This window comes from Salmo trutta, chromosome 14 (genome assembly GCF_901001165.1).
Source record: "Salmo trutta chromosome 14, fSalTru1.1, whole genome shotgun sequence".
In the NCBI taxonomy this organism is placed as follows: Eukaryota; Metazoa; Chordata; class Actinopteri; order Salmoniformes; family Salmonidae; genus Salmo; species Salmo trutta.
In genome coordinates, this window is record NC_042970.1 from 35057441 (window position 1) to 35345798 (window position 288358).

General features: G+C 42.7%; 4 protein-coding genes across 12 annotated transcripts; 2 read left to right on the top strand and 2 right to left on the bottom strand.

Moving 5' to 3' along the window:
- Positions 1–1168: 1168 nt before the first annotated feature.
- On the bottom strand, positions 1169–168460 carry LOC115207911 (inositol 1,4,5-trisphosphate receptor type 1). 4 transcript variants are annotated; one of them, XM_029775475.1, is made up of 60 exons: positions 168209–168460; positions 158522–158638; positions 139772–139842; positions 109180–109295; positions 108250–108336; positions 107497–107655; positions 101643–101741; positions 101234–101317; positions 100847–100993; positions 100537–100632; positions 100350–100394; positions 96346–96500; positions 93793–93892; positions 93342–93502; positions 92824–92965; positions 92413–92571; positions 86485–86657; positions 85148–85267; positions 83905–84099; positions 83346–83597; positions 82923–83064; positions 82549–82702; positions 82135–82325; positions 81791–81923; positions 81648–81702; positions 81317–81482; positions 80273–80443; positions 79612–79692; positions 79158–79295; positions 78935–79060; positions 78497–78697; positions 78030–78281; positions 77476–77601; positions 74929–75057; positions 72145–72265; positions 69699–69883; positions 68735–68883; positions 61478–61589; positions 60269–60304; positions 56205–56249; positions 54638–54770; positions 52283–52470; positions 42087–42270; positions 41643–41896; positions 40851–41051; positions 40413–40523; positions 39728–39823; positions 39451–39594; positions 39060–39167; positions 38503–38695; positions 34446–34568; positions 25049–25224; positions 24029–24193; positions 22886–23075; positions 22365–22460; positions 22011–22144; positions 15538–15703; positions 7103–7263; positions 2243–2404; positions 1169–1930 (listed from the first exon to the last, which is right to left on the bottom strand). In XM_029775475.1, the coding sequence occupies exons 2-60, from the start codon at positions 158611–158613 to the stop codon at positions 1844–1846; spliced, it is 8238 nt and encodes a 2745-aa protein (XP_029631335.1). In that variant the 5' UTR covers positions 158614–158638; positions 168209–168460; the 3' UTR covers positions 1169–1843. The 4 variants fall into 4 exon arrangements, with proteins under 4 accessions (XP_029631335.1, XP_029631334.1, XP_029631336.1 ...); XM_029775474.1 differs by having other exon boundaries at positions 56205–56252; XM_029775476.1 differs by lacking the exon at positions 60269–60304 and having other exon boundaries at positions 168209–168459.
- Positions 168461–168716: 256 nt separating this feature from the next.
- Positions 168717–180258, top strand: LOC115207912 (formylglycine-generating enzyme). Of its 2 annotated transcripts, none has more exons than XM_029775478.1 (9): positions 168717–169079; positions 172402–172575; positions 172862–172936; positions 175039–175121; positions 175437–175562; positions 176067–176181; positions 177414–177527; positions 177613–177672; positions 179766–180258. In XM_029775478.1, the coding sequence occupies exons 1-9, from the start codon at positions 168789–168791 to the stop codon at positions 179865–179867; spliced, it is 1140 nt and encodes a 379-aa protein (XP_029631338.1). In that variant the 5' UTR covers positions 168717–168788; the 3' UTR covers positions 179868–180258. The 2 variants fall into 2 exon arrangements, with proteins under 2 accessions (XP_029631338.1, XP_029631339.1); XM_029775479.1 differs by having other exon boundaries at positions 175440–175562.
- Positions 180259–184247: 3989 nt separating this feature from the next.
- LOC115207913 (uncharacterized) lies at positions 184248–197062 on the top strand. Its single transcript, XM_029775480.1, has 3 exons — positions 184248–184411; positions 195085–195186; positions 195342–197062. Exon 3 carries the CDS (start codon positions 195346–195348, stop codon positions 196282–196284), a length of 939 nt encoding a protein of 312 aa, XP_029631340.1. The 5' UTR covers positions 184248–184411; positions 195085–195186; positions 195342–195345; the 3' UTR covers positions 196285–197062.
- A 1334-nt stretch (positions 197063–198396) lies between these two features.
- Positions 198397–242029, bottom strand: LOC115207914 (leucine-rich repeat neuronal protein 1-like). 5 transcript variants are annotated; one of them, XM_029775481.1, is made up of 4 exons: positions 241515–242029; positions 233955–234090; positions 221479–221586; positions 198397–201604 (listed from the first exon to the last, which is right to left on the bottom strand). In XM_029775481.1, the coding sequence occupies exon 4, from the start codon at positions 201313–201315 to the stop codon at positions 199177–199179; it is 2139 nt and encodes a 712-aa protein (XP_029631341.1). In that variant the 5' UTR covers positions 201316–201604; positions 221479–221586; positions 233955–234090; positions 241515–242029; the 3' UTR covers positions 198397–199176. The 5 variants fall into 5 exon arrangements, with proteins under 5 accessions (XP_029631341.1, XP_029631344.1, XP_029631345.1 ...); XM_029775484.1 differs by lacking the exon at positions 233955–234090; XM_029775485.1 differs by lacking the exon at positions 221479–221586.
- Positions 242030–288358: the final 46329 nt, after the last annotated feature.

Consider the following 288358-nt stretch of genomic DNA (forward strand, 5'->3'; position numbering starts at 1 on the left):
CTGGCTTTAGCAAAATACCCATGCTGTGCAAATGGATTTTGGGTTGAGTTGTCTTTTGACAAACATATATAATTGTCTCATTTATGGGACAACATTGGTCTAAATATATTGAAAAGAAAAATCGTAAAGGTGATCACAACTCTATTCCGCCATTATTATATATAAAAAATAATAATAATTCCATCTCCCTCAGACATTATGTACAAATAAAACAAATTTGTGGTTGCATATTGTAAAGTATTCATATTGCACCTCGTACAAAAATAAGATATTAATTATTGTTTGCCCACCAGGTTTCAAATACAAAACAAGAGGAAAGCATCCTTCAACACGGGTGTCCCAGTGCTCTCATGAGCCCTATTGTGTAATTGTCTGAGACTTCAAGTTCACCAAATACATCAAGGCCATGGGAGAGGAGAACCGTTGTCACCCATTCCAAGTGGTGAGGAAGATGGACAAGGCATTAAGGGTAGTATGACAACCTAAGGCATATTCACTTTAGTACGTTTTACGACCTAAACTTACATAACTGGTTCCTTCTTCTTAAGTTCAAGGGCACTCTGGCACACTCCATATATTCCCCATCCACCCACTCAAACTCATGTGCACTATGCACAGTACATACTGAGTACACGACATGCATACACCCCATCTCCTAATGTGTACTAACTTCATAACTTAGTGTTGATTAAAGGGGAAATCTGCAGTTGCTACATCCATTTTTGGACTCCTATATTAACGATATAAACCCATTGATTTTTGAAGAATATGACTTATAAATACCTCATGAGCTTAGTTCAACTGTCGTACCCCATCAGAACCCAAAATATCAGCTTGTTTTACTCCAATGTTTGTAAACAATGTAAATGTAAACAAACACTGTATAGGCTCAAAACATGGTTAAAACTATACATTTGATGGATGGATGGTCAGTCCTTGAAACCATAGCTCTGTCTATGAATTTAAGAGAGGTTACATTTCTCCAGGCCCATAGATGCAGTAAAGAGGTCAATGGAATGCAGATGGTGGGGGATAGAAGAAGGATGCTGGATTGGCGCAAATCCAACAAATCTGATCTAGCAAAGTGGATATTCGTCAAATCCGTCATGATTTATGTATTGTAACAGGCCCACAATGTGCTTACTAAAGTGCCATTTGGATATATTTGGCTGTTTTCGCCTCATAACATTTAGAAATTGTCCCTTTCCAGGTTTAGAAGAAGCTACTGCTAAATGCTAACTCCCATTAGTATAAGCTGGTAGCATAGCTAGCATACATAAATCAGTGGTGGTAGTCAAAGTCCTTTTTAACTGTAATGCAGTTGATTCGAGACAATGACATAAACAAGTATTGGGGTTGACAGCCATACAAGCATTATACTCAGATTTTTACCTAAACATAGGTGTGAAATACACATATAAACGATAGCTTAAATGTAGGCTAATTTTGATTGAGGCAATGAGGGGATTTGGGATCTTTTCCCCACGCGTTTCAGTGGCATTTCTATTGTTTTGGTCAAGCTTGATTGACCTATTTACCGCATGTATCCCTCAGCTTTTTACCAAAACAGAGTTGGGGTGGCAGCTTTGATATTGTTTCAACTGCAGATTGGCCCTTTAAGGCCTTCTGCACACAGTCACACATAAATCCCTTCACACACATAAAGCCCATAGTAGTGTCAGGGACACTACTACTGTACATATAAACTTTGGCATACTCCTGTACCCTTCTTAGATTGTCAGAAAAATAAGTTCTTAGACACTGTAAGGTCGGTCTCTCCTTTGTGTGAGTGGTCCTGGGTTAGGGTCCTGGGAGGTGGTGGTTGTTTCCACAACGGTCCTCCTCAGGCTGGCTGTTGGGGGTTGACGTTCATGTGAGGGGGGTGACCCAGGAGCCCAATCCTCTGCTTCTGTTTCCTCTGCTCCGTCATCTGCCAAGGGGGTTGGGGGTAGGAGGTGGGACAAGGGTTATGAACTTTGGGAACCCACCCCACCCATCACAGCCAACCCCAACTCCACAAACCTTTCTCCACAACCACTCAAAAGCCTGGAGCAGTGAGATTCGAACATGCCTTCTAGTCAATTCAAAATGGCCCCTATCCAGAGGCACTTGTAAATATAGAAGGATTGGATCAGTTTAATAAGCAATAGTAACCTATCCAGTCATCTCAGATCTACATGAATGCCAAGCCAATTAGCTGTTGGGAGACAGATCTGTGTGTCTCTGTGCAGATGAGACTCACCTGCTCCTTGAGTTCCGTGAGCTGTCCAGACAGGTTACACACCAGCCTCATGGCCGATTCCAGCTTCTCCTGCAGGTTCCTGATCTCGTTCTGCTCGCCCTCCGCATCACTGCTCACCAGCGACATTGCACGCATCCGCGGGAACCAGTCCAGGTTGTGCTCCTGTAAATAAGAAGTTGCTCTTAGTTTCACAACTGAATGCATTCAAATGACATGGGTCTTCCATGTTTAACCCAACGTCTCTGAATCATAGAAATGCGTTGAAGGCATTGAAACATAAGAGAAAGGCTGAGGGTTAGCAACAGAATCCTCCATGGAACTGTATTTGTGTTCTACACTTTGATTTGAATAGGACACCAAACTGAACCGTACGGTATGACGACCAAAAATAACAATGTACACCGAACAGTAAAACCTATGACTCTCTAAGAGCGGACTACTGGCATCTCAGGTCTATCATAAAGGAATACAATAATTAACCCCATTCCCTTTCAAGTGTTTTCATTGTCACAGCTTAATCTGTTTTGGGGTTTGACAACAGTTCATGTTAAGTCTTGTCCCTCTGCATTTCTGTTTGTCTCATCCTGTGAGATCAATGTGTGTGAGATGGTGGCAGGTAGCCTAGCGGTTAACAGTGTTAGGCTAGTAACCGAAAGGTTGCTGGTTTGAATCCCTGAGCCGACTAGGTGAAACATCTGCCAATGTGCCCGTGAGCAAGGCACTTAACCCTAAATAGCTCCTGTAAGTCGCTCTGGATAAGAGCGTCTGCTAAGTGACTAAAATGTAAACGTGTGTCTGTCATCCAGTGTGTTTGTGTCATTCAGTCACTCAGTGTCATTCAGTGTGTACGTGCCATCTCTGTCAGCTGAGGGCAGAAGGGCAAATAGCTACGTTGAGGCGTGTGTGTATGTGTGACGTTCTTTTCTCTGACTCAGTACACACTATATACACACACAACTACGTACACACAAGGTCAGCAGAGGAGGCATTTAGGTGCTGAAAGGAGAATCAGGAGGATAAATATACAGGTGGCCAAGGTCAGCAGCTAGTCAAGGGATTTACCTGAACAAACAACTCTATATATCACAACTTTAATACAGTATACCCTAACCATGCAAACTTCAGTCTACCCCCAGAACAGGATGCATGTTGTAGTGTACCCTATGCACTCATGTCAAATCAAATCAAATTTATGTCACATACACATGGTTAGCAGGTGTTAATGCAAATGTAGCGAAATGCTTGTGCTTCTAGTTCCGACCATGCAGTAATCTCTAACAAGTAATATAACCTAACAATTTCACAACAACTACCTTATACACACAAGTGTAAAGGAATGAATACGAATATGTACATAAAAATATATAAATGAGTGATGGTCGAACGGCATAGGCAAGATGCAGTAGAGGGTACAGTGTATATACATATGAGATGAGTAATGTAGGGTATGAAAACATAAAGCGGCATTGTTTAAAGTGGCTAGTGATACATTACATCAAGATGGCAAGATGCAGTAGATGGTATAGAGTACAGTATATACATATGAGATGAGTAATGTAGGGTATGAAAACATTATATAAAGTGGCATTGTTTAAAGTGGCTAGTGATACATTTAATTACATCAAGATGGCAAGATGCAGTAGATGGTATAGCATACAGTATATACATATGAGATGAGTATATATATATATATATATATATATATAAGTGGCTAGTGATAAATTGATTACATAAATTTTTCCATTATTAAAGTGGCTGTTGTTGAGTCAGTATGTTGGCAGCAGCCACTCAATGTTAGTGATGGCTGTTTAACAGTCTGATGGCCTTGAGATAGAAGCTGTTTTTCAGTCTCTCGGTCCCTGCTTTGATGCACCTGTACTGACCTCGCCTTCTGGATGATAGCGGGGTGAACAGGCAGTGGCTCGGGTGGTTGTTGTCCTTGATGATCTTTTTGGCCTTCCTGTGACATCGGGTGGTGTAGGTGTCCTGGAGGGCAGGTAGTTTGCACCCGGTGATGCGTTGTGCAGACCTCACTACCCTCTGGAGAGCCTTCGGGTTATGGGCGAAGCAGCTGCCGTACCAGGCGGTGATACAGCCCGACAGGATGCTCTCGATTGTGCATCTGTAAAAGTTTGTGAGTGTTTTTGGTGACAAGCCAAATTTCTTCAGCCTCCTGAGGTTGAAGAGGCGCTGCTGCGCCTTCTTCACCACGCTGTCTGTGTGGGTGGACGATTTCAGTTTGTCTGAGATGTGTACGCCGAGGAACTTAAAACTCTCCACCCTCTCCACCACTGTCCCGTCAATGTAGATAGGGGGCTGCTCCCTCTGCTGTTTCCTGAAGTCCAAGATTATCTCCTTTGTTTCGTTGACATTGAGTGTGAGGTTATTTTCCTGACACCACACTCCGAGGGCCCTCACCTCCTCCCTGTAGGCCGTCTCGTCGTTGTTGGTAATTAAGCCTACCACTGTAGTGTCGTCTGCAGACTTGATGATTGAGTTGGAGGCGTGCATGGCCACGCAGTCGTGGGTGAGCAGGGAGTACAGGAGAGGGCTGAGAACGCACCCTTGTGGGGACCCAGTGTTGAGGATCAGCAGGGTGGAGATGTTGTTACCTACCCTCACCACCTGGGGGCTGCCCGTCAGGAAGTCCAAGGCCCAGTTGCACAGGGCAGGGTTGAGACCCAGGGTCACGAGTTTAATGACGAGTTTGGAGGGTACTATGGTGTTAAATGCTGAGCTGTAATCGATAAACAGCATTCTTACATAGGTATTCCTCTTGTCCAGATGGGTTAGGGCAGAGTGCAGTGTGATGGCGATTGCGTCGTCTGTGGACCTATTGGGTCGGTAAGCAAATTGGAGTGGGTCTAGGGTGACAGGTAGGGTGGAGATGATTATGGTCCTTGACTAGTCTCTCAAAGCACTTCATGATGACGGAAGTGAGTGCTACAGGGCGGTAGTCATTTAGCTCAGTTACCTTAGCTTTCTTGGGAACAGGAACAATGGGGGCCCTCTTGAAGCATGTGGGGACAGCAGACTGGGATAAGGATTGATTGAATATGTCTGTAAACACACCAGCCAGCTGGTCTGCGCATGCTCTGAGGACGGGAATGCCGTCTGGGCCTGCAGCCTTGCGAGGGTTAACACGTTTAAATGTTTTACTCACGTTGGCTACAGTGAAGGAGAGCCCGCAGGTTTTGGTAGCGGGCCGTGTCAGTGGCACTGTATTGTCCTCAAAGCGAGCAAAAAAGTTGTTTAGTCTGTCTGGGAGCAAGGCATCGTGATCTGCGACGGGGCTGGTTTTTCTTTTGTAGTCAGTGATTGACTGTAGACCCTGCCTCATACCTCTCGTGTCTGAGCCGTTGAAATGCGACTCCACTTTGTCTCTGTACTGACGCTTAGCTTGCTTGATTGCCTTGCGGAGGGAATAGCTACACTGTTTGTATTCGGTCATGTGTCCGGTCACCTTGCCCTGATTAAAAACAGTGGTTCGCGCGTTCAGTTTTGAGCGAATGCTGCCATCAATCCACGGTTTCTGGTTTGGGAATGGTTTAATAGACGCTGTGGGTACGACATCGCCGATGCACTTGTTAATAAACTCGCACACCGAATCAGCGTATTCGTTAATGTTGTTGTTCGCCGCAATGCGGAACATATCCCAGTCCACGTGATCGAAGCAATCTTGAAGCGTGGAATCCGATTGGTCGGACCAGCGTTGAACAGACCTGAGGGCGGGAGCTTCCTGGTTTAGTTTCTGTCTATAGGCTGGGAGCAAGAAACTGGAGTCGTGGTCAGCTTTTCCGAAGGGAGGGCGGGGGAGGGCCTTATATGCGTCGCGGAAGTTAGAATAACAGTGGTCTAGGGTTTGCCAGCCCTGGTAGCACAATCGATATGCTGATAGAATTTGGGGAGCTTTGTTTTCAGATTAGCCTTGTTAAAATCCCCGGCTACAATAAATACAGGATATGTGGTTTCCAGTTTACATAGAGTCCAATGAAGTTCTTTTAGGGCCGTCGATGTGTCTGCTTGGGGGGGAATTTACACGACTGTGATTATGATCGAAGAGAATTCTCTTGGTAGATAACGCGGTCGGCATTTGATTGTGAGTCAGGTGAACAAAAGGACTTGAGTTCCTGTATGTTGTTATGATCACACCACGTCTCGTTAATCATAAGGCATACACCCCCACCCTCCTCCTTACCAGAGAGATGCTTGTTTCTGTCGGCCGATGCGTGAAGAAACCAGGTGGCTGTACCGACTCAGATATCGTGTCTCGAGTGAGCCATGTTTCCGTGAAACAAAGAACGTTACAGTCTCGGATGTCTCTCTGGAATGCTACCCTTGCTCGGATTTCATCTACCTTGTTGTCAAGAGACTGGACATTGGCGAGTAGTATGCTCGGGAGCGGTGCGCGATGTGCCCGTCTACGGAGCCTGACCAGAAGACCGCTCCGTCTGCCTCTTCTTCTACGTCGTCGTTGTTTTGGGTCGCCGGCTGGGATCCGATCTATTGTCCTGGGTGGTTGGCCAAACAGAGGATCCGCTTCGCGAAAGCCGTATTCCTGGTCGTAATGTTGGTGAGTTGACGTTGCTCTTATATCCAATAGTTCCTCCCGACTGTATGTAATAAAACCTAAGATTACCTGGGGTAACAATGTAAGAAATAACACACAAAAAAAACAAAAATACTGCATAGTTTCCTAGGAACGCGAAGCGAGGCGGCCATCTCTGTCGGCGCCAGAAGTTTAAGTGGGGCTGCCTGGTTATATGCTGTATCAAATGACCTGTTAGACATTGTGGTTTGAGTCCAGAGCCAGCAATGGCCTGGTGTGTGTTTGTTTATGAGTGCGTGCATGTCTGTCACCTTGATCATCTCTGCGACGTAGCTCTCGGGGCCAGTGTACTCTGTGGAGTCCTTCACCTTGACCAGCACTATGAAGAACAGGTAGTGCCACATGTTGTGTTCCTCCTTGATGTGCTCCTCAAATGTCACCGTCTTGTTGTCAAACTTGTCTCTCTCCAGACCTGTGAGGAAACAAAACATGCGCACACACACAAACACACTTAGGAATGCTGTCAATTAGGTCAATATGACAGAGGACCTGGTGAATATTAGGAGTGAATACTAGGATAAACTAGGGGTTTGTTGTAACTTTAATGGGTTACAGAGTTAATGTTTACAGTTAATTCATTGAGCTGTATCTACAGATATTTTCTTTAGTTATTTACATATGTAATTGTATTAGAATTTGTGTGTTGGAGATTGAGAGAACTACATACATATTTTGTTGTATTGGTTAGTATTGGATTACGCTTTTGACTGCAAGTTCCAGAATTCCTTGCGACGGGAAGTAGAAATAGAACGCGCCAGTTACGTACAATTGACAAGTGATTATCCTGACTTTCGCTAGCAACTTTCTTTTATTGTTTTGTAGAAAGATGTTAAATGTAACGTGAACAAGTAGTATTACTAAAATAAGTTTTCATTTCAAACCCGACATCAAGTTATTACTTTGAAGATAGTTATTCTATATTTTGGTGCCGAAACCCGGGAAAAGTATGAGCTGCGACGAAGATTGTAGGGATGAAGCAGTTGAAATGGCTGAGGAGGAACGTCGGCATGAAGCAGAAAGAATGAGACGAAAGCGGGGTACCATTCGAGGTGCCACAACACGGATTTTTGAATCAGATTGACGTGGAAATAACCCAGTCAAATTCAGATACCAATCACTTGAGTACGTTGTTGGAATTGCTGTCAGCTAAGGAGGACAGCTTGTTTGAACTTGATCATGGAATTGAACAGTTAATGCCATTGGATGGATTGGAGGCAGAGATTGCATGCACAGAGGATTACAAAGAGCGCGTTATCATGCTCAAGAGCCGTGCACAATGAGTGATAAAGAAAAAACAGGACCTCAATCCACTACCAGCACGGGCGAGTGACGCTAACTCAAACAGATCATAGACATGACAATCAGTAAGGCTACCAAAGTTGATTATTGAGAAATTCTATGTCAGTATGTGGCAGCAGTTTTGGAGCCAGTATGAGACCGCGATTTACAACAATGATTCACTGTGTAATAGAGAGAAGTTTAACTATCTGAAAACATATCTCACTGGACCAGCTGCAAAGGCAGTAGCAGGACTGATGTTAACAGACAGTAACTATGATGATGCAATCACTCTGCTCAAGAGCAGATTTGGAAGGAAAGATCTTGTGATTAGTACTCACATGTCAAAGCTGCTGAATCTCACTCGTGTGAAGAAATCCCCTTGACCTAAATGCATTGAGGCAGCTATATGATGAATGTGAAATTCAGATTAGGAGCTTGGAATCACTGGGTGTAGTGTCAGAAACCTATGGAAGCCTACTATGCCCAATCTTACTGCAGATGATTCCAGAGTACATAGCTCTTGACTATAGTCGTCAGAGGGGAGCAGATGATGATTGGAAAGTGTTCGAGATCGTCAGTTTCCTACAGAAGGAGGTTCAGAGCAGGGAGAGAGCACTACAAATGACAAGATCATGCAACCAACAGAAAGAGAGCAAACCATGGAACAAGTCATGCTCCTCCAATGAAATTAAAACAAAAAGACCCAACATGCCATCTGTTGCGGCACTGCACACAGCCAGACAGAAGGAACAAAAACGGTCTATTCTGTGACAGTGCAGACCACAAATCAGAAAACTGCCCTGACCACAATATTGCTACACGCAAAGAGAAACTGAAGAAAATGGGAAGATGCTTTGTATGTTTAGGACAGAAACGCATAGCAAAATTCTGTAAAGTCAAAGATGTGGAAGCAGACATCACATTGCTGTGTGTACCGGTAAGAGGAGTGAGGTGCAACCCCCTACTGTTCTGCAGATGCTGTTGTTTCCTCAGTTATTCCCCATTCAGTGAAGATGAAACCAGATGGAGAGAACACTGTGTTGCTACAAACGGCAAAGGCATGGGTAGAAGGCCCATCGGGGAGGAAGATAACTCGTTGCTTACTAGATGGAGGCAGTCAGAGAAGCTTCATACTTGAAAACCTTGTGAAGGGCTTGAAGCTACCAGTAATCAGACAAGAGGCACTCACTCTTCACACGTTTGGCTCCTCTGCTCCAGCAACGTCTCAATGCAACACAGTGAAAGTCATCTTGGAGAATGTCTGGGACAAACAGCAGAGAATAGAGATAGAGGCAATTGAAACCCCACAAGTGTGCACAGCTGTGATGGAGGTTCCTGGTGAACAGATTCAACATGAGCTCAATAGAAAAGGGACTACAGCTCGCAGACTTTCCAGGAGATGACAATGATCCTGAACTCTCTGTCCTGATAGGAACAGACTACTACTGGCAAATAGTATCAGTCAGAGTGGAGCGACTGACGGAGACGCTGGTTGCTTTAGAGAGCACCTTTGGATGGTCGGTGCAGGGACCAGTGTCCACGTCAAGTGTCGTCGAGGCAACATGCATGTTCATTTCACTTGATGAAGACACACTAGTCTCCAAACAACTGCATGCATTCTGGGAGGTTGAGTCTCTGGGTATTATACGCGAGAAATCACAGAACCCAGAGGAAAACGAGGCTCTACTGAGGTTCGAGGAAACAACCACCTTCAAAAGATGGAAGATACTATGTGGAGTTGCCATGGACACGAGAAATGCCAGAATTCCAAGACAACTATAGAATCGCCAAGAAACGGTTTGAAGGTCTGAAGACTGAAGAAGGGTGTAATGTTGTACAGCAGATACAATGAAGTAGTAGAGAACTACTTACAACAGGATATGGCAGAGGACGTGCCCAAGGACAATGCATCAAGCGCAGACAACTTAAAATACTACTTACCTCACCATGCAGTACTCCGAGAAGATAAGGTGACGACAAAACTGAGAGCGGTGTTTGATGCCTCGTCCCATGAAGATGGCTGTCCATCCCTCAATGACTGTCTACTCACAGGACCGAACCTGAATCCGGATCTGCTCAGAGTTCTGATAAGGTTCAGACTACATGAGATCGCATTCATGGCAGACATCAAGAAGGCTTTCCTGCAGATATCCCTAGCAGAGAGAGACAGAGACACCGTGCGATTCCTATGGCTCACAGGCCCACCAAGGGGAGAAAATGAAGAGGAGCTGCGCATGCTGAGGATGAAAAGAGTGGTATTTGGAGCTTCCCCAAGTGCATTCTTGCTGGCAGCTACAATCAGGAAGCACCTGAAACAATATGAAACAGAACAACCAGAAGTTGTAGAGATATTGAAAGAGTCACTATGTAGATGACTTCATTGCAAGTTCACGCAATGTTGAAGAGGCTTACCTTGTGACAACAACTGCAAAGCGAATGCTGTCGATTGCAGGCATGGACCTCTGCAAGTGGATGACCAACTCTCCTGAACTGAAAACAAAATGGGAGGAGAGTACGACAACTGACCACCCGTTGACGCTAGAAACACAAGCTGAACCTCGGCAAGACGGAGCTGCTTTTCCTCCCGGGGAAGGACTGCCCGTTCCATGATCTCACCATCACGGTTGACAACTCCATTGTGTCCTCCTCCCAGAGTGCTAAGAACCTTGGCGTGACCCTGGACAACACCCTGTCGTTCTCCACTAACATCAAGGCGGTGACCCGATCCTGTAGATTCATGCTCTACAACATTCGCAGAGTACGACCCTGCCTCACACAGGAAGCAGCGCAGGTCCTAATCCAGGCACTTGTCATCTCCCATCTGGATTACTGCAACTCGCTGTTGGCTGGGCTCCCTGCCTGTGCCATTAAACCCCTACAACTCCTCCAGAACGCCGCAGCCCGTCTGGTGTTCAACCTTCCCAAGTTCTCTCACGTCAACCAGCTCCTCCGCTATCTCCACTGGCTTCCAGTTGAAGCTCGCATCCGCTACAAGACCATGGTGCTTGCCTACGGAGCCGTGAGGGGAACGGCACCTCCGTACCTTCAGGCTCTGATCAGTCCCTACACCCAAACGAGGGCACTGCACTCATCCACCGCTGGCCTGCTGGCCCCCCTACCTCTGAGGAAGCACAGTTCCCGCTCAGCCCAGTCAAAACTGTTCGCTGCTCTGGCACCCCTATGGTGGAACAAGCTCCCTCACGATGCCAGGACAGCGGAGTCAATCACCACCTTCCGGAGACACCTGAAACCCCACCTCTTTAAGGAATACCTAGGATAGGATAAAGTAATCCTTCTAACCCCCCCCCCCAAAGATTTAGATGCACTATTGTAAAGTGGCTGTTCCACTGGATATCATAAGGTGAATGCACCAATTTGTAAGTCGCTCTGGATAAGAGCGTCTGCTAAATGACTTAAATGTAAAATGTAAATGTAGTGCTGAAGGTTTTAGGTTTAGTATGGAGACCGGGAACAGATGACTTTGTGTTTGACCTCAGGCCGCTACTAAGCATTCTAAAGCAAAAGGAAAACACAAAGAGAAGTGTTCTGCAGTCGTCTGCACGTATCTTCGACCCTCTTGGTTTCCTGACCCCCTTCACCATCAGGATCAAGTGCATGTTCCAGGAAATGTGGGAGAGGGGACTCAGCTGGGACGAAGAATTACCACCTGATCTGACACGAGAATGGCAACAGTGGTGTTCAGAACTACCCCAGTTACACCAGCTCGCCATACCAAGGTGGTACAGAACAGACATGCGGCCACAGAACAGCCACACCCTGAAACTACACGTGTTCTGTGATACAAGTGAAAGGGCTTACGGTGCAGTAACTTACTTGCAAGGTGAATCACAAGACAGGGAAACAACGACAAGTCTAGTCGCATCCAAGTCCATGGTAGCCCCACTCAAGAAAATGACGCTGCCACGCCTGGAGCTCATAGGAGCTGGGATTGGAGTGAGACTAGAAAACAACCTGATGACCACACTGAAAATGGAAGAAAAACAGATCAAAATGTGGACAGACTCGATGATCTTGCTGCATTGGATTTGCAGCTCAGCTCAGAAATGGAAACAGTTTGTCGCGAACAGAGTGACCGAGATCCAGTCCTTTACCAATCCAGAGTCATGGTCACGTATTGAAGGGAAAACTAATCCAGCCAACCGCCCTACAAGAGGACAAACTGTTCGAAACTTGACACAGAGCCAGCTATGGTGGAATGGACCCAGAATTCTGACATCACCCAATCAGTCCAAGGAGACTGATGATAACAAGGTTCCAGAAGAGGTAAATACCGAACTCAAGTTCGGTATTTACCAGGTTACTGTACAACTCGCAGCAAACAGCATAGACAGCACTGAACCTGTGTTGGAGCTTGAAAGGTACAGCAAACTGAAAAGAGTGTTCAGAGTCACCACCTAGATAAAGAGATTCATAGCCAATGCTCGTACAAACAAAGATGCAAGGTGAACTGACTGCTGACGAACTGTTCGATGCAGAAAAGTACTAGATCAAGGTAACACAACAGAGTTTCGGACAGGAGATCAAACTACTGAAGGCAGGAAAAAGCCTAAACAATGACTGTAAAATCAGAGAACTGAAACCATTCTTGGACGAACACGAACTACTCAGTGTAGGAGGAAGACTGCAACAGTCCAACTTCACATTCAGAGAGCAGCACCCGTGGGTTCTGCCCAACAAGTACAGATACTCAGAAATGCTGATACAGTACCACCATGAGAAGGTGATGCATTCTGGAGCAAGAGACACTCTAGTACAAATCAGAGAGCGATACTGGATCTTGCATGCTAGGCAGCTAGTCAAGAGCACAGTGGCAAGATGTATAGTGTGAAGAGATTCAAGGCAAGGGCCGGACAGCAGGTCACTGCGCCTTTACCAAAAGACAGAATAACTGAATCCCCACCATTCAAAGTCACAGGTGTAGATTTTGCAGGACCGCTCTATGTGAAAGAAAATAGTCCTGCGAAAAAGTCATACATTGCACTGTTCACTTGTGCTGTAACCAGAGCAGTGCATTTGGAACTGGTCTCAGATCAGTCAACAGAGACATTCCTGTTAGCTCTAAAAAGATTAATCTCAAGGAGAGGATTATGCAAGGTAATATACGCAGGCAAAAATGTTCAAGAGAGCTGATCAGGACTTGAAAGAGCTGTGGAAGGCAATCGAAGAGCCCCAACTCTTGGCGTTCTTTTCAGAAAGCGGCATCACCTGGAGGTTCAACGCCGAGCGATGGTGGGGCGGATTCTGGGAAAGACTAATCAGGTCAGTGAAAACATGCCTAAGAAAGGTTCTTGGGAGAGCTTCACTCAACTTTGAAGAGATGTGCACAGTCCTGACAGAAGTTGAAGCTATCCTAAATTCTAGGCCTCTGACCTTCGTGCACAATGAAGTGGATGAACCACAACCCCTGACCCCAGCACACTTCCTGGTGGGTAAAAGACTAACCTCTTTGCCGCCCAAGCCATTTCCAGCTGACACTCAGCACCCAACGCTAAACAAGGAGGAAATGACACCCAGATGGAAGTACAGGCAGAGACTTGTGACCAGCTTCTGGAACAGTTGGCGAAGAGACTACTTGCTGGATCTAAAGTCAGCACACCGCTGTGACACACCACAGCCCACCCCACTGAAAGCGGGTGACGTTGTACTCAATGGAGAAGATAACACACCCAGACAAACCTGGAAACTAGGAAAGATTGAGGAACTGTTTCCAGGCAGAGATGCCCTAGTTAGGTCATGTTCAGTTCGTACTGCTTCAGGGACTTTGTTGAGGAGACCTATTCAGTTGATATACTGCTTAAAGATTTAGATGAACACTTGTTCATCGGGGGGAGGATGTTGTAACTTTAATGGGTTACAGAGTTAATGTTTACAGTTAATTCATTGAGCTGTATCTACAGATATTTTCTTTCTTTTGACTGCAAGTTCCAGAATGCCTTGCGACAGGAAGTAGAAAGAGAATGCGCCAGTTATGTACAAATGACAAGTGATTATCCTGACTTTCGCTAGCAACTTTCTTTATTGCTTCGTAGAATCTAAAGTTGCTAAATGTAACGTGAACGAGTAGTATTACTAAAAGAAGCTTTCATTTCAAACCCGACGTGCCGAGTTATTACTTTGAAGATAGTTATTCTATAGGGTTCGGGTTGCGATAAAGATCGTAAATCAATTCATCGAGGGTAAGCCATTGTCGACCTTCCAAGAAAAGGAAAATGTGACTTCCTGAAAGCAGAGGAGCACTTTCAATCCTGTGATATAGTGTTGTGTTTAACAAGCATCTGGCAGAAGCATTTTGACCTTTCCTGTGAACAAAGAACCCTCTCTCAGTCTGATGACTAAACAACATTAGTCTTCCTGGACAGACTGGCCATATTCCCAGAATCTCCAAAATATGAAAATTATCATGTGAATTTAGGGAATGCGTGGGAAAGTGTTGTCATTTTAGATTTGATCTAACTAGGCCAAAATCCTCCGACACCTATTTAGGTCCTGCTACTACAGTAGGTGTATTGTCATTGAAGTAATGAATAGGGATTCTATTCATGGACATACTGTATACTGGAAGAGGAACAAAAGGCAAGTCTGACTGTTACTTCAGCGGCTGAGAGGAGGACCAGGTCAATGGCTTGAGGAACCACCTCGCGCACTGTGATGGGATACCATCTTTCTAATCTCTCTCCCGTCTCTTCTTTGTCTCCGTTCCCCCCAGGAAACCATGGTGATGGTGAACCTCTCTGGTAGGCCTCATCTAACGCGTGTGAGTCATAGACCAGCTCCACATACATACAGCTCAGAAACAGACCAGGGCCTGTGCCTGGAAAACTGATCCAAGATCATACTGTGTGAGAACTGGCCCTGGACTAATTATATCTGCTGCCCACTTGGCCCCACTACTTGACTGCCTGAGAAAGAATACATGCATGATGGGCAGGCAGGAATCCTCCATGACTCAGTCTTCTAGAGAAAGAGGGAGTAGAGAGGTGATGCATGCAGTAAACTAACATTCATACAGGAAGGTCAAGCTAAGGACGTGTCTGCAGAACTTGTGCTTACTCATGAGGGTGTGTGTGTGTGTGTGTGTGTGTGTGTGTGTGTGTGTGTGTGTGTGTGTGTGTGTGTGTGTATGTATGTATGTGTATATATGTGTGTCTGCACTACCTACACACTCCGGTCATGCTCAACCACCGTGACACCATGTAGTTTATTTAGAAATAGAAAAAAAGCAGCCATTTAAGATTATCTTGTAAAGTAGAACTCAATTCTGCACGAATCTGTCACTTTTCTACTAACAAACTGAAAACAAACTATTCAGACTAAATGTCTACCCCAGTAAAATGACTAGTAGTTCTGTTCTTCACAGGCTAGAGACAGTGCAGCTATGTCTCACCACAGATGAAGCAGGTGGTCTTCAAGACCTCTTCCTTCTTCTGTTTCTCACTCCTCAGGTCTGCAAAGGTATCGATGATGACTCCGAAGATGAGGTTGAGGACAATGATGATGACCATGAAGAAGAAGAGCAGGTCGTAAATCACCCTGGCCGCAAAGAGAGGCTCCTAGAAAGAGAGAGGGGGGATTGGAGGGAGAGGTTATAACTTATAATACATGTTAGGAAGCATTATAAACACCAGGTCACGACATATACTGTACAAGGGCTGTGGCGGTCACGAAATTTCATCAGCCGGTGATTGTCAAGCAAATAACTAGTCGGTCTCACGGTAATTGACCGTTAATTAACAAAACACATTTAGCATCTCCTGACTTCCACACATAGCCTACAAGCCACTGATGCAGACCTTTGGAACATCTACATATTTAAAAGTCTAATAAATCCATGTAATACAGCCTACACCTGCACAATAAATCCATTATTTATTTTAGACAGGTCTAAAGAAACATGATATGAAGAAAAAGTAGTCTATTTCAGAAGAACAGAATAGCATACTCTGAGTTTTCCTTATGTTAGGTCCTGATCTGGCTATGCCACATGGCTGTGGGCTACACTAGTTCATTTAGCAGACAAGATTTGCTTAGAATTCTGTGGCATTATTTTATAGTATGAAGAACACAATTGAACAAAGCTGAATAAAATCTGGAGGAGATTTTCTCCAAACGATTTGAGGGAGTGCGCACATATGGCTATTCTGTGTTGAGCGTTAACAAATAAATAGGTGTTCCTATATTCCTAATTTAGAGTTATTAATGTAACTTTAGTTGTTCTACATACGTTGGGCTATATGTTTAGATTTTTAATACATTGTAAGGCTGCGTGATGTGACTAATGATGATTTGAAAAATGTTTTTTTGTGCAGGCTGTAGACACTTCATCAGTCTCTCATTTACAATTTGAGAAGCACTTGATAATGCCTCAAAAACCAGCAGCATCCCCTTTGTGTAGCCGTAATGCAGCTTAAAAAAATCCATGCCGTTTGCGGCCTGTAGTCGATGTGCCCTTCTCGCTGAGTACTGTGCTCTCCGAATCACCTCTCACTCACATGGCTCTCCATCACGTAATTGGGTCTTTCTCAAAGGCTACAAGTGAAGACAGACACATCGGGGATGCAAATTGAAGATATTGGGAGAACTGTCCACATTTACTTTGATGAGTAGGCCTAACGAACAGCAAAAGCACTAGCCTATGTCAATCTACTATCCCCATAGTACAAACGTTGACCTATTCTATTCTGTGTGAGAAATAAATATTCCAAACATAGTCTGGGACAGTTGTGGGATGCGATAGATCCCAAATTAATACAACCACTAGCATCAACAAAAACTTTTTTACTCAATGTGGCTGACGCAACAGATCAGAACATTTAGCTCAAAATGTTCATAAACTATTAGGCTATTTCTTCACATTATAAGCGTAGCAATGCGCACATGGTAGTAGGCTATAAGCGCGAATGTTCCATTGGCGGAAAATACCATGATCAAAAGGGACCGCAAATGCAATTATGCATGTAACGCTTTAATTATAAAAAGGTGCATTTTTATGGTGAAAATGATCTTCCCCAAACTTGAAACTCACGCGCTACTTATGTATGCTAGTTAGGCTCTACACCCCTTGTAAAGCGGATTGATGTGCTTAATTGAAGTTATTTGGCCAAACCTTATCAAAACTTATAGGCGTTTGGGCTAGGCTACATGATTTGTGCGACTATGATTAGAAAAAGTCGCAAAAAAAGGCATTGTTTCTTATGCTGGCAAGTGATAATATATCATTCACAATTAATAGGCGAATATTGTCACCTATCAGACTATTCTTGATGTAATCTTGTCTTTACATACACTAAATATACAACATTTGTTTTGATTTAGAATGGACCATTATCATGCACCTATATTGAAACAGGGGCAGCGGAAAAAAATACGTCATCTATGCACATAAATAGCAAATGGAGGACGCTTTTCATGTGGTTCATTTTCATCCCAGCCAGGTAGGCTATACTCCTGTTGTAAAGAGAAGCAATGTGCTTAATATTAGGAAAATTGAGAAATAAATATAGTAGGCCTAGCCAATAGAAAGCTGATTGGACCCTCCTCTTTTTAGTAGAGGCCATCACTCTGTTTTCTCACGCAATTGCATAGCCTATAGAAATGTTGCGCAACATGAGCTCATGGGCTCTCATGAAGTGTTTGATTAGATTTGCATTGATGTCCGAGTGATTAGAGGGACAATAGAGTACTGAGTACCAGGCAGTTAGCAAGTTTGGTAGGCTACAAATGAGCAGCAGCAGCATCAGAGCTTGGAGAAGCCTAATTACCGTGACTAAATGGGTATGTGTAATTTGACTGCCTTCATTACTGGTGACCGCCACTGTGGCGATAATACGGTCACCGCAACAGCCCTAACTGTACCACGCTATAACAATTATTTTTGTTAGTTGGAGTAGAAAGTGACACAGTGCGGGTGTACAGACTAAACCAGGGATGAGCAACAGGTTTTTGGTCCAGCCCACTAACAGCTCAACCTATAAAAATGTATTTAACTGCTTGAATACAATAAAATAATCAAGGTCAATTTAAATCAATGTAAACCAGTATTAGATGATTTAGCTGTGTAAGTGCTGGACTGGACGTACTGTGACCCTTCAGGATGGCATTGCCCACATGTGGATTAACCACATATAAGATTTAACACAATATAACACAAAGAAATGACACATATAACCCATAGCACAATAAGGTCAGAGTAAAGCCAAAATGTTAGACAGTGAAAGTGGGGCCCAACCCTGGCATGTATCATACTGGGCTGACATATGATGAAGTGACCTAGTTCAGAAAGAGTGACCCCATAAGCCTTGTTCACAGTGCAGGACTTAATGGTCAAATCTGTTTGATTTTTCAAATCCATTTTGGAATACTGACTGTCCAAACAGCAAGAGACAAGTGACCAAACCGGATGTGTGCGTGTTCAGACAGCATTCATTTTCTGACATGGCTACGCTAGTTGTCATAGTAATGACTGGTGTGTACACAGTGGTGTAGGCTGATTGGTGGTGGTGCTCAGGCTTCCTATCACTCAGAAGTTATGTAGCAAGCTAAGGTGACAATGCCTGCCATGGATGTATCCCAGTTGCTTTGAATGTTCAAAATCCTAGTGTAAGAACACTTTTAAAGTCTCAAAGGATAAGGTGATCCAACTTTCAAATCAAATCCTTTTTGGCTAGCCAAGGCAGTCAACTAAGTTAGCTAATTAGGTAGCTGTTCAGCTTTCTAGAACATTCACTAATTTGTTTGTAAACAATTAACAAGCTAATTAGCTACCACATGTTCTTGTCAAACTGTCAACAGAGTAACTAGCTAGCAACAACATAATGCCAAACAACAATCTAAAAACCACTTGAGGGCAGATACATCAGATGTGACTGTTCAGACACAAGTCACATCGCCAAGAATCAGATTTGTATCTGACGTCAAACCACCTACGAAGGTGGTTTGATATGTGGCTTGAAATATTCGATTCCATGTGCTTTTTGGCTATTCAGACTGCAAAAAAGTAAAAATTGAGTAGGATATGCAAATAAATGGGATTTTAGTCACTTCAAACTGCCAATGTCAACACGGCTATAGTGATGGCCCGGGTTGTGTTCATTTGAGTACACAACTGAACACGTTTAAAAACATTTTGCAATGGAAAGTGGAAATCTGTTATTAGACAGGTCCAGGTAGTCCCTCTTCGTTTCAGTCCGTTTCTTCCATTTGGTGCCTATAATGAACATGGCCCAGGCTTTTACATAAAGGCAGAATGGGAGCATTGGTTATGAACAGGGGTATAGCCTAATCTGCCATGTATCATGTGTGTTGATGTGAAACATAAGAACACAAGTGCAAGCGGCCAGATGCCACACTGTTACGACAACAAGAAACAGTTACGCAAACAGGCTATAATGTCAGTAACCTAACAAAGGCTCTTCTCTCTTCCAGCACCTCTTTTGAACCGTAACGAGCATTTTATAGCTCCAGAGGCAAATATTAAAATGTTCTGTACCATAAAACCTCTGAAATCTATAGCTTTTCTAAAGTTTTCCAGAGTTTCTGGATGAAGCTTTTTTTTTAAAGAAACAAAAACAAACTGACATTCATTTCAAATGTAGGCTACAGGTCAAATGACCTTCTTGGGAGGCACCCAGTGTGTGTGTACCGGTTTATGACAGGAGCAGACATTTCTCCACGATGTTCTATGTCATCAGCCCTGGTCTGACAGAGTTCAGAGAAAAGCTATTTCCAGACCTTACTGATTCCCACACAGGGAAGAAGGCCAAGCAGATGGAGGGGGTTCTGAGGAAATTATTGCAAAACCTCAATGTGGGGGTGGGGGTAGGCCCATGACCTCCGCAAATGACTGCCGATGGCTCCCCCAGAGTCTACCTCCATCCTACCGTATCGAACTGCCCCGTTTCACCCCTCAGAATGCCTCTTCCCCCAGAGCTAAACAACCGTATCAAGTTCTGCACGTGTTACATAACGCATAAATCAGTCTACCGGTAGCCTATGTTGAATGTATTTTAAGACATGATCTTGGTTTTATATGGTCTGTAACTTCCCATCAATTGATGTAACCTATGTTGTAGCTAGATACTGACAAAGAAGTTTGTACAACATGTCGATCATGTCGTTTATAGTTACAGCACACAATCAGTTTGTACAACATGCTTTTACTCTAGTAACACATGTGCAGAAAGTACAGTTGTTTAGCTACAGGAAGAGGCGTCCAGAGAATCCGGTTACGCAGCCACTCCAGTCTATATACCAGCAGCACTTTAATGGTTCTTATCTAACTGGCTTCAGAAAACACATTGTGTTGGTAATGACGATAATGACATGACTCACCAGCTTCAATACAGAACATACAGCATTTTGCTATAAACATCAGCTTAACCCTACAGAAGATACTGAGCTCTATAGTCTAACTGGGTCTGGACATTCACAAAGCATCTCAAAGTAGGAGTGCTGGTCTATGATCAGGTCCTCCCTCTTATTTAGCTATCCTACTCTTCAATCCCAGAAAACACACCCACTGGGTGGCCTACCAATTTGATCAGGTTTACTGTGTACCTTTAATTTGATTGGCGCAACATTAGAATGTAGCCTATGGAGAATGCGTTCAGAATGGAGATCAGTGAAAGATAGCCATCAAAACATAAGCATATTCGTCTCTGTTTCATAAGCCATGCTTAGATTAAAAAGCATTCTGATATTTCACAATATGTACACTTAGGGAAGTTTAAGAACCCTAAGCTACTTTATGAAAAAAAAAAATCAGGTTGAGAGCTTTACACATGAAAATTGTAACATCGAGTTCTTCAACCAATTCTAATGTTGAAAGACTGGTGTACATAGAATTATAATAGGGAGGACAGTACAATAGTATAGCCCTACTGCCTGCACTGACTAAGGAATTGTGTGATGACAATGGCCAAGTATTGCAGCATGTGTCATGTTCAAACAGTTACTGCGGAAATACGTGTCATGTTGCTATGTTTTTCAGTTTGCTGCCATATGATTGGTTTCACGTTCATCTCGAGTGTACATAAGGAAAAATAATCTGAAACATTTCTGTTTATTTACAATCCCCTTCTCCAAACGAATTACCCATTTACCTAGCTCTTATCAATCATTAACTTATCAATTTATAAATTACAGTGCATGAAGAATGGTGTTATTTGTATGGGGAAAAATGAAGTAGATGTTTTTCCACTTGGAACCGACAGGTTTGCTAGACCTTATTCATGGTTTCCTCGTGCAAAAACGTGATGTATTTATGAAGAAATTAAATCAAGGTCAGAATACGCATATCTGTAGACACACCTACATTTCTGTGATCTCCACCCCAAATGCATAGATTGCTGGCACATGCATTTCCCCATGCTTAAATTCAAGGTCAGAATGCGCACAGAGGAAAGTGTGTGAAAAGGGAATTAAGTTCCATTTACATGCACGTACAGCACCAGTCAAAAGTTTGGGCCACCTACTCATTCAAGGGTTTTTCTTTATTTTGACTATTTTCTACATTGTAGAATAATAGTGAAGACATCAAAACTATGAAATAGCACATATGGAATCATGTAGTAACCAAAAAAAGTGTTAAATCAAAATAGATTTTAGATTCTACAAAGTAGTCAGCCTTTGCCTTGATGACAGCTTTGCACACTCTTGGTATTCTCTCAACCAGCTTCATGAGTTAGTCACAATTAACAGGTGTGCCTTCTTAAAATAATTTCTTTCCTTCTTAATAAAAATAAAGAAAAACCTTTGAATGAGTAGGTGTGTCCAAACTTTTGACTGGTACTGTATATCTCGGTTCTGAATCCCCCCCCCCCCCCCCCCCCCCCGTGTCTGGTGTCTGGTCTGTGTGTTTACCTCTTTGGAGGGCTTTCTCAGGACGTCTCCAACCCCCCCTCCACTCCTCAGGCCGTGGCTCAGCACAGTGACGATACACATGAGCAGTGAGTCACACGTACGCTCCTTGCCATCCTCCATGTCCTCCACAAAGTCTGAGGGAGAGAGACAGGGAAGAGGGTTAATACACACACATAATAAGCACCTTGATTATGATCGCGTGCCAATAATCTGATAAAGGCCTTTTAGAAATTATTTTGGTTGACTAGAACTTTTGCACAGTCAGGCAGAACATATCTAATTGCCCTTTCACCTTACACTGTATAAGTCATAGGTTATTATTATTGTATATAGTTTTACTGTATTGTACTGTACCTTCCACTTGGAGCTCTGTGGTGCAGTTGTTCTCTCCAGTCTCAGACTGACACATCCCAGCAGACACCAGCTCATTGGCCACACTGGCTCCGTTCTCTATAGAAGACATCAGGTTAGGTAGCAACATGTGTTAATGGCAACTAGATGAACAACACCTCCAGATAACACTATTATATTGTTTTCCTTGTCCCTGTACGGTCATGGCTTTCCAGGGTGTGAGGGATGTTTGGTTGTTGTGCAACTCCTATCAACAGACCATAAAAGTCTAGCCTGGTCCCAGATCTGTTTTCGCTGTTTTGCCAACTCCTTTGGAGTTGAGGAGTTGGCAAGACGGCCCAAACAGATCTAGGACCAGGCTAATAAACATCCCTGGTCTCCTCTATAGAATTGGAAGGAATGGAACGGGCATCACCATTCAGATTAATTATGCCATAATGGGTGGACTGGCTGCCATATTGTGTGTCCCCATGGCAGTAAAGCAAAAAGTAATTATTTTTCTATGGTCTGGTCCTTGTCCTCACCCAGGGTGGTGTTGGGGATGCGATCCACCTCCAGGATGAAGTCATCCTTGAAGAAGATGTACCCCACGATGGAGAACAGGTAGACCAGGATGAGAGCCAGCACTGCTGTCAGTACGATGGAGCGACCGTTACGGGTCACACTCTTTATCACGTTCAGTAGAGTCTCCTCCCTGTACACCAGGTCAAAGAGCTGCACGAGAAACACAATACAGAGTTAACACAGAGTTATAGTTAGACCTAATACAGAAACAGCATGGAAGCATTTAGGAATTATTATTTGTTCAATATCTGTTTGGAATTATACTTTTTTGTGACCTCGATAAATGGATTCAGATAAATATATTCTGGTTTAGAAAGATAAAGTGTGTGTGTGTGTGTGTGTGTGTGTGTGTGTGTAAGAGGGATTGATACATTTGTCCAAAAACAGAATCATTTGGATAAATAATTTCCTCTTTTTACACATCTTCTTTCATAGCTGTTCTTTTTTCCTGAGCAGATTCCTAGCCATTTTCTCTATGATAGGACTTACATAACTTTTCAGCAGTATATCCTGTCATTCACATGGACATTTTCTGCATCCTGAGTGGCGCAGCCGTCTAAGGCACTGCATTGCAGTGCTAGAGGCATCACTACAGACCCGAGTTCGATCCCGGGCTTTATCACAACCGGCCATGATCTGGAGTCCCATAGGGCGGCGCACAATTGGCCCAGCGTCGTCCGGGTTAGGGGAGGGTTTGGCCGGGGTAGACCGTCATTGTAAATACGAATTTGTTCTTAACTGTCTTGCCTAGTTAAATAAAAGTTAAATAAAAAAATTAAAAGCCCCTGGGCCTCAGAGTTAGTTACTGAATGGAAAACATCCAGACTGGCACATGCAGTACGGCTGACACATAAAACACCAGCAAGCATCACTCAACTCCCCAACAACATAACCTAAGCCAGGTCCTGTTCATTAAAAGCCACTGTCCTTAAATACCCTGTGTGTGTTTGCGCCTGCTTGCACACATTGTACGAGTCCTGAGACTGTACCAGAACATACGCTAATGCCCCTGGACAGCTTCCTATTAAGTGTAACTGTGTGCTCACCATCAGCCATATATATTAATATACAGAATATATATGTACATTTATAGATGTGCTCACCAGTAGGCTGTAGAAGAAGACATGGACAAAGACCCCCAGGCTACAGATGATGAGGTACATAAGGTGGTAGAGGAACTCAACGTCCAGAATCATGGCCTTGTAGCCCCGTGTGAACGTCCCTCTGTTCCCCACAAAACTCATCAGGAAGATGGTCTTATTACACACCTGCAGGGACAGGATAGATTCATATTTATTATCATTATTTTATCGAACCTTTATTTAAATCAGGAAATCCCACATTGAGGTCAGAAGACCTCTTTCACAAGTGAGACCTCACCATTAATGGAATGGGAGGTAACACTTTACTTAAAGTATCCAGCCATAATGCTTTAGAACTTGTTGTAAGCATGTATAAGCCTTCATTATGTCTTATAAAACAAGGCTTAGAATATTGTAGGTCTCTCTCTACATAAATTGTCAATATTCTCCTTGCATGATGATCCACGATGTCCATAAGACACAACGTGATACTATAGGACAGGCATTTCATGGATTAGCATTGGATTGTTCTTAGTAGAGTAAGTTTTAGTAATACTGGGGTTCAGTAGATGAGTGTGGGGTAGCTGTCTCCCAACTACAGGGAGCGAGGGAGACAGACAGAGGGAGGAGAGGAAGGCAGAAGAGCCCATTTGAGGACACAAGGGGAGCAGGACGTGTGAAAGGGGCAGTTCCAGGGAATTTTTGGTGGCTGCATTTCTCTGCTGACCGACCAAACACTCAAGCCATGCCAGGCCAGTGAGCGATCCACGCCAGGGAGTGACACCACAGGCAGACTGAGCACTGGAGAGAGGTCTGCATGGAGGGGGCACGTGGACAAGGTATGTGGGTAGTGGGCAGAAGGGTGGGTATGGGCTGTTGAGTGAGGTGTGAAGGGAGTAAGTGTTGCTGGGGGTATGGAGGAGAGGGGGGTGGCTACTGAAGACTAGCAAGGGCATTCCCATTGGAGCACACGGAAAAAAAGATGAAGTGTGTGACTTATGATACAATAAGTCAGTCACACGTTTCCCCATGCAGACATACGTTGAATGCTCCCAGCAGGAACAGGGTGGGCTGCAGGCCCACGGAGAAGATGAGGCGGAGGATGGTGGCGATGATGAGGGTTCGGACCCCCAGGGGCTGGGGCATGGCCACCACGATGGCCAACAATGCCAACATGCCCACCCACAGCAGGGCAGACAGGTGGGGCTCCAGGGTACCTGCCGAGGACACAAAGAAACATAAGCAAACACACACATGCCAGTGAATGTATTCATGGATGCGAAGGCCAGGCATCCCAAAAAAAGAAAAAAAAAAGAAAGAAAATTGGAAATAATGTATCTTTTGTCTGTGTTTTCATAATTTTCCTTCAATTCACAAGAGGCTGAATGTATCTCACTGGAGAAAGCACACAACATTGCCCCTCTGTCTCTGTATGTGTAGGCCATCTGTCTGATGCTGTCTGGTCAAAAAGAGTATGACATTATTGCTGCCTGTAGCATTGAATGAAAGGGAAGCCAGCGAGCATTTGGCATCCCTTGATAAAAAAAAAAGAGTATAAAATATAGCGGCAATCAACATTGAGCTAAACTGAGTGAGCGCAACCGAATGGTCCTGGCACACCCCCCAAAAAAGTGAAAAGAGAAACATTTGGCTTCACTCCTATCACATCGCGTCGAGAGAGAACTACGTCATTGACAGAAACAACTTGAATTGTTGCATCTCATTTTGTTGTTGTCCTCCGGTAGCTAGCTAGCTAAAATTGTCCCATTCCTAAATTAACCATGGATGGAGATAGGGATTTGGACTTTTACTTAATTCTCCATACTGGTCATTGATTATAACGGCGATTCTGATCCAACCATAAATTCATACATTGTGCCCCTGGACTGAGAGGATGGAAGTTCAATATGTAACTAGATGTAGAAGGCTAATGTTAACTAGCTAGTGTTGCCCATGAAAGGAAGTTAGCCTAGCGAGAAAGCATAGCCAGGTAGCCTAGGACAACAAAAAATAAAAAGCGTATACTGTATAACATAGACCGTTTCGTCAACATTAAAGAGAGGAGGATGGCATCGGAGTTTCTCTACAAGTTGGGTGAGTCAACATGCTTTTTCTACTTGCACGCACACACACACGCACACAATACAGAACCATGGACAGCCACATATTTAGCTTACTTTGATTGGACTACATTTTTTTGGTATCTTTTAGTTGTCACTGTATAAGACTTAACATAGGTGATATATGATGTTGAAATGTTGAAGTTGAAATGGTGCTGGAATAGATGCAGGAGCTTCTGTTTTCTTTGCAACTTTCAGTAACTCTCCGTGGTTCTAAATCTATTTAGTGGGTTACATGCAATATGCTTTGAGGACTTCACAAATTGTCAAATAGAAAAATAAATAGCTTTTTAGCTAGAACAGAGTGAGAGATCTACTTGGCGGGGCCTAATGGGAGGGATATGTAACCTGAAAAATAGCTGTTATTAGCAGAGAGTTTTGGAACTCTTTGTTATTGGTCTATTAACGTAGCAACTGTTGCTATATTTAGCGAGTTTTCAGACCCCTCCAGCAACTTTTATTGGTAAAAGATTCTAGTGATAATTTCAGCTACTTTTCAGGCTGCTTTTGGGGAGTTTGGACACCGAGAGATTCTATGGTTTTGATAGCATTTAGCAACTTTTCCCACTTAATTCTTCCGCAAACGAGAATAGGAGACGCTGTTTGTGCAACATGAGTCACAGCAACGGCGCACACACAGGCAGAGAAGCACAAGGGGAGGGGGTTTGATGCGTGAGAGGGGGTGAAAACGCAATTTTGGTCAATTGGTGCCGTGACGTTGTCGCGGCCTTGACAAAACGTCACCTATTGACTTCTAGCGACAAAACAAGGAGCCAATAGCGGATCGCACTGAAAATGTTTTGCCAACACTGGTTGTACAATGATGTATGATACAAAACACAGGAAAAATGAATTTTGAGTACACTGGGCCATTAAGCATTCACTTACAAAGACACACACACTAAACACCTACCTTGTCAGCCTACAATCCCCATTTACAAACAACAATCTCGCCACATAAGAATGATGTAATAAATAATGCAATAACGCTACCTCATAGTTATACTGAAAGGCACTTGAGAATGAAAATGACCGTGCACATTAAGACCAAGAGGCTTTTCCCTGACCTTTGACTACCAGCAGCCGCCTGGGGGCTTTGAGGAGCTGCACTTTGAACTCAAACAGAGCATGTTACATAACCCTAAAAAAGTAGGACACACCTTTGAGTGTGTTTTCCTTAGCGGGGCTTTAGAGAGAAGGCTACCTGATGCTCCCCTTGATCCAGGGGTAAATCCTGGATTAATGTGACAGTCATAGGGTTTCATGTGGCTCTGCCGTCACTACCACCGAACCAATCGCATCCCCCCCACCCCCACCAGCACACCACTACCCCAACCTGAACTAGGCAGGTAAAAAAGGGCCACGCAAAGACCTGGTTCTGTAACCAGCCCCATTCACTAAACCAGGAGCTTACTACTGGCAGGTGTGTGTATGTTTGTGTTAGTGATGAGGGGGGTGGGGGTGAAATCGATATTTACATATCGCAAAGTAATTTTGGATGATATTACAGTATATTGATACTTTGTATCGATTTGTAAAATAAATAAAAAGTAGCTTTTTCATCCTCCATTTTCTTTTGAAATAGTGAGCCAACATGTTTGCAGCAGTTTTATTTCCATGACTGACCAAAAGTCATTTTCTTATGCTCTCTCTTGTCCATCTGCAGCAGACATGTAGTGAGCAATATGTTTGGAACATCAAATCGCAATATTGAACCGCAATACATATAGAATCATGAGAATCGCAATACATATCGTATCGGCACCTAAGTATAGTGATAATATTGTATCATGAGGTTTTCTGGCAATTCCAAGCCCGTGTGTGAGTGTGCGTGCGTAGGAACGGGGGTGTGAAATTAGGGCAGAAGAAAATTGGGGAAAGAGAGAGGGAGAAGTAGAGAGAAGAGGGAGATAGACATAAGAGAGAGAGGGAAGACAGAGGTAAAGAAGGAAGAAGAGGAGCAAAAATGGAAAAAAGAAAAAGGAGAGACAGCAAGTGTGAAAGTGAGTGAGAGAGAGAATGACAGTAACTCCCCCCCTCTCACATGACAGGTGCCACTTACATAACTACCACTGCCTCTAAAAATATTTTACTGAAAGATTCATGAGGGTTGGGATGACTGCCTGGGGGCTACTGGAGGGGTGTGTGTGTGTGTGTGTGTGTGTGTGTGTGTGTGTGTGTGTGTGTGTGTGTGTGTGTGTGTGTGTGTGTGTGTGTGTGTCTCACCCCCAAAAATAGTGTGTGTATTTGTAAACACACAAGAACTAGGCCAAAGGTATGTGGGGTGTCACGTGATACCCTCTCCCTCTTCACAAAGCTCTACTGTACTGTAGGGAGGGAAACGCTCACACAGGCATACTGGGATGTACTGTACTATGCTGTAATACTGCTGTAGTCAACAGGAGAGGCCTCACCCACAGCCATTCTGCTCCACTCAGTTTTTTTATTTTACCTTTATTTTGACTATTTTACAAACTCTTATTTAAAATGATGGCCTAGGAACAGTGGGTTAACTGCCTTGTTCAGGGGCAGAACGACAGATTTATACCTTGTCAGCTCGGGGATTCGATCTTGCAGCCTTCCGGTTACTAGTCCAACGCTCTAACCACTAGGCTACCTGCCGCCCCAGTAATTAATACCTAATCCCTGACCGTACTGGGTATACGGCCTGTATGGCAGCACTCTCTGGATAAGACTAATGTCAATGAGCCAATGTATATGAACTTCCCACATTAGAGAGGGCTTCGGAAGATTTTGAGTGTTATGCATTTCTTCAAGTATTTTAATATTTTAACAGAACTGGGTGCATCGAAAGAGGTTAACTTTAAGTTGTGCTTTACGGAAGCCAATGAAAGGTTGTGCTGAAGTGTTTAAATGGCTCAGTGAGGAGCAGGGATAGTGAGTGAGTCCCGATCCCAGTCAAGTGACTAGAGGTCAGAGGTCACTCTGCTGAAAATAAATGCATAGACCAGAACACATTTTAAGCTGGTCCATGCTGGTCTATGCTGGTCCATGCTGGCCAAGCTGGTCTGACCAGCATGGTCTAATTGGTTCTGCTGGGAAAACAGCATGGTCTAGCGGTTTATGCTAGCAGACCAGCCTTCATTGTGTTTTCACTGGTGACCAGCCTTCATTGTGTTTTCACTGGTGACCAGCCTTCATTGTGTTTTCACTGGTGACCAGCCTTCATTGTGTTTTCACTGGTGACCAGCCTTCATTGTGTTTTCACTGGTGACCAGCCTTCATTGTGTTTTCACTGGTGACCAGCCTTCATTGTGTTTTCACTGGTGACCAGCCTTCATTGTGTTTTCACTGGTGACCAGCCTTCATTGTGTTTTTTTGGGCTTATCTCTGTCACCCTCACTGACCTGATGTTATGTCAGGAAGGTCAGTTTGCTGCCAACCAAGAGGTTGAGGCAAGGTAAGGCGGGGTCCCAAGTGTGTTCATCACAAAGAATGCTTAGTAGTTGTCAACTAATGTTAGAAGCTTTGTTGTAATCAGCAAAGTTCGGTGAAGGTACACTGAGCTTCTGGCAGCTACTTGCAAGTACGTTACTGTGCATTTGACATCTGGGTGTCAGTGAGTTACTAGCAGTTACTGGCTATTAAGTTACTGTGAATTTTACAATAACTTACTGACATCTGGTTGCTAACTGGGTAACAAAATTCACAGCAACTTCCAGGCACCTCCTAACTTAAACAGTAACCTCTTAACAGTGCAGCTCTTTAATGTCACAAGCTCTAACAAAGACTGCAGAACTGACAGTGTTTAAAGAAGTACTCAACCTTTGACAACATAACCATCAACCACCTAAACTGGTACTACACTTCCACTGACAGTTGTCAAAAATATATTACAACAAGCCGCCCAAATATGCTAATATATCCCATTGATACATTGCCCCCACCTACATTTTAAAATGCAGTGGTGATAGTACCTTATATTCAAAATATTGGGTAAAAAAATTAACCATTATACTAGATTATCCACACATGTACCCTAATAGGAACCAACCAGTACCCGGTGAGTTCCTATGTGTACCTCTGAAGGTATCTTGTGTACCTTTGACCTTTTTGTACCCCAGGGAACAACACTGTATCCTAACTGTATCCTAATATTGAGAGTGTGTGGATATATATTCTTGGTAATAAAGATGTGCCTGTTGGCACTGCTAAAACAGTAATGCACTTCCACCCAAAAGCTTGCAAGTTCAAATCCACAAAGCATTTATGCACACTTTACATCAAGTGTCCCTAAGCACTGCTATTTTTACATTGGTGTTGTCAGATAATCAGACAATTATTGACTTGAATCTGGGCACATTTAAGCAAAGTGCAGAAGCGTATTCTTGTCATTAAATGTGTGGGCAAATCTCTGTCATACCCACAGACCTGGTGGCGTAGCAGGACATTCTGGTCATTAGCAACCGAGAGGTTGTGAGTTTAAATCCCAAGTGAGGTATCGTCTCAAGTAACCAGCATTTTACAGCAACACCTTTATTAAGCTGTAAAAATTCAGTAACTTGTTCACCTTACTTTCACTGCAACCAGTAGCCTGTATTGTAACATAAAAATACAGGAACTTTAACAGTATAGCATTTCATTGCATTAAAGGAAAACATGGTGGAGAGGGAAATAACAGGATGGTTCTTCACAACCACCACAGCAGTAATGAACCCTTCCACTCAAAATTAATAAAATAATAATGGTTATGCATATCACCCTCCCCCCTGACAAAGAACCCCTAAAAAATATATTTTGTGTATGCTGCTCCAGCATGGTCTAGTAGCTGGTCAAGCTGGTCTGCAAAACCATGCCCATCATTATGATATTTCCCAGCATGCTCTATTGCAGATTGAGTTGTACACAAAGATAAGTAACATACATTTTCCTAAACTAATCCAATATGTTAAATAAAGGTGAAATAAATAAAAAATGTTAGTTGGACTTATTGTACCCGTTACTGAAATGGTTGTTCCAGTTTAGGTTGTCTCATTTATTCACTTTCTATCCCTAGTAGTCATTCTGAATGCATATTTTGGGTGAATCAAAGTTCAAAATGGTTGGATATCCGCACTCAGGCTAGATTCCAATAGGAATGAGACATCACCTTGCAAGCGAGCATAATGTGACTTGATGTTGGTTTTGTGGGTGACCAGCATATGCTGGTACGCCCAGTGTCCAAAACACAGAAGGCTGGTCACCGGCAAACACACAATGAAAGCTGGTCACCAGTGAAAACACAACGAAGGCTGGTCACCAGCCTATGCTGTTTTTTTTTCAGCAGGGCAACGGGTCAGAGGGGAAGGAAGGTAGGAGATCACTGGGTCAGGGGAAGTTTGGGAAGGGAAGGCCAGGCAAAGGATTGTGGGTGACTTTTCAGAGGCCAAAATGTCACAAAAATATTTTTATTTCTGACCCACAAAGATCAGAACGCCCAGTACATACACTTACTGGTACACGGTTTGGAAATATTTACTGTTGTTGTGCACTCAATGTTCCATAGTGAAAAAGTAGCTGTGTTACAAACACTTACAAAAGAGCACTAAGGAGAAAATCTTAGCAATCCAGTTGCACTGTGATACATGTAGAAGTCCAAGTGATGCAGTGCAACTGTCAGGAAGGTACCACAGAGACCTGAACCGTCTGTTCTTCCTGTTTTTTTGCACTCAGTGTTGTATGTGCTCCTCACGCAACCTTCCTCTGACCCTATGTTCTACAGCAGCACCTCAAAGGGACATACAAACAAGCTTGATCTCTCTGAAGGGGAACAGAACCGTGGCCGGAGTGCCCACATAAACAGACCATGGCTCAATACATATGAAAGGATCAGCAATGGAAACAGTGGAAACCTGAAATCTCTTAACTCCTTCATGTACAGGGAAGAGTCTTAGCACTGACTGAATATACAGATGATGTCCCTAGCGACCAGCTACAGTACGTGTAGACAATGGTTAATTTGTAAAAGTGTTTTCTTAAACCAACACTACACGCATATACACACTGTAAAAAAAAAAAAAGTTGTTTTTACAGTATCTTACTGGCAGCCAGTTACCTGTACCGTAATTTCCGGACTATTAAGCGCACCTGAATATAAGCCGCACCCACTGAATTTTTTATTTATTTTTGAACATAAATAAGCCACACATGTCTATAAGCCGCAGGTGCCTACCGGTACATTGAAACAAATTAACTTTACACAGGCTTTAACGAAACACGGCTTGTAACAAAAATAAATAGACTTTAACGAAATATGGCTAGTAAAAAAAAAAAAAAAAATTTGCAGTAAGCTTTAGTTGTCTTTTTGCACTGAGTCAATTCCTCACGCTGCTGTTTCCAACGTCTTATCATCGACTCATTAAAACCTCTCTAGGGTATGTGGGACGAAATCGTCCCACCTAGTCAACAGCCAGTGGAATCGAGTGGCGCGATATTCAAATACCTTAGAAATGCTATTACATCAATTTCTCAAACATATGACTATTTTACACCATTTTAAAGACAAGACTCTCGTTAATCTAACCACATTGTCCGATTTCAAAAAGGCTTTACAACGAAAGCAAAACATTAGATTATGTCAGGAGAGTACCCAGCCAGAAATAATCACACACCCATTTTTCAAGCTAGCATATATGTCACAAAAACCGCTAAATGCAGCACTAACCTTTGATGATCTTCATCAGATGACACTCCTAGGACATTATGTTATACAATACATACATGTTTTGTTCAATCAAGTTCATATTTATATCAAAAACCAGCTTTTTACATTAGCATGTGACGTTCAGAACTAGCAAACATACCAAAAACTTCCGGTGAATTTACTAAATTACTCACAAAAAACATAACAATTATTTTAAGAATTATAGATACAGAACTCCTTTATGCAATCGCGGTGTCAGATTTTAAAATAGCTTTTCGACAAAAGCACATTTTGCAATATTCTGAGTAGATAGCTCGCCATCACGGGCTAGCTAATTTGACACCCACCAAGTTTGGCACTCCTCAAACTCAGATTTACTATAAGAAAAATGGGATTACCTTTGCTGTTCTTCGTCAGAATGCACTCCCAGGACTTCTACTTCATCCACAAATGTTGTTTTGGTTCAAAATAATCCATAGTTCAAATATATATGTTCAAATATCCTCTGTTTTGTTCTTGCTTTCAAGACACTATCCGAACGGTGATGCGCGGACGCGTATCGTGACAAATTTCAAAATATTCCATTACCATACTTCGAAGCATGTCAAACACTGTTTAAAATCAATTTTTATGCCATTTTTCTCGTAAAATAGCGATAATATTCCGACCGGGAGACGTCTTTTTCGTTCAAAGACTGAAAATGTAAAATGGCCTCTTCACGTGCACACGCGCGCCCGTCTCATTGTTCTCAGATCGACCACTATCCAAATGCACTACTGTTTTTCAGGAAGGGGCTGCAAAGTCATCATTCAATGTTCTGGCGCCTTCTGAGAGCCTATGGGAGCCTTAGAAAGTGTCACGTTACAGCAGAGATCCTCTGTTTTCAATAAAGAGAGTATAGAAGGCCAAGAAATGGTCAGAGAGGGCACTTCCTGTACAGAATCTTCTCAGGTTTTGGCCTGCCATATGAGTTCTGTTATACTCACAGACACCATTCAAACAGTTTTAGAAACTTTAGGGTGTTTTCTATCCAAATCAAACAATTATATGCATATTCTAGTTTCTGGGCAGTAGTAATAACCAGATTAAATCGGGTACGTTTTTTTATCCGGATGTGAAAATACTGACCCCTACCCTAGAGAGGTTAAGACCAAGCTCCCGTGCAGTAGCTCTATTTCCTTTTCCAACAGCCAGATCAATCCCCTTCAACTTGAAAGCTGCATCATATGCATTTTTCCGTGTCTTTGCCATGATGAGGGTGACAAAATGACTACCGTAATCAGAATGATGGGAAGTTTGAGAGCGCTCGATTTAATCTAAACAGTAAACAAAAAAGTTGTTTGACCTTAACCCGTTCGGCAATTTCATTGGTCTAATGAAAGCTTCATGCTGCCAAAAAACTGAGCACGTCACAGAATGTGTTTTTTTGTAGAAAAAAAAATTGAAAGCGGGAAAAATCCATATATTAGCCACGTCATTGTTTAAGCCGCGAGGTTCAAATCTGGGAAAAAAGTTGCGGCTTATAGTCCGGAATTTACGGTAAGCTACTGTTAAAAAAAGTACAGTATGTTACCATAATTTCCAAATTAACTTTGGTTTAACAGTACATTACATTCCCGTAAAGATTATAAAAAATTTAAAGGTCGAAGGTCAGGGTCGCTGGCAGGTGACTGACCTTCACGCAAACCCTCCAGGGGATAGAAGAAAGCCACCAGGAGGTTCATGAGGACGGCCAGGTTGAAGGAGATGTTACTCCAGAATGACATGTTCCTGGAACACCAGTACAACACGGGCTGAGCTAGAGGAGACAGGGAGAGAGGTAGAGCGAGGTAGAGGTAGAGCGAGGTAGAGCGAGGTAGAGGTAGAGCGAGGTAGAGGTAGAGCGAGGTAGAGATAGAGCGAGGTAGAAGTAGAGCGAGGTAGAGGTAGAGCGAGGTAGAGAGCGAGGTAGAGAGCGAGGTAGAGAGCGAGGTAGAAAGCGAGGTAGAGATAGAGCGAGGTAGAGAGCGAGGTAAAGGTAGAGCGAGGTAAAGAGCGAGGCAAAGGTAGAGCGAGGTAAAGAGCGAGGTAAAGGTAGAGCGAGGTAAAGAGCGAGGTAGAGGTAGAGCGAGGTAGAGAGGGAGCGAGGTAGAGAGGGAGCGAGGTAGAGAGGGAGCGAGGTAGAGAGAGAGCGAGGTAGAGAGAGAGCGAGGTAGAGCGAGGTAGAGCGAGGTAGAGCGAGGTAGAGCGAGGTAGAGCGAGGTAGAGCGAGGTAGAGAGAGAGCGAGGTAGAGAGAGAGCGAGGTAGAGAGAGAGCGAGGTAGAGAGAGAGCGAGGTAGAGAGAGCGAGGTAGAGAGAGCGAGGTAGAGAGAGCGAGGTAGAGCGAGGTAGAGAGAGAGCGAGGTAGAGATAGAGCGAGGTAGAGGTAGAGCGAGGTAGAGGTAGAGCGAGGTAGAGCGAGGTAGAGCGAGGTAGAGCAAGGTAGAGCAAGGTAGAGGTAGAGCAAGGAAGAGGTGGAGAGAGAGAAGAGGGAGGGAATGAACATGAAGTTACACATTTTACCAATAAGAGTGAATCTATTGGACATTTCTTTGTTTGTTATGAAACTGTATAGCAGGCTCTGTATATTCTGTAGTATGTATAGTTGGAGGTCAGTGTGTGGCTGAGCTCTGTGTGATACAGTGTATCAGTGACTCGTACTGTAAGTGTGAAACAATAGAAAGGCTCAGTACTAAAGCACAAATACATTCTTAGAACAGAACGAAATGTTAAATGAACAAATATGATACTTTTACTGCTGTTCATGTTGGTTTAGGACACTGGTGAGGAGCACAACCTTTAGACATGTCACTGTAACCTTTCCTCTACTGAGGCTGGCTGTACCCTCCCCACAGCTGACAGTCAATCTGGCCTGTTGGCACAGTTTAAAGACGCTATTGGTGTGTCGCTATTCTGATTCAGTTTGGTTTGATTGGAAAAGAAGAAATAGAGGGACTTTTCTCGCTTGTCTGACAGTGAGGAAAAAGTGTTTGGGCATGTGTGTGTGTTAGTAGTGATTCATACAGTTACAGATGTTTCACACCTCAGTGGAAATCCCCCAACAGCCCACTGACAGACAGCGGAAAGAAGAGCTATTAGGGTAAATCCATTTGTATTCAATCACTTTTTGACCGCACCCCCTTTGAATCGAACAAAACGTTCCATACATATTTGCCCATTGTAGTACTGCTCAGAAAGTGACTTTTTGGACCTGAACGCTAAACCATTCAAGAGATAAAGGTGCTCACCTATTTTGCATACCCCACCATACCATGAGACATCCATGTCTTCATCACTGGAAATGATAAACGGTTAAGATATACACCACCATTCAAAAGTTTGGGGTCACCTAAAAATGTCCTTATTTTTTAAAGAAAATCACATTTTTTGTCCATTAAAATAACAAAGTTGATCAGAAATACAGTGTAGACATTATTAAGGTTGTAAATGACAACTGTAGCTGGAAACGGCAGATTTTTTATGGAATATCTACATAGGCGTACAGAGGTCCATTATCAGCAACCATCACTCCTGTGTTCCAATCGCATGTTGTGTTAGCTTATCCAGGTTTATCATTTTAAAAGGCTAATTGATCATTAGAAACCCCTTTTGCAATTATGTTAGCACAGCCGAAAACTGTAGTTTTGATTAAAGAAGCAATAAAACTGGCCTTTAGACTAGTTGAGTATCTGGAGCATCAACATTTGTGGGTTTGATTACAGGCTCAAAAACGTTTATTTATTTATTTGTAATAATGACAATTACAACAATACTGAATGAACACTTATCTTAACTTAATATAATACATCAATAAAATCAATTTAGCCTCAAATAAATAATGAAACATGTTCAATTTGGTTTAAATAATGCAAAACAACGTGTTGGAGAAGAAAGTAAAAGTGCAATATGTGCCATGTAAAAAAAGCTAACGTTTAAGTTCCTTGCTCAGAACATGAGAACATATGAAAGCTGGTGGTTCCTTTTAACACGAGTCTTCAATATTTCCAGGTAAGATTTTTTAGGTTGTAGTTAATATAGGAATTATAGGACTATTTCTCTCTATACAATTTGTATTTCATATACCTTTGACTATTGGATGTTCTTATAGGCACTTTAGTATTGCCAGTGTAACAGTATAGCTTCCGTCCCTCTCCTCGCTCCTACCTGGGCTCGAACCAGGAACACATCGACAACAGCCACCCTCGAAGCAGCATTACCCACGTAGAGGAAGGGAAACAACAACTCCAAGTCTCAGAGCGAGTGACGTTTGAAACGCTATTAGCGCGCACCCGGCTAACTAGCTAGCCATTTCACATGGGTTACACCAGCCTAATCTTGGGAGTTGATAGGCTTGAAGTCATAAACAGCGCAATGCATTGCAAAGGGCTGCTGGCAAAACGCACGAAAGTGCTATTTTGAATGAATGCTTACGAGCCTGCTGCTGCTTACCATCGCTCAGTCAGACTGCTCTATCAAATCATAGACTTAATTATAACATAATAAAACACAGAAATACGAGCCTTAGGTCATTAATATGGTCGAATCCGGAAACTATCATCTCGAAAACAAAATGTTATTCCTGTTACATTGCACAACCTTCAGTGTTATGTCATAATTACGTAAAATTCAGACAAATTACCCAAAGTGTTGCTTATACCCTGACTGCGTGCAATGAACGCAAAATGACACAATTTCACCTGGTTAATATTGCCTGCTAACCTGGATTTCTTTTAGCTAAATATGCAGGTTTAAAAATATATACTTCTGTGTATTGATTTTAAGAAAGGCATTGATGTTTATGGTTAGGTACAGTCGTGCAACAATTGTGCTTTTTTCGCAAATGCGCTTTTGTTAAATCATCCCCGTTTGGCGAAGTCGGCTGTCTTTGTTAGGAAGAAATAGTCTTCACAGTTCGCAACGAGCCAGGCGGCCCAAACTGCTGCATATACCCTGACTCTGTTTGCAAGAGAAGTGACACATTTTCCCTAGTTAAAAGAAATTCATGTTAACAGGCAATATTAACTAAATATGCAGGTTTAAAAATATATACCTGTGTATTGATTTTAAGAAAGGCATTGATGTTTATGGTTGGAGCAACGTGTACCTAAGCGATTATATGCAACGCAGGACAGGCTAGATAAACTAGTAATACCATCAACCATGTGTAGTTACCTAGTGATTATGATTGATTGATTGTTTTTTATAAGATAAGTTTAATGCTAGCTAGCAACTTACCTTGGCTTCTTACAGCATTCGTGTAACCCCGTGGAGTGCAATGTAAAGCAGGTGGTTAGAGCGTTGGACTAGTTAATCGTAAGGTTTCAAGATTGAATCCCTGAGCTGACAAGGTAAAAATCTGTCTTTCTGCACCTGAACAAGGCAGTTAACCCACCGTTCCTAGGCCGTCATTGAAAATAAGAATGTGTTCTTAACTGACTTGCCTAGTTAAATAAAGGTCTTACATTTTTTTTTAATACAAATCGGCATCCAAAAATACAGATTTCTGATTGTTATGAAAACTTGAAATCGGCCCTAATTAATCGGCCATTCCGATTAATCGGTCGACCTCTACACTAGGAATTACTACGAAGTTTTGGCAGAACTTTTTATTAAAATGTTTTCTTTTGACTGCATCTAGTTAATGCAGTCAAATTTCAGTGGCTGTAGAGTAATAGAAATGAGTCTTGAGAAGCCATTTGGAAGAGCTAGCTACCTCTTAGTTTCTTCTGCCAGTTCATTTCATTGAAGAGGTCCTCTGCACTGAGGAAGAAGTCATTGATCTTGCTGCCCTGCTCGTCCCTCTCAGTGGTGTAGTACACCCTCAGTTTGGACTCACAGGTCAGGAACTCACAGATGTTGGGCACAGGGAACACTATCTCCTCCATGGTGCGGTCATGACGCACAATCTGAGAGGAGGACACACACAGGAACACACTCAGTCAATGTCAGCTCTATGGGTGTGGAGTGGACCAGCCACCTAGCCCCTGGTTGGAGAGCACTCATGTGGCTGGACATTGTAATTTAGCTCCAGGCTTTTGAGTATTCCCATTTAACCACATCAGATTAAGAGGAACTGATATCCATCTATGGCATTTTCTCCAATGCTCGTCCTGGGGACCCAAAGGGGTGCATATTTAGTTTTTTTCCCCTAGCACTAACAGGACCAGTATTATGAAACACTTCCCTATGGCAAAAGCATTTTCCTTTGTCAATGACAGTTAAAGATATCCAATATACACTGTGTGAGTGTGTTTGACTGATGTTACTGACCTCTATCTGAGCAGTGTGTTTGGCGTAGAACTCCAGAGCCTCGTCTCCCTCTCCGTTGGTCCCTCCTGGTTTCAGCATCACCTGCAGCTCCTTGTTGTGGCGTGCCAACTACAGGGGTCAAGTCAAGTAAGGGGTCAAATCGCTCATGAGAAGTATAGCAGGCAAAACTGCATCTGACTCTGTTGTGTGAGAGCCTCAAATGGTTGGATCAAATGGTTGGGTCCAATAGTTGCATGAAATATGAATCAACTGTGGATCAAATGGTTGGATCAAAAGGTTGATTCCAATAGTTGAATGCAATATCAATCAATTGTGGATCAAATGGTTGGTTATCCAAAAAACTATGTGTATCTAAATGTGTCATTATGGTAAACTAGGCCCTGTCCTCTACCTGGTGGGCCAAGATGTAGATGTTGTGGCCCACGTTCCTGGGGGAGGCAGCATCATGCTCCTCCTCATCTCCGCTGTCGTCGTCCTCTTCGGGATCCTCAAACTCCACCTCTCCCTGCAGGTAGGCCTTCTTGATCACCTCCACCTGAGGATCTCACCACCACCCAGACAACCATTACCTTCATCGCTCTATACCTGTGTGGGGAGACTTATGGGTGCAATTTAGATTTTTGGGGGGGACTTGTGTGCACACAGTCTTGTGGGGACAACGGGCTCACCAGCTCCTTAGGTCTCATGTTGTACAGGATTCTCTCAGCATTCTCACTGTCATGGCGACTCTCCATGATAGCCAACAACAGCTTGGAGGCATTGTTCTGAGAGAGAGAGAGAGCGAGAGAGCGAGCGAGAGAGCGAGAGAGCGAGAGAGCGAGAGCGCGAGAGCGCGAGAGAGCGAGAGAGAGAGAGAGAGACACTTTTTAAAAAACTTTTTGTCTTTAATAAGACATCCTCATTACACTAAAAACACTACAGAGAGAGAGAAAGCGAGAAATAGAGAAAGAACGGAGATGATGGTTTGTTATCATGTAAAGGTGTATGTCATAGTCATGAGATATGTATAAAGTTGAAGATCAAATCTTTTCTAGGCCGTTTCTGTTCCTCCTTCCAAAGAAAACATGCAGAATCCACAAGGCTTAGGGGGAAAATGCAATCTGCAGATATTTGGTTTGGCACCAAAGGAGCTAGCTTAGGAGAGATTCATGAGTTGTCTAGGTTTCAAAAGCAGCAGCACACTGTTTGTGAAGTTCCACTCCGGGATAGAGTAGCTACTAGAGTAGGGAGTAAAGTAGCTACTAAAGTTACTACTAGGTCCAGTGTGGAAACCCAGCCTATGTCCAAAATGGCACCCTATTCCCTATATAGTGCACTACTTGTGACAAAAACCCTTTGAGAGGGAGGCCTCACCTTGAGTTCAAGCACCAGGTCCATCCTCTTCTTCCCCAGTGGGTTGATGTCATTCAGGATCAGGGCGATGATGATGTCAATGCCATTGGACTCATGGGTGGCGATGCAGTTCTGCAAGGAAACAATAAGTTAAGTCAATTTTATAAACACGCTGCATAGACTACACTAGGTCACTAGTTATCCATGTCAGGGCCCTCTCAACCTATCCATAAACAGTATTAGTAGTATGGATGACAATAGAAGTGGACCCCAGGATAGGAGTCCATAACTGCTTCGTATGGTATGCATATGTGCTTGTAGCTAGTTGTTACGGGATAGGCCCACTGTATCTGTTTGTAGTTCTAATGACAAAATGACAAAGGCCCACAGTTAATTGGTTCTAATGACAATGGCCCATAAAAAGCTGTGGTTCTAAAAGGTCAGTACCCATCCCAGTACCTGGTTCTCGTGGCAGGGTCCTTGGCAGTACTCGGTCAGGCTCTCCACTGTCTGGTTGATGAGAGCCACGTTCTTCTCATTGATGTAGAGACCCAGTAGACCCAAGCCTCCCGTGGTGCTGCCACAGATACAGTCCAGGAACTGCAGCGTCTCACACACCAGATTATAGTTGTTCTTGTTGTTTTGACACCGCAGAAAGTTCTGGAGAGGGACCAAGGGAGGGTAACAATACAGCAGTTTGCACATTTTATACATAACATTTTTTATTTCATTCGGAAAAAAATACATTACATATTGAAAGGCAAATGTGCATTGAAAGTGTGACTCTGAACTGAAGAACTTTCCAGCTAACATCAAAATGAGGACAGGATGACCCTGACTCCTTAAAACACAGAGAATATCTATCCATGAGTCACTGGGTAATCAGCGCCATAGTGTTGAGCTAACAGATTAGATTAGATTAGAGACGTGACCACCAGGCCTCCATTAGTGAATAGAACCATCAATCTCATTACTCCTGATGATCCTTCCACCACCTCTGGCCCAGGGGAGAAACCCCATATCATGTACTGACTATGCACTTCATGTTTATTCTACTACTCTTCATGTTCATTCACAGCAATATTAAATGGCTCGTAGAACGCAACGCAGAAAGTCCTAACATTTACATTTTGGTCATTTAGCAGACATTCTTATCCAGAGCGTCTTACTGCCATAGAACATGACTTGTCCTGCTAAGAGGCTAGCTGTGAGGGCTAGCTCCCCTGATGTTGGGCTGGCTGAATAACTGACCTGCAGGTCTCGGTTGTGGTTCTCACAGAGTAGCTGGAGGAAGCGCAGGATAGGCTGCATGATGACAATGATAAAGCTCATCTCTCCGTCCTCCTGGCTCTTGTCCCCGGCGCTGGGCGTGCCGTCGGCCGCCGAGAAGTGGTCCTCTGGGTCAGCCTCACGGCGGTATGAGTTGAAGGCTTTCTTAGTGGCCGACGAGGCCTCCAGCAGTTGCTCTCTTGCTTCCTCTGTCACCACCACCGTTGAGTCTTTGGCTGCAGAGACACAGGGAGGACAGAGGAACCAAACTAGGTACTGGGGATAAAATAAAGACTTCTTTGTGGCAGCTAGTATTTATTGCTAACGTGTTCAGAGAAAAACAAACCTTAGATCAGTGTCTAGGGGTAACTTCATCCTACTCTCTTAAAATGCAAAAACTGACAATAAAAGAGGTTGACCTCTGACCTTTCTTGCGGATGGGCACTTCCTTGTCGGGGGCGTCGTCGTCCCTCTTTCTGTTGCCGAGGTCGCTGGTGTTGACTGTCACAGTGGCTTTGATCTCCAGCTGGGCCAGCTTCATCCGGTCGTAGAACACCCGGAAAAACTTCTCAGACTTCTTGTCCTCCGTCAGACGGCAGAAGAAGGAACGCTAGTATAAAGGAAGACAAGTAAAAGGTACTGGGAAGTAACGTAACCTTCTGTTGTAAATAACAAGGAAGGAACGTTCATTTCCGTCATGTGAATGCTTGTGTATTGTTGTGTGCAGCCTATTTTACCCATTTGAGTACAATAGGCGTTATTGTTGATGGCTTAGTTGGTTACTTGCAGCATATAGTGTTCGCAATAACACAGTTCTGGGTTCAATTCCCGCATGACAACAATACATGCGATAACTGTAAGACAGCTTTGGATAAAAGCATCTGCTAAATGTCCCTTTCGCTAAACAAAGGTTCAGGTAATTCAAATTGATCAAAATAAGATAGGTCTGCACTACTGTGTATACAGTACCACCAAGTACATATCATAAACGTATACACTTTCTGCTACAAGGGCAATTCTGGTAATGTATGTAGTTACTGTAACACTGCATATTACCATCGAGATGACCTAAAGTCGCCTATTTAGACAACTTGTTTGATTCGGGCAACCCAAATTTGTCTGTCAGACTGCCAAATGGTGAAGCGGGGTTTTTGACCAGAAAGGAGAGTGATGGAGTGCTCCATCAGATGACCTGGCCTCTACAATCACCCGTCCTCAACCCAATTGAGATGGTCTGGGATGAGTTGGACCGCAGAGTGAAGGATACGCAGCCAACAAGTGCTCAGCATATGTGGGAACTCCTTCAAGAGTTTGTCGTGGAAATTCTTACACAGGGACACTCGAAGTTAATCTTAAATTAATCGTTGTTTATTTGTCAGCGCGCTGGAGAGGTTCCAACAAACTTAATGCACCATAGTGAATGTGTCAGAAGCTCTGTCTGGGCAGTCCCAGCAGTTGTCTTATATACAGACAAGTTATATTTGCATGATGTTTCATTCATGTGACAGACCAATCAGTATTCATAACATGTGACTGAGCAATATCTCACCAGGTTTCTTCTCTCTAAGCTGAGACCTTGAAACTAAGATATATTTTGTTCATTCTCAAAACAAGGTCTGGATGTACTACCAAGTTGCAGCTACTGATAGTGAGGATTTCTACAGTCAGCCACTTGCATGAACACATATTTGTTTATAGAACAGTACATGAATAGAACACAGAAATGAGTTATATGGAAAGCAAAAACATTAAAATGTGTTAGAAAAGTATTACAGGTGAAGCTGGTTGAGAGAATGCCAAGAGTGTGTAAAGCTGTCATCAAGGCAATATTTATATTTGAAGAGTCAAATATAATTTGATTTGTTTAAAAAAAAATGTTGGATACTTCAGGATTCTATATGTATTATTTCATAGTTTTGATGTCTTCACTATGAGTAGGTGTGTCCACACTTTTGAGTTTGTCAAATATTATATGTTCGGCCTTCTTGCGGTCAATTTGTAGTCTACAAATTATTTGTAATTATGTTCCGGCCCTCCAACCATCCGCTTGAAAAAGTTGTCCCACGGCTAAAACTAGCTGATAAATCCCTGGTCTGACAACACCGTGTTTCAAGATGGGACTTCTCCTCTTTCTTTCTCACTCTCTCGATCTCTGTGTGCCCCATGCATGCAAAACACAATTACACCATGACCACAGTCAGCCTCAGCAAACACTAAAGAAGGGAAGGAAAAAACCCTGTTAAGGCTTTGACTGTGCTATCAAGATACTATCCTTTCTAAACTGCCTGTCATCTAAAGCTGTGGAAGACCATTGCCAAAGAACTGCCAGATCCATACATATGTTTTGTTAAATTGTTTATTTATTCTGTTTTTAAAGTGACCGATTCTTCTTGTAATGAATATTGCAATATAAAATAAATGGATTATTATTATTATTATTATTATTATCTCATGTGGTTACAGAACCTTAGTGGAGAGACCACAGTTTGGACTTGGACTCTATATTCTGTGGGGGTCACATTCAAGCTAAATGGGAGCACATTCTAACCCCTGACTGCAATGAGATCTGTGCTGTCCTATTTCCCTGGAGCGGAGGGGGGTGGTAAGAGCTGTTATCTGGTCACAGTCTACTTGGAGGGAGAGGAGGAGAGACTCTGACCCAGTGGCAGAACAGGCCCAATGCTCAGGGTGAATATGACACGAGAGGGAGAAGCCTCCCCTACTTACACAGATAGAGGGAGGAAGGGAGGAAAGAAGGAGAGAGGAAGAGGGAGAGACACAGACAGGCAGCAGAAAAGGGGTAAGAAAAGGGGTGAGATTAACAAAAAATGTAATGAGAAAGGGAAATGGAGTATGATAGGTAGGGAGAAATGGGGACGGAGTGAGCGAGTGGTTGAGGAAGGGGGAGGTAATGTTATCAGAGCTGGTATCTAGGCTAGCTCTAAAAAGCTTGTTGCATAACTAGCTTTTTTTCTAGGTTAGGTGTGAAGTCTTAAACTGGGGTAGTGTTTGTGTGCTTTAGGGCTGGTTTAAGCATGTGTGTGCATGTGTGCGGGCGTGTTGACATGCGAGGTTGAAAAACAAATAGTTGTAATTAGTTTAAACAAAATGGACAAACTCCATTTCATGTCATATTTGAAAAGAGAGATGTGTATGGAACGCTTGCTGGCAGGAGGACATTCAGTAACACAATGTTAGACATGTGAAATGAACGAAACATGCCACTCCTCCTTGGTAAACAGCCCTGAGTCTGCTTACCTTAATTCTCTGAATACAAGGGAATCTCATACTATAGGGGATAGCTAAGTGAACCCACTGACACACCATACTGTACAATGCACACACACAGTAGTGGAGTAATCTGCAGCATTAATAAACTCCGCTTAAAAGCTTGGGCAAAGTATGTTACAATGTTGCTCACATACATTGTCATACGTCACATACATAATGTCTTCTCAAATATGTAGGTCACAATGAATCAGTGTGGTTGTAAAGATAGCATTTTCCAAGTTTCCAAGCCAACATTTAATGGGATAGTACCTTGCTGACTTACTATCAAAAAGTATGTCTATAGTTCAGTGAAACTGATAACATACTAGTGTCTAGCCGGCAGTCTTTCCTCAGTATCAAAGGATTATGCAGTCTGAATAAAAACAGTATTATGCTGTGTCATCAGGTCTTCCAATGACAGATCTGCCCAGCTTAAACCCAAAATCAGTGACTTCTCCCTACACCCCACTCTACTCTACTCCAAATCAACAATGACATCATTGTGTACTTATACCCCCTGGGCAGCAGACTCCAAATCCCCTAGGCCCAGCCCCACCCACCCCTACCCCCACCACTGTGCACCAGACCACTCGCACGTACACCCTCTGCCACCAGTCAGGGTGAAAGGGTGTGGGATGGAGGCGAGTAGGGGTGGTGGTGCGGGGGAGTGTGCGTGCTATCCAGCAAGATCCAGTGCAATAAATAACTTGATGACAGAGTGGATAGTGCAGAGGCAGAGAGGGGGGGATTAACTGAACCTCACAACCTGGCAACCCACAGAAGTGTGTGGGTGTGTGTGTGTGTGTGTGGGGGGGGGGGGGGGGGGCTGGAGTGTTCATGCCTGTCTCGCTTCACGTTCATCTCTCCCAGAGACCGTAGCCCCTCCTCCCTCACCCCCTCCTCCTTCACATCTCTCTTTCTCGCACAGGCGTGGGTGGGACATTGGGGCCTGAGGAGGGGGTGAGGGAGGAGGGGGTGAGGGAGGAGGGGCTACACCGGTGGGGCCCTGGCCAGGATAACACACACAGCGATTACACTGATCCTAGCGGAGACAAGAGCTCTTCACAGCCCCCCTACTCCTCCCCTCCTGCCTCTAACCCCGGATAGCTTACATAACACACACACACACACACACACACACACACACACACACACACACACACACTGGTCTAAGGCACCGCATCTCAGTTGGGAGATGCAGGAGTCCCATAGGGCGGTACACAATTGCCCCGCCGTCGTCCGGGTTTGGCCGTCATTGTAAATAAGAATTTGTTCTTAACTGACTTGCCTAGCTAAATAAAAGGTTAAATAAATAAAAATGTATTGAAATGTTGGTCAGCTGTCTCCATCAAAACAGACCAGCCTTGGAGGACAGTGTGAAATGTTCTGTGTCACGCACACGCACTCTCTCAAACTACATTTCTCTTATATAATAACCACATTCATTCTCCACTCCTTCACCACCTTTTTTTAACATGCTTCTTCTCACTAGGGCATCCCCATCTATCTATCTATCTATCTATCTATCTATCTATCTATCTATCTATCTATCTATCTATCTATCTATCTATCTATCTATCTATCTAACATGCTTCTTCTCACTAGGGCATCCCCATCTATCTATCTATCTATCTAACATGCTTCTTCTCACTAGGGCATCCCCATCTATCTATCTATCTAACATGCTTCTTCTCACTAGGGCATCCCCATCTATCTAACATGCTTCTTCTCACTAGGGCATCCCCATCTATCTATCTATCTATCTATCTATCTATCTATCTAACATGCTTCTTCTCACTAGGGCATCCCCATCTATCTATCTATCTATCTAACATGCTTCTTCTCACTAGGGCATCCCCATCTATCTATCTATCTATCTATCTATCTAACATGCTTCTTCTCACTAGGGCATCCCCATCTATCTAACATGCTTCTTCTCACTAGGGCATCCCCATCTATCTATCTATCTATCTATCATGCTTCTTCTCACTAGGGCATCCCCATCTATCTATCTATCTATCTAACATGCTTCTTCTCACTAGGGCATCCCCATCTATCTATCTATCTATCTAACATGCTTCTTCTCACTAGGGCATCCCCATCTATCTATCTATCTATCTATCTATCTAACATGCTTCTTCTCACTAGGGCATCCCCATCTATCTATCTATCTATCTATCTAACATGCTTCTTCTCACTAGGGCATCCCCATCTATCTATCTATCTATCTATCTATCTATCTATCTATCTATCTATCTATCTATCTATCTATCTATCTATCTATCTATCTATCTATCTATCTATCTATCTATCTAACATGCTTCTTCTCACTAGGGCATCCCCATCTATCTATCTATCTATCTATCTAACATGCTTCTTCTCACTAGGGCATCCCCATCTATCTATCTATCTATCTAACATGCTTCTTCTCACTAGGGCATCCCCATCTATCTATCTATCTATCTATCTAACATGCTTCTTCTCACTAGGGCATCCCCATCTATCTATCTATCTATCTAACATGCTTCTTCTCACTAGGGCATCCCCATCTATCTATCTATCTATCTATCATGCTTCTTCTCACTAGGGCATCCCCATCTATCTATCTATCTAACATGCTTCTTCTCACTAGGGCATCCCCATCTATCTATCTATCTAACATGCTTCTTCTCACTAGGGCATCCCCATCTATCTATCTATCTATCTATCTAACATGCTTCTTCTCACTAGGGCATCCCCATCTATCTATCTATCTAACATGCTTCTTCTCACTAGGGCATCCCCATCTATCTATCTATCTATCTATCTAACATGCTTCTTCTCACTAGGGCATCCCCATCTATCTATCTATCTAACATGCTTCTTCTCACTAGGGCATCCCCATCTATCTATCTATCTATCTATCTAACATGCTTCTTCTCACTAGGGCATCCCCATCTATCTATCTATCTAACATGCTTCTTCTCACTAGGGCATCCCCATCTATCTATCTATCTAACATGCTTCTTCTCACTAGGGCATCCCCATCTATCTATCTATCTAACATGCTTCTTCTCACTAGGGCATCCCCATCTATCTATCTATCTAACATGCTTCTTCTCACTAGGGCATCCCCATCTATCTATCTATCTAACATGCTTCTTCTCACTAGGGCATCCCCATCTATCTATCTATCTAACATGCTTCTTCTCACTAGGGCATCCCCATCTATCTATCTATCTAACATGCTTCTTCTCACTAGGGCATCCCCATCTATGAGCAAATGGGACTCAAAGTTGGTGGTGTTGCCATATATAACAGGCCTGGTGGGGTTTGGGCATCTGGGTCGGGTTACATTAGTTTTGGTGGAGTTTTGTGAGGTAATGATCACGCTATAGTTTGGTTGTGATGGATCTCACTCACTCACTCACTCACGAGGCTTAGACCCTTTCTAAGAGCTGGCTTGATCTGAGCTCTTCTAAATCCTAGAGGGTCCTAAAGGGTCTCCTCGCCACAATTAATTCAAAACAAAGTTTGCATTGTGTGCGATTGCATTGTATGCATCACACATTGTACACACTTGTTGTTGCCTAACCATGCACGTTGCAACAACATGATGGTAGAAGTAATATGGTCTTTGTTCTGCATTTCAGCGTGGTCAAAACATCCCCCTATTATTAGAAGACATTAGTAGAATAGAGAGATATAGTGTTCCTCCAAGTACATTGTTTTGGCAGGAGTATTAAAAAGACATCTGTGTTTAGACCGGACTTAGAAAAATAGTTCTGGAAAAGAGACAACGCTCGACAGATTGATGTTGAGGATGTTAAGTAAGACATGGTGGAGGAGTAGAAAATTGAGTGATGGTGAGGAGGAGGGCAGAGAAGAGAGAGAGGGAAGTCTCAGGGGCCCCCTGGAGTGTTGGGTAAACAGAGAGACTGTCTGTAACCATGGAGACTAACCCCTAGCGGAATGAGATTTAGGCGTGGCAGGGCGAGGCGGGGGCTCTGAAAAACAAGGTCACAGCGCTTTCCCTTCTCTCCTTCCGTTCCGCCACTTGGCATCAACAAAGGGATGTTATATAACAGCTATTTATAACAGCGCTCTCTCTCGTTCCCACTCTCTCTCTCTCCCTAATTCACATCAGGCAGCGCCACACATAGACTAACTGGAATTGCAGCACTCCTCCGCAGCTCTCTTCCTTTTGCCTTCTCTCTTCACTGAATCATTTTCCTCACTTACAGCCTTTCGTCCTATCATACCCCAAACTAGCATCTAGTTCCCTTCTTCCTGCCATCTTCCTCTCTGAACTCTTGTCTTATCTCTTCCTTCATCTTCTACTCTTCTTCCTTATCCTCTGTCCTCTCTGTCACTCTGGCCCTCCCCTGACAATGGAAGCTTGAATAAAATCACAGACTAGACAGAATAGAATAGGACAGATGACCTTGTGTCTTGTCTATCATCTTACACAGTAACTCAGGACTAAAACCCAGAGAGGAACCTCACCATCCCTAACTTACTAACTTCCTTCCTTACATATTAGCACAAATAAGCCTTTATTGGTGTGGCGTTGGTTCTTCAGTGTGCAGCCAGTCTATGGATGCCTCCTGGAAGGTAAACGAGCAGCATGACTTCTGGTTTCATGTCAGGTGCCCACTGCTGAAATGTCCCGTGTGGCTCAGTTGGTAGAGCATGGTGTTTGCAACACCAGGGTTGTGGGTTCGATTCCCACGGGGGACCAGTACGGGAAAAAAAATGTATGAAATGTATGCATTCACTACTGTAAGTCGCTCTGGATAAGAGGGTCTGCTAAATGACTAAAATGTAAATGTAAACACAATAACCACACACACACAGAAAACCTTTCCCTCTCTCTGTGCCAACAGTAGCTGTCACAGGAACGAGGAGTGTGGCAGGCAGGAACAATCTAATGTCTCCTGCAGCAAAGTGACTTATGTTTTTATTTATTTTATGTAACCTTTAACTAGGCAAGTCAGTTAAGAACAAATTCTCAATGATGGCCTACCTCGGCAAAACCCTAACCCGGACGACGCTGGGCAATTGTGCACCGCCCTATGGGACTCCTAATCATGGCAGGTTGATACAGCCTGGAATCGAACCAGGGTCTGTAGTGACGCCTCTAGCACCGAGGCCCTGACATTGATTGTTCTTGGCTAACTTTATTTTCTTTGAACAAAGACAGTTGCTCAGTCACTCCTGGCCTGCCTAGAAGCTGGCAGGAGAGTGAATAAGTAAGGAGTGTGAGCATGAGTGAGGGAGTGGGAGTGAGTACATGGTCAGGTTTATTTCTGTGTGGTATGTAGATCAGGGGGTAATGGTAAACCGTGCGAGTGCCATCTCAGGCTTCCATCCAGAAGAGTTGTCAAATCAAAATCTGATTATATTGGTCACATACACGTGTTCAGCAGATGTTATTGCGGGTGTAGTGAAATGCTTGTCTGGGATAGACACGTCAACACAGATAAGACACCTCAGAGTGGATCCCTTCTTAAAAAGATACATTGAAAACGAGGAGTGCTAGTACACCAACAAACATGCACATTGCTGTTAGTTTGTGTTTCATAGAAATAATATGAGGTCAGGACTCCAGCAAATGAATAAAAAAAAATGTACATTACTATTTGTATAGTTTTAATATTCTTTGAGAGACAAATCCACTTTTCATCATAATTAAAATAAATATATCTTCAAAGACCAGGGTTCAAAGACCAGGGTTAAGAAAATTATTATCCAGCTCATCAGTATGAAAAGTGAACCTGGAGGTTTCTAAGAAAGACCTATTCTAGTGTGTCCTCAGGTTTCATAATCTACTGGGAGACAAGACAGTCCAAACACCACAGAGGACAACTGCAGAGACGTCAAGCGGTTATTTGTAGAGGTAACAGTTGGTGATCATCTGGAGAAGTATCCGGGTCAGAAGGCAAATTACCTCGCCTAGCAAGCTGGTTTACATTCATGAAATGCTACAGTATGTTAAGTCATGAAGTACTTAAGAGAAAATGTCTCCCTTTTTAGCATTAAATGCTAATACTTCAGTATTTCCGCTCAGTGTTTCAGAACAAATTAACTATGTAATAAAGATCTCCAGTTTATTTCCAGTCCCCCCCCCCTCTCTCCCTACTGCCCCACTTCCAGAGGCCCAGCATGACCCAGTCTGGGTCGAGAGAGAAAGAGAGGGAGGGAAAGAGAGAAAGAGGGAGGGCTGGAATGTCTTTATGCCCGAGACATTCCTCATTGTTCATTCACACAGGCCTTATGTAACGCTGGTCACGTGATACTCTGTGCTCTCTCTGCAGCAGCCAGGCTAACAGGCAGGAAGGGAGGCAAAGAGGGATACAGGCAGACAGGCTGCAGCCGTGGGAAGTCAGGACATTATCTCTGCTAGAGTGGCTTCCTCCCTCCTAATCTGATTACGCAAGTTGCCCCTGCTTACGCAAGCACAGGCAGACAGACACACAGATAGAGAGGAGCAGACAGACAGATTGATAGCAAACATAAATGCAGCGGGCTTGTGCACACATTATATGCACACACACACACGTAACTAAATGTCTCCTATGTTTGCAGAGAAGTATCATATTTCTCCCTTGTAAACAATCCAGAGGGCTTTATGGAGCAGGTGTCATGTGCCTCACAGATTCAGTTCAATCATTCCCCTTGGCCTCATGGGACTGTTTAAAGTTGACAGTAAACTCGGTCTTTATTGTGTGCTCAGCTCTGTCAGGAGAAGTAGAGCAGTGTTGTGGGGCATGCTGAGTCATTCTCTTCTATAATAATAATACTTTTGGGGTGTTTATTTTTTTCCTGATACACACAAGTGGGTAATGGAAATGTGTTTCTTGCATATCCCAACTCCCCTGAGCGACCCAACTCCCCTGAGCGACCCGCAGGAAGTGGGGTCACAGCCAGGGTCACCATTACATAGCGCCCCTAGAGCAATTAGTGTGTTACTCAAGGGCACAGCAACAGATTCTTCACCTTATCAGTTCCGGTTTTCAAATAAGCAACCTTTTGGTTACTGGCCCAACGCTCGAACCTTGAGGCTACCGGCCACCCCTTCTAAGGCAGCAGGGAGGGGTGTGGACTAATGCAAAATGGCTGCCTTGTACACGGTCAGAGCAGGCCAGTACCTGGATAGACCCTGGTACTGTCTCTATCCATGGACTTATCTTTTTCTCTTTTTCCTCATCTATGAAGTGTGTTGGATGTTGGGACCAATGATGTATGTTGTTTATGGTAGTGAAATGCACTTTAAATAATTTTTGGTTTGATTTATCATTCAGGTATTTATTAGGCTTCAGTCATTACTGACAAACCCACATCCTTATGATTGGCAGCTGGCTCTGACTCACTTGGATGGTGGTGTTCCCACCCTCCAGCAGGGCGATGGCCAATAGGATGCTCTCCTGGAAGACACGGTCACTGGTGGTGTTCATGATGAGGTCGATGACCAGGTCAGAGGCGCCCTCCTTGTCCAGGTGACACTGCACCTCTGCCAGGCTCATCTCCCCTCGACTCAGGGCTCCCGGACCACCTAGACCTGAAGGGAGGGACAGAGGTGGAGGGTCAGGATTATGAATGTGGTTTTCCCTGATCTACAAGGATAAGGAGAGGTTTCAAATCTTATATCTAACATCTTACTACCACAGTCATCTATAGATACCTCTAAATTACTAATTCACAATGGAATGTCTGGCGAAATATGAGAGTGCAAAATAGGGAAGTGCACTCATCCAGGCAGTCGCCTACATGTGTATTTCATTGTGAAACCTTTACATACTAATTTACAATGTAATTGCATATATAATTGGAAAGCAAATTCAAGCTTTAGCCACATTTCAAATAATGACCTTTTTATTTGAATGTATAAGAGGGCCTACTATGCTTCTTATGAGCGATTAACACCAGTATCAATGACAACACGCATGGCAGCCTTTAGTAGTGGCACACACTGCACTCACACACACCCCCGCTGCACTCACGCGCAGGCAAACACACCCGCTGCACTCACGCGCATGCAAACTGCACTCACGCGCATGCAAGCACACACTGCACTCACACGCATGCAAGCACACACTGCACTCACGCGCATGCAAGCACACACTGCACTCACGCGCATGCAAGCACACACTGCACTCACGCGCATGCAAGCACACACTGCACTCACGCGCATGCAAGCACACACTGCACTCACACGCATGCAAGCACACACTGCACTCACACGCATGCAAGCACACACTGCACTCACACACATGCAAGCACACACTGCACTCACACACATGCAAGCACACTGCACTCACACACATGCAAACACACTGCACTCACACACGCAAACACACTGCACTCACACACGCAAACACACTGCACTCACACACGCAAACACACTGCACTCACACACGCAAACACACACACACACAGTAATAAGGCTTGGAGGGAGGGACCCAAGAACTAGGCTTATTACTCATTCCCATAAGAGGCATAGTGGTGTAACAGTACTTACATATTACATTGATTGACATGAACATAGGCACTTAAAAATGCTATAACTGGGTAATATGACATCATTCCATATGCGTGTACAGCTGCCACCATGTTAAGTGTGATACACTTCTTCTGCATCCTGGTGACTGACTCATACATGTTCTTAATACTACATAGAAATAAGCTACACTATTATCATGGTTTATTCAACAGGCCTCATTCCCCAAAAAGCCAGAGTAGTTCTCCTCAACTGAGCTCTATGAGAAAAGCTGTGTGAGGAGATAAATTGTCTCAATATTTTGACTTGAAATAGTGTGGTCAGATCAATCACACAGTGACCTGCTCATCATGAGGAAATAACAGTGTTATGATTGGTGTGCTCAGTCACAGGGCTGGACTAGAGCTAGACATCTCTACGGCTCAGCAGTAAAGGATTGTGTATGTGTGTGTGTGTGTGTGAGAGAGTGAGAGAGTGAGTGAGTGAGTGAGTGAGTGAGTGAGTGAGTGAGTGAGTGAGTGAGTGAGAGAGAGAGAGACCTCCTGGTTATATAACAGAGAGATAATGAGCAGGTCTGTTTAAGAAACCTTGACATGCATACACTTCTTTAGCAGAACAATATAAATGTCCCTATCTACCATGCACAGACTTCCACCGTTCAAAGTGATGCTATCTGCGTGATAAATAAAGATCATTTTCTTTGGAAGGGGCAGAGGTCCAGAGTTCAGAATTAGGTCAGAAAAATATGCAACATTGTCATGCTTGGTTTCTGTGTGCACTAGAAACTCTTGCTTTTTTTTAACATTTTAGGGTCATTTTGTTCATTTGTATCCGGCAAATTACTCGTACTACAGTTTGTGACAACTTACATAAAAATGTACAAAACAAGCTCATTTGATTGTGGGGTGATTTATGCAACATGGGATAAAAATGACCTGAGAGTTAACCTTTTCGTCCAAAACAATGGACAGACAGACCGAGAGACAGAAGAGGACAGATGGAGAAGAGGACAGACAGAGAAGATGATGGGGAGACCAAGAGAAAGACAGACAGAGAGACAAAGAAGAGGACAGAGAGACAGAGAAGAGGATAGACAGAGACAGACAGACAAGATGACAAACAGAGAGACAAATAAGATGACAGAGCGAAGAGGACAGACAGAGGAGATGACAGATAGAGATAATATATAATATATATAGGGGAGATGCTCTCAGATAGATGCTCTCACCTGATTGGCTCTTGCTGGGCCCTACTGGAACCAGGGTTCCGTTGCTGAAGGCAGTCAGGCTGTCCCTCCGCCCACCACTCCTATGGAAGTTGCCATAGTAACGGTTCACCAGAATCTGCCTCAACGCCTCACCCTACAGAGAGAAGAAAATGGAGGTGTATTAGTGTGATGATGTAACAGAGAAGGAGACTTGAGAGGGAGTTTATTATACAGTGTACATTATGAGCACCATATACGCATCATCATGCCAATGAGGTCCAGTTGAATTGATTAAAGTGGTTTGAAGAGTGAAGGTTCAGGCCAAGCCAATCCAAATAAACATTGTGTGCATGAACTGCACTGCTCTAAGTTACCCACATAGTCCTGCAAGGATGAAGATTAGAGTTCAGATGGCTTGTTTGTTTTGGTTTGAATAGGGTTCTGGGTTTGATATCAGCATGGGCTACATACGTCGCTGTAGATAAAGCATCTGCTAAATGTCCATATTGTTATTACTCTCCCAACATTCTCATTCACATTTTGAATAAACACTCAATAACACAGGTAAAAATAAGTCATGAGCTTGTTATAACTCTATCCCTGGTAAAAGTGAGCCTGCGTCCTGCTTTGGGAGTTCGGGACCTAGCTGTTTTCAGACAGGCTTGCCCTCCCAAGATGTAGCAATGATGACTCATCCAGCCACCAATGGGAGTCTGCACGACTCTGCCATTGCCACGGCAACTGCAGCGCACACGTTACCTGACAGACCTCCCATGAGGGGAACTGAGGGAAAAGAGTGAGAGGTGGCAGAGTGTGTGCGTGTTAAGTCAGCCGTGGGTGTGCATTTGAGAATGAGAGCGACATTACATAAAGCCTGCTACCATGGTAATGCTCCAGCTAACAGAGATGGGCTAACCCACGCAGTACGGAGAACAGAGCCTTATCTGTCATCGGCAGGGGGCAGATAAATGGACATTGTTTGGGCATTGTGTGAAACAAACTACACAATCACACATCGAGAGCCAAACATCCAATCACACTCCACATCTTTGTCTTCCACTCCCTATGTCCTTCGAGACAACAAGTGTGCGGAGGTGGGAAGGTAGCATATGTTGTGTGAGTTGGTTCATCTGTGTTCGATTGCAGTACCCAGTTCGTGTTGGAGACAAACTGGTAAGACAATGCCACTGAAATACAGGCTTCACTTGTGCTTATCCTTTCCACACACACAAACACACTAAGCCAATTATATGGGGGACGCCAAGTCAGCTAACCACAACTGTAGGGTAAGGGCTGCAGTGGAGTTGGTAATCTGTTGAGTTCAGTGACGGGTTAAGGGTTCAGGCTAGGGGGAAAGCATAGCAATATCTCTACGGTCGGTCTTGATCGTAGAATGTGTGAGCTTCTGTTAGGTTAGAGTTACGTTCAGGGCTAGGGGTTTATCTTGGTCATGTTATGTTCCTGGCCAGTTGTACCTACCCTTTTCTGATGTTATGTTCATGCTAGGATCCTCCAGTAGTTTATTAAGGTTAAATTGGGGTTAAGGGTTTAAGGTTGTGTTCATGTTACAGTCAGGATTAGTACCTACCCTCCTCTGGTCATCCAGTATTTTCTGTGGCTGGTTGAGATCCAGCTGCTGGTGCAGTAAGGTGGGTTAGCACAGCACAGCGGGCCAACAGAAACAAACACAGGGTTATTCCTCATGCAGCATTGGTACGGCCAACATACACAGGCACAGGGTTAATAACAGATTATTAATAATATTATAAATTATTGACTTGCAAAGGGCAGCTATAGGGTTGTGCCATGCCATTGACTGGTTAGAGCGGGGTGGTGTGAAGGTTATGGTGGGGTCAAAGCAAAGAGTGGGGTCAGCAGCGGTGATGATGACTATCAATCAGGAAGTAAAGGGGGGGTGGGGGAGAGAATCAACAGTTCACTCTCTGGAACCACTGCATATAACGAATTGCAGACCAACGTTACTCTCAGCAAAGTACAATACTACTGTACAAATGACAGCACAAATAAAAGTAATCCATGGTTCTCTTCTCTTTCATGTGGATCCTTGGCCTTTTGGAGAGCTGCGGCCACAGTGGGAAGTACAGGATACTTGTTAGCTAGCTACAACTGTTTGGAGTCCGATCACGCTCCCATGCAATCATGTTAATTACATAAGATGCAGAAACACTAGAAGGGGAGCGGAGGTGTGGATGGGGGAGGAGTGGAGGGGAGAGAGAGAGAGGGAGTTACATAATGGAGCTCAGTGACACACAGGAGCTTAGAAAACCCATCTGTCACCATAACAAGAGAGAGAGAGAGAGAGAGAGAGAGAGAATAACACAACAAATCACAACACAGGGCTCTGCCAGCACAACCATGGCCCCCTGAAACAAGGTCAGACAGGGAAGGAGGGAATAAAGAGCGGCTGAGGGCAGGCCTATAATTGGCTACATTAGAGAGGTTGTGTGTGTAGGTTGTGTGTGTGTGTGTGTGTGTGTGTGTAGGGTTGGAATAGTATACTGTTTTCCTACTGTATATCCAATATAGGGTAGATAAGCCTGAGAATATCTGGTATGTGTCTGTATAGAGAGACAAGCATGTTTGTGTCACCTTAAAACTTTGTGATTATGTTACCTTTTACACATCACTTAAAGACTTAAGAAGATTTCAATCTAACTTAGCAAGTTAAGTTTACATAATCATACTGTTTCCTTCAAAACGTATGACCACATCAAAGCCAGACAGCCACCGTCACACAGCCTGCTGATCAGAGCAGATCTGCGCTCTCTCTCCCCAACGCCCATGGTCCGACCACAGCGACCGCACAACAACCCCTCATGCTCACCACATCCTCCCCAACAATCGTTCCACCGAGCTGGAATCTCCCCGCGGCAAGCCCCTGGTGTCTGTCACATCTCCAGATTCCACGTTAAGAGAAAACACATGCAAAAACATTCCCCTTTTAGCTGTTTTTTTGGTGTGTGTGCTGTGCATGTCCATGTGTTTGTGTTTTAGCAGGCGGAGGGAGACAGTCATGTTCAGACCCATTGCTGACTGAAATGGATCTTGGGGTTTGCCACTTGGCTGCCCACTGTCCAAAGTTCTCCAAACACAATAAAGACATTGAGGAAACCTAATAAAATGTCTGTCGCTCTCTTTCATTTTCGCTGCAACTAATCTGCTTTTCTCAGACTTGTAAAATTAAATCCATCTCGTCCACCCAAGCTCTTGAGCCAAGGCCAATACCAACCAAGTGTCCGGTGAGTGTCAACAATTGACCGGAACTACTTTTGTACATAGTCAGTCATCTATAAAGGACCAATTCAGCTAAAATAACAGTTCAGAATGTTGCAGATATGTAATGTATAGAGCCGACACAATCCCATATTCTACATGACAGAGTATCAGAACTGCTCGAAAACATTTATATCTGACGGCTTTGTGACGTTACACCCTCCTGACCAGAGCCCAGGTCCCTCTCACTGATTTGCCTCCTTCCTCTTTAAATCATGGGCCCAGGTGTTAAAGGGGAAATCTGAGATTGCTACATCCATTTTTATTATTTATTACATCCATTTTTATTATTTATCCATTTGATACCCATTGATTCTAGAAGAATATCACATATAGATGCCTCTATTAGTTCAGCTGTCGCACCCCATCAGAACCAAAAATACACGCTTATTTAGTGGCGAACCAGAATGAGCACATTTTTGTTCTGGCCCAACACCAACACACATGATTCAGCTTCACCTAATCAACTTATCATCAAGCCCATGATGTGTTGAATTTAGTTAGTTAGTGCTCGGTTAGAACAGACATGGTCGCCCTGTGAGTTCCCGGTCCTAACAGAATTAAGAATACATAACATAGATATCCTAGAGCAGCTCACACATATATGTTCATGTGCATTAAGGACAAGCTACATTTTAACCCACATATATTCCTCTTGCTTAATCACAGAGAGGAGTGTGTGTCTGCACTGTGCTGTGTGGGGAGTCTCTTCCAACACTAACACACCACGGAAACAACCTCTGCCAACTCCACTTAGACTACACACACAGTGTAAGTGTCTGCAGGACTGTACCGAGTGTGAGAGAAAGGAGAGAGATACTGAGAAAACGTGAGAGAGAGAGAGACACACACACAAGATAAATAGAGGGAAAAAAGGAAGGAAAGAGAGAAGGAAACAGGGAGAAAGAGGGAGAGGTATTAGCGAGAGAAGGGAAGGTGGGCGAGGTTGGCTGGCTTGTTTTCCTCATACTGCCGTTATTACATCAGAGCTAGCGGTGAGGAGGGAGGGGCATCAAACCAGTGTGGATAGGAAGGGCTGTAGACAGATATATACCCCCCCTCAACCCTGTACCCCATATAGCCCCCCGCCATATCCCCTCTTGGCCCCCCTCCTGCAAAGGCACAGCCAGTGTCTTTTGGTATACAGCTCCTCCACACTTTTATTGGCAATTACCTCTGAAGGTCACACATCAGTGGAGGGCAGGAGAGAGAGAGAGAGGGAGAGAAGCAAGGAGAGAGAGAGAAGCAAGGAGAGAGAGAGGGAGAGAAGCAAGGAGAAAAGCAAGGAGAGGGAGAGGCAGGCTGGGTTCCAGGAAAAAGGAAAAAAAGCCGACCCGGTTCTTATGTAACCACCGCCCCCGAGCTGGCAGTGGCCCAGGGATCGTGCAGCTCACAGGCAGGGAAAACTAGGACGCAGCCACACACACACACACACACACACACACACACACACACACACACACACACACACACACACACACACACACACACACACACACACACACACACACACACACACACACACACACACACACACACACACACACACACACACACCTTCCTAGCCCTAGATACACTGTTACAGTGCCTCCTACTGACACCCTGGGGAAAGGCAGGGGAAACACCCTAAAACAGCCATGAGCTCAGACTGCACATAGAAAGTAGAGAATGGAGAGAAAGGAAGAATGCATAGGGAAAGAGAGAGAGGAAGAGAAGATAAATAAGTGGCACACACACATGAGAAGCCAACATTTCTGGTCACAAATGCATTTAGGTCAAACAGAAAGTGTCAGAATATTCTATCAAACTCACACTCTCCTCTTAGTGGTCCATGACTAGGGCCAGAACAGAAAGAACTCCTGGTCGTGTCCATGACGGCACGGTGCTGCAATATCATTGACTAAAGCTCTTCCTGAAAGCTCCATTCATCCTTCTAGTGAAATAGGGAGGGATGATCCTAAATGGAACTAGTGCACACTTTCCACAGCCCTTAGAGAGACCGATTGGGACACACATACTGGCAGCCTGCCCTACCAGCATGGGACTCACCCTGGAACAGCACAACACTACTGGGTAAAGCGCACACACATGCACATATGGGCACGCGCACACACCCACCCACCCACACCTTTACTTACTGATTGGGAGGGTGAGGAGAGCGGGTGGATGAGCGGGAGAGAGGGTGACAGAGAAAGCAACCCAAAACTACCACTACAACCCCAGGCGTACTACCTACAGACACATTTCACCACCACATACATCCACAACTACAATCACAGACCTACATTTAAGAGGACAAGGCACATTCACAGAACAACTGAAAGAGGGAGAGAGAAGTAGTAGAAAAAGAGGGACAACCTCAGGCATATCCATCTCATCATCAAAGGCCCTGAGCTGAAAGAGAAGAGAGGGGTGGAGGGTTAGCCATGGATTAGCAGAGAGAGGATGCAGGCTGCTGTGTCAGTGTGAGCAGGGCACACCACATCATTAGACGGAACAAAAAAACTGAAATGTCACAGTCTTAGCAAGTAGACCCTTGTTCTCATTAACTTTTTATTGGACTTTTCTATTCAGGTGAAGTCCGTCAGTTGAAAATAGAAATTCCCGCAGACACATGATAAACCGCAGGTTCACACTTCCCACGACCAATAATCTTAACCAAATGATCTCTTTTGAAGGCTGTACAATTTTTTCATTTTATTTAACTAGGCAAGTCAGTTAAGAACAAATTCTTATTTACAATGACGGCCTAGGAACAGCGGGTTAACAGCCTGTTCAGGGGCAGAAGACAGATTTATTTTTTACCTTGTCAGCTCGGGGATTCAATCTAGCAACCTTTTGGTTACCGGGCCACCTCTCTAACCACTAGGCTACCTGCCGCCCCAAATCAACTATACCTCCTAAAAGCTATGACTGCTCTTACATTGGTTAGCATAGGGAGGATACAGGCTGCTGCTGTATCAGTTGTGACCAGGGCACACCACAACATTAGGAAGCATACACAAACTTTAGTCGGACGGTACATAAAGAGCATCTTTAAAGCACTCATGTGATGTGCATCTTAGTACACATTTAATACTTTAAAAAATACGTTCATTAGTAAAGGGTGTTTGACACAATGGAAAGAGTTGGTATAATAGTGAAGGCGAGATCCATCCATTCTGAGCCAATTCCCTTTCTAGGAAGATCGGGGGTTATATCTCCCTGCTTGACCTCAGAGATAAATGCTTTCATTAGACCGTGCTGGTGACTTAGTGTCCAGCCAAGTATTCATGAGGTCAGTCTAGCCTGGACCAGCTCAGTGTGTGTGTTTGTCTGTGTATGTCTGTGTACTCATCATGTAGATCCATATCATTCCGTATCACATCAGAATAAAAAGAACACACTCACACTGGTTGATGAGTCGTACAATGTGAGCGATCCTAAAAAGAGAAGGGTAGAAACTAGATAGGGTTGGTCATCGACACCACTATACTGTGATGGAGAGAAGCAGTGGTATTCGAGGTTCGGGGCTGCTGATGGAGGTAAGGTAAGGTGTGTTGTGTTGTGTTGTGACTCGTGTCCTACCTTCTCTCCATATCCTCTGTCTTTGGTCATCATCTCTCGGAGGGTCTGCAGGACCTTGATACACAGCCTCTCTTCATTCTCCTCCAGAAGCTGCTTGGTGTGTTTGATCAGCCTGGGGAGAGACAGTGTCAAGTGCTGGTCCTACGTTTCATGACCTGAAATCAATTTGACACTAGAAGGTACACTAGACGGTGTTGGTACTGTCAGAATGAGGTCCTCTGTAGTTCCACTGGTGTTGCCGCTGTGTGTCTGGGTTCAGGGAGAGACCGACACACAGACCAACACCCAACCTGACATCTGGACTAAACTGGAAGACCTCAGAGACACTGTGCACAACCTTGGGGTCATCGTGTTGAAGCAGGGAGAGCAGCTGAGGAACACAGACTGAACTATCCTTCTACAAGAGCCAGGTGGTTGATCTGAAAGTGGAGCTGACATCACCAAGTACCAGATGGAGGAGGTCAGGAAGGAGAATGATGGTACAGTCACAAAGATCCTATTCATTTAATAATTACTAGTTCTTATATGTAATTCCATGGTAACAGTAATGTGAAAACTTGGCATAATCTTTTTACTTTATCCACCACAGCAACCATATTGGGCCCGATTCAGACTAAGGAAAGGCGTACATTTCCTACACACTTCTCAGTAGTTGGAATTCAGACTTACCTTACAGTGCCTTCGGAAAGTATTCAGACCCTTTGACATTTTCCAAATTGTTACAGCCTTATTCTAAAATTGATTCAATTGTTTTTTCCCCCCCTCAAGCTACACACTAAATCCCATAATGACAAAGCAAAAACTTAAATATCACACTCACATAAGTATTCAGACCATTTACTCAGTACTTTGTTGAAGCACTTTTGGCAGCGATTACAGCCTCAAGTCTTCTTGAGTATGACGCTACAAGCTTGGAACACCTGTATTTGGGGAGTTTCTCCCATTCTTCTTTGCAGATAATCTCAAGCTCTGTCAGGTTGGATGGGGAGCGTTGCTGCACAGATATTTTCAGGTCTCTCCAGAGATGTGCGATGGGGTTCAAGTCTGGGTTCTGGCTGGGCCACTCAAGGACATTTAGAGACTTGTCCCGAAGCCACTCCTGTATTGTCTTGGCTGTGTGCTTAGGGTCATTGTCCTGTTGGATGGTGAACCTTCGCCCCAGTCTGAGATCCTGAGCACTCTGGAGCAGGTTTTCATCAAGGATCTCTCTGTACTTTGCTACATTAATCTTTCACTCGATCCTGACTAGGCTCCCAGTCCCTGCCACTGAAAAATATCCCCACAGCAAGAAGCTGCCACCACCAGGTTTCCTCCAGATGTGACGTTGGCACTCAGGCCAAAGAGTTCAATCTTGCTTTCAACAGACCAGAACTCTAGAGCTCTGTCAGAGTGACCATCGGGTTCTTGGTCACCTCCCTGACCAAGACCCTTCTCCCCGATTGCTCAGTTTGGCCGAGCGGCCAGCTCTAGGAAGAGTCTTGGTGGTTCTAAACTTCTTCCATTGAAGAATGATGTTGGCCAATGTGTTCTTGGGGACCTTCAATGCTGCATAAATGTTTTGGTACCCTTCCCCAGATCTGTGCCTCAACACAATCCTGTCTCGAAGCTCTATGGACAATTCCTTCGACCTCATGGCTTAGTGTTTGCTTTGACATGCACTGTCAACTGTGGGACCATATACAGACATGTGTGTGCCTTTCCAAATCATGTCCAATCAGTTGAATTTACTATAGGTGGACTCTAATCAAGTTGTAGAAACAGCTAAAGGATGATCAATGGAAAGAGGATGCACCTGAGCTCAATTTCAAGTCTCATAGCAAAGGGTCTGAATACTTGTGGGAATAAGGTATCTGTTTTTTACATTTAATAAATGTGCAAACATTTCTAAAAACTTGTTTTCGCTTTGACATATATGGGGTATTGTGTGTAGATTATGTTTTACGTAATCCATTTTAGAACAAGGCTGTAACGTAACACAATGTGGAAAAAGTCAAGGGGTCTGAATACTTTCCGAAGGCACTGTATGTAGGTGCGTAACGAGCATTTCAGGCATGGTTCCCTTGTGCACATTGAATAGAAATTATTTAACCGCTGAAAATCCTCCCACTTGCTGGCCAACAGATTTTCTGCTGGAGTTTTTATTCAATTGCGTTTTCAGTACATTGACAGACTTACTAGAATATATGGAGAGAACGGTTCAGAATATTAGGGACCAATGAAAGAAAGCCATGTAAATACATACATATTGGTCTCATTTTAAGTACCAATTGGTAGATACAAAAATAGTCTGATCTTGTATATTATTTAGGGCTCATAAAGTATTTATGAATAACATAAATTAAAAGTTTGGAAAGCTTTTACGCATTAAATATATTGGTTTGATTCATCCTGAAAGTTACAATACTCAATTCATGAAATATTGGAAGGTGAGAATAACGTACAATAGGGGTTGAACAGTAGGCCTATAAACCTACCCTAATAATCCTCACTAATCATAGAACTTTGATGACAACGGTCCATTCGTCATGAAGCGTGGCCCAGGCTCCAGGTTTAAACTGCTATGTATGGTCTGCGTTCCATAATGATTCAAATAGGCTACATGTCCAAACTTGTAATACGTTAGCCTAATATGATTCACTATTGCTAGCGATCCTCAGGAACAACCACACAAACGTGACAGAGGTAAACGAGTAGCGAGGCTACTGTTATTTTTCACTGTCTTTTTACTGTTGTTTTTATTTCTGTACTTCCCTATTGTTCACCTAATACCTTTTTAAAAAAATATAAATTGCACTGTTGGTTAGAGCCTGTAAGTAAGCATTTCACTGTAAGGCCTACACCTGTTGTATTTGGTGCACGTGACAAATAAACTTTGATTTGATTTAAACAAAAAATTTAAAGAAACTAACACAAGTCAGTAACAGTTATACATGCATGTGGGAATAACTGACGGTGGCTATCAATAGTCTAAAATATTTAACAATACAAATTGTAGAAAACGCAGTGAAAGGTCCGGGCATATAATTAAAACAATCTAGAAATCATAAATCAACTTGGTAGGTTTGGCTCTATAGTGTCATTTGCGCATAGCTACAGAAGACTATAGCTTGGGTATCCAAATTTTATCCCGTTATTAAATCAAGCTTTATTTATATAGCACATTTCAGACATGAATGCAACACAATGTGCTTCACAGGAAAAAAACTAATACAAAAAATGAAAATAAAAACAATTATTTACTACACAAGAAACATGAGGATAAAAAAAACAAAAGAATAACAATTTAAAACTAAAAGACTAAAAGCATCATAAGGAAAGTGACGCTAAAAAGGTGCATTTTAAGATCCCTTTAAATATGTCCACAGCTTCGGCCCCCCCACAGGTTTTCTGGCAGGCTAGTCCAGAGGCAAGGGTCCCGTGTGGCTCAGTTGGTAGAGCATGGTGTTTGCAATGCCAGGGTTGTGGGTTTGATTCTGCTAAATGACTAAAATGTAAATGTAAAAAATGCATAGTAACTAAAAAAAAGAGACCTATCCATGCCTCTTGGTCCTAGACTTTAAGCTAGTTAAAAGGCCAGTGCCAGAGGACCTACTGGGTACATAACTTAAAAGAATGTCTGATATGTATTGGGGTGCACAATCATGGATTCATTTGAAAACCAATAGAAGAATCTTAAAATTAATTCTAAAACTCATAGGCAGCCAGTGCAGAGACGTTACAACCGGTGTAATGTGCGCTCGCCATCTGGTCTTGGTCAGTACCCGTGCTGCAGCATTCTGTATGTTTTGCAATTGACCAATGGCTTTCTTGGGTAGACCAGATAGGAGAGCATTACAGTAGCTAAGCCTAACTGTAATAAAAGCATGGATGAGTCTCTCTGTATCAGCCTAAGAGAGTAAGAGATAAACACCTCTCTGGGAAGAGGAAGGGCGTGGTTGTATGCTTCATGATTAACGACTCATGGTGTAATCATAACATAGAGGAACTTAAGTCCTTCTACTCACCCGATCTAGAATTCCTTACAATCAAATGCTGGCCAAATTACCTCTCAAAAGAATTCTCCTCAGTCATCTTCACAGCTGTGTACATGTGTACATGGCTGAATATAAACAGCATAGTTAGTCCCGCCGCAAGGCAATCAAACAAGAAAAATGCTGGTACAGGGACAAAGTGGAGTCGCAATTCAACGGCTCAGACACGAGATGCATGTGGCAGGGTCTAGTGAAAAGGCGACTCTGGGATGCTGGCCTTCGAGGCAGAGTTCCTCTATCCAGTGTGTGTTCTTTTGCCCATCGTAATCTTTTATTTTTATTGGCCAGTCTGAGATATGGCTTTTTCTTAGCAACTCTACCTAGAAGTCCAGCATCCCGGAGTCGCCTCTTCACTGTTGACGTTGAGACTGATGTTTTGCGGGTACTATTTAAAGAAGCTGCCAGTTGAGGACTTGTGAGGCATCTGTTTCTCAAACTAAACACTAATGTACTTGTCCTCTTGCTCAGATGTGAACCGGGGCCTCCCACTCCTCTTTCTTTTCTGGTTAGAGCCAGTTTGCGCTGTTCTGTGAAGGGAGTAGTACACAGCGTTGTACGAGATCTTCAGTTTCTTGGCAATTTCTGGCATGGAATAGCCTTCATTTCTCAGAACAAGAAAAGACTGACGAGTTTCAGAAGAAAGGTCTTTGTTTCTGGCCATTTTGAGCCTGTAATCGAACCCACAAATAATGACGCTCCAGATACTCAACGAGTCTAAAGAAGGCCAGATTTATTGCTTCTTTAATCAGAACAACAGTTTTCAGCTGTGCTAACATAATTGCAAAAGGGTTTTCCAATGATCAATTAGCCTTTTAAAATTATAAACTTGGATTAGCTAACACAACATACCATTGGAACACAGGAATGATGGTGTAATCATTCTGCCGATTCTGTTGAAAAACAGAACGTAACGGGGATAAACATACCTGAATTTGTCAAATAGAAATTCTAGTTTGCAACTGATGGACTAACGATTACACCCTAGATTAGCTAGATGAAGGCAAGAGTGTGCAAGGCGGTATTGAATCTGTCACGGTTTGTCACCTTGATTACAAAAAGTTCTCGACCCATGCACCTACGTTGTAAACTTTCATTCACAGGCTAGGTTGTAGCAACCTCATGATGGGTTTAGGGAAATCTTGAGTATCATGTGGTAGCCTAAAGCTATCAATGTTACATTGAGCTGGGTGAATGGAATATGAATGACAGTCATCCACTATGCTGTAATAGAAATAAGGCCATGCTTATGAAAATGGCACCAATCGCCACTGCATTTATCAGATGTTTTTATTTCTTTATAAATCTCCAGCGCAAGCAGCAGAGCTGTCAAATCAGACTGACTCGCAGTGAGAAAGAGGTGGAGGAGATGGAGAGAGAGAATGCAGTTAATGTAGCTCCTCTAAATCTTAGTAGAAGACGTGGTGATTCAATAATAAATCTATTTAATCATAATTCACTTCCTCCTCTACCATGTTCTATTCCCAGACAGACCAAAGGTGGTGTTCTCTACTGCTCTGACTAACTCTGTAGGACCCTTCCGTAGTGACACTATGCTGATCTTGGCCAGGCTTACAACCAAATTACAGTTACCACATACTGTTCGTGGCATACATTTCAACCATTTGAGGACAAAATAATGTGCACGAGTGTCCGAATATGTTTTTTATCCTGATCCAGGTCTCTTCACAGCGCCAGTGAGAGGAGTCTACTACTTCAGATACACTGTCTGTGGTGGTCAGGATACAGAACCAATAGGTGTACACTTGTATAAGAACAACCAGAGTATAGTAGTCACAGGTGAAATTAATAATGGCCAGTATGAGTATGAATCTAATGCAGCAGTCCTAGAGTTAGAGGAGGGAGATGTGGTCTACCTGCAGCTCGAATCAGCCCACCAGGTTTATGATGATATCTTTACTCGTACCACCTTCAGTGACTTCCTGCTCTTCACCATGTAGCTTCAGGGTGTGGATGAATGTTTCCTCCCACCAATACATTCATAAAGAAGGGGCAATGTGTCTGTCATTACTTTGGGCAAAGTGAAATACATATAATGATCTGTCTACATACCAGAGGTGTGGACTCGAGTCACGAATATGATGACTTGCAACTCGACTTTGACTTTAACACCAATGACTCGTGACTTGACTTGGATCTGAGCCTTATGACTCGACCTGACTTGATACCCTCCCTAAGCCCAAATATTAAAAATTATGCTATTAAAAAAAGTGTGCAGCGCATCAACTCTTCATTTAACGATTACAGTTTGAATCGGACAGCAGCCAATAAAATTGTGCCAGCTGAGAAAAAGTTGTGCAAGGCAGTGCAGAGGAACGTCGGCGGGTGAATTCAGATGGAGCCCTTGGAAAGATGATACCCAAAAGTATTATTTTCGGATATAAAGACAACGCTGTATCAACAAAAAACGGATTGCAACTTGCAAAACTTGCGGGAAGAAAATTACAGACGGAGGCGCAACAATTTCCAACTTTGTTCAACATTTGAAGCTGCACAAAGAACAATAAGTTGTGGCTAATATAGCCGACAGCTATAGATTTTATTACTTTAATAGTGTATCATGTTGGCTAGCGTAAAGTTAAATCAATGAGCCAGTCAGTATGGGAATGTGATCATTGCACCCAAGATTGAGCTACAAATGGCTAGGCAATTGGTAGCCTAAATCCTGCCTGACGCTCCTAAAACAAGGTTGGCCGATAGCACATTCATCTCCTGCACATCTATCACTCCAGTGTTTTATTGGTATATTGTAATTACTTCGCCACCTTGGCCTATTTATTGCCTTACCTCCCTTATCTTACCTCATATGCACACACTGTATACAAACCTTTTCTACTGTATTATTGACTGCATGTTTGTTTATTCCATGTGTAACTCTATTGTTGTATGTGTCGAACTGCTTTGCTTTATCTTGGCCAGGTCACAGTTGTAAATGAGAACGTGTTCTCAACTAGCCTACCTGGTTAAATAAAGGTGAAAAATAGCACATTATGACTCGTTTAGAACTCGAAACTCAAAGTTAAAGACTTGAGACTTGACGGTCTTGACTCGGACTTGCCCGTCTTAACTTGGGACTTGAGTGCTAAGACTTGAGACTTACTTGTGACTTGTAAAACAATGACTTGGTCCCCACCTCTGCTACATACTATCCCATACACTGTATACGTTGTTTAGTGTGGGGTGGGATTGTTAGTGTGAACACACGTACTTGCAGATGAAGCCGCCACTCTCACACTTCCTGCGGGAGTCAGTGTTCTCAGGGAAGAGTAGCTCGGGCCGATGCAGTACATCCACTAGGACAGACAGCTCAGCCTGGACCAACGGACGCAGGCGGTCTTCTAGAGCTGACACTATGTCCTACAGAGACAAAGGGACAGGGAGGGAAGGGGGGGAGAGAAAGAGGGGCAGAGAAAAAGGGAGCGAGTTAAAGGGATATTGCGAGATTTTGGCAATTAATGATAAAGACAGTTGTGCTAAGCTCATGAGGCATTTATGAGTTATATTATTCAAGAATCAATGAGTAAATATAAAGAATTGAAATGACAGTTACCAACTTCACAAATCCCAGACTGTAGCTTTAACTTTTTGTGCCTCAGTGTGGTAAAGGGATAGTGCGAGATTTTGCCAATGAAGCCCTTTTTGTACTTACCTAGAGTCAGAAACTCATACCTTTTGTGTGTCTTTGACTGAAATTTGAAGGAAGTTGAAGGTCATTTTGTGAGCCATAGCTAGCAATTGTGCTAATTCACAACTGCCCATCTGACTTTGGGTAAGTAGAGAAAGGCTTAATTGACAAAATCTCGCACTACCCCTTTAACACACTGAGGCACAAAAAATTAAAGCTGGTCTGGGATTTGTGAAGTTGATAACTGTCATTTCAATTCTTTATTTGCGCACTGATTCTTGAAGAATATAACTTATAAAGGGCTCATGAGCTTATTAACACAACTGTCTGTCTTTATCATAACCCAAAATATAAGGTTTTATTAATCCATTGCTCACAAACAGCAAGAATGTAAACAAACAATGTATAGCTTCAAAATTGTTACAACTATCACTTGGATGTCGTGGTCTGTCAGTCCTTGCATGTGTAGCGCAATATCTATGAATTTAGGAGGGATTACATTTCCCTAGCCCCATCCCTCAGACAGACTCACAAACAGTGTACCTACCTGCAGTCTCTCGATGATGTTCCTGTAGTCTCGGGAGGTGGTCAGTACGGAGTCTCTGCGTGCAGCATTACGGGCAGACATTCTCCAGGACATGGCTGTCTTCTGAACGATGTTGTTGGACTTCACAAACAGGTTGTTCACCTGGCTGTCCAGATCCACTGGGATGGCTATGGCTCGCCCTTTAGCTATCACATTCAGTACCAGTAAAAAGTTTGAACACGCCAACTCATTCAAGGATTTCTCTTTATTTTTACTATTTTCTACATTGTAGAATAATAGTGAGGACATCAAAACTATGAAATAACACATATGGAACCATGTAGTAACCAAAAAAGTGGAAAACAAATCAAAATATATTTAATATTTGAGATTCTTCAAAGTAGCCAACCTTTGCCTTGACAGCTTTGCACACTCTTGGCATTCTCTCAACCAGCTTCATGAGGTAGTCACCTGGAATGCATTTCAATTAACATGTGTGCCTTGTGTTGTGTTGTGTTGGGTTGACATAGGGGAGGTATCAGTTGTGTTGTGACAACATAGGGGAGGTATACAGAAGATAGCCCTATTTGGTAAAATACCAAGTCTATATTATGGCAAGAACAGCTCAAATAAGCTAAGGGAAACTACAGTCCATCATTACTTTAAGACATGAAGGTCAGTTAATACGGAACATTTCAAGAACCTTGAAAGTTTCTTCAAGTGCAGTCGCAAAAACCCATCAAACGCTATGATGAAACGGGGTCTCATGAGGACCGCCACAGGAAAGGAAGACCGAGAGTTACCTCTGCTGCAGAGAATAAGTTCATTAGAGTTAACTGCACCTCAGATTGCAGCCCAAATAAATGCTTCACAGAATTCAAGTAACAGACACATCAACATCAAATGCCAGAAGCCAGAAGAGGACTGGCCACCCCTCATAGCCTGGTTCCTTTCTAGGTTTCTTCCTAGGTTCTGGCCTTTCTAGGGAGTTTTTCCTAGCCACTGTGCTTCTACACCTGAATTGCTTGCTGTTTGGGGTTTTAGGCTGGGTTTCTGTACAGCACTTTGAGATATCAGCTGATGTAAGAAGGGCTTTATAAATCAATTTGATTTGAAATGCTCAGAGGAGACTGCGTGAATCAGGCGTTCAAGGTCGAATTGCTGTAAATAAACCACTTCTAAAGGACACCAATAAGAAGAAGAGACTTGCTTGGGCTAAGAAACATGAGCAATGGACATTAGACCGGTGGAAATCTGTCCTTTGTCTGATAATCTAAATGTGAGATTTTTGGTTACAACCGCCGTGTCTTTGTGAGACGCAGAGTAGGTGAACAGATGATCTCCGCATGTGTGGTTCCCACCGTGAAGCGTGGAGGAGAAGGTGTGATGGTGCTTTGCTGGTAACACTGTTGATTATGTATTTAGAATTGAAAGCATACTTAACCAGCATGGCTACCACAGCATTCTGCAGCGATACACCATCCCATCTGGTTTGCGCTTAGTGGGACAATAATTTGTTTTTCAACAGGACAATGACCCAACACACCTCCAGGATGTTTAAGGGCTATTTGTCCAAGAAGGAGAGTGAGGGAGTGCTGCATCAGATGACCTGGCCTCCACAATGACCGACCTCAACCCAATTCGCAGCAGGTAGCCTAGTGGTTAGAGCGTTGGGTCAGTAACCAAAAGGTTGCTGGATCGAATCCCCGAGCTGACAAGGGAAAACAAATATGTCGTTCTGCCCCTGAGCAAGGCAGTTAACCTACTGTTCCTCGGGCACTGAAGATGTGGATTTCGATTTAAGGCAGACCCCCGCACCTCTTCGATTCAGAGAGTGCGGAATACACATTTCAGTTGAAGGCATTCAGTTGTACAACTGACTAGGTATCCCACTTTCCCTTTACAATTGGGATGAGTTGGACTGCAGAGTGAAGGAAAAGCAGCCAACAAGTGCTAAGCATATGTGGGAACTCCTTCAAGACTGTTGGAAAAGCATTCCAGGTGAAGCTTGTTGAGAGAATGCCAAGAGTATGCAAAGCTATCATCAAGGCAAATGGTGGCTACTTCAGAATATAAAATATATTTTGATTTTTTTGGTGTCATTTCATAGTTTTGATGTCTTCAATATTATTCTACAATGAATGAGTAGGTGTGTCCAAACTTTTGACTGGCACTGTACACACAACCAAGGAAGATGTCATACAACACTCATCTTCAGAGTACATCCCAATCATAATAGCACTGCCTCATCAGGGAATTTGACTAACAATTGACCAACAAATGGCTAACATCAAGTTGGATTTCTTTGACAACCCCAATATATAGTGTTATACAGTTGGTCAAATCTATACATACAGTAGAGTAGTTCATAGAAGCCAGGTTATTTTGAGGGGTCTTTGTTGGAGATGTAAAATCGGAGCTACAGTAGTGTTGGGGGTTAGTGTTATGAATGTGTTGTACTTCTTACCCACGTCAGACAGCACCTTGATACAGCTCTCCACTGAGCCCTTCTGGACTGGGACCAACCAGTTACAGTGATACACTCTGAACACTGCCTGTAACTGCTGTACAAACACTGGCTGCCTGGTCTGAGGGTTAGGAGAGGAGAGAAGGGAAGAGGGCAGAGGGGAGTGAGAGGTAGAATAATTGAGTTATAAAAAACTGATCAACGAGATAATATTATAAGGTTTCTATAACCATGTTATTGTATACTTGACATGGATGCTTCCGACTCACACTAACTATTAAGGCTCCACCATTACAAATCATACCTCCACCTAGCCCTGTGAAACAACATGGTGGCCGCAATCTGGAAATCAATCAAAGACACAAAAAGACAGTACAGGGACAAAGTGGAATCACACTTCAATGGCCTCGACGCAAGATGCATGTGGCAAGAACTTCAAACCATTGGGGATTCTAAAAGGAAAACCAGCTGCGTAGAAAACACGATGCCTCTATCCAAGACGAGCAAAACACTTTTTATACTCGCTTCAAGCTAATCAACACCGATCCTCCTACAAGAGTCCCTGCTACTGAAGAGGACTGTGAGCGCTCGATCTCTGTGGCAAACGTGAGTAAGACCTTCAAGCATGTAAATACTCACAAGGCAGCCGACCCCTATGGTATCCCCGGCCGCGTCCTCATGAGCATGTGCATACCAGCTGGCTGGAGTGTTTACAGATATATTCAACCTCTCCCTGTCCCAGTCTGATCTCCATGTTTCAAGTTGTCCACCACTGTCCCTGTACCCAAGCAAACAAAGGTAACCTGCCTTAATAATCATCGCTGTAGCTCTCACTTCTGTAATTAAGTGCTATGAGAGGCTGGTCAAGGACCACATCAACTCCACCGTACCCGACACCCTGGACCTATTAACATTTTCATACCGACCCAACAGATCCACAGATGACGCAGTCGCCATTGCTCTGCACAGTGCCCTATCCCAGCTAGACAAGAGGAATACCGATGTGAGACTACAGCTCAGCTTTCAACACCATAGTCCCTTCCAAGCTCGTTACTAAGCTCAAGGCCCTGGCTATGAACACATCCCTCTGCAACTGGACTGGTGGTGAGGGTAGGCAACAAAGCCTACGCCACGATGACTCTCAACACAGGGGCCCCTCAGGGTTGTGTGCTCAGCCACCTCCTGTACATCCGCGACTGAGTAGCCACAACACGACGGTGGTGGGCCTGATCGCCGACGGTGACAAAACAGCCTACTGGGAGGAGGTTAAAGCCCTAGCAGGGTGGTGCCAGAAAAACCAAGGAGCTGCTCGTGAACTACAGGAAACAGGAAGGGGAGCACGCCCCTATTGAAATTGACAGGACTGCAACGGAGAAGGTCAGAAGCTTCAAGTTCCTCTGCGTGCACATCACAGAATAGAATACTTAAGAGTACAGATTATTGTATGAGACTATACAGAGATTTTTTTTTCTTAAATATAATTACAAATTCAATTTTATTGAGTAAATGTATTTATTGGTTTATTTTCATTTTGAAATAAAAAAGTAATGAATGTAATGAATTGAAGGTTATTTGTTAAAGTGGCAGTGCAGTTAAAAACTAGATTTTCCTGTTTTCTTAAATTATATTTCCACACTATGAGGTTGAAATAATAATCTGAAATTTTGAAAAATATGATAATGCCCTTTTTGTGTAAAAGCTGATTAAAAAAAATTACTGGAATTTCAGCCAGTTCAGTTGGGATGTGATCATCATGTGATTTGTCACAATGTGATCTGATTATAATAGACCAATGACTGTTCATCTGGGTAAGGGGCGGGCTCTAGACCATCCTATTAGCCAATCAGGGCTGTGTATGTAAATATCTTCAAATGTGTTCCTCACGCCAACACGATCACTGTGAGCATTCCACAGACCAAAGGAGGCTATTTATTTATTTTCATTAAATAAACACACAGTGATTTATTAGATATACAGAGATGATTTAAAAATACAATTACAAAGACAGAATGGGGGCTAAATGTACCGATTTTAAAGGTTGTGTCATTAGATTTAGTATGTGGTTAGGTCGGCAGAAGTTTTTGGCCCCAAAAAATGGGGTCCCCAGAAATTCTGGTGAAAAAAAATGGGGTCCCAGCTGAAAAAGTTTGAATATCACTGCATTAGCACCTAGTCATGTGTGGTCCCCATTTCAAAAAATGTACATAAAATACCTCTGTCAGTTTCCCCAAAAGTGAGGCCTGCAGCAGAGGATAAAAGCAGTCAAAGAATAAAACAATTGTCAGTGATGATTTTCAGGACAAGCCACTTGATAACCTGGTTTCTCTCCTCTCTTACACAGTCTCCACATTGGTGCAGATGTCCATAATAAAGGTCTGGAATGTGGTATTCCTTTTATTCTAGGAATTGAAGAGCAGTTTACCAAGAACTAGATGAATGGACATTGAACATAAAGAGCTTGGGGATGGGGGATTGATAAACAATTACTAAATGCTGTCTACCATGGTTGTGGCTCCCATGTACAACAGGAAAACATCACTCAGTGACACCATTATAACAATCATTATAGACTGTGACAGGAGTAGCATACAGCTCTCTAAGGCTAGCTCTACGGGATTATGACAAACTTCATGTTCCAAGATAGAAAGATAACATAAATGGCAAATGAGATTGTGAAAACTGAGAAGGAAGGAAGGTTGTACTGGCTTTCTCTGAAAGACCTTGGTTCCTCTGACAGAACGTCCCTCTCTTTTCTGGGTAGGGGGGTGGGTTGCCCTTGGTTACCTGCAGGCTGGTGCTCTGGTCGGAGAAGGGTGAGCTGAAGAAGGTGGTCACAATGCTCATGACCGTCTCGGTCACATAGCTCTCCAAGACCGTGTCGGCATGTTTGCGGTCACTCGTGTTGTTGGACACCTGCAGACGTCACAAGGTGAACACAACTCATTCCTGTTTCACCTGCAGTTGTACTGCACTTATGACATCTATACATTCTGAATACTGTAGGAAATCCAGGCCTGTGAATAGAATAGTATAGAATAGTGAAAAACCAATGAGTTTTCAAAAGGGGCGGATTTCTTACAAGTACATTATAGTTTAGTATAAGGAGGATGAACTGTATTTATGCTAATAATTATGCTAGTCTGCTCCAATGATGCCTTCTAAATGTCCTTAATATTTTTTTAGAAAAGGTTTGATTGAAACCCTGATCCATTCTCATCAGTCATTCAGACGTATAACTCTTGCCTGGTTATTTCTACTTAGAAAAGTCTTGGACGGGCCACCTAACATGCTGACCCCACCACCCGCTTTGCGTGTGAAGCAAATTTACACAATAATTTCATCCAAACTGCTTGCGCGCATCAATGAGCATCTGCGTAGGCAGGCGTTAAAATAGAACTTGGTTCTATTTTTGACGCTTGATGTGCTGCAAGTCCTGTCTCTCCCATCTCCTCGTTGGTTTTTAGGAGCATATACCCACATGGGTGATTGAAAAATGAACTGAGATCCACACTCCAGTCCAGTTGGTGGCGGTAATGCAGAATAATAATAATCTTTTTCTGAATTGGAAAATTTTTCTCAGTGTAAACTTAAATATAACTGGAGGTAAAGTATGTATAAAAGACAACGTTTTTTTTAAAACAAGATCAAATTTAGTCATTTGAAAGTCTGCTAGTTAGTGCTTTGAGAACTAACAATCCCCTCAATAAAAGCTAGACAGTCAGGGAGAATCAAAAATTCCGAAAGGTATGCATTCAGGAGTATTTTTGTCATGGCATGGGGCCCTCATTGATTTTGTTATAATGTTTGAGTCACTCAGATAGCATAAGCCATGGCAAGATGTGTAGAATTGCTAGAAATGTGCTTTAAAACTGTACATTTTTCTCTCCGCCTCATGGCAAAATATGTAGAATTGCAAAAAAATTGCTTTTAATCAGCAAAACAAATCTCCGCCACATGGCAAAATGTGTAGAATTGCAGGAAAATAGCTTTAAAACGGCAACATTTTGTCACTGTGGCCAACAGGAGGGCCTGAAATGTTCTGAACGCACACCATGGCCATGCCCATGTTCACGCCTCCCACTACCTAAGCCCCATTTTGATCCAGTAAAAACCTTAGCTGTGTTCGAATACCCATACTAACATACTGTATACGACATACTTAATGAGTATATACTACATACAATTAGTTCATTTTAGTATACTGTAAATGGAAGAGTATTCTTTCAGTTGAGCTTACTAGCTCTTCGCCGGTCTACCGGAAGTTGATGCTGTTGCTGTGCAACCTCTTGCAAGCTAGTTAGCATAACAAATTAACAGTTAGACATTTTGTTGGATGTGTTCTTAAATTCAATATGGAGTGCCAGAGTGTGCTCTTAAATTCAGAGCGTTGTCAGATTGTCCATTTGTAAATTCTGAGCGTTTCGCTCTTGGAGCAGACACTGGACGCTCGGGCCAAGGAGTATGGTTGATTTGAGCGATCTGACCTTACACCGGCAGTCAAGCACCTAAGCTAACGTTGGCTAGCTTGCTAGCTACTTCCAGACACAAATGAGAGAGTGACCAATCTGACCATTGTACTCGCCCTAGCAGAGCTGGTTAGGCAGTTTCCATGTTATCCAGAGCGTTGGTGACTAACTGTGTTGCTGGGAACAATTTAATTACGCTTTTTTGCCGACTTAACTGACACCGGCCATATTCAACGAGTGTTGATTACTCGTAAATTAATTATTTACGAAAGCACCCGAATGTCCATTGAGAACGCACAACGACTATAACATTTAGCTAACCTAAGAATGACAGGAATAATCAAGTCAATAAACATTGGGTAGTTAGTTAGATAGCCTATAGTTAATATACTGGCAAGTTTGATGTATAAGTAGCCAACTAACTTTAGGTAGCTAGCTAACATACCTGTACATACTGCTGTAATGATATGCTATGTGGTTCGTAAGGACAGCGTAGCTAAAATATTGTCAGCCAACATAACGTGTAAGGTAACTTATTTGAAAAGTAATTACTTTATTACATTGCTCAACATTGTTAGCATTTGTCATAATTAGTATGCGCTATTGTTGGACTTCGGTGGCATATTTTCCACCATTTTCTTCAAACTTGAAAACGATGTGATGCCACACCCATTTCCTGAAGAATTGCATCAATGGCCCCAAAGTACGGAAATAGTGTCCTCTGCGTGTATACGTAATATTTTGCCGAATTTAGTACAACATACAATGACCAGTAAGCATAAAATACACTCAATTCACATCACAAATAGTACTGTTCATGTGGGGAGTATTCGAACACAGCTCCTGTCTTGTATAAGTCTCTCACCCTGCAGATGTCCACCAGGAAGTTCTCAAAGAGCTTCCACATGTGGTTGCTGGTGTAGATCTCCTTCATCTCCACCTCCGTGTCCACGTAGCAGTGGTTCAGGAAGTTGATGTAGGCTATTTTCACCTGGAGAGGACAGCGTTAAGCACACTCATTACACCCTGTCCATAGCTCAAGGAGTTGTTTTACAATGATGATGAATACATCCTGATGTGATTCTAGCTCAGGGCAGGGCACAGTGATTGGGGCCTGTTAGTTGACTAATCTAGGGGCCATGGTTGTTCTGAGTTTGTCCCTATAGAGTAGGGCTCACTACTGTCTAAGACCGAAAAGATGACAGATAGTGGACAATGACTTGTCCATAAGAGTGAGATGGGAACAAGGGCAGACAGGCCATTATGGGGACGGTTAGATGATGAATGGCAGGCCTGTGAAGACTTGAGGATCCACAGCCCCCTGCTCTACACCTTCAAGTCTAACCCTAACTCCCTAAGCCCCACCCTTCTCCCTAAACCTAAACTCTGCATCTTCCATCCTGAATCTCCTCAGCTCACCTCAGGGATACAGTCCTCGTGGGTGACCACCCTCACTATGTCGTCCAAAGGCAGCAGAGAGTTACATTTGATCTCAGTGTAAACGTTCTTTCCCTCAGTGCAGACAGCCAGCAGCTCTACCAGGTGGATGTGGTACATCAGAGGACTGTTCTGATCCATACGGTCTCGCTCAGACCGCATCATCGTGACCAGGGTCTGGAAAGACGCACGGTCGTTGTAGAACACCAGCACGTCCTCGCCAGCGTTCACCAGCTAGGGGGAGAGAGGGACAGAGAAGAAACATATAGAAAGTCAATGGAACGAAATAGACTATGGAACAGGGATTGAAAAATACAACAAACTGTGTAGGATACTATATGATTTCATTGGGTGGTTATGATTTGATTTAATGACTAATGTGTCGTACGACTGGCTGGGCAGAATAAAACATTGGCAATGAGACAACAGGGTGAGGATGAGATAGTTACCTCAGCCATGACGATGTCCTGACACTTCTTGATGAACTTGCTCTCGGCCTTGACGATGGTCTGCAGGAACTTGAGGTACTGGACGTTGCGGCCGTGCGTCTCGATGCAGTGGACAAAGTGCTGTACCACGCGCTCGTTGATCTCACTGCACAGCTGGAAGTTATTCATGAAGATATGCTGCATGGTGACAGCCTCTAGGATCTGATAGGGGGAGAGAGAAAGGAGGGGGAAGGAGAGAGAGAGATGGAGGGAGGGAGATAAAAAAGAGAGGGAGAGAGAGAAAGAGTTAATTCTGGATCAACATTGAATTGGTACATCTTCAGAACTCCTGATGTACATAAACTCTCAGGTTTTATTTTATTAGGGGAAGACAGTGCTAATGCCATGGTTAAAGTAATAACAGTGGTGAGGTCATGGTGGGTCAGCGGTCTGTCTCACCCCTGGATTGAGGAACAAGTTGATGTGTTTGTGGAGCAGAGCCTGGTTCTGCTGGTTCCCTGCACAAAAGTTCTGCAGGAACTGGTGGGCCAGCTTCATGATCTCCTGCATACGCACATCCTCCCCCTGGAGATAACACAGAGGATGAAAGGATTGCGAGTACACACACACACACACACACACACACACACACACACACACACACACACACACACAGCAGTACCTTCTCGTAGGGGATCTGCAGTAACTCCAGCACCACGGTGTGAGCCCCCATGTTCCTGAGGAGTCTCTGCTGCTGCTTCTTACTCTTCCTGCCTGACAGACCCTCCTGAACACACAGCCTGCTGAGACGCAGCAGAATCTACACACACACACACACACACACACACACGGGGGAGACAAACAAGTGGAAAGAGATGGTCTAGCTCAACTATGTTAAAAGGGAAAGTGCAAGATTCTGGGCAATTTAGCTGCTGTTCTACTTACTTTGCTCGCAAAACTACCTCTAACTTTCTTCATACTGCACACAGAGACATAACAACGGTATCCACGAGTTCATCTGACTCTGGGTAAGTAAAAAGGTATTGCCAGAATCTTGCAGTATCCCTTTAACCATAGCCCTATCCATCCCAGAGATAATACAGTATACTGAAAAGTGAAGACTCTTTAGACTTCACCTCCTTCACCACTCTGTAGTTGTAGCTCCTGGTGCTCTCTGGTTTCTTTGGCTTGTCTGAGCCACTCGAGTTGGAGTCACCCTAACGAACAAACAGAACAAGACCATTAGCCAATGCATCTCTCACAAAGGATAGCGAGCTTAGCTAACAATAAAGCTCTATTGCCATAGTTTAACACAGAGAGCCAGCGGTGAAAAAAGTACCCAATTGCCATACTTGAGTAAAAGTAAAGACGCCTTAATAGAAAATGACTAAAGTAAAAGGCACAATTTGCGTGTTTTTGTATTTATTTACGGATAGCCAGGGGCACACTAACAATCAGACATAATTTACAAACTAAGCAGTTGTGTTTAGTGAGTCCACCAGATCAGAGGAACAGGGATGTTCTCTTGATAATTGTGTGAATTGGACCATTTTCCTGTCCTGCTAAGCATTCAAAATGTAACGAGTACTTTTGTGTGTCAGGGTAAATATATGGAGTAAAAAGTACATTATTTTATTTCGGAATGTAATGAAGTAAAAGTAAAGTTATCAAAAACATAAGTAGGTAAAGTACAGATACCCCAAAAAATGACTTAAGTAGTACTTTAAAGTATTTTCACTTAAGTACTTTACAGCGCTAGGTGGCTAACTCCTGGTCTGTGGATGCCTACTACTGTACCTTCTTGTGTTGAGACTCTGCAGAGCCCTCCCCAGCATCCATGCCCTCATCTGGCCCCTGTCTCTTGTAGACCCACAGCTCAGACTTCTCCACAATGGAGCGTAGCTGGTCCAGGTCTGACTTGATCTGCTTGTAGTTCTCTACATCCTTACTGGTCACCAGCAACTGGACCTGGAGGCATGGGCAACAGACCAGTAGGACACCAGTATGGAGGATACCAGGTGTGGGATGGTTGTTTATGATTAGAGTCGAACAATAGTTTTACCTGACCATGTGCCTTGACTAGGACAAACTCTGGGCCCTCGGAGGTTATAACTGCAGATTTTCCTGGTCAAGTCATGCAGCCATTTCCTGGTCAAGCTAAATTAAAAGCCTAAGTGGTACTTGGATAATTGTATAATTCTAAGGATATTACGTAAGTGTGAGTGATGGGTCATGGGTAGACAGGGTAGCCTAGTGGTTAGAGCGTTGGACTAGTAACCGAAATGTTGCAAGTTCGAATCCCCGAGCTGACAAGGTACAAATCTGTCATTCTGCCCCTGAACAGGCAGTTATCCCACTGTTCCTAGGCCGTCATTGTAAATAAGAATGTGTTCTTAACTGACTTGCCTAGTTAAATAAAGGTAAAAATAAAATAAAAAACGAATGGAAAATATGGACATTGAGTACAGTAACTTCTAGGAAAGTGAATATGTATGACTATTCTGCATATATGACAAGACAACAGTACATTAGTCATTGTAGTCATTCATATTCTGACAGACATACAATAAGTGCATTATAATAAGGGCATATAATTATAGCTAATGGTTATGCTTTTGTGATGCAGATAAACTCAACCCTAGTCTTTCTGAGAAATGTTTATACAATCTACTCATGCATTTGGAATTGGCAACTTTGAATGAGATATAGGTCATGGTTTCTATAATATTACAATAGGCAAGTGAAGGTCTGTTTTTTTAGTTATTTTTTTCAACTGCAGGTCAGAAAACAGCTGACCCACGCATCACTAGTATATACAGTGGGTGGGTAGTAGGAGTGTACCTGTTTGAAGGCCTGTAGAACCTCCTGTCTCTGACTGAAATGTCTGAAGAGCAGGTGGAGGGCTCGGGACACCAGGGGAGGGTAATCATGCATGGTCAGGTGGAGAAGGACCCTCAGGAAGGTCCTACCACCGTGGTCATCCAGGTCTAACGGGGTGTTCTCCTCACTGGATGTGGACACACAAGCAAACATATGTAAAACGTGCGCGTGCACACACACACACACACACACGAAAAATACAGAGGCAAACGCACACACGCGCACACACCCACACGGTCAAGTATCAAACAATAACTAAACTGCTGCAGGTTTAGTGTATCACAACAGTTACCTTCCACCAAATATCCCCTCTGCCTGCTCCTCTATGTGCTCAAAGTCCAGAGCTCCTGAGAAAACAATTCAGAGTGACCTTAGTAACACACAAAGAGGTGACATGCCAAGAGATGGGTGACGTGACCTGAGCTCTCCTCCTACCTGGCATGTTGTTTGGTCCCTCATGGGTTCCTGCTATAGACAGATCAGACTGGGAGTTGCTCTCATCAAACTCCCTCTTAAAGATACACAGCAAACAGGAGATCCGGTAGTCCAGACGCACATTCAGAATGAACTGCAGAGAGACAGAGAGGAACATGACACATACTGAATAAGTAAGACTATTGTACTGTAGAGGGATCATATTAGTGGTTGGGGTTAAGGAGGGTAACCAAGTTTGGGGGAAGGGCGTTTGCAAATGGGTGTACGGGTGTATACAGTAGATCTATGGTCTGTATGGCATTGATTGTGCTATGTGTGTACTGCATGTGTGTGGGCCTTTCTACCTGTAGTATCTCTATGATCTTGAGCTTGGTGTCCATGACCAGGATGTCCTGTTTCTCCGGCTCTGTCTGGGTCTTGACCTGGTCCCCGTCGGGTGGGTTGATGGGGGTGGTGGGCAGGAACCCCCCTCCTCTGAGCACCACCTGAGTCATCAGCTCCCCCACCCCGTGGATGGAGCGCATCACGTTACTGCCTGGAAACACACATGATTGCGTCAACCATCGTGTATGTGAGAGCAAAATTGTTCTGTCCTTTGTTGGCCATGGGGTGAATAATGCTCAAGCCTAGGGTTCCAAAATCCCTGGGAGAATTCTGGGAAAAACCTGGGAACTTTAGAAAAGTTTGCAACCCTACTAAAGCCCCACTGATGTATGGACCTTCACCCCTCTGCGGTGAAGTGTGTTACTGTGTCCTACCTTTAGTCTCGTCTCCCTTCTCCAGCTTGTTGATGGGGAAAATGGTGCTGACGTGGACACAGTCCAGGATGGCCAGCAGGATCTTGGTCAGCCTCAGCAGGTCACTGAAGTTGTAGAAGCCAAAGTAAATGAGGTTCCTAGATAGATTCACTACCTGGGAATGGACAAAAAGAGACAGGAAGAGAGAACAAAGCTAGTGCTTAGTAAAACAATGTCCTACTGAAACTCATTCGTCTTTGACCAATAGGAAGTGCATTTAATACAGATTAGAACAATAGTGACTGAGCCTAATACTGCTTTTTGCCTTTGACCAATATGGACTGGGTCTCACATTGATATGACCAATAGAGACTGAGCTTCCAGATGGGACTGACCTCGAAGGTGAGTTTGTTCTTCTCCTTGTCGGCAAATGGGAAGCTCTGACACACCACGTCTCTAAGATAGTTCTCGACAAACTCCATGGTCAGGGCAAAACACTCCTTGATCTCATCCTTGGACGTCCCGTCATTGTCATAGCTGGGACCAGAGGGACACAGATCACAGGTAGGGGACAGGTGAGTACTTACGACTAACTCTTACCATGTTAATGCTTCTCTAAATACTCCACTAAGAATATTTTTTTTTGCTTTACCTAAGTTCTAATAATGTCCATGTAAGACAGACAAGGCTATGGCACATTGTTTTCAAACCTTCACTACAAACCGTATACATTGCACTAACGTATTTTCTGATTGGCCATTGAACATGTCACTAACACCTTTCCTCAACCCTGATAGGCCGTCGGCCCTGCCACTCACTCGTCAATGGCGATCTCGGAGGGGATCTCGGACCAGAGGCGGGCGTACTTGACGGGAGTGACCTGTTCCTGGGGGTCGCGGTCCACATGCATGTGCAGCATCATACGGCAGAAGGAGGCGCGCAGGTCGTAAGGCAGATCCTCGTCAGACATGCAGCGCAGGATCAGATCCACGTCCAACTGGCCAGAGATCTTATTGATGGCCAGGTACTGACGGTCCAGACACATCCTCGCAAACAGGTTCAGCTGGTACCTGCGAGAGAGAGAGGGACATAGGCATCACTGCTTAGACATTAAGATGCACAGAGACCAGGAACAAACAGAAAATTAAAGTTAAGGTTAGTGATGCCGCCTGGTTCTTTTTATTAATCAATGAATGTAATTAGTTGCAGAATAAAGTCAACCTTTTCAAAGTAGTCATGTGTAAGGGATGATTTCCAAAAGCAAGGAGGAAACCAAGCACACACACACACACACACGAGTATCGACAGAGACATAAGTTATTCATCTTCTACAGATAACACAGTAAAGATAAGAGAAAGCCTGGTGGTGTTTCTGACCTGTAGTAGCTGACCACCTCTTGGTCCTCCTTGGCGCCCTCCTTGGCATCTTGGGCCAGCTCTCTGATGCTCTTACTTCTGATCTCCTTACTGCGGTCCTTCCAGAACAGCCACACCTCCTCCTCGTCCTCCTCAGACTCCACTGAATTATCCTCGATGGACGCTCCCTCGATCTCAAACCTGGACAGCACCAGTCTGGGGAGGAGACGGACCAGTATTACTCCTAACCACAGATTTAGAAGTAGACTATCAACAATCATATCCTTAACCATTCAGGGGTGGAAACAATATCTGATTTCAAACGTGGATAACACCAGTCTTGCTCTAACACACCTGATTCAGCTAACAGTGGTGCAAATTGAAGACCAATGGCGGATTAGTTGAATCAGATGTGTTGGAGCTGGGCTAGAACAAAATCCTGCCCACAGCCGGTTGGCCATCCCAGAGATACATACAAACATGTTAGCGTGGCTATACATGTGACTGACATATTTATAGCTATGGAACACAGTGTGGTTGAACCAAACAGCATCACATGGATTTCTGAGAACACAAGGAGTAAAACTGCCTCTTCATTTGTGTTTGTGTAGCACTGAGAACAAAACACATAGGTATAAATGAATGCAAGCCTTCCGTCATAAACAAATATTACAGTTGACTATAGAATACTATAGTACTTACTATAGAATTATATAGTATTCTGTAGTAAACTGTAGCATACAGCAGAATACTATGCTACACTCCGTAGTATCCCTCGATCATATGTACTACTTACTATAGAATTTTGCAGTATAGTGTAGAATATTACACATTGTAGTATCCCTCGATCGTGTAGTGCTTACTATATCATTTTGTAATGGACACATGGAGATATTAAGTGCATTGCAATCAAAGCATTTTCTGTCTGAAAGAACAGATGTTTACTGAATGGCTACATGTTGTACTAGATAGGCATGTCCATTAGGACAAGCATGAGGATCCACCAGGAGAAAACACTCCGTTATATAGTCACCTTGAACAGCTTGATCTGTATGACTGAACGGGCTCCTACTGAATACACTTCAATAAAGAGAGCAGTACTACTGTACACTGAAGAGCTATTTATCTGCCATACTAGAACAGCCTGTAACACACCATAGACCTAGACGACCATTGACTATTATTGTTAAATGTTTAGGGGAAATGGGATTTTATAAGGTATTGATTAATTGAAATCCCTTATAAAACTGAGGAGAGGGCTTACTTGGTCTCTATAAGGATGTCTCCGTTGGTGGGGTCCAGGACTGCGTTACAGATGAGCTCCTGTGTCACCGGGATGGATTTGTTCATAGACACACACAGGTCTGACAGATAGTCCAGGAACCTGGAACACACACACACACCATTCAATGTCAACTGCTCCTTTCATATGGACAAAGGCATTCACAAGTGCACAAAAACACATTTCTATAGACCCATGATGTCCCAAATGAAAAATTCCCCAAACACTTCACAATTAAATGACACATGAAAACATAGCATCTGCCCTCGAGCAGCTTACAATACACTCCACACCACAGGAGGCTGCTGAGGGGAGGATGGCTCCTAATAATAGCTGGAACGGAGCACATGGAATGGCATCAACCAAATGGAAACCATGGATTTGATACCATTTCACTTATTCCGCTCCAGCCATTATCATAAGCCCGTCCTGTCCAATTAAGGTGCCACCAACTTCCTGTGATCCACACGTCTTTACTCCCTTGATGTGGCAAACGAGACTAACACATTCCGACACACAGACACCAGTCTTCAATTACATATAACACAGCAATATACTGTATCATCTGGCTATAAGGAGCATACAGACATATCAAGACAAGCAAATGAACACATAAAAAACACTATACACACAAACATGTGTGCATGCGAAGTGAGCGCACTTGCACACCCCCACATGTTTGTTTGTTTTACCATCTTTGTGGGGACCAAACAATTTATTCCCATTTAAAATCCCATTTTCCCTAACCCTAAACCTACCCCTAACCCCATAACCTAACCCCTAACTGAACAAAAATATAATCGTAACATGTAAAGTGTTGGTCCCATATTTCATGAGCTGAAATAAAAGATCCCCACATTTTTCAATACGCACAAAGATTACTTCTCTCAAATTTTGGGTACAAATTTGTTTACATCTCTGTTAGTAAGCATTCTCCTTTGCCAAGACAACCCATCCACCTGCAAGGTGTGGCCTATTAAGAAGCTGATTAAACAGCATGATTACACAGGTGGACCTTGTGCTGGGGACTTTAAAAGGCAACTCTAAAATGTGCAGTTTTGTCGCACAACACAATGCCACAGATGCCTCAAGTTTTGAGGGAGCATGCAATTGGCATGCTGACTGCAGGATGACCACCAGAGTTGTTTCCAGAGAATGTAATGTTAATTTCTCTACCATAAGTTGCCTCCAACGTCATTTTAGAGAATTTGGAACCCTAACCCCTAAGCCTAAAATTGCCTTTTTCCCTATGGGGAAAGTATCCTTGTGAGGACTTCTGGTCCCCCACAAGGATAGTAAAACCAAACACACACACTGACCTGGGCTCCCGGTTCTTCCTGACGAGGCTGACAAAGGTGTCTATCTCTGCAGCGGTGATGTGTTTCTCCAGCAGCTTGCGGTTGTTGTGGAGCAGAGCTGTGATAGTGTCCTCAGCCAGAACATCATAACCTATCTGCTTCTGCATGAAGCGGAACTGCTTGGCTATATACTCCTGTGGGACAAACACAGGCTCTGATCATAGTCAAACATTATCACAACATTGGGACTGTGGTCCTTTATGGCTCAGTTGGTAAGTGCATGGCGCTAGCAACACCAGGGTTGTGGGTTTGATTTCCACTGGGGCTACTCATATGAAAATCTATGCACTCACTAATGTAATTTGCAATAGATAAAAGATGAATGAGGTCAATAAATTAATGTAAACCCCGTTGAATGTCTTAGCCACATTTGATTTAACAAACATTTGAATTGGATTTTCAATGTGTTCATAGTGTGATCCACCTCGCTACTAAACTCAGCAAAAAAAAAGAAAAAAAAAGAAATGTCCCTTTTTCAGGACCCGGTCTTTCAAAGATAATTCATAAAAATCCAAATAACTTCACAGATCTTCATTGTAAAGGGTTTAAACACTGTTTCCCATGCTTGTTCAATGAACCATAAACAATTAATGAACATGCACCTGTGTAAAGGTCGTTAAGACACTAACAGCTTCCAGACGGTAGGCAATTAAGATCACATTTATGAAAACTTAGGACACTAAAGAGGCCTTTCTACTGACTCTGAAAAACACCAAAAGAAAGATGCCCAGGGTCCCTGCTCATCTGCGTGAACGTGCCTTAGGCATGCTGCAAGGAGGCATGAGGATTGCAGATGTGGCCAGGGCAATAAATTGCAATGTCCGTACAGTGAGACACCTAAGACAGCGCTACAGGGAGACAGGACGGACAGCTGATCGTCCTCGCAGTGGCAGACCACGTAACAACACCTGCACAGGATCGGTACATTCGAACATCACACCTGCGGGACAGGTACACGATGGCAACAACTGCCTGAGTTACACCAGGAACGCACAATCCCTCCATCAATGCTCAGACCGCAATAGGCTGAGAAGGCTGGACTGAGGGCTTGTAGACCTCACCAGCAACAGCGTCGCCTATGGGCACAAACCCACCATCGCTTGACCAGACAGGACTGGCAAAAAGTGCTCTTCACTGACGAGTCACGGTTTTGTCTCACCAGGGGTGATGGTCAGATTCGCGCTTATCGTCAAAGGAATGAGCGTTACACTGAGGCCTGTACTCTGGAGCGGGATCGATTGGAGGTGGAGTGTCTGTCATGGTCTGGGGCGGTGTGTCACCACATCATCAGACTGAGCTTGTTGTCATTGCAGGCAATCTCAACGCTGTGCATTACAGGGAAGACATCCTCCTCCCTCATGTGGTACCCTTCCTGCAGGCTCATCCTGACATGACCCTCCAGCATGACAATGCCACCAGCCATACTGCTAGTTCTGTGCATGATTTCCTGCAAGACAGGAATGTCAGTCTTCTGCCATGGCCAGCAAAGAGCCCGGATCTCAATCCCATTGAGCACGTCTGGGTCCTGTTGGATCGTAGGGTGAGGGCTAGGGCAATTCCCCCCAGAAATGTCTAGGAACTTGCAGGTGCATTGGTGGAAGAACGGGGTAACATCACAGCAAGAACTGGCAAATCTGGTGCAGTCCATGAGGAGGAGATGCACTGCAGTACTTAAAGCAGCTGGTGGCAGTAACAGATACTGACTGTTACTTTTGATTTTGACCCCCCCCCTTCCTTTGTTCAGGGACACTATTCCATTTCTGTTAATCACATGTCTGTAGAACTTGTTCAGTTTATGTCTCAGTTGTGTAAAAATGTGTATGAACATAAGATTCAACATGTTAAGTTTTCTGAAAATAAACACAGTTGACAGTGAGAGAACATTTCTTTTTTTGCTGAGTTTAGTTCAGGGCTTCTGAGTGGCGCAGTGGTCTAAGGCACTGCAACTCTGTGCTAGAGGCTTCACTACAAACACCCTTGTTCGAATCCAGGCTGTATCACAACCGGCTGTGATTGGGAGTCCCCATAGGGTGGCGCACAATTGGCCCAGCGTCATCCGGGTTTGGCCGGTGTAGGTCGTCATAGTAAATAAGAATTTGTTCTTAACAAACTTGCCTAGTTAAAAAGGTTACAGAAAAAAGTTTCGGTATTGTTGCCTCAGTATTACTTACCTACAATTCCCACTCATTACTTCAACAACAACACATTTACTGTAACACAGGCAAAACGAATTACATTTTGGGAGATTTAAAAAAGGTAGATAAAAACTAAGATTCCCCCATCCTGTAAATTCCCCAAATTCCCATGGGTAATTCCCAAATGTCTTCCAAATAGAAATGATGTCTGGCTGCACAACCGATTGGCAAACATACTGCAAATTGAGAAATCATGTGACTAAACTGAATAAAAAGAAGAAACTACACTATGAAACAAAGATGAATGACAAAGAATGATAGTAAAAAGCATTGGAGCAACTTCAATGACATTTGGAGAAAAAAGGCAAACTCAGCTACATCAGTCATTATATCAGATGGTTCCTTCATTACAAAACCGACTGATATTGCCAACTACTTCAATGATTTATTCATCGGCAAGATTAGCAAACTTAGACATGACGTGCCAGTAAAAAAAGCTGACACTACACATCCAAGTATTTCTGACCAAATTACGAAAGACAAAAATTGTGATTTTGAATTCCGTAAAGTAAGTGTGGAAGAGGTGAAAAACGTAATGTTGTCTATCAACAATGACAAGCCACCGGGGTCTGACAACTTGGAAGGAAAATTACTGAGGATAATAGCAGACAAAATTACCACTCCTATTTGCAATATCTTCAATTTCAGCCTACTAGAAAGTGTGTGCCTTTAGGCCTGGAGAGAAGAAAAAGTATTTCCGCTACCTAAGAATAGCAAAGCCCCCTTTACTGGCTCAAATTGCTGACCAATCAGCCTGTTACCAACCCTTAGTAAAGTTTTGGAAAAAATGGAGTTTGACCAGATACAATGCAGTAAACAAACTGACAACAGACTTCCAGCACGCTTATAGGGAAGGATATTCAATAAGCACAACACTTAACCAAATGATTGATGATTGGCTGAGAGAAATTGATGATAAAAATATTGTGGGGCTGTTTTGTTAGACTTCAGTGTGGGTTTTGTCATTATCAATCATAATGCTGCTGCTGGATGGTGGATAAATATGGTGGATAAAGAGTCTAAACACAGAACACAGAGGATGTTCTTTAATGGAAGCATCTCCAAAAAAGTCCACGTAGAAATCAGGAATTCCCCAGGGCAGCTGTCTAGGCCCCTTACTTTGTTCTATCTTTACTAACGACATGCCACTGGCTTTGAGTAAAGCCAATGTGTCTATGTAAGCAGATGACTCAATGCTATACACTTTGGCTACTAAAGCAACTGAAATGACTGCAACACTTAAAGAGCTACAGTTAGTTTCAGAATGAGTAGCAAGGAATAAGTTAGTCCTAAATATTTCAAACTAAAAGCATTGTATTTGGGACAGATCATTCACTAAACCCTAAACCTCAACTAAATATTTTAATAAATAATGTGGAAATTGAGCAAGTTGAGGTGACACTAAACTGCTTGGAGTAACCTTGGATTGTAAACTGTCATGATCAAAACATATTGATACAACAGCAGTTAAGATAGGGAGAAGTCTGTCCATTATAAAGCGCTGCTCTACCTTCTTAGCAGCACTATCAACAAGCAGGTCCTACAGGCTCTAGTTTTGTCACACCTGGACTACTGTTTAGTCGTGTGGTCAGGTGCCACAAAGAGGGACTTAGGAAAATTGCAATTGGCTCAGAACAGGGCAGCACGGCTGGCACTTGGAGGTACACAGAGAGGAAACAATAAAATGCATGTCAATCTCTCCTGGCTCAAAGTTAACTACTTGTATTTGTGAGAGGTATTGACATGTTGAAAGCACTGAGCTGTCTGTTTAAACGACTAGCATATAGCTCAGACACCCATGCATACCGTACAAGACATGCCACCAGAGGTCTCTTCACAGTCCCCAAGTTCAGAACAGACTATGGGAGGCGCACAGTACTATATAGAGCCATGACTACATGGAACTCTATGCAAGCAGTAGAATCAGATTTTTTTTAAATGCATAAAAATACAGCTTATGGAACAGCGGGGACTGAAGCAACACAAACATAGGCACAGACACATGCATACACACACGATAACATATGCTGCCTTGGCAGCAGCTAATGGGGATCCATAATAAATACAAATAAATACAAATCTGAGACTGGGAGAACAGAGGCCGTCCACAGGCACCAGGCAGCTTCCTCCTTCAGTTGAATCCAGCCACCACTCCAACAATTACACACAGTATGTGACAGTGTCTGTGTGTTTGGACAATGCATGTTTCTGTAGGCATGCGGTCGTGAGTGTGTGTGCATGTGTGTGTGTGTGTGCGTGTGTGTGAGCGAGGGTGCATGTCTTGTGGCCCGGAAGGGAGCGTTGTGCTGCTGAAAGTTTGATGAAGGCAGAATGTGAGTAAGGAGATGATTGTGTACTACAGGAAAAAGTGGACCGAGCACGCCCCCATTCTCGTCGACGGGGCTGCAGTGGAGCAGGTTGAGAGCTTCAAGTTCCTTGGTATCCACATCATCAACAAACTAACATGGTCCAAGCACACCATGACAGTCGTGAAGAGGGCATGACAAAACCTATTCCCCCTCAGGAGACTAGATTTTTTTTCAGATCCTCAAAAAGTTCTACAGCTGCACCATCGAGAGCATCCTGACTTGTTGCATCCCCACCTGGTATGGTAACTGCTCGGCCTCTGACCGCAAGGCACTACAGAGGGTAGTGAGAACGGCCCAGTACATCACTGGGGCAAAGCTTCCTGCCATCTAGGTCCTCTATACCAGGCGGTGTCAGAGAAAGGCCCTAAAAATTGTCAAAGACTCCAGCCACCCTAGTCATAGATTGTTCTCTCTGCTACCACACGGCGAGCGGTACCGGAGCGCCAAGTCTAGGTCCAAGAAGCTTCTAAAACAGCTTCTACCCCCAAGCCATAAGACTCCTGAAGATCTAGTCAAATGGCTACCCAGACTATTCGCATTGCCCCCCCTCCCCTCACCACTGCTACTCTCTGTTGTCATCTATGCATAGTCACTTTAATTAACTCTACCTACATGTACATACTACCTCAACTAACCAGTGCCCCCGCACATTGACTCTGTACCGACACCCCCCTGTATATATTGTCATTTTTTACTGCTGCATTTTAATTTCTTGTTACTCTTATCTCTTATCCGTATTTTTTGAAACTGTACTGTCGGTTAGGGGCTCGTAAGTAAGCATTTCACTGTAAGGTCTACACCTGTTGTATTCGGCGCATGTGACTAATAAAATTTGATTAAAGAATACTTGACACACTGACTAAACAGCACATTCAATTACAGCTAAATGCCATCATACAGTTTAGGCTAATTGTATAAGTGCTGTGGCTTGATATTTTGGGCTATAGGCTAAGTCCCTGTCTGCTGGAACACACAGTCCAGAACACCATGTGAAAACAACCCCTATGCCATTCCTCTACTAAAGCCCGCTAGGGTCTGCAGGTCTAATCGAACCAGATACTGTAGGTGTATATAAGCCAAATGGATATAGCTCCACTCAGGCTTGCAATTGAATTAGGGGAACATCCATCATACTGCTTACACGCTCATTTAGCATCTTCAGATCAGCAAACACTGAAAGAGTATGGGTTAGGTTAAGGAGCTAGGGATAAGGTTGGGGTAGTGGTTGTTTTGGGACCAGGCCAGTCATGTGAACTGTCATGTGTGTCCTTGTGTGGCTGTTGTAGGCCCAGACCAGCAGGCCTGACAGTTACCGCGCTGCGTACCTGGTTCTTGCGGTAGTCCTGTTGGGAGTGGCGTAACACACGGTAACACAGGCGGCAGATGTGCCTGAAAGGGGCGTGGCGCTGGTCAGCCAGCTCCTCCAATCGCAGCATGGGCCCATCCCCGCTGTCTGTGAATGGAGCCTGCAGTAGCTTGAAGATCTGGAGAGAAATTCCACCCATTGGATGATAGTCCATCAGGTTAAGAAAATACATTTGTTTGGAAAAATGTTTGCTGAAGTATGACAGTTTGTTATACTTTGTTGAACTTCAACAGAGGTTAATAGAAGACAAAGGAGCTTGCTTCCCAATGGATCCACATTGAAAAATAATTAATTAGGCGGCCTAAGCCTTTTTCACCCCTTCAGTCTATGGACGTTCTAGTTGTCCCTTATGAATGACATTGTCCTCTACCTGTTTGAGGATATTCTGTTCCCTCATGAGTTTCTGTCTCTCTCGGTTGGGCTTGTTGACCATGATTTCCAAAACGTCTTGGCCATTATTGGGGATGTCCACCACGAAGAACACCAGGTCCTCCAGAAGCTTGGTCACCGCCCTGGAGGACACACAGGAAGTATTTTTTTACTTTAACCTTTATTTAATTAGGCAAGTCAGTTAAGAACAAATTCTTATTTACAATGACAGCCTTCCCCGGCCAAACCATAACGACGCTGGGCCAATTGTGCGCCGCCCTATGGGATTCCCAACCACGGCCGGTTGCAATACAGCCTGGAATCAAACAAGGGTCTGTAGTGACGCCTTGAGCCCTGAGATGCAGTGCTGCACCACTCAGGAGCACACAGGAATATTCTTTGAGATTTAGAATTCTTAATGGGCGCCATGTTGATACCCAGAGTTCCAAGGACATTCCATTCTGGAATGGTTTGGTGCCTACATTGAAGAGGTAAAGAACACCAATGGCTGCCATGTACCTCCTCTCGTTCTGAGTGATGGTGCCCTTCTCCAGTTTGCCTGCGATGGACGCCAACACTTTACTGGCATCATTGGCAAAGTCAAGATCTCGGACTTCAGCGGGCGAGACGGGTACGATGGCAAACGCCTCTTTGTCTTCTTTCAGTGCAGATGTGCCGATCTAAAAATAACAACATTGTGAAAAACTGATGAGTTAATTAGGATTGTAAGATTAAGTGAATTCTAGTAAGTAAAACTCACAAATAGAAAATGAATCATTTGTGCATCCGGTGGTCAGATCTAATGTGAGGGTATTATTATATTATTGAGCAATGTTTGTGTTGGAGAGATTTAAGTGGGACACATAGAAAACATGATATAAAGTAGTTAAAGATTGGGTTTGACAGACTATTGGTAAGGTCTCAAACGGTCTGGTCTTAATGGAGATTGGCTGGTTGAGCTGTCACTCACACGTAACATGACAGGTTTCTCCTCTTCCTTGTCGATGGGATGGTTAGTGCTGTGGACCCATGTGTTGGTGCACAAGTGTCTGAGCCTCACATACGAGTTCCTGGGCAGGCGTGCACACACACACAATGAGCATTGTGAGTCAAGAATTAATGTCATTATTGGGCTAGGCCCACTATAGCACATACTAAGAAGTTCCATACCAAACAGGGGAACAGACATGTGCCTCTGGTTAAATGTTGAAACATTTATATTTTCTGATGTATTCCAGTACAGAGAGGGATATCATAATAATAGTGGTTACTTTAAAACCAAACATCTTACAGTATCTGTATAAATCTCAACAAAAATAAAACCAAACATCTTCTCCTTCATCAAAGTCACCAGTCCTTGCAACCTCACAACCAACATGAATCAGTAACACTGGTTACTGCAAGTCAAACCCTCCCTACTGTACAGTCAGCTTGGAAGTCAAAAACAAGACAGACACGCACATGCACACGCTTTATTGCTTCATGACCTCATGAAACTCCCTCACCAACTCTCCCGAGACGGAAACTCTCCCTACCCTCTCCAAAACACAGGCTCACACCTGTCCTATGTCAACTGATTCTGAACACTCCATGAACCTAACACAGCCCACTCACCCTTTCCACTGAAAGTGAGAACAGAAATGTGTTTTAAATGGGGGAATTCCACTTGAAATCAACTAAATGTGTCTGATAACGAACAAACACCACACAAATCTAAAGATTACACAGTCAAAAGTTTGGACACACCTACTCACTCAAGGGTTTTTCTTTATTGTTACTATTTTCTACATTGTAGAAATCGAAATTATATTTTATATTTGAGATTCTTCAAAGTAGCCACTCTTTGCCTTGATGACAGCTTTGCACACTCTTGGCATTCTCTCAACCAGCTTCATGAGGTAGTCACCTGGAATGCATTAAAATTAACAGGTGTGCCTTGATAAAAGTTAATTAGTGGAATTTCTTTCCTTCTTAATGCATTTGAGTCAATCAGTTTGTTGTGACAAGGTAGGGGTGGTATACAGAAGATAGCCCTATTTGGTAAAAGACCAAGTCCATATTATGGCAAGAACAGCTCAAATATGCAAAGAGAAACAACAGTCCATCATTACTTCAAGCGCTATGATGAAACTGGCTCTCATGAGGACCGCCACAGGAAAGGAAGACCCAGAGTTACCTCTGCTGCAGAAGATAAAATCATTCGAGTTAACTGCACCTCAGATTACAGCCCAAATAAAAGCTTCACAGAATTCAAGTAACAGACACATCTCAACATCAACTGTTCAGAGGATACCGCGTGAATCAGGCCTTCATGGTCGAATTTCTGCAAAGAAACCACTACTAAATGAAACCAATGATAAGAAGAGACTTGCTTGGGCCAAGAAACACGAGCAATGGACATTAGACCGGTGCAAATCTGTCCTTTGGTCTGATGAGTCCAACCGCCGTGTCTTTGTGAGACGCAGAGTAGGTGAACGGATGATCTCCGCATGAGTGGTTCCTACCGTGAAGCATGGAAGAGGAGGTGTGATGGTGCTTTGCTGGTGACACTGTCAGTGATTTATATAGAATTCAAGGCACACTTAACTAGCATGGCTACTGCAGCATTCTGCAGCGTTACGCCATCCCATCTGGTTTGTGCTTAGTGGAACTATCATTTGTTTTTCAACAGGACAATGACCCAACACACCTCCAGACTGTGTAAGGGCTATTTGACCAAGAAGGAGAGTGATGGAGTACTGCATCAGATGACCCGGCCTCCACAATCACCTAACCTCAACCCAATGGAGATGGTTTGGGATGAGTTGGACTACAGAGTGGAAAAGCAGCCAACAAGTACTCAGCATATGTGGAAACTCCTTCAAGACTGTTGGAAAAGCATATAAAACACTTTTTGGTTACTACAGGATTCTATATGTATTATGTTATAGTTTTGATGTCTTCACTACTATTCTATAATGTAGAAAATAGTAAAAATAAAGAAAATCCAAACTTTTTACTGGTACTGTGTGTATGTGTGTGTGTGTGTGTGTGTGTGTGTGTGTGTGTCCTTCCAGGGGGAGGAACATGACTGTTTACTTTTCATATTGCAACATTTTCATTAGAATCTGATCTGCATCAACAGTGGGCTACATAGTCACTATGTTTTTTTAGGATCCAGACACACAGTCATCAGAAAATGTTTCAATTATTGAATTGGAATTTCAGTTTAATTCCTCAATTGACTGACTTCAACTCAAATTGACCCCAACCCTGACAAATACAGCCTGGTCACTCACCTTTGCACATGACAACAACACAGGGTGTATTTTAAAATCAACTAATTCTCATGGACATAGTAAAAAGAGAGATTTCTTATTAGAAAAATGGTAAATTCTTCTAAAAGTATTATGAGTAATAGGGTCTTTTCGCACAATGTGAACTGCGGGGGCTGCTTAGCGGCAGACTATGTGGCCCTAAAGTCCTATCTGGGCACCAGGAAATCCCCCCTCTTAGCATGGTAGGCTCCAGCTCAAAGTCCTACCTGGGCACCAGGGAGTCCCCCCCTCTCAGAGTGGTAGGGTCCAGCTCAAAAATGGAGGAGATGTCATTGCCTTCAGGGACAGACACCAGGGTATACATGACCTTCTCCTGGGGGTTCCTGAGGCGGGCGCGGAGGTCGACCTGCTCAGAGTCCAGCTGGAGACACAACATGGAAACACAGTCTCGTCAGATCACTGCACAGAAACATAGACATGGGCCCTGAAGACCAGGATCAATAATTATGAAGAGTAAAATAATTGATCGACCATCAATATACACTGAGTATACAAAACATTAAGAACACCTGCTCTTTCCATGAAATACACTGACCAAGTGAATCCAGGTGAAAGCTATGATCCGTTATCGATGTCACTTGTTAAATCCACTTCAAATCAATGTAGATGAAGGGGAGGACACAGGTTAAATAAGGATTTTCAAGCCTTGAGACATGGATTGTGTACCATTCAGAGGGCGAATGGGTAAGACAAAAAATGGAGGTGCCTTTGAACGGGGTGTGGTAGTAGGCACTAGGCGCACCAGTTTGTGTCAAGAACTGCAACGTGTGTATCAAGAATCGTCCACCATCCAAAGGACATCCAGCCAACTTGACACAACTGTGAGAAGCATTGGAGTCAACATGGGCCGGCATCCCTGTCCCTATACTCACTGTATATGGGTTAAGTTTTAGTAACAGAAATGTTAAAAGGTCAGGTCACACACACATGGGTCAGCTTCCTGTGAAATTCCTAGACAATGACTTAAAGATCAAATCCTGGGCAGAAACTGACTGAAGAAGATAAGAGACTCACAACTCAAAGGGATCATATCATTCACCACAATGTGAGAACATCGATTTGATCCAATTTCTTATTTTTAAGAATAAATCTAATTTAGGCCAATAGAACTCTATAGGCTTAATTCAATATACTCCACTAAACCTCATGACCTACTTAATTGTATGAAGTTCTAAAGGCCAAAAGAGACATCTTAGTGTATTGTGAAGTACAAATCAGTGTTATCACTCGTAAATATCAACAAATATGTATAAATATTAATTTCAGTAATTAGAGTAATAAGTACATTTTGTATAATTATCTGGTTAAACTGCAGCTCTTTTATACGTTTGGGTCTTCTGCTGTGTTCACATTGTCACTATTGTTGAGTGGATGATTGTCTAGTAACGCATTACCCTTTTGACTTTATGGTATGGACCAGAACCGCACTGTTCTGGCTTGGTGATTTTCTTTTTACGTTATCCTATTAAGCAACTACATTGTGGATTCATAACCAGGCCAGTGCAGTATAACTTGGCTAGGCTTCGGTATACAGTTGAAGTAGTAAGTTTACATACACTTAGGTTGGAGTCATTAAAACTCATTTTTCAACCACTCCACAAATTTCTTGTTAACAAACTATAGTTTTGGCAAGTCGGTTACAACTTTGTGTCTTTGGTAAAGCAGAACGTACTTTGGTGCGAAAAGTGCAGATCAATCCCAGAACAACAGCAAAGGACCTTGTGAAGATGCTGGAGGAAACAGGCACAAAAGTATCTATATCCACAGTAAAATGAGTCCTATATCGACACAACCTGAAAAGGTGCTAAGCAAAGAAGAAGCCACTGCTCCATAACTGCCATAAAAAAAACAAGACTATGGTTTGCAACTGCACATGGGGACAAGTATCGTACTTTTGGAGAAATGTCCTCTGGTCTGATGAAACAAAAAAAGAACTGTTTGGCCATAATCACCATCGTTATGTTTGGAGGAAAAGGGGGAGGCTTGCAATCCGAAGAACACCATCCCAACTGTGAAGCACGAGGGTGGCAGCATCATGTTGTGGTGGTGCTTTGCTGAAGGAGGGACTGGTGCACTTCACAAAATAGATGGCATCATGAGGCAGGAAAATGATGTGGATATATTGAAGCAACATCTCAAGACATCAATCAGGAAGTTAAAGCTTGGTCGCAAATGGGTCTTCCAAATGGACAATGACCCCAAGCATACTTCCAAAGTTGAGGCAAAATGGCTTAAGGACAACAAAGTCAAGGTATTAGAGTGGCCATCACAATGCCCTGACCTCAATCATATAGAAGATTTGTGGGCAGAATTGAAAAAGCGTGTGCGAGGAAGGAGGCCTACAAACCTGACTCAGTTACACCAGCTCTGTCAGGAGGAATGGGCCAAAATTCACCCAACGTATTGTGGGAAGCTTATAGAAGGCTACCCGAAACATTTGACCCAAGTTAAACAATTTAAAGGCAATACACCCAATTAGTATTTGGTAGCATGTAAACTTCTGACCCACTGGGAATGTGATGAAAGAAATAAAAGCTGAAATAAATCACTCTACTATTATTCTGAAATGTCATATTCTTAAAATAAAGTGGTGATCCTAACTGACCTAAGACAGGGAATTTTTACTAGGATTAAATGTCAGGAATTGTGAAAAACTGAGTTTAAATGTATTTGGCTAAGGTGTATGTAAACTTATGACTTCAACTGTAAGTCCATCTCCATAGAGTCAGGGACAAACACACACCTCCAGGCATGGAGACAGCCCTCAGCTCCCTGCTCTGTTAGTCATACAAGCTTGTTCAACCATGTGCTGACAAAGGCTGCGTTTACACAGGCAGCCCAATTGTGAACTTTTCCCCACTAATTGGTCTTTTGACCAATCACATCCGATCTTTTGACATAATTTTTTCAGATCTAATCTGATTGGTCAACAGACCAATTAGTGAAAAAATATACAAATTGGGTTGCCTGTGTAAACACAGACTAATGCGACTAGGGTGTCAGTACTTACTATATAGTCCTGTGTTTTGTGGGGACAATTGTGCAACTGAGATCATTCCTAGTGGTAGACTGCCATCTGTTGGCTAAAGGTTGCCTGACGACTCAAACTGTTCCGCTGCTCTATGTTCGCTACATACTTCAGCCTGAGACTGCCATTGTTGAAATTGTTTTTGGTGACGTCAAAATGAGTGGTGTTGTACAAAACAAAGTCATCAGCGATTGGATCAACTCTAACCACTCAGTGTATCAAAGCCAATGACATTTTCAAAACACTGCTTTACCAAAGACAGTACAGTATGAAGATAGGCAGAAACTGCTTCTTCAATAGAAATCCTCAACCACACTTGTAGGCGATGTCATGGCGACGTTGGCTAGCAAAGCTCATGCATAGAAAGACGTCATCAGGTTTATTAGTCGTCTGGCGCCGAACAGCGCATGTGCAGGCCGTCAAATCAAAGGCATTCCTCATTCCTTTCATGAGGTTGGACTAATAACATGTTCTACTACTTAAGACATTGGCTAGGCTGTGCCTTTAGATTTCAGGAAAATTAACAACTAAGGAAGAATTGTTCACTTACATTGACTTCTCAAACCCCAAACTGGTCTACTTGGTCTGTTTTGCAAGCATTCCCGTAAGTCTTGCGATGTTGCGCCCCTGTGGCTTTACCCACGTGTGCTTTGGCTCTAGCCCAACCCATCGGTTTCTGGGACCAATCAGAACGGTTAGAATATGTTTGCTTTCTAGAAATAGGCAGAAAGGTACTCAGATCCAGGCTCATTGTGGAGAAAAAAAACTACGTCCATGGGCGTGGCGTAGCGATTGGCCAGAGCAAGGAGTTTGGGTAGCCAGGCAAAGTTAACAGCCCACACTAGTTCCATCAGACTTCTCTATGCAGACACCGCCATCTAACGGTGGTACTGGGGAAGTGGTCGTTACTCTGAAATGGTGTTCAAGCGGAGATACACAAGTTAGAAGAGTTACAATGATCATTGTTTCCTGGGACTCACTAGTGGTATGTGGCTGATACATTTCACATTGTGTCAATGGTGACTGAAGACGTTGGGTTGGTTCATTCAGTGGGTCACAGGAAAACACGGTCACAGCAGAATACTGTATCTGGGAACGACTGGTTCAGATGATCCACAGTATTCATCATTCCTCAACACCCTTCAGAGCCCACTGCTACCAGAACAGGACAATGTGACTTACTGAGGAGCGGGACTCCAGGCACTCCTCCTCATAGTCAGGGTTCACCTGGAAAACACACAACAGTACACACATATAATGTGAGATTACTAGAGATTACTACCCTGGTAAAAATTAAAGATCAATATGATTTTGACCTGTGTTGTAGGTACCGCAAGGGTGTGTGTGTTGTAAAGGCAGTGTTACTGACCTCTGCAGCCAGGTAGTGTCCAGTGGCCAGGTGTTTGAACCTGAACAGACTGTTCCAGTAGCCAGCTCCGCCTCGACATGGATCATGCTGCACCACCTATCATGAGGAGAAACACAGACATCAGTCACATGTCATATCTCACGCTGGAGTTGTGTACATGCACATTTTAACAACTTGTCAGACCATATAAACTTTAAAGTCAAATGTCACTTTTAGTGACCATAAATTGGCAGTTGCGAGGGAGCAGTCAAATTGCCATGATCTGAGGTTCCTTCTACAAATTCTATTTCTATGTGCACTTCCTCCACACCTCCACCTCCCATAAGGCTTTGCTGCTGGTTGCCGAGGTAGCCGACTGGCGTCCGGTGGTGCGCAGGAAGACATATTGTTTTTTACGGTGGTCGTCACAGGTGAGGAACTTCTCCTGTTCCGCATGGAACAGGCGCACCACATCGCCCTGGCAACAAACAGACAGGAAGGTTGTTACCATAGAGATTGCTAGGGAAGTGTCACTCTGCCTTGGGCTAGATTTTTTGGCTAACAATTAACAGTGTTGTCTTCAACTGGGATACCGGGTTTGTTGAACCATTATTTTCTCATTCATATTGATTGGATGATGGTCCAAATCAAGGCAAATCAAGGAAAACTCAACTGTGAAAATCAGGCCTGATTGGTTGAGAACTGTGATAAAACCAACCCCTTTTAGAATGATCTCCTGATTGTCACTCCATTTCATGAACAGCACGATCTTCCAGCTGGTGTTACAGTTGACCGAGTTCACCTGAAACACAAAACAGGTAAAAAGAGTTCCACAGGATTACCAGTTTATTCCTTTAATAACAGAAACACATTATCACTGGTACTCTAATAACTACAGAGCAGCACACCGTTCTCACAGAATGAGCTGTAGGCTAGAGCTTAATGCAAATCCTATAAATAATTGATGCAAATGCGGAGGACCATGGCACAGTGGTGTATTGTCTAATATGGTAGGAGGGGCCCAAAAACAGTACACAGACTCCTATAAATACTCTACATACAGTATACTCCCACACAGCCATCTATAAAACAGAGGAAATGAGCTGCAGACAGGGTGAGGGTCTAACCTCGTTACATCCTGGGTTGTCCACTAGCTGATGGGTGCTGGCATGTAGGGGCTGGCCAGCATTCACTGGGTTCAGGACCACTTTGTCCCCTATCACCACCTGGAATGAAACATACACACACTATAATTTAGTATGCATTTATTCCACGTGTGCACACACACACTTACTCACACATTGTGTGCCAGCACAGACACACACACTCACGTCAACTGCTATGAAACATTAACAAGACTTTTTTGCATGTGTCTGTCCACAGTCAAATACAGGATACTATGTGAAGCTCTGAATCCACAAACTAAATCATTCATCCACAGGGGCTATTCATTAGATGTATTATTACTAGAACAACCGAGTCTTGGTTCCACCTGCGGTCACCTGGTCCTTGGGCTCAGTCATATGTGTTGTGGTTGTAGAATGCCTCCTAGCCTCTGCTGCTTTAATCCACTGAGAACGACTGTTGCAAACTGATATATAGCTCAGGTGGCTGGAGCAACTGAGCAACTGGCGGACGAGCTACTTATCACCAAAAATAAGCGAGGCGCAGCGCGGGAGGCGAATATAATAAACCTAGGAGATATTGGGGCAAGATATAAATGTTCAGGAGCTGTAGTTTAGAACGTGCAGTGTGATTGGCTGAGCCATATGTAGACGAGTGCAAGACCTGTTGTAGGTACCAGCGCTAACGTGAAGGCAGGGAAGGCAGAGTTACCTGAGAAAGAGATCCATCCATAACAACTCGATGATGAGCCTCGTGGAATAACAACAGTGTGACTCTCCAGAAAAGCAGAGTGCTAAAAAAGTCTGTCTAAATCAAACTAATGTTAGCTCACAAAACAACCCAAAAAAAGGTAAAACCAACGATCATCAGCAATTATTCCATATCAGTAAGTGTACTTACGACACTAAACAAAAATATAAAACGCAACATGTAAAGTGTTGGTACCATGTTTCATGAGCTGAAATAAGATCCCAGAAACGTTCCATATGCACAAAAACCTTATTTCTCTCAAATTTTGTGCAAAAATGTGTTTACATCTGTTTGTGAGCATTTTTCCTTTGCCAAGATAATCAATCCACCTGACAGGTGTGGCATATCAAGAAGCTGATTAAACAGTATGATCATTACACAAGTGCACCTTGTGCTGGGGACAATAAAAGGCCACTAAAATGCAGTTGTCACACAACACAATGCCAAGTTTTGAGGGAGCGTGCAATTGTCATGCTGACTACAGGAATGTCCACCAGAGCTGTTGCCAGAGAATTACATTTTTATTTCTCTACCATATTTCCAATGTAGTTTTTGAGAATTTGGCAGTACGTCCAACCGGCCTAACACCCGCAGACCATGTGGAATCACGCCAGACCAGGACCTCCACATCCGGCTTCTTCACCTGCAGGATCGTCTGAGACCAGCCACCCAGACAGCTGATGAAATTGTGGTTTTGCACAACCTAAGAACTTCTGCAAAAACTGTCAGAAACCGTCTCATGGAAGCTCATCTGCATGTTCGTCGTCCTCAACAGTCTTAACTTGACCGCAGTTCGGCGTTGTAACCGACTTCAATGGACAAATGCTTACTTTTGATGGCCACTGGCACACTGGAGAAGTGTGCTCTTCACAGATGAATCCCGGTTTCAACTGTACCGGGCAGATGGCAGACAGCGTGTATGGGGTCGTGTGGGCAAGCAGATTGTTGATATCAACATTGTGAATAGAGTGCCCCATGGTGGCAGTGGGATTATGGTATAGGCAGGCATAAGCTACAGACAACAAACACAATCAGATTTTATCGATGGCAATTTGAATGCACAGAGATACTGTGACAAGAACCTGAGGCCAATTGTCCTGCCATTCATCCACCTCCATCACCTCATTTTTCAGTCATTTAGCAGACGCTCTTATCCAGCATGATAATGCACAGCCCAATGTGGCAAAGATCTGTGCACAATTCCTGGAAGCTGAAAATGTCCCAGTTTCCATGGCCTGCATACTCACCAGACATGTCACCCATTGAGAATGTTTGGGATGCTCTGGATCAACGTGTACAACAGCGTGTTCCAGTTACCGCCAATATCTAGCAACTTCACACAGCCATTGAAAAGGAGTAGGACAACATTCCACAGGACACAATCAACAGCCTGATCAACTCTATATGAAGGAGATGTGTCACGCTGCATGACGCAAATGGTGGTCACACCAGATATTGACTGGTTTTCTGATCCACGCCCCTACCTTTTCTTTTAAGGTATCTGTGACCAACAGATGCATATCTGTATTCCCAGTCATGTGAAATCCAACGACTGGGGCCGAATTAACTTATTTAAAATTGACTCATTTCCTTATATGAACTATAACTCAGTAAAATCTTTTAAACTTTTGCATGTTGCGTTTATATTTTTGTTCAGTGTAGTTAGATGCACCATTTAGTACTTTTAGCCAGCTAGCTAGCTACCTATAAAATGCTAGCTAACTGGTACGCTAGCGAACCTGGTAAACAAACTTGGCAAACATACCTACTTAAGCTACAAAATGAATATCTATTTAGTTGTGGATAATTACACACACTCCAAAACTGTGTGTATCATTCAGAATACATGCATATTTATTTCATTATTAGCAAAGTAAAATGCAGTGTTTTTTAGCACATGCACAGCCACCATCTTGGACAGAAAACCTTTTTGTTGCTACTGCCTCCCGCCTACTTGATTCCACCAACCCAAAACTGACATTAATGTGCTGTGCCACTGTGCAAACGTTTTGTCATAGGGTTTTGCAAGCTGCGTGTTGCAAAAAAAAAAAACATTTTAAAATGTAAAACAAAATCTGGAGCTGTGGCGCTCATGAAGTTGTGTCAGCTGGGGATTGTCAAGCAAATAACCGTTAATTAACAAACACATTTAGCATCTCCTGGTTTCCAGGCATAGCCTACTAGCCACTGATGCAGACCTTTGGAACATCTACATTTTAAAAAGTCTAATAAATCCATTTAATATAGCCTACACCATCACAATACATCTAATCTTTATTTTAGACAGGTCTAAAGAAACATGATATAAAGAAAATGTAGCCCATTTCAGAAAAACAGAATAGCATACTCAGTTGTCCTGATGTTAGGTCCTGATCTGGCTATGCCATATGGTTGTGGGATACACCAGTTTATTTAGCAGAAAAGATTTGCTTAGAATTCCGTGGCATTATTTTATAATATGAAGAATACAATTGAACATAGCTGAATAAATAGAAAGGACATTTTCTCCAAACGATTTGAGAGAGCGTCCACGTGTCTGTGTTGAGCGGATAACAAAGAAACAGGTCCTCCTAAATGCTTAATTTACAGTTATTTAGACAACTTTAGTGGTGATACAAACGTTGGGCTATATGTTTTGATATTTAATACAGTCTAAGGCTGCATGATGCGACTAATGATGATTTGAAAAAAGTTGCATGAAAGGCATGAGCTCTGCTTTGTTTCTTTTCACAGGCTGTACACACTTCATCAGTCTCTCATTCACAATTTGACAAGCACTTGATAATGCCTCAAATTTCCCGGCGGCATCCCCTTTTGTGTAGCCGTAATGCCCCCTAAAAGAATACATGCCTTTTGTGGCCTGTTACCGTTGTGCCCTTGGGCTGAAGATAATAATTATCAGCTGTGTGCGCCAAAGCACCTCTCACGGCTCTCTCAGATATCCTAATTCTTATTAGCCAATGCCCATCACGTGATCGGGTCTTTCTCACAGGATACAAGTGAAGACAGACATATCGTGGAGGCAACTGCGCACGTCCTTATTGAATTCCGAGGCACATATTGAAGATGTTGGATGAATTATCCACATTTACTTTTCGTCAGCCAACAAGATGAGTAGGCCTAACAAACAGCAAAAGTACTAGCCTATGTCAATATATTATTATTACTTTCTCGTCCTTCTGTACAAGAAAGAAATATTCCAAACATAGTCTGGGACAGTTATTTGATGCAATAGATCCCAAATTAATACAACCACTAGCATCCAAAAAACATTTTCAAAGCAATGAGGCTGATGCAACCGATCAGAACATTTAGCTTAACATTTTGATAAACTATTAGGCTATTTCTTCACATTATAAGCATAGCAATGCACACACAGCAGTAGGCTATAAGCGTGAATGTTCCAAAATACAATCAGTGGGAAAACACCATTCTCAAAAATGAATGCAAATATGATTATGCATGTAATGCTTTATTATAAAAGGTGCATTTTTAATGGTAAAGATTATCTTCCCCAAACTTTAAACTTGCGCGCCGCCAATGTACTGTATGCCAGTTAGGCTCTACACAGCTGTAAAGCTAATTAATTTGCTTAATTTTAACAAGCTATTTGGCCACCTTATTTGTGATACAAACCTTATCAAAATGTATAGGCCTATGATGGGCTAGGCTACATGAAAAAGTCACACACCAGCTGGGAATCATTCACAAGTGACAAAAGCCCATCACTTGTGAATTATATAATATTGTCACCCATCAGACTATTCATGATTTAATTTTGTCTTTACATATACAAAATAATATATATATATGTGAAATTTGTTTTATATAGAATGGACCATTATCACACACTTGTCTCGAAACAGGGGCAAAAAATACATGTCATCTATGCACTTAAATAGCGAATAGAGGACGTATTTTACCGTGGTTCATTTACATGCCAGCCAGGTAGGCTATACTCCTGTTGTAAAGACAAGCAATGTGCTTAATATCAGGAAAGTTGAGAAATAAATATAGTAGGCCTAGCCTATAGAAAGCTGATGGGATCCTCTTTTTAATAGAGGCCATCAAAACTGTTTTATCTCACGCAATTGCATAGAAATGTTGCGCAACATGAGCTCCCATGAAGTGTTTGATTCGATTTTCGAAATCATTTGCATTGAAGTTAGAGTGATTAGAGATTGCTAAGTACCAGGCAGTTAGCAATTTTGGTAGGCTACAAATGACCATCAACAACATCAGAGCTTGGAGAAGCCTAGTTACCAGTTACCGTGACTACATTTACATTTTAGTTATTTAGCAGACGCTCTTATCCAGAGCGACTTACAGTAGTGAATGCATACATTTCATACATTTTATTTTTTGTACTGGCCCCCCGTGGGAATCGAACCCACAACCCTGGCGTTGCACACACCATGCTCTACCAACTTAGCCACAGGGAAGACTAAACGATTACGTGGAATTTGACTGCGGTCATGACTCGTGACCGCCGGTGTGGCAGTAATACGGTCACCATAACAGCCCTATCTGTGACCATTAGATTTCCTTACACAATTGATTCACTCAGTCTGAGTACTTGTTTAAGTTGACTTATACAGTAAGATTCAAGCGATTCCTACATACAGTATGTGATCAATTCCATAAGTGTAACTCACACTGACTCCTATAGAGCGCAGCTTGTAGAAGGGATCGATGTATACAAGTAAACATTTATAAACTGGGTGGATCGAACCCTGAATGCTGATTGGCTGACAGCCGTGGTATATCGGACCGTATACCATGGGTATGACGCCTCAGGGTTTGTGGTATATGACCATTATACCACGGCTAAGGGCTGTATCCAGGCACTCTGTGTTGTGTTGCGTTGTGCATAAGAACAGCCCTGAGCCGTGGTATATTGGCCATATACCACACCCCCTCTGGACTTATTGCTTAATTAGATGGAACTCACACTAACACCTATGGAGGAGAACTAGTAGAACCATATACTGTAGACAGAACTCACACGGTCTACTATGGAGCGCAGCTTGTAGAACCATGATATAGATACAGTAGAGCTCACGCTGTCTCCTATGAAGTGGAGCTTTAGAACCATATAGAACTCACACTGTCTCCTATGGAGCGCAACTTGTAGAAGGGTTGAATGTAGAACCAGGAGCCTTCGTTCCCGGCCGTGTCCAGCATCACTCTCATGGCATTCTTCTCCAGCAGCGCTGGCAGACGCTTGTTCACAGTCAAGTACTTGTTACTCTTCAGATGGAGGAGCTGGGGGAATACAGCAAACATATAATATTATACGATACAATAACTTATGTCTGTCATTTTTGTGATACAAACATACTGAATAGTTTTGCTTGTGCACTTCATCATCTTCATATGGTTTATTCTTGTGTTGTGTGGGCTTTCTCTGCCCTTATGAGCATGCAAAACATTTTAGTCTCTCAGAGCAGTCTATGACTGAAAGGTTATGACTGAGAAAAGAATATGCTCAATTCTGAAGCTAGAAAAACACTATCTAGATCCTCCCACGTTACTGTTCTATTTATAAACACACAGAAACCACATGGATGCCTCCAGGGCTCCCAGTCTCTCCTCTCCAAGTTTGGAACCAGCAAAATATATTGGATGGAAAGCCTGAAAATGCTTTCCTCACTTTAAAACCCCATAGAAATATGTGGGCTACGATGACATTTGCCACTAATTTGGAATATGAGACGTGAGCTGTAACTGAATGTGTTGAGACGGTTACTCATTATGACATGAATTGGCTTCATTGATGACGTGACTTTCAGCTGTGAGTACAAGCCAGACATCGGTCTTGCAGACAATGAATATGTACACACACACACACACACACACCTGAATGACGTTCCCATACTGAATCACCGTTCCGAGCAACTTTTTATTTTCCGAATCGTTTTGCTTCTTTTCCAAATCCGCTGCATGCTACATAAGTGAGGGAAAGAGGAAATAGTTACAGACCATCATTATTGCCACTACCAACATTGCTGCTGCTTTTGCACAAATAATTATACATATGGACTTGAGTAGGAGGGAAAACTTTCTACGACAGAAATCTCAAATAAAAAGAATGTAGCAACGGCATGTGCAGTTGCCTGCAAGCGTCAACTGGAATGCTAGAACCTAAAACTCTGGCCTCACATCACCATGGTAACACAGGAGAGATTTGAATCTATCATTTTATGACTCTGAAGTTAGATTCCAGAAGGCTTTAAATGGTTTTGTTTTAGGGGAGAGAGAGAGAGAGAGAAAGAAAGGTAGGACGGGAGTAGCGAAACTAAAGTATGCTTCAGAAATGTCTATAAAAGGACCTGAACATTACCTCAGCAAATATATAATCCTCCATAAGAACACCCTCAAATGAGTGTGGGGACAGAAAACCTAACCTCTCTAAGAGAGCTCCTCAAACAGTGGTGGTGAGGCCAAGACTGCTACTGTACCTGTCAAACTAGACAAGTCTGTTGTTAAAGGGAACTGCAGGATGTAGTATTTCACACTTGTACGAGGGATTACCGCAGTCAAAGAAAAACTATGAGTGTCAGTGCTTTACTAATGTAATGTAGCTGTATTGGATTTTAAAAGTATTGTTAGTTTAGAGTTTAGTTTAAATTAGTTATCCAAAGAGGGCTCATCTATTGTTACTCTTCTTCATTCAGTTGGATATGAGATGACGAGTCCTTATACCACTGATTAATGTTTATAATCAATAATTTAATACAGTTATATATTAAGACAGTTGTATAGGGTTCAGGTGGAGGAGTCACTCACATGGAGTTTGTTGAGGAGGACCGTGTCCGTGGTGCTGTTTCCTCCAGGTTTCGCTGCCTTCCAGAACTGTTTCTGAGCAGAGTACCGATTCATTGGACACAACCTGAACAGACAGTCTGAACAGAGAGACAAATAAAATCAAAGTGTATTGGTCACGTACACAGATTAGCAGATGTTATAGTGGGCGCAGCGAAATGCGTTTTGTTACTAATTGCAGCAAAAATGTCAAACAAGTACACAATAATTCAAAACAAGAAATCACGAAAGTCAGTATGAATCCAGTTAACAACCCAAATAACACTATCAGTAATCTAACTGCAATCTATGCGTATATCCACCAAAACTACAGAGTGTACAAAACATTAGGAACTTTTCATGACAGATTGACCAGGCAAATCCAGGTAAAAGCTATGATCCCTTCTTCATGTGACAGTGTAGACGAAGGGGAGGAGACCGGTTAAATACGAATTTTTAAGCCTTGAGACATGGATTGTGTGTGTGTGTGTGTGTGTGTGTGTGTGTGTGTGTGTGTACGCCATTCAGAGGGAGAATGGGCAAACAAAATATTTAAGTGCCTTTGAACGGGGTATGGTAGTACGTGCCAGGCGCCTGTCAAGAATTGCATTGCTGCTGTTTTTTTTAATGCTCAATAGATTCCCGTGTGTATCAAGAATGTTCCACCGCCCAAAGGACATCTAGCCAGCTTTACACAACTGTGGGAATCAATGGAGTCAACATGGGCCAGCATCCCTGTTGGAACGCTTTCAACACCTTGTAGAGTCCATGCCCTGTCGAATTGAGGCTGTTCTGTGGGCAAAAGGGGGTGTAATTCAATGTTAGCACGGTGTTCTTAATGTTTTGTACACTCAGTGTATATACTCAGAATGATATGTACAGCAGTAGATATATTAGTGAGCTACAATTTGTGAAGAATACAAAGTGTGAAAAACTGCATAAAAGAAATGTTTCATGTCTTTATATACATGGAATGAGGAGCGTTGGCTGTGTGTGTGTGTGTGTGTGTGTGTGTGTGTGTGTGTAAGTAGACAATGAATAACAGTTTCAGAGGTGAAGGATGGTTAGGTTTGAGGTGTTGTCAGTGCAGCTATATTGAAGTTGCTGAAACAATAACTAAGGATGAACTTCAATTGATCAATGTAAATAAATACACAATGCTAAGTGAGGTGCCCAATGATGCACACACCGACAAAGCCACACGTGCACAAAACACTTGCATCCTCATTCTCCCAGAGCTACATGCTAAAACACACAGTTTAAAATCAGGTTCATATCCAGATAAGTCTTTTGAGCTCAGATCAAAGAGGGAGAGGATGTGATGTGTGTATTTCCTCCATTAGTGGAAGAAATATGGATAGGGTAATCAAATCAACAGGTGTAGACCTTACCGTGAAATGCTTACTTACAAGCCCCTTAACCAACAATGCAGTAAAAAAAAAATTTAAAAAATTAAATAAATAAATAATAATAATAATAATAATAATAATAATAATAATAATAATAAGTAAAAAGAGTTAAGAAAATATTTACAAAAAAAGTAAAGGCATCCCGAGTGGCGCAGCGGTCTAAGTGCTTGAGGTGTCACTACAGACCTGGGTTCAATACCAGGCTGTGTCACAACTGGCCGTGACCGTGAGTCCCATAGGGCGACACACAATTGGCTTAACATCGTCTGGGTTAGGGGAGGGTTTGACTCTTCGCGCTCTAGCGACTCCTTGTTGTGGGCCGGGCACCTGGAGGCTGACTTCGGTCGTCAGTTGAACAGTGTTTCCACCGACACATTGGTGCAGCTGGCTTCCGGGTTAAGTGGGCAGGTGTTAAGGAGGGCGGTTTGGCGATCATGTTTCGGAGGACGCATGACTCGACCTTCGCCTCTCCTGAGCCCGTTGGGGAATTTCAGCAATGAGACAAGATCGTAATTTGATTGCAATTAAATATTACAAAATTGGGGAGAAAAAGGGGGGAAAAAAATACAAAATAATAACAGTAATAAAGTAACAGTAAAATAACAATAACGAGGTTATATACAGGGGTACCGAGTCAATGTGCTGGAGTACAGGTTAGTCGAGGTAATTGAGGTAATATGTAGGTAGGGGTAAAGGGACTATGCATAGATAATAAACAGCGAGTACCAGCAGTGTAAAAAAAAAAAAAAAAAAAAAACAAAAAGAACGGGGGGGGTGGTCAATGCAAATAGTTCGGGTAGCCATTTGATTAACTGTTCAGCAGTCTTATGGCTTGGGGGTAAAAGCTGTTAAGGAGCCTTTTGGACCTAGACTTGGGTGCTCTGGTAGCGCTTGCCGTGCGGTAGCAGAGAGAACAGTCTATGACTAGAGCGGCTGGAGTCTGACAAATTTTAGGGCCTTCCTCTGACACTGCCTGGTATAGAGGTCCTGGATGGCAAGAAGCTTAGCCCCAGTGATATACTGGGCTGTACGCACTACCCTTTGTAGCGCCTTGCGGTCGAATACTGAGCAGTTGCCATACCAGGAGGTGATGCAACCAGTCAGGATGCTCTCGATGGTGCAGCTGTAGAACTTCTTGAGGTCCTGAGGACCCATACCAAATCTTTTCGCTCTCCTGAGGGGGAATTGGTGTTGTTGTGCCCTTTTCATGAATGTCTTAGTGTGTTTGTACCATGATAGATTGTTGGTGATGTGGACGACACCAAGGAACTTGAAGCTCTCAACCTGCTCCACTACAGGCCCATCGATGAGAATGGGGACGTGCTCGGGCCTCCTTTCCTGTTGTCCACGATCATCTCCTTTGTCTTGATCACGTTGAGGGAGAGGTTGTTGTCCTGGCACCATAGGTCTCTGACCAGGTACACCTCCAATTGACTCAAATTATGTCAATTAGCCTATCAGAAGCTTCTAAAGCCATGCCATCATTTTCTGGAATTTTCCAAGCTGTTTAAACACAATCAACTTAGTGTATGTTAACTTCTGACCCACTGGAATTGTGACACAGTTAATTATAAGTGAAATAATCTGTCTGTAAACAATTGTTGGAAAAATTACTTGTGTCATGCACAAAGTATATGTCCTAACCGACTTGCCAAAACTATAGTTTGTTAACAAGAAATTTGTGGAGTGGTTAAAAATCAAGTTAATGACTCCAACCTAAGTGTATGTAAACTTCCAAATTCAACTGTTTCTACTTAAATTACCTCGTACCCCTGCACATCGACTTGGTACTGCTACCCTGTGTATATAGCCAAGTTATCGTTACTCATCGTGTATTTATTCAATGTGTTATTTTTCTGTTTTTCAATTAGAAAATGTTCTTTCTCTGCATTGTTGGGAAGGGCCCTTAAGTCAGCATTTCACTGTTAGTCTACACCTGTTGTTTACGAAGCATGTAACTAGTACAATTTGATTTGAGTACTGTAGTGTATGCTGAGATATGACAGGCAGTAATCAGTCACTGTACATAACGCCATACAATGGGCCAGTCCTGATAGTAAAGTGATTCTACTTGTCATTTCCATAGCCATGAGAGGAAGCAGGCTGAGAGAAACAGCTCCTCAGATTTGCATGTGGTCTCAGCTAACCCAACCAAGCAGTGTTCCTCTTCTGGAATACCTAACCAACAAGCTGTTCAAATGTACTGTACTGTTGCAGTGACAAAGGGCTCCACTGATGAACCCAAAATACACAAGTACTTAGTACGTCAATCCTTTCCGCTAGAGAGGGGTATTATAAGCAGTGGAGGCCATAAAAATGTATTTGCATACTGCCGATATTACATACTGAAGATATGACATAACTTACACTTCTTTGTACTGCCACTCAGCTTATAACAGTACAAAGTATCTATGGTCAGTACCAAATCACATTTCTCAGGGCCAACTTCATACAGAACTTGTATTCAGAAGTCTATATAGAGTGAAAATCCCAAACTAGGCTTGGGCAATATACATTTTATACCGTATACTGGGGTATTTTGAAATACTGACAGTCTGATTTTCAATACCGTAAAAACAAATAAAAACGGTTGGGGACACCCCCGCCTTGTGGGGGATGCGGGGTTGCGTGCTATGCCACTATACGGGCCAGCCACGCCCCCTGTCTCTCAGGCCTGGTTTCTTCTTTGACTTCAGATTAGATGAGAGCTCTCTCTCTCTCTCCTCAAAGGGAAAATGTGAAAAAAGAACAATGTGTCATCCTCCCGCTTTCTCTCTCTCCAGTCGTAGCAGCAGTAAAGTGACCAAATAAGGCTAGCCAGAGCAGGGGAGACTCCAACTTTCTCCAACCCTCCCCTCCCTCTCTTCCTCTAAGCTCTCCTCAAGCTAATAGCTGTTTCTGCCCCCTTTTCTCTCTGATATGGTTTACACCATGCAGTCCAAAAACAGGGTCAGACAAACAAATAAGAGGAAGTGGTTGTGGGGAAAGACAGAGAGAAAGAGCGCGAAAGGAAAACATAGGGAGGGAGTGTGAGAGAGAAAGAAAAGAAAGTAGAGAGTGAACATAGAGGGAGGAGCTTTGATCTATTCCCTTAGAGCACGATTCTCTGGACAGAGCGGCCCTTTGTAATGTGTAGCGTGTGTGCGCACGCGCGTGTGTGTGTGTCCATCGAAAAAAGATGTTCCATCTCTGGCAATGGGGCAGAAAAAAAAAAAAATCCACCAGGATCAGATCAAACTAGGAGTCAAAATGGAGTCAAACTGCAGAGGAATGCAGGATACCACAGGGGAGCAGACGTACCGACTGAGAAATACAACTCCTTTACCACAAAACAAGTAGCTTATATTAACACGGACAGTCTTGTTTGTTTACATGAGATACAAATACCTAAGTGGAAACTGGACACACACACACAGACATATTGTACATACACACCAGGGATTCCGTTAGGAAAATGTTATGCTGGACAACTTGACCGAGAAGATTTTCATTTACTGTCCAATTGAGAAATTTACCAGACCCATATGCATTGGGTGCATAACCCATTAGGACGTCCACCCACATTCAAAACATTTGCCAAAATGCAAATTGCAGGAAAACACCATTCTAAACAGCTCACCTGATAGAGGGAAATCTCTGTTAGAAACAAAGAAAGCAGGGGAATCTAAAGATGCAACAACTAGGATGGGTTGCTAATATGACTAGGATTGTGCCTTTGGCTTCTGGGCAATGAAAGAAAATTGATATGAAAACCAATACAACAGGAGAGAAATGGCAGAGTGGTGGTTCCAATAGGGAAGTAAATGGAAATCAATTTGCCAAAATGATATGATTACTCCTGTCTGTACAAAAATAAAATAATTCAAAATACTTCACCAGAAAGCATGACTTAGCCACAGAGGAACCAAGGGTCATTAGCTTCTTTAAAAAAAATAGCTGTGGATTGTTTCAAATCACAAGCTCATAGGCTTATGCCTATTTGGGAAGCCCGCAATATGGGCAGCGAGCGTGGCAATAGGCCTACCTGATTATTGAGTTGTGACGGTCATTGAAAAGCATCTAAAAATGTGTGAAGATAATGTGTCTTGAGCATAATTAAAAATGTTGAGACAAGAAGGGGAGGGGTGTGTGGCAAGTCTCTCTCCAGAATGGCTCAGCTGTCTCCTGCCAATTCACTGTTGTATTGTTTGCCCTTTAATTTATCACTTCACCATTACATATGTCACCAGTACTAAATATACTGTTAATTCCTGTCATTTGGTTACATTAATTTCTGTTAGTGCTTGTATTAATTAATCTTTTACCATTCTCATTCTCAAAATGGAAACGTTGTTTGCAGAGTTAACAATCTGCTACACTTGTGAGAAACAAGTTCTGATTTATTTTATAACCGTAATTTTCGAGATTTGTCAATTTGTTCATTGTCTTTTGTTTGGAGTGCTCCATGTGAGCAATGAGCATGTGTCTGGTTTCTGTCTTGATAATGTCGAGGAATCGTGTGCACCTGAGCACGCATAGAAGTACCTGGCCTGCTGCACTGAAAAGTATAATATATTTTTTTTTAACCATCCATTGAGCGTTATAATATATTACAACTATTAGTTCCTCACAGTAAGCTATTTTTCGAATCTTTCCAACAATCTCCCCCTCGATAATCACCAATCCACGGTGTGAAAGAACAATAGAAGTCAAAGGCCTACTGCTGCATTGGCTTATGGGCTATGAGTTCCATGCACTCGTTTCTCTAGCCGCCAATAAATCACGGTGTATCAATGAGGCTGGTGATCTCGCATTAGTTGACTTAACTTTTATATTTCTATCATTTTAATTCAGATTTTTATGATTAACCACGTGACAATGATTTTGAGAAACTAGAACGTTATTATTTAAATTTAACTGTTCCACAAAAATGCGCATGCGAAAATCCTAACTGGCACGCAGATCGGTATAAATTGTGGTATAAATTGTACGTTTCCCAAAACTTAAATCTCACACGTCGCCTATGAAGTCTTTATAAAATAATTGCCTCCACGTTTTCCATGGTCAGATTTTGCCTATAGGTTACTTTGATGCAAGGTAAGACATGCATCATAATATGAAATAAAACATTCAGGTTTCAAACAATTAAGTACATTTTCAAAATGTATACTGCCTCCAGCTCACATTGTGGTGGGTGATGCGCTGATAGCCTGTTGCCTGCACTTGAATGGTGAATGGGAGGTGCGATTCGATTACCAGTTGAGAAATAAAAATGGTGGCTCTTTTTAATCATGCACCAAAACAGTTAACACACAATTGCATTTAGAATTGTTGAGCAATGAATCTTATAAAAGCATGTTTTACTCCAGCAGCAACCAGCTGAGGAGCTGCAGGAGAAATCCTGATCAAAATAGGCTCTGTATGTTGCGTGTGATAGCTGTGTTGGATAAATAAGATACATGACGACTAACGAAAATACACACAGGACAAATTAAGTCCACGAAATTATGCAAATGAACTTAGACCGATAAGCATGACGGTCAAACGTATTTACCTCGACTGGTATTTCTATCACTTAATAAAAAGCATTATTTTGCAAAAGCTGGCAATTAACGGCTAATGGAAACCCTGGTAAAAACACACAATCTCTCTCTGTGTCTGACAGGTAAACAGCCTGTGGTGAAGGTTCTCTCCAGTTTCCTCCTCAGTCAGTCAGCTGTGGGAGACATCAGGGAATTCTGTGGACGCTCCTTCTCAGAATTCCCACTCGGACTCCGGGAAAAGGGGAGGAGAGATTGCTCAGAGGGCGACCTGGTAAACTAGAGCATTTAATGATTTGAAACATTGTTTGGCATTCCTGGTCTTAGCTGGAGCTCTGCGCTTTATTAGAAGGAAATACTGTCTACGCATCACAAAACAGGACTATGACCCACCGACTCAATTCATGAGCTCACAGTCAAGGAATCGTAATGTAGACCAAAGTGGAGCTAGCTAGACGACCCCACTAAGTCGTTTTTCCCCTCAATTTTTTCCCCCTTGGCGGGGCTCAAAGGCCCCTAAAGTGCTGCAACAACAGAGCTCAAATGTGTTACTCGGAAAGACAGGCTGTGAGGCATCACACTAAAACCATGACAACCACGCTGCTCCTCCCCTCTCATTACCACCCAATACATGTGTTAAACTGTGTCGGCTTCAAGCTGTTCCTCTGTCATGAAAACTGAAAGAACCAAACCAGCGACACATACACACACCTCAGATCTCCACATCAAACAGCACTCCTAAATAAACATGGCCTTAGACACACACGGAGAGAGCGCGAGAGGTCCATACTGTTTTCACAGTCTTGATTTGACCACCAGATGACAGAAAGAGAGAGCTAGGCTTGGGCACCAAAGAGTATGTATGTATGTATGTATGTATGTATGTATGTATGTATGTATGTATAGTGAGGGAAAAAAGTATTTGATCCCCTGCTGATTTTGTACGTTTGCCCACTGACAAATTTTAATAGTAGGTTTAGTTGAACAGTGAGAGACAGAATAACAACAAAAAAATCCAGAAAAACGCATGTCAAAAATGTTATAAATTGATTTGCATTTTAATGAGGGAAATAAGTATTTGACCCCCTCTCAATCAGAAGGATTTCTGGCTCCCAGGTGTCTTTTATACAGGTAACGAGCTGAGATAAGGAGCACACTCTTAAAGGGAGTGCTCCTAACCGCAGCTTGTTACCTGTATAAAAGACACCTGTCCACAGAAGCAATCAATCAGATTCCAAACTCTCCACCATGGCCAAGACCAAAGAGCTCTCCAAGGAAGTCAGGGATAAGATTGTAGACCTACACAAGGCTGGAATGGGCTACAAGACCATCGCCAAGCAGCTTGGTGAGAAGGTGACAACATTTGGTGCGATTATTCGCAAATGGAAGAAACACAAAAGAACTGTCAATATCCCTCGGCCTGGGGCTCCATGCAATATCTCACCTCGTGGAGTTGCAATGATCATGAGAACGGTGAGGAATCAGCCCAGAACTACACGGGAGGATCTTGTCAATGATCTCAAGGCAGCTGGGACCATAGTTACCAAGAAAACAATTGGTAACACACTACGCCGCGAAGGACTGAAATCCTGCAGCGCCCGCAAGGTCCCCCTGCTCAAGAAAGCACATATACATGCCCGTCTGAAGTTTGCCAATGAACATCTGAATGATTCAGAGGACAACTGGGTGAAAGTGTTGTGGTCAGATGAGACCAAAATGGAGCTCTTTAGCATCAACTCAACTCGCCGTGTTTGGAGGAGGAGGAATGCTGCCTATGACCCCAAGAACACCATCGCCACCGTCAAACATGGAGGTGGAAACATTGTGCTTACATTTACATTTAAGTCATTTAGCAGACGCTCTTATCCAGAGCGACTTACAAATTGGTTGGGGTGTTTTCCTGCTAAGGGGACAGAACATTCAGTCATCTAACAGACTACCATCCAGAGCGACCCACAGAATCAACCAGGGTCAACACCCTGCTCAAGTGCACGTCGACAGATCTCCCTCAAGGTCAATCAAGAATGGGACGCGAACCAGTAACCTTATCAGCCACCGGCCCAAGCTCCCAACCACCAGGACACCAGCCCTCCAAGATGCCGCCCCACAGTTCCCCGAGAACTGCCCCGCAATCATCCGACCCCCCACCGAGAAAAATAAAATAGTTTCATTCTGTACAATCATTTTAGCTGAGAAGCACAAAGTCTTGAATCAACTCATATACCCTGTACCATGGAATTGGTAGATCAAAAATCTCTTCCCAACTAATTTGCAATCTGTATGGCACAGCTGTCAACATCCTGGTCCTCAAATGAAACTGGTATACTTTCCTATTTATGCTAATTCTATTCCTCCGGCAGTTTTGATCCTTTATATTGGGCAGACAGACCAGTTCACTACCTTCTCCCACTGCCACCAACCTCCTCCATATCTGGGGTAATGCTGTAATCAATTGGTTGTAATCTTGGATTGAGCAGACCTTCCCATACAATTCTGATAACTCCATGAAAGAAATAACTCTACCATACCAATATCATTTAAAAACAAAATACCCTTTTCAAACATCTTTTCCATAAATACAGGTATTTTATAGACAAGCACATTTGTGTTCAGCCATAATATTTGTTGCATCTTTTCAGGGGGATCTAATTGAAATTGTAAAATTGCTCTGCAATGCTTATATGAAAAAGAGAGATACTTAGAAAAAAATATCATTTTCAATTAATCGAAAATTAGTCTTTGCAATCTGCACAAAGGCAAAAAGGCAATTTTTCAACAATGTTCTTAGTAATCTACTTGAGAACCATTTAGGGTTCAAGTAAAACTTTAAATATATAAACCTGAGTTATCGGCATACATGGACACCTCTAATCTTCTAATTTTAATAGCTAGCATTTCGATGGCCATAACGAATAGATATGGTGAGAGCGGACACCCTTGTTTAAATCCTTTTGACAATTAACTCAGAGAAGTAGCCACTATTTTACACCTGGGGTTGCTATACATTACATTTACCCATTTCATAAGAAAATCACCGAAATTGATTTATAAATAAAATCCAGTCTTACTTTATCAAAGGCCTTTTCAAAATCTGCTATAAATACCAGGCCTGGCTTCTTAGATGTTTCATGTTGTTCAATTATTTCTGGTAGTTGTCGTATATTATCTTCAATGTATCATCCATCTAAAAAAAAAAAACTTGTCTGATCAGGATGAACAATACGTGGTAAAAAGTGCTATGCATTTCGCTAGTATTTTTGCATCACAACATTGAAGTGTAAGAGACCTCCAGTTTTTTTTATATAGATAGACTGGATCTTTACATTTGCCACCTGGGTCTTGTTTTAATAATAGTGAAATCAGACCTTCCTGCTGAGTACCTGACAGACTACTATTTCTATAAGAGTAGTCAAAACAAGCCAATAATGGAGCTTTGCGTATATAAAAAAAGGGTTGATATACCTCTACCGGTATGCCCTTAATAGCCTCAAAAAGTTATTCCTCTGATTTGGTATTCGCACTGATCTTGTACATTTGTTAATTTTCTATATTTTGTATTATTTGGAAAGAAGAATGTCATCAACAAGAATGGCGCCGGAGAGGATGGCTGGCGTTTTACGATCCCCTAACCAATTGTGCGGGGTTTTTTGTTGTTGTTATTTGTAACTTATTTTGTACATAATGTTTCTGCCACTGTTTCTTACCGAAAATAACTTCTAGGTATCAGGACAGCGATTACTCACCTCGTATTGAAAGAAGACTTTTCTTTAATGAGTCGGACGAGAGGGATTTACTCCAGACACCCGACAAGGCCCTCATCCCCGTTATTCGCAGGAGAAAGAGACTGAGATATCGAGGACGAAGATCGGGGTGCCTTGTGAGGATCCGGCGCCGAGTGGGTAATTAGCCTTTACCGTTGATCCTATTAGCCAACATACAATCATTGGATAATAAAATAGATGAACTGCAAGCACGTTTAACCTATCAACGGGACATTAAAAACTGTAATATCTTATGTTTCACAGAGTCGTGGCTTTACGATGACATGAATAACATACAGCAGGCGGGTTATCCACTGTATCGGCAGGATAGAACAGTAGCCTCTGGTAAGACAACAGCTGGTGCACAATATCTAAAGAAGTCTCGAGGTTTTGCTCGCCTGAGGTAGAGTATCTCATGATAAGCTGTCGACCACACTATTTACCAAGAGAGTTTGTCAATATTTTTCGTAGCTGTCTATTTACCACCACAAACAGCACTCAATGAGCTGTATAGGACCATAAGCAAACAGGAAAACACTTATCCAGAGGCGGCACTACTAGTAGCCGGGGACTTTAATGCAGGAAAACTTAAATCTGTTTTACCTCATTTCTACCAGCATGTTAAATGTGCAACCAGGGGGGAATTAAAAATAAAAAATAAATAAACTATAGACCAACTTTACTCCACACACACACGAGACTCATACAAAGCTCTCCCTTGCCCTCCATTTGGCAAATCTGACCATAATTCTATCCTGATTCCTGCTTACAAGCAAAAACTAACAACAACGATGAGACAGCTTATAGGGAGGTCAGAGACCTGGCCGTGTGGTGCCAGGACAACAACCTCTCCCTCAACGTGATCAAGACAAAGTAGATGATTGTGGACTACAGGAAAAGGAGGATCGAGCATGCCCCCATTCTCATCGACGGGGCTGTGGTGGAGCAGGTAGAAAGCTTCAAGTTCCTTGGTGTCCACATCCCCAACAAACTAACATGGTCCAAGCACACAGTTGTGAGGAGGGCATGACAAAACCGATTCCCCCTCAGGAGAGCGAAAAGATTTGGCATCGGTCCTCAGGTCCTCAAAAGGTTCTACAGCTGCACCATACATGATTCAGTGGGTTAAAACACCTGCTTAAAATATTTAGCTTCCTCCTTTAAAATATAATTCAGAGAATCATAGATGACTCCGTCTTTAGTAATGGGTTTCTGCAAAAAAAATGTTGGTTATGTTCCTGTGTTGGAGATTCAGGAAGAATTTGCTGCATTTTTCTCAATATTCCATACAGTTCGCTTTATTTTTGCAATAGAATACATTAGATCCTTCTTGAATAAGTTCCTCCAGTTCCTTTTGTTTTTCCTCTAACTTATTTTGTATCTCTGTAGTATTATTTTTATTGCGATCTACCTGTACTATTAGTTTATTTATTTCAATTGTTAGTCCTGTCTCTTTAGACAGAAACTGCTTTTTTAGTATTGATGAATATTGAATTGAATGACCTCTGAAAGTACATTTAAAAAGGTATCCCAAACAATAAGGGGATTTTCTGAACCTACAGTGCATTCAGAAAGTATTCAGACCCATTGCCTTTTTCCACATTTTGTTACTTTAAAGCCTTATTCTAAAAAGTATTCAATTAATTGTTTTCCTCATTAATCTACACACAATTCCCCATAGCTCAGGTGCATCCTGTTTCCATTGATCATCCATGAAATGTTTCTACAAATTGATTGGAGTCCACCTGTGGTAAATTTGATTGATTGGACATGATTTGGAAAGGCACACACCAGTCTATATAAAGGTCCCACAGTTGACAGTGCCTGTCAGAGCAAAAACCAAGCCATGAGGCCAAAGGTCACTCTGACAGAGCTCCAGAGTTCCTCTGTGGTGATGGGAGAACCTTCCAGAAGGACAACCATATTGTCAGCACTCCACCAATCAGGCCTTCATAGTAGAGTGGCCAGACGGAAGCCACATGACAGCCTGCTTGGAGTTTGCCAAAAGGCAAACCTAAAGACAAGATTCTCTGGTCTGATGAAACCAAGAATGAACTCTTTGGCCTGAATGCCAAACATCACGTCTGGAGGAAACCTGGCACCATCCCTATGGTGAAGCATAGTGACGGCAGCATCAAGGGACTAGGAGACAAGTCAAGATCGAAGGAAAGATGAACGGAGCAAAGTACAGAGAGATCCTAGATGAAAACCTGCTCCAGAGTGCTCAGGACCTCACACTGAGGTGAAGGTTCACCTTCCAACAGAACAACGACCCTAGGCGCACAGCCAAGACAACGCAGGGGTGGCTTCAGGACAAGTCTCTTAACCCTTTCATGCGTGAGTTCCAAATATCTCTAACGGTCGCCCCAGCGTGAGTTTTTTTATGCACGTGATGTTAGAACGTTCTCTCCATTCCAGAATGTGATTGTTACGCAACAGTACATTTATTCCGCACTGCCCTCAAACCTAGCACGCAGCCTGTTTTTATTTATAGGCTGTTTTCAACCTGTCAATTTCAAATTATTTTCTAATAAGTTTTTTATTTTCTAAGAACAGTTTGAATTTAGGTGTGTTCCGCCTCATTCATTCACATAAAAGTAGCCATTTTTACTTTTGTGGACCAATTAATTTTGACATTTCTGACATGGAAAAAATTCCCCAAACACTTCCCAACTGTTTGTGCAGTTCAAGTCTGCAGACATTTGCTCATCTACCGTCCTGCACACACACACACACACACACATTTTCTGTCTGTTGCCTGCATCGCTGTCAAAGTTGTTTTCATTACCAATAATAACTTTGGAAATGTGTGCGTTTCTATCAAAGTATCAAAGTATTACATTATATTAGTTTCTGCATGTCGTGTTATGTCTTTTCTGCTGTAGCATAATATTTTTGTGTATATTCCTTATAACCGCGGAAACGCGAGATAACGTTACTCATTTCATAACCTTTATGGTGTTATTCTCAATGCTTAGGAAGCTAGCTACATTCTTCTATTAGCTCTGGAAAACAATGTTAATTGCATCAGAGAAGTATTAGCATGTATTGTATTTTGAAGCTACCCTGGCCTTATGACTCCCAAGTGGCGCAGCTGTCTAAGGCACAGCATCTCAGTGCTAGAGGCGTCACTACAGACACCCATGTTCAAATCCAGACTGCCTTTCTATCAAAGTAAGTGCCTTATTACGTTATAATAGTTTCTGTATGTCGTGTTATACCGTTTCTACTGTAGCTCACTGTGTGTATGGAGCATAATATATTTGTGTATATTCCTTATAACCGCGGACACACGAGGTAACGTTACTCATTTCATAACCTTTATGGTGGTGTTATATTCAATCGTGCTTATGTAGCTAGCTACATTATTCTATTGGCTCTGTAAAACAATGCTAATTGCGTCAGAAGTATTGGCTTGTTGTATTTTGAAGATACCCTGGAAAAATATCTTCTTATACCACTTGGTTGTTTTCTGAGAGCATTCCACAGAGCAATTTATGACGTCCGCCTTATCCATTGCACCCATTTTGAGGTTATAGTCAAGCACGCAGTCTGGTTTGATTTTTCTCTCTCCCGTCAGGTGGTCCACCTTCCCTGTGGCCAACATGGTTGCTGTATGGACAGTGGAGAGGACATTGATGTCTCGTTTGTCATGCCACTTTACTGCCAGCTGTTGGCATTTCTTATTTTGTATAACGGGTCATTTAGGATGGTAGTAGCATTGTTGATGAAATGCAGTCATCGCAGCAGAACTGCCTCCATCACCACCAGCATCTTCAAAGGGGACTAGGACTTTGTCAGTGGACAAGGGGTCCTCTGATTCAGGGCTCTCAATGGCTGGGGGGGCAGCTCCTCACTGTCAGAATCTGATTCCTGACTTTCAGACTCATTGTCAGAATTTTTTTAAATCTCCAGAATTTCCGCATTTGTGAGTCGTCTTCTTTTGAAAGACATTGCTAATGCTACAGCTTAGCTTACTAGCTATATACATAAACAACAACACTGAATGGCTCAGAATGGGAGTGAGAGGTTACGTGATTGACTGCCTGCACGTGCCATTTGGATCAATAAATCACCATCAGAAAATGTTTGTGGTAATTATTGGTATATTTACTGTTTTATTCACATTTTTCAATTACCGGTGATAAATCATGCAATCCGATTCTTGCATAGATTGTAATGGGCACATAGTATGTGTGTAAAATACTTTTTTGAAGGTTGTACTGATTATTATGAGCTAAGCTAATTCCAGCTATGTGTGGAGCCATGTTTGTTGACATACATGCATTCTGGGTTTCACGTGATCGTCTGTCGGACCAAAGATGCTATAACAAAATGAGGTGAGTAAGGGTTCAGGAAGTGAATCGTGGGATGTGAACGATGGTAGACGACACACCCCTTCAACATGCATACTATAAAACAGACAAAACTCATCTTGTCTTATTATTTTTGGTTTCTGTGAGGATAAAAAGCATGTCTGCGAGCTGGAACTAATCATCGTCGTATTACTTTCGATTTCTAGAAAGTGTTTTACTCTATTTCGATCAATGGTGAGCTCACCCGTGATGTGATTAATTATACATAGTAATTGCTATTACCTAATTCATATTGTAGTTTATGTCAGCCGAGAGTTAGAAAATATGACCGCTTGTGTTGTGTCAATCTTTCCTCAGTTAGCGCTAGGACAAATGTAGCCTACATTTTTCCGGTTTGGATGATTGTGTTATGCTATAGATACTTCTGTGAACATTGCATCCAAAAAATAAATTGCTCACATTCTGGACTTAACTTTGTAAGGACTGTGTTTGTGTAAATAGTTTCTGAAAAAAGTGTGACCAGCTCAATTGCTGATTATTGCGTCATTCGAAACTGGCCGTTCTAAATAAGCATTTTAAATCACACGGGTGTGATCGTACGCTTCAGGGACCACTGTAGAACGATCACACGTGTGAAAGGGTTCATGTCCTTGAGTAGCCCAGCCAGAGCCCAGACTTGAACCCGATCGAACATCCTTGGAGAGACCCGAAAATAGCTGTGCAGCGACACTCCCCATCCAAGCTGACAAAGCTTGAAAGGATCTGCAGAGAAGAATGGGAGAAACTCCCCAAATACAGGTGTGCCAAGCTTGTAGCGTCATACCCAAAAAGACTCAAGGCTGTAATCGCTGCCAAAGGTGCTTCAACAAAGTACTGATTAAAGGGTCAGAATACTTATGTAAATGTGATAGTTTTGTATTTTTAATATATTTGCAAACATTTCAAGAAACCTGTTTTAAATGTTTTATCGTGGGGTATTGGGTGTAGATTGATGACGTAAAAAAACGATTTAAATCAATTTTAGAATGAGGCTCTAACGTAACAAAATGTAAAAAAGTCAAGGGATCAGAATACTTTCCAAATGCACTGTATATTGTACTGGGGGAAGAAAAAAAAATCAGTTATAAATTATTTTGTCTTAGTTAAAATAAATTGTCCTCTAGTAGACTTTGATTAAATGTCACCTTTATCTCTTGAATGTTATGGCATTCAGGTCCAGAAAGTCACTTTCTGAGCAGTACTACAGTGGGAAAATATGTATGGAAGGTTTTGTTCAAATCAAGAGGGGTGCTGTCAAAAACTGATTCAATGGATTTACCCTATTTTGCCTTAGTAACAACGAATGTGTATAATAGGGTTAGGCGGTATCCATATTTGTTTTATTCCCAGGCAATGGATGAGTCTCAAAGCTATTCAATAGCTTCCTTCCCTTGCCTAACCTCTCCTTTACCTCACTGCCAGGTGAAAATCATATGCTGAAGACATTACCACACCACACCTGGTAGCTAGGCCCTGTATTCTAAACGTCTGGTTTGAGCCTGTGAAGAGCTGCTTAATGACCTAGTACACATCCATGTAAACAACTTTAGCTGTGACGAGGAAGAAAGCAGGATGAAGGGAGGAGAGTGAAACAGACAAAACCAGCCACGGACACTGATCCCACTAATGTCTTCCACATGCTCTCACATTGTTGTTCACCAACAAATGTTTTAAAAATGGCACAAAATAACTTCTATGAAAAAAAACAAAGAGAAGGCTCTGGCCCTTCTCTGGTATTTTAGGTGGAACAAAAAGGTTCTAATCTTGTTCATTGTCAATTACCTTAGAAACAGAGTCTGTCCTGATTTAGAGAGCACGTTTCTCCTGAGGAGACGGTAATGAGAGTTTGAGAGATCATTGTGGAACGGAGCTAGCTTAATATACTGCAACAAAGGTGGACATTATAACTGTGTTCACGAGAGGAATGGATGGGTCATCTCAGGCAACAACAACTACAACATTTTGAACTGCTACAGACCTCAGTCTACACAGCACAGACCATTCACTGAGTAAAGGAAAACTGAACAGTATGAGATGGGTTTGTCACATGATGGAATGTAGTTTTAGTCTGCAACTTAAACGGAATAAAGATGTCTGTCAACACAACAACACCACACCTCATTTGTTCCAAAACACACAACCCTGCAATCACGCCTGGCTGAAGTTATGGAAGGAGGAGGAATAGGAGTTCTAACATGGTCACTTTGAGATGTAGTAGCCCAGCCGTTTCAGCACCAGAGCGTGTATGGTTTGCTGAGCTGCAGCGACATGGACATAATGTATGACATGGGTGTATGTTTGTGTAAGTGCATGAGTGTGTGTGTGTGTCAAATGAATGCCCTTGAACACAGAGTCTGTGTGTCTCTAACTGTGTGCGTGCGCCATGCTTGCAGATGTGTGCACTTGTGAGCGTGTGTGTTTGCCTACATACGTGTGTGCGTGAATGTGTGTGTAAAGTGCTTCTGCTTACATTGGGAGGAAATAGTACGCATACCTCGGCAGTGAGGCCTGGTGGCCAGGGCTAGTCTGGCCCTCAGCCAGCAGCAGGCTAAAGTAAGGAGGATTATCTCCACCGTCTCTCAGAGCAACAACGCTGCATCCCTCACAACACAGTATTTACTTTTTACTATTATTTTCTGAGGAAGAACTCTCCAAAAAATGACACAGAAGCGGGGAGTGCAGAAGTTTCCCTTCAGCAAAAATGTAGGATTAGCTCACCCTCTTCAAATCCTAACCATAACCATTAAGGAGGGGAAATGTGAAACTGACCTAAGATCAGTGTCTGTCTCAGGGTAACACCATCCTACACCGGAGGCCATCCGGCAGACACACGCTACCTCCCCAAGGAAGTCTTAAATAAGCACTTCCCAACCCGAAGTTTGGGGAGAAAAAAGGAAGTACAGTATCTCCCACAGAGGGTATACAGCAGTTTTAGGTATTTGGCTAATGTTAAAAACAATAGGAAGAGACAGTCTCTTGTTAATTTTAACATCTGAAAAAAACTAATAATAAGCCCATAAATAAATAGGGCATGCCAAGGTAGAGACAGAATGAAAATGAGAGTATAATAAATACATCAGTTTTGGGGTCAAAGTAGTGTTAGACAAGCAGGCTACATCTCTCCTGACTAGCATATATTATTGTACAACAACAATGCACTTACTGTTGGAATACAGGCTACATCAGGTCACAGCACTGGTTGAAACCTTACATGACACACAAGCCCAATTCTTCCTGAAGTGAGTGCACTCATTCCCTCACCCTCAAGGATTGGCAAACATTGGATTGGTGTAAAAAAAAAAAAAAAAAAAGAATAAACACGGTAATGCAATGCCTTCCAATCTGTATGGGTAAGTGAGCAAATGTGTTTCATAAAGAAGAGAGGAGAAATGGAATTGGGCTACAGTCTTTAAACGAATCCTATTCAAACTTTGAGGGAGCCACTATAGCCCACAGCCATCACAGGAGCATGACAACGCCCCTCTATCTGCCTCTAAATTCAATTGAAGGGCTTTATTGGCATGGGAAACATATGTTAACATTTCCAAAGCAAGTGAAGTATATAATAAACAAAAGTGAAATAAATAAAAATTAACAGTAAACATTACACTAACAAAAGTTCCAAAAGAATAAAGACATTTCAAAATGTTACATTATGTGCAAATAGGGAAAGGGAAAATGAATAAACATAAATATGGGTTGTATTTAAAATGGTGTTTGTTCTTCATTGGTTGCCCTTTTCTTGTGGCAACACGTCACAAATCTTGCTGCTGTGATGGCACACTGTGTTATTTCACCCAGTAAATATGGGAGTTTATCAAAATTGGATTTGTTTTCAAATTCTTTGTGGGTCAGTTTACACCTCATTTTGTGGGCAGCATGCACATAGCCTGTCTTCTCGTGGGCCAGGTCTGCCTAGGGCGGCCTTTCTCAATAGCAAGGCTATGCTCACTGAGTCTGTATATAGTCAAAGCTTTCCTTAAGTTTGGGTCAGTCACAGTGGTCAGGTATTCTGCCACTGTTAACTCTCTGTTTAGGGCCAAATAGCATTCTAGTTTGCTCAGTTTTCTTGTTAATTCTTTCCAATGTAATTAAAAGTAATTATCTTTTTGTTTTCTCATGATTTGGTTGGATCTAATCGTGTTGCTGTCCTGGGGTTCTGTGGGGTGTTTGTGTACAGAACCCCTGGACCAGCTTGCTTAGGGGACTCTTCTACAGGTTCATCTCTCTGCATGTGATGGCTTTGTTATGTGAGGTTCGGGAATCACTTCCTTTGAGGTGGAATTGTAGAATTTAACGTCTCTTTTCAGGATTTTGATAATTAGCAGGTATCGGCCTAATTCTGCTCTGACTGCATTATTTGGTGTTTTACGTTGTACACAGAGGATATTTTTTGCAGAATTCTGCATGCAGATTCTCAATTTGGTGTTTGTCCCATTTTGTGAATTCTTGGTTGGTGAGCGGACCCCAGACCATAAAGGGCAATGGGTTCTATAACTGATTCAAGGATTTTTCAGCCAGATCCTAAATCGGTACGTTGAATTTGATGTTCCTTTTGATGGCATAGAAGGCTTTTTGTGGAAGTTACGTGTGGCGCTGATGTTTAGGCCGAGGTATGTATCGTTTGTGTGATCTAGGGCAACAGTGTCTAGATGGAATTTGTATTTGTGGTCCTAGCAACTGGAACACCATTATTTTTGTCTTGCTGAGATTTACTGTCAGGGCCCAGGTCTGACAGATCTGTGCAGAAGATCTAGGTGCTTCTGTTGGCCCTCCTTGGTTGGGGACAGAAGAACCAGATAATCAGCAAACAGACATTTGACTTCAGATTCTAGGGTGAGGCCGGGTGCTGCAGACTGTTCTAGTGCAATTATTAGAAAATGGAAGAAGTTCAAGATGACGGTCAATCATCCTCGGTCTGGGGCTCCATGCAAGATCTCACCTCGTGGGGCATCAATGATCATGAGGAAGGTGAGGGATCAGCCCAGAACTACACGGCAGGACCTGGACAATGACCTGAAGAGAGCTGGGACCACAGTCTCAAAGTAAACCATTAGTAACACACTATGCCATCATGGATTAAAATCCTGCAGCGCACGCAAGGTCCCCCTGCTCAAGCCAGCGCATGTCCAGGCCCGTCTGAAGTTTGCCAATGACCATCTGGATGATTCATGAATGGGAGAAGGTCATGTGGTCTGATGAGACAAAAATAGAGCTTTTTGGTCTAAACTCCACTCGCCGTGTTTGGAGGAATAAGAAGGATGAGTACAACCCCAAGAACACCATCCCAACCGTGAAGCATGGAGGTGGAAACATCATTCTTTGGGGATGATTTTCTGCAAAGGGGACAGGACGACTGCACCGTATTGAGGGGAGGATGGATGGGGCCATGTATCGCAAGATCTTGCCGACAACCTCCTTCCCTCAGTAAGAGCATTGAAGATGGGTCGTGGCTGGGTCTTCCAGCATGACAACGACCCGAAACACACAACTAGGGCAACTAAGGAGTGGCTCCGTAAGAAGCATCTCAAGGTCCTGGAGTGGCCTAGCCAGTCTCCAGACCTGAACCCAATAGAAAATCTTTGGAGGGAGCTGAAAGTCCGTATTGCCCAGCGACAGCCCCGAAACCTGAAGGATCTGGAGAAGGTCTGTATGGTGGAGTGGGCCAAAATCCCTGCTGCAGTGTGTGCAAACCTGGTCAAGAACTACAGGAAACATATGATCTCTGTAATTGCAAACAAAGGTTTTTGTAGCAAATATTAAGTTCTGATTTTCTGATGTATCAAATACTTATGTCATGCAATAAAATGCAAATTAATTACTTAAAAATCATACAATGTGATTTTCTGGATTTTTGTTTTAGATTCCGTCTCTCACAGTTGAAGTGTACCTATGATAAAAATTACAGACCTCTACATGCTTTGTAAGTAGGAAAACCTGCAAAATCGGCAGTGTATCAAATACTTGTTCTCCCCACTGTGTGTGTGTGTGTGTGTGTGTGTGTGTGTGTGTGTGTGTGTGTGTGTGTGTGTGTGTGTGTGTGTGTGTGTGTGTGTGTGTGTGTGTGTGATATATATATATATATATATATATATTTGTAATAATGACATTTACAACAATACTGAATGAACACTTATTTTAACTTAATATAATCAATTTAGTCTCAAATAAATAATGAAACATGTTCAATTTGGTTTAAATAATGTAAAAAGAAAGTGTCGGAGAAGAAAGTAAAAGTGCAATATTTGCCATGTAAAAAAGCTAACATTTATGTTCCTTGCTCAGAACATGAGAACATATGAAAGCTGGTGGTTCCTTTTAACATGAGTCTTCAATATTCCCAGGTAAGAAGTTTTAGATTGTAGTTATTATAGGACTATTTCTCTCTATAACATTTGTATTTCATATACCTTTGACTATTGGATGTGCTTATAGGCACTTTAGTATTGCCAGCCCAATCTCAGGAGTTGATAGGCTTGAAGTCATAAACAGCACAATGCTTGAAGCACAGCGAAGAGCTGCTGGCAAATGCAGGAAAGTGCTGTTTGAATGAATGTTTACGAGCCTGCTGCTGCCTACCACCGCTCAGTCAGACTGCTCTATCAAATCATAGACTTAATTATAATAACACAGAGAAATACGAGCCTTAGGTCATTAATGGCGTTCCCCTAGGATAGGGGGCGCTACAGCGATTTTTGAAAGAAATTCGTGCCCATTTTAAATGGCCTCCTACTCAAACTCAGAAGCTAGGATATGCATATAATTGTCTGTGAGTATAACAGAACTCATATGGCAGTCAAAACCCCGAGACCGATCGTAACAGGATGTGGAATTCTGAATTGTGGACTCAACTTCACATCTTTGCCTGTAATTCACACAGTGAGCAATGGTTCATTGAGCACTTCCTATTGCTTCCACTAGATGTCCCCAGTCTTTACAAAGTGGTTTGAGTCTCCTACTGTTAAAACTGAATGAATGAGACGCTGTTGAAATTGGTCACATGAGGAGGGCCATCACCATTATGACGCCGGCGGCCCTGTCTACCCTCCCCTTTTGAAACGTTTTGAAACACAATGCAATCGTCCCCCTCGAATCTTATTGGCTCTCTTGTTGAAAAAGGCCCTGAAGATTTATGTTATACAACGTTTGACATGTTTGAACGAACCTAAATGGAAAAAAAATGCATTTTCTCGAAATAGCTGTCCGCGGCCGACGGAGCAATTGGATCAGCCTTCAGACGCGCTAACAAGAACAAGCTCTTGGAACATAAAGGACAAATTTTTTCGAACGAAAATACATTTGTTGTGGACCTGGGATTCCTGGAAGTGCTTTCTGATGAAGACAACCAAAGGTAAGGGATTATTGACAATAGTATACAAGACTAGATGTGATATGCGATAGCACTGTTTCACCGGATGCATTTGAGGGAAAATATTTAGTCAACGTTACGTGCCGATGTAAAATGCTGTTTTTATATATAAATATGAACTTTATCGAACAAAATAATGCATGCATTGAGTAACATGATGTCCTAGGTGTGTCATCTGATGAAGTTTGTAAAAGGTTAGTGCTGCATTTAGCTGTTTTTTGGTTATTTGTGATGCATGTGGTTGGTCGGAAAATGGCTGTGGCTACTTTTACGATATACTCCTCTAACATAATCTAATGTTTTGCTTTTGCTGTAAAGCCTTTTTCAAATCGGACTACGTGGTTCGATTCAGGAGAGGTGTATCTATAAAACGATATGAGACAGTCCTATATTTGAAAAAATGTATATATTAAATTTCGTTATGCTAATGTCGATAGGAGTTTTTCGCTGGATGTCCATCCCGCTTACGGGACGAGACCGTCAAGAGGTTAATAACCTCTACGGGCCACGGGGGCAGTATTGAGAATTTTGAAAAAAATATGTGCCCATTTTTAACTGCCTCCTACACCAACTCAGAAGCTAGGATATGCATATTATTAACACATTCGGATAGAAAACACTCTGAATTTTCTAAAACAGTTTGAATGGTGTCTGTAAGTATAACAAAACTCATATTGCAGGCAAAAACCTGAGAAAAATAGATTTTAAAAAAATGAGAATTTTGTGGCTGTACTATTTAGTGTCATTGTTTATTAGATACCATAGTGAGAAAGGATTCAGTTCGCAACTCCTACGGCTTCCACTAGATGTCAGCGATCTTTATAAAGTTGTTTGAAGCTTCTATGATTAACAGGGAGCAAATTAGAATGCATTGAAGTTGACGTCCCTGGGATGTCGTCATTTCCAATATGGCCCGCACCTGCGCAATCATGTGATACGAGACATTTTTAAAAAACGTTTTTCTAGACACAGGTGAGGTCGGGTTGAAACATTACTGATGTTTCACGTTAAAAATGGCTCTAAAGATTGATGCTAAACAACGTTTGACATGTTTGAACAAACGTAAATAGATTATTTTTGTAACTTTTTTAACTTTTCGCCGTGACTTCACACACCCCCCCGCGCTACTTTTTAGTAGCCACCGAAGCGCTAACAACATGGAACAACTTGGAGTTATTTGGACATCAATTATGAACTTTGTCAAAAGAAACCACATTTGTTCTGGACCTGGAATTCCTGGAAGTGCCAATGGATGAAGATAATCAAAGGTAATGGATTATTGACAATACTATTATTGATATTACATGGTTACAAGATGATGCTAAGCTAATTAGGCTAGCTTATTGTTCTTAGCACAGCACCCGGTTTATTGCAACTTGTGATTTCCCAGTAAAGTTATTTTGAAATCTGGCAAGACAGTATCATTTACGAAATGTTAAACTATAATTATTTGAATGACAATATTATAATTTACCAATGTTTTCGAATAGTAATTTAGAAAATTGTAACGTTGTTCACCGGAAGCATTTCAGAGAAGAAAAAAAAAAATCAGAATTTTACCGCTACTGTAAAATGCGGTTTTTGGATATAAATATGAACTTGATGGAACAAAAAATGCATGTATTGTATAACATAATGTCCTAGGAGTGTCATCTGATGGAGATTGTCAAAGGTTGGTGCATAATTTTAGCTGGTTTCTGCTTTTGGTGACGCCTGACCTTGAATTGAAAATGGATGTTTGTACTTTTGTGGCTATGTACTGTCCTAACATAATCTAACTTTATGCTTTTGCCGTAAAGCCTCTTTGAAAATCGAACAATGTGGTTAGATTAAGGAGATGTTTATCTTTTAAATGGTGTAAAATAGTTGATTGTTTGAGAAATTGAAATTATTAGATTTTTGATGTTTTGAATTTCCAGCCTTGCTAGCAATCCCGTCTCAGGGTTCATTGCTAACCCGTGGCCTCAACAGGACATTTGTGGAGTGGTTGTGGTTGAAAAACGAGTTTTAATGACTCCAACCTAAGTGTATGTAAACTTCCAACTTCAACTGTATGTTGAAGCGGTGGGGCTTAAGTTGCATCCCTGTCTCACCCCACGGCCCTGTGGAAAGAAATGTGTGTGTTTGCTGCCAATTTTAAATGCACACTTGTTTGTGTACATGGATTTTATAATGCTGTATGTTTTCCCCCCAACACCACTTTCCATCAATTTGTATAGCAGACCCTCATGCCAAATTGAGTCAAAAGCTTTTTGAAATCAACAAAGCACAAGAAGATGTTGCCTTTGTTCAGGGTGTGCAGGGTGAATACGTGGTCTGTCGTACGGTAATTTGGTAAAAAGCCAATTTGACATTTGCTCAGTACATTATTTTCACTGAGGAAATGTACGAGTCTGCTGTTAATAATAATAATAATAATAATAATAATGCAGAGGATTTTCCCACAGTTGTTGTTGACGCATAACCCACGGTAGGTATTGGGGTCAAATTTGTCTCCACTTTTGTGGATTGGGGTGACCAGTCCTTGGTTCCAAATATTGTGGAAGATGCCAGAGCTAAGGATGATGTTTAAGAGTTTAAGTATAGGCAATTGGAATTTGTGGTCTGTATATTTTATCATTTAATTGAGGATACCATCAACACCACAGGCCTTTTTGGGTTGGAGGGTTTGTATTTTGTCCTGTATTTCATTCAAAGTAATTGGAGAGTCCAGTGGGTTCTGAAAGTCTTTAATAGTTGATTCTAAGATTTGAATTTGATCATGTATATGTTTTTGCTGTTTGTTCTTTCTTTATAGGGCCAGAAAGATTGAAAAAGTGGCTTAGCCATACATTCAGTTTTGGATAGATAACTCTGTGTTGCTCTCTCCCTCTCATGATAACAAGTGTCGCCAACACATGTCATCACCACCAGTAGATGAGTCCATGCAGGAGGGGTTACCATGGCCACTTTGACCACTTAGTGGGAGTGCACACGCAGACACAAGCATGCACAAAGATAACTTGACTCCACATACAGACTAACACACACACACACACACACACACACACAAAAACAATTACTTTACTATACAGACAGATAGATAGACAGAAGCTGGCTTGGGTTTGTGTTGGTAACAGTCTCCTAGGAGATAAACTCAGAGAACTTCCCTGGGACATCAAAGACAATTGTCATTCAGTGTACTCTGAGTAGACCCAAGCTTTATGGGTTATAAATACAGTACAAATCTCTAGACTGTAGCTAATGGTCACAACGTACGATAGACAGAGCCCCACTCGGATTAAACCACATCATGTAATGTAGCAACTAACTTCCAGTATGAGTGGAATGCTTGTTAGGCTCAATGCCTTACAGCCATGCTGAAACATCCTCATTAACTCCTCTCGGGGCGACACTTACTTATACAATCCTTTGATTACTGCAGAGTTACATCATACTTTTCTCACCTCCTCTGCCATAATTAGACACTCTTTAACACAGCCGAATGCTAAAACCTAAAATAAATAGATGGAACATGGCTGGCAACGTTCTTATCCCTTGCTTGCTAGCTAACCAAATTACAGTCACTTCAAACAGTGCAGCTAGAATAACAGCAGTAGCTGCATTTGCATAAGCTGTTTTCTAGTGACCTTTATTTGGATGCCCCCATTATAATGAGATAAAGAGGCACGATTTCACCTGGCATAGAAAAATGTGCTCTCTCGTCAGGACACTTTTGTTCAGAGGAGCTAGCCAACAACAAAGGTAACACAATCACTTCAAACCTTTGTATATTTGACTCACCACCTGGATCCGGTCCTATGTAGCAAAATGTTAAATGTTTATTTTTAACATTGGATAAAAGTAGAGACTCAGAGCTACAAAATGGTATATCATACACAGCATTTTTGAGGAACAATGGGAAAGTAATTCTGCTTTGAAGGGTGATACACTTGTAAACTCACTTTTGATTAAAAAGGGCCTTTGAATGTTTTGGTGACTACTGGAGAGCTCTCCTTTGTCTACACCCATTCAGCATTGTTCACACCCTCTTAAGTCAGCCCCATCCTTCTCTTTAAGGATTCACATGGGATCATGTGCTAAACAGTGAGTAGTGTAGTAAAGAATTAAGACTAAAAGTGGTAGTAGCCTACAATAAGGAAAAATTCCAGGTAAAAATATTTTATAAATATTAGATGATGCTTACCCAGAGACACTTGTCTAAAATGATGGGTCATGTTAAAGAAATGCTATAACCCCCAGGCACATCCAGTTGTCAGGCCCTGACCATAGAGAGCCCTTGGTTCTCTATGGTGTAGTAGGTCAGGGCGTGACTAGGGGGTGTTCTAGTTCAATATTTCTATGTTGGTGTTTTGTATGGTTCCCAATTAGAGCCAGCTGGTAATCGTTGCCTCTAATTGGGGATCATATTTAGGTAGCCATTTTTCTCACCTGTGTTTGTGGGATATTGTTTGGTTTTGTGCTTGTTGCACCACGTGGTCACGTTTTGTTGCTTGTTTATTGTTTTGTTGAAGAAGTTTCACTGTAATTAAATATGTGGAACTCAACACACGCTGCGCCTTGGTCCGTTTCTTACAACAACCGTGACATCCAGTGGTGGAAAAAGTACCAAATTGTCATACTTGACTAAAAGTATAAATCATTTCAAATTCCTTATATTAAACCAGACGGCACAATTTCTCTCTTTTTAAAAAAAATTGAGGATAGCCAGGGGCACAATCCAACACTCAGACAAAATTTACAAATGAAGCATGTGTGTTTAACGAATCTGCCAGATCAGATGCAGTATGGATGTTCTCTTGATAAGTGTGTGAATTGAACAATTTTCCTGTCAAAATGTAACGAGTACTTTTGGGTGTCAGGGAAAATGTATGGAGTAAAAAGTACAATTCTTTCAGAATGTAGTGAAGTAAAAGTTGTCAAAAATATCAATAGCAAAGTAATGTACAGATACCCCCCAAAACTACTTAAGTAGTACTTTAACGTATTTTTACGTAAGTACTTTTGACCACTTCCCAAATGCCTTCACACCAGTACATTAGCATACTTTATATACTGTTACACACACACACACTTATCACATAGTATTCCATACATAAGGTAAGGCTGTGCAACCTGAGTTGAAACTTGAGTGAGGTGCACATGTACAGTACATAAACAGATGCATGCGCCACATATTTATGTGGATGCGCCATATATTTATGTGGTGGACACTTGATACGGTCACATGATATTGTTGTGGTATGTAACAAAATCATGTTACGACCACACATATCAATATTTTGCTAAGTGGATGGGTCTCTACAGAAGGTGCAAACGGTACAGCCAAATGGTTACTTGCATAGTAGCAATATCAGAAATAGTGTCAAAATAAAATACAGTATGTACAAAAACAAGATCAATAACGATATCAGTGATAAACGAGATGGTTATATGCATACAATAAGGGGAAAGTGGCTGAGCAGCAGGATAAAAAAATAATAGTAGCAGTAACGTATGGCGTGTGTGTTAGGAGATACTTATTTGAATAGAGGCACTGCAGATAGTGCTGATGACTGGTTCGTCCGAACCACGCATGAACAAGGGACTCTATATTCGGAGAGCCTGTTTTGGTTCTGCCCTTGACTTTGGTGTAGGGTATGTGATGTCCATAGCCTCTGTCGCAAAACTCCCTGATCTTCTCAAAAAGATAAGTTTGTCTAGCTGTGTCCACTTTGGTTTTTCTGAAGCGCTGCTTGATGAGGCCGAAGCACCAGTCGGGGGCAAACTTGGTGTGGCCTGTGATCAGGAAGTGAAGGTCCAGACTGGTGGAGCTTGTGCATGGTCCGCCAGGCACAATACCAGAGCACAAACTTGTTCTTGTTTTGGCCACTGCAGTTATCACAATTCAGGTCCACACGTGGTTCCCCAACTATGTAGTTGGTGAAGAAATGGTGCATGTAGTTGATACCTGCACTGCTGCCTTTGCTTGCTTGGGCCAGCTCTCTTTTTGATGGAAGGCATTAGACCATTCTCCATGTATGACTGGTGGAGAAGAGTCAGGCTGGTTCTACTGATGTTGAAAGACAAATATTTGAGCGTTATTATACAATAGATGAGAAATGGCATTCTGAGATATCACTACACACACTTCATAAACGTAACGTTAGATAGCTAGCTAGCCATCTAACGTCAGCTGGCTAGCTAACTGCAAGCTTTAGCTAGCAATACAAACCGATTGTCATAGATACCTAAAGGTAACCAAATAGGTTCAATGTTAGCTAGCTAACATTAGGCTATAACTAACATGTGAAATGGCATTGAGAAAACATCACTAACGTTACACACAATTCATACACATAAATGAATGTTAGCTAGCAAGCCAGCAATCTAACCTCAGCTAACGTTAGTTAGCTAACAGCTAGTTTTAACTTGGGGTCTTTTGTTTAGACATGTCACGTTAACTAGCAAAAAAATTAACTAGAATCCCAATCCATAAAGTAACGTTACTAGCAATACAAACCAATTGTCATAGCTAAAGTTCAGGTTCAATGTTAACGTTAGCTAGCATGCCAGCCATCGAACTCCAACTGGCTAGCTAACAGCAAGCCTTAACTTGCAATGAAAAAACTTTGACAAAATTAGAAACGTATAATATCTGAAACTGTAGCTAGATTCTTACCTGTATACATGGATGAAAGCTTCACGGCAGACTGCAACCCATTTCATTAAATAAGACGTCCTGTGTCATTTCCGTTTAGTGTGGTCTGTTGTGTTCCACTGATTTCAAAACTCGGTCAACTTCTTCCGGACAACACTGTTGATCGCCATTTCTTCCACATCACCGTCATCAGAAGACTCTACAATGCATTCTTCAATGAAAATGTTTTATCTAAAATCAGGGATTTCCTCATCGGCCGATTCATTTTCAGAGTCAGAGAGAGTCAGCATGGCATGATCGTCCTCCAGAAAGTAGCCCATCACAACTTTTTCCCACTGACCTTTGTCGATAGCGCTTGATAAATTCAGGGCAGCAATGTTATTGAGAGCAGTAGCAACATATTTGCAGTTCTCCATGGCTAACGTTATATCTTTAGGAAACAAATGCAGTAGAAACGATTATCTACGCATAACGAGCAGCTCATTTTATAGACACAAGATGCTACACGGCAGAACAATCTAAAACTCATCTCTCGGCATGTCCAGCAACTCATTATCTCAGCCAATTATGGCTAGCAGGAACATTCCTTCTTTTTCTTTGGCTAAACCAACTACGCTCTTAACTTAACAACTTTATTCGTATTTACAGATGGCATAAAAGTTTGTTATTAAGGCATATGAAAGTTCACGTTCGAGAAGGCATTTCTGCCAAAAAAACGCATTTTGATTAAAAAATATTACGTTCAAACGGCTCTGTGAAGTCGTAACTTGCGACATACGCCTAGTTTCCTGAATCAGTCAACATATATCCAAGAAAACGATGCCAGCTGATTCATGATTTCGACTGGCTGAGAAATGCAGCCTGCCTGTCTCGCCCCGACAGAAATGTGACAATGTCAAGATACTTAAAAATAATAATAATAATCGGAGATCAAGTTTATAAATTGCCTGGCTGGGCTGACGAGGCAGTGGATTGCGCAGTCAGATGGATCAGTAAATAGGCATTTTAACATCATAGATTAAGCCGGTGGTAACATGTGGAATAGACACCGGCTGGAATGCTGTTTTAACCAATCAGCATTCAGGAATTAAACCCACCCTATAAAAAGACAGAGGCTACAGTCACAGCCTCACACACACTCACATCGCACATCAGCTTTGTAGGCCAAAAATGTTCCATGGGTGATAACGACCCCTGACCTGAGACTTAAAGGTCGTGAGTTCAGTTGTACTTCCTGTTATGGGGATAGAAATAACCCAAAAGCCAGAGACACATCTCCCTTCATGAGACTCAATATGTTCCTATTCTCACAGAATCACATCTGAGCCGGAAAGATAGACAAAATTATACACAGTGTCAAAGAGAGCAGCACTTTTTGAAGTCCATGTGGACAGGGAGAGATACTGGTGCTATCACCAGAGAAACGCAGTGTAATACACTGTAAACAGGCTGGATTTACTGAGGTGACGTGATGCTGCGTAAGCTGCTATAGTAGAATGAGAGGGGAGTGTACCATTCTCTTACCTCTGAACTTTTTGGGGGGGTTGTTTAGGTCCCCTGTGTCGGGCTGTACCACACAGCGGTCATCTACTAGCCTATGGAGAGAAGAGACAATGACGGATGTCAATCATGGACAAGTCAGAAACACAGATAGTCCACATACACCCTTAACATGCCAATGAACATAAACCGTTTCAATATACTAGAAACGTTCATGCACACATACAAATGTGCACTCACACAGCTCTCTTTATTTTTAATATATAACCCCCTGGCTCTAAACAAATGTGGCTCGTTTCAGGAAACTAGGTGTATGTCGCACCTCACTACCTTAATAACGAACTTGTCAATATGAATAAAATAGTACAATTACGAGCCTAGTTGGTTTAGCCACGGAAAAAAGACAGGAACTTTCCCGCTTGCCATGATTGGCTGAACATGCCGAAAGTTGAGTTTGGATTGGTCTGCCATGTAGCACACTTCTGTCTATAACTGCTCAATATGTGTCGGTAATCCATTCTAACGTAGCTTTTTTGAAAGATATCACGAAGAACTGCGAAAGTGTCGCTAATGCACTCCACTTTATGGAGGACCGAGTTTTGAAATCAATGGATTGTCCAGTGGGAGGAGCGTACGATAGCTAAGGAGAAAATTCTGTTTTTTGATTGCAAATATGCAGAGGGAGTCAAAAAGAGAACACACAGAAAGCAGTTGTATAAATCACCTGTCTCCGGATTACATTTTTAAACTAAGGGCAACCATGGCATCCGTGACAGAAGCATTCATCCATGCATACAGGTAAGAGTCTAGCTAGCTACATTTTCAGATATTATAAGTTCTTAATTTTGTCAGAAAGTTGTTTTCATTGCAAGTTAAAGCGTACTGTTAGCTAGCTAGCTAATGTTAGCTAGCTGGCTTGCTAGCTAACATTACGTGTATGATCTGTGTAGTAATATTATTCGTACCTCAGAGGCATTTGCATTGCTAGTTATAGCCAAATGTTAGCTAGCTAGCTAACATTGAACCTTGTTGGTTAGTTTTGGCTACCTGCCGATTCATGTAGGGTAGTAACATTATGAGTTGGGATTATGGTTCATTGTTTAGCTATCTACATGTCTAAACAAATGACTACACTATGCAAGTAACCATTTCACTGTCCGTTTACACCTTCTGTATCCTGTGCATGTGACAAATAAACGTAAGATTTTATTTATTTGATATAGTGTGCGTTTACCAGAGACGGTAATGTGAAGAAAAACATGACCTGCACTAAAGTCAAATTAGGATATAACGTTAGGACAACAAGACAGTGTCCAAGTTCTAAAATTCTCTGGAAGAATGCCCTGCTTTTATTTCATCCCACTCACAACCGTAAGCTATTTTCTATAATTAGCTCGCCATTAACTTGCAAATAATGATCCTGTTGTGAGTTTATTTTCCTGTAATACATATACAAGTCAAGACATTGTCAGCTATATGATATGGTCATTATTTGAACTGGAATGCAGGTAACAAGCTAGAAACGAACCAAAACATTGTTCGGAAAGTTGCTTTTGGTTGCCTGGTTTGCTAGACTGATATATAGTAAACTCATTTTTAAACGGATGGGTTTATTGGTGTTAAAATACACCAGTTACAGTGGTCTGTCCTTTAAAAGTTGCAGCATAATGCGGCACAGCTTGCATGGTGCCGCATAATTTTATGACACATTATTTAAGTGCCAACCACTTACCATTAATGCTAGTTTGACCACCAGAAGGCATCTTTGAGAAGCATTTGATAGCCTTCAATAGTGGCTGTACTAGAGAATTTAAAAACCTTTTTGGAAGAACATAGTATATGGGACTGATTAAGAAATTTTGCTTAATTAAATTTGCTTAATATTATGGTGTTTCTATTCCAAGAAAAACGAAAAACCCTCTGGATTTCCGTTAGGACGGAACGGAAAATATGCCGCTGTACAATGTGATGGTTGGGAGAAGGCTACAGTACTGGGCTATTTTGCTAAAGAATCCCTGTGTCATGCGGGCACGCGGGAGACCGGGGTTCAATTCCCCGATGGGGAGGAAGGAGTAAGCGGTCCTTGTAAAAAATAATTTGTTCTTAACTGACTTTTCTAGTTAAATAAAAGGTTGCACTAAGAGCATAACATTTCTACACCCGAATTGTAGTCTAACCAATACCCAAACGGAGATTCAGTCAAAATAAAAATCTAATTGATTTATCAAGACCAGTCCCCATGCTTGTCTCAGACCAGCGCGAAGCAGTGCTAAAATAGTTGTAGGCTATTGCTTCAAATCCTATTGCTTCTAACTTCAATATGCTCTTTAAATAAATAAGACCTACACCACTTTTAACAGCACATTACTCAACACCAGTGAGACTCATGTCGCCTATGGTAGGCCTACACTATATCGAAAAATATGACGTGACTCTCCGCCAATAATTTCATATGGAGGATATTTCTGTAATTCAGTGATATTTATTCCCATAGTAATTCATTATTCATAACTAAATAAACATTGGCATTTTGAAATAATATTTGTATCATTATTTTATTAACGAAAGCATAAAGATGCCATTATTAGTTACATTGTTTTAGTTTGAACATGCAGACTGGCACTAAGAACAGCGGGAACATTTCCCAAGTTAGCGCCCTTATTAGTGCAATGCCCCTTAAAAGTGTGGCCCTGTGCTACCCAGTGTGGCGGGTGGAGGTCCACCCCCCCCCTTCCCCATGGGCTAGGTCTGTCTTCTGTGCGCGGCTCTGCGGCTCATCCCGTTCCCCCTGCCCTCGTGCCTTGAACCTCGCGCGCTTTCAGTGGATACAGCTGGAGAACTGCAAGGCAATCTCTTTGTGCACCACTCGGGAGAAACACACATATATAGTTGAAGTCGGAAGTTTACATACACTTAGGTAGGAGTCATTAAAACTTGTTTTTCAACCACTTCACACATTCCTTGTTAACAAACTATAGTTTTGGCAAGTCGGTAAGGACATCTACTTTGTGCATGACAAGTAATTTTTCCAACATTTGTTTACAGACAGATTATTTCACTGTATCACAATTCCAGTGGGTCAGAAGTTTACATACACTAAGTTGACTGTGCCTTTAAACAGCTTTGGAAATTCCAGAAAATTATGCCATGGCTTTAGAAGATTCTGATTGACTCAAATTATGTCAATTAGCCTAATGGAGGTGTACCTGTGGATGTATTTCAAGGCCTACCTTCAAACTCAGTGCCTCTTTGCTTGATATCATGGGAAAACCAAAACTAAATCATCCAAGACCTCAGAAAAAATTGTAGACCTCCACAAGTCTGGTTCATCCTTAGGAGCAATTTCCAAATACATGAAGGTAACACGTTCATCTGAACAAAGAATCGTAAGCAAGTATAAACACCATGGGACCACGCAGCAGTCATACCACTCAGTCATACCACAAAAATAGAACTGTTTGGCCATAATGACCATCGTTATGTTTGGAGGAAAAAGGGGGAGGCTTGTAAACTGAAGAACACCATCCCAACCGTGATGCACGGGAGTGGCAGCATCATGTTGTGGGGGTGCTTTGCTGCAGGAGGGACTGGTGCACTTCACAAAATAGATGGCATCATGAGGCAGGAAAATTATGTGGATATATTGAAGCAACATCTCAAGACATCAGTCAGGAAGTTAAAGCTTGGTCGCAAACGGGTCTTCCAAATGGACAATGACCCCAAGCATACTTCCAAAGTTGTGGCAAAATGGCTTAACTTCTTATGGATGGTGGCAGTATTGAGTAGCTTGGATGACTGACGTGCCCAGAGTAAACTGCCTGCTATTCACTCCCAGAAACTAAGATATGCATATTATTAGTATATTTGGATAGAAAACACTGAAGTTTCTAAAACTGTTTGAATGATATCTGTGAGTATAACAGAACTCATATGGCAGGCAAAAACCTGAGAAAAAATCCAAACAGGGAGTGGTCTGTAGTATTTCAATTAAGTCCCTCTCCAAACTACAATGTCTGTGGGGTCATTTTGCACTTCCTAAGGCTTCCACTAGATGTCAACAGTCTTTAGAACCTTGTTTGAGGCTTCTACTGTAAAGTGGGGAGGAATAAGAGCTCCTGGAGTCAGAACACTGCCAGCAGGGCATGAGCTTCAGGCATGCGCGCTCAAGTGAGAGGTCGCCCAGTTCCATTGCATTTCTGAAGAAAAAGGATTTTTCCGGTTGAAACTTTATTGCGGATTTACGATAAAAACATCCTAAAGATTGATTCTATACATCATTTGACATGTTTCTACGAACTGTAATGGAAATTTTTTAGTTTGTCTGACCTGCGCGTCCTGAATTTGGATTTGTGAACTGATGGCGCAAACCGACCGATTTTTTTTTATTTTTTTTAAATGTTTTTTTTAGACCTTAGGCAAGTCAGTTAAGAACACATTCTTATTTTCAATGACGGCCTAGGAACGGTGGGTTAACTGCCTTGTTCAGGGGCAGAACGACAGATTTTTACCTTGTCAGCTCGGGGATTCAATCTTGCAACCTTACGGTTAACTAGTCCAACGCTCTAACCACCTACTTTACATTGCTCTCCACGAGGAGCCTGCCTGTTACGCGAATGCAGTAAGAAGCCAAGGTAAGTTGCTAGCTAGCATTAAACTTATCTTAGAAAAAACAATCAATCATAATCACTAGTTAACTACACATGGTTGATGATATTACTAGTTTATCTAGCCTGTCCTGCGTTGCATATAATCGCTTAGGTACACGTTGCTCCCACCATAAACATCAATGCCTTTCTTAAAATCAATACACAAGTATACATTTTTAAACCTGCATATTTAGTTAATATTGCCTGCTAACATGAATTTCATTTAACTAGGGAAAATGTGTCACTTCTCTTGCAAACAGAGTCAGGGTATATGCAGCAGTTTGGGCCGCCTGGCTCGTTGCGAACTAATTTGGCAGAATTTTACGTAATTATGACATAACATTGAAGGTTGTGCAATGTAACAGGAATATTTAGACTTAAGGATGCCACCCGTTAGATAAAATACGGAACGGTTCCGTATTTCACTGATAGGAAAAATGTTTTGTTTGAGAGGATAGTTTCCGGATTCGACCATATTAATGACCGAAGGCTCGTATTTCTGTGTGTTATAATTAAGTCTATGATTTGATAGAGCAGTCTGACTGAGCGATGGTAGGCACCAGCAGGCTCGTAAGCATTGATTGAAACAGCACTTTCGTGTGTTTGCCAGCAGCCCTTCGCAAAGCTTTGCGCTGTTTATGACTTCAAGCCTGTCAACTCCCAAGATTAGGCTGGTGTAACCCATGTGAAATGGCTAGCTAGTTAGCCAGGTGCGCGCTAATAGCGTTTCAAACGTCACTCGCACTGAGAGTTGGAGTAGTTGTTTCCCTTGCTCTACATGGGTAACGCCGCTTCGAGGGTGGCTGTTGTCGAGGTGTTCCTGGTTCGAGCCCAGGTAGGAGCGAGGAGAGGGACGAAAGCTATACTGTTACACTGGCAGTACTAAAGTGCCTATAAGAACATCCAATAGTCAAAAGGTATATTAAATACAAATCGAAGAGAGAAATAGTCCTATAATTCCTATAATAACTACAACCTAAAACTTCTTACCTGGAAATATTGAAGACTCATGTTAAAAGGAACCACCAGCTTTCATATGTTCCCATGTTCTGAGCAAGGCACTTAAACGTTATCTTTCTTACATGGCACATATTGCACTTTTACTTTCTTCTCCAACACTTTGTTTTTGCATTATTTAAACCAAATTGAACATGTTTCATTATTTATTTGAGGCTAAATTGATTTTATTGATGTATTATATTAAGTTGAAATAAGTGTTCATTCAGTATTGTTGTAATTGTCATTATTACAAATAAATAACAAATTAAAATAGGCCGATTAAATCGGTATCGGCTTTTTTTTTTTGGTCCTCCAATAATCGGTATTGAAAAATCATAAAAATCGGTCGACCTCTAATAAATATGAACTTTATCGAACAAAACATACATGTATTGTGTAACATGAAGTCATACGAGTGTCATCTGATGAAGATCAAAGGTTAGTGATTAATTCTCTCTCTATTTCTGCTTTTTGTGACTCCTCTCTTTGGCTGGAAAATGGCTGTGTTTTTTTGTGTGTAGGCGCTGACCTAACATAATCATATGGTTTGCTTTCGCCGTAAAGCCTTTTTGAAATCAGACACTGTGGCTGGATTAACAAGAAGTAAAGCTTTAAAAAATGGTGTATAATACTAATAATTTTAATTATGAGATTTTTGTTTTAAATTTGCCGCCCTGCACTTTCACTGGCTGTCGTCATATCGATCCCGCTAACGGGATTCAAGCCATAAGATTAAGGACAACAAAGTCAAGGTATTGGAGTGTCCGTCACAAAGCCCTGATCTCAATCCAATAGAACATTTGTGGGCAGAACTGAAAAAGCGTGTGCGAGCAAGGAGGCCAAAACACCTGACTCAGTTACACCAGCTCTGTATGGAGGAATGGGTGCAAAATTCACCCAACTTACCGTGGGAAGCTTGTGGAAGGCTACCTGAAATGTTTGACCCAAGTTAAACAATTTAAAGGCAATGCTACCAAATACTAATTGAGTGTATGTAAACTTCTGATCCACTGGGAATGTAATGAAAGAAATAAAAGCTGAAATCAAGCAATCATTCTCGCTACTATTATTTTGACATTTCACATTCTTAAAATAAAGTGGTGATTCGAACTGACCTAAGACAGAAAATCTTTACAAGGTTTAAATGTCTGTAATTGTGAAAAACGGAGTTTAAATATATATAGGTAAACTTCCGACTTCAACAGTATAGATTGTCCTGCAAATAACAGGATTAAAAATATCTGTGAGAAAATCCAGGAGACTTTTATATAACTGTAAATTAATAATACAATTTTTTTTAAATTGCGTTTAAAAAAAATTAAAAAAAGATTTCGGAGATGATTTTGTTTTCAAATAACGTAAAATGAGCAAGAAGGTCATTCTTGAACATGGGTGAAACATTGTTACTAATTTGTAAATAAAGCCAGTTTGTCATTTAGAATGATTTATTTCTGTTTTTACAGGGAGAGAAACCAAACACCTACAGTCATCTCATTGGTCTCTCAGTCAAGGCCGGCACGGGTATTGAACCAGCATCTGTAGCAACACAACTTGCACTGCTATGCGCCGTTGCGCCACTCAGGCGCTGTACAATGTGACTGGTCGGGAGTGGGCTACAGCACTACAGTAAGAGCATAATAACCCTAACAAAATAAAATAAAAACCTTTGTGTAACAACAGTTTTAGTAAGTAATATTTTAGTCATGCACAATTATCGGTTTCTATTTAGGTTTATGTCGCCCATTCAATGTCAGAGACACAGTAGGACCCAAAAGCATAATCAGCGCTCTAACTCCCCCTTGCGCCGGTCTGGAGCAATGAAGTGGTGACGCAGGGTACCGTACTTAACCACAAATCACCTCCAAGTCCTGCAGCATAATCGCAAAACTTTTAGTGGAGCAACCACTGTATGCTATTTTGGACCACCAGGCTGCTGATGTGATGCAGCCTACCGTTTTTGTGTTTATACTTTTTCATAATGACAACAAGTTTGATGTTGAACGACAAAATGTTCATGATGTCACTGAAACGACTGTCTTCAGACGTAGTATAAACCAGCCTTTAGTCTTGAAATCTTTGGTTGTTTAGTACACTACCTACTCACAGTATTTTTTTACCCCTTTTTTCTCCCCAATTGGTAGTTACAGTGTTGTCCATCGCTGCAACTTCCGCACGGACTCGGGACAGGCGAATGTCGAGAGCCATGCATCCCCGAAATACGACCTACCAGGCCGCACTTCTTCTTGACACACTGTTCGCTCAACCCGGAAGCCAGCCGCACCAATGTGTGGGAGGAAACACCATACAGCTGGCGCCCGAAGTCAGCGCGCACGTGCCCGGCCGCCACAGGGAGTCACTAGAGCACGATGGGACAAGGACATCCCAGCCGGCCAAACGCTCCCCTAACCCCGACGACACTGGGCAAATTGTGCACCGCCTCATTGGTCTCCCTGTCGGCTGCGACACAGCTCAGGATCAAACCCAGATCTGTAGTGATGCCTCTAGCACTGCGATGCAGTGCCTTAGACCGCTGCACCACTCGGGATGCCCTTATTCACTCCGTTTAGCACATGGCCTCACATGTGAATCCTTAAATGATGGGTAGGGCTAATGCTTAACAGAGTGTGAACGATGTTGAATGGGTGTAGACAAAGAAGAACTAGCTCTCGAGTAGGTGTACTGAAACATTTAAGGGCCATTTTCTCAAAAGTGGGGTTACAAGTTGATCAACTTTCAAAGCAGAATTAGTTTCCCATTGTTCCTCAACTGAAGTGTATGATATACCATTTTCTAGCTGAGTTTTTACTTTTATCCAATGTACAAAATACCATTTCAAATTTTGCTACATAAAATCGAATTGAGCCGGTGTAAACATTTTTCCACATGGGTTATTCATATATTTGTAGGAAACCTGCAACTTTGCACATCGAGGGCTTGTATTTTAACACAATAAGAAATTCCAGGTTAAGGGCTTGTAAGTAAGCATTTCACGGTAAGGTCTACACTTGTTGTATTCGGTGCATGTGACAAATACATTTTGATTTGATCTAAGCACATTGTCAGCACGAGATCCTGCAATAAAGCACCATTGGACCCATAAAAAGTACACTTTTCATTGCGTTCAACTACAGAGAAACTGTTTATCCTGACTCCCTTAGTCACTACTGTTAAACCAATCACATACTTGTGATTTCACTGTGATGTTTCTTGTATCGCCAGTGCTCTTCCACAGTCCACACAATGATGAAGAAATGAGAGTGAGGATTAGTTGGCTGTTGCCAGTGGGTGGACAAGCTAGCATTCCTGTCGGTGACAAATTTAGCTTTTTAATGGCTCGGAATAAAGATCGCCTGGACTCCAGCCAGATCCCACATCCATCCTAGTCGTGTTCCTGTGGACTCGTGGAGTGTCCACACACTGATAAAAATTTGATTGTCTGACCCTATTTGTTACTGTCCAATTCCAGTTACTGTACATTCCTCCTACTTTAACAGCTGCTCGTCAGGACAAGAGAACAGGCATCCTAAAAGACAAGAACAAAGCCCTGGAATCATACTGCATTGTTCAAATTCTAACCTTTGATTTGTCCCATCAGGCTTTCTACTCCAGTTCGTGAGAGTTGGAGAAGGCCATCTGTTGGGTCTACACTTCTAATGGTGTGTTGCATGCATGCATCTTGGTTTTTGAGTGTGATTACTGCAGTGTGCCTGTGTGTGTGTGTGTGTGTGTGTGTGTGTGTGTGTGTGTGTGTGTGTGTGTGTGTGCGAGCGCAAGATGGTTCTTGGAGAGGGCAAGGGATGTCAACCGTGTGTATTTGTCATAATGACATGGTATCAGAGCATGACCTGTGTGTTTAGGGTTCATTTCAGCAGTTATTGTATAATAGTAACCTGTAAGAAAAGAGGGTCTATGACAATACCCTCATCTCTCTCCCCTGCCATCCTATCCCTGAAGGATTGGGGGTAAGAGGTTAAAGAGCACACTGATGGTGAATTTGAAAAGGAGTTTCTCCATAAGCTGTAGCATTAGGTTCCCAGCTCTGTAGATGTGTAGGTCATGTTAAAGCCTGAAGCTCCTATTCTTTGACTTTTGAAGTTGTATTATATTTTGTGTGTATGTGTGAGATTGTGTTTGTTTTTACTATCCTTGTGACAGTGGTGGAAAAAAAGTACCCAATTATCATACTTGAATAAAAGTTAAGATACCTTATTAGAAAATGACTCAAGTGACCCAGTAAAATACTACTTGAGTAGAAGGCTAAAAGTATTTGTTTTTAAATATACTAAAGTATCAAAGGAAATGTAATTGCAAAAATATACGCAAATATAAAAAGTGAAAATCACTTAAAATTCCTTATATTAGGCAAACCAGATGGCACGATTTTCTTGTTTTTTTTTAATTTACGGATAGTCAGGAGCACACTCCAGCACTCAGATGTAATTTACAAATGAAGCATGTGTTTAGTGAGTCCGTCAGATCAGAGACAGTAGGGATGTTCTCTAGATGAGGACCATTTTCCTGTCCTGTTAAGCATTCAAAATGCAGTGAGTACTTTTGGGTGACAGGAAAAATGTATGGAGTAAAAAGTACACTGAACAAAAATATAAAAGCAACATGTAAAGTGTTGGTCCCATGTTTAATGAACTGAAATAAAAGATCCCAGAAATGTTCCATAAGACAAAAAGCATTTCTCATTTGCCAAGATAATCCATCAACCTGACAGGTGTGGCATATCAAGAAGCTGATTAATCAGCATGATCATTACACAGGTGCACCTTGTGCTGGGGACAATAAAAGGCCACTAAAATGTGCAGCTGTGTCACAACACAATGCCACAGATGTCTGAAGTTTTGAGGGTGCATGCAATTGGCATGCTGACTGCAGGAATGTCCACCAAAGCTTTTCCAGAAAATGTAATATTAATTTCTCTATCATAAGCTGCCTCCAATGTTGTTTAGAGAATTTGGCAGTACGTCTAACCGGCCTCACAACCACAGACCACGTGTATGGCATCGTGTGGACGAGCGATTTGCTGACGTCAACATTGTGAACAGAGTGCCACATGCTGGCGGTGGTTTTATGGTATGGGCAGGCATAAGCTACGGACAATGAACACACAAAAAAATATATATATGAAATGTATGAATTCACTACTGTAAGTCGCTCTGGATAAGAGCGTCTGCTAAATGACTAAAATGTAAATGTAAATTTATAAATGGCAATTTGAATGCACAGAGATACTGTGAAGAGATCCTGGAGGCCAAATGTTGTACCATTCATCCGCCGCCATCACCTCATGTTGACTTGATAATGCGCGGCCATGTCTCAAGGATCTGTAACAATTTCTGGAAGCTAAAAATGTCCTAGTCCTTCCATGATCTGCATAGTCACCAGACATGTCACCCATTGAGCATGTTTGGGATGCCCTGAATCTACGTGTACGACAGCATGTTCCAGTTCCCGCCAATATTCAGCAACTTTGCGCAGCCATTGAAGAGGAGTGGGAGAATATTCCACAGGCCAAAATCAATAGCCTGATCAACTCTATTCGAAGGAGCTGTGCCACGCTGCACAAGGGAAAAGGCTATTTTAGGCTTAGGTTTAAGGTTACAATTCACATTAGGGTTAGGTTTAAGGTTAATTTTAGGAATTTTGAATGGGAATCAATTGTTTGGTCCCCACAAGGATAGTAAAACAACTCAGTGGAGGCAGTGAGGTCTCTTTCTGCTATGACTCAGTCTAATCCATTTTTCATGTGCAGCAAGGGGTTCCAGGGATACTGAGCCTCTAGAAGTCAGGTGGGATTGATCTTATGGAGAAGTTGTGTGTGTGTGTGTGTGTGTGTGTGTGTGTGTGTGTGTGTGTGTGTGTGTGTGTGTGTTGATCAAATCATAAAGTTTAAGTGATAATAAATTCAATATATACACAAGAGAAATAAAAAAAAGTGTGCCTCCACCTCCAACCTCCCATGCCATCCCATTCCCCCAACCAGCCAAGATGTCTCCATCCAATCCAATTGTTTGTATGTGTTGGGCTGTATAAATTGTTATGTGTACGTGTTGGGCTTTAGCTGAGATTATTATTTACAGAGTCAAGCATATTTTTCCAGGCTTCAATTGTTCCTTGACTAGAACCATTCATTCTCGCTGTTGATAATCACTGGTATTATGGTCCTATGTACTTTTTCTCTCTCTCGTCCACATGCACAAGCATGCTGGTGCCCGTACACACACACACACACACACACACACACACACACACACACACACACACACCTTATCATGGTGTTCATTGCTTCCCACTAACTTCCAATTCGTCCCAGTCTCCCAGTAAATTATACATACTATCATGGTCATGGAGCCAGCCAGGACCAGACCTCCACTTCAAAGGGCTTAGTTCTCCCAGCCCTGTTCTTTGGGAAAAGTGGGAACGTCATTTATCCAACTGTTCCAAACCACTCTCTATCAGTGGCCCACAGATGGCCGAAGGCAGAGGGGCCCCTGAGCAAAGTAGAGACCCCTCCACCTGACACACACCCCTTCGTGCCAGTACCTCCCAGCCACGATAAACTTCCCCAAGAGGTTAACCTCTCTTGGGTAGGGGGCAGTATTTTGACATCCGGATGAAAAGCGTGCCCGTAGTAAACTGCCTGCTACTCCGGCCAAGAAGCTAAGATATGCATATTATTAGTAGATTTGGATAGAAAACACTCTGAAGTTTCTAAAACTGTTTGAATGATGTCTGTGAGTATAACAGAACTCATATGGCAGGCAAAAACCTGAGAAAAAAATCCAACCAGGAAGTGTGGAAATCTGAGGTTTGTAGTTTTTCAAGTGATTGCCTATCTAATATACAGTGTCTGTGGGGTCATTTTGCACTTCCTAAGGCTTCCACTAGATGTCAACAGTCTTTAGAACATTGTTTCATGCTTCTACTGTGAATGGGGAGAGAATAAGAGCGCTTGGAATCAGATGACTGAGAAAATGACATGAGCTCAATCACGCACGCTCCCGTGAGAGTTAGGTGTGTTCCTTTTCATTTCTGAAGACAAAGGAATTGTCCGGTTGGAATATTATGGAAGATTTATGATAAAAACATCCTAAAGATTGATTCTATACATCGTTTGACATGTTTCTACGAACTGTAATATAACTGACTTTTCGTCTGAACTTACTGCGCGAGCACAGTGGATTTGGATTACTCGACTGAACGCGCAAACAAAAAGGAGGTATTTGGACATAAATTTACTTTATCGAAACAAAACAAACATTTATTGTGGAACTGGGATTCCTTGGAGTACATGCCGATGAAGATCATCAAAGGTAAGTGAATATTTATAATGCTATTTGTGACTTCTGTTGACTCCAAAATGGCGGGTATCTGTATGGCTTGTTTGATGTCTGAGCGCTGTACTCAGATTATTGCAAAGTTTGCTTTCGCTGTAAAGCTTTTTTGAAATCTGACATAGCGGTTGCATTAAGGAGAAGTTTATCTTTTATCAAAGTTTATGATGAGTATTTCTGGAAATTGACGTGCTCATTCACCGGGAGTTTTGGAGGCAAAACATTTCTGAACATTACATGCCAATGTAAAAATGGGGTTTTTGGATATAAATATGAACTTTATCAAGCAAAACATACATGTAATATGTATCATGAAGTCCTATGAGTGTCATCTGATGAAGATCAAAGGCTAGTGATTCATTTTGAAATCGGACACTGTGGTTGGATTAATGAGAAGTTTATCTGTAAAATGGTGTATAATACTTGTATGTGTGAGAAATTTGAATAATGAGATTTGTTGTTTTTAATTTGGCACTCTGCTATTTCAAAAACAACAAAAATCTCATAATTCAAATTTCTCAAACATACAACTATTATATCCCATTTTAAAGATACACTTCTCGTTAATCCAACCACATTGTCCGATTTCAAAAAGGCTTTACGGCGAAAGCATAACATTAGATTATGTTAGGACAGCACCTATACCAGAAAAACCACACAGCCATTTTCCAAGCAATGAGAGGCGTCACAAAAAACAGAAATACAGCTAAAATTAATCACTAACCTTTGATGATCTTCATCAGATGGCACTCATAGGACTTCATGTTACACAATACATGTATGTTTTGCTTGATAAAGTACATATTTATATCCAAAAACCCCATTTTACATTGGCGTGTAATGTTCAGAAATGTTTTGCCTCCCAAAACTTCCGGTGAATGATTACATCAATTTACAGAAATACTCATCATAAACATTGATAAAATATTAAACTGTTATTCAAAAGAATTATAGATACACTTCTCCTTAATGCAACCGCTGTGTCAGATTTAAAAAAAACTTTACATCGAAAGCACACTTTGCAATAATCTGAGTACAGCGTTCAGACACGGAACCAAACCCGCCATTTTGTGGAGTCAACAAAACTCAGAAATAATATTATAAATATTAACTTACCTTTGATGATCTTCATCAGAATGCACTCCCAGGAATCCCAGGTCCACAATAAATGTTTGTTTTGTTTGATAAAGTCCATAATTTATGTCCAAATACCTTCTTTTTGTTCGCGCGTTAGTCCACTACTCCAAATGCAGGAAGCGTGCGCAAAATGTCATGACGAAAAGTCAAAAAAAGTTCTATTTACGTTCGTAGAAATATGTCAAACGATGTATAGCATCAATCTTTAGGATGTTTTTAACATAAATCTTCAGTAATATTCCAACCGGACAATTCCAATGTCTTCAGAAAAGAAAAGGAACACAGCTAACTCTCATGTGAGCACGCGCCTCTGAGCTCATGTCATTTTCTCACTCATCTGACTCCAGGACCTCTTGTTCTCTCCATATTCATAGTAGAAGCATGAAACAACGTTCTAAAGACTGTTGACATCTAGTGGAAGCCTTAGGGTTAATTTTGCACTTCCTAAGTCACTGTATTGGCAATCACTTGAAAAACTACAAACCTCAGATTTTCACACTTCCTGGTTGGATTTTTCTCAGGTTTTTGGCTGCCATATGAGTTCTGTTATAATCACAGACATCATTCAAACAGTTTTAGAAACGCCAGAGTGTTTCTATCCAAATCTACTAATAATATGCATATCCTACCTTCTGAGCCTGAGTAGCAGGCAGTTTAATTTGGGCACGCCTTTCATCCGGACGTCAAAATACTGTCCCCTACCCTAGAGAAGTTAACTGACACACAGTCTACACCATCTCTTCTGTGATTAATCTCCACAGCATTCCTCTCTCAAACACACTCATTTTAATATGGGGACTCACACACCACATCCACCACAGACAAAAGTCCTTTATATATGTACTGCAGAGCTTTGATGGCAGTACCTTTATGACCATTTCAAGTTTAAATTAAGCTATAAATTCACCCTTAAAGGGATAGTTCCCTCCAAAATTAAAGTGTCAGACATTTTCAGACCTCAAAACTGGCCTAATGCCCAGATAAGTTCAAGACCCATGGCATCTGCTGAATAGATCCAGCTGACTGCTTTTGAACGGCATCCGTGGTCAGGAAAAAAAGTGGTCACATGAAGCATATGCTAAGCTACAGGACTGTTTTGCAAGCACAGACTGGAATATGTTCCGGGATTCTTCCGATGGCATTGAGGAGTACACCACATCAGTCACTGGCTTTATCAATGTGCACCGAGGACGTCTTCCCCACAGTGACTGTGCGTACATACACCAACCAGAAGACAAGAATTACAGGCAACATTCGCAATGAGCTAAAGGGTAGAGCTGCCGCTTTCAAGGAGCGTTACTCTAACCCGGAAGCTTATAAGAAATCCCGGTATGCCCTCCGACGAACCATCAAACAGGCAAAGCATCAATACAGGACTAACATCGAATCGTACTACACCGGCTCTGACGCTCGTCAGATGTGGCAGGGCTTGCAAACCACTACAGACTACAAAAGGGAAGCACAGCCGAGAGCTGCCCAGTGACACGAGCTAAACAACTGTGCTCGCTTCGAGGCAAATAACACTGAAAACATGCATGACAGCACCAGCTGTTCCAGATGACTGTGTTCACGCTCTCCACAGCCGATGTGAGTAAGACCTTTAAACAGGTAAACATTCACAAGACCGCAGGGCCAGACGTTTTACCAGGACGTGGACTGTGAGTATGCGCTGACCAACTGGCAAGTGTCTTCACTGACATTTTCAACCTCCCCCTGTCCGAGTCTGTAATACCAACATGTTTAAGCAGACCACCACAGTCCCTGTGCCCAAGAACACTAAGGTAACCTGCCTAAATGACTACCGACCCGTAGCACTCACGTCTGTAGCCATGAAGGGCTTTGAAAGGCTGGTCATGGCTCACATCAACACCATCATTCCAGAAACCCTAGACCCACTCCAATTTGCATACCGCCCCAACAGATGATGCATTCTATTGCACGCCACACTGCCCTTTCCCACCAGGACTAAGGAACACCTATGTGAGAATGCTATTCATTAACCTCTTGGCGTTACCCTAGGATAGGGGGCGCCACAGCGCATTTTGAAAAAAATGTGTGCCCATTTTAAACGGCCTCCTACTCAAACTCAGAAGCTAGGATATGCATATAATTAATACTTGTGGATAGAAAACACCCTAAAGTTTTTAAAACTGTTTGAATGGTGTCTGTGAGTTTAACAGAACTCATATGGCAGTCAAAACCCCGAGACCGATCGAAACAGGAAGTGGAATTCTGAATTGTGGACTCAACTTCACATCTTTGCCTATTAATCACACCGTGAGCTATGGTTCATTGAGCACTTCCTATTGCTTCCACTAGATGTCCCCAGTCTTTACAAAGTGGTTTGAGCCTTCTACTGTGGAAATTGACAGAATGACACGCTGTTGACATTGGTCACAGGAGGAGGGCCATCACCATTATGACGCCGGCGGCCCTGTCTACCCCTCCTTTCGAAACGTTTTGAAACGCAATACAATCGTCCCCCTCGAATCTTATTGGCTCCCTTGTTGAAACAGGCCCTGAAGATTTATGTTATACAACGTTTGAACGAACCTAAAATGGGGGAAAAATGTTTTTTTTCGAAATGGCTGTCCCGCGGCCGACGAAGGTTTTGGATCAGCCTTCAGACGCGCTAACAACAGCAAGCTAATGGAACATAAAGGATGGACTTTTTGAACGAAAATATATTTGTTGTGGACCTGGGATTTCTGGAAGTGCTTTCTGATGAAGACAACCAAAGGTAAGGGATTATTGACAATAGTATACAAGATTAGATGTGATATGCGATTGTTCCAAGATGGCGCAGAGCTGTATTTACTAGGTAATTTTCTGAGTATCGCATCCCCTTTTATCGCAAAGTGTGATTACCCAGTAAAGTTATTTTTAAATCTGGTATTACAGGTGCTTTCAAGAGATATTCATCTATAAATCTTAGAATGACAATATTATATTTTAAAAATGTTTTCGAATAGTAATTGAGTAAATTGTAGCACTGTTTCCCGGGATGCATTTGAGGGAAAATAGTTAGTCAACGTCACACGCCGATGTAAAATGCTGTTTTTATATATAAATATGAACTTTATCGAACAAAAGAATGCATGCATTGTGTAACATGATGTCCTAGGTGTGTCATCTGATGAAGTTTGTAAAAGGTTAGTGCTGCATTTAGCTGTTTTTTGGTTATTTGTGATGCATGTGGTTGGTCGGAAAATGGCTATGTGGCTACTTTTACGATGTACTCCTCTAACATAATCTAATGTTTTGCTTTTGCTGTAAAGCCTTTTTGAAATCGGACAACGTGGTTCGATTCAGGAGAGGTGTATCTATAAAACAATATAATTTGAAAAAAAAAATAGAATTTTTTTTTAATTAAATTTTGTTATGCTAATGGCGATATGATTTTTCGCTGGATGTCCGTCCCGCCGCACAGGGGTTAACTACAGCTCAGCGCTCAACACCATAGTGCCCTCAAAGCTCATCAATAAGCTAAGGACCTTGGGACTTTACACCTCTCTCTGCAACTGGATCCTGGACTTCCTGACGGGCCACCCCAGGTGGTAAGTGCAAGTAACAACACATCCGCCACGCTGATCCTCAACACAGGGGCCCCTCAGGGGTGCGTGCTCAGTCCCCTCCTTTACTCCCTGTTCACGCATGACTGCACGGCCAGGCACGACTCCAACACCATCATAAAATTTTCAGATGACACAACAGTGGTAGGCCTGATTACCGACAACGATGAGACAGCCTATAAGGAGGAGGTCAGAGACCTGGCCGTGTGGTGCCAGGACAACAACCTCTCCCTCAACGTGATCAAGACAAAGGAGATTATTGTGGACTACAGAAAAAAGAGGACTGACCACGCCCCCATTCTCATCGACGGGGCTGCAGTGGGGCAGATTGAGAGCTTCAAGTTCCTTGGTGTCCACATCACCAACAAACTAATATGGTCCAAGCACACCTAGACAGTTGTGAAGAGGGCACAACAAAACCTATTCCCCCTCAGGTGACTAAAAAGATTAGGCATGGGTCCTCAGATCCTCAAAAGGTTCTACAGCTGCACCATCGAGAGCATCCTGACTGGTTGCATCACGGCCTGGTATGGCAACTGCTCGGTCTCCGACCGCAAGGCACTACAGAGGGTAGTGCCAACGGCCCAGTACATCACTGAGGCCAAGCTTCCTGCTATCCAGGACCTCTATACCAGGCGGTGTCAGAGGAAGGCCCTAACAATTGTCAAAGACTCCAGCTACCCAAGTCATAGACTGTTCTCTCTGCTACCGCACGGCAAGCGGTACCGGAGCGCCAAGTCTAGGTACAAGAGGCTTCTAAACAACAGCATTTCACTGTAAGGTCTACACCTGTTGTATTCGGCTCATGTGACAAATACAATTTGATTTGATCACTCAGGACCGTGCACAGACCTTTGGAGGGGCAGGTGCTCAAAGTGAAAAATTGTGTCGACTTACATTCATATCTAATTAAGTAAATGATCTAATGTTCCTGTAGCCACATGTCAGTGATTCCTCCATCCCAAATGAATGGGAAAGATATAGGCACTATTTAAAATGACTACAATAGATGGTATCCATGTTTGCCAATCAGTGATAATAGCTAAAGGATAAAAGGGATAGGTGAAATGAACTCACCCCAGAGTGCTGATGAAGCCGTTGGTGGAGCCCTCTGCATACAGGGAGCAGATGTCCCCGATGTGTAGGAAACTGGACATCTTATCCGACATGTCTCACACACACACAGGGCCACACCTGGAGGAGAGGAGAGGCAAGGAGAAGTACTGCTACAAATAGAATCACAACACACATTTTTTTTTTTAAATGGAGAGAAAAAAAAATACATTTCTGAACTGGGCAGGTCACACGGTCAGGAATAACCCAGGACCCAAAGAGTGATATGTGTGAGTCTTCATTTTTGTTATGTCTTCCCAGCTAACAATTTTAGGCAGAAAGAACGTTTTTGTAATGTTAACCCGTAATGTTCCCGTAATGTTTGAGTGTCCAGTCTTCCATTAGTTAGAAGAACATTCTATATATGTTAGCAAAAACCTTCTGGGAACCTTTTTAGCATCTTTTGGCATTAGAGTTAAGAAAACATTCCCTTAATGTCAAACCCAACAGACCCAGAACGTGGTTACCATGTTCTCAAAATGTACAATTTCAATGTTCTAGACACATTTCATGGGACTTTGAATAACATTCACCTGTCCAGTTCTGTGGGTAAGGAGAGAAGTCCATCAACGTCCCGCCAAACATACACAGAACATGGTTGCCATGTTCTCAGAATAAGATATTGTTCATGACACGTTTCATGAGAACAATGCAAGAACATTTGTGTCAAATTTTCTGTGGATTAGGAGAATATTCCCGCCAAATATGCACAGAACATGGTTACCATGTTCTCAGAACAGAAGATATTAAAAGTAGTCTAGACACATTTCAAGAACATTTCTGCACAGCAAATTCTCCAGTGTTAAATCAACACTAGCTAGGTTTTCATCCAATTGACAACAGATTTTCATGTAAATATTCTAAAATCCGCATGAAAATAATATGCGCACTTTCACATCAAACTGACCTGTTGCAGATAAAAGCCTGTGCATAATGACGTAGTGCACATAATAACTTTTGATGTTAAATTCCCATGTACCGTATAAAAAGATACAAGTTAAATGGGTTTCTATTGCATTTTCACTCTACTGATGGTTGTCTCACAAAAAAAGTGTGTTATAAAGTGTGCCCATTCTGGTATTGGCACGTGCGCTCCAGCTAGAGATCACATGATGAGATTATTATTATGGACAAACGATGAAGAATATTTTTATTTGTCAAACAGCAGCCAAGCACAGATTATCATGTCACCAAAATAAAACCCTCGATATGTATTGGAAAGGAGCAACAAACTCATAACCTTGCACTTTCACCACCCTGTGAAGTTCATCAGAACGTATTTCCTCTGTAGCCTAATAAACAGCGTGATTCCCGACCAGTCGTAGTTAAAAGACCACACATGTCAATGCGTGACTCCAAGTTTATTATTTCGATATGATGGTTACTATAGCAATATTTGCATATAAGTATTTCCACCAATATTTCTCACATAATTGTACCGACAAAAAGATCCCACCTTGCCTAGAATATTTTGTTTTGTTGACATTTGGAAAGTTTAGAGAAAAGTGTGCTGTTTCCATCAGGCCGGTCATGACATTTTTTATCCGACATGTACTTTACTCGCATAAAAAGCTTGGATGGAAACCTGATGACACTGTTAAATGTAACACTTGGTCAGTGTCTATACGGGTCCACACTTTTCAGTGCTAAATTAACACTGTGCTTAGTACTGACGCTGTTATACTTTGCCAGTGTTATGCAATAACACCTCATATGGAATTTTGAACACTAGGAAGTGTATAATGGTGTATGCAATAACACCTCATAGTATTTTTTACAATTATGTGAAGAGGTCCGTATCACTTCACAATATCGCTAATGTTGAATTAAGGACATTGCAACAATAGGTACAAGTCTTTACTGCCAAATGCTCTTATGTAATCATTTACAAAGAGTTCAGGACTGACAGTAGACAAGCTCAAACTCAGTTAACATAACCAGACAACTTAAACTGGTACAACACTTCCACTCACGGGTGGCCATAACAACATGAAAGCCACGCCCCAATATAATTTCCAAGTGCGCCTTTGAGTGAATTGCAGAGTTACCACCCATGACAGGTACTTGTTCGTGACAGAGACATGCTTGTTGAACTTGTTAATTTTCAGTTCTGCCAAAGCAAGGGATGTCCAGAGAATTTCTTATGCATCAGCTGTTAAAAGGGTTGAGGGTTCAAATGGTGCTCCCAAAGAGTCCATGGTGGTGGATAGGCCTTCACTGTAGGCTGCATGTGTTGCCTTTTACCAGTAGGACACATATATTATAGGAGGTTAAGAAGGTGGACTTTGTGGCCTTTATAGCTATGGAGATGAATGGCACTGACAAGGTGGAGACGAAGTACAGAAAAATAGATATCATTGTGGATGAGGCGGAGGGTTCCTGGGACTGAAAAACTTCTCGGCAGAGGAGTTGCATGGAGTATGGTCACAAGCTGTACCACTCTCTCAGACCCTAGAGCCCGAGAAGGGAAATATGGAGATTTTAAGGAAGGAAGAAGTGGGAGTTTTGTTTTTTGTCAATGTACTATTTTCATTTGGGTTAGTTTTCCCATCAAGTATGGATTTTCTTTGTACTTTTCCCCCCCAACCCTGTCCAGTTGGTGGCTGCATTACACATTTTTGGGTTGTAGTCCGCCATAAAACCCGAAGAAGAAGTTTCAGTCCTGTGGATTTCAAGTGAGTTCTTACTGGAGATTAAATGTATTATTAAAACTCTTTAGTAGGACAATACATTAAATATATCATAAGGCGTTACTTTGATGACCAAGGTTTACCCTAACACAGCGGTGTTAGGAACCTCCTGATTTACACATTATGCAGGCTTGCAAAGTGATGTATAATTCCTATTGGAATCCAGACAGTTAGGACATCCAACAGTTGGAAACATTTCACTAATGGGTGCAATAAATCTAACTGATTAGACTAGATTTGAAAAATGTTTGTTATTTATCTTTGTGTAACACAAGATGAATCAATCAATGTAAATGCAAAAACACAGATATTAAAAACAATCCTAAAAATGTCTATCTTGCAGTACAGCGTGCTGGCAAATCTGATAATGATGGCGGTAGTTTTGATGGGAATGTTTTACTCTCCACAGAGTAAAACTGAAACAATGGCACTTTCACACTCAACACTGGTTATTAACACCAACACTGGGGTTCTTTTACACCACTGAGTGATAATGTCTTACAGAGTTAAATTTAACTGCTGAATCAACAATTGAAATGGTACACTGACAAATCAACACCAGGTAAGACTGGCCAATTTGCTGTGGATATATATATATATATGCGCTGTCAGGACGTCGCCTGATGGTCCCAAAGAAACGTTCTCCCATATGTTTCACTAAACATCACACCTTGTTACTATTGTCCAGCCAATCGAGGCCCTGATTAGTGAACAACTGATCCATTCATAGCTTTGTCTGTTGGCAAGGATAGAGATACTCACACAGTGCTTTGAACATAGTGTTTCAATTTACATACTTGACCTACATGAATACATTGTGCATGATCATTTATACAGTAATTGTTATTCAACAGTCCTCACCTGGGATTTAAAAAACGGACAACCTCCTGGTTTATGGTACGCCGATCTTCCTGCTACGCCACCATGTCAGTGTCATGTCTCGGTTAATCTGACTATTCTCATCTTTGATTGATTTACTTATTTCAGCAATTTAAGGGCTTTCAGTATAGTTGTCTCATGTTGGGAGAGCATGTTAACCTCTTTTAATGATACTGCTGAATCACTATGATCAATAAAATATGTTTTTTTTAAGTGTACTTTTAACATAGCTGAGATGTACTTCAAAGTGCATTCACCTGACTGCTTACAACCATCAAGTTATTTCAGATCTACACAAGTGCCTAGGGAGGAGGGGGTAGTGCTTCTTCTGGACAGGACAGGGCCTAACTATACTGGCCCAATAAGCAAGGCCTATCCTTTATTGGGAAAGTGGTTAGGGTGTTGGTCATTGGTGCTGGTGGCCTGGGTTTGAGACCTGCTAGGGGAAATCACCCTACTCTCACATTCTTAGCTAAATACGGTAAGGTCGACACCTGTTGTATTCGGCGCATGTGACAAATACAATTTGATATGATGATATGATGCCATTATTTGGTATCAATTACAAATCAAATTAAAATGAGTTTCTTACTGAGAGATGGGCATCTCTAGGATTTCCCCATGAGCACAAATTATGACCACATTTACACTACCGCAAATTCTCAGTATTTACTCATTCTATAAAGAAAACTGTATCCTTTAAATCTACACCACATATACCATGTAAAACCAACATATGTGATTAAGAAACTCATTTTAATTACAGTATTCAGTTGAAGTCAGAAGTTTACATATACCTTAGCCAAATGCATTTAAACTCCGTTTTTCATAATTCCTGACATTTAATCCTAGTAACAATTCCCGGTCTTAGGTCAGTTAGGATCACCACTTTATTTTAAGAATGTGAAATGTCTGAATAATAGTGGAGAGAATGATTGATTTCAGCTTTTATTTCTTTCATCACATTCCCAGTGGGTCAGACGTTTACATATACTCAATTAGTATTTGGTAGCATTGCCTTTAAAAATTGTTTAAATTGTGTCAAACGTTTTGGGCAGCCTTCCACAAGCTTCCCACAATAAGTTGGGTGACTTTTGCCCCATTCCTCCTGACAGAGCTGGTGTAACTGAGTCAGGTTTGTAGGCCTCCTTCCTCGCACATGCTTTTTCAGTTCTGCCCACATATTTTCTATAGGATAGAGGTCAGGGCTCTGTGATGGACACTCCAATACCTTGACTTTGTTGTCCTTAAGGCATTTTGCCACAACTTTGGAAGTATGCTTGGGGTCATTGTCTATTTAGAAGACCCATTTGCAACCAAACTTCCTGACTGATATCTTGAGATGTTGCATAAATATATCCACATAATTGTCCTTCCTCATGACGCTATCTATTTTGTGAAGTGCACCAGTTCCTCCTGCAGCAAAGCACCCCCACAACATGCTGCTGCCACACCCCATGCTTCACGGTTGGGAAAGTGTTCTTCGGCTTGCAAGCCTCCCCCTTTTTACTCCAAACATAACGATGGACATTGTGGCCAAACAGCTCTATTTGTGTTTTATCAAACCAGAGGACATTTCTCCAAAAAGTACAATCTTTGTCCCCATGTGCAGTTGCAAACCGCAGTCTGGCTTTTTTATGGCGGTTTTGGAGCAGTGGCTTCTTCCTTGCCGAGTGGCCTTTCAGGCTATGTCGATATAGGACTCATTTTACTGTGGGGACAGATACTTTTGTACCTGTTTCCTCCAGCATCTTCACAAGGTCCTTTGCTGTTGTTCTGGGATTGATTTGCACTTTTCACACCAAAGTACGTTCATCTCTAGGAGACAGAACGCGTCTCCTTCCTGAGCGGTATGACGGCTGCGTGGTCCCATGGTGTTTATACTTGCGTACTATTGTTTGTACAGATGAACGTGGTATCTTCAGACGTTTGGAAATTTCTCCCAAGGATGAACCAGACTTGTGGAGGTCTACAATCATTTTTCTGAGGTCTTGGCTAAATTTCTTTTGATTTTCCCATGATGTCAAGCAAAGAGGCACTGAGTTTGAAGGTAGGCCTTGAAATACATCCCACGACTCAAATGATGTCAATTAGCCTATCAGAAGCTTCTAAAGCCATGACATCATTTTCTGGAATTTTCCAAGCTGTTTAAAGGCACAGTCAACTTAGTATATGTAAACTTCTGACCCACTGGAATTCTGATACAGTGAATTCTAAGTGAAATAATCTGTCTGTAAACAATTGTTGGAAAAATGACTTGTGTCATGCACAAAGTAGATGTCCTAACCGACTTGCCAAAACTATAGTTTGTTAACAAGAAATGTGTGGAGGGGTTGAAAAATGTGTTTTAATGACTTCAACCTAAGTGTATGTAAACTTCTGACTTCAACTGTATCAGACAGGCGCGTTGTAACTGTTGCCAAATAATGACATTAACTGACTTAGAGTATATTGCTAAGAATGTGAGAGTAGGGTGATTACCCTAGCGGGTCTCGAACCCAGGCCACCAGCACCAATGATGACGAATGCCCAATAAGGGATCTCTCTATGGCATGTGCTTATTAGGCCAATATATTTCAGCCATGGCCAAAATAAACCCTAACCCCTCATGTAGATGAAACCACTTGATAGGAGTAAGCAATAGGGTGAATGCACTTTAAAGTAAATCTCAGCTCTGTTAAAAGTATACTGAAGAATTTATTTTATTTGAATTGATCATAGTGATTCAAGAGTATCATTAAAAACAGGTTAACATGCCCCACCAACATTATACAACTATACTGAAAGCTCTTAAATTGCTGAAATAAGTAAATCAAATAAATAATGAGAATAGTCTGATTAACCGATACCTGACATGGTGGCATAGCGGGATGATTGGAGTACAGTGAATCAAGAGGTTGTGAGTTCAAATCCCAGGTGAGGTCATGTTGAATAATAATTACTATGAAAATGCACAATGTGGGCCTCCCGAGTGGCGCAGCAGCCTAAGGCACTGCATCGCAGTGCTAGAGGCGTCACTACAGACCTGGGCTGTATCATAACCAGCCGTGATCGGGAATCCTATAGGACGGCGCACAATTGTCCAGGTTAGGGGAGGGTCTGGCTGGGGGGGCTTAACTTGGCTCATTGTGCTCTAGTGACTCCTTGTGGCGGACCAGACACCTGCAAGCTGACTCTCTGTTGTAAGTTGAATGGTGTTGCCTCTGACATTGGTGTGGCTGGCGGGTGGGTGTTAAGTTTGATGGGTCATGTTTCGGAGGAGGCATGACTCAACCTTTGCCTTTTGGGGAGTTGCAGCAATGAGACAACATTAAAAATAAATAAATTCACAATGTCAAATATGTACGTTAAAAGCACTGTGTGTGGGTATCCCTAACCTTGCCAAAAGACAAAAAGATATGAATGGATAAGTGGTCCACCAATCAGGACCTTGATCGGCTCAGCAACTGTAACAATGGGGGGGGGGGGGGGTTCTTTGGGACCATCAGGCGACAATCCTGACAACTGATACACAGCAACCTTCCCATGAAAAGTGTCTAGAACATTAATATCTTATATTCTGAGAACATGGCAACCATGTTCTGTGTATGTTTAGTTTGACGTTGATGGAATATTCTCCTAATCCACAGAAAACTGGACACATGCACGTTCTTCAACGTTACCATGAAGTGTGTCTAGAACATGAATATCTTATATTCTGAGAACATTGTAACCATGTTCTGGGTATATTCTATTTGACACTCAGGAAATGGTCTCTTGGAAACATTCATTGCACATCACAGGAACATTCCTATGACAACATTAGTTAATTACCTAATGAGGCCCGTAAGGGAACATTCTCTAAAGTTGTGGGAAAGTTTGTTGTTAGCTGAGGAGAAATCCCAGAGAGGGAGGTAGCAGGAGGATTTGCATGGGGCCAGGCACTATCTGATGCTCCAGCCTGGTGTGTGCGTGTGGGTGAGGGGTAAACAGTTAATGATTAGGAGAGGCAGAGAGAAACAGGAAGGCCATGCACCTGTGGTTATTAGACCTGCTCTGGGCTATATGGTGGAGGGAGTGACAGACCCATCAGTTCAACCAATTCTATGGTGTCACTGTGTTATTGTAACACTGACCCAGGCTGGATTACAATCAGGGTTGGATTCAATCCCCTTTCAATTCAGTCAAGTAAGTGAAAACAGCCCATTACTTTCTATTGGACTTGGACTGAATTGTAAAGGAAGTTACCCCAAGTCTGGTCAGTGGTTAGAATACAATGTATGACATCTTGGGATGACACATGGTCTGGACTCCAGTAGTGCTTAGTTACTGTACTGCAGGTTTTACAGTGCCCAGTGAGTAAAGCTGTGTCCTATGCTGTGTTTAGACCCTTAAGAGCCAGTCCTTACCATGCCCCCATGTCTCGTACATCACGAACAGTGAGGAAGCCTGGAAACTGAGGCTACTGACCACAGAAAACTGGACGCATGAATGTTCTTTTAACACTCCCATGAAACACATCTACAATATTCTTATCTTCAATTCTGAAAACATGGTAACCATGTTCTGGGTAAGTTATATTTGACACTCAGGGAATGGTCTCTTGGAAACATTCCTTGCACATCACAGGAACATTCATGACAACATTAATTAATGACCTAATGAGACTTAAGGGAATGTTCTCTACATTTGTGGGAACGTTTGTTTTTAGCTGAGGAGAGGTAGCAGGAGAGGTAGTAGGAGGATTTGCAGGGTGGTGCGGTCTGCCCAACTCATCACTGGGTGCAAACTACCTGCCCTCCAGGACACGATGTCACAGGAAGGCCAAAAAGATAATCAAGGACAACAACCACCCGAGCCACTGCCCGTTCACCCCGCTATGCTCCAGAAGGCGAGGTCAGTACAGGTGCATCAAAGCTGGGACAGAGAGACTGAAAAACATAAATCTCAAGGCCATGAGACTGTTAAATAGCCATCACTAGCACAGAGGCTGCTGCCTATATACATAGACTTGAAATCACTGATCACTTTTAATAATTGGAACGCTAGTCACTTTTATAACGTATACATATTTTGCATTACTCATCTCATATGTATATACTGTATTCTATCCTATTCTACTGCATCTTGGTCTGCCACTCTGACATCGCTCATCCAAATATTTATATATTCTTAATTCCATTCTTTTACTTTCAATTGTGTGTATTGTTAGATATTACTTGTTAGATATTACTGCACTGTTGGAGCTAGAAACACAAGCATTTCGCTACACACGCAATAACATCTGCTAAACACATGTATGTGTCAAATAAAATTTGATTTGACCTGTCCAGGAAAAACTCCAGACTCTAACTATAGGCTGTCAATGGGGACTGGAGTTCTTCCTGATCATGTGGTTGGTAGAGAAAAACTCCTGGAACATACTGCACCTACTGAGTCCCGACTCACATTGGTGACATTTCAGTATACAGAGTTCCTACTGTGCGAGTCTAGTAGCCTACACACACACGTATTATTTGCCTACACTGCAACATCCCCCAGGAGTGAGTATAATGAGGCTGACCTCAAGGCCTAGTTTCAGAGCAGTCATCTTAGAAACATACTCAAAGAAAAACAAAAACATGGTGAACAATTCACCCCATCATATTACCTCAAAACCACATTGCCTAACATTTAGTAGACAACAGTAGTGCACGACATAGATATAACGTTACTGTTATGTTCATCAACATGATGCCCAAGCCACTGGGCAAACTGCCGGCACAAATCCATATTTATCTCAGTCTTCTTTCAAAACGGGATAGTGTATGACATCACTTTAACTTTACTGAGCTTCAGCACATCTATGGAACGAGTAGCCTACAGTTTGACCACTTGCGTTGCTTCAATTGTTCAATTATATTATATGTCATATCAGACTGGCAAAACCGTGTTTCTCATCCGGGGGGGGGGGATTGTTTAATCAGCGTCGGTGCAGAAAATCATGACTGGCCGTTCATGAGGAGGCAGATACATTGTTGCGCTTCTTCCCTCGCCACAAGCAATACATATTTAAGAGGCGGGGATGCTCCCGCAAACTGTACAGAGTTGTGGTCAACTTTACCTTCGCTGTGGTAAGAGGTTGGGAGCGACGCGCGAGGCTGGGTCAACGGGAGAGCATAGCAGCGATATACCGCTTTCAACTAATCCATAGGACGGAGATTCAGTCCGCGAGTAGAGTCCAAAGATTTTTTTGACAGCTCAATCCAATCACCTTGCCTTCCGTTCGTTCGCTACATGAGCGCTCGTCCCCGCTTGAAGGTCTGTAAATCCCTCAGAAAATTATATACCAGTACTGGTTTCTGGGAAATGTTGTTTCTTGAATTATTCCTTCGGATACTTAACAAAACAGAAAGCATATTTATGACTACAACTCCCAAAGTGTGGTGAGCATTGCGCGTTATTTAAAGAAACTTCTCAAACTTTAGACACTGCTGGAGGAAATGCAATTCAAATTTAAATCAAGAACTATACACAAACATTATGACACACATTGTAAATCATGAGTATGCTGAAATGATAGCCTATATGTTTACGGTACAGAGTTGCAACCTTACAGTTATCAGCTGACTGATCACGTGATTGATAATGCGGAAGCATGGCTCTGTCCAAAAACAAGTGGTCTTGAGCTGAATGGTGCAACAATGTTGCTTTATTGTGTGTTTTTCTTATTTTACCTGAATGTCAAAGATGATGTGCTGTGTGTTCAAAGCAAGCCAGGACTCTCCGTCGGCGTAGAACCTGAGACGATCGTTCCGCTGGCGGCAGAGAGCTCGAGCTGTGGCTGCCACAACCTGAAGAGAGATGCAGTTGTGGATATCGAGAAGGAAAGCTCCATAATAACAGAAAACCCTGCTGTCAAATACTCGAAAAAGTCAAATGAAAGGCATACAGACACTCAGACGAATGGGGAAGAATCAGATACTCGTAGTCAGGTATTCTATCAAGCGTTCACATCGTTATAGAGATAACGTTAAAAAGTAATGGACTCTTTATGTAGGCACTCACTCCGCAATGGTTCTTTGTACAAAGCCTATGAGGAAATTAATGGCGTTTTTGTAGGGTTTTTGGATTAACGCCGAAAATAAGGTCTGTAGTAACACAGGGTTAGGATATATTTTCCATTTTGTTATATAAGAGTCTTCAACAGCAAATTTTTTAAGGTCATGTTAACTGACTGATATTATCTCATAGAACAAAAAGTATAAGGTCTCCTATAAGAACACTCCGTCCAATGGCAAAATGTGTAGAATTGCACGAAATTAACTCTACCCCCCCCCCCCCCCAAAAAAAAGTGTAGAATTGCAGCAAACTTGCTTTAAAACTGCAACATCATGGCAGGATGTGTTCAATTAACTCTACCCCCCCCCCCCCCCCAAAAAAAAAAGAAGATCTCCGCTGTCAAGACTGGGGGGTGAATGTGGGTACGCGAGCAACTGCTGCCGCTCATGATGAGTTAAATTTTTTGTGGCCCTCACCCCCACCAAAGCTGCCCATCCCTGTTCTAAATATGTCTGTGTAGGTGGTGTCTGTACATGGTTCTGGTGTCTATCATATGGTTCTAGAACAATTTATGTTGTCTGTTGATGGTCCAGATGTGTGTCTGTTGATGGTCCAGATGTGTGTCTGTTGATGGTCCTGATGTGTGTCTGTTGATGGTCCTGATGTGTGCCTGTTGTCTGTTGATGGTCCTGATGTGTGTCTGTTGTCTGTTGATGGTCCTGATGTGTGCCTGTTGTCTGTTGATGGTCCTGATGTGTGTCTGTTGTCTGTTGATGGTCCTGATGTGTGCCTGTTGTCTGTTGATGGTCCTGGTGTGTGTCTGTTGTCTGTTGATGGTCCTGGTGTGTGTCTGTTGAGGGTCCTGGTGTGTGTCTGTTGAGGGTCCTGGTGTGTGTCTGTTGATGGTCCTGGTGTGTGTCTGTTGAGGGTCCTGGTGTGTGTCTGTTGAGGGTCCTGGTGTGTGTCTGTTGAGGGTCCTGGTGTGTGTCTGTTGAGGGTCCTGGTGTGTGTCTGTTGAGGGTCCTGGTGTGTGTCTGTTGAGGGTCCTGGTGTGTGTCTGTTGAGGGTCCTGGTATGTGTCTGTTGATGGTCCTGGTGTGTGTCTGTTGATGGTCCTGGTGTGTGTCTGTTGATGGTCCTGGTGTGTGTCTGTTGAGGGTCCTGGTGTGTGTCTGTTGAGGGTCCTGGTGTGTGTCTGTTGATGGTCCTGGTGTGTGTCTGTTGATGGTCCTGGTGTGTGTCTGTTGATGGTCCTGGTGTGTGTCTGTTGATGGTCCTGGTGTGTGTCTGTTGAGGGTCCTGGTGTGTGTCTGTTGAGAGCCCTGGTGTGTGTCTGTTGTCTGTTGAGGGTCCTGGTGTGTGTCTGTTGAGGGTCCTGGTGTGTGTCTGTTGAGGGTCCTGGTGTGTGTCTGTTGAGGGTCCTGGTGTGTGTCTGTTGAGGGTCCATGTGTGTGTCTGTTGAGGGTCCATGTGTGTGTCTGTTGAGGGTCCTGGTGTGTGTCTGTTGAGGGTCCTGGTGTGTGTCTGTTGATGGTCCTGGTGTGTGTCTGTTGATGGTCCAGATGTGTGTCTGTTGATGGTCCTGGTGTGTGTCTGTTGATGGTCCAGATGTGTGTCTGTTGATGGTCCTGGTGTGTGTCTGTTGATGGTCCAGATGTGTCTGTTGATGGTCCAGATGTGTGTCTGTTGATGGTCCTGGTGTGTGTCTGTTGAGGGTCCTGGTGTGTGCCTGTTGTCTGTTGATGGTCCAGATGTGTGTCTGTTGGTGGTCCAGATGTGTGTCTGTTGATGGTCCTGATGTGTGTCTGTTGATGGTCCTGATGTGTGCCTGTTGTCTGTTGATGGTCCTGATGTGTGTCTGTTGTCTGTTGATGGTCCTGATGTGTGCCTGTTGTCTGTTGATGGTCCTGATGTGTGTCTGTTGTCTGTTGATGGTCCTGATGTGTGCCTGTTGTCTGTTGATGGTCCTGGTGTGTGTCTGTTGTCTGTTGATGGTCCTGGTGTGTGTCTGTTGAGGGTCCTGGTGTGTGTCTGTTGAGGGTCCTGGTGTGTGTCTGTTGATGGTCCTGGTGTGTGTCTGTTGAGGGTCCTGGTGTGTGTCTGTTGAGGGTCCTGGTGTGTGTCTGTTGAGGGTCCTGGTGTGTGTCTGTTGAGGGTCCTGGTGTGTGTCTGTTGAGGGTCCTGGTGTGTGTCTGTTGAGGGTCCTGGTGTGTGTCTGTTGAGGGTCCTGGTGTGTGTCTGTTGATGGTCCTGGTGTGTGTCTGTTGATGGTCCTGGTGTGTGTCTGTTGATGGTCCTGGTGTGTGTCTGTTGAGGGTCCTGGTGTGTGTCTGTTGAGGGTCCTGGTGTGTGTCTGTTGATGGTCCTGGTGTGTGTCTGTTGATGGTCCTGGTGTGTGTCTGTTGATGGTCCTGGTGTGTGTCTGTTGATGGTCCTGGTGTGTGTCTGTTGAGGGTCCTGGTGTGTGTCTGTTGAGAGCCCTGGTGTGTGTCTGTTGTCTGTTGAGGGTCCTGGTGTGTGTCTGTTGAGGGTCCTGGTGTGTGTCTGTTGAGGGTCCTGGTGTGTGTCTGTTGAGGGTCCTGGTGTGTGTCTGTTGAGGGTCCATGTGTGTGTCTGTTGAGGGTCCATGTGTGTGTCTGTTGAGGGTCCTGGTGTGTGTCTGTTGAGGGTCCTGGTGTGTGTCTGTTGATGGTCCTGGTGTGTGTCTGTTGATGGTCCAGATGTGTGTCTGTTGATGGTCCTGGTGTGTGTCTGTTGATGGTCCAGATGTGTGTCTGTTGATGGTCCTGGTGTGTGTCTGTTGATGGTCCAGATGTGTCTGTTGATGGTCCAGATGTGTGTCTGTTGATGGTCCTGGTGTGTGTCTGTTGAGGGTCCTGGTGTGTGCCTGTTGTCTGTTGATGGTCCAGATGTGTGTCTGTTGGTGGTCCAGATGTGTGTCTGTTGATGGTCCAGATGTGTGTCTGTTGATGGTCCTGGTGTGTGTCTGTTGAGTGTATGTTGTCTGATGGCCCTGATGTGTATCTGTTGTCTGTTGATGGTCCTGGTGTGTGTCTGTTGATGGTCCTGATGTGTGTGTCTGATGGTCCTAGTGTGTGTCTGTTGATGGTCCTGATGTGTGTCTGTTGATTTGTAAGTCGCTCTGGATAAGAGCGTCTGCTAAATGACTTAAATGTAAATGTAAAAAATGGTCCTGATGTGTCTGTTTGTAGATGTGTGTGTCTGTTGTCTGATGGTCCTGTTGTGTGCCTGTAGATGGTCCTGATCCCAGGAGGGGAGTTCCTGATGGGTACAGACAATCCTGGCATCCCTCAGGACGGGGAGGGTCCCCAGAGGAGGGTGCACCTGGACCATTTCTACATGGACGCTCATGAGGTCAGCAACCGCCACTTCCAGAGCTTCATCAATGCCACGGGCTACATCACTGAGGTAGGTTTTTAAAATGTAACTGACTTTATTGAGATTAGTCTTATTGATATTAAGTGTCTCTTTTTCTCAATGGAGACCTGCTGGTCAAAGACAGAAGTAGTGTCAGGAGGGTTACAAATGAATTACAAACATGAAAACATACATTGCCTCACACGTGGAATTGTGGTTTACTCTGAGACAGCCATGCTGACAGATGTCACTCTATAGAAGTGATTGCTCCCTTCCGTCTCTGATTTATTGTTCTAAGATGCTGTCACTTCTCCCTCCCCACTGTGTGTTCCTACAGGCAGAGAGGTTTGGAGATTCGTTTGTGTTCGAGGGGGTGTTGAGTGAGGAGGTCAAAAGCCAGATATCCCAGGCAGTAAGTACCCTTCAGAGCAAAAAAGATAGGAAGATACATTTAATTCTCCCAAGGCAAGGGATATGTATTGTGCATCCATCATACTGATGAAATGAAGTGACGGCTGCATTCAATGTTCTATTGTAAACTTCTTTAAGGGTTGTTTACATCTAACCTAGGTGCTAGCGTGACTGTTTCTGCATTCAACAATGCTCCTTCGTAGACAAAAGCGATACAGGAGTTGGCTAAAGAAAATACGGGCGTCCAGGCTAGTATAGCCTACGTCTTGTTTTCATAGCTGTTTTAGTCCTGCACACACAGGGCCCTAACTTGAGTTCCATGTGCATTACTAAATTTTTTTGCATCAATGAGCATGTGTCTAAAGTTAGTCTACGGCCCATGGAGAGGCAATGTTGTGGTTTCTCATTCTGTCATCTGATGGCATTCCAATAGACCCCCATTTTATCAGTCTCCTTTGATGATGCTTTGAAGCCTGTATAGAGAGGTGACTGCCCTCTGGTTTAATTATTGAGCAGCGTTCACTCCGCTCCACAGCAGACAGCCAAGTAATTCTCCCTGGGGTAGTACATGTCATTTAGACTGTATAGTGGAACTCTCTCAACATGGAGTATACGAGAGGGAATCAGTATGATTGGTCTTCAGATCCTCAAAAGGTTTTACAGCTACACCATCGAGAGCATCCTGCTGGGTTGCATCACTGCCTGGGATGGCAACTGCTCAGCCTCCAACCGCAAGGCACTACAGAGGGTAGTGCGTACGGCCCTGTACATTACCAGGGCTAATTTTCCTGCCATCCAGGACCTCTATACCAGGCGGTGTCAGAGGAAGGCCCAGAAATGGTCAGACTCCAGCCACCATAGTCATAGACTGTTCTCTCTGCTACCGTACGGCAAGCGGTACCGGAGCGCCAAGTCTAGGTCCAAGAGGCTTCTAAACAGAGTCACATTGACTCTGTACTGGTACCCCCTGTATATAGCCTCCCTATTGTTATTTACTGCTGCTATTTAATTGTTTGTATTTTCTTAAAACTGCATTGTTGGTTAAGGGCTTGTAAGTAAGCATTTCACTGTAAGGTCTACACCTGTTGTATTCGGCGCATGTGACAAATAGCATTTTATTTTATATAATGCCAGTAACTGTTAAAAGTTCACACACACACACACACATCGTACTGACACATAGTACTGGAGTTCAATGTCATCAAATTAGATTACAGTATGATTTCAACATAGCCAACTGTAAACATGATATGTCTTTACAAACAACTTCCTTATTTTCCACGTCTTACTCTGAAAACTGGAAGTTAATTACTGTTGTCCTCATGGGATGGAGGATATTGGGGCACACACATTAGCATGTAATCAGTCACAGATGGATGTCCTCACTGATTAACATGGTGATTGAGAGAGCAAGGTTACTAGTTCACACGCTTTGTTTTCCTTCTGGAACTTGGACTGCTGTTTGAACTTCTTGCTTTTTTCTCTGTATCTTTTACCTCAGTATTACTATACAGATCCCTGTGCATTAGGTTGGATTCAATGATTTATTCCATTTTTTATTCAAACCTGTTGTGATGTACTCCCAAAGCTGAGTTGTTTAGTGTGACTGACGAATTGGCTTAGGAAAGCACATATGTTTTTGATGGCTGTTGACAGCTTTTTCCAGTCAAGACACCAATATCTTACACTGTTATTTTTAGTTGTGTAAAAAACACAGTTTTGCCTTGGAGTCGATTCACTCTTTCTATTTCTCTGTGAACTAGTTGGGAGAGAGGGAGAGGGGGGAGTGAGGGAGGGAGAGAGATTTATGTTATGTGTAGACTGTTGGTGGACTATAGACATGGGGTGCAGATTCAGTTGAAGCGGGGACTCGGAGAGAAGAGTGTTTTAGAAGTGGTGAAAGCGTGTGTAAACACTGCTTGCCTTAGGAATGTAGCACTATCCCCCCCCTTCACACTCAACTATTAGACTGTGTGTTTGTGCGTTTTTGTTTGTGTGTGCGCCAGTGCACACTCGGCCTGACCACCATGACATCAGTTCCTGATAAGTTGTGTTCTGTCTACCTGTGTGACATAGCAGCTGTTGTGACTTCCTGGTTGTCAGGTGGCTGCTGCCCCCTGGTGGTTGCCTGTCAGAGGAGCAGACTGGAGGCACCCTGAGGGCCCCGACTCCAGCATCACAGGCAGGTAGGAAGCAGAGCTCTACACTGGATCATCCTAATCAGAATTAACAGAATCCAATATAAAGTCATATCTCCAGCATCACAGGCAGGTAGGAGTTACATTGCTATACTGGCTCATTCTAATGAGATCCAGTGTCCACCAGTCTCTGTATGTCACAGATGGGTAGAGGTCTGTTGATAAGCTGATGGTTCTTATGGCTCAGGTTGAAGTTGTGTGTTTGGTTCCTGCTTGAGCCAAATGTACAAAGTATACAGTATGTGTTGCTATACTACTAAATGACCATGTATTATGATGTTATTATTAACCTGGTTGTGTTAGCAGGCTGGACCACCCTGTGCTGCATGTGTCGTGGCAGGACGCTGTGGCCTACTGCTCCTGGGCCCACAAGAGACTACCCACAGAGGCTGAGTGGGAGTACGCCTGCAGAGGGGGCCTACAGGACAGGTAGTGTAATATGTGTGTGAGGGAACAACCCCACTGCAGATTGAGTATATTTAAGCAATAAGGCATAAGGCCTGAGGGGGTGTGGTGTATGGCCAATATACCACGGCTAAAGGCTGTTCTTACTCAGTTAAGAACAAATTCTTATTTACAATGACAGCCTAGGAACAGTGGGTTAACTGCCTTGTTCAGGAGCAGAACGACAGATTTTTACCTTGTCAGCTCGAGGATTCGATCTTGCAACCTTTCGGTCACTAGTCCAACGCTCTAACCACTAGGCTACCTGCAGTCCCAATAATTAAAACAGTCAAAATATTTGTTTTGTCATAACCATGGTATACGATCTAATATACCACAGCTTTCAGCCGATCCGTATTCAGGGCTTAAACCACACAGATTATAATATGTTATATGCCACTATTCCTACAGTACACCTTTTAATCCTTGCACAGTTCTAGTAGTGCCTATCTTTATCCACTGCCCTGATCCTATGTTCCTGTATTTCAGACTTTACCCGTGGGGGAACAAACTGAAACCTAAAGGACAGCACTACGCCAACCTCTGGCAGGGAATGTTCCCCACACACAACTCAGAAGAGGACGGGTACACCAAAACCTCACCAGTAAGAGATGGGGAGAGACAGTTACAGAGAGAGAGAGAGACCGAGACAGAGAATGAGACTGAAATGCAGTATGTAAAATTGGTCTGACTTGACTAAAAGACTGTGAAAACAAAGGGCTCAAGGGAGTCTGTTCACTCCCATGTTAGGGAGTCAGGGTGGCCCTTACCCACAGTCCATTGTGATGAAACAGGAAGTTGATCTCTGATTCAGCCACTGCTTACCAACAGGAACTGTGTGTCATTGGAGATTAGAGAGATAATCAAGTTTAGAATGTCACAACACCAGCAGCTCACAGCTGCTCTAGATCACATGAATAACATTGAGAACATTAACGAATTGCATAGTAATCATGAAATGATACTATTTGATATGATTTGTCTCACTTCAATGGCTGCTGAGATTTATCGGCTCCATTCTTTTACAGGTCTTTCAGGGTTACACTTTCTATGACGTATACACTACTGTTAAAAACGTAGAAATGTCCTTGTTTTTAAAATATATATATTTTTTGTCCATTAAAATAACATCAAATTGATCAGAAATACAGTGTAGACATTGTTAATGTTGTAAATGACTATTCTAGCTGGAAATGGCTGGTTTTCTTTTTATGGAATATCTACATAGGTGTACAGAGGCCTATTATCAACAACCATCACTCCTGTGTTCCAATGGCACGTTGTGTTAGCTAATCCAAGTTTATCATTTTAAAAGGCTAATTGATCATTAGAAAACCCTTTTGCAATTATGTTAGCACAGCTGAAAACTGTTGTTCTGATTAAAGAAGCAATAAAACTGGCCTTTAGACTAGTTGAGTATCTAGAGCATCAGCATTTGTGGGTTCGATTACAGGCTCTCTGTACACCTATGTAGATATTCCATAACAAATCTGCCGTTTCCAGCTAGAGTAGTCATTTACAACATTAACAATGTCTACACTGTATTTCTGATCAATTCAGAAAAAGTGCTTTTCTTTCAAAAATAAGGACATTTCTTAGTGACCCCAAACTTTTGAACGGTAGTGTATATTCTGTATTTATGCACTGTTTTTACACATGCAAAAAAACATACTGTGATGCATGTCTAAAATGTTCAAATGTGATGTTTAATTATCAGTTTATAGCTCTTTTTAATATGCTTCCCATGCAACAGTTGCAACGCTATTTCAATAATTTGGGACTCCTTATTGGTGTAGAATGTGAAAGTATCTATCTCATATCTTTCTATGTCTGCAGGTGAAGTCATTTCCTGCAAATGGCTATGGCCTGTACAACATGGTAGGGAATGCATGGGAGTGGACATCTGACTGGTGGACTGTACACCACACCACAGATGAACGGCACAACCCGGTAATACACACACACACACTTTTTATGTCACATCTGTGAGGATTTCCTCTTGATGTTTTGATATTTTCTCTCCTCCCTTTTGCAGGCAGGTCCACCATCAGGCACAGACCGAGTGAAGAAAGGAGGCTCCTACATGTGCCATAAGGTAACCTTCATGCAATTACTATTTCTATGGCCACAAGCACTGTTCATGACACAAACTCTTCACACCCCTTTTGATGGCGGAGAGAACATTTAGCAGGTTTAAAGCTAATTGTCTTGCAATTCTATACATTTCCCCATGTCTAATGTGTATTCATGTGATATTTGAGTGACTCAAACATTATGACAAAATCTATGGGCTAAAAAACATAACTAAAAAACATTAGCTGACATGGGCTAGTTGATTTGTACATTTCTGACAAGTTATAAATTGCTCTCTAAGGTATCCAATGACTGACATGACAAGAGGAAAACTAATGGTGCACTAACCAATTTCAAAATTGCACCTATAGAAGTCAAACACACACCTACATACCAGAGCCTAGCCGGTCTCTGAAAAAAGCAGTGGTTCCCAAACTGTGGGGCGTGCCCTCCTTGCCGACCCCTCGCACCTCCCACAGTTTGGGAACCACTGCTTTAGCCTAGTGCAATCAAGTACAGTGGGATACAACCATCCCAGCTCTGCAGATTTTGCTGCAAAGAGAATTAATCTTTAAATCATTTGTTTTGGTACTTTCAATATGTAGCTTGTTTTTGGTTGCAGGTTAAGGAATGGCTGACGAATTACAACATTTATCTAGAGTTAACTCTGCAAATAGCACTGCTGGGTGATTTTAAAAAGTCATAGTCAATCGATCAATAATATAATAATACTCATATCAAAAATGTTTCTTTAATTTACAATATGTAAAAACTATGAGAATAGAAAGGTTCAGAAAGGTTGTGAAATATCGAAGCATAGTTCAAAAACATATGGCAAATTGAAATCAGAACTGGATGGTCTTCAGAGATGGGAGTGGGAATAAGATAAATATTGTAAAATATACTGTGTCCGTAAAATGTACATAGTATGTATAAGCTGGAAGTAGAAGCCTAAGTGTTGTTGTCCATTAGTTTACTCCAATTAGGGGAGGGGTGGTAGGGTTAGGGGAAATGATAAAGAAAATATATACAAAAAAAAGTTTATATTTACAAAAAAATGTATGGGAGATTGGAAATGATGCAGACAATTACATTGATGGAAACCACAATCTATTTGCAATATTAAAGCTGATCTACCCACACAAAAAAAAGTACAGTGGGCCTTTCTGTATGGAGGGGTGCGTTGTGTGTGTGTGTGTGTGTGTGGGTGGTTCAGAGACCGGCTCTGGTGTGTAGGTGTGTGTTTGACTTCTATGCCCATGTAGAATAGCCTGACTCGGCTACCACAGCTAGAGAGAGAGTCTTTCAGCTTGAATTACACAACGTACTGTTGTAATTAGTAACAACAGGGAGCTGTATACAACCTCCACCTGCTTAACAGCAAAGGGGGAAATGATTTAAGGGGAAAAACATACTTCTACTTTTCCTGGTACAGTTGCTACGTGATCCTCTGGGAGACCCAATATGCTCTCTTCCATAGTATACTGAGCTATTAGCCCCACCTCCTCTGGTTGCTTTGGTGTTGCCATTGACAGCATGCAAAACGATTCCCAAGCACCAACCTGGGTTTGTTTCATCTGAGGGGGTCATGTGAAGGAGAAAAGGACTTCAATCTAACAAGCATTGTGATTGTAAAACAAACGTTGGCCCTGTTTAAATACTTCAAAATACAGTACCAGTCTGCATGTCATCAAGGCAAAGGGTGGCTACTTTGAAGAATCTCAAATGTAAAATATATTTTGATTTGTGTAACACTTTTTTGGTTACTACATGATTCCATATGAGTTATTTCATAATTTTGATGTCTTCACTCTTATTCTACGATGTAGAAAATAGTAAAAATAAAGAAAAACCCTCGAATGAGTAGGTGTTGTAAAACTTTTGATTTGACTGTACATCCTTCCCATCCTACGTTCTATATTCTATGCCGTAATCACTGATTTGCCGTAACTCTGGATTGGTGAATGCTAAAGGAAACCCTACTTTCCAAAATGAGCACTTTAAAAATATATATTCTTTGTGGTTTGGATGCTTTCAATCTAATGCACATTGCTATCAATCTAATGTACATTGACGTATGATTTTCTGTTTCTCTCTCTATCTCTACCACTCCAGTCATACTGTTACAGGTACAGGTGTGCAGCACGGAGTCAGAACACCCCTGACAGCTCTGCCTCTAACCTAGGGTTCCGCTGTGTCTCCCAGGAGCAGCCGTAACCTTTTACCCTTGACCCTGACATGGGTAGTCTGACTTTTCCCTTTTTGTACCATTCGCCATTGGCTCTAGTCTAGGGTGCTAACTCTGCCTATCTTGCCCGCCAGGCGAAACAAATCAAGTGCACCTCTTCATACAGCCAGTGATGTCAGTGTTCTTCATGAAATGCAGGATTACCGCATGACATGTGGAGATTTATGGAATATATTTTGTTGTAAAATATATAAAAAAAATGTCTATGTGAATGAATAAATATTCAAAGGGAACATGTGTGAGGTGACATATAGTTTTGGTATGAAGACATTTCACAGATTGATTTAGTAGAACTCTTATTATGTAAACTTTAGCCAAGTCCCCTGTTCTTGCTATGAAATAAAGACAAAAACTCACATATTTCCTATGCTCTTTATATCCAAGTGAACAGAATATCTGGTATAATTATAATTAAAATGAACCAAATGCATTTAACATTATTCGTCAAAATTTCCAATATTACCTATAAATTGCCATCACCTATTGTGAAAATACACTGTTGTTTATTATGCTCTCATTACGTAGTCACTCTGTTAGACAGTAGAAGTTTGCCAATATTTAAATAGTTCTCAATTGTTGTTTCTGTGCCTTTCTGTGATCAATGGAATAGAACATCCTCTTTTAATTTGTTTATTTTATTTCAGAATGAAATGTGATTAATTTATATTTAATTCCATGTACACGTGTGATATGCAGATGCGAAACTCTCCAATAGTGTGTGATTGCGTGCCGCAATTCGGGGCGCTCCTGAATGTGGGCATTCACATTCAGACCCCCTTCGAGCATCCCATTGGTTCCTGCAAGAACGCCCTCCTCGAGCATCGCATTGGTTCCTGCATGAACACCCCCACTCGAGCGCGCCATCTTCAGGCTTGTGTCAGACTTTTGATATTCTGGATTTCCCTTGATTGTCTAAGCAATTAAAATGTGGGTCAAAAGGGAAATAGTATTATCCATGTTTTTCAGGGGTGAAGGACACTATCTGCCTGTGTCCTAGCTAGCTAGCTACCGGTGTTGCTCCCGCCTGCTGTGTACCGGAGTCCTCCATGCTAGCTAGCTAGCACACAGTGTCCTTCGCTTCCTCCTGCCGAACACCTGCCCTCGGCATTAACAGAACTGTGGGAAAGCAGTGCCCGACAGGCAGGTGCGAAGGACACTGTCTACCGATGTCATAGCTAGCTAGCTACGTATCCCGCCTCCCGCCTGATGTGTACCGGATTCCAGTGTCCTTCAATCCCGCCTGCCCTCACCGTTGTTAACAGAACTACGGGAAAGTAGTGCCCGACATGCGGTCCCAAAAGACACTACCTGTGTTCGAATACTCATTCTAACCATACTATTTGTGACGTAATTTGAGTATGTAGTATGCTTATTAGTCATAGTATGGATATAGTTAGTATGCCAAAAGTTCCCAGATGTCGCACTAAATTTGCCTAAATATGGAGTATTTGAAGAAAGAAAGAAATAATTGGGTGTGTTTATTAATTCAATCTGGAGTGCCAGAGTGTGCTCTGGACATTCGTAAATTCTGAGCATTTTGCTCTCGGAGCGCTCAGAGCGCTCTGACCGAGGAGTAGGGTTGATCTGAGCGTTCTCAATGGCAGTCAAGCATCCTAGCTAACAGACTAACATTGGCTACAATGTGTCTGTGTCTTTTTGTTGGGGGAGAGGACAGGGTGGGGTCCGGGCTGCGCTGGGGTGGGGTGGCAATTGCTGAAAGGAATTGGCACAGTTATGGTTGGTCGGGGCTGTGCCCAGGGTTGGTGCTGGTGTGGTGGCTTGGACCGGGAATTGTGCTGAGACCGGAAAAAAAGGAACCAGGTACCGGGAACTGGGGCTGCTGCAAGTGCTGGGTCGGGATCTGGGTCTGTAGAGGGGAGGAAGGACAACAGGAGGAGCAAGCAGACACACAAAGGAGCCCTAGACCCAGATGTCAATGGTGGTACTTCCCTGTGGTCCGCTCGCTCCGGGTGAAGGTCTGGTGTTGTGTCTCCGCACCTTGTCTGGTGGTCTGATGCTGGAAACCAGGAACTGGACTGGTGCTTGGGCTAGTGCTGAATCTGCAGAGGGGAGGAAGGACAACCTGAAGAGCAAGCAAGGGAGCCCTAGACCCGGAGGTCAATTGTGGCATTCCCCTGTGGTCCGTGAGGATGGAAATGAAGAACGGAAGACGGATCTGGGGTTTGTCTTGGTCGGATGGAAGGATGGTGATCCTCCACCTCAGGGTCGTTCATTCCACGGTTTGTTGTTGGTAGACCCTGATGTAATTTCTCCCACAGGACCTGCTTGATGGTACCGATGATCCTCCACTGCTGGCGGAGCTGGGTGGTGGAGCATCCACCAGATGGACCGTTCAGGATGTTCTTCACTGTCAAGTAAGGTATGGTCAGCAACCTGTTGAGGGAGACAGAGGGAACAAACGAGGCCCAGACCCGCCTGGCCATGGTGCACTCAGCAAACAGGTGGTGGATGTTTTCAGTGTCAGTACATCCATGGGGGCAGCTCTCTGTACGTGCTATGTGCCATCTATACATTAATTTCCTAGTGGGGAGGCAACTATGAACAGCTATTCATGAGATGTCTTTCTGTTTGTTTGTGATGCCATGGTGATTGATGTTTAACCATACCTGTTGCGGGTCCAAGACTGAGCTGGCTCAATGAATTTGTAACCTCTCTCGTCGGACTTCGGCTGCATATTTTCCTCCATTTTCTTCAAATCTGAAAATGTTGTGAAGCCACGCCCATTTTTAGAAGAATTGCATTATGGGCCCTAAAATCGCAGAAATAGTGTCCACTGCTTGTATACTTCGTATTTTGGCGAATTTAGTACTGGGCCCTGTTTGTTCCCTCTGTCTTCCCCAACAGGTTGCTGACCCTACCTGGCTTGATGGTAGATAACATACTGAACAGTCCTCCCAGCAAATGTAGCACCACCGCCAGCAGGGGAGGATCATTGGCACCGTCAAGTAGGTCCTGTGGGACACAAGAAACATCAGGGTCTACTAAGAACAAACCATGGAATGAATGACCCTGAGGAAGAGGATCACAATCCTTCTCAGGGATCACGCCATCACAGAACTCCATAAAGACCCGGACCAGGCGAAGGAGGTATGGGGGGTGGCAAACTGGAAGGAAATCAACATCTATACCGCCCAGGCCAAGACAAACCCCAGACCTGTCCTCCGGTCTTCAGTGTCCAGTCAAACACCATTTACATTACATTTACATTTAAGTCATTTAGCAGACGCTCTTATCCAGAGCGACTTACAAATTGGTGCATTCACCTTAAGATATCCAGTGGAAAAACCACTTTACAATAGTGCATCTAAATCTTTTGGGGTGGGGGGGTAGAAGGATTACTTTATCCTATCCCAGGTATTCCTTAAAGAGGTGGGGTTTCAGGTGTCTCCGGAAGGTGGTGATTGACTCCAGACCTTCACTCGGAGCGAGCTGACCACAGGGGAGTTCCACAATTGACCGCCGGGTCTAGGGCTTCCTTGAGTGGGTGCTTTCTCCTCAGGTTGTCCTTCCTCCCCTCTGCAGATGCAGCACCAGTCCCAGCACCAGACCCAGCACCAGACCACCAGACGAGGCGCAGAGGAGAGACCAAAGATCACGCCTTCACCCTAGAGCGAGCATGCCACAGGGAAGTACCACCATTGACCTTTGGGTCTTAGGCTCCCTTGTGATTCTGCTTGCTCCTCAGGTTGTCTTTCTTCCCCTCTACAGATCCCGGCCCAACAACAGTTCCCGGCTCTTGGTTCCCAGTTCCTGTTCTCTTCCAGGCCCACAGTCCCAGCACCAGCACCAACCCCTGGTTTTCCAGCCCTGGTACCAGCACAATTTCCAACCCGGCCCCAACACAAACCCAGGTTTTCCCGGTCCCAGCCCCAACACCAGCACCAACCCTGGACAAAGCACCAACCAGCCACAACTCCCTTCTTCATCCAGCAAATGCCAGCTCATTTTCATGATCTAGTTTCACTGAATTTCTTGTGCAGGTCCACATGAGCATGTTGACTCACCCAACATATTGCAACCATAAAAACACAAAGATAGCACCTTATTTTACAGTACTGTTTCCACTGTTTTTTACCTGTGGATACTTTCTGGTACTACTAAAAATGAATCACAATTGATAAACATCTGCTGCTTATTTCAATAGATCCAATGAAAACAAGGTCCATTTTTACTTTGAAATATCTCAGTAAGAACCTGATAACTACATACTGCAAAGTGCTGTCTACTGAGACAGCTCACCATGATAAACAAGTTTGTACCGCCAAGAGACAGGTAAACAGCTACCACTAGTGGCTGTTCAGGCGACATATTAACCTGATCTTCAGTTCTCCAGAAATGAAACTAGATTTCCTGTAAGTGGGATGTGGTTATGGGAATTAGGCTCAATAAATACAGCTACACACATACAATTTAGAAATTTCATCAAGGACCTGCCATAAAGTAGTGGGGAGCCATTCACCGAAGGCAACCAATCTGAAATTCTACAAACAAAGTAAGTTACTGGGCTCTATCTTCGTCTGGCACGTAAGTTTGCAATTTCATAATGTTAAAACTGCGCACTGTAATGATGAGCTGCTTGACTCAACCCGGTACCCACGGTTATATCAGTGGGGCGGGCGGGTTTAGGGTCACAAAATATTGTATGGGTGGGAGGGTTGAATAAAGAAAAAACAATATCATAAAAAATCCATAAATGCATTGTTCTTGTGAAATAAATATCAGTAGGCTGCATTGAGTTTTTCTTTCATTATTTTATGTGCTGGCATTAGTGAATAAACCTAAGCTTTAACTGTACGTGTGCCAATTAATGTTAGCCTACACGCCAATCGCCAAATGCTTTTGGGAATGGGCACAAAAAGTTAACATCGACCCACAAAGGCAAAAAAGACAATGTCGTAGTTTAATTCAATAAGAGAAATGGAGAGTTGAAAACAGAGCCAGAAAAGTAATGTTTGGGAAAGATTTGGTGAAGCAGTAAAATAGGATGATAGAAGTGCCAGCTATGTTATGTGTGATGATTGTGGGGAGCTATACAAATTCGACAGTCAGACGATGGGGACTATAAATAGGCCTATGGCATGTCAATGGAACTGTAGCCTATTGTTCAGATGGGTTAAATGGAAACTGAAATCTGGACACTGACTGTAGGTCTATAACCTCTCACATAGCCTTAAAGGTCCCGAACAGTCGTTCAGATGTAAAACAGCCTTTTGAGCGACTAAAATATCACCTATAATATTTTTGGGGAGTATAAATGCAAAAAAAGGGAAAACCCAGCTAGCACAGTGGATCTGGGTCGATTCCGGCTGAGAGTCGGGGCACTTGGCTGAGAGTCACACTCGGCCGACATCATGTGGCCTGAGTCTGGGCCGCCTTTGGCAGTATTACTTATGGCTAGGATGCGGAGATTAAGCTCGGGCCTATTCTGCTGTGAGTTATCTGGCCCAAATGTATTACTTGAGGCTCGGGCCAATTCGGGCTACTCCCTGGCAGATGATTACACGGGCTGCTTTATATAATTAACATGCCATTATTATTATTTTTTCTCCATAGTTTCCTCATTGTTTCTGTGATCAAACAATACAATTAACATTTAAATAAAATTCTTTAAGAGTCCTGTGTAGTATTTTGATACTTTGTGCAAGGCAATTGATAAGCATTAAAAACCTTGTGGATGGAACTTCCTGAGTGGTGCAGTGGTCTAAGACACTGCATCGCAGTGCAAACTACGTTTCTACAGATGCTGGTTTGAGACCCATGTCATACCGGCCGCGACTGGGAGCCCCGTGAGGCGACGCACAATTGGCCCAGCATCGTCCGAGTTAGGGGAGTGTTTGGCCGGCCAGGATTGTCCTTGTCCTATCACTCTGTAGCGACGTCTGTGGCGGGCTAGGCGCATGCGCGCTGACACGGTCACCAGGTGTATGGTGTTTCCTCTGACACAAAATGTTTTTTTGTGGATGGGTATACTTTGTATGTATAAAATGTATAATAGTCATATTTAATTTGTAAGTCGCTCTGGATAAGAGCGTCTGCTAAATGACTTAAATGTACATGTAAATGTAAAATGACTTACTCGGTTAATTATGTATACATTTACTTAAATTTGCATCGGGACGCTTCTGGGGGCGATTCTGGTAAGATGCTGGCAAAGTCAGCTGAATTCCGGTAGACGGAAACGGCCCGATGTACTTCAGGCCGATTCTGGGCAGTCATTTATTTTGATTCCGGACCGATGTCTGACACCCGATTCCAGGCCGATTCAATCAGTTCCGGAGGGCCGCTTCGGGGCCGATTCCTCATTGCTAGCTGGGAATGTACTTTTTCTTTCATGGCTAACTGCCAGGAAGTTTAAAAATACAGGGTGAGTGGGCGGGGAGGTTATATTCATGAGCTTGTCTTGACTGACAGTTCTTTGAAACGCCTATGTCAAGAAACTTGGATGCAGTGAGCAGCGTTGCAGTAAAATCATCTCAAGCAAATATGGTTATACACAAAGCAACTCAAACACTGAAATTGCATCAATGATGTCAATTTTTTTTTTATAGATCTCCCAGTTGGCATGTCATTTGTGATGCAGCTCTAACGGATGTGTTGACATGACAACTGAGTCCGAGTTTTGAATGACCCTTCCCACATTTTTGTTCCATGCTGGCTGAAGACCTAGCTAGCCAGTAACTTGCTAACACCAGACACAGATGAAAGGGGAAACAAAGTATCTTTGCCATAGATGAATAGTGTCAACTTTTAATGATATTTGCTGACCCTACAGTCAAATTCTGCCACCAGTAGAGTAGCTATTTAGCTATATAAACCATGGCAATCTGCAAACACACCTTCTCCGATTTTGGTTACAAGGCAATAATTATTTAAATTAGGTAAAAGAATACTATGTTACCATTGGTGTATTAAAATGAGCGTAGCGTAATGTCACTATCCCCTTAATAATCACACCAAGTGTTTGACATGGGGGAGGAGACCAGTACATTTATGATCAAACTTTATTAACGTAGAAGCAACAGTAATTTATCATACTTTGGTCATCGTACTTTGACCTGGTTTCATCTAAAATATTACGGAAGTCCAGAGAGGACATATGAATAAAAATAATATTCCCTCGTTATCTCGAGATCACAACTTATTTATCTCATGATCATGACATAACAAAAGTTGTTTTGTCGAGATCACGAAATAAACTCTATAAATAGGAGTGGACATACTGATGATAGATTGACAGTATGGCTGAGGCAGCAGCGCATATGTTTTTATTGATTGCTTCGCTAAGGGATGGTACATTTCCTTCATAACATCATGCTTCCATTTGTGTTTGGAGCTCATTATTAGTTTATAAGTTAGAATGTTAGCAAGCTAAATGTCCCTTACCTTGAGCTAAGAGCTCTTGGAGCATTTTAGCCTCGTGGGACATTTTAGCCCTGAACGATGCCTGACAGTTATTATTTAGGCCTAAATTATTTAGGCTTGCCGTCACAAAGGGGTTGAATACTTAAGCCTTTTCAGCTATTCATTTTTTCTTAATTTTGTAAATTTTCTACAAACAAAATTCCACTTTGACATTATGGGGTATTGTGTGTAGATCAGTGATACAAAATCCATGTAATGCGTTTTAAATTCAGGCTGTAACACAACAAAATGTGGAAAAAGTAAAGGGGTGTGATTGAATACTTTCTGAAGTCACTGTAATGACAGAGGAGAAGCTGCATGTTGGCCATATCTAATTATAGACAAGTTGACTAATAAATAGCCTACCAAAATGTCAGAAATTATAAGCAGAAACATAAAAAATAAAAATCCTGCACCCCCTGGCAAAACATCACTCCGCCGTCTCTGACTGTAGCATATAGTGCATTTTCTATATTAGCGGGTTAGGTTCAGGTACAGGTCTCAAATGTTCACTTTATCACATATAGCCACAAAATGTGAACAGTGGCGATTCTAGACCATTTCAACTGGGGGGGCCAAGCTGGGGCCAGTTGTAGTGTTAGAGGGGCCAGTTACATTAGACATTATTGTTGTCATATTGTTTTCTTCACTGCATTGCAGGCATTAGCAGGCAAAAGACCATGTTCATAATCATTAGTGTTCCGTGTTGCCACTGTTTAATAACGGATGTAAAAAAAGAACGATAGCAAGAATTAGTTATGTAAAAATTATTTCATACTCCTCATTTAGGGGGGCCACAAGGGGGTCCAAAATTGTTGTCACAAGGGCACTGCCCTCCCCCCCACCAGAACCTCCCCAGAACCTCCCCTGATTGTGAAGCGTGATTCATCACTCCAGAGAACGCGTTTCCACTGCTCCAGAGTCCAATGGCAGCGAGCTTTACACCACTCCAGCCGACGCTTGTCATTGTGCATGGTGATCTTAGGCTTGTGTGCGCGGCTGCTCGGCCATGGAAACCCATTTCATGAAGCAGTTATTGTGCTGACGTTGCTTCCAGAGGCAGTTTGGAACTCGATAGTTTCGTGACGTGACTTTCATTAATCTGATGACTGTTATTTATTGAATCAACTAACTATGTTTAATTGTTACTCAATTAAATTGATCAAGTAACAACTAACTCATTAGGATTTGGGGCACCACGGAATAAGTTGTTTAAAGAGTTACCATCTCCCGAACTCTAAAGGTCTTTACATATCACATCCATAAAACAGACAACGTATCAATCATTACCTCTTATCATATCATCATTCTGAACGCCTGGGACTAAACACCTCCCTCTGCAACTGGATCTTGGACTTCCTGACGGGCCGCCACCAGGTGGTAAGGGTAGGTAACAACACATCCACCACGCTGATCCTCAACACAGGGGCCCCTCAGGGGTGCGTGCTCAGCCCCCTCCTGTTCTCCTTGTTCACTCATGACTGCACGACCAGGCACAACTCCAACACCATTCATTAAATTTGCCGATGACACAACAGTGGTAGGCCTGATCACCGATAACAACGAGACAGCCTATAGGGAGGAGGTCAGAGACCTGGTCGTGTGGTGCAAGGACAACAACCTCTCCCTCAACGTGATCAAGACAAAGGAGATTATTGTTGACTACAGGAAAAAGAGGGCCGAGCACGCCCTCATTCTCATCGACGGGGCTGCAGTGTGTGACGACCCTCCCACTCTATCTGCCGAATTCTTTCTCTTTGCTCTTGTTTTCCTTAATAAGATGTCAGTGGGCGGAGCCAGGAGGGTCGCCATTTTTTTTGGCCTAGGTTAAAGAGGGGTGTTTATGAGTTCATCAAAACTTGTCACACCTGTCAATTAACTGGTAAACCTAATTAAGCTATTAAGCCGGTACCACTGTGTCCTATTCCTGTACTCAGCCAATCTTTTGAGTATCTGATTATTGACTGTGTTGGGCCTCTGCCTCGTTCTAAAAAGGGTAGTAGTTACCTGTTCACTGTGATGTGTCAGACCACTAGTTTTCCTGCTGCCTATCCTCTCAGGTCTATCACAACTAAGTCTGTGCTAAAAGCTTTGACTCAGTTTCTCTCACTGTTAGGAATTCCTAAGGTCATTCAGAGTGATCAAGGATCTAATTTCACCTCAAATCTGTTTGGTCAGGTTCTCCAACAGCTCCATATTAAACACAATTTGTCTAGCGCCTATCACGCGCAAAGTCAAGGAGCGCTGGAACGTTTCCATCAAACACTCAAGTCTTTGTTGAGAGCTTATTGTACTGAGATGGATAAGGATTGGGAGGAGGGGTTGCCTTGGTTACTGTTAGCCACTAGGGAGGTTTCACAGGAGAGCACGGGGTTCAGTCCAAATGACCTTGTGTTTGGACATATGGTGCGTGGACTTCTATCTGTTCTCCAGAATGACTGGAAGTCTCCCGAGCCACCTCAGTCCCTGTTATCTTATGTGTGATTTCCGGCGACGCCTGTACGCCACAGGTGAAATGGCTAAAGAGAAGCTATCATCTTCACAGGAGAGGATGAAAGGCATATTTGATCGGCGAACTGAGCCTCGTCACTTTAGTCCAGGTGACCAGGTTCTTGCTCTGCTGCCAATTGTTGGATCTCCTTTTCAAGCCAAGTTTCAAGGTCCATATACGGTTGTGCGCCAGTGCACTGAGCAAAACTATCTAGTTGCCGCTCCAGAACAGAGAAAAGCACACCAACTGTGCCATGTAAATTTGTTAAAATCCTATTATTGACGTTCCTCTGAGGCTGAACAGTGGGAGTCTACAGAACCTGTTATTTTGGCCGATACCGTTATTTCGCTGGGTTTTTGTCATGATAGGTCCATGTATGAGGAAGAAGATGTTCCTAGTCCTGACGATTGCATACTGCAGGGCAGATTGAAAAATTCAGAGACACTGGATATTTTAGATAGCCTTCTCGCTCATCTACCTGTTGATGGGCGGAAAGAGATGGTGGGTCTGATTCGGAGATTTCCAGGTTTGTTTTCTGATACCACTACACGTACAAATTTAATAGAACACGATATTGACGTTGGAGATACTGACCCCATTCGTCAGCGGTTCTATAGTCTCTTTAGAGAAACTGCGTTGTCTGGATGCTGAGGTCAGGTACATGCTGGAGAGTGCGATAGCGGAGCCTTCTTTCTCCAGTTGGGCTTCTCCCTGTATCTTGGTCAGTAAACCGGATGGGACAAACAGATTTTGTACGGTCTACCGTAAGGGAAACAGTGTCACTAAGCCAGATTAATCAAGTCGGCGCAGCTAAGTTTGTGAGCAAATTTGACCTGTTAAAGGGCTATTGGCAGGGGCCACTGATGAGTAGGGCACGGGAAATCTCTGCGTTTATTACACCCTCTGGTCTGTACTCGTATTCGGTTATGAGTTTTGGCCTGCGTAATGCACCTGCCACTTTTCAGCGACTAATGAACAGGGTTGTCTCCGGTCTGGCCGGGTGCGCTGTTTATCTGGACGATGTAGTGATATATGCAGATACTTGGGAGGAACATTGTCCCGTATTCAAGCCTTGTTCGACCTCCTAGCTGCGGGTCGCCTCACGATCAATCTGGCTAAATGTGAGTTTGCTCAGGCGACCGTTACATACCTTGGAAAGGTGGTTGGGCAGGGTGAAGTGCGTCCTGTTCGGGCTAACTACTAACTACTAAAAAGGAACTGATGCGTTTCTTGGGAATGATTGGTTATTGCTGTAGTTTTTGTAGGAACTTCTCTACTGTGATTTGCTGAAAGCTAAGGCTGTTTATGTATGGTCTTGTCATTGTCAACAGGCTTTTGAAGATGCAAAGAGGTTGCTTACCTCAACTCCGGTGCTGGCTGCTCCTTGCGTGGATTTGTCATTTACCTTGCAGGTGGATGCTAGTCATGTGGGGGCAGGTGCAGTTTTGCTGCAAGCAGATGTCTGGGGTTGAGAGGCCTGTTAGTTTCTTTTCCAAAAAGTTTAACCATTATCAGTTGAACTACTCGGTCATTGAAAAAGAAGCGCTAGCACTCATATGGACGACCCTCCCACTCTGTCTGCCAAATTCTTTTTTATGCATGCAAAACACTCACTTACACTACTGATTACACACACCATTGTTAATTGTATTTAGTTTATTTAATAAATATATTTTGTTATTCCTTGTCGCCACGTTGTCTCCCTTTTGTTACGAACTTCGAGCCGGTTCGTGACAAGTGGAGCAGGTTGAGAGCTTCAAGTTCCTTGGTGTCCACATCACCAACAAACTAACATGGTCCAAGCACACCAAGACAGTCGTGAGCGGGCACGACCAAACCTATTCCCCCTCAGGAGACTGAAAAGATTTGGCAAGGGTCCTCAGATCCTCAAAAGGTTCTACAGCTGCACCATCGAGAGCATCCTGACTGGTTGCATCACTGCCTGGTATGGCAACTGCTCGGCCTCCGACCGCAAGGCACTACAGAGGGTAGTGCGAACGACCCAGCACATCACTGGGGCCAAGCTTCCTGCCATCCAGGACCTCTATACCAGGCGGTGTCAGAGGAAGGCCCTAAAAATTGTCAAAGACTCCAGCCACCCTAGTCATAGACTGTTCTCTCTGCTACCGCACAGCAAGCGGTACCGGAGCGCCAAGTCTAGGTCCAAGAGGCTTCTAAACCACTTCTACCCCCAAGCCATAAGACTCCTGAACATCTTGTCAAATGGCTACCCACACTATTTGCATTGCCCCTCTCCACACCACTGCCACTCTCTGTTGTCATCTATGCATAGTCACTTTAATAACTCTACCTACATGTACATACTACCTCAACTAACCGGTGCCCCTGCCATTGACTCTGTTCCGGCACCCCCCGTATATATTGTTATTTTTTACTGCTGCTGTTTAATTACTTGTTACTTTTATCTTTTATTCTTATCCGTATTTTTTTTAAACTGCACTGTTGGTTAGGGGCTCGTAAGTAAGCATTTCACTGTAAGGTTTACACCTGTTGTATTCAGGCACGTGACTAATAAAATTTGATTTGATTTGTATACTCCTTGCATCTGCAAAAACCCCAGCCTTACTCCTGATCCAGTACTACACAAATTGGTTTAATTATTTATTTACTAGTTAACTAAAAAAATAACACAATAGACATACACACTTAATACATGAGAGAAAGGTCCCTAGCAGACTAACATGAGTGCTTGTTTACCAAAAGAGGGAGGGGTAGAGAGAGAGACAGAGGCACACACGTTGATACATTTAGGAACTACTCTCACAGTAATCATTTACTTTGCACGAACCACCACCCGTTTGGAATAAGAAATCATGAATGTATTTACGTGTGAATGCCTTAGTTCATCATCTATCTCTGTCAAAATCAAGCCTGCTTGTTTGAAAGGGGTTTGGTTGGATCTCCTGTGGGTGTACGGCTCTGATTGTCCACAAGAGGTCACAATGTCCTTCTTAGTTGTCTGGTCTCCAGTGGGGTCTTTCCTCAGAACTTCTTAGCCATACCCGTGATGGTCTGAGAGTGGATTTTCTCCTTTCTCCACCTCGTGTGGATAACCAGAGTTTGAACCACATATACACAACATATTGGATGAAAACGTGACAGATGAAGGGGATATACTTTTCAAGTTACAGTATTTCCGTTATACCATTTTTAATAACATAACAAAATAGACATTAGTTTTCCATAGACCATCTCTCATCATTCCCCACATTGTTCTGTTAGAAATATTGTTCCGGCATTCAATTTTTGGATATTAGCATTTTGTGCGGCAAAAGTTTCTGGAGACAAAGGACATTCCTTAGACAATACTGGATGGTAAAAAGAGAGTCTCCTTCTCCTTAAATTTAAGACCGGGCATGAGCTGTCTCTTCTGTGGATGAGAGAGGGTCTGGTTATTGTCAAACATCGCCAAGCTGATCTAAACCATTGCATCCTCACAGGACAGTCATGAGAGTAGTGAGTGTTGCAACTGAGGACAGACAATTTTTACGAGCTTCAGCACTCACCAGTCCTGTTTTTTGAGCTTGTGTGGCCTAACACTTCGCGGCGGAGCCGTTGTTGCTCCTAGACATTTCCACTTCACAATAAGAGCACTTACAGTTGACCTGGGCAGCTCTTGCAGGGCAGAAATGTTATGAACTGACTTTTTGGAAAAGTGGCATCCTATGCGATATCCCACTGCATGGAATATGTTCGTCTTGAGTTTAATGAAGAAATTAACACTTCACAAATTAAACAAAAATGACAGCCGACAACTAAACGGAAAACAACTACCCACAAAACCCAAAGGAAAAACAGGCTGCCTAAGTATGATTCCTAATCAGAGACAACGATAGACAGCTGCCTCTGGTTAGGAACCAACACAAAGAAATACAAAACATAGAATGCCCACCCCACACCCTGACCTAACCACATAGAGAAACAAACCCTCTCTCTCAGGTCAGGGCGTGACAGCACCGTACTTACAAATATAGTTTGGATTGTATACATGTATTGTAGTTTCACCTGACTGGTATTTTAGCAGGTAGAGTATTGAACTATGGAACAATCAGGGATGTGAGGGTATGAGGTTGAATCCTTTAAAAGGCATGCTATTTTGAAAATGTATTTTATGTGAAACCACACTTTCTGCGCTGTTGTTCAAATAATGTGGTTTATTTAGTATATTATATATGTCTGTCTTAAGCATCCTAAATAATGCCAGAGATTCCATTTTGAAAAATAGTAAACTTGAAGACAAAAAAGGGAAGCATGATGTAAGATGCAAACGACTCCAACGACTTACCGCTACGAAATTGAGTTTTGATGAAAACAATGGAGAAAAAAAGTATATCTGATAATTCCACTAATGCGCATTGTGAACAGATAATGAAGCCCTGTGTTATGAACCGTTTTTCAGCACAATTTGGGTGAACGCTCCAAAGCATTCAGAAAGCCTCGGTTTCCCATCACTAATGATCACCATCCACATGAGCGTGCCACCCGCCTTCAGGCCATGGATGAGGCATGCAATGACATCAACCCAGACCAGTGTCAGGCTTGCAATGCTAAACGTTTTTTCCCCAGGTGCATGAACAATGAAGGCATGCTTGATGCAAACTAGTGCCTGCTAACTAGTTTCTTTCATTCATTTATTTTGTTTCATTTCATTTGTTACATTTGATTACTGTACACCTATGTTGTACATGTAATTATATCAGAAAAATGTAGTACATTTGATGCATCAATGATTGTGGAAGATGTCATCAATGATCACACCTTTGATCACACATGGGATAGAAATGATGGACATTTTGATGGGTAGTACAACTGTATAGCCTAATGTGAAAACAGTGTAAAGTACTGTAATTTACTGTACTGTAGCATATTACTTTCAGCACTTCAAAGGGCAATTTAGAAAGAAGTATCTTGCATTGTTTGCTATTAGATTAGCTGGTTGTTGAAACAACTAAATTGAGAAGATATCATTATGTTGTATTTTGGTGATTAAACCAATTTCTTCATATTTCACAGCAAAGTCATATTTTCAATCAATGGTTGTGTGGTGAAAGATGTGGCCAAACAAAATGAATGCACAAGGAAAGGTTTTGAATGTGTTACCCGTTTTGTATTTATAGTTTTGTAGATTCACCATATCCTTGTGAAAATAGAACCAAAGCGATTGATTAAAAAATACAAAAATTACTGTTCTGTTTGGATACATACTGTTGTTCAGATACTTTTATTGAATGTCTGATTTAACCACTGTACAGGTAATTCACTTATTGTGGAGTGAGAAGAGCTATCTACATCTACCAGGCAGCAAGTCTTCCATCGCCTCCACCAATCAGCTATCTTCAAACTTGAAAAAAAAGGTAGATCATGGTAGCAATGAAAATCTAATTCAAGAGTGAGTGTGTGTGTGTGTGCATGTATGAGTGCGCATGTGTGTGTGAGAGAGGCCTTATTTGTAGCCTCAGAGAAGAGAGTACAGAATTGAATGTTTATAAATGTGTTATTTCTTTCTTAGAGAAATGGAGCGTACTAATCCAAGAAATATAAAGGAGATTTATTTCAGTGGAGAGCATAGGAATATCACCACACTGAAAAATGAGGCGATCCTTTATACACATGGGTACATTCATAAACCCATTCCACTATACCCAGAAGAACCTGAGTTTCACATATCCAAAGTGGCCCATGTCACCGAAGAATCTAAAATCGATGAAATCTTGGATTCAAATGGATTTAGGGGCAGGGATAGGAGTCTCCTGTGGTGGAGCCTAGCCATCGAGCATGATGATATCAGAGCTGCAGAAGACCGTTACCTGGAGAAGATCTTCCCAGACAGAACACCAAAGCAGAGAGAGGTGCAAAGAGAGAGAGGTTCCTTCCTGAATCAGTTCACCACCTCACCTGCCTTTAGGCAGGCATCGCGTTATGGGAACTTCAGGTTCACTCTCAGTCTGTCTGATCTCCTGAAGATGTACAGAGAGCAGATATGTGGTGGAGAAAAGCCTGTCCTGAAAGTGTATGAAACCACTGTCTACAAACAGGAGATAATGTACTCTGTGCTTGTTCACTCTCCAAGTGTGGATGAGTTTGAGGAGTACCCATTTCTTGGTGATGGTAGTGATGACGCTGTCTGTGGTTACAGGGAAAACGATGTAGAGGGGGAAGGAGAAGGACACATTGTGTGGCGAGCACAAGCCATGTCAGCAACACAAAAAGTTGGGTTAATCATAAATGACATGGACAAAATAGTAGAAACAGATGGTAATGTTTACAATAGATGGTACATGTGGGACCATGTGACCCTGGCGCTCCACCTGCCAGAAGGCCTGTTCCTAAAAGTTGATAGAGAGAATCTGATCAAAAACCTCACTGCTTGTGAGGTTGATGAACCGTTTCTTGGGGGTCATAGCCAGTCCCTCTTAGATGCTCAGACAAAAGTTCAGAGCTTAAACAACTAACTCTGGAACTGATTAACAAAATCAGTCAGGCAGGTTACATTAAATGTTTAAGGATACTCAATTAACAAAACATAAAACCATTATATTATGGTATACCATTAACCATTTTCCTTTTTTTCTTTTTTTGTACTCAAATTAACTTTTTAGGGGGAAATATTTGTCTCATTCAATATTTGTCTCATTCAATATTTGTCCCATTCATAATCAAATGTCATGCAAATGTAATACAATTTAAAACGCTTATGCCATATTTGTAAAAGCACCAGATGTCAGGACTTTGTATCACCCTATGTAGTGTGACGGTTTAAATCATTTAAGCATCTGTGCAGTTCTTATGAAGAAATTATAAATGCCTTATAAAGCCTTTTTAACTTGTTATTTTGTGGGACCAAAATGATGTTGTGTTATGTATTTTTAGGTTACTGTGTCATATTGGGGTCATTTATGGTCACTAACAGATTTAGTGTGATGGGACTACAGTGGCAGTATTTACCACTCATTCCCACTTTCCTCTATACATTTTTGCATGATGTATGTATATTACAGCTTTTTGTTTACACTCTTTGAGTCTCTGTATTGCTACATAACTATGAGTATCATATAATATTTTCTCTCATCTAATTGAACACAAAAAGGATGTTTTAAATGAGAAGGTAGGGCTAATCAAATGAAATGCAAGATATGAACTGTTCTATTAACTGTTGTTTGTGTGCAAAGTTACACATCAAATCCACACGGTTTGCCTTCTTTGGGAATAAATTATGTAAACGTCATCACAATATTTTCCTGTCTTATGTTTCCCTCTTCTGTGTGGAAAAGTTTTATTACACCATTCTGTAACAAAAACAAACAGAAAACGTAATGTATCAGTAGAGCAGAGTTATCAACAGACTCCTACTCGTACCTTCCCAGATGGAACCGTTCCAAAAAAAATCATATGGAAGAACTTTATATCTACTGTTATATATCATTTGTATTTATTGAATAATCTTCATCTATTGTTTTCCTGAAAAATCACTCCTAGTCAAGTATTCAATTTTAGGGATTTCTGAGGCCTTAAAACATCCCCAGTCGCCGAACATTAGTTCTCATGGTCAATTCTTAGTGCCCACTAGAGCTGTCTTGTAACACCCACTAGAGGGCAGCACAGACTCAGAAGTCTATTTGATACGGTGTATGAAAAATATTATCAAGAGCTGCACTGGTCTCTGTCATTTAGATCAGAGCAGTATTGGCTATTCTTCTTGCACCGTCAAGTCATAACCCCTCGCTTAACACATTGTCTCATCTACTACTTGTATGAAACTCACAGAGCAATACGACACCTATAAACAGACAGAAGGGGATTGATGGTGTGCCACTAGTGCATAGTACACAGGACACAGGCCTACATCAACAACCCACCACATTTACAACCTCCTGCTACCCTCAATCTGGTCATATCCATCTTCAGACCCTTCCTCACTTCCCCCTCACATCCTCTCTACAGGTATACTACTATTCTCTCTGAGATCTCCCCTGGCACATTAATAGCTGTTTCTCTCTGCATGTTCATAATGTGGGCGTTGTGAGAGGAGTGATTTAGTCAGACCAGGAGGGAACAGTACAAACACCATCTGTAGTCACATGTTAAGAGTCATGTGGAGTGAAGGTGGCATGTTGTATGATATTACCCCAGTTCCTTCACTAGTGAAACACTGATTGATGATGTGTAATGTGGTAATATAGTGGAATAACATGTTTATTCTCTCTCACTCTGATATAGTGTGCACACATGCACTCACTCACTCACGCACACGCAAACACACACGCAGAGCAGACTGAGAGGAGGGGTTAAGCTGACAAGATCTGTGCTCTCTGTATGGCTGATTAGACTCAGGGGAGTGGGCTCTGCTGCACAGTGTGAGTCTGAGCCGTGAGCTCCATGCTAAGATACTGCTTATATTCTGCTGAAGCACATTGGAGGTGAGGTGGAACCGTGTCCTCACGGAAAAATAACCAGAGCCAGGTGATCAGAGGTCAAACAGAGGTATAGTAACAGGTCATGGGCTGCACAATATCATTTCTACTGAGAAATTACTATAACAGCAGAAATAAATATGCAACAACTGATTGAGAGACATTTATATAAAACAAACCAAAATGTTATTTATTTAAACTTCTTCCTCATATACAACATTTTGCATGTTAAAATCACAACAAAAGTAAGTGGTCAGCAACAGATTTTAGCAAATAAGAAAGAAATACTTCAGAGTAAATAAAAAAGCTACTACTGTACCTAGTTATGTTATCCAACATTCACATTTCTAGCTTTACAGCACATTTATCAGCAAACTAATTCCAAAAAAAGAGTTTAAAATGATAGTTGATACAACATTACCGTACAATCGCTAGAGTTATTCAGTAGACAGTATTCAAAGTCTAATCCCCTTAGTCAGCTTTTAATTGAAGTCCATACAAACTCATTTACATTTCAGTGCACAACAGATTACCTGTTTTACAAAAAGAGAGAATAAGCACTGCAATCCCTAACAACATTGCCAGAGGAACCTTTACCTAGACTAATAGTACCTGCTGCTGCATCATCAACAAGACAAAAAGCTGTGCTATCAAAAACGCATCACAGAAATAAAATGCAGCAACTAAGACAATCTGGAAGCTAGACACAGCTGCCATCTTGGAATAGTCCAAATGATAAAAGAGAAAAAGAGAGAGTCAAACAAAGGCGATACGCTATACTAATAAAAATCCTGTCCTTTATCACTCTGCCATGTGTTAGCAAAGCTGAAAAATACAAAAAAAAATGTTTTATGACTTTTATACGACTTTTGCACCAAAATGGCAAAAGTGTGTCTGTGTGCTGGTGGAGGGGTGGCCCGGGCCAGGCCCGCTTCACCACATGTAGTAGCTGCGTGTGGTGTCCACGGGGGAGGGCTTGCTCTCTGTACCGCCCTCCTTGTCCTTCTCACTGTCTGCCTCCCATAGGTTGATGAGGGGTGGGTAGAGCTCATTGAGGGGGATGGAGGAGGTCTTCTGCATGTACTTCTTCAGGGAGTGGTGGTAGTTCTTCCTCTTCCAGCGCCGGGCCACGTACACCCCCACAGTAGCCAGGCTGAGGAAGGCCAGCATGGTGGCCATGACGGCTAGCAGGGCGGCGCTAGGTCTCTGGTCCAACACGTCTAGGGTGAAGGTGACGCTGCGTGTGGTCACGTTGACGCACGACTTGTGGGTCTGCAGGTGAATGTTGGACACAGTGAGGCACACCTCGTACTCGGTGGCCGGCTGCAAGTGGGTCAGGTTGTACTCGTGCACGTCGACGGGCACACGTGCAGTATAGGTGATGTGGGGGTTGTCAATCTTCATGGTGGCTGATGCCCACTTGAGGTTGGAGGTCATGACGTTGGAGTTGATCTTCCAGGAGACCAGAATGGAGTGGGATTCGGTCTGCTTGACGTAGATCTTCATCACCTCGGCGCTGTCCACCAGGGTGCCATTGACGCGGATGGTGGTGACGCGTGTGTCGGCGCCCTCTGTGTTCTGGGCTACGCAGGTGTAGCGACCTGAGTCCTCCACCTGGACGTGGGACAGTCGCAGGGTGCCCTCACTGCTCAGGTGGTACCGCTCCGACACCGTGTCCACCGTTATCTTGCTCCCCATAGGAGACACCCAGTATATCTCCGGCTCGGGCTCAGCCATAGCCCTGCAGTCCAGGCTGACACTCATGCCCAGCTCAAGGCTCAGGTGGCTGGGGAAGGTGTCGTGGGAGATGAAGGGCAGGCACTGCTCTGGGGAGTCCTGCAGCTTCACCTCTCTGACCCGCTGGCCCCGGAGCTCGGGCGGCGAGGTACACAGCATAGCCAGGGGCTCCATGAAGCGCACGCTGGTCCTGTTGGAGCTCATCCACTGGATGACACAGTCGCAGCGCAGTGGGTTGCTGTGCAGGCTGATCTCGCGGAGGTTGGGCAGCGTCTCCACGGTGTGCTGGTAGACAGAGTTGAGGGCATTGTTGTTTAGCATCAGGCTCTCCAGGGAGGACACGTCCCTGAAGGCCGTCCGGTGCACGTAGGACAGCTTGGGGTTGTTAGTGGCCTCCAGCTTGGTCAGCTCAGGCAGGTTGTCCAGGGCGTAATGGTCGATGGATACCAGGTCAGCCATGTTGTTGATACCAAGCTCCTTCAGACGCAGCATGTTCCTGAAGTCTCCCTCATGGATCTTGTGCACTGGGTTCTTGTTCAGGTCCAGGAACTTCAGGTTGGGCACTTTCTGCAGGGCCAGCTGGGGCACCCGGACCAGCTTGTTGTCGTAGAAGGATAGGCTCTCCAGGTTATCCAGGCCCACCAGAGCATTCCCAGGAATGTCAGTGAGGTCCATGCAGGCCAGGACCAGGCTCCTCAGGCTCCCCAGGTGCTTGAAGTTCATGTCCAGGATGCCAATGACAGGGTTCTCTCCGATCATCAGGATCTCCAGGTTGGGCGTTGCCTCGAACCAGCGGTTGTCGATAACCCGGAGCCTGTTGGAGTTGAGGTGGAGGCGCAGCAGGCTATGTAGACCAGAGAAAGCCCCGGGGGAGATGGTGCTGATCTGGTTGTGGTTGATGTAGAGCTCCTGTAGGTTGCTGAGGTCCTGCAGGCAGTGGTCAGGCAGCTGGCTAATCTGGTTTTCCTCCAGGTGAAGGGTGGTAAGCTGGTTCATGTTGGCCAGGCCCACAGCCTCCATTGTGCTGAAGTTGTTCTGGGACAGGTCCAGCTCCGTCAGGTTGAACAGGGCCTCTAGCTCCCCGCTGGTGTGGGCGATGGAGTTGCTCTGGAGCAGCAGCACCTGGGTGTCAGAAGACAGGTTGGAGGGGATTTGTGTCAGCCGCAGGTCGTTGCAGTCCACCGTGGCCGCCTCCCTGTAGGTGGACTGGGGGGTGAACCAGGGGCGCACCTCACACACACACAGCCGTGGGCACTCCCCACCCCGCACCAGGGGCAACAGCAGCCCCACACACAGCCATGCCAGCGGGGGCCAGAGGAGGGGGCTTGGAGCCATGTTGTCTGTTCTCTCTGTCTGGTCACACTGATCTTAGAGGAGAGGCAGGGTTCCTGAGGACAGCCTGGAGGATAGGTGTGGGGTCATGGGCATCAGTGTCCTCCCTGTACAGGCTTGTAGTGTTTTTTTTCTAGAGCTGCGGTCCATCCACAGTTAGTGTGAGAGTGCGAGCAGTCCGCGATGATTGTGAGTGTGTGTGCGTTTCAGAAGGGGGCCAGGGGATGTTCAGGGTTGTCCTCTTCCTCCACTCACGTGTTTTTCTCTCTTCTCACAATTCAGCTGAATAAGTCTGCAACACACAGAAACCAGGAGAGGTATTAGAAGTCTGCAACAATGGTGAATGCATTACATTGTTCCATTATCATCCCAGAAACAGATGGTGATTTAGATAAAGAATAGATATAGAGAGGGAGAGGGAGACTGCGAGATAGAGGGGGGCGGTGAGGGATTGAGAGTTCTCGGTGAGAGATAAAAGCCATAAAATATATCAGACAGTGAGTTGCACTTCATTAAACACAGCTGATATTGACAAGGCTTCCCAGCTAGCACATAACATTCTGAGAACCTCTTACATCTTGGTGAGAGCATGGTTGTTCTATGGTTATTTTGCATACAATCTGGCTTTGGAACATCCTTAGCCCATTTAGGGACTTTTCAAAAAACTTAATTTTCTTGGTATTTCATTACTTTAACAGAATGTTTCTTAAAAGTTCAAACATGGTTACATTTAAAATAAATGTAGGTTATGTTCCAGGAACGTTTGCCAACTCGTTTGACAATGGGAATGTTCTCAAATAGACCATTACGAAACAATGTTCTTCTGTGGGAATTGTATTATTTCAGCATAACGTTTCCTCATGGTTCTATTTAAAGTCATGTTCTCAAATTGGACGTTAAGAAAACATTCCATAAAAACCACAAGAAAACTTCAGTTATGTTCAGAGAATTTTCTAAGAATGTTATTTAAAAACATATACCATTCTCAGCATCAACAACAACTCTTTCTATTATCTTGTTAACGATGCATTATGCAAAAATTGCTACGCCATTTCCTGGTTGCTAAAATTCTAATAGTTCGCCTAATGTCACGCCCTGACCAGTATAAGGGTTATTTGTTATTGTAGTTTGGTCAGGATGTGGCAGAGGGTATTTTGTTTATGTGGTTCGGGGTGGTGATTTATGTAGTAGGGTGTTTGATTTATTATTTCCGGGTTATGGTCTATGTTCTATGTTTTGTATTTCTATGTTCTTTTTGGTTTGTTGTATTTCTATGTTTAGGTTGATGGGGGGTTGGACTCAATTGGAGGCAGGTGCTTTCTCGTTGCCTCTGATTGAGAGTCCTATATATGGGTAATTGTTTGGTTTGGTTTTGTGGGAGATTGTTTCTGGTTTTGCCTGTGTGAGCCTGACAAGACTGTTTTGTTGTTCGTGCGTTCTTCGTTTTTGTTATTTTGGTGTTCTCTTTATTTAAAATAAATATCAAGATGAGCATCCACATTCCTGCTGCGTATTGGTCCTCTATCCCCGACGACAACCGTTACACCTAATTTCAGTTTATGTGACAAAAACAACAAGTATAGTGTAGAGAATTATTGTACCATCTAAACCGCTGTGAAATATATTTTTCATAACTAAAAATATTGCATTTTCAGCTGTTTGAAGCTGGTGTACAAAACCGAAAGAAAAAGCTGCAAAAATTAAACATAAGCACGGCAAGCATATAAATAAAGCACATAGAACAGATTTGACTGTTAAACAGTCATCAGTAGCCGGCCTCCGCCCAGTACTCTGAACCTTACACGGAACCCAAACCGGCTGCGCGTGTGCGTCTCTTGCATAAATGTATTTTGTCCCCCTACACCAAACGCGATCACAACACGCAGGTTAAAATATCAAAACAAACTCTGAACCAATTACATTAATTTGGGAACAGGTCGAAAAGCATTAAACATTTATGGCAATTTAGCTAGTTAGCTTGCACTTGCTAGCTAAATTGTCCTATTTAGCTAGATTGCTGTTGCTAGCTAATGTGTCCTGGGATATAAACATTGAGATGTTATTTTACATGAAATGCACAAGGTCCTCTACTCCGACAATTAATCCACACATAAAACGGTCAACCGAATCGTTTCTAGTCATCTCTCCTCCTCCCAGGCTTTTTCATCTTTGAACTTATATGGTGATTGGCATCTAAACATTCATAGTATTACCACGACAACAGTTTGCCTTTCAATCACCAATGTGGGTATAACCAATGAGGAGATGGCAAGTGGGTACCTGCTTCTATAAACCAATGAGGAGATGGGAGAGGCAGGACTTGCAGCGCGATATGCATCAGCAATAGAAAGGAGTTCTATTTTAGCACTTGGCAATGCAGACGCTCGTGAGCAGTGTGGGTGCAATATTTGAATAACATAGATCTCTAAATTTATTTTGCAACGCTCGCACACGCAACGCGAGCGGTGTGGTCAACCTATTAGACTGCTGCCCTATGTACATAGTCATTGAACACTATGTATATACTGTATTCATGTTATATAACTACTGCTGTACACACCTTTTCTATTCACATACTGTCCATATTGTCTATACATACCATTCACATACAGTACATATATACACTCAGTGGCCAGTTAATTAGATACATCCATCTAGTACTGGGTCGGACACCCCTTTGCTTCCAGAAAAGCCTGAATTATTCGGGGCTTGGAAATGTTGCTCAATTGGTATCAAGGAACCCAACGTGTGCCAGGAAAACCTTCCCCACACCATTACACCATCGCCACCAGCCTGTACCGTTGACATCAGGCAGGATGGGGCCATGGACTCTTAAGCCAAATCCTGACTCTGCCAGCAGCATTATGAAACAGGAAGCGGAATTCGTCGGACCAGGCTTTGTTTTTCCACTCCTCAATTGTCCAGAGTTGATCACATGCTCACCGGATCCACTTCTTGTTTTTAGCTGATAGAAGAGGAACCCGTTGTGGTCATCTGCTATAATAACCCATCCTTTTCAAGGACCGACGAGTGCATTCCGTTCTGCACACCACTGTTATACGGAGCCGTTATTTGCCTGTTTGCAGCCCGTCTGTTAGCTTGCATGATTCTTGCCATTCTCCTTCGACCTCTCATCAACTAAATGTTTTCGCCCACAGGACTGCAGCTGACTGGATGTTTTTTGATTGTCAAACTATTTGTCGGTAAACCCTATACCCTATTGTGCATGAAAAGCCCAGGAGGCCGGCCGTTTCTGAGGTACTGGAACCAGCGTGCCTGGCTAGCACCGAAGATCATGCCACGCTCAAAGTCGCTTAGGTCACTTGTTTTGCCCAATCTAACATTCAATCGAACAGCAACTGAATGCCTTGATGCCTCTCTGCCTGCTTTATACAGCAAACCACGGCCACGTGACTCACTGTCTGTAGGAGTGAACCATTTTCGTGAACTGGGTTTTGTACCTAATAAACTGTCGACTGATTGTATATTTATATTCCGGACTCTGGTCTGGAAGGTAATTTCCTGAAATTCTATCAATTTTGCCATGGAGTGTTGTACTGGGTATTTAAAGGGTAACTGCACCTGCTGATTTGGCCTCAATTCTTGGCTTGCTTCTCAAGAAATGCTGGTGGCCATGACAGAAGCCAAATGTGAGTTGGCTTGGGGGTGTGGTTTGATATCTGTGTTTCTTGGGTGTGTGTCCTTGCCATCACCAAGACACACCTATCTGTCAGACCTTTCCCGCAGCTGTTTCCCTCCACTCAATCATAACAAACAAACCTCCTGCAGGTTGAGTTCAATACAGTGAGTGAAAAAAGTATTTCATCCCCTGCTGATTTTGTATGTTTGCCCACCAACAAAGAAATGATCAGTCTATAATTTTAATGGTAGGTTTATTTCAACAGTGAGAGACAGAATAGCAACAAAAAAATCCAGAAAAACGCATGTCAAAAATTGTATAAATTGATTTGCATTTTAATGAGGGAAATAAGTATTTGACCCCTCTGCAAAACATGACTTTGTACTTGGTGGCAAAACCCTTGTTGGCAATCACAGAGGTCAGATGTTTCTTGTAGTTGGCTACCAGGTTTGCACACATCTCAGGAGGGATTTTGTCCCACTCCTCTTTGCAGATCTTCTCCAAGTCATTAAAGTTTCGAGGCTGACGTTTGGCAACTCGAACCTTCAGCTCCCTCCACAGATGTTCTATGGGATTAAGGTCTGGAGAATGGCTAGGCCACTCCAGGACCTTAATGTGCTTCTTCTTGAGCCACTCCTTTGTTGCCTTGGCTGTGTGTTTTGGGTCATTGTCATGCTGGAATACCCATCTACGACCCATTTTCAATGCCCTGGCTGAGGGAAGGAGGTTCTCACCCAAGATTTGACGGTACATGGCCCCGTCCATCGTCCCTTTGATGCGGTGAAGTTGTCCTGTCCCCTTAGCAGAAAAACACCCCCAAAGCATAATGTTTCCACCTCCATGTTTGACGGTGGGGATGGTGTTCTTGGGGTCATAGGCAGCGTTCCTCCTCCTCCAAACACGGCGAGTTGAGTTGATGCCAAAGAGCTCCATTTTGGTCTCATCTGACCACAACACTTTCACTCAGTTGTCCTCTGAATCATTCAGATGTTCATTGGCAAACTTCAGACGGGCATGTATATGTGCTTTCTTGAGCAGGGGGACCTTGCGGGCGCTGCAGGATTTCAGTCCTTCACAGCGTAGTGTGTTACCAATTGTTTTCTTGGTGACTATGGTCCCAGCTGCCTTGAGAACAGTTATTTTGTGTTTCTTCCATTTGCGAATAATCGCACCAACTGTTGTCACCTTCTCACCAAGCTGCTTGGCGATGGTCTTGTAGCCCATTCCAGCCTTGTGTAGGTCTACAATCTTGTCCCTGACATCCTTGGAGAGCTCTTTGGTCTTGGCCATGGTGGAGAGTTTGGAATCTGATTGATTGCTTCTGTGGACAGGTGTCTTTTATACAGGTAACAAACTGAGATTAGGAGCACTCCCTTTAAGAGTGTGCTCCTAATCTAAGCTCGTTACCTGTATAAAAAACACCTGGGAGCCAGAAATCTTTCTGATTGAGAGGGGGTCAAATACTTATTTCCCTCATTAAAATGCAAATCAATTTATAACATTTTTGACATGCATTTTTCTGGATTCTTTGTTGTTATTCTGTCTCTCACTGTTCAAATAAACCTACCATTACAATTATAGACTGATCATTTCTTTGTCAGTGGGCAAACCTACAAAATCAGCAGGGGGTCAAATACTTTTTTCCCTCACTGTAACTACAGCCTGAATGTAAAATTGATTACATTTCAATATTTTTGTCACTCTCCTACCCACAATATCTCATAATGTCAAAGTGGAATTATGTTTTTCGTAATTTTTACACATTAATGAAAGGCTGGAATGTCTTGAGTCAATAAGTATTGATTTTGTTATGGCAAGCCTAAATATGTTCAGGAGTTAAAAGGTGCTTAGCAAGTAACATAATAAATTGCATGGACTCACTTTGTGTGCAATAATATTTTTTAACATGATATTTGAAGGACTCTCACATCTCTGTACCCCACACATACAATTATCTGTAAGGTCCCTCGTTCGAGCAGTGAATTTCAAACACAGATTCAATCACAAAGACCAGGAAGGTTTTCCAATGCCTCGCAAAGACGGGCACCTATTGGTAGATGGGCAAAAAAAGCAGACATTGAATATCCCTTTGTGCATGGGGAAGTTATTAATTACACTTTGAATGGTGTATCAATACACCCAGTCACTACAAAGATACAGGCATCCTTCCTAACTCAGTTGTCGGAGAGGAAGAAATCGCTCAGGGATTTCACCATGAGGCCAATGGTGACTTTAAAACAGTTACAGAGTTTGATGGCTGTGATAGGAGTAACTACAACAACATTGTAGTTATGCCACAATACTAACCTAGTAGACCGAGTAAAAAGAAGGAAGCCTGTACAGAATACAAATATTCCAAAACATGCATCCTGTTTGCAACAAGTCACTAAAGTAACACTGCAAAATATGTGGCAAAGCAATTTACTTTTTGTCCTGAATACAAAGTGTTATGTTTGGGGCAAATCCAAGACAACATATTATTGAGTACCACTCTCCATATTTTCAAGCATAGTGGTGGCTGCATCCCGTTATGGGTATGCTTGTAATCGTTAAGGACTGGGGAGTTTTTCAGGATAAAAAATATACGTAAAGGAGCTAAGTACAGGCAAAATCCTGCTTTCCACCAGACACTGGGAGATGAATTAATCTTTCAGCAGGACAATAACCTAAAACACAAGGCCAAATCTATACTGGAGTTGCTTACCAAGAAGATACTGAATGTTCCTGAGTGGCTGAGTTACAGTTTTGACTTAAATCTCACTGAAAATCTATGGCAAGACCTGAAAATGGTTGTCTAGCAATGATGGACAACCAATTTGACAGAGCTTAAAGATGTTGCACATTCCAGGTGTGGAAAGCTCTTAGAAACTTACCCAGAAATACTCACAGCTGTAATTGCTGCCAAAGGTGATTCTACAAAGTATTGACTCAGGGGTGTGGGGATATTTCTGTATTGTAATTTTTTTTTAAATGCTAAAATGTCTAAAAACATGTTTTCCTTTTGTTATTATGAGGTATTGTGTGTAGGTGGTTGAGAAAAAATCTGATTAATCCATTTTGAATTCAAGCTGTAACATAACAAAATGTACAATAAGTCAAGGGGTATGAATACTTTCTGAAGGCACTAAATGTATATTAGTAGATTAGAGAGAGGTAGACTAAATGTATGATGCATATTTGATATGTATATTTGTTCCTATCAGAGGTGTATTGGATATGAACTCGGCCACTCTGATGTACAGTATTCTGTGTCTATCTCTTCAGAGATTACCTACATGTTACTCTCTCCCAGGGGAATATCTGCCTATGCTACCGGGCCGGCACAGTGACAGAGGAAGGTCCTTTTGTTGTGGCAGCAGCAGCCAGTGCTCGCTGATATGACTGTGGGCACATTACTTACACAACCAGGGCGGGTAGAGAGAGGAAAAACGCTTGGCTCGACATCGTTTTAAAGGGAGACTCGATTTTCGAGACATGTCTCTGGAAAGCACCGGCAACACAGGTGGGTAGAAATCAATTAGAGGCCTGGAACCTCTGGGCTGTGACTTTGCCAGCACCGGGCTGGGCCCAGGGTGGTGGGATGGATGTGGGTGGACGGGCAGGGCTGAGGCCAGCGTGTTGGTACTGGCAGGGCTGGTCTGACAGGTCTAGCCCCAGAGGACAGGGAGCATTCAGGAGCCCTTCACCGCCACCATGCTAGCGCCTCACATCTATTTCAGATGAGCCACTGGCACTGCTGCGGCCTCCCCTTTCCCCAACACATTTATGAGGCCCAATTATGGAAATGAAACACAGCAGTTTATTCTTCCTCTCCATTTAAACAGTCAATATGGGATCGTAAGGCCTGTCAGGGGGGAAATATGTTTTTCCTATATCAGTTTGGTGCTGTCAGTGATAAGGGTATTTCCACTGTAGTGGTGAAATCCACTGTGCTGCTGTGAGAGTAGTGTTCTCAGCAGGTGACAGGTCAATGTAGGTATGATGGGGATGAACTACCATGTACAGTATGATCTGCACATGATCTATGACTATGCCTCTTCTCTGCCTGCCCTGCCTGGGGATATTCAAATCAGTGACAGTGGAAAATAACACTGCATTATCATAAACAGATATGACAGTGATGAGCACAGAGCAGGCCCTAGTAACTCCTATCCATTTGAGCGTATCAGAATATTTCTCACAAATGAAACCAAATCCATCTCTATCCAGGCTAATTTGTTTTCAATACTGGGGAAAAGGATGATTAAATCCCAGCCTTTTAGGCAAGGTGAAACACTTTGTATCTGTTCAGGCAGGATTCAAGTGGGTGAAGATATTACAGCTGAGGATGGCAATATATCTCTTCAACCTGGAGGAACAATCAGCCTTCCATAACTCTCCTGGTCCTGTGTTCTCTGGGTCCTGCAGCTCCTACACTGAGAATAAACCCCAGTGTTCCTCAGCCTCCAGTCTAAGTCAGATACTCATAAAATAAGACATTTATCCTCAAAAACACACTCCGCACAGCCTGAAATGGTGTGTGTGTGTGTGTTTACACATCAAAACCTGACAACCATGTCTCTGAGTTTCAATATTAACATAGAACAGGTTTTGTTTGATTTCTCTCTTTTCTTTCATGTGTGATTTCTCATCTACATTCAGTGCAAATCTGGCAGAAACACAGAGCACGGGGATGTGTGCCTGACAGGAACTCACAGCTTTGATTCAGGATATTGCAGGTGTGGTATTTATACTGAGAACAAAAAAAACATAGTAATACAGAAAATATAACAGAATGTCAGTCCCAGTGTTTCATGTCTGCATATTTTAACAATGATAACGACATGGAATCTACATAACCATAACCCAACGCCTGATCAAAGGCCTATCTGCCAGTACAAATTCTCAATTCGTTTTTCTAGTCAGTGTGGGAGAAACAAGGTTCAGTACTATATACTGGATACAATATATGATGTGAAGTCCATTAGAGTATCCATTATCTGGTGAGTACCCTATTTTTATGGCTGTTACCGTGAGAAACTCCCATACCTCTTAGATACTGTTCCAATAGCCATGATGATCTATATCATTATTCAAGTAAAATGCCCCGGGCATACAGAGAGCCATCTCAGTGATTCATATACTGTGACTGAACTGGAACATTGGGGCTTTATATCCTCTTCCTCTTCTCAGGGCTCAGGGCCTGGGAATGGACAATCTAAAGATCTGAAAGTCATCTCTCCCCCTCTATCCATCCATCAACCTATCTAACCATCTATTCATCTACCTATCTACCTACCCATCTATCTGCAGTGAGAGAAAAAAGTATTTGATCCCCTGTTGATTTTGTACGTTTGCCCACTGACAAAGAAATTATCAGTCTATAATTTTAATGGTAGGTTTATTTGAACAGTGAGAGACAGAATAACAACAACAAAAAATCCAAAAAAACTCATGTCAAAAATGTTATAAATTGATTTGCATTTTAATGAGGGAAATAAGTATCTTATGAACAAACTATAGTTTTGGCAAGTTGGTGAGGACATCTACTTTGTGCATGACACAAGTCATTTTTCCAACAATTGTTTACAGACAAATTATTTCACTGTATCACAATTCCAGTGGGTCAGAAGTTTACATACACTAAGTTGATTGTGCCTTTAAACAGCTTTGAAAATTCCAGAAAATTATGTCATGGCTTTAGAAGCTTCTGATAGGCTAATTGACATCATATGAGTCAATTGGAGGTGTACCTGTGGATGTATTTCAAGGCCTACCTTCAAACTCAGTGCCTCTTTGCTTGACATCAAATACTTATTTCCCTCATTAAAATGCAAATCAATTTATAACATTTTTGACATGCGTTTTTCTGGATTTTTTGTTGTTATTCTGTCTCTCACTGTTCAAATAAACCTACCATTAAAATTATAGACTGATCATTTCTTTGTCAGTGGGCAAACGTACAAAATCAGCAGGGGATCAAATACTTTTTTCCCTCACTGTATCTATATCCACAGTAAAACGAGTCCTATATCAACATTGCTCCAAAACTGCCATAAAAAAGCCAGACTACGATTTGCAACTGCACATTGGAGACAAAGATTGTACTTTTTGGAGAAATGTCCTCTCGTCTGATGAAACAAAAATAGAACTGTTTGGCTATAATGACCATCGTTATGTTTGGAGGAAAAAGGGGGAGGCATGCAAGCCCGAAGAACACCCTCCCAACCGTGAAGCACGGGGGTGGCAGCATCATGTTGTGGGGGTGTTTTACTGCAGGAGGGACTTGTGCACTTCACAAAATAGATGGCATCATGAGGGAGGAAAATTAAGTGGATATATTGAAGCAACATCTCAAAACATCAGTTAGGAAGTTAAAGCATGGTCGCAAATGGGTCTTCCAAATGGACAATGACCCCAAGCATACTTCCAAAGTTGTAGCAAAATGGCTTAAGGACAACAAAATCAGGGTATTGGAGTGGCCATCAGAAAGCCCTGACCTCAATCGTATAGAAACTTTGTGGGCAGAACTGAAAAAGTGTGTGCAAAGGAGGCCTACAAACCTGACTCAGTTACACCAGCTCTGTCAGGAGGAATGGGCCAAAAGTCACCCAACTTATTGTGGGAAGCTTGTGGAAGGCTACCCGAAACATTTGACCCAAGTTAAACAATTTAAAGGCAATGCTACCAAATACTAATTGAGTATATGTACACTTCTGGCCCAATGGGAATGTGATAAAAGAAATAAAAGCTGAAATAAATCATTCTCTCTATTAGTATTCTGACATTTCACATTCTTAAAATAAAGTGGAGATCCTAACTGACCTAAAACAGGGAAATTTTACGAGGATTAAATGTCAGGAATTGGGAAAAACTGAGTTTAAATGTATTTGGCTAAGGTCTATGTAAACTTACGACTTCAACTGTATCTATCGGTCTGTCTGTCTATACACTGCATCTTTTATATACAGCCATCTATCAGGAAATCTACTTTTTTGTCTCTCTCTCCCCTCATCTCTCTTTCTTCCTCGCTCCTTCCCTCTCTCTTCTCTTAAATTGGAGGAGACAGGCGAGGTAATCGCTGTTTTCACGCTGAGGCCATAAAACTCAGACACCTGCCACCAGGCTCCTGGAGGGCTGGCAGCTCTGTGGGGGGTTGTATCCGGTCTGACCGAACGCTACCACAGTGTGTGTGTTCATGCGTGTGCGTGCGTGTGTGTGTGGGGGGGGGGGGGGTAAATTGATAATGACAGGTCACCTCTAGGGTTGTTTTGGTGACCGTTTTGCCGCCAGACCGGCAGTCATGAGTCATGACCGCAGTCAAATTCCATGTGACCGTTTAGTCATGGTAACTAGGCTTCTCCAAGCTCTGATGCTGCTGATGGTCATTCGTAGCCTACCAAACTTGCTAACTGCCTGGTACTCGGCACTCTATTGTCCCTCGAATCACTCTGACATCAATGCAAATGTTTTCGAAAATCTAATCAAACACTCCATGAGAGCCCATGAGCTCATGTTGTGCCATATTTCTATTTACATGTTTTTGTCTTTTTTGTTGTTGTTGTTACTTTTACCCCTTTTTCTCCCCAATTTCGTGATATCCAATTGGTAGCTACAGTCTTGTCTCATCGCTGCAACTCCCATACGGACTCGGGAGAGGCGAAGGTCGAGAGCCGTGCGTCCTTCGAAACACAACCCAACCAAGCCACACTGCTTCTTGACACAATGCCCACTTAACCCGGAAGCCAGCCGCACCAATGCGTCGGAGGAAACACCATGCACCTAGAAAACCGTGTCAGCATGCACTGCGCCCGGCCCGCCACAGGCACAATATTTCTGTAGTCTATGCAATTGCTTGAGAAAACAGAGTTTTGATGGCCTCTATTAAAAAGAGAAGGATCCCATCAGCTTTCTATAGGCTAGGCCTACTATATTTATTTATCAACTTTCTTAACATTAAGCACATTGCTTTGCCTTACAACAGGAGCAAAGCCTACCTGGCTGGCATGAAAATGAACAATGGGAAAAGTATCCTGCATTCACAATTTAGGTGCATAGATGACATGTATTTGTTTACCCATGCCCCTGTTACCGAGACAGGTGCCAGATAATGTTCCATTCTAAATCAAAACAAATTTCACACATATATTATTTAGTATATGTAAAGACAACATTAAATTAAGAATAGTCTGATGGGTGACAATATTAGCCTATCAGTTGTGACTGATATATTATCACTTGTGAATGATGCCCAGCATGTGCAGTAAGATAAGAAACAGTGCATTACTTTTTTAGCGATTTTTTTCAAATCATAGTCGCACACCTCATGTAGCCTAGCCCATAGGCCAATATGTTTTGACATGGTTTGTATCACAACTAAAGTGGCCAAATAACTTCTTAAAATTAAGCACATTAATCTGCTTTACAACCGTTGAAAAGCCTAACTGGCAATCATAGGCGACGCGTGAGTTTCAAGTTTGGGGAAGATCATTTTCACCATAAAAATGCACCTTTATAATAAAGCATTACATGTATAATCGCATTAGCGGTCACTTTTGAGAACAGTGTTTTCCTGCTAATTGATTGCATTTGGTAACGTTCACGCTTATAGCCTACTGTTGTGTGCACATTGCTGCACTTATAATGTGAACAAATAGCCTAATAGTTTAGCAAAATGTTAAGCTAAAGGTCCTGATCTGTTGCATCAGCCTCATTGCTTTTAAAAGGTTTTTTGATGCGAGTGGTTGTATTCATTTGGGATATATACAGTTGAAGTCGGAAGTTTACATACACCTTAGCAAAACTCAGTTTTTCACAATTCCTGACATTTTATCCTAGTAAAAATTCCCTTTCTTAGGTCAGTTAGGATCTCCACTTTATTTTAAGAATGTGAAATATCAGAATAATAGTAGAGAGAATGATTTATTTCAGCTTTTATTTCTTTCATCACATTCCCAGTGGGTCAGAAGTCTACATACACTCAATTAGCATTTGGTAGCATTGCCTTTAAATTGTTTAACTTGTGTCAAATGTTTCGGGTAGCCTTCCACAAGCTTCCCACAATAAGTTGGGTGAATTTTGCCCCATTCCTCCTGACAGAGCTGGTGTAACTGAGTCAGGTTTGTAGGCCTCCTTTGCTCGCACACACCTTTTCAGTTCTGCCCACAAATGTTCTATGGGATGAGGTCAGGGCTTTGTGATGGCCACTCCAATACCTTGACTTTGTTGTCCTTAAGCCGTTTTGCCACGACTTTGGATGCTTGGGGTCATTGTCCATTTGGAAGACCCATGTGTGACCAAGCTTCCTGAATGACGTCTTGAGATGTTGCTTCAATATATCTACGTAATTTTCCTACCTCATGATGCCATCTATTTTGCGAAGCACCCCCACAACATAATGCTGCCACCCCTGTGCTTCACGGTTGGGATGGTGTTCTCTGGCTTGCAAGCCTCCCCCTTTTTCCTCCAAACATAACGATGGTCATTATGGCCAAACAGTTCTATTTTTGTTTCATCAGACCAGAGGACATTTCTCTAGAAAGTACAATCTTTGTCCCCATGTGCAGTTGAAAACTGTAGTCTGGTTTTTTCTTCCTTGCTGAGTGGCCTTTCAGGTTGTGTTGATATAGGACTCGTTTTACTGTGGATATAGATACTTTTGTACCTGTTTCCTCCAGCATCTTCACAAGCTCCTTTGCAGTTGTTCTGGGATTGATTTGCACTTTTCGCACCAAAGTACGTTCATCTTTAGGAGACAAAACGCATCTCCTTCCTGAGCGGTATGACGGCTGTGTGGTCCCATGGTGTTTATACTTGCGTACTATTCTTTGTACAGATGAACGTGGTACCTTCAGGCATTTGGAAATTGCTCCCAAGGATGAACCAGACTTGTGGAGGTCTACAATTATTTTTCTGAGGTCTTGGATGATTTCTTTTGATTTTCCTATGATGTCAAGCAAAGAGGCACTGAGTTTGAAGGTAGGCCTTGAAATACATCCACAGGTACATCTCCAATTGACTCAAATTATGTAAATTAGCCTATCAGAAGCTTATAAAGCCATGACATAATTTTCTGGAATTTTCCAAGCTGTTTGAAGGCACAATCAACTTAGTGTATGTAAACTTCTGACCCACTGGAATTGTGATACAGTGAATTATAAGTGGAATAATCTGTCTGTAAACAATTGTTGGAAAAATTACTTGTGTCATGCGCAAAGTAAATGTCCTAACCAACTTGCCAAAACTATAGTTTGTTAACAAGAAATTTGTGTAGTGGTTGAAAAACGAGTTTTAATGACTCCAACCTAAGTGTATGTAAACTTACGACTTCAACTGTAGCATCGCACAAGTGTCCCAGAGAATGTTTGGAATATTTATTTATTGCACAGAAGGACAAGTTGACCAATAGAATAGGTCAACTTTTGTACTATGGGGGATAGTAGATTGACATAGGCTAGTGATTTTGCTGTTCGTTAGGCCTACTCATCTTGTTGGCTGACAGAAAGTTGGCAAAATGTGGACAGTTTTTCTAACATCTTCAATTTTGCAATGTGAGTGAGTGTGCTTCGGAGCACAGCAGCCGGGAGAAGGGAATTATAATTATTATATTCAGCCCAAGGGCACAACGGCCACTTTGGCCACAAAGGGAAGGGATTTTTTAGGGGGCACTACAGCCACATAAGGGGGATGACGCCGGTAAATTTGAGGCCTGGTGAGAATATTATCAAGTGCTTGTCAAATTGTGAATGAGAGACTGATGAAGTGTGTGCAGCCTGCACAAGAAACAAAATCAGAGCTCATGCCTTTCATGCAACTTTTTTCAAATCATAATTAGAGTTGCATCATGCAGCCTTAGAATGGATTAAAAATCAAAACATATAGCCCAACTTTTGTATCACAACTAAAGTTGCATAAATAGCTCTAAATCAAGCATATAGGTGGACCCGTTTCTTTGTTAACTGCTTAACACAGAATAACCGCATGTGTGCACTTCCTTGGAAATCATTTGGAGAATATATTATTTATATTTTATTCAGCTATGTTCAAATGTATTCTTCATACTATAAAATAATAAAAAATAATGCCACGGAATTCTAAGCAAATCTTGTCTGCTAAATGAATTAGTGTAGCCAATATCCATATCAGTGCCTAACATAAGGAAAACTCAGAGTATGCTATTCTGCTCTTCTGAAATAGACTACATTTTCTTCATATCATGTTTCTTTAGACCTGTCTGAAAGAAATAATGGATTTATTGGGACGGTGTAGGCTATATTAAATGGATTTTTAGACTTTTTTAAATGTAGGATGTTCCAAAGGACTGCATCAGTGACTAGTAGGCTATGTGTCAAAGCCAGGAGAACGTGTTTATGTTAATTGACGGTGAATTACTGTGAGACCGGCAGTTATTTGCTTGACAATCACCGGCTCACAAAATGTCATGACCGCCACAGCCCTAGACACCTCCCATGGAAACTGGAGGCAAACAAGCCCAGAGGTGCCCTCCCTAATCATCAAAGCCCTGAGAGACTACCAAGCTGTCTATTGGGGCCTGAAAACAGAACACTCTGACTGTCAGTGGTAAGTGTAATGAAAGTTGTCACACTAAGCAAAATGACATCTCCCCAACCCACAGAGTGGTCTGAATAAGGGGAACAGATGTTCCTCACACTGACACAGCAGCACTAGGCACTGTTGACAGGACCCCTTCCTCTCAGCTCTGCTGCTTTCAGATATGGTGGCTAAATGCTGTTTAATCCTGGATGGAAAAAACTTTATCGCTTCAAATCCTACAAACTATCCACATTCTGATGGTAATCCTTCAGTCAATCCACATGTTTTTTGGAGTGTGCTCTCTGTCACAGTCTTACCCACTAAAGTAAAATATATTTCCATTTCCTCTGGTTTGAGTGAAACTCTTCCATATGTGGCTCTGTGTGGCTCAGTTGGTAGAGCATGGCGTTTGCAACGCCAGGGTTGTGGGTTCGATTCCCACGGGGGACCAGTACTGAGAAATTTTTTTTATGAAATGTATGCATTCACTACTGTAAGTTGCTCTGGATAAGAGTGTCTGCTAAATGACTAAAATGTAAATATAAGTAACCAATAGACTGATATTCCTGTGAAAGTGGCCAAACTGCTAAAAGAGTAGAACCATTATGGGGGGATTAAGGCTAGTCTACGATATCATCCTATACTATTTATATCCTGTTTATACTCTTAATCTACAGGATATACATAGCAATGCCTCAGGAGCATGTTACGGCGTGGCAGGGGGTGTTTGTTTTGTGTGTTTCGGGGTTTTTGGTTTATCTTCTACATTTTCAATTTCTATGTGTTTATCTAGTGTTCTATTTCTATGTTGGGGTTTTGGTAATGACCTCCAATTAGAGGCAGCTGGTTGTCGTTGTCTCTAATTGGAGACCATATTTAAGTGGGTTAGTTTTCTCTTGTGGGTGGTTGTTTCCTGTATAGTCTGTGCACCTTACGGGACTGTTTTCTTCGTTTGTTTTGTTTAACTGTTTTTCTTAAACCAGATACACAGAGATTTAGTGTTCACACATTCTTTGAACTTGACCCAGAACAGCCCAAAAGAGGAAAAACGGGTACAGGTGAGGGATAAAGGACAGAGTGCAGAGATGCAGAGCAATGTAGGGCAGCTAGAGCGGTTAAACCGTTGGGCCAGTAACCGAAAGGTAGCTGGTTTGAATACCCGAGGTGAAAAATGTGTCGATCTGCCCTTGAACAAGGTACTTAACGCTAATTTGCTCCAGGGGTGCTCTCCTACTATGGTTGACGCTGTAAAACAACACATTCCTCTGTGCCTATCTGGTGTATGTGAAAATAAAAAAAATGGACTTGAATTTACACTCACCTATCATATCTCACTACACAAGCAAATGCCTTCGTCACAGAAGGAATCCCAAGCCCTGTTTTAAACCTAGTTCAACTCTATTCCTATAGTGAGTGTCTTCGGGGGCCCTGGCAATTTGTGTGAGAGCTTGAGGCATTCGGGTACAGCAAATTGTCCAGTGTTCAATAAGCTTTGCTGGGGTGCAAAATGAAGTGTCATTCCTATTGGAATCCAGCCAGGGTTGGAACTTGTATTCACCTGCAACCTGCACTCAGAATGACTGCCAGGTTAAGGATCATTGAGAGGAAACTACCTACGACATTTACACTGGAGCAAACAATTCAGTAATGGGTGCAAAAAGTATAACTAAATGATTGGATTAGTTTAGAAAAATGCATTCTATTTATCTTTGTGTAGCATAAGATGAATCAATCAATCAATGCACATGCACAAACATAGATGTTGAAACAAACAACTCTCAAACTCAACCTGCAATAGAGCATGCTGAGAAATATGACGATGGATGTAGTTTTGGTTCAAAGTGATGTGTATGAGTTTCAGGCCCCTGTACTGGAGTAAAACTGGGCCTCAAAATATAGCCTTATGAAATACATATGTTATTGGGTTAAATAATAATAAAAAATAATAACATATCTGCTTGGGATCTCACTTAGTGAAGTCCATAAGACTGAAAACGGAGGAACGCAACAACCATGCCTCTGTCACTAACAAATACAGTCATGGCTGGTAACTCTACAATTTACTTGACAGGCAAGGCACTGGGAAATATGTGAATAAGGCTTTACACTAAGCAGTGTGTTAATTTAACACTGTTCTGGTGTCTATATGGGTCCACAGACTCAACACTTTCAGTGTTGATTTAACACTCTCAGTAGCTAGGTTTCTATCCAATTGGTGACAGATTTTCATGTGAATATTCAAACATCCTCATAACAATATGCCCATTCTCCCACCAGAGATGCTTGCATCAAATTGACTTGTTGCGGATAGAAGGCTGAGTGTGATGACGTAGTGCACATAAAAAATAAGTTTTGCGGTTAAATTCCCATGTACCAAATAAAAAATACAAGTTAAATGGGTTTCCATCGCATTTTCAATTCTACTGATGGTTTTGTCACAACAAATGTTGTGTTACATGGCGAAAGTGCCCACTCTGGTCTTACGCTCTAGCCAACAGCTCGCAGACAGTGTGGGAAGGCTACCTACAGTGAGGGAAAAAACTATTTGATCCCCTGCTGATTTTGTACGTTTGCCCACTGACAAAGAAATGATCAGTCTATAATTTTAATGGTAGGTTTATTTGAACAGTGAGAGACAGAATAACAACAACAAAAATCCAGAAAAACACATGTCAAAAATGTTATAAATTGATTTGCATTTTAATGAGGGAAATAAGTATTTGACCCCCTCTCAATCAGAAAGATTTCTGGCTCCCAGGTGTCTTTTATACATGTAACGAGCTGAGATTAGGAGCACACTCTTAAAGGGAGTGCTCCGAATCTCAGCTTGTTACCTGTATAAAAGACACCTGTCCACAGAAGCAATCAATCAATCAGATTCCAAACTCTCCACCATGGCCAAGACCAAAGAGCTCTCCAATGATGTCAGGGACAAGATTGTAGACCTACACAAGGCTGGAATGGGCTACAAGACCATCGCCAAGCAGCTTGGTGAGAAGGTGACAACAGTTGGTGCGATTATTCGCAAATGGAAGAAACACAAAAGAAACGTCAATATCCCTCGGCCTGGGGCTCCATGCAAGATCTCACCTCGTGGAGTTGCAATGATCATGAGAACGGTGAGGAATCAGCCCAGAACTACACGGGAGGATCTTGTCAATGATCTCAAGGCAGCTGAGACCATAGTCACCAAGAAAACAATTGGTAACACACTACGCCGTGAAGGACTGAAATCCTGCAGCGCCCGCAAGGTCCCCCTGCTCAAGAAAGCACATATACATGCCCGTCTGAAGTTTGCCAATGAACATCTGAATGATTCAGAGGACAACTGGGTGAAAGTGTTGTGGTCAGATGAGACCAAAATGGAGCTATTTGGTATCAACTCAACTCGCCGTGTTTGGAGGAGGAGGAATGCTGCCTATGACCTCAAGAACACCATCCCCACCATCAAACATGGAGGTGGAAACATTATGCTTTGGGGGTGTTTTTCTGCTAAGGGGACAGGACAACTTCACTGCATCAAAGGGACAATGGACGGGGCCATGTACCGTCAAATCTTGGGTGAGAACCTCCTTCCCTCAGCCAGGGCATTGAAAATGGGTCGTAGATGGGTATTCCAGCATGACAATGACCCAAAACACACAGCCAAGGCAACAAAGGAGTGGCTCAAGAAGAAGCACATTAAGGTCCTGGAGTGGCCTAGCCATTCTCCAGACCTTAATCCCATAGAACATCTGTGGAGGGAGCTGAAGGTTCGAGTTGCCAAACGTCAGCCTCGAAACCTTAATGACTTGGAGAAGATCTGCAAAGAGGAGTGGGACAAAATCCCTCCTGAGATGTGTGCAAACCTGGTAGCCAACTACAAGAAACATCTGACCTCTGTGATTGCCAACAAGGGTTTTGCCACCAAGTACTACGTCATGTTTTGCAGAGGGGTCAAATACTTATTTCCCTCATTAAAATGCAAATCATTTCATAAAATTTTTGACATGCGTTTTTTTTCTAGATTTTTTTGTTGTTATTCTGTCTCTCACTGTTCAAATAAACCTACCATTAAAATTACAGACTGATCATTTCTTTGTCAGTGGGCAAACGTACAAAATCAGCAGGGGATCAAATACTTTTTTCCCTCACTGTACATGATGAGATTATTATGGATAAGAGCAAGATTATTTTTAGTTGTCAAACGGCAGCCAAGCATCAATCATCATCTGGTTGGGCAAACAACAACAAAAACATTTGGGGATGCATGCCAGCAAAGCCACTACACAACACTAAACAAGATATTAATTGCACTATAACGGTGACAAACGGTGCCCACAAACTCTTAGGGCCTACATAAAGCTGTCCCAACAGCAGAGTCCCAACAACAGTCCCAACACCTTCCCATTGCTACACCTGGCTATCAGCGGAGCCTTGTCTGGCATTCAGCCTAATTTACTGCCTTTAAAATAAACATAGCTGATAAGGCTGACTTGCTTAAACAAATGTGGTTTCTAGTGACAATTGAGACGTACAAACTATGACATAACGGGACGACAAGCATAAAAGAGGCAATCCGTAATTTCGATTAAGACATTCATGATCGAGCTAGGACGGACGTAGTCAATATAACTATTTGTTCAGCACTTTTGAAATGTACAGCGACTGAATTCAGAACATGGGCCGCTCTTACAGTGTTATCCCTGTACACCAAGTCAGAACCGTAGGATAAATAAAAGGGGCATATAAGCAGACAATGAAAGCTCTTACAATATTCGATGACTACATATCTCTAAAACCGGTTATATGCTACATGTGCACCACCAAGTCAGAACATTAGGCGAAATTAATAGGGGACAATATATCAAATTATTAGTGTGAGGCACATAGGCTACTAACAGCTTACTACTACACAACATACACTTAGTATTACTTTCTTAGCCACAGTATACATATCTCCCTGGCATATTAGATAATTTATGCAGCAGCATACAAGACATTTTTGGGCTCACCTTGTGCTGTGCTCACTTGAACAGGAAGGTAGCGCGGTGGTCCTTCATTGGCTAATTTTGTCATCAAAGTCTGGCATTCTCTGGATTTATGGTGCTTTCAAGACAACTCTGAAAAAAACAAGGTCGAATCATGATGACGTCAGTAATCTTCAGGTCGTAGCTCTAGAAAGAGGCCTGATTTCCTTGCTTGCAATTCTGAGTTGGATGACCAAAACATATTTTCCCAGTCAGAGCTCATTTTTTCCAGAGTTCCCAGTTGTCTTGAACTCACTGAAGTCAGATTTCCCAGTTCCGAGTTAACAGTTGTTTTGAGCACGGCAGAAATCATGCTGGATTGACAGCATGGCCAATGTTGAATGTTTAACATTTTAAACTTGGAAAAGAGACCCTTAAACCCAGACTTGGGAACACAAACCCACTTAACTAAATAGCAGTCTAGTGATTGCTTTGCAATGCTTGCAGTTAGCCACTGGTTCTTTCCAAACCACTCATTGTTGAGTTTGCGATTTCCAACTTGTTGTGTAATGTTTATGTCCAATACGTTGTATCTATAATTTCTTTTCATTATTTCTCTTCATATGACAAGGATTAAAAAGGATTTGCCAGTAGATTGTTGACTTGATTCATGATGATGACTGCTAGCTAAGATTTTGAAAGTATGATGTTGATATGATCAGTCCAATCAAAGCTACTGTAGATATAAAGTGATTTGACGTCATTTTATCTGTGACCAATAACCTTGAGCCTTCTTGGATGGGCACTTCTAATGTAACTCTATGGCAGCACCCAAGGGACTTGAATTTTCGAGCTCTACCCTTTTGGCGGTGACATAGTGTCCCCATGAGTGACAGAACACTGAGCCAATCACGGCGCAACTAGAGAACATTACCAACCCCTACACTCTGTATTTTCTGCTGGCTGCTCCACCACCACAGAAAGCACTGAGCTGGGCTGAAACACCTGCATTTTGGAGCTGCCATCCTCAAGAAAGCAAAACAGAGACCATGTTTGTATGCCGCTTTATTAACTCAATGATTTTAGATTTTTTACATTGTTTGAAAACTGATATGTGACACGTATTAATGCCAAAATAAAATGCTAAATATTTTTTTTTGCTAAAATTGTGGGGCTCAAAACAGGTGAAGCTCTGCCCAACCTTCCGTGAATGATGGGTCGCCACTGCCTGAGTGCCTGAACCATGAAGCTAATCTCACAGCCTGGGGAAGCACAGAACAGCACACTCAATTGCAGTTTACACTGAGGTACACACACAGGCACGCACAGACACAAACACACCGATTATGCTCACACACACAACACACATAACTCACTCAACAATACACACACACACACAAAGAGTTTAAGAGCTATACATACAAACACACATAAAGACGTATACCACAACATGAACACAGGCACCTCATCAGCAAAACAAGTGCCTGCGAATCATGAACACCACCACCCACTCATACTGTACATGCTGTGGATGTACATAAATTGCATACATAGTCCTGGTCCTAGTACTGGTGCACAAACAGTTTCTTTCACACACACTCCTACTCACACCTCCACAAACCAGTAGTACACTGAAAGGGCAGAAATCCCTCATCATCCAGGCATTATCCAGCTGGTTCAGAGCAGGCCTCAGGCATGCAGGGGGGGGATTTACTCTGCCTCTTCATTCTGTCACGGCCTTTATGTGTTTTAGCTTCCTTAAAACACACATGCATGATCACGCGCACCATACACAAAACCTTACAAACTCACAAAAACAAACAAACAGTCAACACAAACACACAACCATACTGTACACAAAATCATACACCAAACACACACACATACACACCTCATACCCCTGTAAATATGTTCACCCAACTTAGTGCCTTCCCTTCCAGAAAGGATAAGGCAGGCAAGTAGGACGAGATGTCATTTAGGTATCATCAGCCCTGTCTATTTGATTCCAAGGCCTCATAAATGCATTTATTACCCGAGTCTAACAAACAGCACAGGGACTAATGAAGCTCATCAAAGCCACAGCAGCAGCACACAACCAGGAGAAGACAGATCTGGTCCCTTATACAGGGTTAGGCTGTGTGGGTCTCTCTCTGTACCCACATAGAGCTCATTGGTTCTGGGGGTAAGAAGCTAACAGACACCCTGTTTAGAGCTCTGAACAGAGGTCAGGAAGTCTTAGACCAAAGATGGATGCTCTTTTTCCTGCCCTGCTGAGCTTTTCGTTACAGCATTAGGTTTCCTTGGGCTGAGTCCACTCTGCCAACATAAGCACTCACTGTTCCACAAAGACATCAATAGCTAAAACCTTCTCAATCGCCGAATCTGGACACCAAAGTACAAAGGCTAGCATATGAATAAAAATGAGCCAAATTGCTTTTTATCCATTGGGAAGGAGACAGTGTATACAGAGTGCCTGTCTTCAGTATCCGTTTTGCTCAGTGACTTAACCCTCGGCTTTCAGATGCTGGCTGGTACCAATCAGCAGCCACACAACAGGCTCCCTCACATTCATGCCGTCACCATGGTGACCGGCTATGCCACATGTCTGTTTCATACCCAAATGAGGAGACAGCTGTGTGTGCCATTAGGTGTCGTAGAGCGAAAAGCAAACAAGAACTGCCACTAGCACGAGATCACAACCATAAACATCCATATGCAATGACCGAATTAAACAACAGACACCATCAAACGAGAAGGCTGATAATTGCTTTACCAGCAGACAATGGCTCCCACTATAGCGTGGCTACTTTCAGTCTCCCTCTACCACAACAAAGAAACAAGGGACTGCTGTTACCTAGTAGATTCTACTGACTACATCTACAAACGCACCGCAGCATGTCTCCTTCCCAAACAACAACTATTACTGATGAAACACAGCATATCACAATACAGCAACCACAGCCAAACCCACCATTCCATCACTATTATTAGTTTTCAGTCACAATACTCCTATATTACAGCTCCATACATGAGTCCCCAGCTCCGCCATGTGCTGCTGACAGCCAGCCTGCCAGGCGTGTGTAGCTGATGGGCACTGCATGTCCTTGCTGGGCAATTCCACGGAAACAGAATTAGACGTTGACTCAGATTTTTCACTTTAAAATGTATTCCAAACAAAAACCATTGATTTCAAAGTTTAACAAACCATACAACTCTATGCACAAGGGCTACTTTGAACAATTTACACCGAAAATGTCACAAAAACACATTGACTGGAAGAACTATGCTGATGCAAAGTTTGGTAAGATTAAGATTCAAAGATGTCTGCAAAAACAATGGGGTGTCAGCTGTGCTAAGACATGACACCTTGAGTTAAAAAAAAACTTTTTGGGGTTATTGAACTACAGTAGGTGAAGTGGATTTACAACCGGTGATGGAATTACGGTAACAGAATTACATCATGGGTCCCTGATCAGTACTATATAGAAATGCATAATTATGGATATGAATATCATTCTCTTCATGGTTATGTATCCTGAATAGGTACTGTCATGACGTTGGCCTGTGGGTAAGGTTTATGACCCCCCCCCCATAAATACCTTTCTCCCTTCCCCTCTCTGACCCTACTGAAGGACTTGAATAGCCTGTGTTAAATATAGAGAGTCTGGGAACATCAAACAAATGGGGAAAAGGAACCATATTTTGGTAATAAAACCAGTTGGAAATATGCTTGGGAACGTAATGAGTATGTATGTCAGTTCTGTTGTCATCTGAGACATTATGACTGATGACAGGACGACATAAACTGTACCTGAGAAAGTATACACCCTCTAGTTATCAGAGTCACATGGAATTGTTATGCAATTGAAATGTTTGATATTGAAATTGTTTGTTAGGAGATTAAATGTAATTTTAGCTTCCAAATGAGAGAATTGGGTTTTCATAAGGAAAGTGCCCTGCTTGATCAGTGGCCCACCCCTGTGAAGAGGAGGGGTTATAAACGATGAAACACATCCTTCCCCCCTCTCCACTATATAAGCCTTTGACGAAAAGATAACCAGGTTGTTCCAGCACGTGAGGTCTGCAGCCTCTACGTTAGAAGGACACACATGTCAAGGACAGAACTAAGCCAACCTCGGCGTGAGCTATGGTATGAACTGGTATGAACTTTGAGCTTATTCACTACAGAAGTGATACTTCCTAGCCGTTGAGTTAGCAGCGGCCGCTGTAGACGTGGGCTAGGAAAGGACGGACGACGGATCCAGTCTAACAAACAGACGAAGATACCACCACGTATCCAATTTACCACCAGAGACATTCTCCCAAGGACAGGAAGATCTGTTGGCCAACCCGGCCAGCATCTACGACCAATCTACCGAAGCGCAGCTCAGAGTAAATATTTATTGCATTTTCCTTTTCCGAATGGGCGGTAATTTAGAATGCATAAGATAATGTATTTACGATAGCATAGCTGCTGTTTCTCTGTTCCTAAATCTTCCCGCTCTTTCATTCAAGCCCAACCCCCTTTCCTTTGTGTAACCAGCCATGATACAGGTTCCGTCCACCAGGACGTTTTCTGTATGACATCATTTGTATTCTGTGTATATGTAATTCTGTGTGATTAGTTTAGGTATTTAGTAAATAAATGATTAAACCCAATTTTGTATTGCTGATTCAACTTGTTAGCCAGGGTTCGTGAAGATAGCCAAGAATTTACAACTTTCATTATGAGACTGAAAATAAGATAAGGGTTAATATTGACTGCTATCGATGTAAAAGATTACTAAGTATTTTAAGAGTTTATTCGGAAGATAACAGCTCTATAAATGTTCTTCCATGGTGCCCCGACTTTCTAGTTAATTACATTTACATGATTAGCTTAATCAGGTAATATTAATTACAGAGAAAGAATTTTATAGGTTAGCATGTCATATCACTTAATCCGACATAGCCAAAGACACGACAGTACACAAAAGTAGAAATATGCAATATCCTTCTTTCGCATATTTGAGTATTGTTCTACACACTGGCTAGTATTGTAATGAGCTCGGCCCCCAAACAAGAACACATTTGGTTGGTCCGTACCAGACCTAATCTGAAACAATCATAGATGTCTATGCTTCACAAGTTTGGACACCCCAGTACAGCCCAGTGGAGTACAGTACAGCACAGCAGAGTACAGTTCAGTAAAGTAGTTAAATACAGTACATTATACTGTAGTCTATGTTAATGCCCTATAATGTACTGTACTCTATTCTACTGTACTTTACTGTTCTGTTCTCTACTATGCTCTACTGTATAGTACTGTGCTTTCCAAATATATGAAACATAGATGCTGGTGCAGGCTGCCAGTGCAGGCTGACCAATTTTAAACTACTTTTCACCCGCTGTCGGTCGGTGCTCAGTGGGTGAGGATGCTTGTAACAGTAAATGGAAAGAGGGTAGGTGTCAGTAACAGCCGGGACAGGTGCCATTAACTGGAGAGAGTGAGCGAGACATCTATACTGTTTCCACAGTCTTGGTTTGACCACCAGATAACAGAAAGAGAAAAAAAAACTGTTATGAGCTAGGCTTGGGCAGTAAACCGTATATATACCATATACCACCAGGGTATTTGGAAATAGCCATGGGATGGTTTTTCAATATCGTCAATACCGTTGATAATATATAAAGTGTTTTCATAAATGTTAATATTTGTAGCTAGTTTTTAAGTAAATACCTGCAGTCACCTTGTGCAATACGTTATGAGATGAAGAAGATTGCGTTCTTCATTTCACCTGTCACATAATTTTGTATTATGAAGTATTGTTACCGGTAGTCCACAGGCGCATAGTTTGTTTACAAGCACACAACGACAAGAGACCAGAGTCTTGTGAGTCACTCACTGTTGTGCAGCAAACGCCAGGTGATCTAGTTGCAGAATGGAATTCACAACTAAATGTTTGCCAGCTCGATATCTTCTAACTATTAAGTTAACTGCTGAAGTGTCTCCTGGGCTACAACTCACCTATCCTGACCCGTTTTACTGCCGATGCGGAGCCCCATCGGGTCTTCACGACTGGACCACCGACGTTATCTGCCCGAGGGAGTTATCCAACTGGCCCCTCCGTCGCGACGTAACCTGATCGCCCATCTGCGGCCGGCTAATCGTTAGCTGTCTTTTCGGCTGCGATCTGAATAGGTCTATCGGACACTTTTCTTGGGCCACTATAACTAACTATTTTGCCAACTTGGACAGGTCCCCCCTTCCACACGGAACCCCACTAACCCACAGACGGAAACGCACGAGGTGGCTAAAAACAGACCTCCCTCCCATCTTCCACCAGCTTGCTACCTATGGCCCGGCTAGCTGTCTGAATCTCACTGGACCCTTTGATCACTCGGCTAAGCATGCCTCTCCTTAATGTCAATATGCATTGTCCATTGCTGTTCTGGTTAGTGTTTATTGGCTTATTTCACTGTAGAGCCTCTAGCCCTGCTCATTATACCTTATCCAACCTCTCAGTTCCTCCACCCACACATGCTATGACATCTTCTGGTTTCAATGATGTTTCTAGAGACAATATCTCTCTCATAATCACTAAATGTCTAGGTTTACCTCCTCTGTACTCACATCCCACCATACCTTTGTCTGTACATTATACCTTGAAGCTATTTTATCGCCCCCAGAAACCTGCTCCTTTTTCTCTCTATTCTGGACATCACAGACGACCAATTCTTATAGCTTTTAGCCGTACCCTCATACTTATTCTTCTCTGCTCCTCTGGGGATGTAGAGGTGAATCCAGGCCCTGCAGTGCCTGGCTCCACTCCTACTCCCCAGGCGCTCTCTTTTGATGACTTCTGTAACCGTAATAACCTTGGTTTCATGCATGTTAACATTAGAAGCCTCCTCCCTAAGTTTGTTTTATTCACTGCTTTAGCACACTCTGCCAACCCGGATGTCCTAGCTGTGTCTGAATCTTGGCTTAGGAAGTCCACCAAAAACTGTGAAATCTTCATCCCTAACTACAACGTTTTCAGACAAGATAGAACGACCAAAGGGGTCGGTGTTGCAATCTACTGCAGAGATAGCCTGCAGAGTTCTGTCCTGCTATCCAGGTCTGTACCCAAACAATTTGAACTTCTACTTTTAAAAATCCACCTCTCCAAAAACAAGTCTCTCACCGTTGCCGCCTGCTATAGACCCCCCTCGGCCCCTAGCTGTGCTCTGGACACCATATGTGAACTGATTGCCCCCCATCTATCTTCAGAGCTCGTGCTACTAGGTGACCTAAACTGGGACATGCTTAACACCCCAGCCATTCTACAATCCAAGCTTGATGCCCTCAATCTCACACAAATTATTAATGAACCCACCAGGTACAACCCCAAAGCCGCAAACACTGGCACCCTCATAGATATCATCCTAACCAACGTGCCCTCTAAATACACCTCTGCTGTTTTCAACCAAGATTTCAGCGATCACTGCCTCATTGCCTGCACCCGTAATGGGTCAGCGCTCAAACGACTTCCACTCATCACTGTCAAACGCTCCCTGAAACATTTCAACGAGCAAGCCTTTCTAATCGACCTGGCCCTGGTATCCTGGAAGGATATTGACCTCATCCCGTCAGTAGAGGATGCCTGGTTATTTTTTAAAAATGCCTTCCTCTCCATTTTAAATAAGAATGCCCCTTTCAAGAAATTTAGAACCAGGAACAGATATAGCCCTTGGTTCTCCCCAGACCTGACTGCCCTTAACCAACACAAAAATGTCCTGTGGCGTTCTGCATTAGCATCGAACTGCCCCCGCGATATGTAACTTTTTAGGGAAGTTAGAAACCAATACACACAGGCAGTTAGAAACGCCAAGGCTAGCTTTTTCAAACAGAAATTTGCTTCGTGCAACTCCAACTCTAAAAAGTTCTGGGACATTGTAAAGTCCATGGAGAATAAGAACACCTCCTCCCAACTGCCCACTGCACTGAGGATAGGAAACTCTGTCACCACCGATAAGCCCACTATAATTGAGAATTTCAATAAGCATTTTTCTACAGCTGGCCATGCTTTCCACCTAACTACCCCTACTGCATTCAACAGCACTGCACCCCCCACAGCTACTCGCCCAAGCCTCCCCCATTTCTCCTTCTCCCAAATCCATTCAGCTGATGTTCTGAAAGAGCTGCAAAATCTGGACCCCTACAAATCAGCTGGGCTTGACAATCTGGACCCTTTCTTTCTAAAATTATCTGCCGAAATCATTGCAACCCCTATTACTAGCCTGTTCAACCTCTCTTTCGTGTCGTCTGAGATTCCCATAGATTGGAAAGCAGCAGCTGTCATCCCCCTCTTCAAAGGAGGTGACACTCTTGACCCAAATTGCTACAGACCTATATCCATCCTACCCTGCCTTTCTAAGGTCTTCGAAAGCCAAGTCAACAAACAGATTACCGACTATTTCGAATCCCACCGCACCCTCTCCGCTATGCAATCTGGTTTCAGAGCTGGTCATGGGTGCACCTCAGCCACGCTCAAGGTCCTAAACGACATCGTAACTGCCATCGATAAGAAACAATACTGTGCTGCCGTATTCATTGACCTGGCCAAAGCTTTTGACTCTGTTAACCTGTCTGGCGCATGTGGGACGAATCACCTACGTAACAGCCACTTCAATCCAGTGGCGCGATTTTTGAATCGTTTGAAATACTATTACTTCAATTTCTCAAACATATGACTATTTTACAGCTATTTAAAGACAAGAATCTCGTTAATCTAACCACACTGTCCGATTTCAAAAAGGCTTTACAACGAAAGCAAAACATTAGATTATGTCAGGAGAGTGCCCAGCCAGAAATAATCAGACACCCATTTTTCAAGCTAGCATATCATGTCACATAAACCCAAACCACAGCTAAATGCAGCACTAACCTTTTATGATCTTCATCAGATGACACACCTAGGACATTATGTTATACAATACATGCATGTCTGTTCAATCAAGTTCATATTTATATCAAAAACCAGCTTTTTACATTAGCATGTGACGTTCAGAAAAAGCATACCCCCCGCAAACTTCCGTGGAATTTACTAACAGTTTGCTAAATTACTCACGATAAACGTTCACAAAAAGCATAACAATTATTTTCAGAATTATAGATACATTACTCCTCTATGCACTCGATATGTCCGATTTTAAAATAGCTTTTCGGATGAAGCACATTTTCCAATATTCTAAGTACATAGCCCGGCATCACAGGGCTAGCTATTTAGACACCCACCCAGTTCAGCCTTCACCAAAATCACATTTCCTATAAGAAAAATGTTATTACCTTTCTTGTTCTTCGTCAGAATACACTGCCAGGACTTCTACTTCAATAACAAATGTAGGTTTGGTCCCAAATAATCCATCGTTATATCCAAACAGCGACGTTTTGTTCGTGAGTTCTAGACACTATCAGAATGCTACATCACGGTCTTGCGCATGGCGCATGGCGTGACAAAAAATGTCTAAATATTCCATTACCGTACTTCGAAGCATGTCAACCGCTGTTTAAAACCAATTTTTATGCCATTTATCTCGTAGAAAAGCGACAATATTCCGACCGGGAATCTGCAATGCGCTAAACAGCCGAATGAAATTTCTCCAACGGGGCGAATCGTGCACGCGCCTCATTCAATGGTCCTCTGATCCGCCACTTACCAAAGGCGATAATTTGTTTCAGCCTGAGGCCGCCTCGTCAACCTTCAGGTTTTTCGCGGGTTCTGAGAGCCTATTGGAGCCCTGGGAATTGTCACGTTACAGCTAAGATCCTTACTTTTCAATAAACAGATGCAAGACGCACGACTCCTTGTCAGACAGGCCACTTCCTGCATGAAACCTTGTCAGATTTTTGCCTGCCATAGGAGTTCTGTTATACTCACAGACACCATTCAAACAGTTTTAGAAACTTTAGGGTGTTTTCTATCCAAACCTGAACAATAATATGCATATTCTAGCTTCTGAGTTGGTGTAGGAGGCAGTTAAAAATGGGCACATATTTTTTCCAAAATTCTCAATACTGCCCCCTAGCCCAAACAGGTTAATCACCACATCCTCATCGGCAGACTCAGTAGCCTTGGTTTCTCAAACGATTGCGTCGCCTGGTTCACCAACTACTTCTCTGACAGAGTTCAGTGTGTCAAATCGGAGGGCCTACTGTCTGGACCTCTGGCAGTCTCTATGGGGGTACCACAGGGTTCAATTCTTGGGCCAACTCTTTTCTCTGTATACATAAATGATGTCGCTCTTGCTGCTGGTGAATCTCTGATCCACCTCTACGCAGACGACACCATTCTGTATACTTCTGGCCCTTCTTTGGACACTGTGTTAACAACCCTCCAGACGAGCTTCAATGCCATTTAACTCTCCTTCCGTGGTCTCCAACTGCTCCTAAACACAAGTAAAACTAAATGCATGCTCTTCAACCGATCGCTGCCTGCACCTGCCCGCCCGTCCAGCATAACTTCTCTGGACGGTTCTAACTTAGAATTTGTGGACAACTACAAATACCTAGGTGTCTGGTTAGACTGTAAACTCTCCTTCCAGACTCACATCAATCATCTCCAATCCAAAGTGAAATCTAGAATCGGCTTCCTATTTCGCAACAAAGCATCCTTCACTCATGCTGCCAAACATACCCTTGTAAAACTGACCATCCTACCAATCCTCGACTTCGGCGATGTCATTTACAAAATAGCCTCCAATACCCTACTCAACAAGCTGGATGCAGTCTATCACAGTGCCATCCGTTTTGTCACCAAAGCCCCATATACTACCCACCACTGCGACCTGTACGCTCTCGTTGGCTGCCTTCGCTTCATAATCGTCGCCAAACACATTGGCTCCAGGTCATCTACAAGACCCTGCTAGGTAAAGTCCCCCCTTATCTCCGCTCACTGGTCACCATAGCAGCACCCACCTGTAGCACGCGCTCCAGCAGGTATATCTCTCTGGTCACCCCTAAAGCCAACTCCTCCTTTGGTCGTCTCTCCTTCCAGTTCTCTGCTGCCAATGACTGGAACGAACTACAAAAATCTCTGAAACTGGAAACACTTATCTCCCTCACTAGCTTTAAGCACCAGCTGTCAGAGCAGCTCACAGATCACTGCACCTGTACATAGCCCATCTATAATTTAGCCCAAACTACTACCGCTTCCCCTACTGTATTTATTTATTTTATTTATTTTGCTCCTTTGCACCATATTATTTATATTTTAACTTTGAACTTTCTTCAAACTACAAATCTACCATTCCAGTGTTTTTCTTGCTATACTTTATTTACTTTGCCAACATGGCATTTTTTTGCCTTTACCTCCCTTATCTCACATCATTTGCTCACATTGTATATAGTCTTATTTTTTTCTACTGCATCATTGATTGTATGTTGTTTTACTCCATGTGTAACTGTGTTGTTGTATGTTGTCGAACTGCTTTGCTTTATCTTGGCCAGGTCGCAATTGTAAATGAGAACTTGTTCTCAATTTGCCTACCTGGTTAAATAAAGGTGAAATAAATAAATTTAAAAAAATGTCTAAATTGTGCTAAAAGCTCTGCAGTTGTACATTTGGTTTGCTAATTTAGTAGTTAGTTAGATATCTAGCTAGCTAAGTAGTTGGCTTCTTCCAAAATCAAGCTTCGCTTGGTAACACCAAAGAATCACCTCCTGGATCAAGAGCCTTGCTGTTTAATATTTGTTTTGTGTGTGCCGCAAACTGTGAGTAGCATTTCTGAGTTACATGTATAACTTTATGAGCTAGGATGTCTGTCTTGCAAATAGTTTCGGTCAGAGACTGTATAAAATGTTTGCAAATGCGATGGGATTTTACATGTACTTGTTAGCATTGCTAACCTTCGCTAACCTTCAGAGGCTATGTGGGGTTTGAAAATAGCACCCCTTGTGTTCAGTGCTGGTATGACCGGATATCCTGGTATGGCACAAGGTTGGTATGAAGGTATGACAATCTGGATACTGCCCAAGCCTATTATGAGCTGAACATACAGTAACAGTATGCCAGTGGAAGGGAGTACAGTAGCAGGTGACCCAACTGTGGTTTATGACTACTATGATTTCCCTTTGTAGCCAATTCAACTGCAGTAATCCCGTTACCGATTTTTCAGTAATTCTGTTACCAATTTTTCAGTAATTCTGTTACCGATTTAAGACTTTTTCTGTTAGATGTTGTCTAAGACCCCTTTTCCATCTCTTAGACCAGAAATCAAAGCCTTTGCTTATTCCTGGGAAATGGTTGAAAAATTTATATATGCCTTCAATTCTCAAAAATATACACTCTTAGCTTTCATTTGACACCCAATTTGACATGTTCCTATGAACTTCACTTGAAGGTGCTCATAGGTTCATTTTGCAGCAGTCATAAAACATACAAACAAAATCACATATTAAAAAGCAACAGCAAATAGCAAGGGATATTTACAAGCAAGTAGCCTGGGTAAGTGCATTTTCATTAGTCTGAGTGAGAGGCATTCCTGCTGCATTGGCCTACCTGAGAGGCAAGCTGCTCCTCCTGCATTGGTCTGCCTGAGAAGCACCCTGTTCGGGCACCATTAGTATGCAGGCGTCCCGCTCCACATCACACAGAGCTTTGGTGCAGCTGGTGGAGGCAGAGCAGAGGTGTGGAGCTGAGAAGAGGATTAGGAAATGTGTCTGTTCAGCCAGAGAGAGGAATGAGGGGGAGGGGACTGAGGAGCAATTCTCCTTCTGAGGAGCACTACTGCTTCTGAGCCAATAGGAATCCTTCTCTGCTCTTCTATTAAGCAATTGGTGGCCTCTCAGGGGTGCACGCTTAGTCCTCTCATGTACTCCCTGTTCATCCATGACTGTCTGGCCACGCACGACTCCAACACCATCATTAAGTTTGCCAACGACACAACAGTGGTAGGCCTGATCACCGACAATGGTGAGACAGCCTATAGGGAGGAGGTCAGAGACCTGGCAGTGTGATGCCAGGACAACAACCTCCCCCTCAACGTCAGCAAGACAAAGGAGCTGATCGTGGACAACAGGAAATGGAGGGCCGAGCACTGCCCCATTCACATCGACGGGGCTGCAGTGAAGCGGGTTGAGAGCATCAAGTTCTTCGGTGTCCACATCACTAAGGATCTATCACGGTCCAAACACACCAACACAGTTGTGAAGAGGGCGCGGCAATGCCTCCTCCCCCTCAGGAGATGAAAACATTTGCCAGATCCTCCAAAAGTTCAACAGCTGCACCATTGAGAGCATCTTCACTGGCTGCATCACCACTTGGTATGGTAACTGCTTGGCATCCGACTGCAAGGTGCTACAGAGGGTAGTGTGTACAGCCCAGTACATCACTGGAGCTGAGCTCCCTGCCATCCAGGACCTCTATACCAGGCGGTGTCAGATGAAGTACCTAAAAAATTGTCAAAGACTCCAGACACCCAAGTCATTGACTGTTCTCTCTGCTACCGCACGGCACCAAGTCTGGAACCAATAGGACCCTGAACAGCTTTTAACCCTAAGCCATAAGACTGCAAAAAAGTTAGTTAAATATTTCACCAAATAGCTACCCGGACTGCATTGACCCTTTTTGCATTAACTTTGACTCCTCACATACACTACTACTACTGTTTACTATCTATCACTTTATTCCTAGTTATATGTACATATCTACATCAATTACCTCGTAACCCTACACATCGACTCGGTACTGACACCCCTTGTATACAGCCAAGTTATCGTCACTAATTGTGTATCTATTACTACTTTTATTATTACGTGTTTAATTTTTCTATTATTTCTCTATTTTCTTTCTCTCTGTATTGTTGGGAAGGGCCCACAAGTAAGAATTTCACTGTTAGTCCACACCTGTTGTTTATGAAGCATTTGACAAATAGCATTTGATTTGTTATGATGATATCACTTTTAACAAGATACAGATAAAACACATATAATTATGCTAACAGCATCTAATGTGACAAGGTTTAATGAACACTTTTGTTAGAGTAGGCTAATGTGAGGCAGTCTTGTATGTTTCAGTAGCTGAAGCTATTCAGATCCAACATGGGCGTTTCACAAATGCCTAATTCCCTATGGAACAGAGATGGTGCTGACAGTAACAATTTCTCTCTCTCACACAATCTTTCTTTCTCTCTCTATATATATATATATATTATATATGAGAGAGAGATATCACAATATCTATATATATATCTTCTGTCTCTCTCCTATTTTTTTCACATTCTATCTGCAACGGCAAAGAAAAGCCAATATGTCCTCTGAGCATGGATCAATCATGCTGACTTTGGCAAAGTCCTTCAACATTGCACCAATAGAGAGACGCAAGTCCAATATCTCAAAGGATGCCCATGTGGGACAAAGCCTAAAAATATCACCACAGCACAGTCAGGCATGTAGATTACACAATAAAATTCTACTAAGTAACATGACCGAATACAAACAGTGTAGCTATTCCCTCCGCAAGGCAATCAAACAAGCTAAGCGTCAGTACAGAGAAAAAGTGGAGTCGCAATTCAATGGCTCAGACACGAGAGGTATGTGGCAGGGTCTACAGTCAATCACGGACTACAAAAGAAAAACCAGACCCGTCGCGGATCACGATGCCTTGCTCCCAGACAGACTAAACAACTTTTTTGCTCGCTTTGAGGACAATACAGTGCCACTGACATGGCTCGCTACCAAAACCTAGGGCTCTCCTTCACTGTAGCCAACGTGAGTAAAACATTTAAACGTGTTAACCCTCGCAAGGCTGCAGGCCCAGACGGCAGAGCAAGCGTCCTCAGAGCAAGCGCAGACCAGCTGGCTGGTGTTTTTACAGACATATTCAATCAATCCTTATCCCAGTCTGCTGTCCCCACATGCTTCAAGAGGGCCACCATTGTTCCTGTTCCCAAGAAAGCTAAGGTAACTGAGCTAAATGACTACAGCCCTGTAGCACTCACTTCCGTCATCATGAAGTGCTTTGAGAGACTAGTCAAGGACCATATCACCTCCACCCTACCTGACACCCTAGACCCACTCCAATTTGCTTACCGCCCCAATAGGTCCACAGACGACGCAATCGCCAACACACTGCACACTGCCCTAACCCATCTGGACAAGAGGAATACCTATGTAAGAATACTAGTCGAATCATAACTTCTCAGTCCATATTCTGATTCTGAGTACCCCAATAACAGTCAGTGCTCTTTGTAACCAGAAATATAGTACAGAGATGCTAGGATCCATTATCAATCCACATACAGTGGTATGAGAGCAAAACCAAGCAGTCAGCATCTCTGAATGCCCATTCTCTCTCTCTGAGATTTGAGTCATAGCAGCTGCTTGTCTCTCAGAATAATGCCCATTAATTCATTCCCTACCCAGACATTAGATGGGTAGAGTTTGATAAACAGCTGCCTCAGTCAGAAACATCTTTACAAAAACCTCACAATGGCGTGACATATTTCCCTCACCCCTCAACTTGCAGTCACAATGGGAGAGGGTCGATCCCCAGCATCCCCCCTCAAACACCCCACAGTCACTGAACCCCAAAACTAGAGCCCACAGTGCAGAGTCAGTCACAGGCTCTCAAGGACTTGTGTTGTGAACACATGCACACATGCGAGTGCACACACACACATACTGTGTTAAACACGTCTTTGAGTTGGCTGGTTCTCATGACTACTGAACTGCTGGCGGAGAATACTGCTTTGCGCGTGTGGGTGGGGGAGGGCACAGCATACTCACTGCCTGTGCCAGGCCTTCTTCCTAAAGCGGGTTATACCTAATAGCTTCTTCCCCCCTCCTCACCACTCTGGCTAGAGTACATCCATATACGTCAGCGTTCAAAGTTTTCCCAAGACAAAGCCCTGGTTCAGTTGGCAAGCCCAACGAGGACAGTAGTGAATAACAGGATAATTTAAATCAACTGAGCCTTGGCCAATGAATTTCGCACATTGCCAAATCACGCTCAATTGAATAAAAATGACAGAAACTGCAATTCCTTGAAAACAAAAGCCTTACAAGGAACCCAAACTGGCTACACCACACGCGATCCCGACACGCAGGTTAAAATATCAAAACAAACTCTGAACCAATGACATTAATTTGGGGACAGGTCGAAAAGTATTAAACATGTATGGCAATTTAGCTAGTTAGCTTGCACTTGCTAGCTAATTTGTCCTATTTAGCTAGGTTTCTGTTGCTAGCTAATTTATCCTGGGATATAAACATTGAGTTGTTATTTTACCTGAAATGCACAAGGTCCTCTACTCCGACAATTAATCCACACATAAAACGGTCAACCGAATCGTTCTAGTCATCTCTCCTCCTTCCAGGCTTTTTCATCTTTGGACTTATATGGTGATTAGGATCTAAACTTTCATAGTATTACCACGACAACCGGCAACAGTTTGTCTTTCAATCACCCACATGGGTATAACCAATGAGGAGATGGCACGTGGGTACTTGCTTCTACAAACCAATGAGGAGATGGGAGAGGCAGGACTTGCAGCGCGATCTGCGTCAAAAATAGGAATGACTTCTATTTTAGCCCTTGGCAACACAGATGCTCGTTGGCGCGCGTGAGCAGTATGGGTGCAATAATTGAATAACATGCGGCGTGTCCGGTCTGGTCAGCATGTTAAACTGAAAAACGAAACCCTGCTTAACTTTTATGTTGATTGCCTCTGTAACTGTAGGACTGTTCATCAAACCAAGTATTACAATTTATGATCCAGCTTTCAATCCAATCCTCAACACTACCAAGACTTGACTTGTGAAGGTTTGATTGAATGTGGCCCTGAGTCACTCAAAGCAACTTTAGCTCTGTGGCTTCAGCTTCAGAGAGAGTAGTAACAGGTGCCACTGTCCCGCAATAGCTGCAACAACAGACCCGATGAGGATGAGGAATCAATTTACAAAGGTGACCCAATTTTTTTGTCACCGCCCCTACCAGCTCTGCCCCCAATTTATCTTGAGCAACCCATTGTCTTTTTCTTTTCCTCCGAAGACTTCTTGTTGAATTTCTCCACAGAGCAGTCGAGACATCTGCCAGGATCCTCACACTTTCGTATGCAAATTAATGTGATAGGGCATGAGAGACCTTAGCTGCCAGTCAGCTGTTTCAGCTGCTTTCCCTGTGTCCGTGTTGTGTGTGTGGCAATAATATAGGCGACATTCTGGCAGATTATTTGTTTAGAATTTTTTTCTGCTCTTGTTTACAAAGCGGTTTATAGTGGGTTATTTTACTGTGAGTGCACGTTTGTCCACAGTGTTAAATCAACACTGAGAGTGTTAAATTTAACACTGGTTCAGTGTCTATACAGGTCCACACTTTTCAGTGTTAAATTAACACCCTGCTTAGTGTAAAGTCTTATTCGCATATTTCCCAGTGCCTTTCTTGTGAATTTTAGAGTTACCACCCATGACTGTATTTGTTAGTGACAGAGACATGGTTGTTGCATTCAGCCATTCTCAGTCCAGTAGCCTTCACCAACTGAGATCCTAAGTTAATATGTCATCTTTAAAGTTAAATTATTTGTAACACAATACATATTTCATAAGGCAGGGATCATCAACTAGATTCAACCACGGATGGTTGGGGGCTGGAACATAATTACAAATATTTTGCAATTACAGTCTTGCAGACCTTTGGCATCTAAGTTGTCAATTTGTTGAGGCAATATGAAGAGATTTCACCGCATGCTTCCTGAAGCACCTCCCACAAGTTAGATTGGCTTGATGGGCACTTCTTAGGTACCGGTCAAGCTGCTCCCACAACAGCTCAATAGGGTTGAGATCCGGTGACTGTGCTGGCCACTCCAATATAGACAGAATACCAGCTGTTCTTGCATAGTTTGGAGCTGTGCTTTGGGTCATTGTCCTGTTGTAGGAGGAAATTGGCTCCAATTAAGCGTTGTCCACAGTGTATGGCATGGCGTTGCAAAATGGAGTGATAGCCTTCCTTCTTCAAGATCCCTTTTACCCTGTACAAATCTCTCACTTTACCACCACCAAAGCACCCCCAGATCATCACATTGCCTCCACCATGCTTGACAGATGGCGCCAAGCACTCCTCCAGCATCTTCTGCATTTCACGAATGTTCTTCTGATCCAAACACCTCAAACTTAGATGTGTCTGTCCATAACACTTTATTCCAATCTTACTCTCTCCAGTATCTGTGTTCTTTTGCCCATCTTAATCTTTTCTTTTTATTGGCCAGTCTGAGATATGGCTTTTTACTTTGCAACTCTGCCTAGAAGGCCAGCATCCCGGAGTCGCCTCTTCACTGTTAACGTTGAGACTGCTGTTTTGCGGGTACTATTTAATGAAGCTGCCAGTTGAGGACTTGTGAGGCGTCTGTTTCTCAAACTAGACACTCTAATGTACTTGTCCTCTTGTTCAGTTGTGCACTGGGGCCTCCCACTCCTCTATCTACTCTGGTTAGAGCCAGTTTGCGCTGTTCTGTGAAGGGAGTAGTACACAGTGTTGTACGAGATCTTCAGTTTCTTGCCAATTTCTCGCATGGAATAGCCTTCATTTCTCAGAACAAGAACAAGAACAAGGACTTTTCTAAGTGACCCCAAACTTTTGAACGGAAGTGTATATATTTTTTGGGGGGATCACATAAAAATGTCCTTGTTTTTGAAAGAAAATCAAATTTTTTGTCCATTAAAATAACATAATTCACCTTTGTAAATTGATTCCTCATTGGGTCTGTTGTTGCAGCTATTGTGCGACAGTGGACCTTTTTTTTTACTGGGGGGAGGGCAAAGTAAAACCACTTGCGGGCCAAATTCTGCAGGATAACAGTTGGTGAACCCTGTCATAAGGCCTTATTTTAAGGGCTTAGTTTTACCCTAATACAGTGGTCTGAAACTCATGGTTTACAGGCAAAATCAGGCCTGCAAGTTACATTACGCTGGCTTGCAAAGTGATGTGTAATACGTATTGGAATTCAGCCAGAGTGGGGGTATCCAACATTTGGAATTTTTATTCACCTTCAACCTGCATTCAGAATGACTGCTAGGGTTGGGAAGACTAAGATATGAGACTACCTAAAGCTATAAACTGGAACAACCCTTTCAGATATGGGTGCAATAAGTGCAAATAACAGATTATTAGTTTCGAAAAAAATATGTTATGTATATTTGAGTAGCATAACATGAATTGCATTAATCAAAAAAATACATATTGAAACAAACAATTTAAAAATCTACCTGCAATAGAGCATGCTGGGAAATGTTATAATGATTGGTGTGGTTTTGGTTTAACACTGGTTATTAACACCAACACTGGGGTTCATTTACATCAATGACTGTTAATTTAACACTTACTGAGTTAATTTAACACCTGAATCAACACTAAAAATGTGACACTGAAAAATCAACGTTAGGTAACACTGTGCAATTTCCTGTGTCAGTGTGTCATCCCTCAGACAAAATCGACATGAATTCGCATTCTCAATTGATAGTAATGAATTAATTATATGCACACACATATCAGACTACATCCTCCATATTATTTGCCACATGTGGGCTACTGAATGCGGATCACAGTGCCCTTGCAAATCCAATGGGTGCACTGATGCTGTAGCTAGCCCTACCATTTGATGTGAAATTCAGCCAGCTTCTACAATAATAATATCAACAGCAAGGGTTCCGTATACCTAAATAAACAAAGAGCTTAGCCTACATATAAGACCATAGCCTACATATTTTATTTGGACGATATGCCAATTGTGCTGTCACCACCACATTAGAAAGAATAATGCAACATCTTTCCTCTCCTCAATGACAGTCGCATTCACTTCAATACGTGAGGAGTGCAGTGAATATAGGAGGCATATTTGTTTGAATCCTTTGGCAAGGCGCAGATAATTTCAGAAATAAAATATTCAGACCATGCCTAACTATTCCGTAAATTACCGTTTCCAATTAAGTTCATGATTTTATATCTGTGAATAATATTCAAAAGCTAAGCATGCGATTCTCATTAATTGACTTATTTCACAATGGTTAACCAGATATGTAAATTGTAGCATAGGTCCTACATATGAAAATGAGCCATTGGTCTCACCTTAGCATTTTATCAACCACAAGAATGCCTCTCCCCCTGTACACACACTTAGCTGCTCCAGGAAAAACAGGCAATTTGAGCGCTCAGTCTTGAAAGATAATATTACTATATCTATGAAAAATAAATAATACAATATTTAACTTAGCAAAAAGCGACGTCTCTTCGCAGAGGATTAGTTTTGATTTCTTCAGCAGCCGTTCTTCTGTCCTCTGTGCTTCGCCCGCGGCTGACTGAATAGCTTTATCATCGCCACTGGTAACCCGGGCACAGCGCTTGCCTTGAGCTCGCGCTTCTCTGAGCTCGTACCCTCCTCCAAGTAAACATGCAGAGAGCACCTGGCGCTGACCAGAGCAGCGAGTCCTGTCAACTGATTTCAAACGCGAGATTGGTCGTGCGGCAGTGTATGTCATCACTGCCTGGTGCCCAACTAGACGACCTCACCATCTGCTCGAGTTCTGCTCTGATGGGAACAAAAGAAACTCGCTGGGGGAAACTACGAAGCAAGGGTGAGGTTGGCGTGGCAAGGGATAAAAGGGTTTACTGAGTGTCGAATGGACATTTCTGACACTCATTGTTTAGAAGTTACAGTGTTTGTCAGAAAGTGTCCAATGTAAGGTGAAGTGAGTCAATGACCTATAAAATGAACTAATCTCGCATGAATCCAAAACCTAGCCTACAATGAATCTACATAATGACCTTGGAAAAGGTTTGGTGGCATAAGGCTCAGTATCAGGCTACTGGATTAGACTTATGTTGAGGTGGTGTACAGTACATCTAGGGTGTGGCAATATTTTGATGTCAAATTGTCTGGATGTGTGATGTTTTGGTAATCTGTGACTAAAATTTCACTACACAGCTATGATATATAACCTTACCAGCACACAATATAGAGAACATGCACCCGTGTGCCACACACACAGTAAAATGACATTTATGTGCAGTTCAGAGGAGAGAATGTTGACAGGTGGAGAGAACATAATCTCTCTTTCTGCTTCCTTCCTTCTTCTCCTAGGATAGCTTTGAAGTGACAGTGCTTCATCACATTCTGTTTCATCTCTTAAAGCTGCCTGCTTCCACCTGAGCTGATGCATTGAGACTGAAGGACCTTGCAAGGCACAAGTGGGATCATTCTTGTGCTTGAGACAGACATGATAGGATGAGTGCAGCTTTTCTTCTGTTTGTTGATATTGTACTGGCATGTTGCACTGTTGATTGGTAAAGGGTCACAGACTTCGGTGGAGAAATCACATGAAGTCAGAACTTCCTGACATGTGTGAGAACATAAATCTGATAATAGACCATTTCAGCGATTGTCACACTTTTTCCGGTCATTGATTCAATATCTTGAGCCCTCATACTAACTTTTATTCACATTGAACATCATCGTCAAATCAAATGTTATTTGTCACATGCGCCAAATACAACAGGTGTAGACCTTATAGTGATGTGCTTACTTACAAGCCCTTAACCAACAATGCAGTTAAGAAAATACCTAAAAAAAAGTAAGAAATAAAAGTAACAATTAATTATTTGAATCAATATTGCACTTCAATGTATGATCAACAAACGGATCCATACGAGACAACTTCAGAAAGGAAAAGCAAGAGCGGTGGTTTTCACATCCCTATTTAAGCGCCCACACCAGCAGAAATCCAATTTTATGAGCTGAAAGACAATGGCCAGAGCTTACCCATCATGTTGTATAACGATGTACGTCAATAGGTCATCGTTTTAGTCAAAGTATTATGTATTTGGTCTTGAAGAGAGAAATCTGAAGTGGGACATTCGTGGAAATCCGTGTCAATGCCGTGTCTTTTCCTATGAGATGATGTGCAAATTCTATTCAGCCAAAGTTTCATTTCAGGGCTAGGTTTTATTTGATTGTTACCAGTTACCACCCACCTACATGGCGTTGTTTATTAATCAGAAACAGCTGCAATGTTCTTCCTCTTCACAACTGAGCTGAACCAAACAGCCTTGTGTCCACTTGGCCGACCTGAGCAATGGAGCAAATACAAATAGGGGGTCCAAACGTGTTTTTCACTTATTGTTGAGCTAGTCTGTATAAAAAATACATACAGTATACCTGACTATTTTATAAATGGTATAAATGCGTGATATGATTGAATTTTGCAAACCCCACTCCCCCAGTCGCCCCAAGATGAATGGTTTTGACCACTAAAGTTTTGCTTCACTACACCCTTGGCTCCACTGCTTTGATTGGTGCAGCTAGAATCCACAAGTATCTATCCTATAATGAAAAGACACAGTGGCGTCATTAGGCCTGAACTTTCAAGGCTTCAGACCCAGATGTTTTTGGTTTCGAACCTTTTGATGGTCTATAAAAAATGTATTATAATTTTAAAAAATATGCACAAAATCAAATGTGTTTTATGTACACTACCGGTCAAAAGTTTTAGAACACCTACTCATTCAAGGGTTTTTCTTTATTTTGACTATTTTCTACATTGTAGAATAATAGTGAAGACATCAAATCTATGAAATAACACATATGGAATCATGTAGTAACCAAAAACGTGTTAAACAAATCAAGTGTTGCAGTCAAACAAATCAAGTGTTGACTGTGTTGCAGTCATTTCAGTCGCTGTATTAGCTGACGTATAATGTTGAGTCATCCGCATACATAGACACTCTGGCTTTCCTCAAAGCCAGTGGCAACTCATTAGTAAAGATTGAAAAAAGTTATGGGCCTAGAGAGCTGCCTTGGGGAATTCCTTATTCTACCTGGATTGTGTTGGAGAGGCTTCCATTAAAGAACACCCCCTGTGTTCTGTTAGACAGGTAACTCTTTATCCACAATATAGCAGGGAGTGTAAAGCCATAACACATACGTTTTGCCAGCAACAGACTATAATCGATAATTTCAAAAGCCGCACTGAAGTCTAACAAAACAGTCCCCACAATATTTTTATCATACATTTTTTAAATATATAAGGTCCCACAGTTGACAGTGCATGTCAGGGCAAAAACCAAGCCACGAGGTCGAAGGAATTGGCCGTAGAGCTCCGAGACAGGATTGTGTTGAGGCACAGATCTGAGGAAGAGTACCAAAAAAATCTGCAGCATTGAAGGTCCTCAAGAACACAGTGGCCTCCATCATTTTTAAATGGAAGAAGTTTGGAACCACCAAGACTCTTCCTAGAGCTGGCCACCAGGCCAAACTGAGCAATCGGGGGAGAAGGGTATTGGTCAGGGAGGTAACCAAGAACATGATGGTCACTGACAGACCTCAAGAATTCCTCTGTGGAGATGGGAGAACGTTCCAGAAGGATAACCATCTCTGCAGCACTCCACCAATCAGGCCTTTATGGTAGAGTGGCCAGACGGAAGCCACTCCTCAGTAAACGGAACATGAAAGTTTGCCAAAAGGCACCTAAAGACTCTCAGACCATGAGAAACAACATTATCTGGTCTGATTAAACCAAGATTGAACTATTTGGCCTGAATGCCAAGTGTCATGTCTAGAGGAAACCTGGCACCATCCCTACACTGAAGCATGGTGGTGGCAGCATCATGCAGTAGACTAGTCGGAATCGAGGCAAAGATGAACAGATCAAAGTACAGAGAGATCCTTGATGAAAACCTGCTCCAGAGCGCTCAGACTGGGGCGAAGGTTCACCTTCCAACAGGACAACGACCCTAATCACACAACCAAGACATCGCAGGAGTGGCTTCGGGACAAGTCTCTGAATGTCCTTGAGTGGCCCAGACACAGCCCGGACATGAACCTGATCAAACATCTCTGGAGAGACCTGAAAATAGCTGTGCAGCAACGCTCCCCATCCAACATGACAGAGCTTGAGAGGATCTTCAGAGAGGAATGGGAGAAACTCCCCAAATAAAGGTGTAGCCAAGCTTGTAGCGTCATACCCAAGAAGACTGTAATCGCTGCCAAAGGTGTTTCAACAAAGTACTGAGTAAAGGGTCTGAATACTTATGTAAATGTAATATTTCAGTTTTTTTATAAATATAAATATTTTTCTAAAAACATAAATTTCTACAAACCTGTTTTTGCTTTGTCATTATGGGGTATTGTGTGCAGATTGATGAGGGAAAAAACTATTGAATCAATTTTAGAATTTGGCTGTAATGAAAAAGTCAAGGGGTCTGAATACTTTCCGAATGCTCTGTATGTATCGTCCAGACAATATTACAGTAAATGAGATATTGGTAAATGTAGCTATAGTATCGAGTTAGGAAGCAAGCCCGATGAACTAAACCAATAATCTTTCTGATGACACCAACAGATTTCATCACTTTGCTGCAGACAAATACCAAAAGATAATTTTGGGGTGGAATTTTCCTTTAACAAGTCACATTATAAGTTGCATGGATTCACTCTGTGTGGAATAATAGTGTTTAACATGATTTTTGAATCACTACCTCATCTCTCTACCCCACACATACAATTATATGTAAGGTCACTCAGTCATGCGATGAATATCAAACACAGATTCAACCACAAAGACCAGGAAGGTTATCCAAGGTCTCGCAAAGGGCACCTATTGGTAAATCGGTAAAAAAGCAGACATTGAATATCTCTTTGAGCATGGTGAAGTTATTAATTACACTTTGGATGGTGTATCGATACACACACTACAGAGATACAGGTGTCCTTCCTAAGAAAGTTTTTATCAACAACATTGTAGTTACTCCACAATACTAACCTAATTGATAGAGTGAAAAGAAAGAAGCCTGTACAGAATAAAACATATTCCTACAAGGCACTAAAGTAATACTGCAAAAAAAATTGGAAAAGCAATTCACTTTATGTCCTGAATACAATTTGTTATGTTTGGGGCGAATCCAATTGTCTTGTCCTGACCCTAGTAAGATGTCATTTTCTATAGTAGAGTAGGTCAGGGCGTGACAGGGGGTGTTTTGTGTTTTTCTATGTTTTCTATTTCTATGTTAGTGTTCTAGGTTTTCTATTTCTATGTTGTTGTTTTTTGGGTCGATCTCCAATTGGAGGCAGCTGGTCCTCGTTGCCTCTGATTGGAGATCATATTTAAGTAGGGGTTTTTCTTCCTGGGTTTTTGTGGGTAGTTGTTTTCCGTTTTGTCTATGTACCTGACGGAACTGTTGGCTGTCGTTTTTGTTACTTTGTTTAAGTGTTATCATTAAAAGGAAATATGAGCACTTTATACGACCCGCGTTACAAAACTACCCATCATGATTGGATCAAGCGGCGTGCCCGGGCTGAAATGGACACCTGGTCACATAGTGAGTGGACGGAGAGGAGAAATTGGACATGGCGCCAGGTAATCGAGAGATACCGGAGCCTACCTGGGAAGAACGAGAGGCAGCCCCCCCCCCAAAAAAAATTGGGGGGCACACGGGTAGTTTGGCTGGGCCAGGGGGGAGGCCTGAGTCAACTTTTTGTGGTGCTTTTTGTGGTGAGCATGTGCCTGCCTCTCGCACTCTCTCTCCAGTGCGCCTCCATAGCACAGTACATCCTGTGCCTGCTCCTCGCGCTCTCCCTCCAGTGCACCTCCAGAATCCAGTACGTCCTGTGCCTGTTCTTCACACTCTCCCTCCAGTGCGCATCCATAACCCAGTACAGCCGGTGCCTGCTTTGAGCACTCGGTCCTCAGTGCGTCTCCCCAGTCCGGTGAGACCGGTTCCTGCTCCATGTACAAAGCCTCCAGTGATAATCGATGGTCCGACGCCTGTAGAGATGATCCATGGCACTAAGCCTCTAGTGATGATCCATGGCCCGGAGCCTGTAGGGATATTCCATGGCACGAAGCCTGAAGAAGTAATCCATGGCCCGGAACCTGTAGAAATAATCCTTGGCAAAAATCCTGGAGGGATTATGAATGGTCCGGAGCCTGTAGGGATAAACCATGGCACGAAGCCTGTAGGAATAATCCATGGCCCGGTACCTGTAGAGATAATCCATGGTAAGAAGCCTCCAGTGATGATCCATGGCATGGAGCCAGCAGCAACGGTCATTAGTCCGGAACCTATGATGACGTCTCCCAGTCCGGAGCCTCCGGCGACGCTTTTCCGTCCGGAGCCTCCAGCGACGCTCCTCAGTCCGGAGCCTACAGCGACGCTCCTCAGTCCGGAGCCTCCAGCGACGCTCCCCAGTCCGGAGCCTCCAGCAATGATCTACAGTCCGGTTCCTTCGACGACGATCCACGGTCAGGTGGTAATAAAGCAGAAGGATCAGCGGGTAGAGCGGGGAGTACGCCTCGAACCGGAGCCGCCTCCTATGCTGGAGGTTAAGGTTATGTGGACTGCATTTGAGCCGCCATAGACAATTATCAACCTCCCTACCCTCCCTTTTGTTTTGTGTTTTTTTCTGTTGGTTTGTTGCATTCGGAGTCTGCACCTTTGGGGGGGGTACTGTCACGTCCTGTCCCTAGTAAGATGTAATTTTCTATAGTAGAGTAGGTCAGGACGTGACAGGGGGTGTTTTGTGTTTTCTATGTTTTCTATTTCTATGTTTGTGTTCTAGGTTTTCTATTTCTATGTTGTTGTTTTTTGGGTTGATCTCCAATTGGAGGCAGCTGGTCCTTGTTGCCTCTGATTGGAGATCATATTTAAGTAGGGGTTTTTCTTCCTGGGTTTTTGTGGGTAGTTGTTTTCCGTTTTGTTTATGTACCTGACGGAACTGTTGGCTGTCGTTTTTGTTATTTTGTTTTAAGTGTTATCATTAAAAGGAAATACAGTGGGGGAAAAAAGTATTTGATCCCCTGCTGATTTTGTGCGTTTGCCCACTTACAAAGAAATGATCAGTCTATAATTTTAATAGTAGGTTTATTTGAACAGTGAGAGACAGATTAAAAACAAAAAAATCCAGAAAAACCCATGTCAAAAATGTTATAAAATGATTTGCATTTTAGTGAGGGAAATAAGTATTCTTTGTCAGTGGGCAAACGTACAAAATCAGCAGGGGATCAAATACTTTTTTCCCCCACTGTATGAGCACTTTACACGCTGCGCCTTGGTCCCCTTTATATGACCCGCGTTACACCAATACAACACATTACTGAGTACCACTCTTGTAACGGCTGTCTGAAGAGAGAGTGGACCAAAACGCAGCGGAGTTAGTGTTCATCATATTTAATTATTAACCGGAACACTATACAATTACAAAATAAGAAACTGACAGCCAAACAGTCCTGTCAGGTGAAACACAATGACAGAAACAATTACCCACAAAACCCCAACGGAAAAACATGCACTTATGTGTGTCTCCCAATCAACAACAACGAATTTCAGCTGTGCCTGATTGGGAGCCACACACGGCCCAAAACAAAGAAATACAAAAACATAGAAACAGAACATAGAACGCCCACCCAATGTAACAGCCTGGCCTAACCAAAATAAAGAACAAAAACCCCTCTCTATGGCCAGGGCGTTACAACTCTCCATATTTTCAAGCATAGTGGTGACTGCATCATGTTATGGGTATGCTTGTGATCGGTAAGAACTGGGGAGTTTTTCAGGATAAAAAGGAATGTAATAGAGCTAAGCACAGGCAAAATCCTAGAGGAAAACCTGGTTCAGTCTGCTTTCCACCAGACACTGGGAGATGAATTCACCTTTCAGCAGGACCGTACTCTAAAACACAAGGCCAAATCTACACTGGTGTTGCTTACCAAGAAGACAGTGAATGAGTGGCCGAGTTACAGTTTTGACATAAATCTGCTTGAAAATCTATGGCAAGACTTGAAAACGGTTGTCTAGCAATGATCAACAACCAATTTGACAGAGCTTGAAGAATTTTGAAAAGAGTAATGGGCAAGTATTTTACAATCCAGGTGTGGAAAGCTCTTAGAGACTTACCCAGAAAGACACAGCTGTAATTGCTGACAAAAGTGATTCTAACATGTATTGACTTTTTATTTGTTAAAATCCATTTTGTGGATCAAATTTTGAAGCTTTAAAGCTTAAAATATTTCTTCACTAAGCCATTCAAATAGCTCTGATGTCTTTCCTTGCATTTATTATAGCAATGTTTTTGTTATGATGGAGTCAGCAGAATTTACCATATATTGAGCTGACCCTAGTTGACTAATGCACGTCCGATCAAGGACATATTGACTGAAATATAAACATATCACTCCCACTCTCTCCAGTTTGGTAAACATTGAGAGCGTTCTGAGTGGATTCAGCGGTCACTCAGTGATTGCTGACCTCTCGACCTATAAGGTCAAACAAACCAATCATAATTTCACCCCATTATCCTGCGCAGTGTGTGTGTGTGTGTGTGTCTGTGTCTGTGTGTGTGTGTTTATGGGCATGTGTTTATGTGCTACCAGGAAAGGCGTTGTGGTATTCCGTGTGGTTGTTAGATTTCAGATCACAGAGCTGCAGCTCCACATATCCCTCTGGGAACACCATGCACAGATAAACATGCACCCCTCGCTCTCCTCTTTTTCCTCTTTCACCGTCTCTCTCTCTCTCCACCCCTCCATCCATCTCTATTCATTCTGTTGAAGGGAGAGACAGCATGTAATTAGCAGCGAGTCTGTTTTCAGTGAAGGATGAATAAAATATGAGTAAGGGATGATTAGATGACTGTTTAAATGAATGAAAAGGATCCAGAAAGAAGCCAGGAAGGAGACTATCTTATGTGACTCTTATTATGCAGATATGATACTGTATGACCATACTACTGTATGTAGTCTGTTGGAAGGCTGAATAGGGTTTTATCTGGCCTACAGATATTTTGATGCACAAACATTGTCTTGTCATGTTATTTCGTCTGGACTAAATGGAGAGTAAACTCTTTTGCACTAAGAGCAGCCGGTATGAGGTGGGTGCTATAGGGACACTGTGGGCATTGGGTACTTGGATAAGATCATTCATTTAATCAGTCTAATTGGGTCATGTCATGAGTCAGATAAAGAATAGATCTCCAAAACAGCACAAGGCTAAAAACACACACAAACACGTTAGTATACTCTGTTCTGCACAACCACAGTCTACTTGGACTGGACAGTTCATTGTGGTTAGGTTATAGCACTTGTTATTGTAAAATTATCTGGAATTGTAAGATATGATATTTTTCTCAAAAGTCATCATAAAATGCAGCAGCATTACTCTACCTCTAATGGAGACAGGAATCTGAAAATGGAAATGTGGTTCTGAGAAACTTAAATCAGTGTGACAATCTGCACACACACTGTGTGATTCTGGGCCTTAATGGAAATGGATATAAACGATTTTTGATTGCACTCCTTATCTTATCTGATTGAATTAGCTAATTGGAGACAGCTTGGTGGTGTCGTCAGCTGCAACTGTAGCAGATGCCTCCTCCTACCAACATGTTTAGCACATCGCCACCTTGTTGTGACATACTGTCACACACCCACGCCACCCGGATGCCAGGAAAAATAGCTGACGACAGTTGACTGATGTCGCTGCAAACACACACACACCCCAGTAAACTCTGTGAGTGATGTGTCTGTGTCCGTCTCTATCATCATAGTGAGATGTAGTTAGCAGTGTTGGGGGAAGCTACACTGAAAATATAGTTTACCAAGCTACCAAGTATGTCATACTAGAAGAGTTTTAAGCTACATTAAATCTACACTTAAGAAAAATATAGTTTACTTAACTAAAGTTACTTTGAAAAACTAGTTTGTGAACAATTATCATATCTGAAATGTCAGACTACAAATTGCAAGAACAGATCACTCGAGAGTTAGATATTAACAGAATGTGTCATTTAGCCTATTAAACACAAAAATCAAGTGAGTGAGAATTAGGTTGCCTGGCTACCCATCCACATCAGTGGCGGTCAGTGCCGTTTAAGTGAGGGAGGACGATTTTATTTTCATGAGCATGGCCTTATTTCTATTACAGCATACTGGATGACTCTCATTCATATTCCATTCACCCAGCTCAATGTAACAGTGATAGGTTTAGGCTACTACATGATACTCAAATTTTCCCTATAACCAACATGAGGTTGCTACAACCTAACCTATGATTTAAATTTTACAACATAGGTGCACACAGGTCGACAAACTAATTTGAGATGACAGACAGGGACACATGAACAGACAGTGACATGCAATACCGCCTTGCACACTCTTGCCTGCATCTAGCTGATATAGGGTGCAATCATTAATCCAACAGCTGCAAACGAAAGTTTCTATTGGACAAATTCAGGTATGTTTATCCCCGTTTTGTTCCGTTTGCTTCCGTTTAAGAAATGTTTTTCAACAGAGTCGGCAAATTAATACACGCGTAAACACGGTTTACAGTTTCATAGCAGCCACGTTGTATTCCTTATCACATCTATGCGCTCTCCTCCTGTCACCTCTTCCCTTCCCTTGTGGACTTCAATGCTCAACACATCAGCTGTAATATGGCGAAAAAAAAATTCCAAGCCAAACACACAGCCTACATTGTTGTCACCATATTAATTAAAGTAATGTCATAGTCAGTATAGCTAATAGAACTAATGCATTAGTAAACCCCCTACAATCATGCAGAAACATTACAGTGTACAGTCGGTAAGCAGTGACACCGGCGGTCCCCAGTGGAAATAAATGAGTAATACCAAAAGCTTACCTTGACTTGAAAGAGTTCCAGTGTTGTGTTGGAAAGTCATAGCCAGCTAGCTAACATAGCATCCCTCTATTTGAGAGGAGTGTTTGAGTAGGCTAAACTAGCTAGCTGCATTTACTTGCTAAGTAAGTGAAACTGAGTGAAAAAAAAGATTCTCTCTTTCGCTCTTGCTTCTCCTTCATTTTGGAAGAAATGAGTTTGTTAAAAACTGTTCAACTATTGTCTTTCTCTCTCTTTGAGTCAACTACTCAACACATTTTATACACTGCAATGCTAGATAGCTGTAGCTTATGCTTTCACCCTAGACTCATTCTCTGATCCTTTGATTGGGTGGAAAACATGTCAGTTCGTGCTCCAAGAGCTTTGATAGGCTGGAGGACGTCCTCCGGAAGTTGTCATAATTACTGTTTAAGGCTATGGAAGAGGGTGAGAACCATGAGCCTCCTAGGTTTTGTGTTGAAGCCAATGTACCCAGAGCAGGACGGAAGCTAGCTGCTACACCATGGTGCTACCCTACAGAGTGCTGTTGAGGCTATGTTTTACGATTTGAATTTTTATTAAATTCACTGAGGAGGATGGTCCTCCCCTTCCTCCTCTGAGGAGCCTCCACTGATTCACATCGCTCCTACCAAATGTTTGTTGCTGTCAATAGAGCAGCGTAATAAGTCACAGGCAAAGAATTGGGCAGGTCTGATGCCGAAAAATAAAAATGATTGCCTACTTTACCATATTTTCTCCTCTTTTTGCAAAAAAGTAGTGTGTAGTTCCAGTAGTTAGCTACACCACTGGATGGCAAAAAAGTAATTAACTGCTGAAAACACTACCAAGATTTGTATTTAGTTCAACTACCATCAAACTACAGCAAAATTAAGTTTCTAGTTGAACTACATGTAGTTCACTACTCCCCAACACGGGTTATCAAATCTCCGTTGTTGAATGTGGCAAGGAAACACACAAGGTACTGTAAGTACTGTACAAGTATATCATGTCCTGTCTCCCAGCTAGACAATCAGCAATCACCCAGAGAGAGAGGTCTGAGGATGAGCTGGATATTTGCCTTAGTTCATGTTTAAACAACAACAGGAGTTCTTCTTATGCTCGCTGAAGTCTTAGGGTGACAGGGTATTGTCTCAGTATGAATGTTATCAGTGTAAGCTGTCCCTGTGTATTCCCACTGTGTGTAAACTGTGTCATAGAGAGCTATTTTAGTGGTATTGATGTGTGTGTGCCATAGAGAGCTATTTTTGGGTTATTGATGTGTGTATATATATGCCTGCAAGTGTGCGTGTGTGTGTGTTAATCCTGTGTTGAATGACAGTATCAGAGTGAGCATCAGTGTGAGCTGTCCCAGTGGTATTGATGTTAATGGCCGTTTAAGTGAGGTCCTCACTGCCGTTCCACCAGTCACTACGTATTAGGCTTCAAATTAGACCCTTCCAGTCTCCAACCAATCTAAGCCACTTAACAAGAAAATCAACAGATCCCTTTATAATTGCTCCTGAGCAAAGCAATTTACCAAGGACTCTTGGGGTTTGATTTTCATTTGCGTTTGTCAAACACGCGCCTCGGTTCATTTGTTTTAGTCCAAAAACTAATTTAAATAGTTTTCTAAAAGTCACACGCACAAGCGTATTTAGCCGAATTTGCTGTCTGTGGCTGTTTGCTTGATGTGAAATAAATTGATTAAATGATGTTAAAAAAGTGGAAGTTAAGGAATCTGGTATAGGGCCATTATTTGAATGGCAAATTAGAATAATAGCAGCCATTTGCAAATTACACCGTTCCCAATATTTATCCAGGCTAAGTGGCTGCAGGCAAATGTGTAAAACCTTCATTTTTTTTCAATTTATCCTCAATAAACAGAGCATAAATATTTAATTGGCAAGTGGGAACAGTAGCATTCTAGAACACTACTATTTGCGAAGGAGGGGAAACAAACTGTCTGTGACTCCATATGTAATAGAATTACATCCTGTGACACATTTTGACTCATGTCAAGCAGTTTACTTGACATAACATAGCCTACTGCCTAATCCAAGCATATGTGTGCACCGTGCACTCTTGCTGATGTCAATGCAAACCAAGTTTGACCAGAGGCACATACCACGACTGAAGACAATTGCAGTTCCATTTAAGTTGAAATCTGGAGAGGTAATGGAGTTATGTTGGAGACATGATGTGATATTTTCTCCAGAGGACTTTTAGCCATGCAGAAATAGGAGATGTTAATTAGGGCTAGGCCCCTTTTTTCTCCACTTCCTGCCTGAATGACGTGCCCAAAGTAAACTGCTTGTTATTCTCCTACATTATTTTAACATTTCTACACTTTGAATTCCTTTCTCTGCATGTTGAACAAGTGAATTACTCAAATCGATGGCGCCAACTAAACAGACTTTTTGGGATATAAAGAAGGATTTTATCTAACAAAACGACACTACATATTATAGCTGGGACCCTTTGGATGACAAATCAGAGGAAGATTTTCAAAAAGTAAGTGAATATTTATTCGTTATATGTGAATGTATGAAACCTGTGCCGGTGGAAAAATATTTTTATGTGGGGCGCCATCCTCAAACAATCGCAAGGCATGTTTTCGCTGTAATAGCTACTGTAAATCAGACAGTGCAGTTAGATGAACACGAATTAAAGCTTTCAGCCGATATAAGACCATTATATGTACCTAAATGTTTAACCTCTATGCAAGCGTCCCACCTACTCAACAGCCAGTGGAATCCCGTGGCGCGATATTCAAATACCTTAGAAATGCTATTACTTCAATTTCTCAAACATATGACTATTTTACACCATTTTAAAGACAAGACTCTTGTTAATCTAACCACACTGTCCGATTTCAAAAAGGCTTTACAACGAAAGCAAAACATTAGATTATGTCAGCAGAGTACCCAGCCAGAAATAATCAGACACCCATTTTTCAAGCTAGCATATAATGTCAAATAAACCCAAACCACAGCTAAATGCAGCACTGACCTTTGATGATCTTCATCAGATGACACTCCTAGGACATTATGTTATACAATACATGCATGTTTTGTTCAATCAAGTTCATATTTATATCAAAAACCAGCTTTTTACATTAGCATGTGACTAGCATTCCCACCGAACACTTCCGGTGAATTTACTAAATTACTCACGATAAACGTTCACAAAAAACATAACAATTATTTTAAGAATTATAGATACAGAACTCCTTTATGCAATCGCTATGTCCGATTTTAAAATAGCTTTTCGGTGAAAGCACATTTTGCAATATTCTGAGTAGATAGCCCGGCCATCACGGGCTAGCTATTTTGACACCCACCAAGTGTGGTACTCACCAAACTCAGATTTACTATTAGAAAAATTGGATTACCTTTGCTGTTCTTAGTCAGAATGCACTCCCAGGACTTCTACTTCAATAACAAATGTTGGTTTGGTTCCAAATAATCCATAGTTATATCCAAATAGCGGCGTTTTGTTCGTGCGTTCAAGACACTATCCGAAGGGTAAAGAAGGGTGACGCGCCCGACGCGTTTCGTGACAAAAAATGTCAAAATATTCCATTACCGTACTTCGAAGCATGTCAAACGCTGTTTAAAATCAATTTTTATGCGATTTTTCTCGTAAAAAAGCGATAATATTCCGACCGGGAAACCCTGTTTTCGTTCAAAGACGAAAAAATAAAAACATGGTGTCGGCTCGTGCACGCGCCCCAGTCTCATTGTTCTCAGATCGTCCACTTACCAAATGCGCTACTGTTTTTCAGCCATGGCCTGCAAAGTCACCATTCAACGTTCTGGCGCCTTCTGAGAGCCTATGGGAGCGTTAGAAAATGTCACGTTATGCCAGAGATCCCCTGTTTTGGATAGAGATGATCAAGAAGGCCAAGAAATAGTCAGAGAGAGCGCTTCCTGTTTGGAATCTTCTCAGGTTTTGGCCTGCCAAATGAGTTCTGTTATACTCACAGACACCATTCAAACAGTTTTAGAAACTTTAGGGTGTTTTCTATCCAAATCAAATTATATGCATATTCTAGTTACTGGGCAGGAGTAGTAACCAGATTAAATCGGGTACATTTTTTATCCAGCCGTGCAAATACTGCCCCCTATCCCCAACAGGTTAAAATCCATAATATTTATGATTATTTATTTGAATTGCACGCCTGTAACAGGGTGAGTGACTGGTTGCCGGGAAGTCAGGCGCAGGAGAGCAGAGATGGGTGATAACAGGAGAACTTTAATTTACACCCTGGCCCAAAGGCACAGGCGAGGCAGCACAAAACACAACCACGGTAACATGAACCGGATTAAACAAAACAAACAAACCTAGCGCAAGCCAGCCTGTAGCGTAACACCCTACACAAAGAACAATTCCACACACAGACTTGGGGGAAACAGAGGGTAATATACATTTAGTCTGGTGAGGGAATGTGAATCAGGTGTGCGGGAAAACAAGACAAAGCAAATGGAAAATGAAAGGTGGAGCGGCGATGGCTAGAAGACCGGTGACTTCGACCGCCAAACGCCGCCCAAACAAGGAGAGGGACCGACTTCGGCGGACGTCGTGACAGCGCCCTCCAGTTTCACTGGAGGTTGTCCTGCTAGTGGGACACCGATCCTTAAGAAGTTTTAATAAAACAGCACTACAGTACTCTGTAGACTGCAGAGACAGTCCTATCCAGCTCTGTCTGCCCTTGGCCTAGCTGTCCACTGAATGCAGGTGGTGAGCACATTTGAACACAAGAGGCACTAGTTGTAAATGTTGACTGATATAGAAAACTGACCTTATTTGTCCTTGTAGGTGTTGACTGGTTTGTAATCTCAGACAGAGAGATCTTGAAGACCACGCTCCTCTAGGGCTGAACTGAAAATACTTCAAATCACTTTGATAGAGATGGCATAGGAAAAGGAAGCAGAGCCAAATCAAATAGTAAAATTTGATAATAGCTGTCATAGTTGAAACTCAGTGTACGTAACAGGAACCACATAGAACAGCGCCCGTTGCGCACACCATGTCATTTCAACATGGAAATGTGGGAATATTTGGTTGAGACGTTGAGCAATGAGATTTCATCCTTCAGTCACCCACTCAAAAAGACAGCCAGAAGTTTGTTGAATTCCCAAAGTGTTATCACTATGCTTTCAACCATTTAAAAGCACAACAAAGTTTAAATGAGAATACAATGTCAGATATTTTGTATTTAAAGAACTTCATGTGTTATTATTATGCTTCATGTGATAGCACAACCAAATTACCTGGATTGCAGTTGAGATTATATTAAAGTATACAACATAGTGCAAGTGATCAATGCTGTTTGATTATTATAGCAATTGTGAAGATTTGTCACTGGTGTAGAGAGGAGTAGGCAGAAGGCAGTCACAGGTTTAGAACTACTGAATTTATTTAAGCACCATAGATCAAAGCGGGACGAAACCCAAACGCTGTTGTGCTCAAAATATATCTTCAAAAACAAAAAAGGCACAGGGTGACGCCGAACCCCTGAACTGGACAGAGGGGGAGCCAAAGCAAAGGCTGGTGTGACAGTACCCCCCCCCCCCATTCGGGACCATACAGTCGACCATGTACTGGAGAAGCCCCCCACGACGCCGTGAGTCCAACAGGCTGCGGACGGAGTACACCAAGGGCCCCTCGACGTCCAAGGGACCAGCATTAGCCAAAGGACCAGCTGCCACCGGCCTGAGGAGAGATAGATGAAATGAGGGTGAGATACAGTAATTTACGGGGAGCTGTAATCTGTACGTCACCTCATTGACTCTCCTCAGGACTTTGAACGGCCCCACAAACCAGCTTCCGGCAGGGCAGGCGGAGGGGCCGGCCAGACCCTGTCACTGGGGTGAAAGACCGGGGCAACACTGCGGTGACGATTGACCTGCGCCTTCTGCCAGATGACGATGCGCTGGAGACGGGTGTGCACGGTGTTCCATACCTCCTCGGTGCGCCGGAACCAATCGTCCACCGCAGGAGCCTCAATCTGACTCCAGTGCCAGGGCCGGCTGATAGCCTAGAAAACACTGAAAGGGTGTGAAGTTAGTGGAGGAGTGACGGTGGGAGTTTTGTGCATTTTCTGCCCAAGGCAGAAACGCAGCCCACTCCCCCAGCCAGTCCTGACTGTAACCACGAAGGTACCTATCCAGTTCCTGATTTACCCTTTCCACCTGCCCATTTTATTGGGGATGGTACCCGGAGGTGAGACTGACCATGACCCCCAGTCGTTCCATGAAGGCCTTCCTGACACGGGAGGTGAACTGAGGACCACGGTCATAAACGATGTCCTCCGGGATCCCGTAGTGCCGGAGTACATCAGAGAAGAGAGGCTCCACGTCTGCAGGGCCTTAGGGAGACTATGCAGAGGATTCAAACGACAGGCTTTGGAAAACCGGTCCACAACGACCACGATGGTGGTGTGCCCCTCCGAGGGGGGAAGGTCTGTGACAAAGTCCACAGAGAGATGGGCCCAGGAGCATTGTGGAACTGGCAGCGGGTGGAGTTTGCCATAGGGGAGGTGTCTAGGTGTCTTGCTCTGTGCGCAGGTGGAGCAGGAAGAGACGTAAACCCGGACATCCCGGGCCAAGGTGGGCTACTAGTACTTGGCGGAGAGACAGTTAATAGTACGGGCTATACCTGGGTCCCCCGACACAGGTGCTGTGTGTGCCTAGGCGAGGAGAATGTGCCGCACATCAGAGGGCATGTAGATACGCCCCTCGGGACACTGGGCAGGTGAGGGCTACTGTCGCAGGGCTCGACGGATGTCCGCAACCACATTCCACATGTCAGGAGCCACAATGCGGGACAGGGGAGTAATGGGTGTCACTTTCTCCCTCCGATCCTCTGTGTCATGCACCCGGGACAATGCATCGGCCTTAACGTTCTTTGATCCCGGCCGGTAGGAGAGGGTAAAGTCAAACCTGGCGAAGAATAGGGCTCACCTGGCCTGACACGGGTTCAGCCTCTTCGCTGCTCAAATGTACTCCAAGTTCCTGTGGTCCGCCCAGACAAGGAATGGGTGTTTATCACCCTCCAGCCAGTCCCGCCATGCTTTCAGTGCCTTCTTGGCGGCCAACAACCACGATCCCCCACGTCGTAATTCCACGGGAGATAGCTTCCGTAGGTAGAAGGCACGTGGATGGAGTTTAGGCAGCGATCCATTGCGTTGGGAGAGAACAACCCCTACTTCAACCTCGGAGGCATCCACCTCCACGATGAAGGGCAGAGACGGGTCCGGGTGAGCCAGAACAAGTGCGTTAGTAAAACGTTCCTTGAGTGCACGGAAGACGGGAGGGAGGTGAGAGGGGCCACCAGTCTGCTGAAACCCCTAATGAAGCGCCTGAAATAGTTGGCAAAACTAAGGAAGCACTTCACCGCTTTGAAGTTGTATGGAACAGGCCATGACCGTACTGCACTGACCCTCTGCTATTCCATCTCCACTCCCGCGGTGGATATCCGATAGCCCAGGAAGGAGACGCCTGCTGAAAGAAAAGACCCTTCTCTGCCTTGGCGAGCAGGTGATGCCCTATCAGCCTCTCCAAAATGAACCTGACATGAGAGACATGTTGCTCGCGTGTAGTACACCAAGATGTTGTCTATGTACACCACTACACAGCGACCCAACATGTCTCTAAACACCGCGTTAATGAATGATTGAAACACAGAGGGTGTATTTGTCAGGCCGTAGGGCATTACCCTGTATTCGTAGTGCCGGTGCTGGTGCTGAAGGCGGTCTTCCATTCATCCTCCTCTCTGATGCGCACCAGGTTGTAGGCACTGTGTAAATCCAATTTAGTAAAGTACTTAGTACTTATCTGTTCGATCAAAGTGGGTATGAGAGGCAGGGGATAACTGAATTTAACAGTAGCCTTATTCAGTGTCCGGTAATCGATATAGGGGCGGAGACCTCCCTCCTTCACAAAAAATAAGCTGGAGGCGCCCAGGGAGATGGACGGATGGATGGATCCTTGGGCCAACGCCTCCTGGACGTAGGCCTCCATGCCTTCGGTCTCTGCATGCGACAGAGGGTAGATGTGCCCCCGCGACAGTAGGTCGATAGGGCAGTCCCATGGGAGATGAAATTGCAGGCACGTGAGTCTTCGAAAAGGCCACCTGTAGGTCCTGTTAATCCTCCGAGATAGGGACGTGGGTGGCCTGGTCCGGACTTTCCACAGAGGTGGCACAGATTGGTGGCACAGATTGACACAGAGAGACACCTCCTCTGACACTCCTGCAACCAACCCAACAACCTTCTCTATGTCCACGATATACTAGGGTTATGCAACTGTAGCTAGGGGAAACCTAAAACTATGGGGTGTGCAGGAGAGTCTAAGATGAGGAAAGTGATGCGTTCATGGTGGTTGTGGGTAATTGAGGGAAATGAAATCGTGGTCTGGCGCACCACTCCTGTTCCTAGGGGACGGTTGACTAGGGCAAGGTCTTGGATGGGGGTTTGTAAAGGGACTAGAGGAATGCGTAATGATAAGGCCACTGACCGGTCTATGAAATTGCCTGCATCACCTGAGTACACTAGGGCAGGACTCAGTGGGGGGCCAGGATACTCAGGGAAAGTGACAGGGAGGAGGACGGCTTAGTGGACAGAAAGGATCAAGGCACGTCCACGCCTACCTGGGAAGGTGCAGGAGCGCTCCTCGGCTTGACGCTTCCTCGCCTGGTTCTCCTTCTGGGACAGGTGTTCCAGGGGTGGTCTGACTCCCAGCAGTATGAACAGAGAACCTGTTGACGGCGGTGTTGACGTTCCTCAGGTGGAAGGTGCGTCGTGCCCACCTCCATGGGCTCAGTCTCGCTGGAGGTTCCTAGGAGAGACCCAAACCCCCGGGATGGGCGACGACGTGCATGCAGGAGATTATCCAGGCGGATGGCCGTGGCGATGAGCTGATCCAGCATGAGGTCCTCATTGCGACAGGCCAGCTTGGTCTGGACATTCTCCTGCAGCCCACTGCGGAAAACCGTCAACAGGGCCTGGTCGTTCTAGCCAGTGTACGTAGCCACCGTCCGGAAATCCAGAGCGTACTCCAACGCTGTCCTGGACCCCTGGCGTAGACAGAAGAGACACTCACTTCCCTCTCAGCCTCCATAGACCTGTGACCTTTCTTGAACATGCACGCTTTCTACGACTACATAAGAAGACATTTATTGTTACTATAGGCTAACCTCAAAATGTGGCCATGGATGTGTTGCTCATTTTAAGGTTGAATAAATACTGTTACATTAGTTTGTAAGATATAATGTTAACTTTAGGCTATTTACAGTATTACAAAAGTAATATTGCATTTTGTTTGGTTGACAATGCAACCAAATATAATAATTTAAAGGATATCTAATGCTTGGATAGTTTAATCTGAGCCACTGGATTAATCCTATTTTTATTTTTATTTTTTGTTTAGTTGGAGACATGAATCCAACATATAATTTGTTAACTTGTCGACCATTTAATAAGCTATTTACTGTATTGCAAAAGTGATATTGAATTGTATTTGATTGTCAACGCAACCAAATATCAACATTTGAAGTAGATGTATCTTTTGTGTCACTGAGTCTGGCTTTAATTCCACTTTGTCTACAAATGTGTAATTAATACGTTGGATTCACATCTCCATCTCAACCAAGAATCAAAGTTAAAGAATAGGACTAATTCAAATCAAGCTTTATGTGAAGTGCATTTTAATCCTATTCTTTACATCTCCTTCAAATGTTGATATTTGGTTGAGTTGACAACCAAGCACAATTCAATATCCATTGGATTGACGTCTCCATCAGAACCGGAAATCAAATTTTTCAAAAAGGACTAAATCTAATCAAACTAAAATGCACTTTAAATTAGAGGTCGACCGATTAATCGGCATGGCCGATTAATTGGGGCCGATTTCAAGTTGTCATAACAATCGGTAATCGGCCTTTTTGGACACCGATTATGGCCAATTACATTTTAATCCACGAAGAGACTACATGGCAGGCTGACCACGTTACGCGAGTGCAGCATCAAAAGGACCTTGTGGCTGCAAGGAGCCAAGGTAAGTTGCTAGCTAGCATTAAACTTATCTTATAAAAAAACAATCAATCTTCACATAATCACTAGTTAACTACACATGGTTGATGATATTACTAGGTTAACTAGCTTGTTCTGCATTGCATATAATCAATGCGCTTCCTGTTCATTTATCAACGAATCACAGCCTACTTCAACTTCGCCAAACGGGTGATTATTTAACAAAAGCGCATTCGCGAAAAAAAGCACAATCGTTGCAATAATGTACCTAACCATAAACATCAATGTCTTTCTTAAAATCAATACACAAGTATATTTTTTTAAACCTGCAAATGTAGTTAAAAGAAATTCATGTTAGCAGGCAATATTAACTAGGGAAATTGTCACTTCTCTTGCGTTCAGTGCAAGCAGAGTCAGGGTATATGCAGCAGTTTGGGTCGCCTGGCTCGTTGCGATCTGTTGAAAGACCATTTATTCCTAACAAAGACCGTAATTAATTTCCCAGAATTTTACATAATTATGGCATAACATTGAAGGTTGTGCAATGCAATGGCAATATTTAGACTTAGGGTTGCCACCCGTTAGATAAAATACGGAACGGTTCCTTATTCACTGAAAGAATAAATGTTTTGTTTTCGAAATTATAGTTTATGGATTTTACCATATTAATGACCAAAGGCTCGTATTTCTATGTGTTTATTATATTATAATTAAGTATATGATTTCATATTTGATAGAGCAGTCTGACTGAGCGGTGGTAGGAAGCAGCAGGCTCATAAGCATTCATTCAAACAGCAACTTTTAGCAATGCTTGGAGCACAGCGCTGTTTATGACTTCGAACCTATCAACTCCAGAGATTAGGCTGGCAATACTAAAGTGCCTATAAGAACATTCAGTAGTCAAAGGTATATGAAATACAAATTGTATAGAGAGAAATAGTCCTATAATTCCTATAATAACTACAGCCTAAAACTTCTTAACTGGGAATATTGAAGACTCATGTCAAAAGGAACCACCAGGTTTCATATGTTCTCATGTTCTGAGCAAGGAACTTAAACGTTAGCTTTTTTACATGGCACATATTGCACTTTTACTTTCTTCAACACTGTGTTTTTGCATTATTTAAACCAAATTGAACATGTTTCATTATTTATTTGAGACTAAATTGATTTTATTTATGTATTATATTAAGTTAAAATAAAAGTGTTCATTGTTCATTCAGTATTGTTGTAATTGTCATTTATTACAAATATATATAAAAATTGGCTGATTAATCGGTACCGGCTTTTCCTGGTCCTCCAATAATCGGCATCGGCATTGAAAAATCACAATCGGTCGATCTCTACTTTAAATAAAGTTTGATTTGATTTAGTCCTATACTTAAACTTTGATTTTTGGTTGAGATGGAGACGTGAATCCAACATATTAATGATTAACTTGAAGATGAAATTTGAAGTGAACCAAAGCTTGAAACCCTAGGCATGTATGTATTGTATATTTTTAGTTTAACCCTGGGTGGAATTTAAACAAACTCTTTTGATGACTTTTCAAATGCTGTATAGCCCTAAAAAGTATCATTGATGATATATGACTTATAAAGTATGGTTACATTTCATTTGCACTGTTAAACTTACTCTTTGGAATGACTTCGATAGCAACAGTGAATATATTTAGTTATTAACAGATCTCTCAAATATCATTCTCACAATAGCACATTGGTAGTAGTCCGTAACAAATTTAAGCACTACTGAGCTTAGTTAAAACCCTGGATGGGAGTCCAAATGTATAGCTGTAGCAAGATCAACTCTCCAGTAAGAGGTGCTGACCAGCCTATTGTTATTTGTTCAATAGTGGATATAACGTTGAAGATCTGACATTGTTTCAAAGGAACAAATTCAACATATTATATACAAGGTTTGTCTATGTTAAAAATGTGCCAAATACAACAGTTGTAGACCTTACAGTGAAATGCTTACTTACAAGCCCTTAACCAACATTGCTTTAAAGAAGTTTAAAAAAGAAGAAAAGAAGCGTTAAGTAAAAAATAGGTAATAAAAGCAACAAATAATTCAACAGCAGCAGTAAAATAACAATAGCGAGGCTATATACAGGGGGTACCGGTACAGAGTCAATGTGCAGGGGCACCGGTTAGTCGAGGTAATTCAGGTAATATGTACATGTAGGGAGAGTTAAAGTGACTATGTATAGATAATAAACAGAGAGTAGCAACAGCATAAAAGAGGGGTCTGGGTAGCCCTTGATTAGCTGTTCAGGAGTTTTATGGCTTGGGGATAGAAGCTGTTAATAAGCCTTTTGGACCTAGACTTGGCGCTCCGGTACTGGGCCAACTTGATGATGGTGTTGGTGTCATGCCTTGTCATGCAGTTATGAGTGAACAAGGAGTACAGGAGGGGACTGAGCTCGCACCCCTGAGGGACCCCGTGTTTAGGATCAGCATGGCGGATGTGTTGTTACCTACCCTTACCACCTGGGGGCGGCCTGTCAGGAAGTCCAGAATCCAGTTGCAGAGGGAGGTGTTTTAGTCCCAGGGTCCTTAGCTTAGTGATGAGCTTTGAGGGCACTATGGTGTTGAACACTGAGCTGCAGTCAATGAATAGCATTCTCACTTAGGTGTTCCTTTTGTCCAGGTGGAAAAGGGCAGTGTTGAGTGCAATGGAGATCACATCATGTGTGGATCTGTTGGGGCAGTATGCAAATTATGGTGGGTCTAGGGTTTCTGGGATAATGGAGTTTATGGAGTTTATGTGATCCATGACCAGCCTTTCAAAGCACTTCATGGCTTCAGACGTGAGTGCTACGGGTCGGTAGTCATTTAGGCAGGTTACCTTAGTTTTCTTGGGCACAGAGACCATGGTGGTCTGCTTGAGACATGTTGGTATTACAGACTCAGTCAGGGAAGACACCTGCCAGTTGGTTAGCGCATGCTCTGAGTACACGTCCTGGTAATCCGTCTGGCTCTGCATCCTTGTGAATGTTGACCTGTTTAAAGGTCTTACTCACATCGGCTACGGAGAGCGTGATCACACAGTCATCCGGGAACAGCTGATACTCTCATGCATGCTTCAGTGTTTATTGCCTCGAAGCAAGCATAGAATTTATTTAGCTCATCTGATAGGCTCGTGTCACTGGGCAGCTCGCGGCTGTGCTTCCCTTTGTAGTCTGTAGTAGTTAAGCCCCGCCTTATCTCAGCTCACTGGTCACCATAGCAGCACCCACCCGTAGCACACGCTCCAGCAGGTATATTTCACTGGTCACCCCCAAAGCCAATTCCTACTTTGGGGCCTTGTCGGGCGTCTGAAGTAAATGCTTCCCGTCTGTCTCGTTGAAGAAAAAGTATTCCTCCAGTATGGGGTGGGTAATCGCTGTCCTGATATCTAGAAGCTATTTTCGGTCATAAGACACGGTGGCAGAAACATTATGTACCAAATAAGTTACAAATAATGCAAAAAAAACATACACAACAGCACAATTGGTTACGGGGTCGTAAAACGGCAGCCATCTCCTTCGGCGCCACTCTGTGCAGGATTCCACCTTCAAAACAACAGTTTCCGTTGATTACTTTTTTCAAATACAATGTATTTTCCACGTAGATTCCCCTCACAATAATTTTACAAATTACGTTGAAACAGCGTTGATTCAACCAGTTTGCGCCCCGTTGGCAGGCACAAAACTATACAGTAGGTAGATCACTGTATGTTGAGTTGAAGTCTGGTGTGCTGAGCTGAGACTGGGGGAGGAGTATGGAAAAAGAGACATATGAGAGGAGGAGAGCAGAGGGATGAGGGGATGAGTTGTGTTAGGGGATATTTGGTATTTGGTAAAAGCATTAGCTATTCTTCCTGGAGTCCACATGAAACAAGACATAATACATAGTACAGAACATTATTAGTTCAAGGACTGAAATACATACATTTAAAATGTCACACATAGCCTACATATCAGTACATTCACACAATATCTAGGTCTAATACATAATACAGTGCAAATTACAATACAAGATGAGTAAAATGCCTGTGTCTCTTCACAGTCCCCTTTGTGAAGTAAGATGTTATTTAATCTGGTTTTACTACTAGCTTGAGTTACCTGGTTTGGCAGCGAGTTCCATGTCGTCATGGCTGTATTTAGTACTGAGCATTTCCCAGCCTCTGTTCTAGACCTGGGGACTGTGAGGAGACCTCTGGTTGGATGTCTTGTGTTGTACCAATGAGCGTCCAAATTGTGTGCGAACTGCTTGAACAGACAGTTCGGTACCTTCAACACATCATTACCTTGCACAAAGACCAATAGTGATACAGTCAGTCTCTCCTCAACTTTGAGAGATTGACATGCGTGTTACTGGCACTTGCCCTCTGTGTACATCTAAGTACGATACGTGCTGCTTTGTTCTGGACTAACTGCAATTTACCTATGTCCCTCTTTGCCGCACATGGCCACACTGCTGGGCAGTGGTCCAGGTGTGACAAATCTAAGACCAGTAGGACCTGTCTGGTTGACTTAGAAGTCAAGAAGGTAGAGCAACGCCCTATCATGGACAGACTTCTTCCCATTTTGCAACCATTGAGTCTATATGTTTTGTCCATGACAAGTTGGTATCTAGGGTTACACCCAGCAGTTTAGTCTCCTCAACATGCTCAATCGCCACATTATTCAATAATATATCTAAATAAGGTTTAGCATTGAGCAAGTGATTTGTCCGAACAAATTATGCTTTTCATTTTTTAGATATTTAGCACCAACCTATTGCTAGTTATTATTCTAAAACTGACTGGAGCTCTATGTTAAGGGTGTCAGTTATTTATTTTATTGTTGCAGCCAACATGTATACTCAGTGGTGTAAAGTACTTCAGTAAAAATACTTTAAAGTACTACTTAAGTAGTTTTTTGGGGTATCTGTACTTTACGATTTATATTTTTACCAACTTTTACTTTTATTTCACTATATTCCTAAAGAAATAATGTCATTTTTACTCCATACATTTTCCCTGGAACTGAAAAGTACTCATTACATTTTGACAGGAAAATGGTCCAATTCATGCACTTATCAAGAGTAGGTCATCCCTACTGCCTCTGATCTGGCGGACTCACTAAACACAAATGCTTTGTTTGTAATTGTATCTGTATAAAAACAATTGTGCCATCTGGTTTGCTTAATATAAGGAATTTGAAATGATTTATACTTTTACTTTTGATACTTAAGTATATTTTATCAATTCCATTTAATTTTTCCGCCACTGTGTATACTGTTAAGTCATCAGCATACATAGAAACACAGGCTTTATTCAAGGTCAGTGGAAGATCGTTAGTAAAAACAGAAAACAATAATGGCCCTAGCCAGCTACACTGCGGTACACCAGACTCAACTAAATTTGCATTAGAGAGGCTTCCATTAACAAAAACCCTCTGTGTTCTATTAGATAGGTAACTCTGAATCCATAATAAGACAGATGCTGCAAATCTATAATACCTACATTTTTTCAGCAATAGGTTATGATCAATGGCACCAAAAGCTGCACTGAAATCTATCAGAACAGCTGTCACAATCTCCTTACTATCAATTTATTTCAGCAAATCATCAGTCATTTGTGTCAATTTCTTTAAAAAATGTGCTAATCACCTGTAACAGGCTGATTGATCAGCTGATCGAACCATTAAATGGTGCACTGCTATTCTTGGGTAGCGGAATGACCTTTACCTCCCTCCATGTTTGAGGACACACACCTTCTTCAAGCCTTAAATTGAAGATGTGGCAAACAGCATTCCGCTACCAAGTCTAGAGGGGGCAAAGATTCACAGAGTGAAGGAGTTTCACTAGCAGGCACTCATTTGGCTCTCACTCTCATGTCTGTCTCTCTCTTTGTCTCTCTCTTTGTCTCTCTCTCTCTCCCCCCTTCGTATAGGTTGCTGGGCAGATTTGAGTTAGGGTGGGGGATTGGCGTTATAGTTTAGTTAGTCTATTCCCTGGGGTTAATTTGAGGGGGTGAAGGGGGAGGGGTGGCCTCCTTTGACTGTCTGCGTTCTGGCGACAAAGTTATCTATCTTCTTTCTTTCTCGTCTATCTTTCTTTCTTCCTTACCTCATGGAAAATATATGCCAATCTTTTATTAAGCTGAAACAGATCTATTGTTAATGTTGAACAATAACGAGGGAACATGGCAATATAATGGTGAAAATAGAAAATGTATTATGCATGTCTGGTTGCGATCACATCTGATTATGAGCATTTTTATGCATGTCTGTGTGTGTGTATACGTCCGTGTGGGCGTGAGTGTGCGTGCGTGTACCTGTGTGTGGACGTGTGTGAAGCGGTCTCCTTCAGAAGGTAAATCCTATAGAGTCTTTAGAGTCAGACGGTGAATGGTATAATTTAGCTCCATTTCCTGGCCGGCTTATATCAATAGAGCTTGATGGCGAGTTAAAGAGTGTGAAGAGTGTGGGCGGCCATTAGCCATTATAAATCACACGGATTCCAGATAGATGGAGAGAGGGGGAGAGAGAGAAGGAGAGGGAAAGAGCAAGTGAGACAGAGAAGAAAGACAGAGAAAGAGAGAGAGGGGAGCAGTAAAGGGGCGTAGTGAGAACACTCCTGCAACTTTACCTGAAACAGACTTTCAGCTTAGTCTGACAAAATGACTGTCTCTCTCTCTCTCTCTCTCTCTCTCTCTCTCTCTCTCTCTCTCTCTCTCTCTCTCTCTCTCTCTCTCTCTCTCTCTCTCTCTCTCTCTCTCTCTCTCTCTCTCTCTCTCTCTCTCTCTCTCACTCACATATCCAAGCTGCCTCCAGAAACAGATGAGCGGCATCGAGGCTAAGACTGAATTAGGTTAGACTTGATTAGATCATACCGGGAGCTGGCCTGACTGAGATGAAACTGGTGGTAGATCTAACCAAATCTACGCCATGCAGCCCTCTCTTAGCCTGGACTCCAGGGTGAGTTATTGTTGCTAATAAAGCAGAAACCGACACCCAAACGTTGTCTTTTTTCCAGCATAACTATGAGCCTTATGTGCTCTCCCTATGGGATCGTAACAATGACACTGCTGAATAACACTTCTATAACCTGAACAAAGATTACCAGATGCTATTCAGACACAAACAGTTTAGGGTTTAGTGCACTACTTTTGAACAGAGCCCTATGGTCAAAAGTAATGCAATACAATATATAGGGAATAGGATGCCATTTAGGACAGACAGTCCCTGAGCCTTGAGCCCGATAGTGGATCCAGATTAGAGTGCACTGATTGGAATGCATTTGTTTTGGGGTTTTTTCATTAAAAAATAAGTTCATTAGATAAATCAATGAGGGTCGGTCTTCAAAGAGAAACTCTCCACTGATGCCAGTGTGGGAACTTCTCTGAGCTGGGCCTCATTTGCATAATTATTGAATATTAGTTTCCATAAACAGCCAACATGGGGCCTACTCCGACAACAAAGGCACACGTGCTATATACTGATGTACTTTGATGTGCTCTTCAGAGCACTAGATATTTTCTAGCTAAAATTACACAACCAAAACCTGCCCTGATAGTACCAAACAGTACAGTATGTGCTGTTGACTCTCAACGAGGCCACTGTTTCAGTGTACTGCAGTTTATTCTTGTTGGTTTGGAAGACGACGCTGCCCTACTTTGCAGTGGCCCACTGCTGTGTCTAGAGAGGGTATTGAAGAGCACAGATACAACCACCCCCACAACCACCCACAAAAAATCACTGAGTGCACCTCCTCCCCCCTTTCCCTCACTCTCCTTCCCCCCATGACTGAGTACAGTGGGTTTCATCACTCAGTACATCCAGAGGAACATGAAGTTTAAATATTAACCATATCTTCTGCCTGGAAACGACAGACGCTCCGGGACAGCAGTGCAGATGGTGGGGGGCCTGCACCAAGACTCCATGGCTCAATTTCTACACACTAACACTGGTCCAGAGTCTGACTCTGTAGAAACTAACCTGGCCCCAAAGCAAGTTACCAAAGGTCCAAAGGTTAGTCCTGTGTTCCAGTCCTAGAGGAGACTGATCCTGAGCTGATCTTAGACCAGTGCTCCAGGCACCGTCTCCTCTCTCCCATTTGAGTCTTTTGTTTTACTTTCTATCTCATTCTCCCATACACCCTGAAGGCAGTTGGAGTGAAGGCTTGGATGGATTTCTAAAACACAAGTTTTTTTTAAGTCAGTGAATGGATAAAGCTGTGACTGAGCCAGCCTGCTAGCAATGACTACCCTCTGAGGAGAGGAGAGGAGAGAGTAGGAGAGGAGATGAGGGGGGAGAGCAGAGTGGAAGAGAAGAAAGGGGAGGAGAGGAGGAGAGGAGGAGCTAGGAGAGAAGAGTGGTCCAGGGAGCCAGCATGTAGCTGTCCCTGATATCAGCAGTGGGCCTCGGTCTGCTACTGCTGACAGGATGAGAATACAGAAAAGAGCAGGGGCACCCGTACAGCTGACTGAGACCACACAGAGAGAGAGAGACAGACAGAGAGTGAGAGGAGAGAGGGGCCGAGAGAGAGAGAGAGAGAGAGAGAGAGGCAAAGAAAGAGACAGACATGAGAGTGAGAGCCAAATGTTTGGGTCCACAAAAGTGTTGTTTTGGTAACAAATGTTCCCAGTGCCAACAGAGACCAGCTGGGACACACAACACAAGGCTTCTTAACATAACCATGGACCCAGCCCAAAGAGACACTCTCCGGTGCCAAAGGTAATCCCTCCTGGCAGCAGACAGCAGACAGCGCTCTGTAAACACTTTCACATTATACTCTTCCTCCTCACAGAGTGTCTCTGTCTGCCTGGCTGCCTGGCTGCCTGGCTGCCTGGCTGCCTGGCTAGTGGTAGCTAGCCTAGCGTCCAGCTATATGGGGCGGCAAGTAGCCTAGTGGTTAGAGCGTTGGACTAGTAACCGAAAGGTTGCAAGAACGAATCCCTGAGCTGACTGGGTAAACATCTGTCGTTCTGCCCCTGAACAAGGCAGTTAACCCATTGTTCCTAGGCTGTCATTGAAAATAAGAATTTTTCTTAACTGACTTGCCTAGTTAAATAAAGCAAAAACAATAGCAATATGTTTAAATCATGGAAATTAACTTGTGACTTGTGCAGTGCAGGTCTCATTCCCCAGTGGTTCCATTTGGTATTTAAATGGGTCAAGTGGTGGTGATTTATTCATGCTCTGGGTCTTTAGTGCCACTCAGCCTGGCTGGCTGGCAGGACAGTTCTGTGCTGTGTGCTGTCCTCCAGCCCCTCACATAAACTCTCCCTCCCTCCCCTTTCCCTTCCCTGTCCAGTCCAACATACCAACTCCACAGCCACTGAAAGCGAATCTGAAGATTTATGTTACCTTAGTATATAGCACAGTATGCATGGAGTCATATAAATCACAGGCTATCATACAACGTGAGACATGACTCTAAAAGGCTCTGCATGGTCAGTCCGACATCTGAAGTGGCCGTACAGCATTTACTGTGATGCAGCCTCCAAAGATGTCAGGGCTTTCATACTTTTTGCTTGCGCTTAGCGGAGCAGAGCAGAGCTATTGTGAAGGAAGTTGTCAAGGAGGTAAGTTTATTTATACAAGACGTACCGCCCCCACCTGCCGTCAACCAATCATGTCAATGCGGAGCTATACGGAGCCCTCTGCATTGTTAAAACATTTGAGAGGTGCTCGGCGATGCAGTACAGAGCTTTGGCCTCTACATGCCCACGGAGGCTCCGCAATTGCGTCACACCATCCATACAAAGCCTCCGACTACATTTTCAGGATCAAGCATAAATTGGCTTTAAGTGCTGTGCCAAGATGGACCCACCCATGCGATTCAGCACCATGGACAGGTGAAGAGACAAAAACACATTTACATACACTGTAAGTGCATAAATACTGAGTGAGTTGACCTAAATTGTATTATAGTCTAAATCCCACCCACGCACAGTGAACAAGACACACACACACATGAAAATATGCTATAAGTACACACACACACACACAAACACACTTGCACACAGAGGGAGGAAGGAAGCATCGTATCCCATAAACAGATCTCCACTGAGCTCTAATATGGAGTGGCACTCCTGTCAACAGTCCTGCTGCTTGTCTGTATTGCAGGCTGCAGCCATTACATCTCCCTCTCTCCTCTCCCTTTCTTCTCTCACTTACTCACTCTCTCTCTCTCTCTCGCTCTCTCCCTTCTGCATATCTCTCTCTGTCTCACTCATTCACTCCGCATTTCTGTATCACTCTCACTCATTCTTTCTTTCTCTTTCTCTCTTTGCTTTTAGTCTCAATCCATTCATTCAAAAACTACCCCCCTCCTTATTCACAAAAAGGAGGGCCACAAAACCCATCAGACAAACTCAAGTCAATTTCCACACTGAAAGACCAGCTTGATAAAATAATCCAACTGTCTTGAGTCTAGCCAAGCCCCAGCCCTGGAGACATCAGGTTTAGAGCTGAGACATTAGAATACGTTTCTATAGCTGATATAGAGAGTCAAAGCCCAGAGATTAACATAGACCATAACTAGGACCCAGAGTTTTTCCTGATCATGGGAGATTCTCAATTAGGAAAAAGTATGTCCTGTTTCCTTTCCTCGACTCCTTTCCTCGATTACCTGTGAACTTTTTCAAAAGGAGGTGAGGAGAGGACCGAGGAAAGGACGTGAGGAATTGAGTTTCACTCCATAGCTCTATAGTTGACGGGTGACAACAAGAACTGGATGGCAGAGTGTTGAAATGCCACATCAAGTAGAAGTCATCCATCTTTATTCCTCTGTTGGCCTGGGTTTGTCTCTTTCCAGGGCTAACCGCTCACAAGCAGAGGGATGAAAGAGAGAGTTCAGTGTCTCAAGGGGTACATACAATTTAGACACCAAACCGGTTTGGATTGAGCTGCAAATGCAAAAAGCTACTACGCTAAAATATTGATTCCATGCCTCTACTAACCTACAATATTTATATTGTCCCCTGCAGACAATTTTATATGTTCATTCACTCATACTATGATCATCTTCTCCTGTTTCTAGTTGAATACCATATACTATACACTGAGTGTAAAAAACATTAGGAACACCTTCCTTATATTGAGTTGCACCTACTTTTGCCCTCAGAACTGCCTAAATTAGTCCTGGCATGGACTCTACAAGGTGTCAAAAGCGTTCCACAGGGATCCTGGCCCATGTTGACTCAAATGCTTCCCACAGTTGTGTAAAGTTGGCTGGATGTCCTTTGGGTGGTGGACCATTCTTGATACATACGGGAAACTGTTGAGCGTGAAAAACCCAGTAGCGTTGCAGTTCTTGATGCACTTAATCTGGTGTGCCTGGCACTTAACAGATTGTACTGTTAGGCGACCTAAACTGGGATATGCTTAACACCCCGGCTGTCCTACAATCTAAGCTAGATGCTCTCAATCTCACACAAATTATCAAGGAACCTACCAGGTACAGCCCTAAATCCGTAAACACGGGCACCCTCAAAGATATCAACCTGACCAACTTGCCCTCTAAATACACCTCTGCTGTCTTCAACAAGGATCTTAGCGATCACTGCCTCATTGCATGCGTCCGTGGGTCCGCAGTCAAACGACCACTCCTCATCACTGTCAAACGCTCCCTAAAACAGTTCAGCGAGCAGGCCTTTCTAATCGACCTGGCCCGGGTATCCTGGAAGGATATTGACCTCATCCCGTCAGTAGAGGATGCCTGGTTGCTCTTTAAAAGTGCTTTCCTCACCATCTTAAATAAGCATGCCCCATTCAAAAAAATGTAGAACTAAGAACACATATAGCCCTTGGTTCACCCCAGAGTTGACTGCCCTTGACCAGCCCAAAAACATCCTGTGGCGTACTGCATTAGAATTGAATAGTCCCCGCGATATGCAACTTTTCAGGGAAGTCAGGAACCAATATACACACAATTAGGGAAGCTAAGGCTAGCTTTTTCAAACAGAAATTTGCATCCTGTAGCACTAATTCCCAAAAGTTTTGGGGCACTGTAAAGTCCATGGAGAATACGAACACCTCCTCCCAGCTGCCCACTGCACTGAGGCTGGGAAACACTGTCACCCCCGATAAATCTACGATTATCGAGAATTTCAATTAGCATTTTGCTACGGCTGGCCATGCTTTCTACCTGGCTACCCCTACCCCGGCCAATAGCTCTGCACCCCCTGCAGCAACTTGCCCAAGCCCCCCCCCCCCCGCTTCTCCTTCACCCAAATCCAAATAGCCGATGTTCTGAAAGAGCTACAAAATCTGGACCCCTACAAATCAGCTGGGCTAGGCAATCTGGGCCCTCTCTTTCTAAAATTATCCGCCAAAATTGTTGCGACCCCTATTACTAGCCTGTTCAACCTCTCTTTTGTATCGTCTGAGATCCCCAAAGATTGGAAAGCTGCCACGGTCATCCACCTCTTCAAACGGGGAGACACTCTAGACCCAAACTGTTATAGACCTATATCCATCCTACCCTGCCTTTCTAAAATCTTCAAAAGCCAAATTAACCTGTCTGGGCTAGGGGGCAGTATTTTCACGGCCGGATGAAAAACGTACCCAATTTAAACAGCTTACTACTCTGGCCCAGAAACTAGAATATGCATATTACTGTTTGAATGGTGTCTGTGAGAGTAACAGAACTCATATGGCAGGCAAAAACCTGAGAAAAAGTCAACCAGGAAGTGGAGGATCTGAGAATTGTAGTTCTTCTTTCTAGTCCCTTTCGAAACTACAGTATCCATGGGGTTACGTTGCACTTCCTAAGGCTTCCATTGGCTGTCTAAAGCCTTCAGAAAGTGGTTTGACCATTTTCCTGTCACTGGGCAGATAATAGGAGCTCAGTTACTGAGTGGTCTGCCTGGCAACAAAGGGATTGGATATGCGCAGTCACGCGAGCACCCTGTTCCTTCTTTTTCTCCTTGAATGAATACTCTATTGTCCGGTTGGAATATTATCACAATTTTACGTTAAAAATACCATAAAGATTTATTTTAAACAGCGTTTGACATGCTTCTAAGTATGGTAATGCAACATTTTGACTTTTCGTCTTTGGTTCAGCGCTCGCGCGTTATGCCTTTGGATAAGTGATCTGTATGCACGAACAAAACGGAGGTATTTGGACATAAATATGGATTATTTGGAACAAAAACAACATTTCTTGTGGAAGTAGCAGTCCTGGGAGTGCATTCTGACGAAGATCAGCAAAGGTAAGAGAATATTTCTAATACTAATTCTGAGTTTAGGTTGCCCCGAACTTGGCGGGTGTCTGTATAGCTCGCCGTGATGGCTGAGCTATGTACTCAGAATATTGAAAAATGTGCTTTCTCCGTAAAGCTATTTTAAAATCTGACACAGCGGTTGCATCCAGGGGTAGTCTATCTATAATTCTTTAAATAATTGTTATATATTTTGTCAACGTTTATGATGAGTATTTTTGTAAATTGATGTGCACATTCGGACGTTTTGGTGAGAATACATTTTCTGAACATCACGCGCCAATGTAAAATGCTGTTTTTGGATATAAATATGAACTTTATTGAACAAAACATACATGTATTGTATAACATAATGTCCTAGGAGTGTCATCTGATGAAGATTGTCAAAGGTTAGTGCTTCATTTAGCTGTGTTTTGGGTTTTATTGACGCATGTCCTTGCTTGGAAAATGGCTGTGTGATTATTTTTGTCTATGTACTCTCCTAACACAATCTAATGTTTTGCATTCGCTGTAAAGCCTTTTTGAAATCGGACAATGTGGTTACATCAAGGAGAAGTATATCTTTAAAATGGTTTAAAATAGTTGTATGTTTGAGAAAGTTGAATTATGACATTTTGTTGTTTTTGAATTTGCCGCCCTGATATTTCACTGGCTGTGTCCCGCAGGTGCTAGCATCCCACGTAGCCCATAGAAGTTAACCTGTTTGGGATAGGGGGCAGTATTTGCACGGCCGGATAAAAAACGTACCCGATTTAATCTGGTGATTACTCCTGCCCAGAAACTAGAATATGCATATAATTAGTAGATTTGGATAGAAACACCCTAAAGTTTCTAAAACTGTTTGAATGGTGTCTGTAAGTATAACAGAACTCATATCGCAGGCCAAAACCTGAGAAGATTCTATATGGAAAGTGCCCTGTCTGACCATTTCTTGGCCTTCTGTAGCCTCTTTATCGAAAATACAGGATCTCTGCTGTAACGTGACATTTTCTAAGGCTTTAATTGGCTCTCAGAAGGCGCCAGAACGTGGAATGATAACTCTGCAGTCTCTGGGCAAAAAACAGTAGGGGTTTTGGAGAGTGGTACTTCTGAGAACAATGACACAGTTGTAATATTATTGCTATTTTATGAGAAAAATCGCATAAAAATTGATTTGAAACAGCGTTTGACATGCTTCGAAGTACGGTAATGGAATATTTTGAAATTTTTTGTCACGAAACGCGCCGGCGCATCACCCTTAGGATAGTGATTTGAACGCACGAACAAAACAGAAGTATTTGGATATAACTATGGATTATTTGGAACCAAAACAACATTGGGTGTTGAAGTAGAAGTCCTGGGAGTGCATTCTGACGAAGAACAGCAAAAGTAATCCAATTTTTCTTATAGTAAATCTGAGTTTGGTGAGGGCCAAACTTGGTGGGTGTCAAACTAGCTAGCCATGATGGCCGGGCTATCTACTCAGAATATTGCAAAATGTGCTTTCACCGAAAAGCAATTTTAAAATCGGACACCGCAATTGCATAAAAGAGTTCTGTATCTATAATTCTTAAAATAATCGTTATGTTTTTGGTGAACGTTTATCGTGAGTAATTTAGTAAATTCACCGGAAGTTTTCTGTGGGTATGCTAGTTCTGAACAAAACATGCTAATGTAAAAAGCTGGTTTTTGATATAAATATGAACATGATTGAACAAAACATGCATGTATTGTATAACATAATGTCCTAGGAGTGTCATCTGATGAAGATCATCAAAGGTTAGTGCTGCATTTAGCTGTGGTTTTGGTTTTTGTGACATATATGCTAGCTTGAAAAATGGGTGTGTGATTATTTCTGGCTGGGTACTCTCCTGACATAATCTAATGTTTTGCTTTCGTTGTAAAGCCTTTTTGAAATCGGACAGTGTGGTTAGATTAACGAGAGTCTTGTCTTTAAAATGGTGTAAAATAGTCATATGTTTGAGAAATTGAAGTAATAGTATTTCTAAGGTATTTGAATATCGCGCCACGGGATTACACTGGCTGTTGAGTAGGTGGGACGCAAGCGTCCCACTGGCCCAGAGAGGTTAACAAACCTCCAAATGAGCTTCAATGCCATACAACACTCCTTCCATGGCCTCCAACTGCTCTTAAAATAATAGTAAAACTAAATGCATGCTCTTCAACCGATTTCTGCCCGCACCTGCCCTCCCGACTAGCATCACTACTCTGGATGGTTCTGACTCAGAATATGTGGACAACTACAAATACCTAGGTGTCTGGTTAGACTGTAAACTCTCCTTCCAGACTCACATTAAGCATCTCAAATCCAAAATTAAATCTAGAATCGGCTTCCTATTTTGCAACAAATCCTCCTTCACTCATGCTGCCAAACATACCCTCGTAAAACTGACTATCCTACCGAGCCTTGACTTCAGCGATGTCATTTACAAAATAGCCTCCAACACTCTACTCAGCAAATTGGATGTAGTCTATCACAGTACCATCCATTTTGTCACCAAAGCCCCATATACTATCCACCACTGCGACCTGTATGCTCTTGTTGGCTGGCCCTCGCTGTATATTCATCGCCAAACCCACTGGCTCCAGGTCATCTATAAGTCTTTGCTAGGTAAAGCCCCGCCTTATCTCAGCTCACTGGTCACCATAGCAACACCCACACGTAGCACGCACTCCAGCAGTTATATTTCACTCGTCATCCCTAAAGCCAATACGTCCTTCGGCCACCTTTCCTTCCAGTTCTCTGCTGCCAATGACTGGAACGAATTGCAAAAATCAATGACGCTGGAGACTTATATCTCCCTCACTAACTTTAAGCATCAGCTGTCAGAGCAGCTTACCGAACACTGTACCTGAACACAGCCCATATGTAAATAGCACAGCCAACTACCTCATCCCCATATTGTTTTTTGTTGTTGTTTTTCCCCCTCTCTTTTGCACCCCAGTATCTCTACTTGCACATCATCATCTATCACTCCAGTGTTAATGCTAAATTGTAATTATTTCGCCACTATGGCCTATTTATTGTCTTACCTCCTGTCACGACTTCCGCCGAAGTCGGTCCCTCTCCTTGTTCGGGCGACGTTCGGCGGTCGACGTCACCGGCCTTCTAGCCATCGCCGATCCACTTTTCATTTTCCATTTGTTTTGTCCTTGTCTTACACTGGTTTCAATTCCCCAATTACTTGTTCATTATTTAACCCTCTGTTCCCCCATGTTTGTTTGTGAGTGATTGTTTATCTGTTCATGTATGCGCACGTTAGGCTGGTTACGCTGGGTTATGTTATACCCTTATTTGTATTTCGTGTTAGTTTGTGCCGTATGCTTTTGGGTCGCCAAATAAAAGGTTCCGTTTTGCTACCAACTATCTGCTCTCCTGCGCCTGACTTCCTACAGCCCTTCAAGCACACCATTACACCTCCCTAATCTTACTACATTTGCACACACTGTACATAGATTGTTCTATTGTGTTATTGACTGTACGTTTGTTTATCCCATGTGTAACTCTGAGTTGTTGATTTTGTCACACTGCTTTGCTTTATCTTGGCCAGGTCACAGTTGTAAATGAGAACAAGTTCTCAACTGGCCTACCTGGTTAAATAAAGGTGAAATAAATATTTTTTAAATTACTACCATACCCCGTTCAAAGGCACTTAAATATTTTGTTTTGCCCATTCACCCTCTGAATGGCACACATACACAGTCCATGTCTCAATTTTCTCAATGCTTAAAAACCCTTCTTTAACCTGTGTCCTCCGCTCCTACACGTATTGAAGTGGATTTAACAAGTGCCGTCATTACGGGACCATAACTTTCACCTGGTCAGTCTATTTGATGGAAAGATGTTGTTTTGTACACTCGGTGTATAGTACCTGTGTCTATTTCTAACTCCAACCTCTTGTGTTCACTCACTGCTGCTGCTCAATTCACATGCTTTCAGACTGCAATCTCCGGAACAAGAGTCAGCTCCAGAGTTGGTGCAGCACTCAGCCTCCTTTGAAATCATCCAGCGCAGTAGATTACAGTGAGTGAAATCTCAGTCACTTGCATCAATGAACAATGGGTGAGAATAGGGCCTTTGGGGATGGCTCAATATTCAGGTATGCTATTCACGCACAATCATGCAGCCTATGGCTGTGATGCTGCCCTGAGCATAAGACAATCATGAGGACACCGCCTTAATTGGGTAAAATAAACATTATTATTATTATTATTAATAATACATTGGACTTTGTTATTATTATATTGTCTACGTTCCAGAACATTTAGACAATGATGACTCCATGCCAATTAATTAACAATATATTGAAGTGCCATACAGACTGGGGTTGCTTCCTTGTAGGGCTACAGCACATTGCATCCCTATGGGCTAAACTGTTTAGGATAGATACAATTCCTTTTTATTTTTTATTATTTTAAATATTCCAATGTTTAAGGTAATTTAGAACATATTGCAATGAGGATATTTGACTGTTAAGGGTTGCATTTCTGTTGTTATATTTAGCCTACTGTTTTAAAACCTATTTTATGTTTTACTTTCTTTCTTTCTCAATACATTTAAGACCATAAAAAATATGCTGCTTAAGAGCATTCATAGGTGAGGCTCTCTGAAACCCTGTAATGATAGTGCAGGGCGGGAGTAACCGGGGAGGGAGGGCTTGGGGGCGGGGGAATAGCTAGCGTTGCCATAGTTTTTTTTAACAATGGCAACGCTAGCTATTCTCTCTTGGAATTTGAAAGGCCTTCCAGCTGTCTTGATATCCTAGCAAGAAATAATATTGATATAGCAATGTTCCAAGAAACACACCTGCTCCAAAAGGGCACACATGGAATAAAGAACAATTTGTACAAACTGGCTGCTTTTTCATCAGCCCCAAATAAAACTAAAGGTGTAATCATACTGATGCATAAGAAACTCAAAATTACCATCTTGGGTAAAGGTGAAGACCAAGAAGGCAGAATCACTTTCCTTAAATGTATCCATAATGGAAAGAAAATTGCCTGTATGTAATGGTTGTAGACGGTGCACAGTGGTTGTAGAGGGTGCAACAGGTCAGCACCTCAGGAGTAAATGTCAGTTGGCTTTTCATTTGAGCATTCAGTGTTCGAGACAGCAGGTGCGGTAGAGAGAGAAAGATTAGAAAACAGCACGTCTGTGACAAGGAAGCACGTCTGCTGAACAGGTCAGGGTTCCATAGCCGCAAGCAAAACAGTTGAAACTGGAGCAGCAGCACGACCAGGTGGACTGGGGACAGCGAGGAGTCATCAAGCCAGGTAGTCCTGAGGCATGGTCCTAGGGCTCAGATCCTCCGGGAGGGGAGGGAGAGAGAGAGAATTAGAGGGAGCATACTTAAATTCTCACAGGACACTGGATAAGACAGGAGAATTACACCAGATATAACAGACTGACCCTAGCCCCCCAACACAAACTATTGCAGCATAGATACTGGAGGCTGAGACAGGAGGGGTCGGGAGACACTGTGGCCCAGTCCGACGATACCCCAGGACAGGGCCAACCAGGCAGGATATAACCCCACCCACTTTGCCAAAGCACAGCCCCCACACCACTAGAGGGATATCTGAAGACCACCAACCTATTACCCTGAGACAAGGCTGAGCATAGCCCACGAAGATCTCCTCCACCGCACGAGCCCAAGGGGGCGCCAACCCGGACAGGAAGATCACATCAGTGACTCAACCCATTCAAGTGACGCACCCCTCCTAAGGACGGCATGGAAGAGCACTAGTAAGCCATTGACTCAGCCCCCGTACTAGGGCAGAGAATCCCAGTGGAGAGAGGGGAACCGGCCAGGCAGAGACAGCAAGGGCGGTTCGTCACTCCAGTGCCTTTCCGTTCATCTTCGCTCCCCTGGGCCAGACTACACCCAATCATAGGACCTGCTGAAGAGATAAGTCTTCAGTAAAAACGTAAAGGTCTAGACCAAGTCTGCGTCTCTCACATGGATAGGCAGACCATTCCATAAAAATGTAGCTCTATAGGAGAAAGCCCTGCCTCCAATTGTTTGCTTAGAAATTCTAAGGACAACAAGGAGGCCTGCGTCTTGTGACCATAGCGTACGTGTAGGTATGTACGGCAGGACCAAATCGGAGAGATAGGTAGGAGCAAGCCCATGTAATGCTTTGTAGGTTAGCAGTAAAACCTTGAAATCAGCCCTAGCCTTAACTTAGGGCTAGGCCCCTTTTTTCTCCACTTCCTGTCTGAATGACGTGCACAAAATAAAATGCCTGTAGCTCAGGCCCTGAAGCCAGGATATGCATATAATTAGTACCATTGGAAAGAAAACATTTTGAAGTTTGTAGAAATGTTAAAATAATGTAGGAGAATATAACACAATAGATATGGTAGGAGAAAATCCAAAGAAAAACCAACCAGATTTGTTTTTTGGGAGACCATCCTCTTAGAAAGGCAAGAGAAAGATTATATTGAAAATTATGCAATTCCTATGGCTTCCACAGGGTGTCAGAAGTCTATGTTCAAGGTTTCAGGCTTGTAACTTCAAAAACGAATAAGAAATATCAGCTTTAGCAGAAGGACACAGTCTTGGAAATTCGTGTTTGCGCGCGCATGAAGACATTATGCACATGCTAAAATCAGTTTCCTATTGAACATACTTCTTTCTGTAAGAAATATTATAGTTTGATTACATTTCAGGGTATATGAGGAGTAAATAGAAACGTATTTTGACTTGTTGAAACAAAGTTTAGGGGTAGATTTTCAGATTCCTTTCTCTGCATGTTGAACGAGTGGCTTACTCAAATCAATGGTGCCAACTAAACAGACTTTTTGGGATATAAAGAAGGATTTTATCTAACAAAACGACACTATATGTTATAGCTGGGACCCTTTGGATGACAGTCAGAGGAAGATTTTCACAAAGTAAGTGAATATTTAATTGTTATATGTGAATGTATGAAACCTGTGTCAGTGGAAAAAATATTTTGATTTGGTGCGCCGTCCTCAAACAATCGCATGGCATGTTTTCGCTGTAATAGGTACTGTAAATCGGACAGTGCAATTAGATTAACAAGAATTTATGCTTTCAGCCGATATAAGACACTTATATCTACATACATGTTTAAAATCCATAATACACTGCTCAAAAAAATAAAGGGAAGACTAAAATAACACATCCTAGATCTGAATGAATGAAATAATCTTATTAAATACTTTTTTCTTTACATAGTTGAATGTGCTGACAACAAAATCACACAAAAATAATCAATGGAAATCCAATTTATCAAGCCATGGAGGTCTGGATTTGGAGTCACACTCAAAATTAAAGTAGAAAAACCACACTACAGGCTGATCCAACTTTGATGTAATGTCCTTAAAACAAGTAAAAATGAGGCTCAGTAGTGTATGTGGACTCCACGTGCCTGTATGACCTCCCTACAACGCCTGGGCATGCTCCTGATGAGGTGGCGGATGGTCTCCTGAGGGATCTCCTCCCAGACCTGGACTAAAGCATCCGCCAAATCCTGGACAGTCTGTGGTGCAACGTGGCGTTGGTGGATGGAGCGAGACATGATGTTCCAGATGTGCTCAATTGGATTCAGGTCTGGGGAACAGGCAGGCCAGTCCATAGCATCAATGCCTTCCTCTTGCAGGAACTGCTGACACACTCCAACCACATGAGGTCTAGCATTGTCTTGCATTAAGAGGAACCCAGGGCCAACCGCACTAGCATATGGTCTCACAAGGGGTCTGAGGATCTCATCTCGGTACCTAATGGCAGTCAGGCTACCTCTGGTGAGCACATGGAGGGCTGTGCGGCCCCCCAAAGAAATGCCACCCCACACCATGACTGACCCACCGCCAAACCGGTCATGCTGGAGGATGTTGCAGGCAGCAGAACGTTCTCCACGGCGTCTCCAGACTCTGTCACGTCTGTCACATGTGCTCAGTGTGAACCTGCTTTCATCTGTGAAGAGCACAGGGCGCCAGTGGCGAATTTGCCAATCTTGGTGTTCTCTGGCAAATGCCAAACGTCCTGCACGGTGTTGGGCTGTAAGCACAACCCTCAACTGTGGACGTCGGGCCCTCATAACACCCTCATGGAGTCTGTTTCTGACCGTTTGAGCAGACACATGCACATTTGTGGCCTGCTGGAGGTCATTTTGCAGGGCTCTGGCAGTGCTCCTCCTGCTCCTCCTTGCACAAAGGCGGAGGTAGCGGTCCTGCTGCTGGGTTGTTGCCCTCCTACGGCCTCCTCCACGTCTCCTGATGTACTGGCCTGTCTCCTGGTAACGCCTCCATGCTCTGGACACTACGCTGACAGACACAGCAAGCCTTCTTGCCACAGCTCGCATTGATGTGCCATCCTGGATGCGCTGCACTACCTGAGCCACTTGTGTGCATTGTAGACTCCGTCTCATGCTACCACTAGAGTGAAAGCACCGCCAGCATTCAAAAGTGACCAAAACATCAGCCAGGAAGCATAGGAACTGAGAAGTGGTCTGTGGTCACCACCTGCAGAACCACTTCTTTATTGGGGGTGTCTTGCTAATTGCCTATAATTTCCACCTGTTGTCTATTCCATTTGCACAACAGCATGTGACATTTATTGTCAATCAGTGTTCCTTCCTAAGTGGACAGTTTGATTTCATAGAAGTGTGATTGACTTGGAGTTATATTGTGTTGTTTAAGTGTTCCCTTTATTTTTTTGAGCAGTATATTTATGATTATTTATTTGAATTGCGCGCCCTCCAGTTTCACCAGAAGTTGTCCCGCTAGCTCCTATCCCACAGGAAGCCAGTGTAGAGGGGCTAGCACTGGTGTAATATGATAAAACTTTTGGGTTCTAGTCAAGATTCTAGCAGCCGTGTTTAGCACTAACTGAAATGTATTTAGTGCTTTTCCGGGTAGCCGGAAAGTAGAGCATTGCTGTAGTCCAATCATTTTTGGACAAAAAGTTTCAGATTTTTGCAATGTTACAAAAATTGAAAAAAGCTATCCTTGAAATATCCTTGATATGTTCGTCAAAGAGAGATCAGGGTCCAGAGTAAAGCACAGTTTTATTTGAGATGACTGTACAACCATTAAGATTAATTGTCATATCCAACAGAAGATCTCTTTGTTTTTTGGGACCTAGAACTAGCATCTCTGTTTTGTCCGAGTTTAAAAGTAAGAACATTTCCGCCATCCACTTCCTTATGTCTGAAACATAGGCTTCCAGGGTGGGCAATTTTGGGGCTTCACCATGTTTCATCGAAATGTGCAGCTGTTTGTCGTCCGCATAGCAGTGAAAGTTAACATTATGTTTCCGAACGACATCACCAAGAGGTAAAATATATAGTGAAAATAATAGTGGTCCTAAAACGGAACCTTGAGGAACCCCGAAACTTACAATTGATTTGTCAGAGGACAAACCATCCACAGAGACAAACTGATATCTTTCCAACAGATAAGATCTAAACCAGGCAAGAAATCTTCCGTGTAGACCAATTAGGTTCTAATCTCTCCAAAAGAATGTGGTGATCGACGGTTTCAAAAGCAGGACTAAGGTCTAGGAGCACGAGGACAGATGCAGAGCCTTGGTCTGACGCCATTAAAAGGTTATTTACCACCTTCATGCGTGCAGTCTCAGTGCTATGATGGGGTCTAAAACCAGACTGAAGCGTTTCATATACATTATTTGTCATCAGGAATGCAGTGAGTTGCTGCGCAACAGCTTTTTCAATTTTTTTGAGAGGAATGGGAGATTTGATATAGGTTTGACTAATTCAAGAGAGGCTTTATTACTGCCACTTTTAATGAGTTTGGTACACATCCGGTGGATAGGGAGCCATTATTATGTTCAACATAGGAGGGCCAAGTACAGGAAGCAGCTCTTTCAGTAGTTTAGTTGGAATAGGGTCCAGTATGCAGCTTGAAGGTTTAGAGGCCATGACTATGTTCATGAATGTGTCAAGAGATATACTGTAGGATAAAAAAAACTTGAGTGTCTCCATTGATCCTAGGTCCTGGCAGTGTTGTACAGACTCAGGACAACTGAGCTTTGGAGAGAAATACACAGATTCAGAGGAGTTTGCGTATATTATTACTGTCCAATATCATGGACAGTAATGGTTTGAGACCATTCCAAGATTTGAAAGATACATAAACATTACCAGGCAACTTTTTTTCTCCAAATGTACAACTTAGGTCAGTTATGCTGTCTTATGGAGTCCCTCTGGATACCAAACTAACGAATCATCCAATGATGGGATTTATAATAAATTATCTGGGCTCCCGAAAGGACTGAACTCTATAATATATAAACAACTTTTGAAAGCTCACATTCTGAGATAGCCATTAAAAAAGTATGGTCCACAGATCTGGTTTTCATGTGGGGAGGATGCGGGCAGGTGGATGGGAACTGAGGGGGAGGGGTGGGGGGTCTTTGTGTGCATTTATATGATTGTTTTTGTATCTGTAACCTCCCTCTGAAAAATAAAAATAGGGCCTTTGTTTTGTGCATTCAGTCACTACAGAAAGGTACCAAAAGACCACACACAGGCACATCACACACAGGCACACACACACACACAGGCACACACACACACACACACACACACACACACACACACACACACACACACACACACACACACACACACACACACACACACACACACACACACACTCTGAAAACAATATTTAGACAATGAAGTGAAATTGTGTTCTCTCTCTTTCCCTCTCTCTGATCCTTTGTTTTAGAAAGGTTCAGGTGGCTGCTTTGATTCTCTCTTTCTTTTTTTCGGATGGGAGGGGTGCAGTGTGTTAATTTAGCTCCCCTGAGAGCTCTTCTGGTGGAGGGAGAGATGGAGGGTATGGTTTCACTAAGGTTTCATGATGGTTTACCCGCAATTTGCCAACACACATAAAAAGAAAAGACCCATCCACCCCCCTCCGATGCGGCAAACAGCTAGATATCCTTATCAATGTCACAATGCAGACAGCCAGGTACATTGCTTCTCTCACACCTTGTACTGTACACGCATAGTTCTACGTTCTCATTGCTCTTTGTATCTATCACATGTCTGATGTTGCCATTTTCCTACAAGAACCTCACCAGACTGTCTAGTATACCTCAGCTGAAGACAGATACAATTACTTTCTTTTTGTATAGAGCACCACTGTATCGTTCCAACAACAGCGAACTATTATCACTTCTATTTATACCGAAGCATGTCTTGCATTTTCCTCCGTGGTTATTTGCATAGCTACACAGTTCGGCCACTTAATCCATGATTCTATCCTTCTTCCCTCCAGGGAAGGACACTGACACACCCCACCATCTGGCTTTTAACTCCAAACTCACTGGGTGAGATGCCCAGATAAGCAGACACTGTGAGCTTGCAGTTTATATTGACAGTATTTTAACGATTTCTGTCTGGAATAGCTGGGCTTGTTTGTACAGTGAGTGACAGTGTTGGGATGTGTTGCATACGCACTACTGTGTCAATACCTAGAGGTCAATGTTATATAGGTTAGAATACCAGGTCTGATTCAAACCCTGATGCACATTTACCCCATTCCAAAGACAGTTCAGTCATTCCACTCACCAAGCTAAATGGCCTGTCTAGTTCTTTTTGGGCAACGGTCTTAGACAATATCCTCATCTATAAGCCTGGTACATGAGGCAATGGCAACAGCTACGCATGGCAGCCAATATAGTAGCCTGATCCAAGTCCTCTAATCATGAGAGCAAAAGTCATAGCCAGAATTCCCACACAGGCCACATTGGCTATGTCCCCGGAGATTTAGGGCAGCTAGATAATGGAGGAACCATCACAGTGAATGGACAGCCCCAAAGTCTGGGCTTATATCTCAATAACACCAACCAGGAAATCCTCAGTAACACCAACCATACCAACACAACACAACACCCACTCAGTGTTTGTGTTTCTCTTAGTGTGTGTGTGTGTGTGTGTGTGTGTGTGTGTGTGTGTGTGTGTGTGTGTGTGTGTGTGTGTGTGTGTGTGTGTGTGTGTGTGTGTGTTCATTTGTTGGGTCTCTGGGACACAGCAGACCAGATGGTCCCTTGAGCCCTATCCTCATCCATATTCATGAAGCAGTGTTTGACCCCACGACCTCTGAATGGGTCACCTCTGACCCCGGGCTCTTTAGGGTGTCAATAGATATGGGCCGGGGCTGTGGCAGACCCATCACGCAAATTGCACCGACCCCCACCCCCGAATCCCACAACGGAGTGCTTGACCTCTTCATACTGAAGGCATCTGAGAGGCTATGTGAATGCCTGGTTAAGCCCAACCTCGGCATGCCTTCACTGGGGTTCCCAGGCTCGGCTGTAGGGCCTATCTGGAGGTGAACATCTGCCCTAACCAGAGAGGGCCTATAGAGGACTTAGACAGAGGGAGAGGGGTGGATGGTTAGCAGGGTACAAAGCCAATTAGATATGGGGATGTGCTACTGGAATTAATGGATAGAGGGAAACAATGCAATCACGCATGATGCATTCTCAGTATGCGAAAATAGTATGTGAATTTTTTCAAATCAGGTATGGTTTAAATGTCAAGATGTTATACTCATTTCGGCTCTTCATCTATCAGAATTCAATACTCACTTTTTCACAATGCACTGGAAGAGATGGGCTGCGAGTGATAGTCCCTAGTTCTCTTCAAGTACCCAAACAACAAAACTAGGCCACTTAATTGGGAAGATGTCATGCAAAGCTTCTGCAGATGTGTTCAAATTTATTTTTTTGTTCTTTTAAAATGATAAGGAGTAGTGCATCTTAGGCTACATCTTTGAAAAACAGAAGTCTTTATTATTATTATTATTTATAGATTTCTTATACCCAAAGTGAATTTCTGTTTTGACACTGAAAAATGTTTCTTGTTCTCTTAGCATTCAACGGAGCTTGTAAGCTAAATACTAAACCATCTTTTGATTTCTGAATGTGTCGGCACCACACTCAGGTGGTATGTTGGGCCAGCAGCATACCACCCTGCATCCCACAGCTCACTAAGCAGAGTTTGTGCTGGTTTATCCCTGGATGGGAGGCCAGATGCTGCTGGAAGTGTTTTTGGAGGGCCAGTAGGTGGCACTCTT

Bases quoted from the DNA above. Each gene is read 5' to 3' on its own strand.
- LOC115207911 (XM_029775474.1), bottom strand. From the start codon at position 158,613: ATGTCGGATAAGATGTCCAGTTTCCTACACATCGGGGACATCTGCTCC. The intron at 81,924-82,134 runs GTAGAAAGGCCC...GTCTCTCTGCAG, and splicing joins AGATCATAGAGATACTACAG to TTCATTCTGAATGTGCGTCT. The intron at 41,897-42,086 runs GTCAGAGGTCAA...GTGTCTCTGCAG, and splicing joins AGTGCCCATCCGCAAGAAAG to CCAAAGACTCAACGGTGGTG.
- LOC115207912 (XM_029775478.1), top strand. From the start codon at position 168,789: ATGTTGCTTTATTGTGTGTTTTTCTTATTTTACCTGAATGTCAAAGAT. The intron at 172,937-175,038 runs GTAAGTACCCTT...CCTGGTTGTCAG, and splicing joins AAAGCCAGATATCCCAGGCA to GTGGCTGCTGCCCCCTGGTG. The intron at 175,122-175,436 runs GTAGGAAGCAGA...TGGTTGTGTTAG, and splicing joins GACTCCAGCATCACAGGCAG to CAGGCTGGACCACCCTGTGC.
- LOC115207913 (XM_029775480.1), top strand. From the start codon at position 195,346: ATGGAGCGTACTAATCCAAGAAATATAAAGGAGATTTATTTCAGTGGA.
- LOC115207914 (XM_029775486.1), bottom strand. From the start codon at position 201,315: ATGGCTCCAAGCCCCCTCCTCTGGCCCCCGCTGGCATGGCTGTGTGTG.